The 247,528-nt window shown below is 43.8% G+C and overlaps 4 protein-coding genes across 19 annotated transcripts; 1 reads left to right on the top strand and 3 right to left on the bottom strand.

The window, feature by feature from the left end:
• Nucleotides 1–10,894: 10,894 nt before the first annotated feature.
• On the bottom strand, nucleotides 10,895–49,622 carry QSOX1 (quiescin sulfhydryl oxidase 1). Its single transcript, XM_043491302.1, has 13 exons — nucleotides 48,958–49,622; nucleotides 40,290–40,390; nucleotides 32,750–32,798; nucleotides 32,173–32,275; nucleotides 29,829–29,919; nucleotides 27,848–27,993; nucleotides 25,133–25,267; nucleotides 24,029–24,158; nucleotides 19,352–19,474; nucleotides 19,046–19,193; nucleotides 17,795–17,971; nucleotides 16,101–16,360; nucleotides 10,895–15,732 (listed from the first exon to the last, which is right to left on the bottom strand). The coding sequence occupies exons 1-13, from the start codon at nucleotides 49,208–49,210 to the stop codon at nucleotides 15,160–15,162; spliced, it is 2,289 nt and encodes a 762-aa protein (XP_043347237.1). The 5' UTR covers nucleotides 49,211–49,622; the 3' UTR covers nucleotides 10,895–15,159.
• An 8,191-nt stretch (nucleotides 49,623–57,813) lies between these two features.
• Nucleotides 57,814–194,161, bottom strand: CEP350 (centrosomal protein 350). 12 transcript variants are annotated; one of them, XM_043491378.1, is made up of 39 exons: nucleotides 194,024–194,161; nucleotides 179,825–179,910; nucleotides 178,211–178,254; nucleotides 176,118–176,232; nucleotides 175,028–175,199; nucleotides 162,508–163,154; nucleotides 162,001–162,114; nucleotides 155,243–155,356; nucleotides 148,958–149,104; nucleotides 140,495–141,198; nucleotides 139,689–139,810; nucleotides 136,672–137,732; nucleotides 134,155–134,308; nucleotides 132,209–132,372; nucleotides 128,106–128,295; nucleotides 120,492–120,703; nucleotides 119,959–120,122; nucleotides 119,187–119,297; nucleotides 118,786–118,926; nucleotides 117,380–117,516; nucleotides 116,786–116,905; nucleotides 114,979–115,145; nucleotides 114,078–114,274; nucleotides 111,745–111,929; nucleotides 110,578–110,665; nucleotides 110,039–110,185; nucleotides 108,257–108,414; nucleotides 103,770–103,892; nucleotides 96,933–97,132; nucleotides 93,864–94,075; nucleotides 92,415–92,559; nucleotides 84,326–84,486; nucleotides 83,640–83,776; nucleotides 82,489–82,571; nucleotides 79,329–81,427; nucleotides 77,021–77,422; nucleotides 76,785–76,931; nucleotides 75,385–75,507; nucleotides 57,814–61,977 (listed from the first exon to the last, which is right to left on the bottom strand). In XM_043491378.1, exons 2-39 carry the CDS (start codon nucleotides 179,895–179,897, stop codon nucleotides 61,813–61,815), a joined length of 9,645 nt encoding a protein of 3,214 aa, XP_043347313.1. In that variant the 5' UTR covers nucleotides 179,898–179,910; nucleotides 194,024–194,161; the 3' UTR covers nucleotides 57,814–61,812. The 12 variants fall into 12 exon arrangements, with proteins under 12 accessions (XP_043347313.1, XP_043347314.1, XP_043347315.1 ...); XM_043491379.1 differs by having other exon boundaries at nucleotides 114,979–115,142; XM_043491380.1 differs by having other exon boundaries at nucleotides 132,209–132,366.
• Nucleotides 194,162–201,167: 7,006 nt separating this feature from the next.
• On the bottom strand, nucleotides 201,168–223,116 carry LOC119860274 (torsin-1A-interacting protein 1-like). Of its 3 annotated transcripts, none has more exons than XM_038413771.2 (8): nucleotides 222,753–223,116; nucleotides 219,989–220,063; nucleotides 218,320–218,394; nucleotides 217,370–217,417; nucleotides 211,258–211,407; nucleotides 208,186–208,248; nucleotides 207,194–207,253; nucleotides 201,168–205,156 (listed from the first exon to the last, which is right to left on the bottom strand). In XM_038413771.2, exons 1-8 carry the CDS (start codon nucleotides 222,955–222,957, stop codon nucleotides 204,354–204,356), a joined length of 1,479 nt encoding a protein of 492 aa, XP_038269699.1. In that variant the 5' UTR covers nucleotides 222,958–223,116; the 3' UTR covers nucleotides 201,168–204,353. The 3 variants fall into 3 exon arrangements, with proteins under 3 accessions (XP_038269699.1, XP_043347311.1, XP_043347312.1); XM_043491376.1 differs by having other exon boundaries at nucleotides 211,303–211,407; nucleotides 222,753–223,115; XM_043491377.1 differs by lacking the exon at nucleotides 222,753–223,116 and adding an exon at nucleotides 221,027–221,714.
• A 7,415-nt stretch (nucleotides 223,117–230,531) lies between these two features.
• On the top strand, nucleotides 230,532–247,134 carry TOR1AIP2 (torsin 1A interacting protein 2). Of its 3 annotated transcripts, none has more exons than XR_006273931.1 (6): nucleotides 230,537–230,729; nucleotides 231,883–232,058; nucleotides 234,950–235,507; nucleotides 237,341–237,430; nucleotides 239,212–240,046; nucleotides 243,006–247,134. XR_006273931.1 is itself a non-coding variant. In XM_043491375.1 (6 exons), the coding sequence occupies exons 2-5, from the start codon at nucleotides 232,025–232,027 to the stop codon at nucleotides 239,994–239,996; spliced, it is 1,467 nt and encodes a 488-aa protein (XP_043347310.1). In that variant the 5' UTR covers nucleotides 230,537–230,729; nucleotides 231,883–232,024; the 3' UTR covers nucleotides 239,997–239,998; nucleotides 243,006–247,134. The 3 variants fall into 3 exon arrangements, 2 of the variants coding, with proteins under 2 accessions (XP_038269597.1, XP_043347310.1); XM_043491375.1 differs by having other exon boundaries at nucleotides 239,212–239,998; XM_038413669.2 differs by having other exon boundaries at nucleotides 230,532–230,729; nucleotides 239,212–247,134.
• Nucleotides 247,135–247,528: the final 394 nt, after the last annotated feature.

Here is a 247,528-nt window from a genome sequence, read left to right as displayed (position 1 = left end):
GCTCTCAGGTGACTGGCTTTCTGTAGCTCCATGGCTGTCCCATCCTCCTCTAGCATCCCCCCAGGTGCACACCTGCCAATTCTTTCTCCGCTCATGTCCACAGTTGCCCAAAGCAGTGGGGACTGAATGACCCAAAGGCTTGGCAATGGGCTATGGAGACATAGCTCTTGAAGTGGCTGGCTCAAGTGCAGGAGTGGATGCAAATTGTCATCTCACAGCTGTTTGGTGACAATTGAGTTAGTTATTCTCAGTCCAGTCCCCATGTGGACATTGTCCATAGAACTACAACTAGCACTCGCTGGCTATCTCAGCAGAGAGGCCAAGGACGATGTGCCTGGAGAACCCAGTTGCCCCTCCTTATAGAAGTGTGCTCTCCAGGCTAGGGCGGAGGAACAGTGGCTGGAGAGCAGCAAGAAGGAAAGCTTGCATGGTTGCTGTCGATGCACTTTTAAGAGTCTAGGAGGCTGCTGTCAGCAGGGCAGCTGCCATTTTGTGAGGTGGAGAGGTTGCAGCATGTGCCCGAGGGGACACACACACTGTACTCTCTCACAGGGACTTAACAGTGTTCTGTCTTGGATTTTTGTTTCCCTTCAGCTCACTTGGGCTGAGAATGTGTGTGTAGCTGGTGGGGAGGGGGCTGTGAAACCCCTTTGGAGTCTGCCAGCTTCTGGAATGCTGAACCCAGACTCTGGTTCTAGCCACTTAACTATAGCAACAATGGCTCCATTTCCCAGCCTGCCGAAAGTCTGGGGAGAGGAAGGAGTAGACTGGAAATTCCTACAAAAGCCAATGAGGATGGATGGAGTGATTTATATAGACAGTTTGCTGGGCCAATGAAGAGCCTGGATTGCTCAGTCCTTCAGTGGGAGGGACAGGCTGCCATAGAGACAATTTTGGAATTCTTCTGGTTTCACATTGGGGCTGTTTAGGTTTGGAGTGGGGAGAGGAGCAGCGCAGCCTGGGGATACTCAACTCCCGCTCTCCACCCAAAGGGAGATGTTGAACTGTTGTGGGGATTTAGTAGGTGATCAGGGAGTTCCAGCCCTGTGGAGACCAGCAATCAGGGCTTAGGGGCAGAGAGCCAACCTAGTGCCAGCTCTCTTGATCTAGCCGAGACCTCCACAGCACTCCAGCTGAGAGGACTCTACCTCACCCAGGGGTGAAGACATTGTAAGAAAACGCCTTTCTTTTTGTTCAAGCCAACCAGCAATCACAGCATTCATCACAGGATTTATCCTCAGTATCCTATCTTCCTGGGCCAGTGCTAAGGAGATAGCTGAGGAGTTGTGTACAGCGGTGAATGTAGGGAGGTGTGGAATTTGTTACATTGTTGATGTGTGAGTATTTTAGTTCATCTTAATCCTTTCCATCCCTAGAGCCTTTGTTTCCTGTCCCCAATACAGCCACCTGTGTTATAGTGGTCTTCCTGAGTGTGGCATTTCATTAGTGGGGGCCTGTATTAATATATTTTGTTGTTTAAGTACTGGGTTGTATTAGTTATTGTCCCATGGACCAGCACCCCTTGTGGCCCAAGCACAGAGAGGAGTCACCAATGGTGGAGGCACCAGGTGCCAAAATCAAAAACCATGTGAGGAGACAGGGAGAAGCAGCACCAATTAGCAAACACCAGGCTGGAGGGTGGAGCCGTGCCTCAGGAGAGAGGCTATATGTGGGTGTGCGGAGAAACACAGCACCCCTTTTTCAGCAGCAGCCCCCTTCAGGGGAAGGAGAAAGAATCCGAAGAATGAACCCCAGAGAGCAGGAGAGCTGATACTATGGGTGAGAAGGGGTTGGATGATGTGGTGGGGAAGTGGGGAGAGGAAAGGCTGGAGGAGGATTATGGAAAGACCATGTAATGCAGGGGGAAGCAAGCGGCACAAAGAGATCAGCAGAAGGGTGGAGTCAAGGTGGATAGAGACAACTCAGCCTGGGAGAGAGGATGGGGGGATAGAGGAGGGGGATGGATAGCATGGAATGAGGAAAACACAGGATGAGGAAAGAAGATACTACTTTTGAAAGAAGGGTATGGTGCCAAGGGGAGGAGAGAGAGAGAGAGACAGGAAAGATCTGAAGATGGGAGGGCAGAAGAACAGGAATAGGGCCCAGAAGAGAGAGTTTAAGGCAGGGGTCTCAAAGTCCCAGCCCATGGGCCATCTGCGGCCTGAGAACCTCCCCGCTGCGGCCCGGGGAGGAGACACACAGGCAAACATGCCGCTGACAATCTCTGCTGCAGGCGCCGCCCCCCTCAGCTCCCATTGGCTGGGGGAGAGGGACAGAGATACCATCACTAGTTGCTGGGCAGAGTCAGCCATGGTGTCAGCATCATTAGTTGCTGGGCAGAGTCAGCCATGGAGGCAGCATCACTTTTTTCCACAATGAATATAATTTAATAAGTCAAAATACCGAACAGAACTATCTGATGCGCACCTTGCTGCAATCCTGTCGGTTTCGGCTGCTCAGTCACTGAGGCCAAACATCAACAAACTGACAGAACTGAAGCATTGCCAGGTGTCTGGCAAACACTAAAAACCCTCTGGCAGGGGAAGAATTGTATAAAGTTGTATGAGAGTTTTATTATTTCTAAGAAATTCAAAATAAAAAGTACAATATCAACGTTTTCTTTTCTGAACACCTTCTTTAGTGACATCATTGGCCCACTGGGAAGATTTGAAGACTGGCATTGGCCCTAAGATAAACTGAGTTTGAGACCCTTGGTTTAAGGAAACACACACCATGCAGGTTAATGAGCCGAGCGCCATCCCTTTCTGCCCCTTACCCTTGTCCTGCTCCCATGGCAGACGTGCCGTCCCTTTGTCTGTTTCAGGAGGACGGAGGGGAGGGCTGTTCTGGGCACTCGCTCTTGGGCAATTGCTGCCCACTCAAGAGTCTGTAGTTCACTAACTGGAGAAAAAAAGGACAGCAGGAATAACTTAAAACGCTCCAGCAGGTGGGGGCCCTCCAGAGACTTGAGCTGTTTGTCCAGGACTCGAGCTGGGCAAAGGTTTTTGGACTTGCAGTTTAATTTTGATCAACCCCAAACTATTCACAAATTTGACACAAATCTTTTCAGTCATTTACAAAATGGCTGCAGGAGAAGATGGTGCCCCCACCCGCCCATAACCTTTAGCCTAGTGATTAAGGTACTCACCTGAAATGTGAAAGACTCAGGTTCAACTCCCCACTCTGGCCCAAGAGGTGAACTGCTTGGTAATAGTGACCATAACGTAATTAAATTTAACATCCTTGTAGGGGGAAAAACACCTAAGAAACTCACTACAGCAGCATTTAACTTCAAAAAGGGGAACTATCCAAAAATGAGGAAGCTAGTTAAATGGGAATTAAAAGGAACAGTCACGAGAATAAACTGCTTGCAAACTGCATGGAAACTTTTAAAAAACACAATAATAGAGGCTCTAACAAAATGTATGCCCCCCCATAAAGAAGACAGTAAGAGGAACAAAAAAAGTGGCACCATGAGTAAACAGCAGAATAAAAGAGGTGGTTAGAGACAAAATGACATCCTTTAAAAATTGGTAGTCAAATCTACTGAAGAAAATAGAAAGGAGCATACACTCTGGCAAGTCAAGTGTAAAAGTGTAATTAGACAGGCCAAAAAAGAATTTGAAGAGCAACTAGCAAAGACACAAAAACTAACCGCAACCATTTTTTAAAGTGCATCAGTAGCAGGAAGCCTGCCAAACAATCAGTGGGGCCACTGGACAAGTGAAGTACAAAAGGAGCACTCAAGGACGACAAGGCCGTTTTGGAGAAACTAAATGAAGTCTTTGCACCGGTCTTCACTGCAGAGGATGTGAAGGAAATTTCCACATTGGAACCATTCTTTTTAGGTGACAGATCTGAGGAACTGTCCCAGACTGATGCATCAGTAGAGGAGGTTTTGGAACAAATTGATCAATTAAACAGTAATATGTCACCAGAACTATAAGGTATTCACCCAAGAGTTCTGAAGGAACTCAAATATGAAATAGTAGAACTACTAATTGGTATGTAACCTATCACTTAATTCAGCCTCTGTACCAGATGACTGGAGGATAGGAATGTAAGGCTGATTTTTTAAAAAGGCTCCAGAGGCGATCCTGGGAATTACAGGCTCATAAGCTTAACTTCCGTACCAGGCAAATTGGTTGAAACTATACTAAAGAACAGAATTATCAGACATACAGATGAACATGATTTGTTGGGGAAGAGTCAACATGGTTTTTGTAAAGGAAAATCATGCCTCACCAATCTGTTCGAATTCTTTGAGGAAGTCAACAAACGTGGACAAGGATGATCCAGTGGATATAATGTACTTGGACTTCAGAAAGCCTTGGACAAGGTCTCTCACCAAAGGCTCTTAAGCAAAGCAAGCGGGCATGGAATAAGAGGGAAGATCCTCTCACAGGTCAGTAACTGGTTAAAAGCTAGAAAACAAAGGGTAGGAAAAAATGGTCAGTTTTCAGTGGAGAGAAGTAAATAGTGAGGTCCTCAAGGGATCTGTACTGGGACCAGTGTTGGTCAACATAGTAATAAATGATCTGGAAAAAGGGGTAAACAGTGAGGTAGCAAAGTTTGCAGTTGATTCAAAATTATTCACGATAGTTAAGTCCAAAGCTGACTGCAAAGCGATCTCACAAAACTGGGTGACTGGGCAACAACATGGCAGATGAAATTCAATGTTGATAAATGTAAAGTAATGCACACTGGAAAACATAATCCCAGCACTACATACAAAATGATGGGGTCTAAATGTGCTGCTTCTACTGAAGACAGAGATCTTGATAATGCCACAATATAAATCCATGATACACACACACCTTGAGTACTGCATGCAGTTCTCAGCCCATCTCAAAAAACCACAAGCATATTATAATTGGAAAAATACAGAGAAGGGCAACAAAACTGATGAGGGGTATGAAACAGCTTCCAGGTGAGGAGAGATTAAAAAGAGTTGAACAGTTCAGCTTAGCAAAAAGAACAGGAGGACTTGTGGCACCTTAGAGACTAACAAATTTATTTGAGCATAAGCTTTCGTGGGCTAAAACCCACTTCATTGGATGCATCTAAGTCTCATAGTCACCTTAGTCTCTAAGGTGCCACAAGTACTCCTGTTCTTTTTGTGGATACAGACTAACACGGCTGCTACTCTGAAACTCAGCTTAGCAAGGAGACGACTCGGGGAGGCTATGATTGAGGTCTATAATCAGGAATGATGTGGAGAAAAAGGGGTTATTTATCCTTTCACATGAACCCAGGGTCATCCAATGAAATGCATAGGCAGCAAATTTAAAACAGACATAAGAAAGTACTTCTTCACACAACACACAGTCAACCTGTGGAACTCATTGCCAGGAGATGTTGTGAAGGCCAAAGGTATAACCAGGTTAAAAAAAAAAATTAGATAATGTGATGAATGATAGGTCCATCAATGGCTACTAGCCAAGATAGTCAGGGACACAACCCCATACTCAAGAAGAGACCTGAAACAGACTTTTGATTCATCAAAAATTCAGGAACATTTCAGATTTGGTTTGCCAAAAACTGAATTTTTTTCCCCAATTTTTCGGAACTACCACCAAACTGAAATATCAGTTCTTCACCCTGCTCTACCCAGGGTCCCCTGCTTGGCTGAGGGGACTCACAAGGAGAGATGTCACTTACTGCTAGATTGTCCATTCATAGCGAGACCATGTCATTAATAGCTGTTGGGGGGGGGGGCCTATGTGACATGAGCTGCTAGACCCCACAGGGCAGGCATTTGCATCATAAACACAAGTGGCCCCTTTGGACAATGCAGCACAGTGGACTGTGCACATTGATAGGCTGAGCAAGGATGGAGACTGCAACATCCTATCACCCCCTCGAGGCAGTCTGGCCAGGGTAAAGCAGAGCACGGTGCTCTGCGAAAGCTGTGTCTGAGTCCAGGACTCCCATCTCCAGGCCTGTCTGTCCAGCATCTCTCACCAGTACTAAATGCACAGGCAAACACGAGCTGAGCTGAGTCTTCCTTTCTGTTAAATCAGCTGTTGCTTTAAGTAGGACAATAGCAGCACCCATCATAACCCGCCTTTTCTATGCAAAATGTTGGGATTGTAAAGAGCAGCAGCCCTTCAGCGGTGTGTAGCATTCTGGGAGCTAACGGGACTCAGCGTGCAGTTTGCAAGTCAGCCTGGGCACAAGGCATTGGGGATGATGGGCATCCCCCAGCGGGTCTCTGCCATGAAGCTGGACGCCAAGCGTAATGCTTGGAAGAAGCCATTAGGCCATGTGGGGGGAACTTTGCAGCCACTCAGCTGCATTGCCCTGACACTAACAGCAGCCAGCACAAATGGTTCCAACTCTTAGCCACGAGCACTTGGCTGCTAAAACAGCCCATGAAAAAGGCAGCTCAGGGACTGTCCCCTGCAGCTGGCTGGGAGATGCTTGGAGCTGAACTTGGGGTATTTCATTCTCAAAGCAGCCCTCCTTTCCCCTCGGCCCTGCCCACTTGATGGAAGAGGGGACCAGCTGGTGGGGAGGGGAGGACCCCTTAGGTTTATAGATAATGCTCACAGGCACCCTGGGGAAATCAGGGTGAAAGGCGACAGAGGCAGCAGCAGCCCTGCTAATGACGAGGACCCACCCCATCTATCAATCACAGGGCCGGGGAGGGGCAGTGACGGACATGAATAGTGTCTGGGGTACACAGCCCCTGGCAGACGTTCTCTCTGGGTACAGGGCAGCCAGTGTGTCCATGGGCTTTGCGCAGATGTGCCAAGAGCTTAACATGATGCTCCCGTGGGAGGCTTCCCTTGTGGCCTCCGGCAAACCCTAAATTCTGTGGGAGCAGTGTGTGTGTGGGGTGTTGCAAAGGGGAGATTGAGGCATTTGCTTTTTCCATTTCATCAGGATGATTTCCCCACTGGCAGAAGGAGGGCAGGTGGAAACAGGCTTAGATTAAGTACCCTTTGCTTGAAAGGCTGATACTTTATCCCCAACCCATACGGAGGGTATTGATGCTACAGTACAGAGTTCAACAGGTGTGCAGTTATGTTGAGGGTTGGGGGGAAACCTCCTGGCAGCTAATGGCCATAACAGCTCCATTCAAGATCCATGCAAGAAGCATGTCTGCTCCTTTATGGAGTGAGATAGCTGAAACAATAGGAGTCACTGCACAGCCACAGACAACATTCAAGGCTGCTCAGGAATCTGAGTTATGTGGGCGGAGGGTTTCACTGGGGCTGAGTGTAAATGCAGAGGGCTGGGTGGGTGAGGTTTGTGTGCATCTGAGAAAGAAAGAGAGAGAGAAGTACACAGAGAAAGCAGCAAGGGAGCCTCCGAGAATCAGGGAAGTGTGACTCTGGTGAAAAGCAGAGGGAGAGCTTTTGGGCTAAATGCTGGCTGGAAAGTGGCTTGGAACGGTGAGCAAAGAAATTGTCTCCTGAACAACAGAAACTGTTTGATTCCTGCTGTGTTCAGGGAAACAGGACTCTATGTGAATTCTTTGTAACTTAACAGGATTGCAAAGAAATACTTGATTCCCACGTCAGTTTCTCCTCATACTCATAGAGTCCTGAATACTGGATAACCACTAACTTCAAAATGGGTAACCACATGATGAATGGTGGAGAGGTTGAAGACCACGTATTGGGGTTTCCATCCCCTGGGGAAGTGTTGGGAGACACCAGCCTTTTAGTGCAATCTACCCCTTTCCAAAGGCAAAGATCCACAAATTGTTTGGGGAGTTGCTGGGGTGGTCGCAGTACAAGGACCTAAATAGAAGAGCCTTTCTGATAGGGCTGATTCAGCAGAATCCAAAATTAGGGTGACTCCATCAGAGGCAGGGGGATCATCCCAGCCCCTCCCTTTTTTTGGATGGCAGGAGTTTTAACCAGGGGCTCCCAGGAGCCCTCTCACCCACATCCAGCAACAAGCTGCTCTCCCCTCTCTAATACTCCTCTCCCTGATATAAAGGCATCCAGGCTAATACTAGGCTATGCTGAGCCTTCTCTTGCCACAGAGCCTCATCCTGTTAATGCTCTCTCAGAATAGGAGCTAAAACAAGGGAGCAGACCTAATAGGTTGGCACAACCACAGGCAGATGCCCCTGGCCCTCCACTTCTAACTGACAGAGTCAATGCTACCTTGGTGATTTCTCTTCTCCCCCAGCCCCTTTACTTTGGAGACCCACTGGCATGCCAGGGGGCAGCTCTGCTTCCATTTAAACCCTCACCTTGCCCCAGCCAAGCAGAGGAATTGCAGGGCTAGAAGGGGCCCAGAATTGGCACCTGCCAGGATCTGGGCCTACCTTCCTGCTCTCAGGCTGTGGAGAAATCCAGCCCAATTTTACCCACGGCCCCATCACCACCCAGCAACGAATGGATTTAGCCTAAGAGGCAGGGAAGTATTGGTCCCTTTTGGCAGGTGGGATCTGTGGCACACTGAGGTGAAGTGATTTTCCCAAGGCTACGCAGGGAGTTGGTGGCAGAGCAGAGAACCAAACCCAGAACACCTGAGCCCCAGGCCTGTGCCTTAACCACATGGCGACCCTTTCTTCCCCGAGGAGGGGGACCTCCTGTGCTGCTTTGAGTGCGTGGGGGGGCACTACACAGAGCCCCCAGGAGGTGGGGAGCAGAGAGAGAGAGAGATGGGAAAAGGGACAGAGGTGGGGAGTAAGGATTTAAAGAAGAAACAAGAGTGAGAGAAAGGGGCAGGTGGAGAGATAGGAAGGGAGAGGGGAAAAGACTCTTCACTGCTTGTCCCTCCCATCTGCCTTCTTCCCACAGCCACCAGTGGCCCTTGGCTCCCAAACAGGCCCTAAGCAGGTGTGAGGCACAGACTGAAGCAACCAGGTTCCCCTGCTCCCCATACCTCCCAGAGCCAGGACACCCTGCTTCCTGTGGTACATTTGGGTCTCCCCTACCCCCACCTGAACAAAGTGAAGATGTCAAGAAAAAAGGCTCCAAATCGGATTGACACCCATTGCCCCCCTTAATAAAGTTTATTATCAGCCGGTCTCTAATCCTTTTAAATCCCCCACAGCAGGGGGAGGGCCAGGATTAGAGGAGGCCGGCGTAATCCCAATGAATTTGTTACAGGAGGATTTAGCCAGCGCCAGGGGAGCAGATGGCCCGGGACCAGCTCTGGAAAACAACCATTTTCCTTAATGATTTGTAACAAGGATAAAAGGGCAGGAGAAATGGGGCCAGCAGCTCTGGGGAGAGGTGGGGCATGGGGAGAAGGGGGCCACAGTGCAAACAAGAGGAGGCAACATTAGTTCATTCAATCCCTTAGAAAACAAACCGAGACAGTCAAAGCCCCAGCAAGATGCACAGTGGGGAGGGAGGACACACTGCCTGCCCCAACCTCCATGCTCAGCATCCCAGGAAGAAGCACATGCCCGTCCCTGGAGAGAAGGTACTAACAGCACCTGGTGACAACAGTGCCCAGTATGCCCACGGGGAGATGGGAAAAATGGTTTCTGGTGCTTCCTCACCCTACATCCAGGCCTCCCCCCCCCACACCATTTGGGGCAAGGGCATCTGATTGCCCTGACAGTGCTGCAGAGGAGTCCATATGCCCGGGCAGAGCCTGCTCTCAGGCGCCACTCTGAAGCAAACTGGTGAAAGGGACCAGAGGCAGCCAGCCTGGGGGGTGGGGGGAACTCCTCTACTTCCCTCCACCACAGCTCCAGGAGCAGGGGCAAGCTTCCCCCACCCCACTAAGGTGCCTCACCACAACCTGCAGGACACATGCTAGGGTGGGCGGGTGGCTCAGGCCAGGAAGCCCCATCAGGATCTGGCCTGTGCTGACAATGGTGACATGAATTGTATCAGGAGCTGAATGGAGCCCCACCAGCTCAACAGACACAGAGGGCCAGGACAGCGGGCAACCAGTGTGGCCCTGACAGCCCCTAAAGAAGAATCAAATGGCGACAGGTGAATGGCTCCATAATCCATTAATAATACTCTCCCTCTTTCTCAATCCCTGCTCATCAAGGACCAAAGGACACCTGCGTGCTAGTCTCATATTCAGGAGAACCAACTGCAAACAGCCAACCTATGCTCCAATATCAGGGCAGCACTCAAGCACCTGGCAGCCAGGAGGACCAACTAGAAATGGCAGGTGAGGGTGCCTGTGCTTGTTCAGTGCTGCTGGGATGCTAAGGGCTGGAGAGCAATAGGCATCTGAGTGCCTTGGGCTAGTCTCCAGCCAACCAGGATGAAACTCTGAAAACAGCTGAGCCATCCTCTTTCTGCCAGGCCAGGCCAAGTGATGCAAAGCTTCTGCTGGATTAAAACCAGGTAACAGGGAGGGAAAGGAAGGCTATTCCTGGCCCTTCCCAGGTGGAGTTGGTGCACGGGGGGGAATAGGACTTTAAATCCCTTTAGGACAGAACATGGCAGAGGGGAGCAGAGCATGGGGGGGGGGGAATCAAAGGCTATGCTCCTTGTAAAAAGGTTGCTAATTTAGATGACAAATGATGCAGTGCAGTGCCTGGCTTTGAGCGAAGGCTTGGGTAGGGAGGGCCAATGCACTGGAGGATCCTGCATAGACGGAGGATATGTGCATGGATTTCTTTTGACAGAGGGAAATCAGAAGTCTTTCCTCAGACCCCCACCCCCAAGCCAAGAAGGTGGTCAGTAGCACACATGCACTGGGGATGCAAAAAGAGGAGGTCACAGGGCCAGGAGGGGGCTAGTGGAAGGAGGCCAGAAACAGGAGGTACCCGAAGGAGAGGTGAGGTGGAGAAGAGATGAGTAAAAATGGCATGAAGGAAAAGCGGGCTGGTCCCTAGCCCACTCAGCTCCTTGGCTGGCCCCACTGGAGTTCAGCAGTGAGGGTCTCGCCCTGTGTTGCTGTTCTGCATCACAGCAGTTCAGACCCACACTCAACACACTTTAGACACACGTGATCCAACACAGCAGAACATTTATTAGCAAAAATAATTTATTCCATTAACACAAGCAGCCACCACGTGCAGAGACCCCAGCTCCTTCTGCCGCAGCAGCCTGGCACCGGGAACAGAGCACAAACTAACCACCACTTTGAAAGTAAAGAAAATGAAACCAAACCAACCTCTTGTGACAACTAAAGAGAAATGTTTCTCCTCCTCCCATCCTGGAGCAGAGTGTTCCACAGACCTCAGCCTGGGATCAACACACTGAGCTAAAGGTCTGGGTTGGGGCAAGCCGCTCTGCCCCTTACAGCAGACTGGCTGAGATAGATAATGATGCAGCACCCCCTCCCTTCCCAAAAGAATCTGTTCTCTCCAGTGACACACACAGACCTATAATGCCAGGCAACATGGAAGGGCATGCGTGACCCCATCATGTGATGTCAGAATTCCTTTGAATGGCTATTTTCCATCCACAGACACCAGCTCATCAAGGACCAGGCATGCAGCAAGCCACTCCAGGTGCCAGGCCGGTTCAGATGGTTGAGGGATGCCCATTAGTAGCTCTGAGTGGGCTAGCATAGCTCCTCATGGGCACAGTCCTGGGAGGCTCAGATACATTCCAAACCCCTCCAAAATCCAGCAGCCCAGCAAGCCGGTCCCCCAGCTCCATCCTGTAGATGGCAAAAGGAAGGTAACAGTGAAAATCAGGGAGGAATCCACAGGTGATCTCAGAGCCAATGTTTTGTAGCTCAGGAGTCCAGATTTTTTTAAAAGGCACATTTCAGAAAGGAGCAAAGAACTTATCTATCCCACTCTGGGCTTTAGAAACATCCTGGCAGGCTTAGGTCAGATCCATCAGGACAGCACAAGCCCAGGGAAGAGAGAGACACAGGAGCCTCACCACTTCCAGAAGCAAGTCCAGGCTACACTGGAAGAAGCAGAGGATCAGGGCAGGAGATGTTCTCAAGCACCAAGTGGGGGATGGGGAGAGTGATCATAGGTTGCTCCCCCCCTCAAATTCCAGTGCAGTCCCCATTTCCAGGCACCAGTCCCTCCCCTGCTCCTCCCCAGTTTTGGGATGCAAAAAGAAACAAACAAAAAAAAAGGGGGGGGGGGTGGGAATGATAAAAACCTAGCTCTTGTCCACAGGAGGGCAGGCTGGCTGTCAGCCATCGCTGCTGTAGGAGCCCCACCAGTGGCGGTGTGAGTACAGATTGGCCGCTAGCATTTTTACAGCTATCTGACCTGGGCTAGATGCCACAGTGGCAGAAGCACAGGCAGCCAATCTACACTGGCTTTCCGGCTGGCGATGGAGCACAAAACCACAGCACAGATAAGGCCTTAGAGCAAACCCAGGTCTGCAAAGGTGACCAGTGATTTCAGATGCTAAACTGGACATGCCTTGAAAGGGGCTGGATTTTCAGCCTGTGATAGTCAGGCCCTTTCGAGGCCTCTCAAGCAGGCTGAACAAAATCCCTGGTCACTTTTGAAAAGCTTGGTCCTAACTTGTAACTAGTTGGATGCACCCTTTGCAGAAAGCCTACGGGTACCTGGGGTTACTTGGATGGTACCAGGAGCTATGTTCAGAACAATCAAAAAGAAATGCTCCTTCACCCACTGTGCAGCCAGCTTCTGGATCCCACCAGCCCAAAGGTCATTTGCACAGTGCTAGACAGTCCCTGCCCTGAAGACCTCACTCAAAACAATGCACAAACCAAAGGACAGGGGATGGGAAGCCACAAAGAGCTGGCAAATGACTGGGGATAAGTTAAGCGACTCTTGATTTGTATTAGGATTCCCTTTCCTCAGTTCAATGGTGACTCCAGTACAATGGGTTTCATAGAAAGGTTGAACAAAGTGACAAGCATTTGCAGGCCGGTGAGGTGCGCCAACACCAAGGATCAGAGATCAGATGCTCCGGGCTGATGGTGCTCACTATACAAGGACATGGGCGGGGATATTCCCAGTACTGAACAAGCACCCAGGTGCATCTGGGAAACTTGTGTCCAATTCTGGGTGCTGGGATTGCGAGACCGAAACACAGCACCCAAATGTGGAGCCGGGAACCCTAATAAACAGAGTGGGGTAATGGAGCAGCACAGGACTATGGCTTTTTATTGTACAAGGGTCATTTGGCTCTAAGGCTGGCCCCACCCAGGGTGCCAAAAGGAAGAGTTCCAGTTTCATAAACACTATAATATGGGTGGAGGGAGGGGACTGGCAAAGCTCCCCACCTCCTCCCACTTCTAATGTTAAAGCATGAGGATGGCAGCAAATCTGCCTGCCAGACTTTCAGAGAGATGACCCGTTGGCCCGAGCACGTCCCCAGCAGGTGAAACACAGCGCAGGCTGACACAGCACCCTGCCAGCACTAATACCCTCCTCTCCCACACCCATACTCAGGAGAAGGCTGGGGACAGCCTCAACCACATGACAGGCCAAGGTGGCACAGAATTAGATGCTCCAGCAGAACGGTCTGTGGTCAGACCAAGGGTCCATGTCCTTTCCCACCCACCTCTGTGCCCATGCGTGCTCTGGGCTGCAGGGAGGCTGGATGTAACAGCTGTTCTCAGTTAACTCAGCAACTCCTCCCCTGCGAGCCCTGAACTTCAGAAGCCAGAGGCCAGTTGGTGAGCCTGAGCCCTGTGGCCATTTCTCTCTGTCTCTCTCACGAATGCAGAGCCAGCATAGGAGGAACCCAAGAGTGTGGAGCAGGTGGTATTTCAAGACAGGATTGAGATGCATTAGGCTAAGAAGCGCAGTGGCTCGTGACACAAATAGTACTTGGGGCGGGGGGGAGTGTTACAGGTCAGGATTAAGGTGAACTGGCTTAACTCTGGCTACACAGCTTCCTCAGCACCTGTCTGTGTTATGCATATCTCCAGCCAGTGGCACCGCAGTCCCTTATTTGTGGGGAGTGTCACCTACACCGAGCATAGGCACTTGGGGCTGGATTCCCCTTCACCACGGTGCAGCAGGAAACAGTACCAGGGCATGCAGCTGTGCTACTCCCTCTGCTAGTCTTGCACCCCTGGGCCCTCACTGCTCCTGGAACTTAAGGGGCAACCTCTGACAGATCAGGTTTTCACTCTTTCTCTGCCCTCCCGCTACAACTCAGGATGAGAACTTGCAGAGCAGGACTGACACACAGGTGGGAAAGCCCACCTACTGCAGTGGCGATGGGTGTGCAAGCTCTCACAGCATCCCCTAACCCTGACCACATCTAGAGGCAAGTGATGAGCATCGCATCTGAGCCCATTCAACCCTTTCCTTCTCTGCTGAGAGCACTAAAGGTGCAGTTACTGCTGGGGGCTTTCTGTGGCGGGGATCCCGCTGCGCTAGGAGCTGCACTCAACCCCTCCCATGGAACAGCTGCCAGACGGCAATCGCCACTGAGCCGAGATGGACTAGAGATGGGGGCAGAGGCTGTGCAGTACCCCTACGCCATCCTGTCCCCCTACTCAGTGGTACCAGTTAGTCTGTCTGACCGGTGGGAATTTGAAAAGGAGTCTGATCTAACTCTTGGCTCAACCGATTGCAAAACACAAAAGCATTAGTGACCCCACAGCGATCTGATCCTTCCACTGCCCAACGCCTATATTAACTAAGCCTGGCTGTCCCAATTCCCCCTCCTCCCCCGCCCCAGCTCTAGTGGTTTAACCCTAAAGGGCTAGATCTACATGGGGAAAACTGAGAGCGCAGCTGGAGCTGTAGTGCAGGCCTGGTGTGCGCTGAAGAGGTTTTGAAACCAGTTCAGCAAGAACAGGTCTGGCCATCTTCTAAGCTGCAGCTCTAGCTCGCTTTCAGAGGGGTGGTAAGTTCCGCCCAGGGCAGATAAATCAGCAGAGAGAGACATGACTGATCAAAGGCAAACTGCTCACAGCCCCAGACCAGAAAGGAGGCCCCCCAGTCCTTATTAATGGCTGAGCTACTGTAAACAGGGAGGCAGCTAGAATTCCCCCTACCTCTCCCAGTTCGCTCCGTCCTCCAGCCTCCACCCCAACCCAAGAGCGGCTGCGCCCGAGGTCTCGGAGGAGCTCAGGTGGCTTGGAAAGGCTCTTGGATCCCCCTGAAGAACACCCTGCCACATCTATCTGATGGGCAGCCTCATGTCCGTGCAGCCAGCAGTGGCGAGATCCAGAAGCCGTCCAGCTGCACCCACTGCCCTAGCAACCCTGGTGGAGAAAATCAGACGCTTCTCCAGCCACAGAGCCCCGGAAGGAATTGTTCACACTTGACCTGTACCATCACCCCTCACCCTGCCGGCGCCCCCGCCAGCCTCAAGCTGTGGGGAAGCCGGGGCGGCCCTTGCGGTGCCTCGTGCGCATGCGGAAGAAGGCGTACATGCCCAGCAGGCACATGGAGGAGAGGAAGTATAGGACGATGCACAGGCTGACGTCCAGGCGGGAGAAGCCCACTCCCAGCATGCGGAACCAATGGTTCCTCCTCAGGGCGTCCCCTTCATCCTCCTCCAGGGCCCCGATGAGCCGCTTGGAGCCCAGCCCCCGCCGGCTCAAGCGCTCCCAGGTCGCGGTGTAGTCCAAGTCCTGGTGGCTGTTGCCTGCCAGCAGCAGTGGGATGGTGTCCCTCTTGCTCAGCCGCCACCGCTTGTTGGCCGCCACAGCCGCAGCCTTCAGGGCTTTGCTCTTGTAGTGCAGCTCACTGAAGGAGTCCAGGTCCACAATGTCCTCCTCCAGCTCCTGCGTCTTGGGGTTCATCCGGACGATGCTTGGTTTCCGTGGCCCCGAGGAGCCTCGTCTCTCCGAGCCACCCACCTCCATTCCCACCCCTGCGGCCTCTGGTTCCCCTGGTCTCCTTTCTTCCCCCTCTTCCCCCTCGTCCCCATTCCCTCCCTTCTCTTCCCCCTCGTCCCCATTCCCTCCCCTCTCTTCCCCCTCCCCCTCTTCCCCATTCCCTCCCCTCTCTTCCCCCTCCCCCTCTTCCCCATTCCCTCCCCTCTCTTCCCCCTCCCCCTCTTCCCCCTCCCCCTCGTCCCCATTCCCTCCCCTCTCTTCCCCCTCCCCCTCGTCCCCATTCCCTCCCCTCTCTTCCCCCTCCCCCTCTTCCCCATTCCCTCCCCTCTCTCCCCCTCCCCCTCTTCCCCATTCCCTCCCCTCTCTTCCCCCTCCCCCTCTTCCCCATTCCCTCCCCTCTCTTCCCCCTCCCCCTCTTCCCCATTCCCTCCTCTCTCTTCCCCCTCCCCCTCTTCCCTCTCACCCACCTCCCCTCGCTCTTCCCCCTCACCCATGGCCCTCTCTCCAGCTCCCTCCTTTGCCTCCCGGCTGCGCCTGACCACCAGCGCCATCTCAGGCTCCATGTAGTCCAAGATGATGTTGGCCGGGGAGAAGTGGGCCTTGAGGAAGCGCAGCACGGCTGCCTCGTCCCACACGTGGTGCCTGTTGACCACGCCGTGACACAGAGGGCACAGGTCCGGGGGAGGCCACTGCAGCTTGGGGAATTCAGGGTCCTCCGTCTCAGTACCTGGATAAGTCAGATGGAACAAAGGCCTCAGACACAGTCCCACCAGGGGCTCCAGCAGCAGGACGGTCCCAGTACAACAACCACAGCATTTAACACCCTCCCCATAAGCCCCGAAGGAAAGGGAGTAGCCTTTGTGCCTTACGGATCTTACAGACACACCCCAAACCTGCCCAAAGCCCTCCAGCCTTAGCCTGCTTGCCCCTTGCTAGTGTGAGACTCCCAGCAAGAGGTGCAGTTCCAGAGGGGTCTGCACATCACCCTGACTTGGAGGTCATGCACAAATTGCCTGCAGGAGCAGCTCCGCTTGCTCACTCACCCTTCAGCCATCCTGGGGGTCAGGGAGCAGGCGTGTAAAAACCCCCAGCCTACCCTAGTGCCACGAACAGGCTCTTGTAGCTGAGAGCTGCAGCCCCTGGAAACTTGGGAGTCTCCTCTCTGCCCCCTTGTCCCGCAAATGACCAACCGGAGCAGGGACAGTCATCCCACAATGGGACGAATGCTGGCAGGTTCCCCCAGGCTTCAATGGGGTCTGCCCTCTCCCTGGCAGAGAGTCCCTGGGTGTCAGCTCGGGCCACATGCTTGGGCCACGGAGGTTCCAGGTGAATGCTGTGAGCTGAAGTGGAGGGTGCTATGCCCCCCTGCCAGGGGAGGCTGCACCGACAAGCAGGAAGTCATTCCCCGCTTCTTTCCCCTGCCAGGCCACTCTTGCTCCCTCTTCCTTCTCAGCTGCCAGCTGCTTTTGTCCCAGCTCCCCTGAATTTTGCTCTACTGGGGGAGGGGAAGCATCTGCACACGAATGGAGCATTTGGAGAATCATCTCCGGAGGAGGGTCCTCCCAGGGCACGTGGCAGCTTTTAAAGCCCCCTGTGGGAAGCCGGATAAGATTTAACTGCTTCTCTAGGGTGGTCTCTGGCTCAGCACCACCAGCTGCCTGTTCCCTTCACTTCGGGGGTCTGCGATCCCTCCCCACGACCTTCCACCAGACCCCTGCCAGGCTGCAGAGTTAACCTGTGGCTGCCTGCCTCCTGCTTTCAAAGGAGAAATGAATGAACAAAGCCAGCCAGTGTCGTGCAGGCAGAGCGCTCTCACAGCTCCCCGTGCCCCAGGCTTCGCCCTTCAGCCCAGCTTCCCCTGTGGTTATCAGCCTGTGAGGAGAGACGCCCCCTCACTGCGCAACGGTAGCAGGGCAAAAACGGCGTTATCGGGGAGCTGAGTCAGCCCGGCCTGTGCTTTACAAGCCAAGGGACCAGCCGGCTCACAAGGTTCATCTCAAATTCCAACCCCCACTGCATTCAGCTGTCCCCATGACCCTGTCCCACATCCCTCCTCAGATATGGCCAGAGGGTCTGGACCCCCTGCTAAATTCTCCCTTGGGAGCCTCGCACCCCTCCTTCCTTGGCCAACGTCAGCCTCGCCAGCAGGACCCTCCCTTACCTGCCAGTCGAGCGTTGACCCTGTTGTGTCTTGACCAAAGCCAGAGGGCTGCCTTGTCCACGCTTCTCACTTTGTCCATGGACTCCGCTGCCATGCCCTCAAAGTGCCGAGCGCACTCCCGGCAGCCAAAGAAGGATCGGATGTAGCCGCGCATAGCGCCAAGGACCTCGAGCGGGCCTGGAGGGGGAGGTGAGACAGCTCAGCTGAGGAAACCCTGGCACGCTTGGCTGGGGAAGAGAGGCACTGCGCCCACCAGATTCTTGCCAGAGTGCTAGCAATCCAAGGTCCACGGGACCAGCCAGCTCAGGATCACAGCACCACGGAGCAGGGGGCCTCAGCTACACTGAGAGGGCTGTGTGGGGCCCAGCAGGGGATTTTCAGTGGAGTGAGACATGCTTAGAGCATTCAGCCCCACCTGCACTGGGAGGTACTGGCACAGCACCATGGGACACCACGGCACCATGAGCCAGGCTGGGCAAGGGGATCCTGAGGGAGACCAGCAGAGACGCCAAAGGCTGGCTCTGCAATCAGACTTGTATGTCCTGTTTAAGACACATCCCCTGTGACCCAGCAGGCCCTGGAGCTAGTGTTCAGCTGTCACTAGAGAGCCATACTACAGAAGAGCTAGATACTATTATTGCTAGCTGTTGTCTGGTGCTCCCTGAGCCAGAGGAGCTGGCTGAGCTGAAACAGCAGCGCACTTGGCCCTGGAGCAGGAGAGCATGCCGTGCACAGCTGATTGATGATAAGGTGCTAAGATTCCACAAGGGAGCACGGCCCCCTTAGCCGGCTGGGAAGCTGAGCGCTCTGACCCACGCATGGGAGAAGCGGCAGCCAGCCACCCGACATGAGTGCAGCAGAAGGTTCCTGCTGGGGGGATCCAGCAAGCCACAAGATACAGGCTTTAGATACAGGTGCTAGGCATGCAAGGTGGCGTGAGAGGAGATTGGGGCATTACAATGGGCCATCTAGTCTGGGTCTTATCGATGTCCTGGCTACAGGGGACGGACAGAAGGGCTTTCCCAACCAGGGAGTGCAACCCTTCTAAAACCCCAGGACTGCCTTCAGCTTTCTGGCCTAAGCCTACCTACCCTCTCCCCATCCCATTTCCCATGGAGCAGCAGCTCCCGGAAATTCCGAGCTACGGCCAAGGGGAGCTATCATGGTGGTTCCCACACCCCTTTCTCTATGGTCAAGAGCTAGATCATCCGGCACGTTCAGAGTGGGACATACACAGGGTCACCTGTTTACCTGTGCCCAGCCTGCGGTACCTAGTCGCCTGCACTGTCAGGAGGTGGAAGAGGGTCCAGAGGGAGCAGGGATAGCCTCGGAAATTAGGTTTGCTTCCCTGGCAACCCACCCACGTCACGTTGTTTGACAGCACTTCTGGGGCTTGACCCTGATGGGGAGAGAAACAGGCAGACAAAGAGTAAACCTCAGGGCTAACGCGGGAGGGCAGGGGAGGGAGAGCAGAAGGGGACTGAGAGAAAAGGATAGGGGAAAGCAGACACGTGCACATGCCGCAGGGCTAAAGGGAATCATCTCTAAGTGACCCACCTCTTCTCTGTTGGTCAAGACCTGCTCCAAGGCACTGTAGGGAATCCTTGATTCTCTCATGCTCCTCAGCCACCTGTCCACAGAGCGCAGGAAGTTCTGGACAAATGGGCGGCCAGGAAAATACTGCGGCAAGAACAGAGAGAGGAGGAAATACATTTAATGACAAAAGCCTTGCTACCCATTATGGCTGACGTGAACCCAGGCGCGAGAGACATTCCTGCTTTGATTCCAAGGGACATTTTGAGACCTTTACTGAGCATGCAGGCTAATAGGACACAAATCATCCTACAGTGATAAAGTCAGGTTTTTAGCAATACTATCATGTTCCCATATGCTCTTTGCTAGCCTCTCCCAGGTGGGAAATGGGGTGAGACCTGGATTGTGGACAATTCTCGGCGACTGCAATGCCAGCCTCTCCCAGCAGGAGTCACTACAGGGAACGGTGCAGGCGCACTGCTTGTGGGGAATTCACAGCTACGCTAGTCTCAGGCTGTACAGCTTGGTATGAAGCCTCCCCCCGCAACAATCCAAGCAGCCAGCACTGGGAAGCCCTTTCATTTGTATTCAAGCTGCCACCATTGTGAATAAGACAGCTCTGTGGGCCAACAGCCAAGATCCAAATCTCGATCGTAACTCCAAATAGTCTCCGAGGAACACGAAAAGCTACTTTGACAATAAGTCAACACAAATCCGATTAGTATCAGCACTTTAAAACCGCAAGCGCTTCAGGGAGGGGGGAGCGAGTGATGGGGAGGGAGGGTGGGGAGACCCACCTCAGGGGCAAACACAAAGAGAGGAGACAGTGTAGGTGTGTAAAACCAGGAGCGGGGGACCCAGGAAAGTGCAGGGGGAATGAAAGAAAAAGGGTCTAGCCTCCATGGACACCCTGTTATGCTAGACAATAAATAAACACAGGGAACTGACGTTTCCGCTGGGGAGCCCCACCCCCAATCTCCTTTCAAAGGCTCCTGTGGGATACTGGAGATTTGGGGTGAAATTTAGCAGGTGACCTGTTCTAAAATAAAGGCTTCTCTCCCCGCAGGCTTACACGTCTTTGGGAAACGCGAGATTTAAGGATCAGAGTCTGGACATGCAGAGAAGGCAAATTCCCTGCAACTGTCAGGAATGTGGGAATCCTGGTGACATTGCTCCGTCTAGTGGCCTAAATCTGAAACAACACCTTGCACTGAGCACAGAACTGTTTCCTCTAGACTATGGTACACACCCAGAGAGATTGCAAGAGAATCATTCCCCTCCCCATCTATACCTCCACACACACCCATTCCCTTCCCCCCCACCCCACCCCCCATTCCCCTCCCTACTCACACACCCATTCCCCTTCCCTTGCACCCACACTCCATTCCATCCACACACACACGCGCCCCATTCCCCTCCCCATGCACCCACCCACACTCCATTCCTCTCCCCATCCACATCCGCATCCCATTCCATCCACACACACACACACCAATTCCCCTTCCCATCTATACCTCTCACACACACTCCTCTGCCCCTCCCCACCCACACCCCATCTACATCCACCCCATTCCCATCTCCCATCCCCCACCCCCAACATCTCTGAGCTTTGCAGGGAGGTAGGGAGGGAGGTTGGTGAACTGGGTTCCTTGTGCTATTTCAGTCTTGGACTCTGTTCCCTGCATCTGAACAGCTTTGTCTCCTAATCTGGAGCTGACATTACCAGAGCTGTCCGACACCAAATGCATTTCACAGTATAGACTGGTCCCCTGAAGCTTTCAGAGCTTGGGGGACAGCTGTAGAAATCCCCCCACCCCCGACACACACACACACAGCCACCCTTCAGCTGTCTGAGGGTTGAACACAGCCTGCACTCTCCTGGGGGATTTTGAATGGGAAGGTGGCAGGGTGGGGTATTCGTTTAACGAAACCTTCCGTGCTCAGGAAAGTGAGGGAGATTGAGAGCAACAGCTAAAGCCAGGCGGCAAGCAAGCTAGGTGTTAAGCAGACTTCAGCACAGCCATGCCATAGCACCTCAGGCCTGGTGCTATGGCATGGCCACTGGCTATTTTCATCCTGCCCTCCTTACACACTCCTTCCAATGCACCTCAGTCCTGCCCTGCACCATCCCCTGCTAGTCTAACTTCTGGTCCCTTCACAGGCACAGCCTGCCAGTTTTGTTAATCAGGCAGCAGTTGGGCAATTAGGGAAAAAGTAATAAGGGTCTAAGCTGAGAACCCAAGACTCATTGCACTAGTGACCCATATTTAGATTAATAGATTTTAAGGCAAGAAGGGACCATTACAACCATTTATCTGACCTCCTGCATAACGCTGGCCACAGAACCACACCCAGTAATCTCTGCATCAAGCCCAGAACTTGAGTTTGAGCTAGAGCATTTCCTTTAGAAACACATCCAGTCTCGATTTAAAGGCTTCAAAGTGATGGAGAATCTACCCTGTTTCCAGATAAGATGTTCCAATGGTGAATCACCCTCATTTCCAGTCTGCATGTGTTTAGTTTCTGACCATTGGATCTCGTCATTCCCTTTTCTGCTTCATTAAAGAACCGTCTATGATCAGAAATGTCTTCCTCAGATAGGCACTGACTCCGGTGCTGGAGCACCCATGGGGAAAAAATGGTGGATGCTGAGCACTCACTGGCAGCCCCCCTACCAGCACCTCCCCCAGTGCCTCCTGCCTGCCAGGGGGCCCTGCCAATCAATGCTTCCCCCTCCCTTCCGGTGCAGAGAACAGATCAGCTGTTTCGTGGCATCAGGAGGTGCTGGGGGGAGGAGTGAGGGCACAGAGCACTCAGGGGAGGAACTGGGTGGGGCAGGAAGAGGCAGGGAAGAGGAGGGGCAGGGGTGGAAAGAAGCAGGGTGGGGATGGGGCCTTGTGGGAAGGGGTGGAGTGGGGGCAGGGCATGGGCAGAGCCAGGGGGAGCATCCCCAAGCAGATTAGAAACTTGGTGCCTATGCTTCCTCATCTTTTAGACCAGGGGAGGGCAAACCACAGCCCAGATTCAGATCATCAGGGCTTGCAATCCGGCTCGCGGGATTGCCAGCTCCGTGGTGCAGCGGGACTAAGGCAGGCTTCCTGCCTGCCCTGCTCCATGCCACTCCCAGAAACAGCCGGCACCACGTCCCTGTGGCCCCTGGGTTGGGGGGAAGAGGGGGAGAGAAGGGTTCTGTGCGCTGCCATCGCCTGCAGGCACCGTCCCCTGCAGCTCCCATTGGCCAGGAACAGGGAACTGCAGCCAATGGGAGCTTTGGGGGTGGTACCGCAGGCAAGGGCAGCACATGACAGACATGCTGGCCATGTCCAGAAGTGGCGTGGGGCCAGGGCAGTCAGGGAACCTGCTTTAGCCCTGCTGCACGCTGCTGCCACTCAGGAACCACTCGAGATAAGTGGCGCTGGGCCGCACCCCAACCCCCTGCCTTGAGCCCCCTCCCGCACTCCGCACCCCCTCCTGCACCTCAACTCTCTGCCCCAGTCCTACATTCATGGCCCTGCATGCAATTTCCCCACCCGGATGTGGCCCTCGGGCCAAAAAGTTTGCCCACCCCTGTTTTAGACCATGATCAAGTTACCTCTCAGCCCTCTCATGAAGAAACTAAGACTGAGCTTACACCTCTCACTATAAGGCATGCCTTCTAGACCCTGAATTATTCTGGCAACTATTTTCAGAACCCTTTCCAGTTTTTCAAATCAAACCCAAGTTTCCAAAGGAAACGGGCTCATGTGCAAGCCCAAGGAGCCCAGACGGAGATTGCACATTTAGAAGAGGTCCTTAGTGGTCCCTTGCTACAACAATCGCATTGCATCCCACGTGAGGAGAGTTCTTTCATCCTGTGGAAGAGGATTTCCAAAGGTAAGTTCTGGAGGATTGTATAGGAGACAATATACGGCCATCAAGCCACATATCTGCCATAGCAAAGCAGAGGTGCCCACGATATTTCAAAGCCGCTCACTGCAGAGGGCATTGCTGTGTGTGTATTTACCGATGCAGCCAATGCAGATGCTTGAGGTAGAGATGGGAGCAGGAGGAAAGAACTTGCATCAAGGTGGGTGGGGAGAAGAACCAGCCACAGAAGTGCCATCTTGCTGGAGGTTCAGAGGGAAGTGGCTATGGTGAATGGCTGAGCATGGGTGGATGGGGTTTCCAAAGGCGTGGTTCATGTCCAGGGTCAATGCGATTGGCCACGTCACCAGCGAAGGTTTGGGAAGGGCACATATAATTTTCATGCCCAGCCCAGGGGACGATGCAATTCCTATTTTCCATTTATCTAAACAAAGGCCCCATATTCACAACCAGGGCTCAAGCGGAGTTAGGGACTAGGGCCAAGCAGCCATAACCGAGGGGATTTGTTAATGTTTGGCTGAAGCAGAGCTGCGCTCGAGCCATCCAGGGTATCGTCACAAGGGCTGCTACACAGGCTGGAATGTGGGATATGCAAACAGCATGGAGACAAGTTTCCCTGGAGCCCTGTTCAAGCAGAGCTCATGAGGGGACATGCCCAGCTTTTTTCGCTACGGGATTCATTACCAGCCTGCCGCTCCTCCAATCCATCCGAAGGGGAGGCCCAGTGACAGCCACAGTGGCAAGTGAGGCCCTAGCAAAAGCCCCGCATCTGCTTTCAGCATGAGGGGGCTACGGACCGCCCAGGCCTTGCCTGGCTGATGACTCCTTAGCGCTCACCTTGGCCAGCACTGCCACAAAGTCTTTCAGGGCCCTCATGCGCTCTCCGGTTAGGACAGAGAACCGGCCCACCTCTACCCGCAGGGCATAGTGCAGCGCAGACTCCAGGTCAGCCATGTACACCTTCGAGCTGGAGAATGGGGACGAAAAACAAGGCGTTAACAACCGGCTGAGCCTGCCTGCAGAAAGGAGTCCTTCGCCCCTGCTCCAGTGAGGGACCTCAACTGTATCCCCCCAGGATCCACCTGGGAGGAGGAGATCTCTCATTACAGCTGCGAGTCCGGGCCCCTTCTCCCACAAGGGGATGACAGAATTCAGTCATGACCGGCCTCAGCTCTGCTGAACGGGGTATGCATCCAAGAGCAAGTTCCAGAGCAGAAGGTCCCTCTGGAGAAAGCCCCAGCCCCCACCCTTTCAAACCAGGGGGCCGTCAGCTCCATTGATCACCCCTGTAATGTAAGGGAAGGTGAGGATGACAATCTAGGATTTCATAGGCTAATGCCTGAAGGTCCACTCATAAAAGGCAGCCAGTGCAGGCCATGGGAGCACAGCTGCTTCACACACCCTTGGGACCCAGCATTAATAAGCAGCAGGCCCATCCCATGCTAACTTCAGTGTCTGAATGGTGCCACCCCACACAGAGCACAGCGTGTGGATCTCACCGCCAACAGACAACAGCGCAGAAAAGCACAGGAAAGGCCCAGCCCCTCTCACCAGGCCCAGATGGCAAGAAGCTATTGCTGTCTGAGCATCCAGGAGCAGCTGAGAGCAACAAATGACCCCCTGCCCCAAACTGCAATAAGGTACCCACACTCCTCCGGCTCTGCCACTTTGGCCAATTGCTTGTCCTGGCCTTGGCGTCATATCCATCATTTCACACCTACCAAGCTACCCTCCTCCGACTGCCCATCCCTCTGCTCCCCTTGTCTACATACGCTCCTGCTGGCCAGGCCTTCTGGAGCCCCCCACAGGAAGCATCAAGTTCCCGATGCCGGTCATAATGCTGGAGGCCCAGAGCTTACCCAGCCAAGGGAATGGAGCGGGGGTGCGTGGACAGACAGGAGTGGGGGTGCATGGACAGACAGGAGAGTGGGACCTACTCACCGGTCCGCAGGCCTCCGCGGGGTGGGGGTTGTCTTGATCGGCATGTCTGGTGTGCTGGTCGGCGCATAGGGGCCACGCGTGACCCCAGGCAGCCTCCGCAGGAAGTAGGTGTAGAAGGATCGCGCCTCTATTTGCCTGTAGGGAAGGAAATGGGAACACGTGAGAGAAGCCTCTTCCACTTGCACAGGGAGTCACCTTTTCACCCCCATTGACCTTTCTATCACCATGAACACAGCTGCCTGCGCCCCTGAGGTATATCACACGCAGGCAGGAGGCCAGACGTCTCCTTGGGGATGGGAGTGGGGTTCCTTGCATAACAATGTGCGCTATGCCCATCTGCTTCCCCACTCCCATATACACCAGCAGGCCCCACATGCCCAGGGGGCCTCCACAGGTCTCCTCGGGTGGGAGAGTAGCTGCACTGTTAGCCATGTGGCCGCAGGGCACCCCCAGCTGGTAGTGGCCTTGCTTGAATCACTAACTCCCCGCTCCAGCTGCCCAGAAAGGGGACGAAGTTCTGTCCCTGACAGAGGCAGAGACATGCGCATGAGCCAGGCCTGGAAGGGGATGGGTTTGCCTCCTTGGTCTGCCTGGTCTGGAACTACTATCTCTGGCGCTTCCCACTCCCTGTGCTCAGCCCACGCGCCCCTCCCTACTGCTCCCTTTGCCTCTCTCATCCATTCCCAGCTATGCCCCTCCGCTCAGCCCAGCCAAGCTCCCCGAGCACCCTGCCTGGTCTCCTTCCTAACGTAGAGCCGGAGCAGTCCTGCTGCCATTAGCCTGAGCCTGCTCCACACAGCCCCACTCCTCTCTTGGGACTGCCCTCTCTGCAGGGGAGAGTCTCTGCTCTCCGCTCCTCCCACCACCTCTACAGACACATTCTCAAGAGCCATAAGCATGTGCCCTGAAGCGTCTGACGAGGCAGAGCCAGCACCTCCTCTGACTGCCAAGACTGGGGACCCACTGGCTGCAGGCAGCGTCCCTAACAGGGCTCTGGCCAGGGGGTAGGGAGAGCACTGGAAACCAAACCATCTATATAAAGAGAACTCAGGTTCTATCTGGGCATTCCAGGCCAGCTGGCATGAGGAAGGGCATGGCTCTCATGGGGATGGGCAACCCCAGTTCACACAGCCATGCCCCCAGCTTCTCTCTATCCCTTGCAGCCTCTTCCTCCCACTTCTGTGGGGAAATTCCCAGTTCTGCCAGTGTGGGTTTTACCCTCTTGGAATCAGTAACGCCCTTTAACCTGAGAGCTGGGGGTACAGATGCACTGGGATCTGTGCAGGATAAACGCAGCCTGGCAGCCACAGGGGACTGTGGGAGGTTTTGCTGTCTCACAGGACAGCTTGGCAAGATGGAGGGAGCAGGGAGTGGAATACAGAACTCCCTACTTAACCCACACAGAATGAGCAAAGCTGTCAGGCTCAGAGAGGAAGCGGCAGGAAAGCCCAGGAGAGCCAACAGCGAGAAGCCATTGCTTTTCACTCTGCTTTCACAGCCCAATGTTCGCCCGCAAGCAGATGGTGGAGAGACGGCATCGTCACAAGCAATTTTCCCCTCCACCAGTTCCGCGGCAAGGAAACAATGACTCTGCTCTTGGGTGAAGCTGGCATCATCAGAGAGCACCCCTCCTCCCGTCAACCTGGCTCACCCCGTCTCCCGCACGCCAAGTGGCACAGACAAGCTTTGCAAATGCCATGCTTCCCACTAGGAAAGACTCCCTGCTTGGCTATTACCCAGGCAAGTGACCCCTCTCCACGACCCTTCCTAGGGAAGCCACAAGTGTCTGTTTGCCCCCTTGCCCGACCACACTCTTCCCTGAACTGCCAGCCTGACAATAATCATCCATCGAGGGTGCAAAGGCACCATCTGGCTGCTATTTCATGTGCCATTCAGGAGCAGGAACCCACGAGAGGGGCTGAGTCCCAGCGCTATTGTTCTCTGCCAGCATTTCAGAACCAGCCATTGTCTAGTTCCTAATGAACTTTTCCGCAATTAAATAACCCAGGGGGAGGAGTGGAGTGGCTGGCCGAGGCGGGGAGAAGGTCAGGGACAACTTGACTCCCTGCCAGATTTTCAAAGTCCACTGATGTATTCCCCAGCCAGCAAAACACCTGCAGGCTGGGCTGAGTTTAGAGGGGCTTTCAGCAGTTTGTAGCTGTAACTGGTGGGGTAGTCCAGGGAGGAAAGCCACACATAGCATCGGAAAGCCCCACCCAGTGTCTCAACACGGGGGGAGCAGCCCAGAACAGGCAGGGAAGGTTGGAGGTGGGCAGCTCTATGGGCGACAGGAGCTGGCCTTATCTCTGTGGGATCTGCCCGCCAGCACCAGGATTCACGCCCCATCCCTTAGGGAAGGGTCCCATGGAGTTTAACAGAGAACAATATTCTCTTGATAGACTATTTCGAGCCAGAACTCTCCAGCCGGGATAGGAGAGGAGCTGCCATAAAACCCTACGGGTTTTATCCGTATCAACTCCACAGGATCTCTCTCTAAGGGCCATGGGCAGGGGGATCCGAGCACAATCACCGAGGTTCACACTCCCAGCTTCAGTGCAGCTAGTTCCCTCCATCATCAGCCCCACAGTGCCAGGATTCATCCTCCCACTGCTTAGGTACAGTGGGATCCAACTGCCGGCTTCACACCCAGCTGCCATGCGAAGGCCTGGCATGTCACAGGCCACCCCGTCTGGGTCGCAGCAGGGAAGGACTCACACAGGGATGCGGCTGAAGGTCCCATTGTTGATGAGCAGGAAGCCGGAAGGGAAGGCAGTCACACCATACTTCTTCACTAGCTCCTCCTCACTGCTCAGCACTCTCCGGACAGCGACGTTCTCATACTGCAGCATGTCCAGCGTCACCTGCAAGGCAGTGCGCTCCATGGGTTAGGCTAACTATGGAACAGAACGTCCCAGGGCCAAGCCCGCTTACAACGGCTCTCTCCTCTGGGGAGTGGCGTGGGATGCTCATGGCTGCTCCAGCCCCAGCCTCTACGAGCAGGAGTCAGGACACAGCAATATCTAGCACTGAGGGAATACTTTATGCCTCGCAAAGCATTGTTCAAACATGGCCTGACCCTCACAACAGTCCAGAGAGGTGGAGAAGTAGAATCTCCATTTTACAGACAGGGAAGATGAGTCACAGGGAGACTCAGTGACTGGCCCAGGCCAGTGGCAGAGCCAGGGCTAAGTTAAAAAAGGTGAACTTTCCTTGAATGAAAGATGCCAGGAATTCCTGGCTCCCAGCTCTGTGCTTGACCCATCAGACCATGCAGTTCTGGCTACAGGAAAGCTCACCACTACTTGAGCCTTAGCCTCACCTAACTGCAGCGCATGGCATTTGATGGCTATGGAACCTGGAAGGGATATAGAGTCAAGGAACAATTAACATCTTTGTATACGAACTCCTGAGGAGCCCAGGGGGAGAATCAGAACTCGCCGCTCCACCCATCTACTCAGACTGTAAGGTCTTTGGGGAAAGGGTCATCTTTTCACTACATGTACATACAGCGCATAATGGGGCCCGGTGACATGATGTGACTAAAATAGATCATTGTTGCTGCCACTGTTATACAGTTGCAACAACAAATCTTGTACAAAATGTGTCATATGAGGTGTCGATGGAAAAGTTATGGCTTGCTGAATATGATTATCGTGTTTGTATGCATGTATCATTTTGGTGTCTGAAGTTATGAATACTGACTACGTACAAGTATTTTAAATGTGTTTACTCCTGTGGAACACCCACAAAGTTGTTAGTTTACATCCGGTCTGGTCAGCACATTGTGAATGGACTAGTCAAGTTGATGGCCCACTGAAGGACACTTGCCTCACACAACAGGCCATAGAAGAAGCTGAGGACGCAACAGCCAGAATATAGGTAATGGCTGCTCTGACTCATCGAAGCATGCAAGGACATATGACTTGCTCCTGTGACCCTGAACTCCATCTTGTGCCTGGACTTTTCCACAAACTAAGACTGAGAGTTTTCCCTCCACATGGGAGAAAATATAAATAACCCTGGTAGCTTCTCTATTTTGCCTCTTTCCTGCTCTGATCTCTGGACTATGGACTTACACTAACAGAAGCATTCCAGCCAATGGACTGAGGACCTTCCAATCTTTTGCATGTTGCCAGAGACATTATAAGCCAGCAGTTTATTCCATCCCTGCTACAAACCTGATCCAAGAACTTTGCAATGAGTGTATGTATTTGATTCCTTTGACCATTTTAACTCTCACCCCTTTCTTTTCTCTTATAAATAAACCATTAGATATTAGATACTAAAGATTTGGCTACAGCGTGATTATTGGGTAAGTTCTGAGTTATAAATTCACCTGGGTATGAGACTGGTCCTTTGGGATCAGAACCACCCTTTGGTTGATTAAACTGGTTTTAAATAACCATTCATCATAAAGCCTAGTGTCTGGTGATGAAACAAGGGCTGGGATATCTAAGGAGGCTGCATTTCTGACTTCTGGTTAACCAGTGTGGTGAGACAGACGTTTACTTTTGTTACTGGTTTGGTACATCTTATGGAAGAATAACCACTAGTTTAGGAGTGAGTCTGCCCCATTTCTCATCAGTTTGTCCTGAATCCGGCATCCTCAGCTGTGACCCACTGAGGCATGGTGACAGGCCCCAACCCAACCTGGTGCTACAGGAATACAAATACTGAACCAAACAACAATGCCCACCTCTCTGCCCACAAAGGAGTTGTTCGCCTCGAAGATCAGCGCCAGGTACATGACATTGTTTGTTTGAAAGAACCCATGGATCTCCTCCATGCTACAGGAGAAAACAATGAGGCATTCTCAGTGACATGGATTGAGCAGGTGAATATGCCAGCCCCAGCAGCGCAGAACGTGCTCCCTGCCAGCACAGCACACAGCAGCTTGGCAAAGGGTTGGGCATTTGCCCTTCTTGCACACAGCTGAACCCAGCTGGATTTGTTGCCCAGGTAGATGGCCCAGATCAGCTCTGCTTATCCACTGTTCAATTCACATGGAGCTTGCTGGCCTGGATTTCTGCTTCACTTCACTGGCTCTATGGTAATCTGCCAGGGTCAGCCAAGTAACAGGAGATGGGAGACTGTTTGTGGAAGGACTTGAGGTTAGAACCCTGTCTAATGTGAAAGCCAGCCGTGAGACTAGAGCCAGACCAGTTTAATCAGGACACAGATCGGGTCACATTAGAGATGGCCTGAACCCTAACTCTGAGCCCAACGCTCCTGCTCTTGGGGAAAGGGATTTAAAATGAAACCCCCAATTTCCCCTGTGGGGCATCAGACAGTGGGGAGAGCTGGAACATGAGGTTGGAATGCTGGAGTTTGGCTGGGGTTCATTTCCCCATCCACACCTGTGGCATTTGATTAATTCTGCCTGTGGCTTTGCATTTTTTATTCGGGGGGGAGGGGGAGGATAAGTGCCTACAGAGCATCAAGAGATGCAGTAAATCCACCTTTGCTGAGGAGCAGCACTGTGCATGGCACAGAGTTTGAAGCGGGGAGAGAGCAGGGGTACAGAGATGCATCTTTGGAAGGAGGGGGCCTTGCTGGGGGTGCAGGCTGGAATGCTCAGACAGTGGGGAGGAGAGGGTAGTTAGACACCTGCAGCATGATGTCTAGCACCTGGACAGGGGCTGTCCTCCAGCTCCTCCACAGAAATGTGGGTGGAGATGGCTGGTGGGCAGTGCAGCTCAAACCCTTTTGTTTTGTCCAGCCCAGCCAGGCCCAGCCCAAGTGACTCAGACCAGGTCAGCCCCCTTCACAGGCACAGAGGAGAACACAAGGATGTGGTTACCCCTGGAAGGGGTTTGTGTGTGTGCTCACACACTTGCCCCAGCAATCACCAGATGCAGATCTGAGGAGTTTCCTTTTCATCGCTGATCTGCAAGCTGCCTGTCTGGCTTCACAGACCCATTTCTCCCTCCTGGTTTAACACCTTTCTCCACTGCCACCAGCGTTAACAGGTTATAGCCACAGGGGCTTTCAGCGGGTGCCCCGGATTGAGCTGTACAGCAGAGTCCTGGCTGCTCTCTAGGTCTGGCAGGTCAGGCTAGATGCTCCCAGATCTTATGCTAAACGGGCAAGACTCAACCCAGGGCTTTCAGTCAGGGAGGAGCCAGAGGGCAGCAGTGACTCCAGGTTGCAGGGCAACTTTAGGATCCAAGGACATGGAGGAAGACCAGGGACAGCAGTGGGCAGGACACCTCTGTGCCACCAGCCATTCGCCCCCAGCCATGACATGGACCATCAACTACCCCGCACATGTGCAGCCAAGGGGAAAGAACCCAGCCTCCTGGTCCAAACACTCAAGGGGCATCTGTTTGCTGTGGGCAGCACTAGGGCTCATCTGCCTTTCCCAGGCTGACAGCAGATCTCATTCGATACAGCAGAGGGCACCGACACTTCCCCCATACAAGCAATACAGGACATGCCCTTCCCCCGGTGACGAATAGGAACAGCCATCACAGCGGGGTTTTAGTTACAGGCAGGTGTGTTAGATACGAATCATGGGAAAAAACCTTGTTGGTCACGGAACCCGCCCCACACTGACAGTTCTGGGCACGTCACATGGGGAGATACACAAACGTTACCAAGGAGTCAACTCAAAATGTCTGTGCCCATTAATCCCTGGCTAAAGAGCTGCCTGCCTCGTTTGGTCCACGTGCTATTATCACAGTCACTCCAGTTAGTCGCTCCGGCGCCAGGCCCTCAGGTCTGCTCACACCTCTGCAGTGCGTGTCACTGTCCTGAGAGTAAACAGGAGCCTCCTTGGGATCGCCTGGGCAAAGCCTCCAGCCCAACCCACAGGAATTAAGTTCCACACGATAACAGGGATTGAACCAGGGCAGGCCCTTGAACAGAGTCATCATCCACATGCAGCAGAGGTCTCAGGGCAGGACTGCTACTTGAGGCCCGGTTAAGCATGAGTTCATTCCTTGTCGTTTCTCTCACCCCAAGCCCCCTCAACACACACACACACACACACACACACACACACACAGTTACATTCTGCTATTATGTCCCCCTCTAATAACCTGGCTGGTTCTAGTGGTGGACAGGCAGGTGGCCATGTCTCCTTGTGCATCTCCAGGTTGGTGATTATGCTCTGCCTCAGGTTCTGAATGCTGTCCCCAGGATCTGTGCGGGGGGAACAAAATACACAGAGCTCACCACCAAAGCACCATGCGCAAAAAGCCAAGGACTGTACCCAAGGTAATAATGACCAATCCCAACCATGCTGGACCCCTGCAGCCATAGCAGTGTCACATGGAACCCGAGCACTACTGGACCATACTGTATAATATATCTCCAACCCACCCTGGCAGCCCCTCTAGTGGCTGGTTCCTGTCCCATGGGAGAAACATCTCTTTTGCAAAGCTTGAGATGCCTTATTCATTTATCCCCTGCTGGGAGATTCCCCGTCATGAGTCATCCCCCACGAACACCTCCTGCCCTCCCACCCTCACCTGGGGAAACCACTCGCTGACCACACCCTACTCTAGAATGCAGCAGGTGCGCGAGCCGCAATGGAAAGGAAACCGCCACAGCAGGGCGGATTCCAAAAGGGGAATCCAGCAAGGATTAAAGAGCCAGGAGGTTTTGGATACTCACAGAATATCTTCGTCCCGTCCTCAGGGCTCTTGGAGAAGGCCTTGAAAAACTGAAAAGAAACACAAGAGAAGAGTGTCCGCAGGAGCATCTGGAGAACATTTAACAACATTCATTGCAACCCACAGAGTACTGGTGGGGCTGCATGGACCAGTGGTTAAGGCATCAGACTAGGATTAAGGAGCTCTGTATTCTATTCCCAGCTCTACTACCAACTTGATGGGTGATTTTGGGCCAATCACTGCCTTTCTCTGCCTCAGTTTCCCCATCTAAAATATTTACCTGCTTTGTAAAGCGCTTTGAGAAGTGGGGCTGAAGAATGCTATAGAGAAGGTAAAGCTTATTACTTTCCCAAGTGAGTTTAATCATGCCTAATAATACTACCTAGCTTTTGTATAGTTTTTTCAGCAGTAGATCTCAAAGCATTTTACAAAGAAGATCAGTATCATTCTCCTCATTTAAAAGATGGAGAAACTGAGGCACAAAGCGGTGAAGTCACTTGCCCAAGATCACCCAGAAGGCTAGTGGCAGAACCAGGAACAGAACCCAGGCCTCCTGGTGTCACAGTCTAATGCTCCATCTATTAAGCCTTGCCAATTTATAAAAGGCCTCTAGGCACCTGCAGAACAATCATTAAAACAGGCACAAACCGCAATAAATAAACTGACCCAATACAGAATCAATGAAACTCCCCAGACACAAATCTGCTCAGCAGCATACCCCACCTCCTGGTAAATGCCTCAGGGAGCAAACAGATCTTGCATCTAACCCTGAAGGGCAAACCCATATGCTGACTCTGTCAGACTAAGCAAGGGGGTGGGAAGGAGGAGCGGGCATTCGAGAGTCAAGGTCTCTTCTCCAACCACCATCCAGACACACATCTTGCAACCTTCCCACCATCAACCCTCAGAATTCCTATCTGGGGGCTGTCAACAAGTCTGTCAGTGGATCTGGCCTGCACGGATGGTGTACAGGTGCAAAACTGTTCTCGGTCTCCACTCTCCAGATGCCAAAACTTCAGGGTTGCCCTGCTTGGCTAATTCTGCATCACAATGAAAGTTAAAAGCATGTCAGATGAATGACATTTAATACCAAGGTCAATGGCAGGCAGGGTCCTGTGCCAAAGTACATCATTCATCTTCATATTTCCATCAGGGAAAGTCCACCTTTTTTAATTCCTCTGAAGCAGACAGAATTCCCAGCTGGCTTCCCTGGGGCACTGTGAAATGCAGAGATTGTGCTGCAGAATTTACGTCACCTGGCTACAGGGTACATAGGATCTCGGTTATAGATCAACCCCAGCCCCATGAATGGCACCCATAATGGAATGGCTTGGACGACCAGGCTGTTTGGAGTGTGGACGTGACATCTCCCAAAGGCTAGGCCTGCTCTGAAAGTGGGAGGCCACCCTCTGTCCTAGGCGAAGTCCCGTAGTGCAGCAATGCAGTCTGGAGAGGACAAGTGCTTGGCTCACTGCGCTCTGTGCAAGCTCCTCACCAAAGAAGGAAACAAAGAGCGCTCTCAGCTGCCACCAAGCAGGAACAATGGGACCTTTCAACAGATCCTCGTAAAGGCAGGCAGACTACCCCAATCGATGGAGCAGTTGCCCGGCTAGTCTGGATGTTTTCCCTAGATAACCAGCTTCTCCAGGCTGACCCTCTGCCAACTAGCCCTTGACAGAGCCCCACTCTCAGCTAGACAGCGGGGAAGCAGAAATCACAGCCTGTCTGGATCCAATGAGTGAAAGGGGCAGAGCTGAGTGTCCCCAGCCCACTGTCGGCATTGAACACCAGCTCTGCCTCCCCCAGGGCCTGGCGTTCACGCTGGCCGGGGGTATGGATCAGAATCGCTTATTGCAGGGGCAGGGCACGAGCATGTGCCTACCATACGGGTGGCAGAGGGGGGATCCTTCCATGGAGGAAGATGCCTCATCCTAGCCTAGGGCTCCTGCCCTTTCCAGGAAGCTCTGTGAGGGTTCAATACGTGGCCATGTTGCGTGTGCCGGCACCAGAGCCTGGGACGTGGCAGTCGACTGTGACAGGGATGAGGGAGCCGCCGATGCTCCCATTGCAGTTATGGCGTTGGGGAGCACGGGCAGCAGACCCCACAGCCCAGCCTTGCTGCGTGGGGGGAAGGGGGGGACAGAGAGAGGTCGCCATCCTGCACATACCAAGGCACTGCAGCGACATCCCCACAATGGCTGTGGGGAGGGAGAATCGCCAGGCTCAACCATGTAAGGGCTGCAGCCCATTGGACCTAGCAGGTCCTGGACAGGGAGAAAGTCCTGCTGTTGGAGGAGCCAGCCAGGATGACTGACTAGCTGCCTGTCAGCCCTGGGACAAGGGCCGCAGCAAATTGGCCAAGAACGCAACGATGCCTCCAGCCCAGAGGAGGGCTGTGCCGGTGTGAAGGCTGCAGCTCCACATGGAGGAGAGGGGCCAGCCACTCAGGCTGCTTATCGGATGCAGCAGCACCCCTGGAGAGCTCAGTCCCCTTGCACAGCAGCGAAGGGCCAGCAGGGCAGGCGGGAGGGTTGGCACACAGGGACTGTGTGGGAGATGAATGCCCACGCTCTCCTTTGGCCAGGGCCCAGGAACGCAGCCAATCTCATACAGCTGCAGACCTCCAGCCCTGGGGATCATTCATCCTGCCTCTTTGCCAGTCCCTTTAAAGGCTCACCAGCAGAGGGGAGCCTGCTCTATGCAGCCATAGCAGGATACAGGCCGCCCCACAGTACCTGCTGCCAACAGTCACGTGCCCTCTGGGTTTGAGGCCAGCTGTGCAGTCTTCTCCCCTTCCTCCACACAGGCGGGGCAGCAGGATCAGTGAAATCTCATGGCAAATGTTTGCCAACCAGGCTGGGCTGGGAACGAAAGCTGTTTGCAGAAGGTGCTGGGTAGGGCAGGGGAGAGGATGACACAACACCAACCCCGCACCAACCAACAGCCTTGTAGCACTGCCACATCAGCAGGTCCCTCTGGGCTTTGGGAGCCTTGTTGAAGACAGGCTCTAGCACTGTATTTTGGGCCAGGAGAGGGGCTTAGCCCATCAGGCCCATTCCTGTGGCATCTGAGGTAAGGGTCATTGATCCAGCACTCAGTTCTACCCCGTCAACAGCCAATTAAAGTACCCAACGGATCAAGGGGCCTCACAGGACCCTCCAGAGCGGGGAGCATCCCAATCCACACCCACTAATTGCCCCCTAGGTCTGGAGCTCTTTTTAGGCTGATCCCAGGACTGTAATTACCCCAGGAGTCCGGCAAGTTTCTTTTTCCAGCCAACCCCAGAAAGGAACTTTTGGTGGATTTTTACAATCACCATCCTTGGCCACCAGCCCAGCCATAGGGCTCCCCCAGTCAAATGTAGGGCAGGTAGGAGGCAGAGGTGGCCCCCTAGGTATGCAGGACGCTGGGGTTAGTGCCCATTATTACGAGGCCTGAGATGGCTCTTGTGCATCTGCCGTTTACAACGCGCCCCGCCCCAGAGGGAACAAAAAACCAAACCAAAGGGACTTGCCCCGTCATTGCAGACCCAAACATGACAACTCGCAAATGTGAGATTTTTTTTTTTTCAGCCACCTCATTCTTTATTGAAATGATAATCTTGAGTGGCTACCTCTAGGTGGCTTACTGCTTCCAAGACTTGATTGTTCACTCTGAATTCCTTTGAAATGCTTAATTTGAATAATAAACAAACAAGCTCAGCAAACAGACTCATTATCTTGTTAGACTTTGTCTCTTTTGAGAGGTGTTTCTGTCAGGCCCTCTTAATTGTTGCTTAACTACTCAAAATTCTTTAGCAGTTGTCAGGTGTACAGCTGGTACACCTGAATCCTTTAAACTTGATGATTGAAAAATTTATTAAAATAATAATTTATTAAAATAAAGTTATTTTTGTATAATATCTGTGGGGTAAAGGTCACAGATATGCACCAGCGAGGGGTATATATTAGCGCTCCCTCAGCCACTACCACAGGTGCAGCTATACTGGGGGGAGATTTTCAGAAAAATACAGCCCATATTTCTTGAGCTAAAGTAGGTGACGTGCAAATTCCCAAGTTGCTGATCCTTGATTGGAGCTGCTGATGGCTCCAATCCATTGACCCAAACAGAAGATGGAACAGACCCTCACTTTGTTATCTTTAACAAAGGAAAAGGGCTGGAAACTAACTTAGAAAAATTTAAAAAAACCAAGAGAGATCAGAGATTCTCCTTTACATTTTGAGATTCCCCAAAGCAGGAGAGCCCTAAGAGGGGAGTTTTGCTGGCCTTAGAGGCAGGTCTCTGAAGGTACAGGCCAAGGCATTTAAATAAATAAGGTCTTTTGGGATTAAGTCTGTGATTATAGACCCAGACATGCCAATTTGTGAGACACGTGATTTCTTAATAAAATTAAGCCTTACTCATAATCTCACGATAGAACTCTCAAATTTCAGGATTTTTTTTCTTGGGGGTCACCTGCTGCTGAAACAATGGAGGCCTGGCAGAGATTAATTACTGGGCAGGAGACAGGCAGATGTGGGGGTGACAGCACCTGTAACAGGGGTCAAAATCACCTTATCCTGTACATATGGCAGAGCAGGCAACACTGATTGTCACATGCACACACCCTGGGGTTGGGTGGGGCAGAAGGGACAAAAATCAAGAGACTGATCTGAAAAACACCTCTAAAAAAAAATCTCACGATTTTTTGGCCAGTCTCATGATTTCCGATCTCTTGAAGTTGGCAATCCTGCAGACATCACACTGAAACACGACTCACCACATGGCCAGGGAATGGAGGGAATTGCTAGTTGCAGGCATTGAGTTGGCCAAATTTTGCCAAGCTAGGAATGAGTGTGTATGGGGGGAAGGTAGGTGATGGCATGAGGAGCCTGACCCGGTCAATGGCTCCATGCTAGTGCACGAGGCCAGGAAAGTCAAACTCACCAGTCTGGTTTCACCACAGGATTCACGTGCATCTGGGAAATGAGTGGCGTTTTGAAACATGTCAGCTAACACGTTTGAATTAACATGTTTCTAAACATCACTCAGCACCTGGTGCAGGGCCAAGCCCACCGTGTTAACATTCACGTTACAGTGTATAAAGCCTTAGGGTTAGCGCAACCAGCGAACTTTCTTAAACATAATTATCTTTGTCTACACTAGGTGCTGAGTAATATTTACACACCATGCTTGAATATCCCACTCATCTTCCCAGTGTAAACAAAAACACAGGCTGTTTTCACTGCCTAAAAGGGAATGAGCATTAGCAATCCTGCTGCAAACTCCTAGTGGAAACAAGGCTCTTTAATTTTACTATGATGTAGTTAGGTGAGGTCAACCCCAGGTGGAGGGCGTACTGCTGACCTCATCCAGCTACATCGTGCTAAAAACTACCTGTCCCTTGTCTCCAGCAGGGTAGCTCCCATGTCTTAGTTATCCCACTGTCAAAAATCCCACACACATCTTTGCCTGGCAAAGAGACAGCCAGAGATTTTGGTCCAACTGTGACTCCAGCTAGCTGACTGCCCCTTAACTCAAGTTTATGACTGGCTACTCATGGTCGTTAAGTGTTCGTTTCAGGAGATCCGACCAGGAACCAACACTAGGGAATGTCAATCCTGGAGTCTGGCATCTTGTTAGTTAGCTGGCAATCAATTTGCTTGGGTTACAGCTCAGCCAAAGCAAGCTCACCAGCTAGCGCAGAAAGTAAACAGTAAAAAACAAGTCACAGAATTCTTCCGGCTTCAAATAATCCAAAGAGTCACTGGAAACACAGTGATGTTTGCTGAGAAGGACTCACTGACACTGTCTCTTTAAAGGACTTTCCGGGAACTGCACTACGTCTGCCTCAGGAAATGTTTGTGGCAGAAGCATTTGAAATGGCCATATGCTGTATTCCCCTTTGCACCAGATCAAAGGCACCACACCGTCCTCGCAGCTGGAATGGATTCAGACACTTAGAGTCCCTGTTCCTTGGGAAAGGAACACAGCCAGGACAAGAGGAGTGCTGGGAACTTGAAGGGAGGATGAGCGGCGACATTCTGATGGAGTCTACCAGACCCTGGTTTTGCTCTCCCTTGCTACGACCTCAGAGACAGCTCATTACAGGGAGTCCCCAACAGAAATGCAAGGAAGAAAAATGGAGGGTACCTTTTACTACTCTGGTGCCATTCTCCTGCCCTGTGCATGTCCGGGCACTATATAAATAATAATTAATATTTAAGCCCTGCATCTGAACTCCAAGTTATGGGAATTCATTGCCTGTTAGCAAGACATCTCCGAGGTTTTTGCATTATTGCTTATGTTGGACTGGGCTTTGTTTGCATGAAGAAATATTTAAATTATATATATTTACACAATTTCTGCTGGGCGCGGGACCAAGGGATTGAATCGCAATTCGACTGCCAGTAACAACAGAGCCACCCAACATGGGAAGCTCTCAAAGCACTTAACAGATGGGAATGAAATCATGCAGCACCCTGGCGGCCTAGGGAATAGACACAAAAGTTAAGTCACTTGTGGCAGACCCCCATGATACTTTTTACAAGAGTTGAGGTGTTAGCTCCAGCCTCCTGGCTAAATTTCTCTGTGCCTCACTACATTCTGCCTGCCCAGATCCCCACAGCAATCTCACTTCGATATGGTATTCTTCACTGGCTGTTCTAGATGTCGGAGAAGGGATGCTGTGCATGGTTGAACAGCTGCTATGTTTCACTCCAGAGGTGGCTGCATTTCAGTGCTGGGTGAAGCAATTCCTATGTGTATGCCCAGGAATGTATTTGAGGTGCTATATAAACAGATGCAAGGCCAACATTCAGCTGAACTGACAGGGAGAGGAAACAGTTAAAAGAAACAGGAATAAAGGAGAAGGAGAAGCATGAGAAGCCACAAGAATAAAGTGCTCTAGGAGGCACAGAACCCATCTCATACAGGAATTGGTCCTAGAGCCCTGGGTTCAATTCAAGGCTCACTCCTTCCTCGGGCAGCGAGCTGCACATCTGGGACAAAAGCCAGCTGGGCTTCAAATTCAAAAGGTTGCCGATTCCTCGGAACACCCCAGTCAGGTTTCCCTTGTCATGCCACTGCCACGGTCTTACAGGGACAGAGAGATTTCACACACAAAGGGCTCTTCTCCCCAACTGGTGGTGGTCAACACCCCGTATCCCAAACAAATACAGTCTGCGCTGAGATAAACAGGATGGGGGTGATTTCAGATAACTTACGGCCAATGCTGCTGTTCAGACCCAAAACCAAAACCCAGGCTGAGACCAGGACCACAGTAGAGCTGATCAGGGGCCTCCTGGGATACTAGCCCCATGGAACGTCACAAGGTGTGTCTACACAGCATTTTGGAGTGAGGCTCCCTGCCCCAAGGGGTCCTCCCACCCCCCTGCTAGGCTTCAGACCCTGAGACTCTGTTCAAAGCACTGGCTGTGCAGGTATTTTTAGAGCACTGATGTGAGCCCCGCTACAGAACTCTGAGTACACACACCTCTACAGACTGAAGCTGGACCAGCTCCACTTTCCTGCCACTCCACTCCAGCCTGTGCTCACTTTACCTTCAATGTCGGGAACCCAGTTATCCCAAACTTCTTGCATGCTTTCTGATTGGCTATGTCAGCACAGTCGAGGACACCGAGGTTCACCGCAGGGCTCCATTCTGAAAGGACACATAGACAGATAGATGTTAGCGGACCTGAACCTCCCACTCCAGTCCCGGCCACTCTGCATTGAGAACAGGAGCAGCCGCTGGGGCAGAGCTAACTCTGAATTCAAGTGGCAGCTTTTCCCCGAGAGCCTATCACAGCTTCACTGCTCATGGGGAAACCCCCAGCCACGCCAGACCCAGGAAATGGGGCAGGAGCCACTAGGACATGCTAGACGGACTAAGTTGGAGGAAGCCTCTGTTATACCGTAGCTCACGGGTGAGCAAACTATGGCCTGGGGGCTGCATCTGGCCCTCCAGACATTTTAATCCAGCCCTCGAGCTCCCGCCAGGCAGCGGAGTCCAGAGCTTGCCCCACTCCATCTGGGGAGTGGGGTCGGGGGCTTGCCTTGCTCCGTGCGGCTCTGGGAAGCAGTGGCATGTCCGCTCTCTGGCTCCTACACGTAGGGGCAGCCAGGAGGCTCCACACGCTGTCCCTGCCCCAAGTGCCGCCCCCGCAGCTCCTATTGGCCAGGAAGCACAGCCAATGGGAGCTGCAGGGGTGGCGCCTGCAGATTGGATGGCACACAGAGTTGCCTGGCTGTGCCTCCCCATAGGAGCATAAGGGGGAGCTTCTGTGAGCTGCTTGAGGTAAGTGCCCCCTAGAGCCTGAACCCCTGACCCCCTTCTGGGCCCCAACCCCCAGCCCTGATCCTCCTCCCACCCTCTGAACCCCTCAGTCCCAGCCCGGAGAACCCTCCTGCATCCCAAACCCCTCATCCCCAGCCCCACTCCAGAGCCTGCACCCACAGTCGGAACCCTCACCCCCCCCCACCCGGAGGCCCTCCTGCACCCTGAACTCCTCTTTTCTAGATCCACCCTAGAACTCACACCCCCACCTGGAGCCCTCATCTCCTTTTGCAACCCAACCTCCAATTTTGTGAGCATTCATTGCCCGCCATACAATTTCCATACCCAGATATGGCCCTTGGGCCAAAAAGTTTGCCCACCCCTGCCGCAGCTACTGGTCCCTTCTGCAATTACATAATAGACAGCTGCCCTTCAGTGTATTGGAGCTGCTTCTACTTGTATCTCACTCCCAGACACTGCTGAGGACTGCATAGATTTCCAGCATTACCTACATATCCCTTGTGAGCAAAATCTTGCTCTTTCCACTTGGAAGAAATGCATTATGGGTAACCCTCCAAATCTTTCCCACAGTTCCATGGCCGGAAGCTGAATTCTATCCTCCTCTATTGCTAGAGCACTGCTCATCCCAAAGCACTTTCAACACTCATGCACAGGAGCCTTAGAGCCACCAATGAAATTCAGCTGGCTCTGGAGTACGGCACGGCAGTCGTTTACCAGTGCAGAGTAAGCACAGAAGCTTAGGACAGGAAGCAGAGCGGCATGCTTTAGACAAGTCAAATCACTTCATATATATAGCACCAGGAATGCGCAGGCCACTTCACAAGCAAATGCTAATGGGGGTATTTTAGGACTGGCTGAATGTAATGCTCAAAGCTGGAATCCAGTCAGGAGACTGGGGCTCAAACTCCCTTTTCTTACAAAAAGCATTCATGTGGGGAGCGGGGGAGACAGGAACTCAGTTTTCCATCTCTACCACCCCACTGCCTGTCTAGCTGTCCAGCGACCCAGCCACCATGCTGAGGCTGTGTTGGGATGCTCACCTAGGAACAGAGTCATCAACAATGCTTCCTGCAGCACCTGGCCTTTTCCTCGGAGGGCTCATCTCCAAGGACAGTCCAGGCCCACTTGGCTTGCCAGCCACAGTTTGAGGGTTGCAGGGAGTGAAACATGCAAGCATTGCAAATAGATGGATAATACCTCATTGCACATGTGTGCACTTGGGGGCTGAGAGCTGAGCAATTCATGCTGTGCTCGGCATTCCCCCCACCCGCAAACTGGCATCCTCACTCTGGCCCCCAGCCTCTTCTCTCTGGGCTGCAGTCACTGGGTGAGGGTAGGGACCCCAGAACCAATATACAGCTCAACAGAGCTCACAGCTTCTCCCCCTCCCAAAAGAGAAGCCCCCCTAGACTTTGCAGAGACAGGAATCCCACAGTAGTCATGGGTCAGCGCAGTAAACTCACAAGTCTCATCTGTGGGCAAGGTGCCAGGGAGGGAGAACTGGGCCCTTTTGTTCCAGGGACCTTGCCTCCTCCACTCCAGGCACAACAAGGAGAATGCCCTCCTGGCCCTTCACAGTGGCAGGCTGAGCAGATGATCCTGGGAGACCGGAGGAAGAACACAGGGGAAAGCAGCTCCAGCCTGGTGCCAGGGGCAGAGCCGGGCAGGGATCCAATGCAGAGCTGTTAATCCCTCTTCCATAAACACTGTGGCTCAGAGGCTTCTCTGGCAGCAGTTGTGAGCCCAGAACACTGTCTCACCCTCCCCACGTTGGCACAGGCAGGTCCCTACTCCCCAACGCATAGCAATGTTGTCCTCACTCAGACAGGCCAGCTCCAGGGTCCATCTCACAGTCAGTGAGTGCACAGCTGCTCCATCCATGCCTCTGGCTCCTCCTGACATCACGGCAAGTAGCCCCCGCGCGTTTGTTTGAACAGAGCATCTTGCTTAGAAAACTAGACCCTGCATTCACCTCGGGAGACCCCTGGGGATTCATTCTAGAAATGAATGGGCTAGAAAAATCCACCCCCCTGAAGACTCACGACTCAGCTCTTCTGAGCTGCGAGCAGCAGCCAGATACTTGCAGGCGTTTTCCAAGCACGTCTGAACAGGACAGCCCACCCCTCAGAGGGAAGCATATCCAACTGATACAGCAACTTCCTCCGTTTGCGCTGGGGTCTGGTCTATGGAACATGCTCGAAAGGACGGGAACAGGAGCCAAGAGCTCGGAGGTGGTGGCCACAGCAGGGATGGAATACAGTGGCATCTATTAGCTATTCTTCTGGCCACTGCAACCAGGTGGCTACATAAGCTAGTATGGTTGCTATGCAGGAGCTCTGGCAGGGACAGAGGTGTTACTGCAGTGCAGGACAGGCAGCCATCAGCACAGGTCACACGGTACTATCACTTGTGCCAGCCCCACAAGAGAACATTGTGCAGCAGCACACGGGGGGTTGGAGTCCAAGGGAAATACCAGCCCCAGCCCCAGCCCCAGCCCCAATATACTCCAGCCCTCAAATCACTGCCCAAGCGCCACTTGCAGCTCTTAATTTAAGAGGCAGTTCTCTGCATTTATTGTCGCAGCAACCCCTGCTGGCCATTTGAGGACAAATGCAGTGCTCCAAAAGGTGCCCGCTCCCAGCAAATGAGCACACTGGCAATGATGCTGCTACCTGTGCTTGAAGGAGCAAGGCAGGTGTCAAGGCTCATACAGACAGTTCCACAGGGCAAGGGAGAGCCAGAGCCAGGGTTTGGGGCAGGTTGCCCTTTAGTTGCACACCCAGGCAGTGCCGGGGTGCTGGGAACGTTCACATCCTTTACTCTAGTCTCTCTCTGCAGAATCCCCAAGATCCAAAACGCAACATCCCTTCCACACAGCACTGAATAGATCCCAGACACTGAGAGCTTCCCTCCTGTCCCCACAGTCTGCCTTCTATTCAGATCCTCTGTAGCCATGCTACAGCTGCTACACAAGGACTGTGTCGGGGCTCCCTAGAAACCGTCCTGGCGCGCACACACTGGCTGTGGAAGCTGGCCTCACAATCAGACTGAGGGATGTTTGTCTCTCTTTTATTGTGTGCTGCCCTGGGGATGATCCATTTGAAAGCACAGAGCTTTCCTTCCAGGCGGGTTTCATGTTCCCCGCCAGTGGACAAAAAAGGCTCAGTTCACATTAAGGCGGCAGATGGTTTCACGCACATTTTGGGTGGAGAAAGCCAGGAAAAAGCAGCACTAGCAAGAACCAGGCTAATGCAGACAAGTGCTGTGCAAGCTGCCCTTATCCTGCAACACCCCTGAGCTCTCCGACATCTCCGCCGAGGCAGCTCAACTCTGACCTGCACCACCCCTGCTATTCTGGTTATTCTAGTGCCAGGCTCTCATCCCAGCTTTGCCAATGCACCTCAAACCTGACCTGCAGCACTTGCTCCTATTCCCCTGCTGGGATGCAGATCTGTCAAGGCTCTTACGTTCTGACCAGGGCTTAGGGCAAGAGGCTTGGAAAGACTTCCACGTGAGCAGGCATCAGCAGGGCTGTGGGGAGGAGACACATAATGGGGACGTGATGGAGGCATATAAAAGCATAACTGACACAGAGCAGGTAATCGGGGGCCTGCTCATCTAACCCAAGAACATGGGGACAATCAGTCACATTGAAAGGCAGCAAAACTAAAACTGATCAGAGGAAATCATGTTAAAAACACAATTAACCCGTGATCTCACTACCACAAGATCTCATTGAGGCTGAGAGTTTAGCAGGATTTAGAAAAGGCCTGGACAAGCGGACAATATGGCTGTGAACATTCAGTTACATTAGACAGGAAAAATTAGAAGGGCTCTAAACTCTCAGGCCTCAGGACATAAGTCAGACATTGCCTGGTGGACACTAGAAATTAAGTTCCCCTACAGGCAGGATATTCCGTAGTGTTCATTAAGGGGATTCCTGCTGGCCACTGTCAGGGACAGGGTACTGGGCTAGATGGGCCACTGGTCTGATAGCTCTACGTCTTTAATTCTCCTGAGGAAAAGTTGCCAACTGTAACCTGCTGCATAATGACTTTGTGACGTGGGGATTACAAGGAAGCAAAACTCTTCCCCATGTAGGACTTAAGGGGACATTTTCCAAGGCACAAATGGGACGCAGGCACCCAACAACCCTTTTGAAAATCTCCCCCTAAGACAGATTGGAGCTCAGGGCTTCCGGAGTGCAGGGAAAGGGGAATGTATGAATTGCACTGATCAGCTGAGAAAGGGATTTGGGTGGGAGAAACCCAAAGGAGAAACAATTCTCCCCTCCCATCCAGGCAAGGTCTCTTCGTAAAAACTCTCCATCACATTTTCATATGACAACCCAAGATGGATTTGGCAAGCCAGGCTCTTCCCCGCTCCAGGAGGTTTCACTTTAAAGATCAGCATTTGCCCAATTAGATTCATGGAGATTTTCCAAGTCTGATTTATGGGCTTCCGCAGCCATCAGCGAGTGGAGACAAAATTTTCTAGTGTCCTGGCCTCTCCTGCCAGAATTGAAAAGGGGGAGGAAAAATTGCAATGACAAGCAAATCCAGCCTGGGGCTGTTGTGAGGGGCTGCAAGGGGCCAGGAGCTCCTTCGATTGTATCAGTGCACACCACCATTAAATGCTGCACTAAAAGCACGTTTGTACCTCTTCACCCCTGGCATGTGGGTGGGTGTGTGTACATCCTCCAGCCGCATGAGCTGGGTTCTGTCAACACACGTCAGAGGGGAGGCAAACATGGGTTCATAGTGAAGACTCTTCCTTGATTACGTCAGCAGGAGAGCTCTGCACACAGAGTGTGTGTGATGCCCTGCTGGCACAGAGTCAAATACAGATTTTTGGGCCAATGGGAGGCCATGTGCCCACAGCACCTAGACTCATCAATTCCAAGGCCAGGAGGGACCACTGTGATCATCTAGTCAGGCCTCCTGCATAACACAGGTCACCAGCACATGGCTCCTTTCCTCGCTGCCCACAGGACACCAGCCCCAGTCGACAGCCGTCATTACTAAGTATGTTCCTCCAGAGAGGGTTGAAGGACTGTGAACTCACCCCAGAGAACTGCAATCAGCAGCATCCTCCTCTCAGCTCCAGGCATCGGAAAAGCACATGCAGCCTGGGGCGTGAGACCCTACTGCTTCCATCCCAGCTCACAGGATCCTGGCCTTCCCATGTCTGTTTGTCCCCAGCCCTGGGCATGTCACTGTGCAGGAATCTTATCTGGAGCACACTATGGGGGGGGGGTCCAGAAGGTACAGGCAATTACAGCAAAGGATCCCTAAATGATGCTCTGAGGGGGACCAGATGCTGGAAGTTCAATCCCTGCAGTAAGGTCACCAGAGAGACATGGCTGGCTTACAGCATCATGCCACAGGCTGGCCCATAGCATGTGGGACCCTGCTCTGTGTAAGCCCAGACGCCATGCAAGCTCGGCAGCACATGTCCCACCCTACCTCTCTCTGGCAGCGGATCTGGAGAGGACAGCAATAAGTCAGTGTGCCTCACCTCTTCTAGCAGCCGGGGACCTCACTGTCATTGTGGTTAAGGCATAGGAATGGGAACCCATGGATCAGAGACCTGGCCCTACGTAGCTGTGCCAGTGACTTGCTGGGTGATCCTGAGCATCACGTAGCCTCTGACAGGTTATCCCTTCTGAGAGCTGGGAATAATGCTTCCCTCCTGTGAATAAGGAGGGTTGGAAGCTGAATCCCTGACTGTTTAGGAAGCACTTTGAGATCCCCAGATGGGAGGAAGCAGAGGGAGTGAAAGGTCATTTCATCCTAGAGCTGGTCCTGACCACCCCATTATCATAGAATATCAGGGTTGGAAGGGACCTCAGGAGGTCATCTAGTCCAACCCCCTGCTCAAAGCAGGACCAATCCCCAATTTTTGCCCCAGATCCCTAAATGGCCCCCTCAAGGACTGAACTCACAACCCTGGGTTTAGCAGGCCAATGCTCAAACCACTGAGCTATCCCTCCCCCCTTATGGCAAGCTCTCCCCAGAGCCTTCAGGACGATGCACACGGGAAGTGTTGAAGAGGCCTTCAAGGGGATGACAAGGATCTCTAAGATCCCTCCTGGCCTCCCACTAAGTCACACAGTCACATCAGCGCTGTTCCACGAGCGTCTAGAATCAGGGCACAACACCAGAAAACACCTGTGAGCATGAACCAACACTCTGTCATCCAGTTACACAAACCTCAGGCTGTAATCTCATCACCAAGGCTGCATAATCTAGTGCATAGGTAAGGGAGTTCTAATCACACCTCTGCCACTGATTCATTGGGTATCCTTGGGAAGACCCTTAGACACTTTCCCTCAGTTCCTTGATCCGTGCAATGGGGATAATTATAGTTACTTACCTACCCCACAGCAACTGCAAAGGTTCAGTGCTAGGAAAGCCCTTGGAAAGCACAAATGTAAATCCTTCTCCTATCTCGCATGCTAAGCATGGCCATGCCAAGCAGATACTGAAACAAATGCGCTGTAGGAAGTGATGTGGGTGGCTTCCCCACTGGCATGTTTCCTTTTGAATCGGTCCTGAGCCATTGCTGTCCCAGCATACTGCTAGGCTGCACAATGCTAATGCCTCTCGGGTGAGACACAAAATGGGTTTTCTGAGCTCATGGCACTTTGGGGAAGTATAGGGGTGTTTCTTACATTGGAATTCGGCCAGAATATCTACAATTCTCTCTGCACATTTCAAATAGCCACAATATTCTTCACTTCCTTCCCACAACTGCCATTCAGTGCCACTGCAAATTTCTGAACAGCTGTCACATTCTGCCTCCAGGGCGGCTGCTGCACTTCAGTGGCTGGTCCAGTGATTCACATGCCTCTAATTGGGCAATTAAAATTGTAAACACATCTTGGGACCCCTCAGGATGAAAAGTGCTCAAACCCCATCTCCCTGGCCTGCAGGCCCCAAACATCGGAGAAGGGACCAACTGGGCAATTAAGCATCTGATGAAGTGAGCGGTAGCTCACGAAAGCTTATGCTCAAATACATTTGTTAGTCTCTAAGGTGCCCCAAGTCCTCCTTTTCTTTTTACTAAGCACCAATTCATCAACTACTCATTGATGGAGCCAGCTGTGGCGACCGGAGTTGTCCCAGCTCAGGCTACAAGGCACAACTCAGCCTTTGATCTACAGAGACTCCATCCAAACACACACGCCCATTGCCCAGGGCAAAAGGCCAGTGGGGGAAAAACCTCCCAATTCCCCCCTTCTCCAGTAGCTCCCAGACCCAGACTGTATTAGGGCCTCAGCTGATCAGATCAACACTTGCTGGCCTCTTCCACAGCCAGCTAGAGAGTGCCTGAGCCCCGGGCGCATCGGAAAGGAGCCACAGCGCTGGAGTTCAGCCCGAGTCACAGCAGGAGAAGGAAAGCCTCCCTGGGAAGTGCGGCAGCTACAACGCAGAAGCGAAGCAGGAAGAGGCTTCGTGGGCATGCGGTTTTTTTGCAGCAACTTGAGGGAAGTTGCTCAACTAACTGCTCAGCAACGGGCACTAAAGCTGCAGCGCAGAGGGCAGCCGGGACCGGTCAGCCACGCACAAGAAACGGACGCCGCAGGGGAAGGCCAGGCGGCCTCCTTTCTGCCGTCTGCCGGCGCCCCGCAGCAGGGGTGCTAGAGCCATGGGTCCCGGGGAGGCTCCGACAGAGGGGGAGGGAAGGCGCGTGGGCGAACGAAGACGCCGGGCAGGGAGAAGGCGCAGCCACAGCCGGCAAGGGGGGCGGAGGGTGCGGAGAGGAGAAGCGAGGAGTCCGGAGAGCCGGGGCAGGGAGCGAGAAGGCGGGGGGGCCGAAAGGCCCTGGGGCGGCCGCAGGACAGCCTGGGCCCTTTCGATGGGGGGAGGGGCTGGCCCGTGGCGGGTGGCCAGGGCCGGGGGGAGCGGGGCGGCCGGCCGCTCACTCACCCTGGATGTCGGCGGCCAGCGCCCGCCAGGTGGGGGCGAAGTGGACGCAGTGGCCGCACCAGGAGGCGTAGAACTCCACCAGCCAGGCGCTGCGGGAGTCGAGGACGCTGCGCTCCAGCGTGTCCCGCCGCAGCAGCACCAGCGCGTCGCCGGGCGAGTAGAGGCCGCCGGGCTGCGCCCCGGCCAGGGCGGCCGCCAGCAGCAGCAGCGGCGGCAGCAGCAGCGCGGACGGGGGGCAGCGCCGCCTCGCCATCTTCCGCCGGGAGCCCGCCGCACGGTGGCTGCTGGCCGGGCCGCGGGGGAAGAACTTCGCTGCCGTAGCCGCCGCGGCCTGACCCTGGCCGGCGGGGGAGGAGCTGCCGGCGGGCCCCGCCCCTTCGTTGCGGCGGCCACACTGGCCTGGGCCCGGGCGCGCGCTCACCCTGGGGGGGGGCTCGGCGCCGCTCCGCTTCCCTCCCGTCCAGCCCCCGCTCCAGAGCCGGGGGGGCCAGGGGTGGGGACCCGGGCAGGCTGCCTTCAGGCCTGGGGACGCCCGGTACCCGCAGAGCCCCTCCCCCCAGCAGGGGTGGTTCCCCCGGCTCTGCTGAGCCGGGAGGCAGGCGGCACCTGGGAGCAGGGTGCCCCCCCCCCCCCCAAGCCAGGGGTTTAAAGCAGCAGCGCCCCTGTAAAACTTCTCCTGGGCCTGCACCAAAATGTTACCCCTGCAAGAGCGACCCTGTTTCCTGCTGGCCTAGGGAGCCCCTCCCCTTTTACACGGGGCCCTGGTGCCTCTTAAGTGACTAAGATGGGCCTGGCCAAAGAAGCCCCCCTCGCCCCTCCCCGTGGGCGAGTCCCTGCTGGGTGGGTCTGGGACTCTCGGGCAGGGGCAGGTAGACTGGCACAAGCTCCCAGCTAAGGGTCAGTGGTTGGGTTACGTTGGTTCCCTTTTTGTGGCAGCCTGAGCAAAGGCAGGGGTTAGGCCCCACTTCCCCCCCAGTGCAGCAAGGGAGACCTCCTTCTACCAGAAAGAAATGCCTCTCCTTGTCCTAGGACAGTAGGGAGATGTGTTTCACGCCATTGAAGTGCATTAGACGTAGGCCCCGGCCGTGAAAGAGAGACATCGCTTTGGATTAGAGGGGGCATATGATCCCATGCTAGTCACACTCTTTAACTACATAGCAGCTGCCAGAGGCCCTTGATCTACCCCCACAGATTTTAATACAGGTGTGAAGTTGGTTGCTCACATGCAATGCTAACCTACAGTATAAATACTTAGATCTAGACCTGCCACGTGCCAGCCATGCCCCGCAACACATCATTTTAATTATCTGTCAGAGCACAAAACATCAGCCAACACACCTGTTCAAAGATCAGGAAAAGCCACCAAAATCATATGCAACAAAAAAAATCATGAGATCGATATTTAAACAAACAAACAAAAACTTGCCTTGAGGGTTGGCTCAGGTTACCTTTTCAAGCATTTCTTTGTAACCATGACACCAGAAAAAAAAAAAACCTTAAAGAAAAGCAACTGGAAATTCTTATGCAAGTCTTTGTCCGCAGGAGTTGGGCTTTAAGAAAAATATCAGACAGTGTGAGACCCATGATAAAATCACAATGGGGGATTCATTCTTTTAGTGTAAATAAGTCTTCCTCTCATGCACCTGAGGTTAGGATGGTCCAGTAGTTAGGGCACTCACCTAGGTCTGGGGAGACCTCCCAATCAAATCCTGCTCCAGCACAAGCTTCTTGTCTGACTTTGGGTAAATTACTTAGTCTCTTGTACAATGGGGTAAACAGCACTGTCCTGCCTCACATTAGGATAAAAGGATAAATACATCACAAAGGATAAATACATTAAAGACTGTGAGATGCTCAGTTGTTACAGTGATGGGAGCCAATAATATTCAGCAATCAAAATGAGAGACTACCACCACTGTGGCAGATAGGAAACTTTGGGACAAATGTGTGATATCTCTTGAAATGAGGGGAATTTGAGAGACTTGCCTAGATAGAAGGGAATTTTACCTTGGAAACCCAGAAGTAAAACTGATTTTAAACACTAACCATATTACACAGAGCCCTGCCATGAGCTGGTAACACACACACTAAAGAAGAGAATTCAATTTTTTTTTTTTTGTTAAAGATGAGATTAGATAGGACCTACCTAGTTATTCTAGGACAGTATTTTTGCTCAGGCCTTTTTAAACTGTTTAAGAAAAACCATGAAATGGAAATATTCATGAAGTCAGAAGTCACAGGCATTTTTCTGTACCCTATTATTTATTTTCCAATTTTGGTGCAAACTACTAAAACTGTATTTGGGCTGTAATCAATGTGCCCTCTAATTTTTGACAGGCCGTGTGCACAAAAAAATTTCTTCTGTGCAAATTATGCTTCTGTGCAAATTTTTGTGCACGCAGTGTTTTGCCGTGTGCGCAGGGTTTAGCATCTGTGTGTGCACGCACACGTACACAGCTTAGAGGGAACAGTGGCTGCAATATGGAAATTAATCTGAACATAGATACCACACAAGAGCCAGCCAACCGTTTCAAACTAATTCCACACTCCATGTTTATTCTTTTCACTTGTTGGAGAAAAATTCTCTGCTGGTGTCACCTGCAATGGAACTGGGCCAGTTTACATCAGCAGAAAATTTGTCTTGCAAATATCTTACTGAGGGTTCCTTGCTCTGTTCCCTTGTGCGAGCATAATGTTGCTGACTTTTTTACTCTTTACATTAGACTCCCATGCAGCCCAGCTTTATCTTGGCAAAACACTAACTCGTCAGTGAAATCATTTAACATTACCGTCACATCCACCCACCCACATGCAAAAATTAATGGATAAATAAAAAAAAACACATGGAAAAATCACAGAAATCACAGCTCCAATGACAAACGGAATTGAGTAGTTACACTTTTGAATTCAGAACCACCGTTAACCTCCATGCTCCATCACCCACAAGAAAGCCTGGCCTTAGTCTCTGAAACCTGCTTATTTACACACATTTATATAAACCAATAGACCCTCCTTTTCTGAAGCTCATTTGTCTCTCTCCTCCCCCATCTTTACAGTGGTGTGCATTGGGAAACAATTCAACAACTAAATATGTGGTATTTATTGTTCTCTGTGTTCATCTTCCTTATTTTATATGGATAAATATGGGGGGAACACTTAACAGAAGCATCAGGAGAGCACGTCTGTGGTTAGTCACCATGTGATCTTAACGCGGTCATTTTTATCCTGCTTTCCCCCAAACCCTCCCTATTCCTGGTCACCCACTCCCCCATTGCAACACTATAACAGATGTTGCAAGCACTCTGGGGCAGGAATCGAGTCAGCCTCCTCCATTAGAGAAGCACATTTCAGGGCACTATAAAATCACACACAATAATACATAAAAACAGAGATGAAATTAACACCTTGGCTTTTTGACAGTCTGTGTTTCAGATCCACTGGTCTCCCAGGAATCGTCGTAATTAATGGCACTCCCCTTTATTTATGGCTTTGTTTATTGGTCCAAGTCTCAGAAAGCTCATCTTCCCAGAGCTACACCTAGATATTTAATGCAACTTGCTCTGCTAGAAGAACAGGATTCTGAGAGGCCATTAGCATTCCAGCACTTGACAAGAGACCCAGCCAGCTCTTGCATGGAGCATTTGTACGTGACATGACTACTTTGCTTTCCTGAGCAAACCATCTTCATGCAAGAGGGATGTTTTTACAGTGTCTAACCCAGCCAGGCTCCAGTCCTGACCTCTGCCCTTAGGGGCTATGATAATAATCAATATTACAAATACAAAATTACAAACCTTCCATCTAAATGAAATACTGGAGGAACTTCAGTGACTATCTCACTGTTCAATGCTTTAATTCCCAGGGAGGTTAGTGGGTAAGACGGTGGGCACTTTGGTTGCCAGGGGTAAGACTAGAGATGGGTTTCGTGTGAAAATTCCAGTGCATTTATGAGACAGTGCTTTCAATGCACAGGGATTAGCACAGAGATCCTAATGCATTCTAGCAGTTTTGGGTGCATTTCACTGGGGAGTGGGATTAGCATGTAGTTCTCCCCACTCTTTGGTAGCTGTGGTTACGTCTCTTGGGGCTTCTTAAACATTACTGCCATCTATTGTCTGTGGATAGATTTCCAGATGGGTATATCATTTATTTTATCAGTGGCAAAGAGTCCTGTGGCACCTTATAGACAAACAGACGTATTGGAGCATAAGCTTTCATACTTTATGGCAGCCCTAGTGACCATCAGACTCCCAGTGTACCAAGTGCAGTGCTAATACAGATAAAGAGACAGTCCCTGCCCCAGTTCAGTGCTCAGAAGGGTGGGGCAGATTAGAGTACCCAGAGAGACTTGCTCAAGTCCCTGTGTCCCCAGCCCAGAACTCACCCCCCCCATTGCAGATATAATTTGTGGTTACCTTTTCTTCACTGCTAAGGCCATCAACGGCCCTCATCTATATTACAAAAATAACCTAATTGAACCATGGTGGTTGTGGCGATAGGTGTTTATTGATTCTCTAATGCCATAAGAATAATTCAACATTTCAAGGAAGCCTCAGCTTTTTTACAAGACAGTCTCATCATGCTCCTCACCGTGCTTACTCATTCTTCAAGACAGGACATTCTAGTCCCATCGTATGAAGTGGAAGGTGACTCAGGTTCACTCAGTCCTTTCAGGCTTGGAATAATTTGATTTGATTGGTTAAGCTCTCCTCCACTCTAGCAGTGGCAACAGATGGGTCCCTCTCACCTGGCATTAGAGTGCTATGAAAACACAAGAACTGCATCTTTGCTCGCAAGGCATTGACAGATACTTAGCAATGCCCAATCTTTTCTAAAGGATGAGTTAGAAGACTGAGTCCTGACTTGGGCCTTCCACTTTTCTGCCATAGAAATGACAGTCTGGGCTGTTGCTTTACTATATTGATTCTTTCCCCAGGGCACATCTGCTTATGTCATTTAAAAAAAAAAAGAAAAAAAAAGAAAAGGAGTACTTGTGGCACCTTAGAGACTAACAAATTTATTTGAGCATAAGCTTTTGTGAGCTACAGCAAATTTATTTGAGCATAAGCTTTCGTGAGCTACAGCTCACTTTACGAAAGCTTATGCTCAAATAAATTTGTTAGTCTCTAAGGTGCCACAAGTACTCCTTAAAAATAATATGATTTTAAAATTCATGTGGGGCTCTTTTCAGTTGCCCTCCTAGTTTTTGAGACTTTAACTAGTCCTGCTGTCAAGCTTTTCTTCACAACTATGAACCCTAAGAATGTTCTCTCTCTCTCTCTTTTTTAAATTAAGGCCACGATTCTCACATAGTCACATGGCTCCAGGTGCTTCGACTTTAAGACGAACACTAAACATTGTGAGACTTGTGCTGAAATTGTGAGAGTTGGCAACACTGTCGACTAGCACTTTACCCTGATATTTTCAAAGGAGCCAGAGGGAATAAAGTGTCCAGTTGCCATTGAATTCCAGTTGACAGGTCTGCTAGTACCAAGGTCCATAAATAACCTGATTGAGTTTATTCCTTGGCCTTCATTTTCCCCCTTTAAATCCAATTTCTTGCACATCTAACAGATTGACATACAGTATTTTGTTTAGAATCACCCTAGATACCACCTAAACCAGGGGTTCTCAAACTGGGGGGTCATGAAGTTATTACATGAGGGATAGCAAGCTGTCAGCCTCCATCCCAAACCCTGCTTTTCATCCAGCATTTATAATGGTGTTAAATATATAAAAAAGTATTTTTAATTTATAAGGAGGGTCGCATTCAGAGGCTTGCTATGTGAAAGTGGTCACCAGCACAAAAGTTTGAGAATCACTGACCTAAACCAAGCACCACAGAGGTTAAAGAGACAGACAAATCAGACTTCAAATCCAGGCCCTGGATCTATCTGTTGGTAGAAGCTACCTGCAACTGATCTCAGTGGGATGATTGCTGTTGAAGGACTGATTGGGGTCTCACATATTTAGACTCCAATGGTGGAAAACTAGACTGAGATGAACATCTAGATTCGAAGGCTTCTTTCCCCACTCTTCTAACAAGGTTACCTCTGAGCTCCTGCAGAAAAGGAGGCTACCTTTCCTCAGATGTCCCTTTTCTTCCTCGGTCCTACTTTAAGTACCCTCTCCTATAAACACCCATTGGTCCCCTATCTTGGTAACCATTTGTTTTCCCATAGCCTCTGTTCTTCATCCTTTCCTGGGAATTTTCCAGTGTGTATTTCAAACAGCACCATATCCTGGAAAGGGCAGGAAAGGCAGAGGAAGAAAGAAGATAACACTCAGGGGTGGATGGTCACTGGTATATCTCTATTTGTTCATTGGTTACTTCAGACTCTGCTGCATCTCACTTCTCCAGCAACCAGTGCACTTCTGAGCACTGTGTTTTGCTTGCATCTCCAACCCTTATGCCATCTACTGTAAACATTGTTATAATCCATACATATTTCTTCCAGCCAGCCTGCCTTCCAGTTACCCACATTTTGGGCTGGGCTTCCACAGAATGGTAACATCAGGATAGTGAGCCACAACTGTCCTCCTCCAATGCTTGTGCTCTAAAGTGGACTCCTGAAGCAGTGTCTTCTGGCTAGCACCTTTCTTTCTGCAGTCCATTCAAACAAAGGACTGAACTTTCCAGAAACGCTTTGCTTTGCAGGATGCTCCAAAATCTGAAGCAGTGTCACATTTCAGGCCCAACAATGTTCTTCAAGCAAGGCATCGTAGGCTGTGTAGCACCCAGATTAAAATGCAGCTGAGTGTACAACAGATGCTAGACGGTGCCCACCAGAATTAACGCTGTGAATTTTAGGAAGTACCTGCCCTGCCATTGATCGCTCAGAGAATTTCATTAGGTAACAAAATTCTAGGGCAGGGAGAGGTTGGTTGAAAGCATTTATAATGTGATTATACACTTTACGTGGTGCAGGGAAGTGTTAATAATGTAGATACTCAATGCGAAAGTGAAGTAATAGGAATATGCAAGTCAGGGAATAATATGGGAATGCATCAGTTGGTTTACAGGCTGTCTTGGGAAGGGCCCAAAGCAGTGATGCAGCAGTTTGCTGCGACACTCTCCAATTAGCTGTGGCAATGTTGTCCTTTGCCAAGGTTTTCAAAAACGAAGACAAATCCAAAAGATTAAGTTTCTAACCTGAAATGCACCCAAAACTGATTCCCAGTGAATATGCTCCCATTGTAAGCATAGGCATTATGACAATTAGCATTGTGTCCTAAAGGACAGGCTATGTAGTGGAAATTAGTTCAAGGGTGGCGATGGACAACGATGTATGCTCTCCCTTTTTGAAGCACCAATTTAGACACTACTGGGTTACACCCATTTGTCCAACCAGCAGCCTACCTCAGTGCTCTGGTTTGCTCAAATCCAAAAGCCTGAGTGAATCAATCACTGTAAGACTTGATTCTAACTTGGATCCTACATGCTAAGAATTTTCCAAAACATTCGTTGGGAATGAAGCGCTTAATTCTCTGCTCACCCATTTAAACAATTTCAACCACACATGAACAAAGAACCAATTTGAAATCTAACATGGATCGAGTCCTCACAGAAGACTGTACACCTTGATTTGTAAAAAGCACAAAAGGTTACTTACCTTACAGTAGCTGTGGTTCTTCCAGATAGGTTGTCCGTGTGGATCCCACTTGCGACATGCATACACTTCGTGCCCATGAAGATGGCACAAATGCATTGTGCCTCAGTTTCCCCATCTGTAAAACGGGGACAATGAGGCTGACCTTTGTAAAGTGCTTTGAGATCTACTAAAAGCACTGTATAAGAGCTAGGTATTATTATTATTAATGCAATATTAAAGTTGTGAAATCAAGCACTCAAATTCCCAAGAAATTCCAAAACAATAAGGTTGCTCTGGCAACAATAACTCTCCCATGATGCATATAGGTAGTATTCTTTATGCCTCTTTTTCTTATTAAACAGAAACCCTAACCTATTACTCTGTCAATGTACAGTATAAAATAAACAGGATGTGTAATGTGGAGGAGTTAAAATAGCTAGATAGCAACCTTAGTGGTAAGAACATCTTGACCAAAGTGCTTGATCTTGCAACCTTAATATTGCATTAGTGCTAGTTTTTTTGCATTTAATCATGAAGAAGGCTGGCTGTCATGAATCCTGTGATTTCTGCAATTTACAGTAAAAGTCATGGCTGCTCAATAGCCTTCTGCAAAGCTCCATTAACTTTCATTTTTAAAATTACTACATTTCTAACCCTTACAAATATGAAGATAATCTTCCAAATACGAACCAAGTATAATGGATGCAATACTCCCTTCCTAGCAACAAAGAGCACCTTCTGGAGAACACTCCTTTTTACTATATAAAGATGTGTTCAGAGAAGACAAGAGCAGACCCATAAAACCATCTCATTTAGGAATATACAACAAAAACCTAGGATCATTTCTAGGAAAATTTTATCCACTTCTTAAATATATTATTGATATTTCCTATTTGAAACACATTTTTAGTAAAATTTTAAATTGAAGATTTTTAAAGTCCATTATGAAAAGTTTACCATGACTCATTTTTAACCTTTCCAACTAAAAATTGTGTCTTGTAATTTTGAAAAACAAAGCAATGACTTTCTGTTTTTTGCCACAACACTCAGCCAGCTTTAACAAACATGCAAGGACATGCTATAAGATATTATTACAATTAAGGCAATTATAATAGGATTTAGCAGATTGTTATTAGGAGCCGAAGTGCAGCATCAGGAATAAGGTGGAATATGTTACCAAGAACAAATCCACTGGGCACTTTCAGAATTATCAGCTATTTGTGTAATTATACTCCATTTTATAAAGAAGCAGGAAATAAGACAATTAATTTATAAATCAGTTTATTTACAGGTTTTATCCTCAAAGTACATTTCAGTTAACAAAGATATTTACACTGGTGTACACAGGGACAACCCTGGTTATTTTACAGTTCATAATTACAAAAAATCCCACATCCTTAACTTTACTGTGCAAAGCTGCACTGGATGCGATTATTGGCTGAAAACTGGCCTGGAAACCAGGTTAACAGGTTATTTACACAAACAAAGTAAACATGTTTATTTATTTTAATATCTGCACAATACAGTACACAGGGAGAGAGGGTCTTCCAAGGTGGCTTTGCAAATGTATATAAAAAGGCTCTGCAAAGTCAAGGAAAAAAAAACCTATTAAATGCAGGTTAATTACAGTACTCCTTTTTCATTTATATATATTTTTGCATTTTTAATTTTTATATTTCAAATATGTTCTGGATATTTTGCTTTTCTCCATTTTAGCTGATTTGTAAACACTTCAAAATTCCTACAATTTGAACTAAATACCTTGTAAGTTTCAACTGTTACTCTGCTGAATAGTAATTTATTCCCCTAGTATTCTTAAGGTAGCAATGGGATCTGAAAGTCTGAACTACACTCAGTTCTTTGCAGAAGAGTTATTTAAATGCTCTCTAACGCTGTGCTACTGAAAATCTTTTGCACATACACAATTTATTCAAGTATTGCAAAAAGATAAGGCCACTTTTTCAAGAAAGGAAAGTGAACAAGATAGATTTTTCAAAACAGGCCACAAAACCTTATGAGCAACAAAACCTTTTCTGAAAGGTAAAGTAGTAATAGCCCAGATCTGTAGCTCGGGAATTATCCTAGTCAGAGAGGTGGTCTCTTTACATATTCACACAATGCTGGGCAGTTCTACCTTGCATTAATAGTCCTTCTCCTAGACTGAAAAGGGACATAGGTCTTCATATCGACTCCATCCAGTGCTTTCTGACTCTGCCATAGAGGGACCACCCTATTTTTGGGCTCTTAAAAATTCTGGAGTTTCCATGTTCCCTCAACCTTGGATTTTCCAACACTGTTGCACCAAGATAATTCAACCATGACCCAGACAGAACAACTTGGGCTTGAGGTAAAAGGGGTAGAGGGGTGTGCGCGCACGCGCATGTGTGTTTGTGTGTGTGTGTGAAATTCAGCTCTCTCTTTATTCAACTCAAGGCTTCCCCATACTGCTTCAACAATTGATCACAAAGCCTGACCTGAAAGGACCATCACCAAATCTCGATGATCATCAGTCCTAGCCCCCAGTGTACCTCAACAATTATCAAGCATTGAGAATGTAGTTTAACAGCCATAGTTGTTTTAGTCTAGGCTGTTCCCATTACAAATTGGTACCAAAAATAAATGGTGATCTCTCCAAAACCATTACTTTTACACAGCTTCTTTCTGCCCTAAGAGCTGGAAAGGTAGCAACTGTTTCTGCAGCTGATACCTAGATGTTTGCTTACTCAAGCCAAGAAGGGCAAAAGTAATCTCCAATCTTCTTCCACATCTTGAAAGACTGACAGTACAATACACTCTCTGCTGGAGCATGTACCACACATGCACAAACTCTATATCCGAGCAGGAAGCCTCAGAGATGCAGGCTATCTCAGCAATGGCCATGGTATCCTAAGGATGGAAACTAACTTATTTCTATGATACCCATGCCACAGACCTACTTTGCAGGTTTCTCTCCTTCTGCTGGTACTCTGCCCTCTTCTATAACTATTTATAAAAATAACAATATTCTCTGCTGAAAAGAAGATAGGCCCAGGAAAAGGAATCAGACAGTGACCTGATTAATGACTCCATGCTGGTTAAACAGCAGCTGTAGCTGGTTTTTGTCAAATGCTTAAGACAGTGTTGAGGTTCAGCATCAGGATGCTAATTTACTTACACAAGTGACTCACTCATGAAAAAGATGCATACCATTCATGAAATCATCTGACTTCTGGACAGCTAGAAAGAACACTACCACATACAGACTGATACATGTGCCCTGAGTTGTTCCAAGACACTATTTGCTCCTATTTGTTCTTTGCTCAATAAGCGCTCATGGATATGGCTCACCATTAATAAACTCACACATGAGAATTTGATTGGGTTGAAAAGCCAACATTTCTCAGTGCTGTCCCTGATTTAAAGAATTACCAGTTGTGTGTCATTGTGCAAAATGCAAATATTCCAATGACAGTTTCCCAAATATAAAGATGGAAAGAGAGAAAAACAATGGAGCAATAGCACATGTATGCACAGTAGGAAACCCAACAAACAAAAACAGATGGAAGGAAAAGAGCAGAAATCTTCCCACATGCATATCATGGGCTGCAGCATCTTTGGGTGCCTCCTAACATGCTTTTGCATGCACTTCAATACCCCAACGTGCCTGGAGAACATGAATCCGCTTTGGGTCTCATCCCATGTTAGTAAACAGGACTTCCATTAGTAAGGCATTAATACTCAACCCCAGATTGTCTGTGTTCATCCAAGAAACACAAAGAGGGAGGCCAGATTAAGAAAGCACTCAAGACGAAGGGCACAGCTCCAAAAATACAACAGGGTGGCTGCCTATTGCCTAATGCTCTGGAAAAAGAACATTTGTGAGAAGGAAGGCAGGTAAAAAGGGAGCAGGAAATATTTTCACATCTTGTCTTCAGATTACTCCCTTTAACACTCCACAATCACTGGCATTTCTCCAGGTGAAGCTCTTTTCATAGTTTTCCCCTTTCCTTCCCACATTTGACCAATGAGGTTTGTTTCTTTCTACCCCTCTGTCTCAAGAAGCTGGATTTTTGTGCAAAGAATATGGACCCTAGAAGTTTCTAGGACAGATGCAGTATTACACAGGTACCTTTCACAGGTTCTGCTGTTTCAAGACCTAAGACAGTGCAACCACTGCACTGGACACTTTCTTTAACTCCAATTTAATAAATTATCTTAAAATAAGTTAAAAATCCCACAACCACAGAACAAGTACACAGTCAAGCACTGGACATTACTCTCTTTGGTGAATACACTCATTTCCCTAATCGTTCAAATAACTGCTTCTCTGATTTATTAGGGTTGGGTGGTAGCAAGGGAGGAAGCCGAGCTATTGAAGGCCAAAGTTTTGTGAAGAAACATTTTCCACTCCTGCGTGTCTACTGCCTGAGAGAATCCTGAGTATCCATTTATCTAAGAGCTGCTGGTAGTTCAGGAGCTGAAGAAATGCTGCATGGTAGGAGTAAAGCTGACCAATGTGTAGTCTCTTATGTCCAGTTTTTGGTGGCCTTTACTTTGCTCTTACTCTTGACTGAAGCAAATTAGACAGGAAATAAGTAAGAATTCTTTAGATGAATGCAAAAAAGCAAGCTCATCCAATTTCCCCTTTGTTAGCCCACCAAGACCAATCATGTCTGGTACCACATTGCATGAAGAAAGATGGGAATGGATATCAAGGGAATGAAATGGACTCTGGAGTGAAAAAATTGATGCATATTGTTAGGACTGCAGGTACAAAGTGGTTAATAATGTAACACTATTAATTGCCGTAATGTCCATTTATGGCTAAAAATTGACAAGCAGTTATCAAAATCATCCAATACGCCTTTCTAAAGATCACTTCAGTTTAGATTGCTGACAGCAATTTTGGGCCAAGTGACCAGTATCTCAACCCAACCACATCCAGCCACCTTCAGAGTACAATCGGAAGTTCATAGTCCCAGTCTGATACCATGGAAAGGTGCTGACATATACTGTGTGTGCTGAATTAGCAAAAGGATGGTGTGAATATACCACAAGCCAGCATCAAGTGAAGGACCATGCTTGGCTGCAACAACAAATCCAGTATAAGGTCTCTACAGGCAGGGGGATGTAGTACTGCGTTCCCTTATCACATCTGAACTGCCTTTAAAAACATGTATGAAAGTCCAGCAGCAATATTGCTATGGTGGAGATGTAGTATATGTCAGGAGTCAGAAAGCCCATGACAAGAAATTTCGCAGTTTTTGGTTTATTTTCACGGATGTCACAAAAGCAGTAGTCTCCCTTGTTTTTCATTTATCTGGTTCAGAACATTAATAGTGTCTCTGATTAAGGCCTCGAAAATCCCATCTGCCAATTGCATCTTCACACAGAGCTCATCCTCATCATAATTCACCCACTGAGCTTCTTCCTCATGGAGTTCCTGCACCTTGGATTTTAGAGAGAGAGAGAAAAAAAAGTGTTAGCACTCTATTGTTTCTTGGAATATTATTCTTCAGGCCTTCTAGGACAAATGAAAAACAAGCACGGAAAATGAACAATACAGAAAAAGCTGGCAATGACAGAATTGTTTTTATATACAAGTTGTTCCACAACAATTCTCAGAGCAGTAAAATGAACAGTTATATTATACAGCTGATCTCTTAACCAGATCAATTAATTTTACCAAAATATTTTTACTTTTTAAATTTTTCCCCTTTGGTTTACTGTTGATTTTAATGAAATTCATTCTATTTTTACATAAGTTTTGCGCTTGAAACACACTACTGATATGTCATCATTCCTGATTAATAGTGTGAATTCAAATTGAAATATCCTTAAAAATTAATTATTTATAAAAAGTCAATGATATGATCAGTGCTGCACAAAAGAGGAAAATATGATTGAAATCAGTAAGAAAGTACAAAGAAAAACAGGGGGAGGAAGAAGGTAGGTGATTAGAATATGGCTAATAAGCATCAGAAACCCATTATATCAAAGACATTTACATTTCACAACTAATTCTCCTGAAAGTAGAAGCAAAAATGCTGGCAGGTAATGCTACTGTGCAATACTATGATATTGCAAAATGGTTTCTTTGTACAGCATGTTTTATGCTTCACTGCTCGTGAAAGCTCTACTACTAACTGAATTTTATGCTACGTACAGCTAAATAATTTCTAACAATTTGATGATTTTTCTTTCTTGTCCATGAGCAGACCCCACAATTCTTAATTGTTATTCAAAATTAGGTATTCAGACCCCAGATGACAGGTTGCATACAAGAACATAGACAGAATTTCATCAGCAAATAATGCATAGTCCGAAGGCTGTCCAAACTGCATGTTACAAATATTAGAATTTTAAATTAGATCTTTTGAACATTCATGCTAAAATTTCGTTTCCGTATGTATTCACATTAGTAAACCTTGAGTGCTTCAGCTTACTCAGAAAGAACAGGACATCAAATAAAACATTCTTTTGAATGCTAGGGAGTATCTCTTGAAAACTCTTCCACTATTTGCTTAGTTTCAGTGCTAACCCACATTGAGCCATGAACCTTGTATTTGGCACAAGAGTATCTGTTTACCTTAATTAAAATATATTTACGTTATATAATCAGAAAAAGAAAAGAAGAAACCTCATTGTGGATAAAAGCTGTCCCAAAATATATATGGACAACTAGTAAGCTAGTCAGGCAGACATTACTTTGGAATACATGGTCAAAACAAGGCTGAAGAACATTGTTTGCAATAGTTTTATTAGTTATATCAACATATATGGTATTTTATTCCATTTATGTAATAAAGGAGGAGTGAAAGAGGGAGAACTGAAATAAACCCAGTACCCTCTTCCTCTTTGTTTAGTCTTTTGAGTTGAGTTGTCCACACAAGAGGACTTCGTCTGCTGAGAGTGTGAAAGGGGACAAGCTACTGTACAAGAATTCTTTGCAATTTAACAATCCAAAAGTAATGTGAAGGCCCAACAGGCTGCAATGGAGACTACAGAGGAACAGAACTTCTAAGGTTCTAGCTATGTTTACAACCAGTTATGCACATGGTTTCACAGTTTGACAGCTCCTTTCATACTTATTGAAGAGTTTGGAAAAAAAAATTCACCTCACCAAACAAGTGTGAAAGGGCAATTTTTAGGTGTCCCACACTTTCATTAGTGCTCTGCACATTTCCATAGATCCACCCTAGTGTAGTTAAAGAAACTGTCATTCATACATATATAAGACAAAGGAAAATCACTCCCTAATAATTCCTTTTTGTCATAGTAGTATGGGGGGGAAAAAAGAGGGTTAACAGGAACCAACAGTTAAGGACAAAGTGCTATGGCTTTGACTACAAGGAAACACAGTGGCAAAGACACTGTCAACCAAGCCCTGTATATCAGAGGTCATCAGTCCTTTCACTTCCCCCCCGGAAAGAGAGGCTCTGAGAGGGAGGACAGTGTGACACTCTGTACCTCAGGGAAACACCCCTGCACCCTCATGTTCATCCTTATAACATGATTGCGTGATATCCAATGCAAAGTTTGTCATGCTGGGTGTCTTTGGAAGGCTCATGATACACTAGGCATTGTTGCTATAGTGATGTTATAGGCTGTAATTTCATGTATATAGTTATGAGGCTGAAAATGTGTCCTCATGGCTTAAAAAAAGCACAGACCAAAACTCTCCAGAAACAGAGGCTCAGGCAAAACTCTCTAAGAGCAGAGGGGCAGTTCACACCTCATCAGGGCATGTATGAAACAAACCCAGCTCAGCCTCACAGGAACAAAGGACACTGGCCTAGGGAGCAACAAAGGATCTGTTGGACTCTCGAATGAGTCACCCTCCTTCCCTTGGTCAGTGTAGGACTATGAGGAGGTAATGCTCACCTGACTCTGAAGTGAGGGGGAGGGGAAAGCCAATAGGGAAGAAAGAACATGATAAAAGGGAGAGATGTTTGCCATGCTGGCTCTCTCTTCCACCTCCATCTACAGACACCACCACCAAGTGACTTAAGCGTTGATCAAAAGGGAGAGCCTGGCTGAAGGGCAACCTGCCAGCCTGCGGTGAGAAGCATCTAAGTTTGTAAGGGCACTGAAAGTGTTAAGATCAGCTTAGAATGCGTTTTGCTTTTATTTCATTTGACCAAATCTGACTTGTTGTGCTTTGACTTATAATCACTTAAAATCTATCTTTGTAGTTAATAAATTGTTTGTTTATTCTACCTGAAACAGTGCATTTGGTTTGAAGCGTGTCAGAGACTCCCCTTGGGATAACAAGCCTGGTACATATCAATTTCTTTGTTTAATTGACAAACTCATATAAGCTTGCAGCATCCAGCGGGCATAACTGGACACCACAAGACGGAGATTCCTAGGGTTGTGTCTGGGACTGGAGATATTGGCTAGTGTCATTTGGTTGCACAATCCAAGGAGCAGCTTACATGTTAGAGGCTGTGTGTGAACAGTCCAGGAGTGGGGGTTCTCACAGCAGAGCAGGGTAAGGCTGGCTCCCAGAATCGAGGACTGGAGTGACTGGTCCAGATAATAACAGGGGAATGTCACAGACAGTTAACAGAGAAATCAGAAAAAGGTATAAGAATATAGGGTGGCATCTCCTCAGAGGAAAGGAGGGTGGGATGAAGGATGACAGGGGATCAGACTAAGAAAAGGAATTACAGAGACTAAACTTCTTTTGTTCTACATCACTCTTCTCCTTTCCTTCCAAGGGATTCAGTCAAAGACATATATTGCATGCACCAAGTGGTGCTCTGAGAAGGGCCTACCTTATCATGCTGATTGCAGAATTCTACAACTGAAGGAACACTCATGTGTATGCAGTCTAGGTGATAGTGCTTTATGAACAGTAGGTGATGTTTGACCAAACTGGTACACTAGCATTTGGCTAGCTAATAAGCAAATGATACTGGTCATTACCTATCTGGTGGTTAAAGTGAGTTTTTACACCCTTGCAGCAGTTTTCAACAATTTTGTGTGCTATGAAGCTTTCTGAACTCTCATGAAAGAATTCACTAGAAGCTCACACCTCTGACATCAGGACTGAAATTTCCCACCTTGGAGAGAAGCAGGGCTTGGATAAAGTTGCAAACAGGACAGGTTAACTAAAGCAGAATTCATGTCCCCTTCATGGATGAATTCTGGCAGGAGAACGAATACCATCTTTCCTGGAAAATACTGAAGGAGGTGTGCACATATGTGTAGGAGAGAGAGAAAATGAGGGAGCTTAGAATTCTCCCATCCATCTGACAAGGTATTATGACAACTAAAAGCAGCACTTTAAAAGGGTAGCTTGGGCAGCATCTGGGGAAGGAGACTTCCTCCTGACTTTATGAGGTTGGGACTCACCACCGCAGCGCCTCCTGCTGTTCACTCTGGGAATTAGCTCAGTTCATGCGGAGTGCCTTCTGTTGGTGGTGTCCCATCCGTCTCTCACCCTAGATAGGCATCTCGACCCGTGTTGCTCCTTGCTCAGCGGCGTCCTCTTCGGGACACTGCCCTCCAGCAGTGCCCCCAAGTCCACACTCGCCCCCTTCCAGGGGGGGTTAACAGCAGTCTTTTCTCTTCACTCCAGCCGCAGTGGCCAACCACATCCCCAAAGTCTAATCCCTTCTATCAGGGGTCGGGTGCAGTCCGCTATGTCCACTCCTAACGGCCGGGTATAGTACAAGGGGGAAGGAGGGGACCCAGGCTCGTCCTCTACTCTGGGTCCCGGCCCAGGAACCCTCTGGTGGCAGCCTCCCTGCCCTCCTTCACTACCCTTGTTCGCCTCTCCTCCCTGGGCTGCTTCCCCTTCAGCCCCCTTGCGGACCCTTCTATCAGGGCCTGCAGCCCGGCAGGTATTGGGCTAGAGCTCTCCTCAGCTCCCCCAAGCCTGCCCAGCACTGCACTGTCCTAGGTGCTGGTCTCCTTAGCTCAGGAGACAGACCTTTTCCCTTGAAGGTCTGGGAGAAACTCTCTGCCTCTTGCCTGGGCAGCCTTTATATAGGGCCTAGCCTAGCCCTGATTGGCTGGCTGTAATACTGGCCCTGATTGGGTCTCTAACAGGCCCTCCCTGATTGGCTACCGCTTTGCGCAGCCGCTCTGGCCTGCTGTGTAACCCCATCTGGCATGAGGGTGGGGCACTGCGCCACCACACTGGGATTCAAATGCAAACATATGAGTACCTGCAAAATGAAGGACAGGTCCTACTGAGGAGTCACTGGATGATGTAGGAGTCTCCAACAAAACTTAATAAAAACCAGCTGGGAAATAGTGTCCCTGCTCCTGAAAGAACTCCAGTAAGAGAAAGGACAGAAGAGTAGACACTCAGGTTATAGACACTGAGCTCTTTTTGAAACCCTACAAAGAGAGCATTAAAATATCTTGCGCTGGCATTGATATTCCTCTCATTGCCCCACTGAACAACAACAACAAAAAACGGTTCCAAATTCATGCGTATTTCACAGAAGTAAGCTCTCTGCTGCTAGCTAGAAAGACTGCAATTTCAGAAGAGATTTCCTCTTCTAGGAAGCAGCTATGGTTTATTTCCAAGCTCTCCAAATCACACTGAAAGAGGAGGATTGTGGGCCTTGGATCGACAGGTCCAAAAGGTCAAATAACGTCCTAATGACAGGCTCATCAGCTCAAAAAAATAGGGGTATGGGCCTTCAAGAGGCTTGACAGCATTAACTCTGCTTTGTCCTGCTTTGCCTTCCTCAAAACTCTGAAAAGAGATAGGGGAAGAAAGCAGTGGTATAGCTCCTTGCCCCAGTCTCATGCAGGCAAGCCCACAGGCAAGTAAAAAACATGGAGACCTGGGAGAAGGGTCGAAATTTGGGGGTGGGGGGGAGCATGGGCTGTTATAGTAGGGATAAGGGAGAGACGACAGAACTGGGGGTGGGGATATTAAATCAGTATCTTAGATGCCTGTATACTAATGTGAGAAGTATGGGGAATAAGCAGGAAAAACTCAAAATGCTAGTACATCAACACAACTATGACATAGTTGGCATCACAGAGACTTGGTGGGATAATATGTATGATTGGAATATTGGTATAAAAGGGGATTGCTTTCTCAGGAAGGACAGGCAGGGAAAAGTGGGAGGTGTTGTCTTGTATATTAAAAATATATACACTTGGACTGAGGTTGAGATGGAAATAGGAGACAGACTTGTTGAAAGTCTCTGGGTAAGGATACAGGGAATAAAAAACAAGGGTGATGTCAAGGTAGGGGTCTACTATGGACCACCAACCAGGAAGAAGAGGTGGTTGAGGCTTTTTTTAGACAACTAACAATCATCCAAAGCACAAGACTAGATGGTAATGGGCGACTTCAACTACTCAGACATCTGTTGGGAAAATAACACAGCAGGGCAAAGATTATCCAACAAGTTCTTAGACTGTATTGGAGACCATTTTTTATTTCCGAAGGTGGAGGAAGCTAGTAGGGGAGTGGCTGTTCTAGATTTGATTCTGACAAATAAGGAGGAACTGGTTGAGAATTTGAAAGTGGAAGGCAGTGTGGGTGAAAGTGATCATAAAATGATAGAGTTCACAATTCTAAGGAATGGTAGGGAGAACAGCAAAATAAAGACAATTCATTTCAGGAAGGCAGACTTTAGCAAACTCAGGGAGTTGGTAGGTAATATCCCATGGGAAGCAAGTCTAAGGGGAAAAACAATTGAAGACAGGTGGCAGTTTTCCAAAGAGACATTATTAAGGACACAAGAGCAAACTATCCCACTGCATAGGAAAGATAGGAAGTATGGCAAGAGACCACCCTGGCTTAACCAGGAGATCGTCAATAATCTAAATATCAAAAAAGAGTCCTACAAAAAGTGGAAACGAGGTCAAATTACAAAGGACGAATATAAAAAAACACCACAAGTATGTAGGGACAAAACTAGAAAGGCCAAGGCACAAAACAAGTTCAAACTAGCTAGAGACATAAAGGGTAACAAGAAAACATTCTACAAATACATGAGAAGCAAGAGGAAGACCAAGTGGGGAAAAACAGTAACAGAAAATGTGGAAATGGCAGAGGTACTTAATGACTTCTTAGTTTCAGTTTTCACCAAGAAGATTGGTGGTGATTGGACATTTAACATAGTGAATGCCAGTGAAAATGAGGTAGGATCAGAGGCTAAAATAGGGAAAGAACAATTTAAAAATTACTTAGACAAGTTAGATGTCTTCTAGTCACCAGGGCATGATAAAATGCACCCTAGAATACTCAAGGAGCTGACTGAGGAGATATCTGAGTCATTAGTGATTATCTTTGAAAAGTCATGGAAGACGGGAGAGATTCCAGAAGACTAAAAAAGGGCAAATACAGTGTCAATCTTTAAAAAGGGGAATAAGGAAAACCCACGGAATTACAGACCAGCCAGCTTAACTTCAGTACCTGGAAAGATAATGGAGCAAATAATTAAGCAATCAATTTGTACACATCTAGAAGATAATAAGGGGATAAGTAATAGTCAGCAGGGATTTGTCAAGAACAAATCGTGTCAAACCAACCTGATAGCTTTCTTTGACAGGGTAACAAGCCTTATGGATGGGGAGAGCGGGGGGGGAAAGTGGTAGACATGGTATATCTTGACTTTAGTAAAGCTTCTGAAACTGTCCTGCGTGACCTTCTCATAAACAAACTAGGGATATGCAACCTAGATGGAGCTACTATAAGGTGGGTGCAAAACTGGTTATACACTTATAAAGTTTGTGGACGATACCAAGCTAGGAGGGGTTGCAAGGATTAAAATTCAAAGTGATCTGGACAATCTGGAGAAATGGTCTGAAGTAAATAGGATGAAATTCAATAAGGAAAAATGCAAAGTACTCCATTTAGGAAGGAAAATCAGTTGCACACATGCAAAAGGGGAAATGACTGCCTTGGAAGGGAGTACTGCGGAAAGGAATCTGGGAATCACAGTGATCACAAGCTAAATATGAGTCAATAGTGTAACACTGTTGCAAAATAAATAAATAAATAAAATAAAGCATCATTTTGGGATGTATTAGCAGGAATGTTGTAAGCAAGACACAAGTAGTAATTCTTCCACTCTACTCCATGCTGATTAGGCCTCAACTGGAGTATTAAGCCTCCTGTGTCCAGTTCTGAGCGCCATATTTCAGGAAAGATGTGAACAAATTGGAGAAAGTCCAGAAAAGGGCAACAAAAATGATTAAAGGTCTAGAAAACATGAACTACGACTGAAGAGTAAAAAAACTGGGTTTGTTTAGTCTGGAGAAGAGAAGACTGAGAGGGGACATGATAACAGTTTTCAAGTACATAAAAGATATTACAAGGAGGAGGGAGAAGAATTGTTCTTTTTAACCTCTGAGGAGAGGACAAGATGTAATGGGTTTAAATTGCAGCAAGGGAGGTTTAGGTTGGACATTAGGAAAAACTTCCTAACTGTCAGGGTGGTTAAGCACTGAAATAAACTGCTTAGGGAGGCTGTCCAGGTTAGACAAACCTGTCAGGAATGGTCTAGATAATACTTAGTCCCGCTATAAGTGCAGGGGACTGGAAGGATGTGGAAAAATTGGAAAGAGTCCAGCGGAGGGCAACAAATACGATTAGGGGGCTGCAGCACATGACTTATGAGGAGAGACTGACGGAACTGGGATTATTAAGTCTGCATAAAGAATGAGGGGGGATTTGATAGCTGCTTTCAACTACCTGAAGGGGGGTTCCAAAGAGGATGGATCTAGACTGTTCTCAGTGGTAGAAGATGACAGAACAAGGAGTAATGGTCTCAAGTTGCAGTGGGGGAGGTTTAGGTTGGATGCTAGGAAAAACTTTTTCACTAGGAGGGTGGTGAAGCACTGGATTGGGTTACCTAGGAAGGTGGTGGATTCTCCTTCCTTAGAGGTTTTCAAGGTCAGGCTTGACAAAGCCCTGGCTGGGATAATTTAGTTGGGGATTGGTCCTGCTTTGAGCAGGGGGTTGGACTAGATGACCTCCTGAGGTCCCTTCCAATCCTGATATTCTATGATTCTATGACTTCTCGAGGTCCCATCCAGTCCTATGATTCTATGATAAATTACTTGTGGGCAGGGCTTTAGACTTAACGGCCCAAGTGAAAAAGCAGGGTACTCTGGTTGTTGTTGCAGAGGCAAGCCAATCTAATATCCGTGCCCGAACACAATGAAAAAGCATCAAGATCTTTAGACGAGGAGGGACCTTCTTGAAGGTGAAATTTTCAAAGGTGTAAAGGGCAGTTAGGTACCAAACTTGCAGTGAAAGCCAATTGGGAATTGGGCATCTATGACACCTTGGGGTTCAACCCAGACCAGTAAGGGGTTGTGTCACTGCCTGTCCTGAAACTCGGGGTGCCTTAAATGCAATGCTGATGTGGCTAACAGCCCTGACACCAACAGCCAGCATACAAGAATGCAGATCACACCCTGGCTTCCACCACCCAGTTATTTTTTTCAGGGTCATCCCAACACTCTCCCAGTCCCAAATTTCCCCAAACTGTCTGCCCTGCAGTGTTGAGCCCTCACCTTGATCATTTACAGAAGTGATCCATTTCACTGTCCCCTTAAAGAGAAAATACCTAGCACCTTATGACATTAACTGGGTTAAGAAACACTATTTTAATCAAAGCACTGAATGGTTTCTAGTAAAAGTTAAACAAGTTAAACAAGAAGTCACAGGTTTAAGTGATACCAAGTATAAGGAATAAAGATAGAATGAATCACAAGCAAACAAAAGTAAAAATATGCTTCTAAAACTAAACCTGATTGTACAAGAGACTCTAGTTTGTTAAAAGATGTGTTCCTCAGCAAGTCTCTTTCTCCAGCATGGCTGACCAGACTGCGGCTGACCAGCCCCTTCACAGAGCTCAAAGTGCTTGGTTCCTTTATGCCTCCTTAGGTGAAGGATGCTTTGAGCCCTGCAAAATGAAAACTTCCAAATTTTTTGCAAAATCCCCTTTCCCCCCCCATTTTTGACCAGCTCCAATCTCAATGGAAACCTGATTGATGGGAGAGTTCTTGGAATGCTGTGCTGATTTGTGTTACTGACACTCTGCCACAAGGCTGTCTCTCTGCTGGAGGCAGGGGAATCCTCAGTAGAGGTTGTCTCTGCAGATCATCCTTCTTCCTCATTTTTTCTGCTCTCTTTTTGGAGGTCTATTTTGTGCCCCCTCTCTGTGTAGAGTCATGAAGTTTAAGGCCAGAAGGGACCACCAGATCTCTAGTTTGATCTCCTGTACATCATAGGCCACCAACACCACCCAGTACTAAACCCAACAACTGTACTTGTCCTTTTCTTCAGTTCTGGGCTTAGAAATGAGGAAAAGAGGAAAGAAAGCTGGGCAAGAGGAAACAGGAACAGAGGGAAAAACAAAAGCAAAGAGAAATCTCTGAAATGCAGGGCTTGCCTGAGAGAATTATTGCCTCTTTGCTTCCTGGTAGGCAAAGTCACAATACTATAAGTACTTGACTGTCTTTTTTGGTAGGCTGGGAGAAGAGGAAAGCACAACAAATTTCCTTGCCTATATTACAAACACATTACACCGGTGGTCTCCAAATTGTGGTTCCCAGTGTGCTGGATGGTCACATGGTGGTGGCTCTCCTTGTTTCCAGCTGCTACGTTATATTTAATACAGCCAAAAGTACACACTTTACTAAGAATACTTTTCCAAGTAAGCAATTGCTGTAATTGTCACAGGATGTTACACAATTATGAATGGGAAGGGAAGAAGCCTGCAAGAGACTTTACTAATATCTTATTTCAGGCAATGAAAGTTTTAGAATCTCTGCCTCACACTATTAAAAATGAAAATAATTATAATATAACTCAATTTTCACTATGTTTATTTTCTGCATTTCAATAGTCTTTTATAAGGAGCAAATCAAATTTGGACAATAAATCAGCCATTATAAACAAACTAACTACAGTTTAACTTCTATATTCTCCTATGTGACACTGGCAGAGCAGGTGCCAGCTGATGCTGAAGCCACAGGTCAATTCACTTGTGTATTAGTATAGATCAAAATAATTGTCAATGTATAAGAGTGTATCTGGCATTCAAACTTAATGAAAAACTAATTGGTTGTTACTTGCATTGTTTTCACTTATTTGTATCCTGTTATAATGCAATAGCTAACATTTATATTGTAAATACCACTAACTAAATAACCCATCAGACAAGAAAGAAGCCTTTTGAAATGCAAATGAAGAACTTTAACAGAAAAGTGCTGATTTCAAAGCAAGTGGTCATCATGATGATCGGAGGTCAAAGACTCAAAATGCATTCCTCACCCTCTGTCATCAAAGGAAAAGACCACTTGAATAGTGACCCTGTCAGCTTGATTTCTGTGAGAAGAAGCTTTAAAAATGGATTAAAGGAAAGATCATTCATCTCTGGACTTTTGGGATGTGTACCAGATGCAAAGCAGAGATGCCAGAGACAATCTGGGTACCCTGAAAAGACTTTTGGGAAACTGGCAGTTTATTACATGACTGCCACCATTTGGTATTACAAAGAGTGACTCACTTGTACATATATTTTACCTGCTTTAACCTCTCAATAACTCTCATTTCCTTTTCTTAGCTAATAAACCTTTAGTTCATTTAAAATAGAATTGGCTGCAAGTGTAGTCTTTGGTGTAAAATGTAGAATACCAACTGATCTGGAGGTCTCTTGGGACTGGGACCAACCTTATGTGACGTGATTTTTGGTTTGAGTTACCTTTTATCACAAAGTCTAGTTTGTCTGGGTGGCAAGATGCACTGGAGATCCAAGGGGACTGTCTGTGACTCTATGGTAAGACTGGTAGTGATCTAGGAGTTCACACTTGTTACTGGCTTGGTGAATTCTAGTTAGAGAACACACTACCAGTTTGGGGTATCTGCACTGAGGTTGGCACTCAGTTGTGAGTCACTCCAGAGCATGAGAGACAGTATTTGAGTTGCAGAGATATATTTGTTAAATACACCTATACATAAGAACACAGACAAAAACAAACGTCAACAAAATCTAAATTTTCAACCAAATTTGATTTGTTCCTTTAATGGACTATTGCCGTGCTCAGGAAAACATGAAACTGGGTTTTTGAAACTCCAATTAAATCATCATGTTCTATTTCTTTTTGAATACTGTTATTTAGCAACGCCCCTGATTCAGTCAGTGATGCTGCCATGATCCAGTATTTGTATTCTCACAATTCATGACCACATAAACAAAAATGGCAGAAGCTAGAGGCTGATTAGGAAACAAAGAAAGCTAAACAGCTGCTTAACAGTTTAAAGAGGTTTTAACAAATATGTTTATAGAAGTTTTCCAGGGTTTGGCTACTTTTTCTAAGCTAGAAGTTTCTCTCTTGGTTGCTAACGTTGCAGTGATAAGCTTAGCAACAATGTCACTGACCAATGCCAATTCCTAAAGCAAACAGTATAGTATAGAGTTTGTTTTTCCATATTTTTCCCAGCCTTCAGCTAAAATGGTGGTTGTTTTACCTCTGTTTCTCTGTGTGAGTGAAGTGGATGAAACACAGGCTTGTCAGCCCTTATTTATTAAAATATATGAATTAAAGTGTTTTAACCTTTGACATTTGAATTCTTATATGAAATCTGGAAGGTCTCAGACTATTGTACGTTAGTGCCTGAATTTTCAACCTCATTCAACCTGATTCACTTTTTTGAATGTTTCCAATTGAGACTAATTCATAATAACTGAAAGCTGGTACAGTGAGCTGGTGCAGGCACACAATAGCTGAATGTTCCATACCTAATGTGGCTGTACTTTAGCTTATTATAAATGATATTAGTTACAACACATGTACTAATAAAGCCCAGATATCCCAGGATACTTGACCCTAACTTTAAATTCTTTACCTAGCTAAGGTGCAACTTTGTCCCTGGCGGAAAAGTCTTCCTAATGCTTTGCTGGAAATCTTCCACAGGTGGGAGAACAAAAGACTGAAGATATCCATGGTTTGAATTAACTGGTAATTTTATATATCAATTTAGGATATAGTTAAGATAAATGCAATGCATTGGCAACTCTTATGTTGCCAAGTAGATTCATCACAGACGAGAGAGACCCCAACCATTCAGTAAAACCACCCAAAGATCAGCTTTAAAAAGCTTGCCCCCATGAGTTATCCTCCATCCCTGAACCAGTGTTGGTATCATATATTGTTCAACAGAGTTTACATGCATAGGTATTATAGGAGTAGCAACGCTGCTCAATGCTGGCTTAGAGAACATGTTGAATGTACCATGTGGCATAGCTGCTACCACAGTACTATGAAGAAGATATAGTCACTTTGAAATTGCAATCCTATTTCAAACTCTGTACTGGTCTTACCTGCAAAACTCTTGAAAAAGCCAAGAAATGCTGTATCAGAATTCTGTCATGGGAAGGAACTTAATCTATTTGGATTTCAGTATCACTTTTCACAGTGGAAACAACATTACTAAAAAATAAATAATTTGGTTCATCAAGGCAGAAAGCCAGTCCTTCTCCAGGAATTTGTGACAGGTAGGAGTACCATTTTTGGTCCAAAGAAAAAAGGCTCCCCTTTCAGTTATGCATTTTACAATGTAACAAATTCACTGTTTAAATTAATTTAACATTTGATGCTTCTCAACTTTCTCCTTTTCTTACCCTCACTACCCACACACAATGATCTGTTTAAAAGTTATTTTGTTCATTGCAAATACCCAAAAAAGACACAAATGTAAGTGGACCATATGGAACGTAAATATAGTTCTAAATTGTGCACCTAGGATTAACAATCTTTTGTCAAAAGATTCATGCCTTCTTTTGAGATATAACTAACACACCGTTTGTATTCAGGGGATAGAATACAATCAAACTACTGAATGCTTTTATCCACTGACCAGTATATGATCCACTCTGTCCCGTTTCTTGCGTCCAAACTTCATCATCTTCTGCCAATCTGTTTTATGATTAGGTTCCTTCCTCATGCTGAACAATTTCAGCACTTCAGTTGCAATGAAACTCTGGGGGGTGGGGGGGGGGGAGAGAAAAAGAGTTAATATTGTATTTGAGGGAAGAAGTGAATCCTGTACAGAGCACCTGCCCTTCAAAATCTGATCTTAAAATACAGGTGAATTTCTGTTTCACTGTGAGATGTACATTGCAGTGCAAGAGATTTACAATGGAAGCACTGAGCAATAACCCTATCTTAGAGGTAACATTATGCAGAGAGTATGCTATATTTAAAAAAAGGCTGAATTTTTTTTAGCCCTTAGAGCTTTGACTGACTGTAGAGCACAACTTTCACTTAAATGATACAGTAAACTGGAAACTAAAACTAATTCAGTTTATGAAAGGACACTGTAGGAAAATAGGGTTAGAGACTGACAGCCTGTTATCCTTTTAACTTTATTCTTCCCTGCTATTAATAGTTCAGGGACAGCTATGCCTTGGTAGACCTAGGTTCTGTCCATGACTCTGCCAAAGATTCAATGTGTTATCTTGGGCAAGTTACTTTAAATTCCATTCTACTCTGAAAAATAACTTTGGAATAACAGCACTGGAGGCAGGGGATATTCCTTGTTTGTGTCCTAATGATTTCCATATGAAAAGTGCTAGTTTGACATGTGTTTTTTTTCTAACATACAGCCCTGTAAATTTAATCTGGGTTCAGCAACAAGCTGAGTTTTTTCTTTCTTGAGCATTATCACCAGTAATAAAAAGCCTGCAGACCAAACTAGGCCCTCAGTTACAGCAGTGCATCCATTTCATCTTCAGATCATGCCCTTAGTCTATCTGTGCAACTCCATTGCCTTCAGTGGGGTTGGCACAGGTGTATCTGATTGAAGTTTAGCATACAAATACAATGCACAGGAAAGTATAAAATCCAGCTCAGTCTTTTTGCCCCAATCCCGCAACCAGATCCATGACAATAGACCCTTTCATCGAGTCCCACTGAAGTCTGCATAGGTGTATGGATCTGCTCACACAGATCATATTGCAGGACTGAGGTATTAGATCTGCAGTAAAGGAAATTTTTTAAAGTCACTAAAGTCAGCAAATACAACCCAGAAAGAGAGGGTGGTAAATCTGTTGAACAAAAAAAAGTACCATCTTTACACAATTGCTTTTCAGCGAAGAACCACTCTTGAAACCTCTCTGTGCTCAAATGCTACATCTGTTAAAATCCAAGTAATGTTTGCCTACCTACAGTCTGCATTTTGTGGGCTAGAAATGAAAAAATGCTATATAAGCATTATATGATATGAGGACAGTCACAATTTAATAGCATCTTTCCTACCTTGATCTCATCAAGGTCATTTGGATCTTTTACTCGCCGGAAGTAAGTGGAGGTAATTCTACATGGTTTCATCCAAATAGGTTGATTCAGATTAGGATCCTCAGCAAAGATTTCCCGAAAAATCTCTCTCGTCAAGTCAAATACCGCCTTGACAAAAAGAAAAAGGTCAAAATTAAAACTTCAGCTTCTGAAAGCAAGTATCCAGGGGATGAGATCAATGTTCCCCAGGGTTGTACCTGTTTATAGACCTGTTTGCTCATAGTTTCCATGTCCTGCTCTTTGGTGGTATTACTAAGGTCTATGGGAAGGCTGATATTCTGAAGATCATGACCCAGCTCTTTCAACTTCCAAAGCTCCTCAGCAGCTGCATGCACCATGCCTTCTACTTCCACTGCAATATGTGGAACAGCCAAAGGCTCCTCACATGGCTTAGGTGGCACTTTTTGTGGCTCTATCTTGGGCAACACTGCTGTTTCTTCAGTTTGCTTCTGTGGGACCTTTTGGGAGCTCAAGCCAAAGTCCTCATCAAACCAGTCTTGATCATCTCCTAACACACTCAGGAATTCCCGGCTGAGCTCCAGTTCTGCCAGCCTCTTTGCAAGCTCTTCCTGTCCACTGGCACCAAACACTGGACTCTCCTGTGGAATAAGAAACAGCATTACTATTCAGAGCAGTAATGTACTATATTTCCTATCAAACACTTCTTATAATTAGATTTTGAAATGTACTTCTGATATGATTGTCTGTGTATATAAAGCATTTTTGAATAATTATCTAAATGTAACCAGTGAAAACATTTGATTCTACTCATATACCTGCACTTTCATCATATCTTCCCCAACGTTTTTGAAAAGTTACTAGGGAGTTTACAACAGAGAGAAGTATTTTTAAAAATAGATCATCTGTTCCTGTTGCTCATTCTGCCCTGAAACTAATTTGTTTGGGAGGACTGGGTGGCTCAACAGTTTGCAAATGGAATATGTAACTTTTCACTTCACTTACGACCAGTAAAAATCTAGCTCGGGGCGGGCAAACTTTTTGGCCTGAGGGCCCCATCGGGTTTCTGAAATTGTATGGAGGGCCGGTTAGGGGAGGCTGTGCCTCCCCAAACAGCCAGGGGTGGCATGGCCCCCACCCCCTATCTGACGCCCCCTGCTTCTCGCCCCCTGACGGTCCCCCGCAGGACTCCTGCCCCATCCAACCCCCCACTGTTCCCTGTCCTCTGATGGACCCCTTGGGACCCCTGCCCCATCCACCCCTCTCTGTCCCGACTGTCCCTGGACCCCCCACCCCTGACTGCCCCACACTGCCCCATCCAAACCCTCCTCTCATTCCTGACTGCCCCCACCCCATCCAACCACCCCTTCTCCCTGACCAACCCCGGAACCCCTGCCCTTGACTGCTCCCTGCCATCCCATCCAACCCTTCCTCTTCTTCCTGACTGCCTCCCCCCCAGGACCCCTGCCCTCTGACCGCCCCGACCCTTTCCACAGCCCCACCCCCTGACCACCACCCCGAACTCCCCTGCCCTCTATCCAAAGCCCTTACCATGCTGTCTGGAACACTGGTGGCTGGCGGCGCTACAGCTGTGCCACCTGGCTGGAGCCAGCCATGCCACCGTGCAGCACAGAGCACCAGGTCAGGCCATGGCTCTGCAGCTGCGCTGCCCGGCAAGAGCTCACAGCCCCGCCACCCAGAGCACTGCGCCGGTGGCGCAGTGAGCTGAGGCTGCGCGGAAGGGGGGACAGCAGGCGAGGGGCCGGGGGCTAGCCTCCATGGCCGGGAGCTCAGGGGCTGGGCAGGACAGTCCTGCGGGCCGGATGTGGCCTACAGGCTGTAGTTTGCCTACCTCTGATCTAGCTTAAATCAGTAGACAAAAAGCAATTACAAGCTGATGGCTGTTTGGTGGCCCATGTGAAAGGTGCTGGTGCTTTTTGTGATAGTAACATATCGAGAATATAACCACAGTTGTCAACTTTGTTAGGAGCCTCAGCAAAGAGGACATATCTTATCTTCTTACCTTTAGAGATGGTTCTGGGGAAGCTTGAACTTTCACTGTTCATGATATATCTGTCCAGTGGATATAAAACTTCTCCTATCAGAGAGCTGTTAACCCAGCACCTTTAGCAGCTTGATATCTTAAGGATCTCTATAGCAACTAATTGTAAGGTCAGAGGATGCTTATTTCGTGTGGAGAGTAAGCAGAAACAAACTTACTCTACAAATACGAGAGTCGCCATTCATGCAAATTCAATGAAAAACAGGGTAGGCTAATACAGGAAATATGATATATGTAAGCAGAATGCTCTCTAAGTAGAATATTTTTCAGTTTTTCATGTGATATGAGTAGGTGTTTCATACATCTTTGTAAATTCCCAGAATGTTTCAGAATGTACCATAAAGTGAGAGACATACTGGAGGCCACCTGACAACACTTGAGAGGAACAAAATTGGTAAAAAACAAAATCTTCAGATTCAATAATTATCCATCAAACAAACAATTAATATATTAACTTCTGAAATCAATGCAAGCTATATACTCACTGGTCTGGGACACATATCCGGAGAGGAAACTTCCTCTCTTTCATCTTCCAATTCAGGACTTAAAAAGAAGTTCTGCAGGCCCTTTGCTATCTGCTCCTCCACATGCTGGGCTGGGGTTCTGAATGATAATTCCTCTTGGACATCACAGAGCTCCTGATTGCTAAGATGAATCTTCTCATTCCTGACCTTCTTGATTTGCTGTAGCTGATTGACAGTGTCCTTAACAAAATCCTTAAGTAGACTGTCGGTCAACAAGCAGACCTTTTCTAGCTGGTCTTTTGACTTCTCTTCCTCTCTAAGAGGCAGTCTAAGTTGGGCCTCTAATTGATTCTTTTCCTTGGTCAACAGGTCCAGAAGTGGAGTTCCAGGCTTCTCCAAAACTCCAGAGGAGAAATTATTTGACTTTTCAGTACATTCCTCCCTTGAGGACTGCTGCCTCTCCAGCTTTTCAGACAATATACCATCTAAGGTATCTTCCAATAGAATGGTGGTAACATTTTCTATAGTAGAAACAGACGGTGCATCGACAGTCTCATCTTTTACAGCATCTTTCAGGCAGTCCACCACAGACTGCTCTTTGGCAAGCGGTCTAACAGCTGTGAAAACCTCCTTTATATGGTTTACTTCAGAACTGGAGTAATCATCAACTTTTTGCCCAACAGAGGCTTCTAAAGCAGTCATGCCTGGTGGAGCTTTATCTTGGGATGATTTCTCAGTTGCATCTTTTCCCTTGCTTTCTTCAACTTTGCCAGATTTGGAACTTTCTTTGTCTTTCTGCTCGGATTTGTAGTGCTGACCCAATCTGTCATCAAAGAATGAGTCTTCATCTTCATTCATGTCTATATAGGTATCAAAACTTTCTGAAATGTGAGAGATCTTTTCAGGAGGAGCAAAAATACCATGCTTTTCCTTACAATCAAAATATTTAATACCATCGTAAGTCCCATTGTTGTTTCCTTCAGGTTTATCCAGCTCCACACCAGCCCAAAACCCTTTGGCAAAACTGGTCAGACCTTTGAATCGCAATGTTCCAGGCTGGATGTTACTCACAAGTATCCTGTCACCAATATTGAAATTTACCAGTGTGTTTGCTTCTTCTGTGATAGAAATTGAGGCCCAAAGTGGTGATTCGAAGGGGGCTTGTTCTTTTTCCACATCACTGCGTTCTTTATTTTTTATGAGCTCTGTCGGTGACTTGAGTTCTAACAATCTCTCAGAATGCACACTGCCAGAGACAGAGAGAGACTTGTCACTGAGATATTCACTGATTTCATCTTCACTGCCAAGGCTGGTGGATCTGCTTCTAGGAGGTTTTGAATGCTGTGATTTCTCTCTAAGTGACTGAGAATCTTTTCTTTGTGACAATGTAGGCTTCTCAAAATTGTCTTTGTAATATTTAGCAGAAGGAGTTTCTTCAACTGATGTCTCTTTTCCGGGGGAGGACCCCACAAAGTCTTCAGAGTATGATGGCTCTTTTTGAGTAAAAACTTGTTCTGGAAGAGAGAGGTCTTTTTCCTGTGCCCACTTGCTCAAGCTGAGAGAGGACTTTTCTGATCTGTCACTTTGATCACTCCCTACATCATCTTTGATTGCCTCTCTCTGTTTTGAGATCTCTTCTCTGATCTGAATATTTTCAGCAGTCATGCTAAATAGTTCCTTCTGAGACTGTTCAGTGTCAGAGTGGAGGTCTCTCTTTGGAAGGACTTCTGGTAAGCTTTCCTGGCGTATATCTAGCATCAACAAAGCACCAGAACTCTCTGAATGTTTATTATTAACATCTTCAACCTCGGATTCTTCTGATTTTATGTACTCCATCTCCTCTTGTATATCAGATTTGTGATTGGACACAATATCATCACTGGATACATCTTCTGACTTGCTCACTAACACATGGGATATTCTGCCACTATCTCTTAGATCTTTGAGAAGAGCTAATGAGGGCACACTGTCCAAGGAATCACCAGATTCAGCTCTGGATCTCCTTGTGGACTTGAAGACTGGGGATAGGGTTCGGGAAGGTTCTTCTATATGAACCTCTGAATCAATGAGTCTCTTGATGTGTACAGACACAGACCTCTCAGAACTTGATGATACAGCATCTTAAAGGGAAAAAAAAATAATCATCACAATGCTAAATCATCCAGAATAATCTTTTGCTATCTTTTAATCCTATCAGAGCAAGGTCTGATCAGGAATGCCTGTTACTTTATTGGGAAACTGCAGCCAAAGTTAAACAGCTGTTCAGTCAAAAGATTTGAGACTAAAGGAAATTAGCAAGGATCTGGGAAAGTTTCACAGGCTTCTGGACTGTCCTGTAAATAATAGCAGCATCCTCCGTATTCCGTATGTATTATGTCTCCATAGTTTTCTTTCTAACCTCCTACCTCTACTGCTGTTCTGTGAAGGGTTATTATTGTGGAATGGGACTTTGTTATAGGAGGTAAAAGCTCACGTATTTGTCTGGAGGTCACAAAGGTAAACAAAGTTATAAATGTATGTGGAGAGATAAAGATTAATAGTAAACCACTGAAAAATATCTGAACAAAAAAAGGAAATCTTTCATTGTTTTTGGCTTCTTCAAGGGCAGTGTTCTCAAATTATATGGTGCTGGGAAACACAAAAGGCAAAAAGAAAAACAGTTGTCATACATTTGATGTTTCACGTAAGTCTCAGCAAGGATAGAACCAAATATTTGTGGTTCAGCACATTATTTGCATTTGCTGTCTCCTAAGTTGAAGTGATACAGCAAGAAGAAAAAGCCAAGATGCTATCATTTCTTCTTAGTTAAAATATTCTTCTAAAATTTACCATTTCTTTCCACTATGTTTTGGCTGTTTATTATTAAAAAGTCTCTTAAAAGAAGAGACCTAAGATGCTTTACAGCTAAGGGGAGGAATAGTGAAATTTGTTCTTCAGAAGATTAATGTTAGAATCAAAACAAATGTAAATGTGAAAAAAAATACAACTATAAAGAAAAAGTGTGCACCATTCATTCAATTTTGACTTAACCACACTCTCTCTAAAGCCCTTCTCACCTTGAAGCAAACAGTGAGAGGTTATGAAAGAATGGATATTTTTCAAAACACGGTAAAGTAATAGAATTCTTCAAGATTTATGAAAGGATGCCTCCATCTGCAGCATTTATTTTCCAAATACATACCCACATGCTCTGCAATGGATTCCAAAGATACTCTGGACCGCTCTGACTCAGTCAGTGATTTCCAATTCTTGGTTGTCTCAGGCCTAGGGTTGAAAAGTCAATAAAGTGAACCACCAATGTTCCAGATGTTGGAATCGCTAGTCATAGTGTAAATGCAAACAGCAATAATTACAGAATCATGTACCCCAATGCAAGAGTACATTAAAGGTGAGATGAATATAGAAAGTAATTATAAAGGTGTGTGTATGTATGTGTGGGATCGATACATTCTGGGGAGGGTTTCTTTCTAATAAAGATTAGCTTAGAAAGAAATATTACCTTCTGCAGTTGAAAGCATGTAAACCTACTGCTGAGAGGCCAATGGGATTTTATGTACCATCTCTTGGGGTGGGAAACAGAACCACAAGTAGATACACCAAGAAGTGTAGTGGGCTAATGCACTGTTTACCTCTGAAACCCTCGGTTGTAAACTAGGTTTAAGTTATAAGTATGAATGGCTTCTACGGGGGGGACGGGGAGATGCCTGCACAGGGGGCAAGGAAGAGAACTGTCCAGGTTAGAAAGCCATCCATAATATTTGTCACAATTCTATACAGGCAGGAGCTGCTGTTGCTCAGAAAAACCCTAGATTAGGACACCGGGATAAGGTAGGACAAGAATAGAATACACTGACACTGTGAATGGGAACTTTATATAATGCTTGTCTGTATGATGATGTGTCTGCTGACTGGGCTAGCATAAGGCATCAACACACTGCCATTCTCCAGTGGCCTAGGGAGCTGTGGTCTTCAGGTTTTCTCCCTGTGATTTTCCCCTATACCAATGATTGCTGCACTTTCTGAGATAGCATCAACTTCCTCCCTCCCCCCCAAATGCCATTGAGTGTTCACACACACACACACACACACACACAACATTCTAATACATGTTTTTGTTTAGTTTCAGATAGATTAAAGTTCTCCATGTACATAATACTTGAGGAATAGAGAAACTTGCACAGATTGTACTTTTCTTCCATGCTCATTCAGAAATATCTTCACACAACTACTTTATATTATAACTGTAGCATATTCTGGAAAAGGCATTTGTACAGTTAACCTAGAAAAATGCTAACAAGGTAATGTTAAATTACAAAGAGAGTTCCAAGTTACCTATGGAGTGGGGGTGGCTTGATTTTAGGTTTTTCAGTAGATGAGGATGGAGTTTTAATTTGAGGCTTAGCTGTGGGTGATGCCTCCAGGTCTTGGCTCAGCTCTGCTTCAGTCTTCTTTATGAACTCATCATAAGACTGAGTGTGAAAAAGTTAAGATTGTTAATTTTCCAAATCACAACTTCTTGGAAGAATCAATCAGCAAACAGAAGTTATCAAATGAATAAAGCACATCCTTTCCTTTTAGAAGACTGCTCTCAAAGCAAGAAGTTTTCATGTGTGTATTGGACAAACAGCTTATTTGCACAAGTAACAGCTCTTCAAGTTGCGAGTGGTTGGAGTTTTAATATTTTATTGTTATAGACTCCAAGTGTCTGTCAAGTCTGAGTCAATATACTACTTTAAAACAAACAAACAAACAAACCAACCCACCCCCCGACATCATGCTACTGGTGGATTAGCCTTTTATCCTGAAGAGGATTGTCTATCATATCAGTACCACATGAGCTACTGTAGAATTATTGGAAATATTTAAACCAGTCCCAGAATGGTGGTGCTTCTGTCATAAAAAGTTGCATCAGTAAGTACAAGAGAAAGGATTTTTTCAACAACTGACTGTAATATACCAATTCATACTATGCTAGCAGTTTGACTTGTTACTTAGTCCTTCTTTTAACTGTTCCTAACCTCTAGCTGTTTGATCAAACTGGCCTCCTGGGCTTTCAGCCTCTCCTTCTGCCTCTTCTTTTGTTCCTTTTTCAGCTGATAAACAACAGACTTCCTCTTCCGTAGCTCATCCTTTAAGGCCCTGATCCGGCCTTCAATGTCACTCTGGTCAGATGTAGTTTCTGAAAAAGGCAGTTTAGTTTTAATCCTCAAATAACCTGACACATTACAAGTATTTGAATTATTACAAGTACAGAATCTTCAGTTAATGAATTTAAATTACATCACGTAAAATATTAGTAAAATAATTTATTTTTGACATGCTCATATCATCTAAATAAAGACTTCCTAAGTCAGCATCTCTTATTTTAACAATATCACATCACATATATAAGGAAGAAAAATGCTACATCTGACCTTACTGAGTTTGTCAAAGATATGATGTATAAAATGGTTATGTTCCTAGTTATCTTGTACATCCTTAGAAAGCCAAAGTCACTTAACTTTGTGATTCCTACACTGAAAGAAGGCATTAGAGACACTGCTGAATAACCAAGATAGATAACTTTCAAACACAGCAGAAATTCTATGATACAAAAGGCACACAATTAAACAAAAGGTAAAAAGTGTAAAGTGCATGAACACCTTTTTGCCCTCATATAGCACATGTAATCTGAGAATCCCAAACCGCTTTACAAAGATGGGTCTTCTTATACCCATTTTGCAAATAGAAAAACTGAGGTAGAGGGCAGTTAAATGAATTGCACTGGGTCAGCATGTCAGTGGCAGAACAGGAAGTAGATGTTAGGCCTTTTAATTCCCTGTCCCATAGTCTAACCTATAGTCTAGACCACACAGAACTGAGATGTTGAAAGTGCAGTCATTGTTAAATAAACAAAAACAATACATAGGTATTTTCTCCATTTAACTAAAGCATATTAGCCTACTCAATGACAAACTAAGGGCATGTCTGCACTTGGGGCTGGGGGTGTGATTCCCATCTTTAGGAGACAAACTCACACTAGCTTACATTGAGCTAGCATGCTACAAACAGAAGGCAGAACAGGCTAGCTGCCCCAAGGATGTGCCTAGGGTTTTTCAGGGGCACATATTCAGAATGACTAGCCTGTCCTGCAGCTCATGCTGCTGCAGCTACGTTCTAGTTTTAGCGTGCTAGCTTGATGAAAGCTAGTGTGAGTTTGTCTCCTGAAGATGGGAATCACACCTCCAGCTCCAAGTGTAGACATACCCTTATGCTATGAAGGTGGCATAGAATACACTGAATCTGATCTACAGAAGAATATCAGGATTGAAAATTAGCTCAATATTCAGAACTATGCTGTGTGCCTAGAATGCAAATGGTTAATTTATAGATAAGAGTGTTTCAAATATATATTTTAGATATAATAAGTATTTGAAAGTTATTGCAGCCTCTCCCTACTTACCAGTATGTAAGTTCAGACTTCTGTGTTTTGTTCAGGACATCACAGACACACACAGCACAAGCATCCAGTAACTTTTACTCAGTTCTCATTCAATCAATTCAATGAGCACTTGTCTGGATAAAGACTTAAGGATTTGTCATTAACTGCTTATGATGTCAACTGCTGCAGAGGAAACTACTTTAATCTTATGTTTTTCAGTGTGACACTTCTTTTTAATGGTTTAAGAATGTATATATTTTTAAAATTTGTGTTTAAAAGCTTTTAAATTCACCTTAAACACCCTTATGCTACATGATGTATTACTTTAATGGAGAGTACTCCATTTGTAATAGTACGGTCCAGAAGCAAGCTAGGTCTCTTGCAAACTATAGATGGAGTACAGTAAGACCACCAGGTTTTAAATCTCCTGGACTAAACAAATTCACTAGGACTGAAGGATGACTAGTTAAGTTCAGTTAGAAAAAGAAGCAGTTTGATCATGATAGTAATTTTAACTGTCAAATCCTCCTGTTTGACAACTTATTTCTGGGGTTCTCACACTTAAGCAAACAGAGAATCACATCTTTAGAGAGATTGTCTCATGGGTCACCCGACATTCCATTCACAACTGCATGGACCACTTATGCTCCTAGTCTCAATTTTGCAGACTACCTATTATGTCATTCATAACAACAATATCCCTGTGGTGAATGTAGCCACCTCTCACTTGAACAAATATTTTCATTTGTCTTTAAAAAGGAAATCACATGGTTTCCTTTTGCAATTTCATTACCATTCGTTCTGTTCCTCTTCCCCTCCCCCAGGATTCCCTACTGTCTGTTCTTCCAGTCCTCCTGGTGGTCCTCTCCCTCTATTCTATTGGAAGTCGTGCCCAGCTGCTTGATTCCCTTCTCCACAGTAGAGTTGTCTCCACTAATATAACTGTTTTTGTATTTCTGTAACGACCAAGGCCCAAACAAGACTGTGTAAACTCATAGAAAGGCATGGTCTTATTGTCTCAATGCTTCCTTGTGCATTCCCATCTGTCTGTATCTACCTGTTGTCTCTTGTTTTATACTTAGGCTTGGTCTACCCTATCTACTTATGCCAGTATAACTATGTGTGGATTTTCCACACCCCAGAGTGATGTAGTTATACCGACCTAACTCCTGGTGTAGACAGCACTATATCGACGGGAGAAACTCTCCCGTCAGCGTAGGTAGCATCTTCTCTAAGTGCCACAGCACTGCAGCTCCACTGTGCAGTTGCACCACAGCAGCGCTGTAAATGTAGACAAGCCCTTAGGCTGTAAGCTCTTTGGAGCAGGAGTCTTTGTTCTGTGTCTGTATAGCACCTAGCACAATGGGATCCTAGTCCATGACTGGCACTACCAAAATAGAAATAATAAATATTATTAATATTAATAGTTTTCAGCCTAATTTACAGTCCCATTGGCAGTTCTCCCTGGTGGCTGAAAACTTCAGTCTCAGGTGTGCTCCTGTGTCCTCTCCTCCTTCTATGTAGCAGCAGCCCCTAGTAGAGGCAGCTTCTAGCCCAGAGGTGGGCAAACTATGGCCCGCGGGACTGTCCAGCCCGGCCCGTGAGCTCCTGGCCCAGGCGGCTAGCCCCCGGCCCCTCCCACGCTGTTCCCCTTCCCTTGCAGTCTCAGTGTGCCGTGCCGCTGGCACAATGCTCTGGGCGGCCAGGGAGGGGCAAGCTCCTGGGGCAGTGCAGCTGCAGAGCCCAGCTTGACCCGGTGCAGCCGCACCACCAGCCACCGGTGCTCCAGACAGCGCAGTAAGGAGGCAGGGAGCCGGGAGGTTGGATAGAGGGCAGGGGAGTTCGAGGGTGGTGGTCAGGAGGCGGGGGTGTGGATAGGGGTTGGGGCAGTCAGAGGGCTGGAAATAGGTGGTTGAATGGGGGCAGGGGTCCTGGGGGGGCAGTAAGGAAGGACAGGGGGGTTAGATGGGGCGGTGGGGGGCAGTCAGGGGCAGGGGTTCTGGGGACAGACAGGGAGAAGGGGTGGTTGGATGTTGCAGGGGTCCCAGGGGGACATCAGGAAGGGGGGGGTTGGATGGGGTAGCGGGGAGCAGTCAGGGGCAGGGGGTCCAGGGGTAGTTAAGGAGAAGGGTGGTTAGATGGGGCAGGGGTCCGGGGGGGGCAGTCACAAAGGAGATAGGGGAGTTGGATGGGGCATCAGGGAGTAGTTGGGGTGGGAGGTCCGGGGGCAGTCAGGAGATGGGGGGGTTGGATGGGGCAGGAGTCTTAGGAAGGCCATCAGGGGGCAAGAAGGGGGGGTGTCAGATAGGGGGGCGGGGGCCGGGCCATGCCTGGCTGTTTGGGAAGGCACAGCCTCCCCTAACTGGCCCTCCATACAATTTCAGAAACACGATGAGGCCCTCAGGCCAAAAAGTTTGCCCGCCCCTGTTCTAGGCACTTTTACAGGCACCCAGACCATTTGCTGCAATGAAGAGCAGAGATGACTATAAAGCCAGCTGAAATAAAGAAGAAAAAAGTCAGCAGCACCATGTGACCAGCTAGCTCTTCATGGCCCAATAGCAATTTGCACTTCAGTTCGATAACCAATGCCTCATTTCACCAAAAAACAGCAAAAGTAACTAGCAGTAAGGTATTTCACTGTCAGCAGCTCGTAAATGTGACCAGCAGCTGGATGCATTCCTTTTTCAGTAAAGTTTTATAGTTAAATATTTATGGAAGTGTCTATAAACAAGCAGTGCACAAAATAGATATATGTATTTGACAGGAAGAATGTGTTCTCTCCTCATAGTCCGAGGTAATGTACTTATTTTCCGGCAAGTGTCTTGATTATAATTAATTCCTCCTGCTTAAGTGACAATAACGTCATGTTAATTAAGGCACAAATTCAGTTTTTGTATAAAGCAAGTTTCTACAAAGCCTAACAAAGGAATCTGTTGCTATGACATCTGGTTAATGAATTTTTTTTTAAAAGAGTAGCTTTCCTCTAAAGTGTTTTCAAGCATTGATAGCACATATGAACCAGAAACTGATTATAAACAAACGCGAAATTGACTATTCTATTTTCATGGTTCAAGCTGACAAAAAAATGCAGAAGTGGAAACAAACAGCATAAATGGTGAAAAGTAAATTAATTTTTAAAAATTCTTTACTTATCTCAGGCATCAGTTAAACCCGCAAATAAAACTGCAATATCTATTTTTAACTCGACAATGTGCTTTTAATGAACCAAGATCATTTTACGTATGATGCAGGAAAAAGGGTAACAGTGCAGACCAACACTAGAACGCAGTGATACATCCCCAAATCCCTCCTCCATTTGACATCAGTCTTAGACTCTCCATCATATTTTAAAATACCAAATACTTGAAAGTCTATTTCAAAAGAGCTCATCATGATCACTGTTGCCCCCCCATATTCATTATTTTTCATTTATTCGTACTGATATGTTTATTTGGTTTTCTCTGTTTCAACTTTAAGATAATTTTATCAAGCTATTGCATGTTTTAATTATGTTGCAGTGCCCTGAAGGTGGCACGCTATTAAAAATTAATCAGTGTGAATGTGCTTATTTTATGTACTCATTTTTATACCAAAAGGGAAATCACTTGTCCTAACAAGTCCTGTTATTTTCTAGTGCACACAAAAGCTGTTATAAGAACATTATTAAGGTTGCAAAGTCAAGCACTGAAAAGCTAGGAAATGCCAGAATTAAGGTTGCCTATGCAACCTCAATTTGGCCCCTTTTTGCTTATTCTTTATGATACATGTTTAACTTACATGATTACATACTATTTTTCCATGTGACCCCCCCACCTCATTCAGTGTACAGGATGGATCTGTTGTGGGGAGGGACTTGCTGTGGGGATGTGCAGAGGACCCCTACTTCATTTGCTGCAGAAGTTGGAAGGTCTGCAATGAATGAGGCAGGGGATTGCAGAAAAAGAAGGGATGATCTCATGGTTAAAGGCAATTGAACGCTGGCCCAGAGAACTGAATTCTATCTCTGCCTCTCCCACAGAGTTCCTGTCTCATGTCAGGCAGGTCACTTAAACCAAACCTCTCACAGGTGGTCACTAATTAGGTGTTCCTCATTTTCTGGGTGCCTAATGTGAGACCTTGGAGTTTGATCTGCAGAAGTGTTGAGTGCTCACAGCAGCAATTGAAGTCAATGAGAGCTGTGCTTTGAGCACAGAAAGTGCTATGTAATGATAAGTACTCTGAAAACCAGGTCCTAGGTACCTCAAACTGGGTACCCAAAATTAATGGACACCTTTGACCTTACTGTCTGTGCCTCACTTCCCCATCTGTAAAATGGGGATAATACCACCTCCTCCTCACATAGGGAAGTTGTAAAAATTACAATGTGAAGTCCTCTGATACTATGTGATGAGCGCCACAGAGAAGTCCATGAATGAATTAATAATTCCGTCTTCAGAGCAGGGTTTGAGTAGTGTGCAGCAAATGAGGCTTAAGGTCACACAATGCACAATGAAAATAAAATAAAATACTGAATAGCTGCTCATTACATGAGCACCATCCATCCTGTTCACTGGTGGAGGCAGGGGTCATGTGGAAAAAATAGTACATGATCATGTAATTAATGACTGTATCATAATGCATACACATGAGGAAGACAAATTAAGGGTGCGTAGGCAACATTAATTCTGGCTTTTCCTAGCTTCTGACTGCTTCACTGTGCAACCGTAATGCTCTTGCATGTAGCTTGTGTGTCTAATCTCCTAGATTTTTAAAAGGCAAACTGAAAAACTGCAAATTCCATTCATACTGCCACTCACATAGGTCATCAGCAGGGCTGGAACCTTTAGATACACCACAGAAACCTCTTCCCTTTTAGCTAACAGAGTAACTGATAGCATCAGTAGGTTGTCATCCTCTATATGGACCAGCACTAGAGGGGGATGAAACAAACTTTGCCAGTGGGTTCCACAGGTACTACTGACAGCAGAGGAAAAGTGAGACTTAGGGATCTTGGGTTCCAGTCCAAGCTCTGGAAGGGAGCATGTCTAGTGGGCACAGATTCTTCTGTCCCTTCATACCGGTCTCAGTCCCATCTCTTTTTCACCTTAGCACCTTGTCCCAGTGCCATTCTCTTCACTTAGCCCAGTCACAGTCTTCAACCCTCAGGCTTCTCCTCCCAGTCTCAGTGTCCTTGCCCAGGCAGTCCTAGAATCCCTTCTGGATTCTCCATCCCAGTTCTCCCCCTCCAGACTCCTTGTCCAAGTCTTCCTCCACAAGCACCTTACTCCCAGTCCCGTTTTACCATCAGTCTCAGTCCCCACGACCCTGACTCTCTTCCTCCCTCTGCATCCCCATTAGCTTTCCAACCCAGTCTTCCTCCCTGGGCTCTTTGGCCTATCTCAGTGTCTCTCTCCAACCTCCTAGCTCATTATAGCAGTCGTTTTACCCAGCCACTCCCAGTTCTCTTGCCTCAGAACTTTTGGAGATCCTAGCTGCTAAACTCTACAAAGTCTCTATTGAGCATGTGTGAACTGATTTTTCCAAGGCTTGTAACTTGGCCAAATTTGGATGGATTTCCATAGGGAAGGCAAAAAGGCATATCCTTAACACAAAGGCAACCCCTCTGTCAAATGTCAAGTCCTTGCTCCAAAGCACGGGATCACTACAGCTTCTCGAAAAAGTGTGCCACAATTTTTCTACATGGGCAAAACAATGTATTTTTCCCTAGCCTTGATTTGAGAAACACCCAAACCATTTTGACTGAAATTTTCTAAGCAAATTCAGTCTGAAGCAAACATCCAGCATGGAAAATTGGAGCCCGAACGGTTAAAGTTTGTCAAAACTGAAAGCAACCAAACACACAGTCTTATAATGGAAAGTAACAGGCTACCTTAATAGGTTGTTATTACCAGCTCCACCTATAATATACTATGCCAGGTGTTAACCTTTCTGCACCGGTGGTGTCCGACACTTTCTGCTGTTTGTATATAAGCACAAACATTTTAAATTCAGGATTAATTTTAATGCAAGTCATTTGCTGTCAGGAAAAGGAGAAAATTGAAGCAAAATTCCCCCTTTTTTAAAAAACAATTCCTTTCTGGTAAAGGTTTCCAGGTAGAGCAACTAAGAGGATGATAAATTACATCCTACAGAGCAGATAAAGCACAGAAATACAACCCAGTGCAAGCTTCCCTACAATGAAAGTGGCATTCTTATGCTCACAAACTGCAGAATGTCCCTGGGTGCGAATAACTAAGTCAAAGAATTCTGAAGAGGGGTTCCCCAAGTCAGTAACATCGGTTTCATTAAAAGCGAACTGGTGAAAATACCAACATGTTTAAGATCTCATTCATATGAGTGGGTGTGTGTGTTTAAATACACTTAAACTCAATATAGTTTAAAACAAAGGATCTGAAAGATCATTTCCTCCAATTTCTGAGACCAGATCTTCAGGCTCTGTATTTCTTCTAGAACAGTTAATGACATCACAGTTTAGGAAACTTTGTGCACTGCTGTACACTGAAGTGATCAACTTTAATATAAAACCCTCCTACAGAATCCTGAAGTCAGCGCAATTTCAAATATTTTCAGTTTACTTAATTAGCTTTAATTTAATTTACTTAATTAGAGTTAATTTACTGGGTTGCAAAAACACAGAGTATGAGAAATCAATTTAAACACAAGACAATGTATTCTTTCAATCTTACCTGACTGCGTCATGGATAAAGACTCATCAGACCAACTGTGGGATACTTGATGGGATTTCACAGGTAAACGCAGCTGCCCTCCAGTTCTGTGGCTTCCTTTGATGGAATCCTGCTTTGACACAGATGTACTGCTTTTGGAAGGACACTATTCAAAGACGAAAGAAAAAATAAGTAACTACTTGTGAAGTTCAATTTAAAAGTATGAGATCACTGTCAACAGGAGTTAATTACAAGGAAGGAAAGTATTCTCTAGCCATAAATCTTTAGCAATAATAAATAGCTAACTACCTATCCTAATACATTAACAAAAGCTTTATCCTTCTCAGTGTATTATGCATCAGTACAAAACTCCCTAACGTAGCAAAAGCTGACATTTATCTTGAACCTGGACCTCAGTAATTCTGCCTTACATGGTCTGGTTTATTGCTATACAAGAAAACTTGTATGCTTCAGATTAGAATATTTTTAATGTATTTGTTGGTGCAACCACACTTTCATAAAAACTGCTGCCAAATATACCTGCTAAACTGAAAGGACACCTCTCAATATCAGGAAATGCAAGGCATTACCCTACATCAACCACCACAACACGGGCTCAACTTCCAGCCAGGCAAAACTTCTCTTAAGGGCAGATTCTCTGCCAGATATCTGTTAACAGCATTAACAGTATGTTTGCCATAGCCATTTTACCCAGAAAGAATACAACCTTTGGCACATTAGATGTTATACTGCACTCTCTCTTCAGCGGCACGTTCTAAATGGACTTTCCCAGAAGAAAACATGTTTGTAAAACTCAATGCAAGTCTCAATGAGCAGTGTCTCCACAGACAGTGGCTGACACAGCATCTTTAGCCTCACAGCTTCATCCAAGTATGAAGCCCAGAGAACAAGAATTACCATGATGCAACTTAGAAAGCAAGCAGACATAATACTTGGAACAAAGTAGAAAGCCAGAATTATCTAGCAAGCTGGCATTATATGTTGTAACCTGCAAGACTATGTGTGAGGCACAGCTGGGTTCCTTATCCTATGGAATACCCCCAAACACTTCGTAATGCATTACTCAAATCAAAATCATAGTATTAGCTTCCTGTGCCTGATATAATCGTGACAAACTATCATCCATCCAAGTCACACTGGCATGCTGGGCTAGCATTCCACTGATTATGCTGCGTAGCCCCTCTGGCACATTCAAAATTTGTAGTAAGTCTGCACACAAGTTAAAAATACTTAATTGACCCCATTCCCAAACAATTTTTTCTTCTAAAGATTTTAAAGAAAGTATGAGTCTCCAATATTTACTGACACCTTTGGATATAGCATTTCAGCTACAAAAACAGTTTAATCTCTGTGTAGAAAGCTTTAAACAGCTACTAGAAAATAAACTCTCTTCTGATGGTTCTTTACTAGTACTAGAACATGTAAGTGTAAAGGATAAAGTTCACTCACAAGCTTGGCTGGCGAGGTAGCAGACTCTAAATCCTGTGAGTAAACCATTTCTTCAGTAAGTGTACTATGATCTGGGCTTACTGGCTTCCCTTGGTCCACAGCCTCTGATGGGACAGGTTCACCAGCTGGACTTCCTAGTTCTTCTGGGACAGAGCTTTCACTGTTTAGATGAGTATAGGAAAGCACTGGAGACTCCTCTTCACTGGCTGTTTCTGAAATGAGATAGTGGAAGCAAAAGAAAGCACACAGTATAGTCAGCCAAGCAAGAACTTGCACTATTTACATGCATCTAAGGTAGTTTTGATTACTGCATTTGATCAAACAGAATCAGTCACAAGCTGTGTTTAAATGCCAGATTGTACAGTAAGGAAACAAGGTGGGTGAGGTAATATTTGCACCAACTTCTGTTGGTGAAAGACATGCTTTCAAGTTTACACCATTCTGGTTGTATAGTGTTACTTCACATTATATGGTATTGAATTTTTTACCAAGGCAATATTTAATCATGGAATTTTAATAAAACAAAATGCCAAATGTTAGTAGTGGCTGCTGGATGCCTAAAAAAAGGGATTTCAGCAGATTCTAAATTAACTTTTCCAAACTCTGTGGTTCTTAATGAACATCTTCCAACACCCCATAAAGACAGGCTCCCCTATTCAATTACAACACTCAGCAGTCACTTAGGTGGTGAAGTCAACTGCCGGAGACCAATGCTGGAGCATGGAATCGGCCTATGGAAATAATTTCTCACCCCTCGACAATATTGCATGATTAGCTGTGATTGGTTGAAAACCAAATCCCGAGTTCAAAATTCTACGCTTCCTCTGAAACAGTTGTTGACAAACCTAAAACAGGGGAAGCAATAGGAAAATGCTTCTTGCGCTATTTTAGATGTTACGATTTCTTCAACTCTTGGCAGATAACAGAATGCGGAAATCAGGACCTAGTTATAAACATTCCTGTTTTCTAACTTTTATAGGATATAGAATACTATTGAAAAAAGCCTTAGAAAATTACTCAATATTGGGGCAGAGATTGGGGAAAGGAATCACCTTACTCCATTCTCCAGGATGACTGTGCTCCAACCCTGGTAGGTAGATAAAATTAGTGGAGGGACTACAAATACATTTGCTTTTTACATTCAACACATTGGGGTTTTTGTTCATTAAAACTTTATATTTCACCATTCTTTTTTTAATTGTCATAGTTGTGTGAAGTTCAAGTGGGAGTTTGCAATGACGAGTGAAACTGACCATAACTCTGAACTGCCTCATAGATTCAAAAGATGTGCTTTATTTTGGTGAGGGGAGAAAGGAAAATTAAGATCCTCTGGGACAATCCTTGAAGATACCAGTATTTTCTTCACTTAGACTCCCTGCTCTCGAAACCTCTTGCTGAAATTACAAACTGCCATAGGAAGGCTGAACAAGACTCATTTTGGGATCGACACAAGTTTATTTTCCATATAGAAGAACCTTTCATACAAACTGCACCCAAAAATACTTTAGTCATGTATAGTTGCAGAGTTAATAACATAGCAAGAGAAAATAGAAGTCAAAGGCAGGGAAGATAAACAGCTTTTCACTGATCTGAAATGCAAATTGTGAGGAAGGAGAAGGCTCCCTCTGATGGCAGGAATCGCAATGGTAGTAAGATGGCTGGTAGGGAGATAGAAGAGAACAGCACTGAAGTGGAAAGGGGATTTAAGAGCAGGGCCGTTTTTGCTGCCCCAAGCAGGATGACTGAAGACAGAAGCCGCTGCCGAACTGCCGCGGCGTAGCCTGCAGAGTGGGGCTGCTGCTGAATTGCTGCCACGGCAGCCTGAAGAAAGAGGCTGCCGAACTGCCGCTGCCGTGGAAAGACAAGTGCCGCCCTGATGGCACATGGACTGCCGCCCCTTTGACAGTGCTGCCCCAAGCACCTGCTTGGAACGCTGGTGCCTGGAGCCGTCCCTGTTTAAGAGGGAATGTCTGTGAGGCAGGCTAGGTAAAAGACCATAGTATTTGTGTTTTAAAAAGAAGAAAATAAAATTTAAACTGGATCCTGAAACATATGAATGATATGGCCATGCCTCTCTGTACACACAAGATGACAGGCAGTGGACAGTGGCATTGTGCAAATACTGAAGTTTGGGGAGTTGGTACCTGGAGCCAATAGAGTTGCAGCAGTTAAGGCAAGAAGAGGCCCCCCCGCCCCCCCAGCATTTACCTAGAGCAGCTCCAACTCAGCGTGCACTGGAGACAGGGCAGGCTCCCTCCCTACCTGCCTGCCCTGCCCCCGCGCCACTCCAGGAAGCAGCCAGAACCTGGGAGAGGGACCTGTGTCTTGCCCTGGCCGCTCCTCCAGGTACCTCCCCCGAAGCTCCGGAGGCAAGGAAGGGGTGGGAAGAGGCGAGGCAGGGGCGGGGCCTCATGAAAGGGGTGGAGTGGGGGCGGGGCCGGGGCAGCAGGGGTGTGTGCTTAGTGGTGCGGCCCTCAAGCCAATGTACTAGTCCTCATATGGCCCTCGTGGTTATTTGAGTTTGAGACCCCTGGATTAGAAAAACAGAGACAAACAGAGGCACTGAGACACATGGATAAAGCTGCAGAGGCAGCCTCAGGTGTATTTCGAGCTATAACATGTAAATATGAAGAAGGGCACAGAGTCAAAGATGTCACCAAGATAAAGCCACTGGAAGCCAAAAGCTTTGAGTTGAGGAGGAGATGGAGTGGCGCTTGAGAAAGCTCGTCTTGTATAAGAGAAGCAATTCTATCAGAGGTATTTAGCTCTGGAAAGTTGAAACAAAGAAACAGATTTACTTGGTCAATGCAAGACATGAGGGTGAACAACGTCATTAAAGACATACTTTTGATTAGCAGCGTAAAAGTGGTAGCTAAGGTTAAAGATAATGATAAGAATTAGAAGTTAATAAAGCGCAGAGGACAGAACACAATTGTGTGTCCAGAAAGGAATAACCACCGCCACACAGGAAGAAAATACAAAAATATGAGCCTACTAGAGGCTAATAGTTCATGTTTTGCCCAGTCATTATTTGCACTGGGTCACTCTTTGAGCAGGACATGGTTTTACCTTTGGGTTCAGCCCTCTGGTCCCCCAGCTCCTTCTTGGCTGTTTTTGTTTTGAGTCTCTCTTTGTCCCAAGCAGCTAAGGCTTGTTTCTCCATCTGACGTATCTCTGCTTCCTCTGCATCTAGACGGCGCTTCCACTCCAGCAGTTCTTCAGCATGTTGTCGCCGCTGCATCAGCTTCTGTTCTCGCTTAGTCAGGAACCTGATAAACATATCAGAAAACAATGGGAAAACAGTCTACCACAGCCAAAAGACCCAATGGCCAGATGCTCTATCATCACGCTGTATAGACTTGTCATTTTCTAGGAGAATATCAATGTTGTGACATTCCATATATCTCCAAAAAACAAATGAAAAAACTATATAATAAAAAGAGGCAAGTGACTTATTGTTACTACTCTGTAGGACTTATTGCTGTTCATTGACAAATTATGTAGAACAGCACAGAAAAAAATCAGAAATGTAACAGATATCTTCCAATTCATATCTTTCTGCACATTTCCTTTCTATAAGAAGCGGGCAAGTCTTTAATGTAAAAACTATGATGGAAAATTCTTAATCTACCAAGAGACCCACCATTTTGGATTTTTTAAATGCCTGTCCCCTTCAAAAGAGGTTTCAAGGTTGACCTTGCACCAGGCCCACTGAGCAGAAAGCCAACACACACATAATTAACTTCTGGTCACTTAGGGATAACTCTGAGGCCTGCTTTTATGATACAGCATGATAAACAGATCACTAATCTGGAGGGAGCTAATCACTTACAAATTCTGAGGATTTTAAATACTGTAGTTATACATAGAAGGGTAACTCACCAGTAACCAATTTGAACAGATAGTCTGTAGTGATCCCCACTCCTAGGCATGCAAAAAGGCTGTTATCATTAAGTCAGAACCCTCTAGAAAACAGTGACCATTGGGATCGTGAGCATTCTTTTTCATGGATCCCAACGTTCTCCCTACTGTCCTCACTGGTTCAGAAGATACTGCAACCCTAAATATCTCAAGTTCTTTCCAAATACACAAGCAACCATAAGAAGAGGGCATATGGTTCCATATTGACAATCCACTTGAAGAACTATAGGTACTGATAAGTAACTCTTCTTTTAATATTGTCTGTATGGACCCCTGCTCTTGGAAATGGTGTCTTCACATGCCTTTTTCCTTCACTTAACTACATGGAAGCTCCCAAATAAAAATTAGATTTTCTGAATAATTATATGAAGATATATTTTCAGGAGCCATCAGACATCCAGAGTGTGCCACCGCTTCTCTTTCCTGCATTGAGAAATGGAGGCAGAAGGAAGGCAGAACTATATCTTGGGCTCTGTGGAACACTGACCACCTTTGAAGGGGATGAATTCCTCCTCAATTCTCAGTATCATTTTGTCCTTGGGGATGTATTTATAATTCACATGTAAAGTACTCTGAATCTCTTATACTTGGCATGGAGATGTGATTGATATCATGAAATACACTAAGACTAAAGCAGTATAGAGAAACTTACTTTAATCATTCAAAGGGATGTGAAATGAGGGATTTTAAGATTAAATTGAGACTCCATGTTGGACATATTAAACTGTTTGGAGGTCTGAACTTCTTCAGTACTTTGAAAAAATATATGATATAATACATGCTGCTGGCCTACGAGTGATCCGTCTACCTGGCAGCAAATAACTGAATTTAGGGCCTATGTATATACCTTTAAAGTCCTAGTACAAAACCCCTGGATAAGGCATCTTGAGGGAACTGTAATTGACAATACTTGGATCACCATGGAGTCCACATTTGTTTCTTCACCAAGACTGTTTAACTCTTTATTCCTTGTTTTCAATTATGCATGTCATAGCCTTTCCAGTTAGTCAAGTAGGTCCTTGACCCAGAAACTTTTATGGAGACCAATTAGGTGACAATGACCTCATTACGATAACTACCTCTGTCTTGCTTCATTCAGCAGCCAGGCTGATGCGTTTTGAATTCCCAGTTCTTTGTGGCTGACTGGATTCCAGAAGCACAAGTCCAGTTGTCATAATAGTCAAAAGGTAGTTCAGTAAATGTATGAGCAGTGAAAACCAGAGTCTCATCTTCCAATGAGGTGCTAGAACATTTCCATACCAGCACCCATTTCCTGGACACCATGATTAGTTTAAATAATGGAACCCTACAAATGACTACACACAAGAAACCCACTGATCACCACACTTACCTCCACAGATCCAGCAACCACTCCAGACACTCAACATAATTTGTTATTTACAGCTAGGCATTCAGATATCACATAATTTGCTCCAAAGAGAAAGCCCAAGATGCACACCTAAACACATTTAAAATGGCCTTCACTAAACAAGGACACGCCACCAGAAAAGTAGATCACATCATGGAAAGGGCCATCCAAATATACCCGGAGAACCTGTTTCAATACAGGAAAGAGAAACCCCCTGGCCGCACACCCCTAGTTGTTACTTACCACCCCACAATGAAACCCTTATGGGGTATCATCAAACAATTACAACCCATATTTGATAGGGACCACACCCTGAAAGAAATCCTTCCTGAACCCCCTTTTCTGGCCTTCAAACAACCCACCAACCTTGCCCAGCTCATCATCAGAAACATGCGCCCCACAGACTAGCACACACCAACTCAAAGCAGCACCAGACTCTGCCAGAACAAGATGCAAAACCTCCAGACATATCTCCACTGCTATGATGATCAATATCCCCCACAACACATATTCAAGATTCATGGGTCCTACATATGTTATCACGTGTGGGGTACTTTATCCAGTGCATCAAATGCCCCATTAATAACTAAGTGGGTAAAACCAGACAATCACCTCACTCCTGAATGAACTCAGATAGAAAAATGATAGACAAAAATACATCACATCATCCACGGGGGAAAATTTTTCACACAGCGATCATTCAACAAAGGTGATTTTTCAGTACTTGTCCTCAAGGGAAACCTGCATAAAACCTCCAAAAGGCAAGCCTGGAAACTTACATTCATAACTCTGCTAGCTACCAAAAACCATGCACTTAACAGGGGCACTGTTTTTATGACTCATTAGAACAATTTATAACACTGCACTGTCTGTTATCCTTAATTGCCCATTTCAATACTGTTTGCATAACAATACTGTATGCATAACAGTCTAACCCCCAATAACCCACTTCATTTCAAGCGATGACCTCCAACACACTTGTCCCTTCTGCTTAACTTGTATTTAGCTGAGACATTCTGCTTCCATCCCTCAGACCTGAAGCAGAGCTCTGTTTAGCTTGAGAGCTTATATCTTCCATGAACAGAAATGGATCCAATAAAAGATATCTCACCTCATGTTGTCTCTCATATTCTGAGACCAATACAGCTACAAGAACATTGCTAACAATGGGGTGCCACTAAGATTATTTTCTCTGGATCTCCATTTTCTGAATCATTTTTATTAGAAGGGGCACAGAAGGGAAGGTGTATAAAAATAGACCCTCTGGGCAATGTTGTGACAGGCATCTGTGACAATCGCCTTTGAGTAAAGTGTTACCTTGCTGCTGCTACAAAACAGACTGATGTGCTAAGGGCCAATGAGCATATTATCCATTGGAACATAGCAGAATTCAGAGATAGTTTTCCTGGTACAAGGTCTTCAGATTTAAAGCCCATCACATAAATGATCAGCTAAATTGCACAGCCAGCTGGTTATTAGATTGCAAAAAGTTCCTCTGAACAATGGAACAGGATGAAGCTCAACTCCTTCAGCCCACCCTAGTCTGTTTATGTAGGCCACAGAGGTGACATTTGCTATCTTTTTTTTTTTTTTTTTTAAAGACGACAATTACTTCTCAGTATATTTTAGTAACTGGTAAGAAAAGATTGGTAAGAAGCATAGAGAGGAATTAAATGGCGTAATCTTTTTGAAACCAACCTCAAGCACGCATCTGCCTGAGGTAATTGCAACTCTATGATTCATGAAAAATAAAGAAGGAAGTTGGCTCCCTAAGCAGAAACTAAAATAACCTGCCATATTTATTATCTTAAGGCTCTTGTATGCATATTAAATTTACTGCCTCAAAAACCGTACCTGGATGAGGGGTTGCCAAATATGTGAGCTTGATATTCCATCCATTCACTTCATACATTTTTTTTTTAAGTTGGTGGTACATGAACCAATAAGTTTTGGGAGCCACTGGCACAGACCACCAAGCTGTAGATAAGTTCCTTTATCTCTGCTAACTGAAGTTTTTTCTGCCAGAATGACAGTTTCTGATGGGGGTTTCTCAAAGTGTTCAGATGATTGCTCTGCTGCACCTGGATACTGGAAAGTTAGCTTTTTCCTGTAGGAGGATCAATCCAGTCAAACATTTCCAAGAAGACCTAGAATTTTTCTCTCTTCCATTGTATAATTGGTCTTATAATTAAATATGTGGGGAGAACTCAAAAGGAAGATATTTCTACTTGCTAGAACATTTTGTGGAATGCCTGGCCTCCTTAGACATAATTCATTGCTAAGTCACTGCCATGACTACCAAATGAGTTGTGTCTAAGAAATTAAGCCACACGAGAGGCATGCTTTGCCTCCTTTTGATCTTCAGGCACAACTACCCTGGCTTCTTTTTTCAACTATTTTGGAAGCCGATCCATTAATAGGAGAAGTCTGTCCCAAGATAAGAAATTGTAATGTTCCAATATCATTTGATGAATCCTTATTCTCTTCTGAAGCACAGCAGAGGAATACAATTACTTCCCCAACATTCTGATCATGATGGGTTAACCCTTCTTTACTTTGTTTTCTTATTAACTGCCACAATAAGAGATCTGGGATTTGGTGATTATCAGCAGGGTTAAATGTCTGTGGGATAGAGGTGGATGATAGTCAGAGGTTTTCAGAAGGAATAAGGGGATAGTTGCTGTGTTCTGCTGGAGCTGAATGATAGTAAACAAGTGGTGAGATGGCGTTCCATGAATTATCAAAGTTTACATATACAACTCCTCTGCCATTCTGCTCAATAACTCCTGAAACTTCCTAAAGTCATCAAATTGAGACATAAAAGGATGGTATGTATGCACAGACTCATCAGTTGAAGAGGAGGAAGCAGCAGTTACTTGAATGATTATTCTCTATTTCTTCCTTCTCCTCCACTCAGGGGAAAAGGATCGAGACTGTTGGGCCAACAAGTCCAAGGCCATGTGGATCTCTTACGATTATTTCAGAAGGATTTTCATAGATGCCTGATATGTTTGAGAACCCTGGAGCAGACCTCAAACTGCATCCTAGCTTGATCTTCAGAGAGGCCAAAGTCTCCATAACTTATTTCAGGAATCCATAAAGGACCAAGAGAAACATCATGTGTCTTCTCCTCTTCCTTCCAAGAGAGGGAATAGTGGGATCTGAGCCCAGTGAGCACTGTTGTTCTTGAGGCATTCTTGAACCCAGTGATTTCTCAGAGTTGGACTTCTAGGCAGAAGATATTCCAGACTCCAATTCATTAATACATTTCAGCTAAAATCAGATTAGCCTGTAGAACTTTCTTCAACATACATAGGTGGGACTCCCACTCAGTATTTTGGGAGGGGAAGTGAGGAAATCTGCATAAAGCATATACCTCTGTGGGTAGTATCACTCACCCAGGAACTGGATACACTGGTCTGAATACAAAAATCTTTGCCTCATACAATGTACATTACTTCAACCTCAGATTCTTCTCAGACTCAGCCACTTTGCCAATGGAAATAAATGGAATCATAGATAGATTCATAGATATCAAAGTCAGAAGGGACCATCATGATCATCTAGTCTGACCTCCTGCACAACGCAGGCCACAGAATCTCACCCACCCACTTCTGCGATAAACCTCTCACCTATGGCCGAGTTCCATGCAGTTGTATAAAGCCCATCCAGTCTATGCAGATAACCTCAATATAAGGCATATAACATAGCTCTGATCTTGAAATGAATTCAAAAGAGCAGGAGCTGACAAAACCATGCCGAACCAGATGCCTACTGTATCAACCCATGGATCCAAAGAATGACATGAAGAACCAATTAACCTGCCATAAAAATTAACAGCTACACAAACATTAACTATTTATGATGACACTAGCCGAACAAGCCAAAAGAAGTCCAGAGAAAACAAGGGTTTTGACCTTCAATCAACAGTGGTAAGAGAAAAGAAAGGGATGGGGTGGGAACTGCAGTTCCTTTTACAACCTAGGGGATTGAATGGTCCAAACCACAAGAGAATACGTATACAACCTCAATATTTGCTATATTCTAGAGTGTTCCAATCTAACACCAGGCACGCACATGCATCCTATAGAGCAGGGATCTCTACAGAAAATAATCCAGTGAAAACTCTAATATATACTGGGCAAGAGGTTTTTGTTGTTGTTTTTTGTCAGTGTGGAGTGGGGGAGAGAAAGGCATTCACACCACACCATTACTATTCTAAGGCTAACTGGGCTAATGCTGTATTTTTTAACCCATCAGTTCCGAAAGGTTAATAGAAACCACTGAATAAAGAAAACTTATTTGTGCAGTTTAAAAGGTGTGGTGCTCTCTCCAAACACAGATGCAATAACTAAATAGAAGCTGAGGCGTTCAAACTTCAAGCCCAGCGCTAGATAAAGTTTTCAATTACTGCTCCATTGCAGCAGCTCAATAATAGGCAGTCCATTTCGTGTTCTTACCTACTGCTCAGGAAATTATATTCAGCAATAGCAGATTAATTTGGAAACAGTGAGGCAAGTGTTGGAATTCTACTCTGATGAGGAGCCTCCTGGCTGTTTAGGAATGAACAGAGCATGCTCTATCAAAGAGTACACCACTGTAAAAGGTGCCGTTACCTGACCAATTGGTTGTAGATATACAGCTGGAATTTGGGATGGAGGTTGGGAAAACAGACACTGAGAGAGGCCCAGTGGTGAGACGTAAAGACAGAGAAGAAGTAGTGAACAGGAGAGCAGTGTCTACAAAATAAGGAGGAAGAGTTTAAAACCAAGATATCAAAAAGACAGAAAGAACAAGAAAAGGAGAGCAGCTAACAAAGAATTTTAAAAATGTGTTAACATTACATGGATTATATCACCTCATCTTAAACAGAAAAATTGTATGTTGTCACTCCAAGGGCAACAGAACATAACTACTTCTATGCATAAAATGTAACAATTTATTCTGTCAATTAAATGCAAGCTTCTTTTCATATTGTTATCTAGGTTAATTTCCCCCCTAGATTTTGGTAGTAGTTTTGTTGCTTGCGTACAAGCTTCCATTGCAGTTCTGTGCACACACCTCAATCCTGGGTCTTTAGCACCTCCTGCTATTCCAGTCCTCAGTAGAAGACTTGTTTGTTTTATGATGTGGACAATAGTACTATTCGAGACCCCAAACACATTTTCACTTGTAGGTTCAAACATGAATCTGACAATTTTTCCAAAGATAAATGCCACTGATCTAATTAATAGCACCACCTGGTTCAAAAATAGTGAAGTGATTCAGAAAAATAGCCTGAAATGTTCACGGGTACATCTATTTCTAGCTGGAATACAGATGTTGCCATTTTTCATTCTCAGCAAAGCATAATTTTGGTCTCACATTTTTCAGGTTTACACACTGCCTGTTTCACTTAAAAGTACTAAAGTGCAACAAAATTGCATCCATATTACAAAATTCCTGAAGCCAGTTGGATGATAATATTTAAAATATAGTGTAGCCCCCATAAGTTATTCAGAGGAAAAAGCCATGCTACAGATAGCTCACTATTACAGTGCAAGGTAAGAAACATGTTAAGATAAAGCAAAAGATTAGGTTAGTTCTTCTATTTTCTATGGTGCATGGATGATTATTGTTGAAGCTGCATACGCAGAGGACACAAGGGGAAAAAAGTGTTAATTCTCTTTGACAGAGCATGCTCCTGTTCACATGCATACCACAAGGATTAAGACAGAAACTCTCTTTCTCTTCCCTTCTTAGCAGAAGATAGGTATTGAAGCTGTCACAGAAGTGAGAAGAAGAATCTCTCCTTTGCCACAGAGTCCAGCAATCCAGCATTCCTTTCCAGTCTGAGGTATAGCTGGCTTTTAAAGCCCTCTTCTTCCCCAGTTAGCTTTTACTTGATTCTTATCATTCAGTTTCTTTCCTGCACCTTATGCAATTAGACTAATTCAATATTAGTTCTCTTTCAAGGGATGGCTTCCTTTCCCCAACCGCAAAAATTCTGCCAATACTGTCTTGCTGTACTGCTTTGATTTAACTGTATTTTTTGCTACATCCTTGGGAGAACACCGCAGTCTGCAAAGCTGGTTTTTATGAACAAACATACCGTTTCAGAACCATGTAGTAAAATATTAATTACGTAAAAAAATATCCATTTGGCATAATCTGTTTGGCAAAAGTAAAAGTTAAATTTAAGTTTAAAAGAAAGTTCTACTCCTCCCTGAACTTCTACAAACACACACACAATCCACAGCACAAGAAGCAATGAGAACATTGGAATGATATATTAAACCACACAAAGGCATAATTTCCATTTCTTACTGCTCAGAGCGCAATAAAAGGAGGGCAACTGTTCTGCTAGCCAGTCTTGAAAATTCTACTGAACTAGGGCAATTGTTTTGACTGGCAACTAAAATATCATTAGGCCTCTTCCTATCATCTTAAAGGTATGTTTACTGTGTGCCAAGGCTGAAGATTTTATAACAATTTTACAAGATTGTAATAGGGGTCGTTATCTACTAGTAACGAACTCTTTTTCTGTAAAGGTAAGCATTATTTAATGATCTACACTCCTGGAGAAAGAAGAGAGGTGTCTAGTACAATACAAGATGAACATTAAATATTGCCAAAAATTTTTTTGGCATAAAAATACTTCCATTAAAAAGTGCATCAGTCACTGATAAAAAAAAGTGTATCAATTGCATCTGAAGAAGTGGTTTTTTACTCACGAAAGCTTATGCCCAAATAAATCTGTTAGTCTTTAAGGTGTCACCGGACCTCTTGTTGTTTTTGTGGATACAGACTAACATGGCTACCCCTTGATACTCAGTCACCTATGATACTTCCTATAGAGCTACTGTGTTATCAAGGTATGTAAGTAAAATTTCAAAATTCAAGAACTGTGAACCAATTCTGAATTATGGCATCTGTCGCCACTGGAAATTTCAATCTGTCTGATTCTTAACCTTGAAGACTCAAAGACCTTCTTTTGTTCTAAGGAGAAAAACCCTTTCTTTTTGGGGAACTCTGGAACCCATTATTGCCCATAAACAGGGTGGCCCTTCCCATTCTAAAAGGATTTGTCTATGTTAGGGCATAGTTAAATCTCAACTCTTCTTGTATAAAGATGGACTTGGTTTAGCATGACTAACTTGGGAGGCACAGATTCTTAAGACTTTATAGTCAGTGTCTCAGTTGTCCTGAATGCTGTTTCTTCTTTAAAGAAGAGAATTGAACTGAAGGCTCAGGCCACTCAAAACCCATCAGTGGAGTCTGGGTCAGAAGACTTCCTTTTAGACCCAAAGTGGGTAAAGACTGTGCAATCAGACTGACCTTCTGTCAAGTTTTTTCTTACTATATGGGCCCCATTACTATCTGAGCTTTCATTACCATAGTTACTGAGAATCTAACATTGGGAGGACTTATGCCCCTCCCCAGGCATTTCAAGTATCCAATATACTAATGAGTCATGGATATCTTGTCATTACAAGATGTGTAACATTTGATTCATGACCTTTTCTCTGGACCCAACATCTTGGGATACTAGAGACAAAAAGAGAAAAAACAGCAGAAAATCTGCATAGTATGGATTAAACTATAATTACCTTAACTAGTAACAAGTTTAAAGCTATTTACAGCAATTACTTTAAGACTATTAATAGTGGTGACCCATAGTTAAAGGTCAAAAAAGAAGAGCTGAAGGCAGTTAGGGCCTTTTTATATGGTAACTTCAAGGTACTAGTTTAATATCCAAGATTAGTGGACACATTGAACTGTAATAGCTAACTTTTTAGACGTATGTGGGACTTTTAAAGCAGAACAAGAAACTTCCACATTGAATTGCTTCTGCAGATTTTCAGTGAAAAAGAATGCCATATTTTTATTTTACAAATATCTCATCTATTCAGATCAGCTTGAGTTTGGCTACAAGCTCTGATGAAATTATTTTTCACATGCCCTTCAAGTTGCAGTCTTTGATGGCCTAAACATTTCTGACTTGAAAATGTGATAGTTAACCAATGAAATAAGACAAAAGGAACTAGGGGCTCTGCAACAAAGTATTTATATCCTTTGATATATATACTATACAGGCATTACACAAAGGGCATGCCTCAAGGAAAAATTTTACTAGTCATGAAGCAATGAATTTGCTCCTTCGTTACCTTGTACAGCAGGAATGTAGAGCCATAGCTAATACCAATCTTTAGGAAACAAGGGTTATTTCACTGTGAAATTTATACCATCCAAATTCCCTGAAGGACGTTCTAGATCTGACATAATTTCTTTATTCATTGTACTGCATCTAGTGCCCTCCAATTAGGTTGTATCTCCTTTAACCAAGCATACTGTAAAAGCCATTTATGAAATAAAATAAAATAAAATAAAAATAAAATAGGAAACTAAATTTAAATACCCCCACCTTTTAGACTCTGTATTCTGCTTTCCAGTAAGTGCCTGTGGCTCACATGTTCTCAATTTTTCTCAGTGTATGGACCACATATTAACAGCAGGATTATCTCATGGAGTGCCTACTATTTCCTTCATAATCATTCAGACCATCTCCCCTTCTCATTCATGATCAAACACCATCCCATGCCACCTACAACAATTGCTTAAGTGAAAAGTAATTTATCTTTAGATGATTTTTAATCCAATTTAGCAGTTAAAAACAAGGAGAGCCAGGACTATATGATTAGCTAGCCAGTGATCTGCAAATCAGAATCTGAAGTCAACTAGTGTGCCAGGAGATTTCTGTTAGAATGCAGGGCAAAGATGTACTGTAACATCAAAGCATTATTCAATAAATTTCCCCTTTAAAAAGTGAAAGGGATAAAGTGAGATGCCCAAACAGAGGACACAGACACTGTATCTTAGTAGTCTTAAAGATCTATCTGCACTGAACTACAGGAGACACTTTCCCAAGTTGTACTCTATTGAACTCAACTCCATTTCAACTCCTCATATAAATTAATGGCATGGTCATTTGAACTGAAGGGCTGCTGTAGTAAAAGGGAGCAGCCTTGGCAGTATCATCTACTGCTAATAAAACAAAGCATTTACTTATTTCCGCTACTAGTTTTATTAAAATAAACAAAACAGATTTTATAAAAATAGTTACTTTTCATCCATTCGGCTGCGCATTTTCTTGAGCTTCTGCATGATGCTACTAGTCTCACTACTGGAGATGGAGATTGGGGAAGGGCTGCGGGTCTCTACATCAGTTGGAAGTGGGCTGGAAGCATTGCTCTGCTTTATATCATCCTCACTGCGAACCTCCTGCAAAAGCAGAACAAAATTAAGAAAAGTACCATGGGCTTGGAGTGAAGAGTGAGAAAAGAACTTTTTGAATATTGATCCGCTTTCCTCCTTTCTCCAGCTTAAAACACAAAATTTGGCCCTGTAAACAACAGTTATTACTGCTTTAGTCAGGTTAATCCTTGGACCCAAGCACACTAGTTAGAGTTTATCCTGAGGTTACTAAAACTCAAACACAATGGAATTTTAAGCAATCAAGAACTTAAATCCATAAGAAACCTCTACTGAGAAAACTGTAGAGCCAAAAGAAGGCAGGCAATTGTTTTAATTGAACCTTTTCAGGTTTCTTTTTTATTTTATTAATTTACCCCATATATACCTCCCACCCAACACCAATCTGACAATAGAAACTTGAGGCACTAGTTCCTACTGCAGACGCTTGGTAGCTTATTTAATATACTAACAATTTTAAAAATTCAGCATAAATCCCTTCAATACTCTGCCTCTCTGTAACTTAAGTTCTCCACTGATAGTTTCTTAAATACTGAGTGAATCCTTTCCATATTGCTAGAATAAAGCCTCATCTTAGATTTTGTAAAGAGTTTCACATCTGTAATGGGATCTCTCTTATCTTTCTACCTGGAGAAAGAAACATGCAAGACTAAGGGTCAAGACCTCAAACCATACTACCTACACATTTCAAAGTATTGAGCTTCCACCCCTCTCTCGTGTCTTTTTCTCAGTCTTGTTCTCTTCCTCCCTTTGTGGATAGGATATATTCTATAGAATCTCGATTCTACATTTTACCTTCCTCAGTCTCTAACAAGGACTTATTTAACAAGTTAACTACATGGGTTTCTTTCTTTCCTAGATGAGTCTGCCTTCCTTTTGTTTCCTCCTACTCAGTGAATGCACTCTTTGCATGGTCTGGAAAGTCCTAGAATCCTGCTGCTGCCATAGTCAACAATCCTGTACTATAACAAGTATGTTCACTTTCCAAAGAGGTCTTTCATCCAGGAAGCTACTAGTATCTACCACCATGATACAGAGGCTTCCTTCTATTTTAGGACCCTAGTGTCTTATATCCTGTGCAACTGGAAGACTGAATTAAATAGTCTGAAGTCACCAGAAAGCTTTAGTCTCTCCAGATTAAACCAGAAATGTATAGTAAGGAAAACTAGTTTTATTAGTCAAGATTTTCAAAAGTGATTTTGGGTGCCTCAGTTTTTCAGGGCCCAACTTGGGACTCCATAAAACGGCCTGATTTTCAAAAGGCAAAAACTCAGTATTTTCTGAAAATCAGACTCTTTAAAGTGTCTTAAGCTGGTATCCATAAATCAAGATACCCAAAATCACTAGTAACTTTTGAAAATCTTGACAATTAGCATCATTTGCTATCCAGTTAAAAAAATAAACATCTTTTGGAAGTCATTGCCATATGGCTGTTTTTTCCTTCCACGATAAATTAAACAGATCAGACAGACAAATTTGCTCATAAACCCAAGGGATGAGGGAAGGGTTAGGAGCAAGTCTGTAAGCTATATATTCAACATGATAACTTTTCATTGCTATAACACTGAAGTCAATTACCAATGATATGGGTTGGCTCCAAGTAGCAAGATACAGCTTCTGTAACGTTACTTACCAGCTTGTTTTCCCCCGCAAACTTCAGTTTTTCCTGCAGTTTCATGGTAGTCTGGCGGATTCGTTCTATCTCCTCCTGCTGTTTAAGTATCAGTTGTCTCTCCTTCCGAGCTGCCTTATTGGCCTCTTGCAAACGCTTTATTTCTGCCTTTAAAGGTAGGGAAGATGCATCAAAAGAACTGTAGTGACAGTTGCCTGGAATGCATGCTGAGGCTGCCGTAAGGCATGTGCCACATAATTAGACACAGCATTATGCTAGTTTGATAATTTTGTTCAGATATTCTCAGACCAAGGAGAGCTGATCAATAACTATACCACCACTAATTACTGTGTCCTGATGTAAAAGGCTCAACTTGTTAATGCTAGATGCTATTATAATACAAATAAAAAAAATAATAATAATGAGACCCACAATAAGCTTAGTATCCAAGGATCTGGTTCAGTGGTTCTTGTTCAATACTTAAGAACCTATACAATGTCTGAGCTGTCCAGTGACTATATCATGGATTCAACTGGATTTGTCTATAGGGCAGCATTTACCTTCTCCTGCTGCAGCCTCAACAGCAGACCACGCTGTCTCTTTCGGATGGGTGGCATCTTGTCATCCTCTCCTTTGTCTCGTAAATGTCTGCAAGAAGATTGGGGGAAGGGAAGAAATAAATAAATAGCTTTAATTTCTCTTGCTTCCAAATACAGCAATACTTTTCTCTGAAATCTCACATCTCCAAAACAGAGTAGCACCATTTTACATGTCAAAACTCCATCATGAATATTCTCTTCAGTGAAATATCCTATATTCTTTAGTGTCTAACAGAATCAGTTTTGCTATTTTTAGTTTGGCTCTGTTTGAGATACAATTCTGTAGCAAAGGCATAAAAAGTTAAAAGAGAATTAGGTTATGCCAGACATTGTCTCTCATGCCCAGGCCAGATATTCACAGCACTCTCATTTGAAAGAGAGTGAGTGAAAAAATGCTTCAGGTCTCTCTCTCTAATAGTTCCCTGCCTGATGCATGAAATCCTAGAGTAAAGGAAACAGTTATGGTTGTTTACTGCAACATAGGGCCTTTGCTGGTTGGTGGTACAGGAATATTAGAAAGGGTGGGGGAGAGGGGGCGCGGGAAAATCAAGTGACCTTAATACCACTATTACTGTTGAGACAGTATCAAAATGTACATAAAAGAGATGAGACAGAAGTCTCAGTACAAGATAACTGAAATAGCAGCATATTTAAGGTTTGAATACATTGCATGCAGTTATAACAGAAACATTTAGAGTTGAAAGAAAATAGTTTCCTCTTGAGTTGAAAAAGTGATTTCAGGTGGGACGTTATTAGTGATGCTATACAATTAATTGCTTTGTCAATCTACTAGGGATAGTTATGTCCCCCTTGCACCCTCCCCACTATGAATCTTAACTCAGGAAGCAATACTATAATAAAAAGAGCACATAAGACAATAATCATCTCTTGCAGTTTACTGTGTAGACAAGCTTCTCTTTATTGAACAGTACTGAATTTAAATAGGCATGTGCCTATTGAGTCATTTTTACATTTTCTTTACGTATAAGGTGATTTTAGACAAATAGTTTACAAAGAACATTTAATCGAATTTAAAAAACAGAACATGAAGAAGCCATAAAAAAATACCCAGTTAGAAGCACAAGTGCAGGAATCATCAGTGATACTACATATTCAGAGTTCTCTTACTTTTTCTGGTGTTCCAGCCAGGCTAACTCAGCCTTGGTTTTCTCTTTCAGTGCCTTCTCTCGGAGCCGGAGCAGTGAAGACTGATGAGCTGCTCGCATTTCCTCTTCCTTCATATACTGCCGTACCATCTCCATGGTGAATTTAGAGAAACTATCCTGCCCCCCAGAGAATGGCATACTTAGCTCCTGGTGAGGCAAGAGACATTCCAGTTAATTCCCACAAAAAGGACCTCAAGAAATATTTCATCAGACCCAAATAATCTAAGTGAAAGAGGATGAGGGCCAGCATTCTGCATATACAATACCAGTACCCAACTACATGTGGAGATTGAAACTCATACCAAGAGCTATTTGAAAAGATGGTATGAAACAGATGAGGAAGGGGCAAGTTGAGATCCCCAGTTGGTGGTGGTGTGGGTTTGTTTATTTCATTTAAAAGGACACCGAGCTACCTTACTGTTAGACAATGGTGCTGCACTTAAAGTACAGGCTGAGAATTACAAACCACACACTGAGGAAGAGTTTTCCCTATAAATTGAGCTCAGGCCTGGTCTACACTGGGTGGGGAAATATTGATCTAAGTTACGCAACTTCAGTTATGTGAATAATGTAGCTGAAGTCAACGTACTTAGATCTACTTATTGCGGTAAGTTGACAGCTGATGCTCCTCCGTCGACTCCGCCTGCGCCTCTCACTCCGGTGGCATATCGGAGTCGACAGGAGCACGCTTGGGGGTCGATTCATTGCATCTTCCCTAGACACGATAAATCAACCCCTGCTGGATCGATCACTCTGGAGGTAAGTGTATACATGCTCTCAAGATTAATTTCCACCAGTTGTTAGTCTGTTCTTTATATCCACTTGAAAACGTCCTTTTCACCGGAAAAACTGTTAGTGCTTTTCCTGGTGTAGGGAAATTTGTGTTTTGTTTTTTTTTAAATGTTGATGCCATTTTTAGTTTATTTTCTTTTCCCTCGTTGTGGCTGACAAGGCCACAAAGCAACAGAGGAGCAGAGGAATGTGCCCCAAACTCAACAGCATAGAATAAATTTAAATGCTTCAAACACAGGGTAGACTTTCTACTTACATGTTTCAGCTTTATCCTTTGCTAAAGGCTTCTATATTTTGTTTTACAAAACTACCTTAGCCAACTGATAGCTAGATTACAGTTCCAAAAAGTCTTTTGATCTATTGGGGGAAGTGGCACAATAGGGGAATGCTTTCCATGCCACATCCATGTCCACATATCCTCCCTGATAAATCTTAACTCTGCCCAACTTTAGGTCAGCTGGGCTTGGAACATCCAAAGCCCAAAAAACTGGGACCACAGTGAACCACTAGAAGTTTGTCAGAAGGAAAGTCACCTTTGAACTAGAGTTGAGGCACCTTTAGCTACAAGTCTCTTAAATTTTCCTGCCTCCTGCCCTGTTAATAATAGCAGCTGAACTGGTGGGAGTGGCAGGAAGAGGGCTACATATTTGCTGGTGAGTGCGATGGAGGAAGTTTGAGTGGTCTGGGTAATTGACGGATGTAGAGAAGAAGGAAAAGCGACAAGTACATAGTTGGGGGAATGTGATTTCTAGATTTTCAGCAACTGCGTTGATGTGATTTGCTTAATTCTAAGTGAAAGGTTTTTGTCTGAAGGATAATAATGTGGAGAGACACTGGCATGGTTGTATAATTATTAGAAAAGTTTGCATTAAGTGCACATTCACAAATGTTTATTGAAATAGTTGAGAGATTACAGAAAAAACAATGGTAAAAACATTATTTAGGTTGCAATCAAACATTCAAAAGTTCAGAAATGCCTGATTTACGGTTGCCTATGCAACCTTAATTCTGTCCCCTTGTGAGTTATGTCCCTCCTGTGCACTGAATGAGGCAGCAGTCCTGTGGGAAAAGTGTGATAATGTAATTAAAAAACATGTAATGGGGTAGAATTAAAGTTGCGCTGACAATCATAATTCTGGCATTTTGTAATTTTCAAGTGCCTGATTTGAAAGCTAAATAACTTTTTAGCACAGTTTTATTATATGATTTCCAAAGTTTTTTTTTTTTTTAAAGGCAAAATGGTAAACAAGTTATATTATGTACAACTGAAATTCAGTGCAAGATGGAAAGCTTCATTCTCTATTAGCTTTACATTTGGCACAATTCATATACACAATTATCCTTTGAGTGTTTCACAGGAAAGAAACATCCTAAAGTTTGCAGCATAACTTGACAAAAGATGGTTCACTTCAAAGTCACCAACAGATTGAGTATCTCACCAAGGGAAGAACCTCAATTGCATTTATTCTCCATAACTACAGTTGCATGATATTTGAGACCTACCTTGACAGATGACAGAGCTGTCTTTTCTGGGGAGACGTCCTCATCAGAATCATCCCGATGACCTCGTTTCTTCTCCATGTTAATCCTCCGATGGCTCTCAGAAGGTAGCAAAGACCGGAAAGACTTTTCTTCTATCTCATCTTCTGTCATGGACTCATCAAATTTCAGGGAATACTCTGTTGCAATGGAAGCTGAGTCTGAGGGAGGAATCAGAAAAAAGAGTTTATTCTCCAGTGAGTCTTCATTATGCACACAATGGGCTTTGAAGTGGATTTAGCTTCAGCAAAGGTATAAAATGTCGTGTGGAAACTCGGACTGAATAATTCAGCCAAATAATGGGCAAAAATGTTACCACACTGAATGAATGATAAAACTGTGAAAAATGTACAAGCCAAAATAAAAAATACTAGTCTGAACTACACTTAACATCCTGCAAAAAAAGCCTATTAGAAAAATGTGTGGTCATCCCTTGGAGATTATAATGAAGTAGAATATCAGACATTTTTTAACTAATAGTATTATTTAGCTAATGAAGGCTTCAAACAGAAGGTATCCAGTGCCACTTCACAGTCTAAATTTTTTTAAAAAACAATACAAATGCATTTTTATGGTAGCTGCAACATCTGACCTTCAGCATATATTCTGGTATAAAAGTAAATGAACATCTGGCAACAGTTAAATTAACAGAAAATAGAACTGCTTATGAAGTCAATTGCCTGCTAAATACAGAACAGTTTAAATGATTCCTTCCCACCGTATCATCCTCTGTTATCTCTTCACAGACTACCACTTAGTCCAGAGGCTCATCTTTCTTCACTTGCTTTCCCCCTCCATTTATCTCAGAGACTTTAATTCTGGGGCACTACCTCTAGCTTCACCAAATATCAAGAATACACCTAACCTTTCTCATCTGGTAGTGATGGAATACTATCACTCTGTAAGGAATCATCCACACCAGTACGAGCCTGCTCTTCTATGGAGTTGCTCGTCTTTTCCCGTCGGGAGGGCTTCTTCTCATTCTCCTTGGAAGAAGGAACTGAAGGACTCTCCTGCCGGCTGCTGCTGCTACTATTTAACAAGAACAAACACTTTTTACTTTGTTTCTGCTTTTCTCCACCAGAACCAAGACATAGAAACGTTGCACAGGTATTTGATAGTTCTGCTTGTTTACTCCTTCAACATTTAGAAGTAGTTTGTATTATCATCTTATCTCTTACTGAGTAAAAGCCCTAGTTAAAAAAAATATTTAGGTTAAACAAAAACAGTTTGGCTACTGCAAAATCCCAGGCCTAACTAAATTGGAAATCCACACTAAAAGTTCTCACTTCTGGTCTAAGATAGAAAGGAATAGTCAGGGAAACAAACAAGCCTGTAAGTACGCACATCTTTTACCCTGCAATAGGTACTAACGATAAATCATGCCAATCATTCCCTTTTTCTTTTACAAGTCTTTAAAATTTTTTTTGGGGGGGAGGGATGGTGTTTTGTTTTAGCTTTTTAAATTTATTATTATTATTATTATTATTTTTATTAGGGAGGGAAAACAAATTGACTAAGAGACAGAAAACTAAGAGTTGGAATAAGTGGTCAATTTTCCTCTGGATAAAAAGTTATTGGTGAGGCGCCACAAGGTGGTAAACTAGGATCTGGAAAAGGGGATGAGCAATGAGGTGGTAAAATATGCAGAAGACAAAGTTATTTAGGTGTGTCAAACCAGACACAACTATGAGGAACTTCAGAGGGACCTAACGAAACTAGGGGAGAATGTGCAATAATGAAAGATTAAATTTAGTGTTGACAGATTCAAGATAATGAATAATGGATGGATTAACAGAAGGTTCTCATACACCTTACTGGGTTCTACATTAGCAAATAGCTCCCAGGAAGGAGACCTAGGCACCTGCAGACAGCTCAATGAAGACTTTTGCTCAGTGCAGAGCAATTGCCAAATTAAAACAAAGCAAATGTCAGAGTATATGAAGAATGGAACAAAATATGACATATGTTGTAAAGCAATTATATAGATCAATGGTATGCCTTCACTAGGGATACCATTTACTGTTCCAGTTATCCCATCTCAAAACATATAACAGGATCAGAGAGGTTTCAGTGAAAGGCAACAAAAGAATGATTAGGGACATGGAAATAAAATCACATAAAAAGAGAAACTGAAAGGTTTAGTACTGTTTACCTAAGAAGGACACAAATGGGAATATGGGAGAAAGGGGACATGATAAAAAATATACAAAATGGTACAGAGAAGGCAGAAGAGGAGTTTGTTCTTGTTCTATGAGACAGGAAGAACAAGGGGACATTCAATGAAATTAAACAGTGGCAAATTTAAAACGGAAAAAAATATCTTCACACCACGAGACTTTGGAATACATTGCAACAAGTTCTCATTTGAGGAGCAGAATTTAGCAGGAAACGCACAAAAAAAAGAGATTAGATTAAGGATTATTTATATAAACAACACTAATATCCACAGTTATAATAGTAAATATTTAAAAAGCAAACAAGTTTTGGAAGGGATAGAAACCTTCAAGCTTTGGGACATAAACCAATCTCCAACTACTGGGAATTAAGAAGCAGTTTTGCAGTTTAAAATTTCAATTGATACCAGTTTTCCAGAGCATTCACTTGTATGTATTTTTACTTTACTACACTTTTAAAGTAGAAATTGATGGCATAAAGTAATCTCTTCTCACCTCTGATCATGATTCTTGGATCTTGAGGATTCTGAGTAACTATCAAATAATGGGGAGTATGTCTGCTTTGAGTCAGCTGTCTTCTCTTTACTTTGTGAAGGGGCCCCAGATTCATTTTTTCTGTCAAAGGAAAATGTTCTGGATAAATTTGAGTTGTCTTGGAATAAAGAATAAAAACCAAAGGTTTTTACAAGTCTACTTCCATTTAATAGGAGAAATAAGTGTCTGTTGAGTAAAGAGAATGGAGGACTTAAAGGATAGGCCAGTTAAATCAGACCAAACTTAACAGGATGAAAACTATCCAATGAAAAGAGTAAACAGTTTCACTTCTCACTTATATACAACCCTTTACAGAACAAATGATGTGTAAACCATGGGAAAAAATTCTGTCTTTGTATTCTTACATTAAGCTAAGTTAATCTTTCTAGTCTATCTACTCTAGCCACATAGAACTCCTTTATATAACGCTCTTTCATTAAAGTTCCATAAGGTTTTCCCTAAAAAATGGTGGGAAAACTAGTACAAGAGGCCACAACAACTGCTACTGCTTTTCCTAAAGTGCTACATTTGTGAGAGGTTGTATTGATCAAATACCTGTTTGTATCGGCTCTATCTCTGAGCTCTTTCATGAACTTTGAATGATGTTGCCGCTGATGGTCAAACAGTGTGGTGACTGGACCTGCTGGAGCACTGACACCATCTGAGATTTGTGTTCGTGCCAACTCTGTCATCTGAATATAGGAATATACCTGATACACTTGTTCCAAGCATATATACAACACACAGCACCATGATATACAAATAATTTACACTTAAAGATGGATCAATTTAAACTAAGTAAGAGGAGCAGATTGCTCTGTACATTTATTTTTTATTTACATACACACAGAGGGGAAAAGCCATGTGATAAACTGTATCAATCATACCACTTTGGCCAACTAACCTGAACTCTGCTCACTAAATGATCTTCACTTAGACAAACATTCCAAAACTCCAAACAGCTTAACAGATATATTTTTTAAAGAAAATCTGCAACAAATATAATTTTCTTCTTTCCCCAAAAATTACACTTGTCTGATGAGCGAGACTGACTATGCCTAGTCTTGAACAAGTGCCAATTTTATGGCCCAATATTATGCAAATCATCAGGACTAGAAATGGCATTATATAACAGAAACCCAGGACTTTCCTCTTTTCAATGGTATAAGGCGCTTGTTTCTAATCAGGTTCACAGGTTTTAAATTTTCCTCTTTCTCAAGAGGTCTGTACATTCAGACTTGGGAGACTAAAAGCTTGGCTTTATAGGTAAATGGGTTCAAAAAAATCAGTTCCAATAATATTTTTCAAGAACTCACTAAAAACATTTCTAAAATAGTTTTTTCTGTAAAATACCTAGCTTATGCAGAACAGACAGTGTGGCAGCATAAAAGATTTTTGGTTGGGATGATCTGCATAACTTGCTCATGTCTTCATCATTCGTGAGTAATGTAGCAACCTTAAACACACACTGATAAACTTGCATCACATCATCATGTCTTCTTGTGTACATATATATGTACATTATTGAAAAGAGTCAGAAAACGTAACTCCCTTTATACTTAAGGAAAGTATGGTGTGTGCCCGGTGCATTGATGACAGGTATTAACTATACATCATTATGTTTCATTTAACTCTATGGACATTCAATTCAGTTTTCCCCTAGTTTCTTCAGAATATCGATCCAAAAACTCTCTCTCCAGCCCATCAACTTGAGATAAGAACGATTCAAAGAAAGGGAAGTCATGGTCTTAGAAAGATGCTCTGGGGAGTGCATGGGGATTATAAGAAGACCACTCACTTTTTTCTAAATAGCAGTGCCAGAAGTTCTACTGAAAATCCTCCCAGCACTAGCATGCTGCAAAGGTGAAGAAGCTACACTGAAGAATGAATGTTTTAGTAGCAAGACAACTTTGCAGTGGAACATTTTCATTTTTCATACAGTCTTTCATATAGAACCTCACCTCACGGATCTGGCGAGCTGCATCAGTGGTGAGCAGAGCAGCTTCCACCTGCTGGGCTGCTATTTTACATGTGGTCTCCTGTAGTGCTTCTGCTGCCTCCTGTCGTGACTGGACCAGATGCTGCAAAGATTCTGCATGGGCCTATAAAGAAAAAACAGCAAGGTTATAATTACTCTTCGTGGGTAGTATTGCTATTCGTTTTGAGTTTACAGCCTTAAAGAAAAAAAATCAGTTTGAAATTAAGATTGGTCTCTTACATGTTTTGGTCATACTTCCAATTTCTTCACCCTTTCCAGATCATCCATGGACTTCACATTAAGAATATTTCTGGACACAGGTTTACTTACAGATTCAAAGCTCTGTCTCTTTCACGCTTCATATTTTTTGAAGGTAGGCATTACCTGAGCTGCTTTCTGCCTCGCCTCCTCCAACTGTCTTTGACTCTCTAAAGCCTCTTGCTCAGCCTTGAGTTTCAAAAGAGCCAAGTCCCTCTCATGTCGCTGCTGCTGTGCCTACAGATTGAGACATTTTAGTGTTAAGAAAAGGAATCTGCATTTAGATTCCACAACCCGCCCTACTAACTGTAGCTAACTGACAGTCAGAATGCTGCTCTATTTGCAGCTTCCTGTGCTAAAGTCAAACCTTCAATCTCTCTTCCGGCACCAATATCTTGTTGGTGAGGGAGCTGACAACTACGTGTACCCTTTCCCTCTGGGTACAAAAGAAATCAGAATCTGGAAGGTTTGCTTGTTCTGCTTTGGGAAGTAGCTGATTTTGTCAAGAAGAGCAGATTTCAACCAAGATATACCCAGAATAAGACCAAGAACCCAGCCTGAACTACCATCATTGTGTTGCCTAAGGGCCAAATATCAAACCTAGCAAGTAAACAAATTCTAATTTTATTGTGATATAAAGTAAAAACAATTATTTCTGCCAATGGCATACTAATGGTAGGAGCTCATGACTCACCACTCGTGTATTGAGAAGAAGAGGGAAGATGATGCAGGTATTGATCTTAAAATATGTTGGACATTTTCAAATAGACTGCATCACCTCAGCTATGGATTGTTTCAAAGCAGCAGCAGAACCATTTCAATTACAGTGCTTTGGTTATTTTTTCCTCACAAAATACAGAACAAGAGGGTTAAAGCAAGTAAAAACTTTTCCAGTCACCTTCAGGATCTGAGCCAGTGAAACACTCTCCTGCTGGGCAAGTGATATGCCCCGTACTCGTTCTACATCTGAGAGTTGCCGTACAGATTCCTCAATGGCACTCAGGTAGTTGAGCTCTGCTGACAAACGATGATGGAGACCAGCAGGAGAGAAGCGCATGGATCCTGTAAGAGAATACTTACAATTTAACATTTACAGGACTTAGGCTGGTCTACACTAAAAAATTAGATTGACCCAGCTATGCTGCTTAGGGGTGTGAAAAATCCACACCCCATGAATGATGTAGTTAAGCCACCCTAAGTCCCTAAGCGCTAGATCGACAGAAGAATTCCGCCTCTTGGGGAGGTGGATTACCTACGATGACACAAAGTGCTGAAGTGCTACAAGCAGTGCAGCTGCTGCACTGCAGCTGAATCATTTCAAGTGTAGACAAGCCCTTAGCCTGCATCATAGAAACTATACATAAATACAAAGAGAGAAAAAAAAAAAGGAAATTTTATGGAATTAGTTGGGCTTGAATGGAGCCAGCTCACCAGCCACTGCTGCTCCTGTCTTGCTAGTTCCCAGGCTCAAGTCAGAGATGGGTACATTGGGCTTGAACCCTGAAGCTGTAGTTCCAGGAAAGCCTGCAGGGGACCTGGCTCTTTCCGCTGTATTTCCTAGAGAATCAAACTGTGACAGTTTCTGGGAGCCTGGAGATGGGGGAGAGGTTGGGGTCTTCTGGGACCTTCCCTTGTCTGAGAGACTGACAGAAAAATCAAACCAGAAAAAGATCAGTATTCTCCAATCCCCATACACTTAAGTGCAAGGATGACAGTTTACATAGTACTAATCTAAATCCCGTTTGTCTACATTTGAACAGACTATGTACAAGGAATGCTCTCCTATGATTTGAGGTGCCTACCCTGCATTTAAGTGGTGGCTCACTACAGGGACACATTTTGATAACGTTGTTCTATAGTATCAAGCATAGTTAGTATATAAATAACAAAGGAACAAGGATTACTTACAGGTTCTAAACAGAGAGAAAAAATCTCATGAGTCAAATTTATAAACAGTCATTAAAGTATCAAGGCCAGTAACCTACCGTAAAAAGAAAAGGAGGACTTGTGGCACCTTAGAGACTAACAATTTTATTTGAGCATAAGCTTTCATGAGCTACAGCTCACTGCATCCGATGAAGTGAGCTATAGCTCACGAAAGTTTATGCTCAAATAAATTTGTTAGTCTCTAAGGTGTCACAAGTACTCCTTTTCTTTTTGCGAATACAGACTAACACGGCTGCTACTCTGTAACCTACTGTAGAAATTACCCTATAATCCTTCATATAAATAACTACATTAAAAGGTGATAGAACTCCTTGATCATCACATAGATACAAACTTCTCTCTGTACCATGGGGAAAAGATTTTCAAAAATAAGTGCCTAAGGTTAGCCCCTTAATTCCATTCTTAGGCACCAGCAGAATAAGGGGCATGATTATCCAGCAGCTCCTATCAATTTCACGGAAATTTGATAGGAACTCAGCACTTCTGAAAATCAGGCCACATTCAGGTGCCTAAATATGGATTTAGGAGTCTAACTTTAGGCACCGCGTTCTGAAAGTCTTGGCCAGGAACTTAATTTTACCTACAGAAGAACCTGACATTATAGAAGCTCTTTACAGTTTAGAAATGCTCTAGAGGTGCAAGTGGCTATGACAGAGCTGTTACCTTTAAATATTAATCTCCCTTTGCAAAATGAGGCAAATGCCAAAGAGTCCTACATTTGCATTAAATAGTAATAGTTAATAAAATACAATATGAAAACTGCCTGTGGAGGGAAGTTTCAGTACATCGCTTTCCAAAAACTTTCAGAAAATGATTCAAATACATACAAAAATGTTAACGTTCCAAAATTATGAAAGCAAAGATGATCAACAGTGGATTCTTAAATCATAGGGAAGCCTCCCAGATGTATATCAAAACAATGGCACAACTCATTTCATCATCTCATTAGGCCAGGAGGTGGTTTTCAAACCCAATACGGGGTTCAATATTTCAACTAAATTAAGCCAATTCATCACAATCACTCTGTATGCCCTCAGTGAACAGACACATGAAAACTAACTTGTATGTCTTTTTAGAAGGCGATTTGAGACAAGATTTTATTTTCACTGACATGGTTAATGGAAACATGAACTGCAACAGCAGCAAGGATGGGTATTAAATTCTCTCCCTCACTACACTCCTTTGGAGCAGCAACCCATCTTTGCACTAATCACCACAAATCATAAGCTTATTCATCAGAGAGCATGCAGTCACACCAATCAGAGACAGTCTTGTGGTTTCTACTGGCAGAGATTGCAACAGCTCTTTATAGGTAGTCTGCCTATTTCTTATAGCTTCTTACAGATTCCTCTTTGTGAAGATGGAAAAAAAAAAGCTAGCTTCAGTGCCTTTTCAGAAATTAAACTCAGAGATGCCTGTATTGGCCAGGGTTTTCTTTGTTTGGTACAGAAATGAAGATTAAAAGGGACAGTGTTAATTTGAAAATCACTTCTATTTTGTACCTGCTATTATTACAGATAACACCTAAGACTACCCTAATTAAGAAGTTCTAGAGAAAAAAAGTCTAATTTTTCCACGTGGTTAGTTTGTAAATTTGACATCATAATGTAGAGTCTGTTTCAATGTTTTGTTGATCAATTGCTCTTCCAGTCTCATATACCGGTACGTTACCACCACTGATGCAATGTTCTGGCAGGGGTGAGGGAGAAGAACTTACATACACACTTTCACAGCCCCCACACAAAGGTTTTTACCCATAGTAGCTGCAACAAAACGGAAACTAAATCTGAAGAGTCAACAGGTAGGCATATATAACCAGAAAAAAAAAATACGAGAAAGAGGGATAAGCCTGAGCACATTTGATGTTGCACTTCGGTGCGCCTTAAAGGCTGTTCTTAACATCAACAGTGAGGCAGAAAAACTAGGGCTGTCTAATGATTCAAAAAATTAATCACAATTAATCGCACAAATAAAAAAAAATGAATCGTGCTCTTAAACAATAGAATATCGTTTATTTAAATATTTTTGGATGTTTTCTACATTTTCAAATATATTTATTTCAATTACAACACAGAATACAAAGTGTATAGTGCTCACCTTATATTTATTTTTGATTACAAGTATTTGCAATGTAAAAAACAAGAAATAGTATTTTTCAATTCACCTCCATATAAGTAATGTAGTGCAATCTCTTTATCATGGAAGTTGAACTTACAAATATAGAATTGTATTAAAAAACTGTACTCAAAAATAAAACAATGTAAAACTTTAGAGTCTACAAGTGCACTCTGTCCTACTTCTTGTTCAGCCAATCACTCAAACAAGTCTGTTTACATTGTCACGAGGTAATGCTGCCCACTTCTTGTTTACGTCACCTGAAAGTGAGAATGGGCATTCGCACGACACTGTTGTAGCCAGTGTTGCAAGATATCTATGTGCCAGATGTGCTAAAGATTCGTATGTCCCTTCATGTTTCAACCACCATTCCAAAGGACATGCGTCTTTGCCGCTGATAGGTTCTGCTCAATAACGGTCCGCACTGCTTTGGATCGACGCATGTTCACTTTCATCATCAAGAGTCAGATGCCACCAGCAGACGGCTGATTTTCTTTTTTGGTGGTTTGGGTTCTGTAGTTTCCGCATCGGAGTGTTGTTCTTTTAAGACTTTCTGAAAGCATGCTCCACACCTCATCCCTCTCATATTTTGGAAGGCACTTCAGATTCTTAAACCTTGGGTTGACTGCTATAGCTATCTTTAGAAATTTCACATGGGTACCTTCTTGGCATGGTGTCAAATTTTCAGTGAAAATGTTCTTAAAACAAACAACATGTGCTGGGTCATCCTTCAAGACTGCTATAACATGAAATATATGGTAGAATGTGGGTAAAACAAAGCAGGAGACATACAATTCTCCCCCAAGGAGTTCAGTCAAAAATTTAATTCACACTTGTTTAAAAAAAAAAAAAAGCATCATAAGCATGGAAACATGTATTTTGGAATGGTGGCCGAAGCATGAAGGGGCATATGACTGTTTAGCATATCTAGCATGTAAATACCTTGTAATGCCAGCTACAAAAGTGCCATGCAAATGCCTGTTCTCACTTACAGGTGACACTGTAAACAAGAAGAGGGCAGCATTATCTCCCGTAAATGTAAACAAACTTGTTAGTCTTAGCGATTGGCTGAACAAGAAATAGGACTAAGTAGACTTGTGGATGCTAAAGTTTTACATTGTTTTGTTTTTGAGTACAGTTATGTAACAAAAAAAAATCTACATCTGTAAGTTGCACTTTCACAATAAAGAAATTGCACTACGGTACTTGTATGAGGTGAATTGAAAATTGAGAATTCACCTCTTCCAGCTCTACACATGTTACAACCTAACGCGGAAGGTCTGTCGGTTGTCAACTGTGATTTACTCAGTGTTCTTGCTCATCGACATACTATCGACATCATTTGCTTGCAAGGGACACATACGGCAACTGCCAAAGCCAGGTGTTACAGTATCGATGGCTTCGACCTCTTGTGCCATGTGGAACACCCAAAGCACGTCCGAGCCACATACATTCAGTCCGATATTGCAGATGCCACTCAGCTGATGTCTACTGAATTCTGTGACACCATCCAGGTTGGCGGTATCTGGCTAGCAAATGTTTACAAGCCTCCAAGCGTCAGCTGGAACCAACAGGTTCTACCAAGCATGCCACACCCAGCCATCTACGTTAGAAACTTCAACTGCCACCACACACACTGGGAGTAGAAGGAGGTTGAAACTGACAGTGAACAACTTGCAGCCTGGGCACCTCAAAATGACCTCGCCCTTATCCATGATGCTAAGCAGCAAGGCACGTTCCATTCTTCTAGATGGGATCATGACTATTCTCCTGACTTGTGCTGGGTCAGTTCAGTTCATGGCCATCCTCACCCAGCAACATACAAGTCTTGAATAACTTTCCACACAGGCAACACAGACCGTCGCTGATCCATATCGGGCTACAGCTCCCAGTTGTCAAGAGTTCCAAAAAGAAGTGGTGCAACTTCCAAAAGGCTGACTGGGAAAAATATAGGGAAGCACTGGAGAAGTGTGTGGTGACCGACATATCTTGGTAAATGAGACCTACCGTTGCTTCTGTGGTGCTATCTATAAAGTAGCCTGCAGAGCCATCCCACGCGGTTGCCGTCCAGTCTTCATCCCATTTTGATGAGGAGAGCGCTGCCTTGCTTGAGCAGCATGAGGCATCTGGTGACCCAGATGTCATTGACTATCTGATCAAATCATCGGACGATGCTCACTGAGCCAGATGGGAGGAGACGACCGAGAGGATGAGCTTTACTCACTCCAGCTGCAAGTGTTGGAGTCTGCTCCGATGCCTGGGAGCAACGCAGTAGCCACCTGCGCTCTGCCGACCCCCAGTAACACCCAACCAGGTAGCTGGATACCTACTTAAAGTGGCCAGAGCACCTTTGGAGAAACAGGTGCAAAGAGAAGTGAGGAACAAACAGCATATGTTTAAACATGTACACCAGATCAGAAGCTGCCCAGAACCATTCACTCTAACAGACACTGGGTAGCGTCAATGTGGAACAGCTGAGGGCTATGACAACATATCTCCAGAATTCCTGAAAAACCTTGGCCCCCGTGCTTGGCTCTGGTTTGTGAAATTCTTCACTGAGGTCATCAGTGAAGGCAGGCTACCGAAGATATGGTGCACTGCAAAAATTATCGTCCTCCTAAAGCCTGGAAAGGACTCAAGTCAAGCATCAAGCTACTGTCCCATATCATTACTGTCAGTGTGCTTCAGTGCATAGAGTGCTTGGTCCTACAGCGGAGAGATGTGGAGAGAATTTTGAGTCCTGACCAAGCCGGTTTTCCCCGAGGTCGTAGCACATGCAACCAAGTACTCGCGCTGACCATATTTGTTGAAAATGGCTTCCAGAGAAACTTGAAAACAGGTGTTGTTTTCATTGATCTAACAGCAGCGTATAATACAGTATGGCACACTGGCCTGCTTGTGAAGGTATCATGGGTCCTGCTACCTTGGGTCACAGGCGTCGTTGAACTGTTCCTCAGTGATAGGCAATTCAGAGTCCATATGGGAGAGAAGACAAGTGCCTGGGAGATGAAAGAGCAATGGGTTACCCCAGGGCTCTGTGCTTTCTCCAACCCTGTTCAACCTTTACATCAATGACCTGCCAACAACGGAGTCACGAAAGTTCATTTACGCAGATATCTGTTGCGGTACCCATACCCGGACGTTTCACGAGCTTGATGCCACCTTAAACCAGGACATGGTAAATTTAGCTGACTACTGTAAGACTTGGCACTTTCAGCCAAGCGTCATAAAAACAGTTTAGCGCAACCCGAGAACTGAATGTTTATCTGAATGGTCAGAAGCATGAAGTAGAACTGGTCTATCTAGGTGTGACCTTAGATCACACACTGAGTTGAATGCCCACCTGAAGAAGACAGCAGCTAAAGTTAAGATGCATTACAATCTTCTTAACAAACTGGCAGGCTCGTCATGGGATGCCAGTGCTCCAACTCTGCGGATGTCAGCTCTTGCCACCTTGTATTCAGTGGCGGAGTACTGCGCACCAGTATGGATTCGATCATCACATACCAAACTGGTGGATATGCAGTTACATGCTGCCATGCCAATCATTTCCGGCATCCTCCGTCCGACTCTACTCCCATGGCTTCCAGTTCTGAGCAATATTGCTATTCCCTATATCAGATGAGAGGTTGCCACTGGCAAGTTACTGGAGAAAGTACGTGTCAACCCAAGCCTGCCACTGCACAATGACCTTTTAAAATCACCAGCTGCACGTTTGCTGTCACATCGCCCATTATGGTCTCATCTGACACGCCAGGATGTTAGGGGCGTAAACACTCTGGCGAGAGGAATGGATATCTGTTATAAACCCCATCCAGTCCCTTGTTGCCAACCCCACAATCTGCCCGCCTGGTTTTGACCTGCCCCATCACCAATGGTCCCTGTTGAACAGGTTTCAGACCGGGCAAGGTCTCTGTGCAGCTAACCAGTATCGCTGGGGCCTTCGTGACAGCCCTTTGTGCAGCTGTGATGCAACACAGACAATGACACTTGTTGATGAATGCCTGCTGACTAGGTTCAGTGGTGGCCTAGAAGAACTGCATCATGCCACTGAATATGCTATTGCTTGGCTAGAGGACTATGCACACACTAAATAATAACTGAAAAATACTATTTTCTTTTGTTTGTATTATTATTTTTATTACAAATATTTGCACTGTAAAAATGATAAAGTGAGCACTATATGCTTTGTATTCTGTGTTGTAATTGAAATCAATACATTTGAAAATGTAGAAAAATATTCAAAATATTTAATAAATTTCAATTAGTATTCTATTGCTTAACAGTGCGATTAAAACTGCAATTAATTTTTTTAAGCATGATTCATTTTTTTGAGTTAAGTGCATGACTTAACTGCGATTAATCAACAGCACTAAGAAAAACCATCAAATATTTACAAACATTAAAAGGTTTTCAGAACATTGTATTTAAAGGGTATTCCATCAATTGATTCTTTTAAACTAATCCATTTCAAAGAACTGAAGTTGACAGTTTCCTTCTGAGCATTAAACAAGACAGACAAGACCTCGAGGATCATTTTTATGCTGAAATGAGGTAGCTGTATTCATTACAAAAGCTGCCAGAAACCTACAAATAATATTCAAACTCTATGTCTTCTCTCAAAACGATAGGTTCAGCTTCAATATTTTCTTTAAATTGATTAATTTTTAAAAATTAATCAGACAAAATTAATCTTTTATAGTATGTTTATTCCAAGTACAGGTATCTTACTAATAAACATTGTGATTTACTATTACTAACTTATCCAGATAGATGGTAGAATTTTTAGGAGCCAAGCTATAATTTAAGACTTTATGCAAAGTTATTCAACGTAGTGCTGAAACAGCAGATCAAGCTGCAAATCCTTTTTCTACCTTTCTCCATCTCTATACTATGGTTGCACTTGTACTCCACACTACATATTAAAACTCAACACCAAGTTCTAGTAATATGTGCATGATGTCTTATAAAGGTCCACTTTACCTCATCAAAGAATGTCCAGACAACTCTTCCAAAGTACTATCAGTATTTGTGTTCTGCTCATGGTCTCTATTAGAAACTCTGCTGTTAGGCAAGAACTTCTTTGCTTGCTGGGACACACGCTCTGACTCAGATAGCATTTTGTCGTCTTCCACAGGAAAGTGGTATGAACTTTCATTGAAAGATTCTAGCCCTGCAAAGTATAATACCAGCAAAGTTAAATCCAAAGTTCAGCAGTTATTAGCTACAAAGAAACAATTGAGTGGACTTTTCCCTTTCTTAAAAAGGGCCTGGTCTAGCCTAAATGAATATGGCACCTTTTTACTCAAGACTAGATCCTGTTCTGATTCACATGCACTTAAATCTACTAATATAGTGCCTGTTGCACTGCAGAGCCAATACAGCCATGACTGTATAGTAGACAATTCTGTTCTGCCTCACACATTCTTCATCAAAATAGTCAACTAAACCCCAACTGCACACACAATTACTGGCAATTTAAATGGAAAATATCAGTTTTTGTGGTGGTGGTGGTGGTGGTGGTGGTTAGAAAAATTCCGATCTTGACTTGCACACTGAGGAATTCTGATACAGAAGCCAGAGAGAGAATATGGAACCTCCAAAGATACAATTTCTTTTCTGAGTGTAATCACATTTTAAACTTAGTATTCTCATCTTACTGTCCATTATTTGTTTTTTTTTAAAAGCATAAAACTAATTTCCCATTTGTCAAATCATATTTTGCTCCGTTTCTAATGTAACAGAAACTAGCACAAAGGACTTGATATTTATTCATTTATGTATAAGATACAGATGTTTCATAGCCTAATGGACTATATATTGTATGGTTTCAGAGTAGCAGCCGTGTTAGTCTGTATTCGCAAAAAGAAAAGGAGTACTTGTGGCACCTTAGAGACTAACAAATTTATTAGAGCATAAGCTTTCGTGAGCTACAGCTCACTTCATCGGATGCATTTGGTGGAAAAAACAGAGAGGAGATTGATATACACACAGAGAACATGAAACAATGGGTTTATCATACACACTGTAAGGAGAGTGATCACTTAAGATAAGCCATCACCAGCAGCGGGGGAGGGGGAGAAAGGAGGAAAACCTTTCATGGTGACAAGCAAGGTAGGCTATTTCCAGCAGTTAACAAGAATATCTGAGGAACAGTGGGGGGTGGGGTAGGGTGGGGGGGAGAAATACCATGGGGAAATAGTTTTACTTTGTGTAATGACTCATCCATTCCCAGTCTCTATTCAAGCCTAAGTTAATTGTATCCAGTTTGCAAATTAATTCCAATTCAGCAGTCTCTCGTTGGAGTCTGTTTTTGAAGCTTTTTTGTTGAAGGATAGCCACTCTTAGGTCTGTAATCGAGTGACCAGAGAGATTGAAGTGTTCTCCAACTGGTTTTTGAATGTTATAATTCTTGACGTCTGATTTGTGTCCATTCATTCTTTTACGTAGAGACTGTCCAGTTTGACCAATGTACATGGCAGAGGGGCACTGCTGGCACATGATGGCATATATCACATTGGTAGATGCGCAGGTGAACAAGCCTCTGATAGTGTGGCTGATGTGATTAGGCCCTATGATGGTGTCCCCTGAATAGATACGTGGACAGAGTTGGCAACGGGCTTTGTTGCAAGGATAGGTTCCTGGGTTGGTGGTTCTGTTGTGTGGTTGCTGGTGAGTATTTGCTTCAGATTGGGGGGCTGTCTGTAAGCAAGGACTGGTCTGTCTCCCAAGATCTGTGAGAGTGATGGGTCGTCCTTCAGGATAGGTTGTAGATCCTTGATGATGCGTTGGAGAGGTTTTAGTTGGGGGCTGAAGGTGATGGCTAGTGGCGTTCTGTTGTTTTCTTTGTTGGGCCTGTTCTGTAGTAGATGACTTCTGGGTACTCTTCTGGCTCTGTCAATCTGTTTCTTCACTTCAGCAGGTGGGTATTGTAGTTGTAGGAATGCATGATAGAGATCTTGTAGGTGTTTGTCTCTGTCTGAGGGATTGGAGCAAATGCGATTATATCGTAGAGCTTGGCTGTAGACAATGGATCGTGTGGTATGATCTGGGTGAAAGCTAGAGGCATGTAGGTAGGAATAGCGGTCAGTAGGTTTCCGATACAGAGTAGTGTTTATGTGACCATCGCTTAGTAGCACCGTAGTGTCCAGGAAGTGGATCTCTTGTGTGGACTGGTCCAGGCTGAGGTTGATGATGGGATGGAAATTGTTGAAATCATGGTGGAATTCCACAAGGGCTTCTTTTCCATGGGTCCAGATGATGAAGATGTCATCAATGTAGCGCAAGTAGAGTAGGGGCATTAGGAGACGAGAGCTGAGGAAGCGTTGTTCTAAGTCAGCCATAAAAATGTTGGCATACTGTGGGGCCATGCGGGTACCCATCGCAGTGCCACTGACTTGAAGGTATACATTGTCCCCAAATGTGAAAAAGTTATGGGTGAGGACAAAGTCACAAAGTTCAGCCACCAGGTTAGCCGTGACATTAATCGGGGATACTGTTCCTGACGGCTTGTAGCCCATCTTTGTGTGGAATGTTGGTGTAGAGGGCTTCTACATCCATAGTGGCTAGGATGGTGTTTTTAGGAAGATCACCAATGGACTGTAGTTTCCACAGGAAGTCAGTGGTGTCTCGAAGATAGCTGGGAGTGCTGGGAACATAGGGCCTGAGGAGGGAGTCTACATAGCCAGACAATCCTGCTGTCAGGGTGCCAATGCCTGAGATGATGGGGCGTCCAGGATTTCCAGGTTTATGGATCTTGGGTAGCAGATAGAATACCCCAGGTCGGGGTTCTAGGGGTGTGTCTGTGCGGATTTGTTCTTGTGCTTTTTCAGGGAGTTTCTTGAGCAAATGCTGTAGTTTCTTTTGGTAACTCTCAGTGGGATCAGAGGGTAATGGCTTGTAGAAAGTGGTGTTGGAGAGCTGCCTAGTAGCCTCTTGTTCATACTCCGACCTATTCATGATGACGACAGCACCTCCTTTGTCAGCCTTTTTGATTATGATGTCAGAGTTGTTTCTGAGGCTGTGGATGGCATTGTGTTCTGCATGGCTGAGGTTATGGGGCAAGCGATGCTGCTTTTCCACAATTTCAGCTCGTGCACGTCAGCGGAAGCACTCTATGTAGAAGGTCAGGCTGCTGTTTCGACCATCGGGAGGAGTCCACCCAGAATCCTTCTTTTTGTAGTGTTGGTAGGAAGGTCTCTGTGGGTTAATATGTTGGTCAGAGGTGTGTTGGAAATATTCCTTGAGTCGGAGACGTCGAAAATAGGATTCTAGGTCACCATAGAACTGTATCATGTTTGTGGGGGTGGAGGGGCAAAAGGAGAGGCCCCGAGATAGGACAGATTCTTCTGCTGGGCTAAGAGTATAGTTGGATAGATTAACAATATTGCTGGGTGGGTTACGGGAACCACTGTTGTGGCCCCTTGTGGCATGTAGTAGTTTAGATAGCTTAATTATTTTTTTTATATATTGTATGTTTGCTATCTGCTACAAAAAGGTGGCCATTATTTTAAATTTCACAGCAGCTGAATAGATTTTTTAAAATTAATTTTAGAATTTGAGGATAATCTCTAGGTTATATAAAAAATAAAGCTGGGTCATTTTTTAGACAGTTTGCTTAATATAGCACATTTTATCACAATACTATTAAGTTTCTCAACCGTTTGTTTTTATCAGTTACTATGTGACAAGGCCAAAAAAAGGATCACCCCAAACAGTATCGTGAGGTTTCTGGTAGAAATAGCAACAACAACTCGGTTTCAATCTTCACTGAATTTGTAACAGACTGAGTTACAGATGAGCATCTTACATGGTCAAAGCATGAGAAAGTAACTGTTAAAGACAGACATTTGCTTTCTCTTTAGAATAGTAATGTAATGGAAGCAGACATTTTCATACAGGGTTAAGAGTAAACAAGGCTTCCTACTACACTGATACTAGATTACAGATGCTGAATCATCAACCCCTGGATAAGTGAAAATGCTTAATCTATCACACTAAATTATCCCAGAACAAATCCAATATATACCAATATAACGATCTGACAAAAGTGATAAAAGTGAGTCTACACTAGGCAATGCACTTACTTTCCTTTTTCCCTCTCCTTTTAGAAGATCCAGATGAGCGAGAAGATGCTGCAGACCAGGGTCCAGGTGAATGCTGGGAGGTTAGCTCTATAGATCGGTGTTCATGGGGAGACTTCCTGCTGGGAAGCTCTTCTTGAATGCTGGAATTGCTGCTCCCACTGATACTGCCATAGAACAAAAAACACTAGCTGAAGATTCCCAACTCCCCTATTCCATGCCACAAGAAATCCACATGACTTTCTTGAGGAGACAGATGACTAAAATCAGGGCCAATTTTATGTTGTCACATTACATCTTGAGAAACAAGATGATTTTTGGTATTAGATATTGGTAGCAGTTGCTAGGACACTCAGAATTTAGACCTGATTTGGAGTGTACTGAATTTCAGTCCAGATGTAAAATTACAAAAGATGGATATTTGCATAATTTCAGATACAAGTTTTTATGGGCATTCAACTACAGATTTGGATACACATATGTATTATCCTGAAGTTGATGGAAATCTAGATTGCACATGGATGTCTGATATTATTGATAAACTTGTAGAACTATACACTTTTTCAACAGGGTCATGCATTTATGAAAAAATTAAAGGGACACTTATGTGAAAAGTGGTAAGTTGTATTAGAAGCTAAATTACAAGCTAAATCGAAATATTTGTTTTCTTCGGTAAGAGAACATTTTACAGCTAGCCATATATCCAACATGAAGAATGTGCTCTGTCTTCCACTTATTCAGGCCTACACAAAAACTGTGGACAAACATCTGTTGCTGCCCTCCTTCCCCAACAAGTTGTTAGGATTGTTTCTTCTCCTCTATCCCATTCCAAATCCCTCAAATCTGAGCTATAAAGATGGAAAATTCGATGTAGCTAAATTTTGAGAAAAAAAATCAGCAAGTAATTTGAATCCAACCATTTTCACAATAAATTGGAAGATCTGGAATGTCATGGTCTTGAAATTCCAAGCAGTTACAGAGAAGGTTTCAAAATTCTATCAGAATTTAAAAAAAAAAAAAAAAATTCTGTTACTAAACCTTACTGGAACCTTGAAAAAATTCTAGATATTTACAACAACTACTACAAAAAGACAGTAAAAAATTATAATTTGGAATTACATAGGGCTTAATATCTTCAAAGAGTTTTGAACATTAAGCCTCATAACAGCTATGAAAGGTTGGGAACTATTATTCTCACATTCTACAAATGGGGCAACAAGACCCAGAAGGGATAAGTGACTTGCCCAAGCCAATATAAGTAGTCAGGGCAGAACTAGGATTAAGTCTCAGGAGTACTCAATTCTCTGCCTTACACTGCTTGCTCCTAGGCCATGTGGCTTGACATATTGGTTGTGTAAGGCCACAGATACAGCTGAACCTCAGAGTTATGAGCCCCAGAGATATGAATTGATCAGTCAATCACACACCTCATTTGGCACCAGAAGTATGCAATCAGGCAGCAGCAGAGACAAAAAAAGCAAATACAGTAAAGTACTGTGTTAAATGTAAACTACTAAAAATAAAGGGAATTAAAAAAAAAGATTTGACAAGATAAGGAAACTGTTTCTGTGCTTGTTTTACTTAAATTAAGATGGTAAAAAGTGGCATTTTTCTTCTGCATAGTAAAGTTTCAAAGCTGTATTAAGTCAATGTTCAGTTGTAAACTTTTTAAAGAACCATAATGTTTTGTTCAGAGTTATGAATGTTTCAGAGTTATAAACAACCTCCATTCCTGAGGTGTTCACAACTTTGAGATTCTACTGTAAATGATTTGCCAAATCCTATTATAAGGAATCGTCTTTTTCACTAATGGGATAGCATAGTGTAACAGTACCCTTTTGGGGGATATTCACACATTACTTGATGCAAAAAGGAAGCTGCTTATAAGTACTCAAAAATTCAGTATCATTTTTCATTTCACTTTTCTCCAAATGTTTCTACATAATTACCTAGGCTCAAGAGCAATCTGTTTGTCTGTCAAAGTTCCGCTGCCCTGTGATGAAACAAAGTCATCTTCATATGAAACAACACTATCTGGAGGGCTCAGGGTAGGAAGTAAAGGTCGCAGGACTGGAGACCCACCATTTGACCTTTCCTCTAATCCTGTGAAAAGGGGGAGAAAAAAGAAAAGAAAAGAAAAAAAAAGACAGTTGATACTAAACTCCATGTAGCTCACATGACAGGCAATGATACTGCAGGCCTTAAATACTTCCACCAGTACTCAGTAAGAAAGAATGCTTTCCAAATAGAAGCATGCTAAATGAACATGATAGAACTGCCGTTGGATATCTAATACAAAATGTCAACTATATTCTGCCTCTTTTCTATACTGAAGTAAAAAGCCACTTGAAAAACATTATCTGGATAACATGATGCTTGGGAGTGGAGCCATCTGGAGAGCTAGAGAGAGTAAATGCCATCATCTTTGAAGAATGAAAAAAAATAATCAAAAAGGACATAATGTAAACTAGCTTGTGGAAAACACTGAGCATCAAATGACTACAGCATCTGAAGGCAAGAGCAAGTGCCAGAGGAGAATTAAGTGCACTAGTAAAAGGACAGAATAGCTATGCACAAGAATGGAATGCAATGTCCTGCATGAAAATTCTGGAAAATATGCAACAAGGCACCAAATAGAGCAATTAACACTATAAACTTGCTCACTTAGCAAGAAAGATCCTGCCTACTGATATATCACCAGCACCTAATCTATGAAGACCAGAGATTGCTACAGAGATCTCAATTCATTACCTGTTTGTTGTCTGCCAAACTATTTTTCAGAGCTACTACTGGATAAAACAACATATGAAGAGCTGAAATTAAAAAAGAAAAAAAAAAGAAATCTACCCTCTACTGAAGTAACCTACCCGACTGTGCAGCATTATTTTGGTGAGTGAAGAGAATCTAGCATATATACAGTCACTGACATTACTACATTAAACAAATCTTGCAAATAGTATGCATTCCATATTTCAGGAATAACTGAAATGGGAAGAGAACGGGATGAAATGCTGGTAAAGCTTTGGCACAAAGCTTGATCCTTTTGTTAGAAATAACTCACTTAAGAAATCGCATCGGTGGGATTGGTGGGTGGATTTGAAATGGAGCTGTGGTAGGAGGAAGCATACTCCCAACCACTGGCTCAGCTCCCACTGTTGGCTCCATTTGCCCAGCTACATTAAAGAAACCTGAAAAGAAAGAAGAGGGGCAGGACTTACCTTTTTCTCAGCAACAAGACCCTTTTATTATTTAATTAAAAAAAAAAAAGCTTTCCAACCCAGAAGCTGGCAGAGCAGTCTGAAAATAGTTATAGATGCCAAACTGAAAGCAGATGTCCACAACAGTATGTATTTGAAGTATATTTAAAGGGACAGTGCTCCAATGAGCGTACATGGACTTCAGATGAACAGAATGGGGAGGGAAAGAGAAAAATACAAGTGGTTTACAAACAAGGAGACCTTAGGGAGATTTCTATGGAGATATTGTTTGGTACTGTAAGGGGTGAAGTCAGCTATCAAACACATTCTTGTCCTCAAACCCAACCCAAGGTAGTTAGGTGTAGTATAGCACTTTGGATATGACAAGATACCTGATAAACTCTAAATATACAATTCTAAAAATATATAAAATTAACATGTACCACATATAGTTCAATGTTCTAAAATCACGGTAAATACATTTAAAAAATAAAATTAACTCCCAAATTAGACTGTGTTGCATTTAAAAGTTGAATAGGTCCAAGATTCTAATTACCTACACTCTGCAGGAGTGTAGCAACCTAAATACAAAAGCAGTCTTCTGCTTCCAAAAACAATGGAATACTCTTCCTGGAGCAGGAAAAAATAAAATCAGGTCAATCAATTATTACTCAAAACTACATCCATAAAACTTCCCTGTGAATTGTAAGAATGGCCATAACAGATCAGACCAATTGTCCACCCTTCTGACAAAAGTCAATGCCAGGTGCTTCAGTGGGAATGAACGGAACAGATAATCGAGTGATCCATCCCGTGTCATCCACTCCCAGCTTCTGGCAATCAAAGACTAGGGACATCCAGAGCATAGGATGGCATCCCTGACCATACTAGCTAATAGCCATTGATGGACCTATCCTCCATGAACTTATCTAATTCTTTTTTGAACCCAGTTATAGTTTTGGCTTTCACAACATCCCCTGGGAACGAGTTCCAAGGTTGACTGTGTTATGTGAAGAAGTACTTCTTTTTGTTTTAAACCTGCTGCCTATTAATTTCATTGGGTGACCCTGGTTCTTGTGTTATATAAAGAAATAAATAACAGTTCGTCATTCACACTTATGCCTTATTAACAGTTCCTTATTAATCCATCTTCATATTTATTGAGATACTTGAAAACTGAGTCATCACCAGTAAATTCAACTACAAAATGCAGTCAATATGGAAATTATGAATGTACCATGGTGTAATATTTCCATTTCTTTTCCTTACCTTTTCCATGTAGTTGGTAAGATTTTGCAAATATGTTGATGACACTATGTGGACTTCCCTTGGCCAGTTCTTCCCATGGTCCCTTGCTCTGTGTGCCACTTGTCTGTGTGAAAAGTGGTAAATACTTTTCTGACTCTTTCTGAAACTCTTTTATGGGCTCAAAAGCAGTTCTCTCCCCAACACAGAACTCCTTTTCTTTTAATACCTCAGCAATTTTCAAAGGAGACTGCCTACGTTGGTCACCTTCCTCCTCGGAGAGACTCCCCTCACTTAGAAGAGGCCCTTCACTGATTGAATCTGTGCTGGAATTGTGAGTAATTATTCCTTTGTTTTGACTATACACCTGATTTTCAGACCCAGGGGAGTCAATTTGCCTCTTTGATAAATGTCCTAGCATTCCGTCAGGTCTTTGACTCACTGTGGATCTCATTCCAAGGCTGACTGCTGCAGTATTAGGCCTGATAGTCTCAGGGAGCTTTTTAAATTCACTAAGGTTGCCCACTCCAGGAAGGTTATCATCAAAGGTTGTATGCGACACACAAGTAACCAACATTTTCTGAATTCTGGCTGAGAAAACATCTTCATTATCCTCTCTCACAGGGGGACTCACAGCCTTAGCCCAGCGTCCATCATCCTGGTTCCCCAGCAGTAGTTGCTCAGAGTTCCACACTGAGCCATAGTTGATGCCAGCCCCAGCTAACTTCTTGGCTTCACTTTCAATTCTGCTAGACAAAGAAGCAGCTGTAGCTTTCAGGGCTTCAATACGATCCAGTTTACTCTTATATTGGCTAGTATCAGGCTTTACCAGGAGATCTTGCTGTGCAGCAGATGAAGTCAGGTGAGGCTGAGGTGTCAAAGTCAAGGATCCCATAGCTGTGTTATGGTTCCTCCTGGTTGTCAGTACTGAGTCAAAGTCCTTTGGCAAAAGGCCCATCTGCTCCAGATCCAAAAGCTGAGAGAAAAGTCCTCCACTTGAGCCAGCAAGAGGTTGTGGGTGAGAGAGTTGGACTCTTGGGCTCAATCTATCTGGCTGTATCCAAATAGGCTCCATCAAATCATTTCTAGAATCAAAAGACAAGACTGAAATTTGTGACCAAGTGCAACATTTGTGAAGTACTAAGAGTTCATGTGAACATACATCTTTGCAACAAAAAGTGTTTTTCACAGACATGAAAATACAACAATCTTTTGGGAAATAGAAATTATAGATGTACCAAAAATAAAAATGCTCTATACTGTATTTACATAAAATATACAGCATACACATACAAAGTCTAAACACTCTCTTAAATTTCATTATGTTGTACCAGATAGTATTCTTTGGTAAGAAAAAGCAAGATTTTTGCAGAAGTTTACAGAATGCAGTTCAGATGACACCTTGCTTTCCCTGCCACTCCTGTCTCATGGAATCTTCCAAGCCCAGAGAATCCTCTCCAGTTTTACTCACATTACCCTCCCAACACTTCATAGCAACTGACACACTGGGCAAGGACTAGACACATTTAGTGTGGAATATAAGCACATTCACAAATATATAAACAACATAAAAGCCTTCTATTATAGTTATCTAAGTTTCCCCTAACTAGGGTTCTACAAATGCATTCCTCTTCCAGTGATCTACAATCTTGGAATTTCCTTCTTTAATCTTACTAGCACATAGTCTGAATATTAGGTTTCCTGAGAAACTCACCAGCTAATTCCTGCTTCTCAACTTACTACATGGCTCTCCAAATAAATTATGCAGCCATTCTAGTCTCAATTCTTCCCTGTTATTAGCACCCATATAATGCAATATGAATATACTACTGTGATGGTCACCTTAGCAATGCCTATACCTAGGTATAGACATTGCTAAGGTGACCATCACAGTAGTATATTCATATTGCATTATACAGCAATAACACTGTAGTATTTGAACTATTACCACTCAAATTTCCTAGCCCTAGCTAAAACTCTTCCTGCCTAAGAGACAAGTATTGCTACACTACAAAACTGAGTTTTAATTTGTAAAGGTAATGAGATACATAAATTTAAGAAATGGTACCTGATCATGTAATTAAAAACCAGATCATAGGGCATATGTACAAGGGGACAGAGTTAAGGATGTGCAAATAGCCTTAACAGTAATTTCCTCACTTTTGAATGTTTCAATGCGCATCCTGAATATTTTGTTAACATAAATTTGATGAAATTTATTAAGTGCTGTCCACTAGTTTAAATGTCCAGAAAAGAAGACAGTCAATGCTACAAAGGACTTACAACCTAAATTAGACAATATATCAAATGACCAGATGACAGTTCAGTGTCAAAACACTGCACAGAGATTCTACTCCATGCTGCTTCTGACTTTAGTGAATTATTGAAAAGCTTCACAGAAAATGAGTAAGAGTCTGCTTGCTACACCAGAGGGAGAGAGATTATTCCATGTCTGAAGGCAATGGTGGACGGATATAAATTGAGTATTTTGGAGGAAGTAGAAGGGTGAAACAGGAGCAAGCTGGGGAATAGGAAGAAGTTAGATCAGAAATGCAAGCAGAAAAAGACTTGTGGGGAGCCCTGGAGGCGAGAATCAAAAGTTGGCACCTCAGTGTGAAAATGAGGAAGAAAATTGTGACGTGATTCAAATAGAGAATGACAATCTAACTGGCAGATATGGTTATATGATTACTTGTTCTTGCACAGGGGTGATGACAGAGAAAAGACCAGTCCCTAATGCGGAACTCAAATCTCTCTGAGATATCTAGAGAAGAATAACAGCAGTTGATGTCAATTATATTTTAAATACTATTTATAGATGCTATAATTTTGAGGCAGATTGGTAACCAAAAATTTAATTTTTCGTACATTAGATTCCTGTACAAACTCAAAATAAAAATTTATTACTGTACTTCAAATATTCCTACTGTTATAGCACCCTTTTATATCACTAATCACTATAAAAGCAATCATTTTAGCAGTATACTATATGTTCTATGGAGAACTAGAAGTCACTGACTGAAACATCCATACTTACTTACCTAACAAGAGGTTGTGGAGGTTCCGACAGGGACATATCACTACTGGAAGATGCACTAGGAGGACGCTCCTGTACCTTGTTTTCTTTGTCAGATTCCCCAGATGGTTGATATCCAGGCCTGGGCTAGAAATAAAGAGAAGACACTAACAGCAAAATTTTCAGAAGCACCTAAAGTGACTGAGTAGCTTAAGTCTCATTAAAATCAAAGGGACTAGAAGAAACTCCATATTAAAGTTTTACTAGCATGCAAAAATAGAAAAAAGGATAGGGCATTCAAGATTTTTGTCCCAACAAAACTGACTGGGACACAAGCTTTACTCACACCGAAGAGCCAGCCAAAGAGGAACCAGGAAAGTTAACAGTGATGACCTGTCATCCAATAACCACATTTCACATTCAGCCTCAAATAGCAGTGAGTTGAATGACCTCAATAGTCACAGCTCTGCGAAAGTAAGCTGAACTGAAGCCTCTCATTCAGTCTGAGGAGTTTTATTATATGCATTTCTTAAGTTTCAATCATTGTATCAGTTAATCAATACATTAAACTCAGATGCTGGTTAGAATTACGAGAGACAATTTCCATTCACCATTATTGTGTGTCTTGCTGACACAAGGAGATTCTGAAGTTTATCTGTCTTGTGGGCAAATAAAATTTTGCTTTGTGGTATAGATCATTGTTTTCATAAGTATAATCTGCTTCTTTCCTTAACTGTTAGCTTAATAAAGATAATTCAGGACCTTCCTAAGTATTCTACCCTCTATTTCTATGCCTATCTTTAAAATACTGAGGTATTGAAACTGCCATACCTGCATTTCCTGAGCAATAGGGAGCTGAGAAGTTTCCTCTAGCAAAGTGTGTTCCAGCAACAGTTTAGAATAGGTTTCCTGTAGTCGCCTAGCTGCTGAAGGTTCAGAAGTTGGCATGTTCTTTGCCTTAGCAAAAGCCTCTCTCTGTTTCTTGTAAAGCTCTTGAAGTCGTTTGTTCTTTCGTTCTGTTGCCTCTTTCTGTGCCTTCTTCTCTTCATTCTGCCTCCTCTTCCTCTCCTCTTGCTGTCTAATAATGTACTGGCGAACCTCATCTGTGTCATAGTGACGCTTCTTGGAGATAACTTGAGGCTCTTCACTAGCAGCTAACTTGTCTGGTTTCCTTTTTGTTGGACTGTGGCTCCTGGCACCTTGTGTAGGCACTGCAGATTTCTGACTTTGCCTTTCCCCATCTTTTTCTTGCTTTGTACTCGGAATCACCGAGTCCAACTGTAGGTCATCAAGAATTCCACGTATCTCTACGGGCAGAAAGTCCTTATTTAAGGAGGTATGATCTTCATCTTGTTTACTATCTGGAAAAGTAGAGTCCAACTTCTTCAGGTTAGTTTCGGACTGTACTTTACTCCTTGACCATTCAGAACTTCTTGGACAGGTTTTGTGGGTAACATCCAGCCTGGGATCTGACCCTGTCCTTCCAATAGGGCCTGCTGAAGAATTAAAGGTGTCAGATGCTACATCTAAACATTTTGAATGGGAAAGAAAGGTGGGGAGGGGAGATTTTCTTTGTTTCCAACAAATCACATAAAAATGATCAATAATTGAAGAGCATAAAAAATAAGGAGATGAACTAGTATTCTTTTTTCAGTTCCACCAGAAAGAGAAAACATCCTGTTTTATATATCAAAAGCACTGTACTAAAAAGCTTTGATACATAAAGCTAAGATTTGGGAAGTAGAAGCCACCACTGAAATATCTGCAAAAAATTTTAATGCACCAAGCAGAGCCAATGACTTCCAAAGCACTTATGTGTGTGTGTGTGTATATATATACACACACACACACACACACACACACATATCAGTACTAATTGGAAATGGATAGGCTGTAGCCAGGACACCGCTACCAAAATGCACATATTTTGAGTTTCCATTAGCACTACTATAGTTAAGGATCTATCAGTTTATAATTAAATCCCTTCCGTACAGCTTTACAAATATGCTGTAAAGTTTGCTTCAGAATGAAACTAGACATTGGGCAAAAAAATTACAAGAAGTGCAATTTTTCTTCCAAATTTGATGTGAAATGTATACATCGTTGGAATACCCAAAGAATCTTGCAAATTTTATAGTCTTTTCTTTACAGTTTTTTAAATCAAAATGGCCACATTAAATTTGTATGAAACAAAGTGTCAATCCATATATGAATCTATGAATGAGCTAACATAGTAATCTTAAGTAAAAATATAGATTTGCCACATTGGATTGGACTGTAGCCATTAAGACCAAAGGTGGCCAAAATCTGCTGCTTTAAAGGAAGGAAGAGTTCTTGTAATACACTATTACAACTCTCTAACATGGAAAAAAATCCTTCTTGATCTCTACAGTGAGAATTTTGTGTCATGAAACTTTGGAATTACTTTTCTCTTAACACCACAACTACAAATGTGAAAATGTGAGAGTTCAAGGATTTTGTTTTTGCTATGAGATGCAGATCAGAATTTGTCTCCAAGCTTACAACCAGGGTTCTTTAATTATGGCGAGGTTACAAAAAGGTACAACTGATTCAATAATAAAACACAAGTGAAGTTCTTAAACTACAACCCTGGGCTTATCTATACACACAAGTTTCACCAGTTTTAATTATAGGTGTAATGTTGCACCAAATTGGCTAAACCACTGCAACTTTTTGTAGTGATGTAAGTGTTCATACAAAGTTGCAAATTGGTGCAACACCACTTTTTTAATTCAAAACACAGATGAATTTTCTTCCAACTTTGCAGAAACGCTCTTTGCCTTGAAAGCAAAAAACAAACAAAAACCCCCACACTTGGTTACTTATCTTACAGTATCTGTGACTCTCCAAGATGTTCTTGTCTGTGCGGATCCCACTCCAGGTGCCCAATTCAGTGCCTTGATCTTTGGAGAAAGTGTCCACTGCGGCCGGGTGCCTGCATCCTGAATGTCCTCACACTCTCCCCTGTCCCTTCCCCCGACACAAGGGCATAAAGGGTAGAGCAGCTGCAACTCTCCCTCAGTTCCCTGGTTAATTCAGAGAACTCCAAAAAAGTGGGGAATCGAGGTTGGATTGTGGAGCGGGATCCACACAGATAACAACATCTTGAAAAACCAGTAACTGTAAAGGTAAATAACTACTTTTTCTTTAATCAAATGTGTTCACATGGATCCCACTCCAAATGGCTGATAAGCAATGCCCCATCTGGAGGTGGTATAAAGGAGTCCTGACTGCCACTAAAGAATGGTTATAATACTGCAGTCCAGACCTTGGCATCTGATCCTGCGGTCAGATCAAGGGAGCCCTCAAGGGGTGCATGTAGCTGACTTGCAAATGTCAGATATGGGGAGGTTTCTAAAACAAGAAAAGAAAGCAGTTTATGCTCCAGTGGAATATGCTTTAACCTTTGGAGGAAGAGGTATTTTAGCCATATGGTAGCAAATTGATGCACTGAGTAACCCATTTTGATACTCTCTGGGAGGAGATGATTTAGCCCTTCAGGTCACTGGAGAAAAGGCAATAAAAGACAGGAAAAAAGAAAAGGAGTACTTGTGGCACCTTAGACTAACAAATTTATTTGAGCATAAGCTTTCGTGAGCTACAGCTCACTTCGATGAGCCACAAGTACTCCTTTTCTTTTTGCGAATACAGACTAACACGGCTGCTACTCTGAAAAAAGACAGGAAGACAGTCAAAGGATCTGTCCTGAAAGGATAGTATAATAAAGCCCTTGAAACATCAAGGCATGGAGTTTCTTCTCCCTGGGAGCAAAATGGAGTTTAGGAAAGAAAACAGGTAAAGTGATGGACCAGTTTAAATTAAACCTGGACGTTAGAAAAACCTCGGATGAGGTGTCAACATCACCTTGCCTCTGCAGAACGTTGTGGAAGGAAGATCAACCATGAGAGAGCTTGGACTTTGCTGATCCTACTGGCTGACGTGATGGGAATAAAAAGACTGTCAAGAGAATGAGAGGTGGTGGAAAGAGCATACTAAAAGGTGCTCCAAGAGTGGCATCATGAGGTTTGCAAGGATGATATTAAGATTCCATGCAGAAGAGAGTTCTCTGACTATTGGGTAAGTATGCAGTAACTCCTTTAGAAATCTGGATACCATAGGATAAAAAAATGAACATGACTGGACGAGTGCGTGACATGCAGCAAATGCTGCAAGGCGGATTGTAATGTAATTGAAAAAATTCCAAAATGTTTTAAATATATGATATAGTTAAGAACCTTTGGTATAAAAGCTTTCAGCAAGTCAAAGTTGTGCTGAGCTACTCAAGCTAAAATTTTTTTTCCATTTGTAGGAAAAAGACCTCCTCATTGCGGAATTTCTGCTTTGGAATAGGGTCTTGTAGAGAGCAGTCTCAGTCAGTAACGCTCAACAAGCCTACATCCAGACTATCAGATGCAGTGACCCTTGATCTTGATGTAGTATCTGACCTTGATGCTGCAATACTATATTTAGGCTTGGCAGGATTAAATTCTAATTGCTATCTATTGATAAACTTTGATTTTCAGCTGACACACTGAAATCGATGAAAAAAAATATCAAATCAGTATTAGTCAGTGTGCCTACTGGGATCGGACATCACCAGCCCTGTAACCATGGAGGGAGCACTCTGCAGCAAGTCCCCTGCAACCCTGCTGTCACAGGAGTACGTGAGTGGGTCAGAGACAAGGGAGCTGCAGAGGGCTCCCTGAGCTGCCTCAGGACTGGTAGCACCCGATCCCTACAGGCACAAGATACAGCAGGAGGCTGTGGTCCTGGCATGGCAGAGCAGAGACCCCTGACCAGGACTGCAAGGAGGAGGAGCCCCCAACAGCAGGGGAGGCCATCCCACTGCTGAATGGCTCCTGCAACTGTGCAGTGAGCCCTCTGCAGCCCACTATCATGGATCCACTCCCTCTCACTAGCTGAGAATGCAGGGGGTCTCTGTTCTGCCCCTACAAGACTGCAGCCATCTTTACACCTTGTCCCTGCAGGAACTGAGTGTTACTGGCCATGCAGGGAGACCTCTGCTGCTCCACTGTCACAGGAGTGAGGTGCCATGATAGTGCAGTTGAAGAGGGCTCCCTGCATGGCCACGGGGCTAGTGACTCCCGATCCCGGAAGGAACAAGGTGTCAGGGAGGCTGCAGTTGTCCTGGCCCACTGGAACAGAGACCCCTGGCCAGGATTGAAAGGATGAGGACAGGATCCCCTGGCTGGAACCATTTAGCAGTGGGGTGATCTCTCCCACGACCGAGAGCTTGTCCTTCTTGAGGCCCTGGCTGAAGGTCTCTGCTATGCCCTTCCTGGACCCCAGCCTTTCCTATACCTTGTGGCTGCTAGGACCCACTGTCACCGGTCCCATGGCTGTGCAGGGAGCACTCTGCAGTTTTACTATCATGGACCCGCTCACTTACTCACCAGCCAGGAACGTGGGAGCTGTACCCAGGCAGGAACTGTTCAGCTGCAGGGTGGCCTCCCCTATGGCCAAGGGCTCGTTCTCCTTACAGTCATGGCTGCAGAGGGCTCTGCTCTGCCAAGCCAGAATGACCTCCCCACCCCACACCGCATCTTGTGCCCTGGTGTCTTGGGCCCCTCAGCCACACAGGAAGCCCTCTGCAGCTCATCACTGTTAGCACTGCCCTAACTCTAACTCCAACCATCCCCCCACAATCATAAAAATAAAAATAGTTGTTAGAAAAAATCTTTAAAATAAAGTTTTATATAAATCATCTAAATTAGAAAAAACAAAAACTGAGTTCTGCGAAGCCCAACTATATTTGGGCAGTCTGGAAGTGGAATGGGAGGCTAAGCAGATGTCTGGGGAAGGTCTATCAACCAGAACTGTCTTGACCTGTATGAGACCATCAGGACTAATGAGAGAGACACTGTCTCAACGCATCTTGCATGTTATTCTGGGACTCATGGGAATTGGTGAGAATGTGTATATGAGACCTTGATCCAACAGTATGAGACAGGCATCTTGCAATGAACCTGCCTCTCCAGAACAAAAGGCTGGACATTTCAGATGGTCTTTGGTGACGAACAAGTCTATGACAGGATTTCCCCACCAGTGAAAAGAAATCAGCTTGATAAAGCTCTTCAGAGACCACTTGTAGTTGGTGATAAATTGTCTGCTTAGTAGTCTGCTAAACTTTGCTGACTCCTGCAAGATGGAGAGATGTTACCTGGGTTGTTGGCAAAATGTCCATAACTTGATAGCTTCTGACATGGGGGTGATGAGCAGGTGCAGATGCACCTGCAGATGTGTTGACTGTATGAATCTGTACTGTGGAATTCCATAGGACAGTCTGGGATGCCATGGAAGTTAATTTGATTGCTTGGAGTTTCAGAACATTTATGTGAAGAGTTATTTTCTTTTGAGATCGAATCCTTTGTATCTGGAGGTGGTCCAGGTGAACACACCAACCTGCTCATGATGTGTCATGATCAGCATCTCTGCAGGAGTTAGAGAGAAGAGAACCCACTCTGGAAATTCTTGGGGTTGGACCACCAGTTCAGTGCTGATGGGATGAGTGATGGGACCACAGTTCTCATGCTAATTTGATCTCTTGTAGGATAATACACCAACTTTAGCCAGGCTTGTAACAGGCACGAGCGAAGTTTGCCAAGAAGCTTCATGTAAGTGCAGAGTGACATGGTCAAGAAATCCGAGACAGCTCCACGCTGTGTATGCTGGATTCAGTTTAATACTGGTGATTACTGACTGAAGAAACAGACATCTGTCTTCAGAAAGATATGACATCACCAATTTGGAGTCAGTCAAGGCTTCTATTAATTCTTTTGTCTGTGATGGGATGGGAGACTATTTCTCACAGTTTACCAAAAGGCCCATTTGAGTGAACAAGTGAAGGACATAGATCAAAGCTGCACTAAGCTCCTGATGGGATAAGCCATTGATTAGCCAATCATCTAGATATACATAGACATGGTTACCTTGTCTAGCCAGTGTCTGAGGTATCAATGGCTGCTGGTAGCAATGTTTTGGCTACTAGCTGGGCCTTCCTTAATATCTTTCAGCTCCTTTCTGGCATCTTGTGGGAGCCTGGATATATAAGGAGACACCCTATCCCATACAAGGTAATTACATTTTGCAGATAGGGCCCGATAATTGACTAATCATAATTGTAGTGAAGCTGATGAACAGGCCATTTTCCCAAATGAGCTTAGTTTCTTGGGATATCTCTCACCTTAGATTTTTCAAGCACAGGAGAGACCAACAAAGAGCCTGGTAATGTTTCTCCGCTATGTTAGCCGTAGGAAGTAGAGTAGCTGGTGTTTGCCACAAGGTCTTAGCTCCAGGAGGTCCTCATTGACAGGTTGTACTATCCTAGCAGGAGCAGATGAGTGCAGAATACCAAAAAGCTTGTGAGAGCTTGTTTTAAGTGACAGACATTTCAATGTCAAGTATCTTGGCAATTCCAGGACTTTTGAAGTCATCAGATTCTGGTACAAAGGTTGAAGGAACAGCTTTGGCTGAAGGAAGACAATGGATGCCTGAAATGCAAAGGACGATGCTCCTGCGGTTCTCTGGTGTCTGTTCCTCTTCAGCCATTTACTCACTCATCTCTCTCAAATGATGGTGATCTGGGCACAGATGTGGAGGGGAAATAGAGATCTACTCTACTTCCTAGAATGTAGGAAGGTCTTCTGGATGTCCAGGACAGAGATCTCCAATATGCACAATCCCATGATAGCACCTGTATTGATAAGACTGGTTCAGATCGGGCTGACCAAGCCATTTGTATGCCTGTGATGGATGTGTGTAGGAGCTCCAAAGAAAGAGACTCTTGTTCGTAGTGATATAATGATCTGAGGTGAGAAGACTCCTTGCTAGTCATGGAGAAAGAGTGTGCTCCAGTGAGGAGGACAACAAAGAAACAGTCAAGGGACAGCTTGACTTTTGGGGAGACCTTAATGCCAAGTAGTCAAAATTATGCACTGGTGCCAATTATGAAAGTCTTAGTACCAAAAACATCACCGGGCACAAGATAGTCTCCTCCAGTAAAAAATCATCAGGCAACAGTAGAGATTCCATAGATGGTGCTGATATTGAAGCTGCCACCAGTGTCAATGCCTGTGCTAGTGTTATTGTAAGCACTGGTACCACATGAGGCTAATGCTTCTTCAGCACCAAGCTAAAGATTGAGCCAGCATCACTTACTCCTCCTGTGACGGGCAGAGGCATAGTGGTTTGTTCCCTGGAGAACTGATGTTTGGGTCCTTCCTTACAGAAAGATAGGGACTGATGCCAGGAGCCATGTCTGTCTCTATATTTGGGCCTCTCATCTCATTGAAGAAACTGCACCAGTCTTCAGTGCCAGCATGGACTTTGGTGCTGGAGACTTGCCTGATGCCAAGGATTTTTTGTTGGTACCCATCTTAGGAGTCATGTGCTGGGTAACAGGGGCACTAGCAGACTAGGACTTAACAGTAGTCAGATCTGTCTTAGAAGTTGATCCTCCCTCTTCAGGATCTGAAGTGACCCTATGCACTGTTTGAGGCAGTGAAATTTTATACAGGCTTCCCTGGATTTCCATGTCCTTGTGGAAAAGGTCAGCACAGCAAACACCAACCTGGAATATGGTTCTCACCAAGGGAGAAAAAACGGTGGCTGTGGCCAGTGATGAGAGGGATTAAGCCACGCAGAAAAGACGTGGTTTGCAGTCTGAAGGCTTTGAATCTACCATTTTGGTGCAGAAAGAGATGCCATGTGCTAAAGGGAAAAATACAGTCCTTTGCTTTTTTAAGAGACAATCCAAACAGAAAAAAAATAACAGAAGGTAAAAAGGGAAAAATTAGCACTGAGTTAAGAGAAGGAACAAGAAGGGGTAGCAGACAAATGCTACTAGTTTTGTTTCATTGCCAGGGCTGGTAAGAGGGAACAGAGGGACTGTATGTCCGCTCTACCCTTTATGCTTGAGGTGGGAAAGGAGAGGCACAACGGCATGGAAGGTGCAGACACAGCCCCAGTGGACGCAGCTATTCAAAAAGATTCCGCTGTTATGTTCAGATACACCTGGAGTGGGATCCATAAGACACAAAAAACTGACACTTTTCAGGCCAAACTACTTTTCCAAGTCAAAGTCATACGAGATAAAAATAGGGCTTTATAACAAAAGCAGGCTGAGTTGCAACCTTAACTGCTGCATCTTCCTTATATAGTAGGAGCCTCCTCAAATTTTAGAAGTCCGCAAAGTTGTTAAATAAAAAATTAAAACCAACAGAAAAAGCTAGTGTTAAATACAGCATAGCTTACGAGATTTAGTAGCTCTCTCCCTCCCATTTCTGTCACTGGATGTTGCTCTTCTGTGCTGTTGCTCTACTTTAGGTGCTGGACCCAGTATCTTTTTCACTAGCTTTTGTCCATCCCGCCAAGAAGATGTACTTATCAGATGGGTTCCACCTAAACAAAGAGAAAATAATGAAGTACAGCATGTATTTTCCAGTGTATCTTGAATCTACCTAGTACTTACCATAACCCTTCTACTTATTATTACACTAACAACCATCAGTATATTCCAAACAAATGGTACTACTTCAGTTGGAAAACCCTAACAGATAGCCTTGAAGCATAAAAGTATATGAAGGCTAAGGTATAATGCTTATTACTGAGGTACAGCACAAAGTAAAAACCCAAAGCATCTTGCAGTAACTTGCATCCCTACAAAAAACTGTAGAAGTAATAGTCATGTGCTGGCCTAAGAGATTTGAAGACACGTGTTAGTGAAGATAGAGAGAGAAAATCTGTAGACGATTGTGAGGTTGAGAAAAGAGGCTTTGTATCTTGAGTGGGGGTTGGAAAATAAGAAAGCAGAGAAGAAACAGAACAAGAGAGATAAAATGTCAGAGTAGCGAGAATAAAAGGAGGCCCAGAATGGAGGGAGGAGGGAATGAATGATTCTTCTCTAAAAACTGAGGCTAAATGAGCTCTATTTAGTTTACAGAAAGGACTTTAGAAAGCAATAGCATTTTTAAGAGCAAATTTGCTGATGAAATAGATGGCTCTTATGAATGTACAAATGTGAGTCTACAACAGTCCTGGGCTATGCAAATCCACTGCATTCTAGCAAGACATTCTGTGAAAGGGAAGCTTTAAAGGGTTAAGACGCTATCTTAATGGTTTATGCATTGCTTAGGAACAGAATGCAGTTATAAAGGGCCACATCACACTTATTTTTTTCAAACATGCATTAATATTATTCTACGATCCTATATCAATCAGAGGCTGACAGATCTGGTACAAAGGTATCTTCACTGAATGCTTATAAGGTTAAACATGTAAATTCGTCTGACTAGTTTTTCTTCCCATTAGCTTCCCACACAATATTTAATGACCTTTTGAAGTAAAGCACCAGGATCCTTGGATGAAAAGTATATATATATAAGTGCAAAGCAGTACACTAATTATTTAATTTGGGCCATTTATCACTTTACCTGCAAATTACCGGTTTCTCAGCAGAGTTTAATTAATAATCAGGTCAATTTGTCTCCCTCTTAGTTGTGATTTCCAACCATATATGTTCATACAATAGAGCATGAGCATAGTTTAAAAACTAAACATAAATAAATAGGGATCACAGGTTACTGGCCCTACAGGGCTCCGAGAAGCCTAGACATTGAATCTAACTAAATTTAAAAGTAAACCCAACACAGCAGATCTAGTATGTTTTCACATTCAATATCTTCAATGTTTCTTTAATGGAAGCTGTATGATAAAAGGTTGAAAAGCCACCATTTCAGTGGCTACTTAAATTGTAAAGTATGCACGTGCTTTATGAACCTGTCACTTGAACTTGAAACAGGTTACCATGAACCTTTTTAAAAGAGATGCACCAGCCAAAGAGATTCTCTTGCTCAACTTGCTGCTCTCAAGTACTTCTATGACCCTCCACAAAGCCAGAAGGAAGAGCTCATCTTCTATTTCAGGTCAGCTGTCTACACTAAAAGAAGCTAACAAAGCAGAATATGAGCTGCAGTTATTTATAATACCTGGCTGTGTTATGCATTCTGTTACTGCAGTGACTGGAGGGGGAGGAAACATCATTACAGATATAACATTGAACCAGCTTTGGTGCCTCTCCTCTAAGAATTTCAGCACAAAAACATGAGGAGAATTACACAGCCCAACGCAGAGATAGGTGCAGCTGGATAACACCACAAAATCAACATGGTTACTGAGTTCAACTGCCTCTGTGCTACTCCCCGTTTCTAGATTAATGATATGGTCACAAATATTTTATGGAAAACTCTTAATTATTTTTCTTTTCAAGGAGAAATTTGGTTCCTTTCTTAATCCATGAGGCACGCAAGCATTGCTTAATTCAGGCTACCCTTTCAACTTTGTCTGGGAAATCCATCTTCAGATTCCCAAATAAAACCAAACTGAAGGTAGCAGCAGCTCTAAAATTCAAGCTACTTTAAAGACAAATCCAGAACACACAACTTCTGTTAGAGTTTTGATAACTCTACTTTCTATGCAAGGGAGGAGGCTTAGCATTCACAGATCCTGAACAACATGAATTCAACAGGGCATAAAGAAACAGCTTCATATCTAACATTTACTTTCAATACCAGTTTCAACTATTAGCCACCATCACTAAAAACAGACATTTACACACTGCTTCCCTGAGTACAATATACTGAGTGCACAAGTTCTATATTGTGCCACATTAACTTTGTTCCTGAAACTCTTTGGGAGTAATAAATTTGTATATGGCTTAACTTTATAAGCCCAGTTAAAGAAAAAAAAGAGCTCGCTAGCTAGAGACCACAGTACATTCTGAGGTTAAATATGCAGAAATAAATACCCTATGCATTTTTAAAGCTATGTTAGTAATTGATTAGGTTGATGCTGGTGATTGCTTATTTGACTTGAAAGTTCAATTCAAAAATAATTTCATCTGAAAGTTTTTCCATTTACTTTTGTTACTTATAATACCAAAGATTAGTACAATTTAAAGGAAAAATGTCTCCCTTCATTGTTTCAGTTGGGGTACAGGAAAAGCAATGGAGAAGGAAGTTGTTCCTCTCTACCTCCCAATTCCCTCCACAGACCTGGACCTGTACACAGGAAAGGAGGGGGACGAGGAAAAAGGAGAGGGACTCTTTCATTCTATTCCCAATCCATCAGGCCATAGGATGATAACACAACAGGTTCCATTGACCCCACCCCAGCTTTTAGCAGTGGAGGCTGTTGGTCCCTCCATCATTGCTGGCACCTATCTGTGAGATAGGACAGGCACCAGGAAAGCAACATGCAGCGTACCACTGTGACACTCTGTACCCCAAAGCAACACCCTGGCACCCCCCAAATTCACCAGTGTTATAATTGCAACAAATCTTGTACAAAATGTGTCATGTGAGGTGTTAATGGAAAAGTTATGGTTTGCTGAATATGATTATCCTACTTGTATGCATGTATCATTTTTGTATCTGAAGTTATGAATATTGACTATGTACCTGTATTTCAAATGTTTGCGCTCCTGTGATAACTCCCATAAGGTAGTTTACATCAAGTCTAGCCAGCACATTGTGAATGGACAACTCAAGTGGAGGGCCCATCAATTAACACAATGGGCCATGGAAGAAGCTTATCCCCATCTGGTGGACTTTGCTCTGAATGTTCTAGCCAGAATATGGGTCATGGCCCCTGCTACGACTCATCGAAGCATGGAAGAGTATGTGACCAGCTCATGTGACACTGTATTTTTGCACTAACTGTGCTGGAGGTTTTTTTGGGACAATTAAGTTCCCTCCACATGGAAGAAGCTATAAAACGGGAAAGTGGCATCATCACTTGGCCTCACTCCCCCCACAACTCAACACCTGGAAACACCTCAGGAACAAAGACTTTGACTGGGGAGCTGGTCCCAGGCTGGAAAGGAGGAGTTCCAGCCTGTGTATGGAAAATTGGAGAACTGTTTGTATCATCAGGGTGAGACACTGTTTGATTCAAATCCTGTCTAGTTTATAGAACTTAGATTGTGATTTTGTTTTATTTCCTAGGTAATCTACTTTATCTGTACATGTATTACTTATAATCACTTAAAATCTATCTTTCTGTAGTTAATAAATCTGTTTTATTTATTTTTTTTTTTTACCTAGAACAGTGTCTTGTTTAAAGTGTAAAGGGAAATCTCTCAGGAACAGAGGAGGGCTGGTGCATGTCCTCTCCACACTGAGGGAGGGGTAAATAACTTACATTGATCAGGCTTCTGACTACAGTGGAGTCGCATCTTACGCAGGGGTTAGGTTCTAAAAGTCAGCGTGTAAGGTGAAAATCACATATAGTCAAAAAAAAGTGAGAGAGACAGAAGAATGAAAGAATAAAAAAGGGAGAAAGATGACTTCAACATCATTATGCACAAACCGGAGTGCCTCAGGATGGCCAGAAGCATTGTCTACGATCAGCAACACTTTAAAGTCAAGTCCCTTCTCTTCAAGTTACCGCTTGACCTCTGAAAGAAACACTTGGGGAACCAATCCAGAAATAATGCTGCCATCACCCAAGCCTTTCTATTTGATTGCCAGAACACAGGCAGCAGATTTTTGTTCTTGCCTTTTAGGCCACGGGGATTCACAGCCCTGTAGAGCAAGCCCGGCTTTATTAAATGCCCACCGCATTGCCACAAATAGGGGCTTGTCTTTCTGATTTCAAAGGGTAAGTGCGGTTGGGCATTTTTTCCCAGAAGAGCCCAGTCTCATCAGCATTAAAAACTTGTTCCGGAAGCTTGCCCTTTTCTTCTATGATTTTCTTTAATTGTTCGGGGTAGGCCTTTGCTGCCTCTTCACTGGGAGATGCAGCTTCACCAGAAGTCTGCACGTTTTTGCACCTTGGTTGGCTTTGAATTCCTTCTCATCAGAAGGCTGTACTTCTTCGGTGGGAGGTTTGAACAGCACGTAGAGACTAAGAGCCTTTTCTCGCAACATGTTGCCATCGATAGGCACACGTTTACGGTTCATGTCTTCCAGCCATAAGTTTAATGCCTTTTCAGTCTTCACTAAAGTCTTATCACGCACCTGGCTTGTCACCTTAGCAGTTATTGGAGCACTTAATGCCACGGCTTGACGAATTTCTCTCTCTCGAATCTTGATGGCACGGATGCTAGATTCATTGAGGCCATATTTACGCGCCACATTGGAGACCGACATACCATCTCTCAGTAAGTCCAACACAGCCAGTTTTTCCTCCAGCGTTGGAACAGATCACTGTTTCTTCGGATGAGCACCAGATAAAGTAGTTGGCTTGCGTTTAGGGGCCATGATGTACGAAAAATACGCATCTTTAAACACTAGACTCACACTCAGCGCGGCAAGAAAAGGAGTACTTGTGGCACCTTAGAGACTAACAAATTTATTAGAGCATAAGCTTTCGTGAGCTACAGCTCACTTCATCGGAAGCATTTGTAAATGCATCCGATGAAGTGAGCTGTAGCTCACGAAAGCTTATGCTCTAATAAATTTGTTAGTCTCTAAGGTGCCACAAGTACTCCTTTTCTTTTTGCGAATACAGACTAACACGGCTGCTACTCTGAAACCTGTGACTCAGCGCGGCAAGATACTCACCGGATCGGCGGGCAGAGATCGATCCAATGGGGGTAGATTTATCGCATCTAGTCTAGACGCGATAAATTGACCTGAGCGCTCTCCCATCAACTCCTGTACAGTACTCCACCGCCGCGAGTTATTGTTATTTTTCTTTTTTTTTGCCGAGCATGTATAGTTGAATTTGCACAAGTTAAATGTATGTATTGCCACAAATAGGCAACCAAGGGCTTGTCTTTCTGATTTCAAAGGATAAGTGCGGTTGGGCATTTTTTCCTAGAAGAACCCAGTCTCATCAGCATTAAAAACTTGTTCCGGAAGCTTGCCCTTTTCTTGCGACTCCACTGTATAGCAAGATGGTGCAGCTATGGGGTCCTAGGCTGGGGAGCTGGGGGAAAGTGGCTGGAGCCACTCTATTGTTGGTTTATAAGTGGCTGGAAAAAGCATTCATGTAACCCAGCAGAGTGTGTCCCTGCTGTAAATGTTTGTGTGAGTGCAGGACTGAGAGGTCTGCAACTTGTCACAGCATCACAGTGAGAGGGGGAGCCCAGTCTGGATAGACAGAGAGCTCAGCAGTATCCCAGTTTCAGGCTGCACCCCAGGGAAGTACTTCACACCCACCCCCTAGGCTCTTCCACAGAGACGAGAGAAGACACAGACAGAAGTGGAGAGCAAGGAAGTACTGCTGGTCTCCAGTGCTCTGGTGAATGTCCTCAGACAACCCCTGTGAAATACATATTCAATCGTCTGCTGTTTCTGAGAGTTGCACACAGCAGCAGGGGAAAGGAAAATTTTGTAAACAGGAAAAAAAAAAACTGGTGCGGGATACAGGGCTGATACAGTATACCGAACAACTTTTAGGACATTTTGTGCAACTGACTAGAGTTCAAGTCAATAGGTTGCCTTTAAACTACATCCTTTTTCACCATCTAGACATAACTAATCTCTGAACATACACATCTAGAAAGAAGCCTACGTCAAGAGTACTAATAGTCACCTGGTTTGGAATCTGGACTTGATGACTTGGTTAGCTTTTGAACCTTGCGCACTGGTCTGGTTGCTTTCTTCTCCTTGCTTTTCTCAGGGGGTTTCTCTTTACCTGTTGAATCCTCTGAAAAGCAGACAGTATGTGTGAACTGTTAGTTGACACCCCATGGGAAGGAAAAATAAAACTCAGAAGCAAATTTGCTTCAGCATTTACCTTGATAAAGTGGGGATTAGTCAAAGAACTGCAGCATGATCACTCTCTAGGTCATACCCACTACCTTAGAATACAGCAGTTCCATCTGCTATAGAAAGAGCTAGGTAGAATTCTACTGCTACTCCAAGGCCCACAGGTTAGACTTCACAATGCATTGCTTAGGCTTACCCTTATAGCTTTGCCCAAACACACTCAGAATGAACATTTCGCCTCAAGCACTATTTACATAAATATTAGAAAACTGCAAAGCCACAAGTGTGCACAGATAACGGCTGTAACAGATCATTAGGAAGTTCATTTTAGGGGTTAGAAGTCACGTTAATAGTTTGGCATATCTGAGCTAATGTTGCTTTTTTATTCTACTAAATGACAAAGTAAGTTTTACAAAGTACATATTAATGCTCCACCTGAATGGGCTATCTGTAGCTCCTTCATTGTTGAATACATGACCCTCTTCCTTTACATTATGCATGCTAGCACATTTAATCCTTGGCTCCCAACCAATCCATCAAAATGTGATAGACTAAATAGCTGAGCATTGTACTTTGTGCAATTGTGTCTGCAGAATTTGCCACAAAATACACCCACTGGGTAGGTCTACACTGCAGTTAAACACCCTCTGCTGGCCCGGATCAGCTGACTCAGGCTCATGGGTGATCATCTACACTGCAATTTTACATCCCCACAGCCTGAGCCTGAGTCAGCTGACCCAGATCAGCCATTGGTCTTTGTTTGCTATGTAGACATATGCACTGATTCAGAATTGTTCTGCATCATTTAAGCTTTCATTTAAAAAAAAAAAAAAGACTTAAGCCTTAGCCCTTATGGCTGCAAAGAAAGCATTCAAAAAGCAAACCAAATGCAAGTCAGTGCATTGTTACCAATGGGCTTGTGTAAACTAAGATAAATATGGTATTTTAAAATTTATTTAGCTAAAGTGTTTTAACACTTCTTTTAAAACTCTAGCGTAGACAGGACAAGTTTTATTTTCACATGTGTTTAGCTGATAGAGATAAACCCAAGGGTGGGATTCAGAATCAACATTCCCACTGAGTAGGATTCATGGGGCCACTATCACAATTAAAAAACAAATCAAGAGATTCTGTACTAGTTGTATTAATTTTCATAATTAAAGAAAACCCTCAATTTCTAAGAGACATGTTCTTGAAGATGCTGCAGAATTTTCAGGTATGCTGCTGATTTCAGTACCAGATTGGAAAAGAATTTAGGTCCAGCTGACCATACAGTACATGGTGAATATATCTACGTTACATTTTCTGTCCATGTGTTCACTTTTAATAGAACAACCTCAATATATATATTTACAGTATGTACTGTGTACGACTATAGATTGGTTACTTGGAATCAGCTATTTGATATGATCTTTTCAACTGAAGGAGATCATTCCAGACAGCTGGTGTACACATGGCATCAGGAGCAGCATATGGCCAAACTTGCATACAACTCATTCCTCTTACTGAAATGTGTCCCCTGGAAAATGTGAGAAATGGACTAGATGTCTGTTTAATTGAGACAACTCTGTTTATATTAAACTTTTAAAGAAACACTGGATTTCTAGAAAAAAGAAGGTAAGTTAAACATAAGATATCTATAAACATTAGAGTAATCTGAATAAAAACCCTGGGCAAAAACAGGAGTAGTCTATTTTTTTTTTTGTCAAGGTATAGTCACAGTCCAAACTCCAGAGAAGAAAGTAAAAAACCCAACAATAATAAAAACAACAAGTAAATAAAATGATTTCAGGATCCATTCAAAAGTGTCTGGTAGTCCGGATTTGGCCTGTGGTCCACCATTGACTACCCCGGGCTATAACTTCAGCGAAGGAAGCAAAATGGCTTTAAGACAACTTTGTGGCTCCCCAGTCAAGGTACTAGTCAAGAGCGGGTCCAGTCCCTGGTGAAATTTTGAACCACCTCAGGGCAGCTCTAAATTGCACCTAGCTTCCCAAAGCCCCTAGGGGCAATTCCAGCAGCAAAGGATCACTGGCAGAACTGTGACTCAAGCCATAATTCCTTCACCAAGGGCCATGAGGAAGGTGGATCTACCTCTAAATGGGGATTACCACTACTCTAGAAAAATCACTAGGAGACTGCTCTGCCAGATTTACAGCTGCTTTGAACTGCCAGAGTGTCACAAGTAATCAGAAGGGCACCAAAGATTTGGAACTTCATCAATCCATAAAATACAACCTGCAAGTCAGAAGGAGAAGGAGAAGTTTAATTCTACAGAAAGGTAAAAGAAATAGGTTTGGTTACTCAAGATAATCTTTTAAGTGGTGTCAATGTAGTGTAGGTGACAGAGCCAGAAATCTGAAGATTATATTACCATGGATACATTTTTAATTGCTTGTATGCTATTTAGCATGTGTCTGATTCTGCTGGCAGAATGACAACAAGCATCATGCAAGTTAGTCTTAGAAAAGTTAGAAAAACCTCACATCATTATCATCACCATCCGAGAACAGCAGTCATCCGCTGTGGGATATTGTGAAGGTACATCTAACGAAAGTTTCTAATGGACATTTCCAAAAATCTAGGATAACAAATGTGAATTTGAGTGCAAAGGTCAAGAGCAGATAGATAACACATAGCTAAGGAGAGTTCCACAAGATTTTAGGACAGAGCTGGGAAAAGCTAAGTTTTGCTTTCAGTTCTCAAAGTGTCCCCCAACTGACTTTGTAAAGAGTTTAGATTGTTTTCTTGTGCTGATTTTTAAATACATTAAGAGAAAAAAATAATAATTACATTAAATAATTTGGAAATTCATTAAAGAACAGGCTTAGTGATAAAAGACCTATGAATTTTAGAAACTGAACAGTCTCTCACAGGCAAAATGGATCTTTAATAATTATATAACAAAGCCATAAAAGTCCAGAGTTTGTACAGAATTCTCCAGTTATTTTTTGTTGGGAGACATTTGCAGGATAATTTATCTGATCTCAGCATATTTTTAAAACAAGGCACCCAAAGAAAAAAAGAAATGACAATATTTCTAGATCTACTCCCAATAGCGTTGTTAACCCCATGTCAGAACCACAGCTTACTTTATTCTGATACTAAGAAATCCCAAATTTAACTGGAAGAGAATGCATAAGAAGTGAATGTCTGTGTGTTTGTCTGGAGGGGAAGGCGTTATCAAATGATTGTTGTATAGGCTTAACATTTTGGAGCTTTGAGAAAGACTATGCTTAAAATGACCATTTCTGAACAGAGATGGTATCTACTGGGACACGTGTTAAATCCTACCCTGGGTTAAAATCTTTAAACATCTTAAGTGGATGAAAGATGTAAACAATCTTTTTGACAAGTGACAACAATATTCCAAAAAGCACTTAATTCTATAAATTATTCAAATGCAAATTAAGCTTGTTTGAACTAAAAACCACTTAAATTAGGAGCCTTCAAGGCTCCTGGTGAAGTTACAAATATGGCAGAATATACATATGTGGACTATTGGAAGCTTGTTTTCACTGGGTAATTTTGATAAAAATAAATTGTTGTTCTTTCTGGACATTTTTGTGAGGATCACTTGTCAAATTCTTCAGCTTGGCTGCAAGTTCTGAGCGTGAAGGAAGATATCACGATCACCACTACTTCAGCCACCATCATTAACACTGGGGCCCAAGATTTACTATTACACCATTGGTCCTTTTTCCTCAGCCTGAAATATGTTCTGACCACATAACAGGTATTTGGACAACACTTTATCCTTGGTATGATCCAAGTACCTCCTGAGATGAAAGCCTAAGATCCTCGTTACACCCTCTTAGGGTGTCCATTTCCATTGCCACTTTATTCCTCCCATCTCCTCTTTTTCTTTGGCTTAGTGAATCAGAAGCTATTTAATCGTATCATTTTTCTGTAGCCAGTCTGGCAAACTAAAAAGCAGCCTTATCTCAGTAAAAATATCCTATAGACTAGCCAGAGGAAAGTAAGGACAATCAACAACAGCCAAACATTTTTCAGAGCAGGAGGAGTAAAAGCCAAGGACTTGGAGTGGCTAAATGGGCATGTGCTATACTTGTGGTCTTTCAGCAACTGAACTGTAAGCAAAGCCAAGCTACATTTTAGCATCTTTGATTACTGTTTTCTTTTTGTCCTTTGTATGCATGTGTCTTATGAAAAAGCATTTGCTTTAACAAAACCTGAGTACTATTGCTAAAATTGATCCCCTGCCACAACAAGGACATTTAATGCCATTTAAAAGAACTATCAAGCAAAGGTTTTTTTCTCTACACAAAGAGAGGGAATAAGGGATATTACTGAAAACAATTCACTTGAATTGAGTTTTGAACATTTTCATTGTTTCCCTCCCTCCTTTTTTGTGTGTTGTAATACAGCATGGCCAGAAGGCAGCAGGAGAGTGATATAGGAGACATATGTAAGTCCCAGGATGAGGAGAAGCCTTATTCCCTGTAGAGGGAAGAAAGGTTTCTATAGATTAATTAAAAGCACCTGAAGCCAGTCACCTGATAAAAACCTCCTGCTTCAATCAGCCAGGGGAAGGAGTTGGAGCAGTGCCGTGGCTGGCTAGAAAACCAAGACCTTAGGTAAGGAGACACCCGGCTTGTGCAGAGAGAGGGCAGAAAGTCCCACAAGCTGAAGAGTAGGAGAGGGAAGTAGCCCAGGGGAAGGAAGCACTAGTTCAAGTTGTTTGCCACTATCCCTAGGGCCCCTGGGATGGGACCCAGAGTAGAGGGCATGCCCAGGTCCCTCCCTCTCCACTACCCTCTCTGGGTTACTAGTGGGACAGTAGATACCCTAGTTCAGGGGCAGGAAACTGTGCCCTGAAAACCCTACCCCCCCGCAACAAGAGGAGGAAGCGCGGGACCCATCATAATGGTGCCAGCAATTTGCCACAGTGTATTTAATAAACATGTAAAGAAAAAAGTTCATTTGGTAGTGTAAAATAAGCAAAGCCAAGCCCTTGCAAAAAAAAACTCAAAACCCTGAAATCAAATTACTATTCACAAAGCAGCAGTAAAAAAAACAAACAAGTAAATTATAAAATCCCCAAGATCCTATCTAATCCTCACAACAGACAAAACTGACGTAGGAGTGCTGTAAGGAAAAAAAAAATCATGGCACATCATGACAATGTTTTTTTCATTTCCTGCTAGTTCACTTTTTTTGTCTCCCTTCTTTAGGGAAGAGTTACATAGCAACATATGATCGTGGGAAGAGTTACCCTGGCACACTTCTTACTGGAAAAACTTTTCCACTCCTCTTCCTCTTTTGAAAGTTGGATACAGCTGAACTTTCTGTTTCCCTTGAGCTGAGGGAGAAGCACCATGAGACTTCTCAGGTATTAATACCTGGTTTGATTTAATTTACCCCTTATAAGGGAAACTGGGACAAGAGTTGTCAAGACAACAAAAGTCCCTTTTTGGGTCCTGATGTATCTGTACCGTCCAGTGATCATGTCATATGCTAATCAAAAGACTTTCCACTCCTAACAGTTTAGAAGTTAAGCTACCTCATAACACACGTACTCTCTATCTCCTGCAGCCACAGGCACACACTTTATCACAACTGGCCACATACTGCACCTTAAATATGCAGCTCCTAGGATTCAAGCCTTCTATCACCCCCTTTACTATGACTACCCACTCCCAGCACAACACACTACGACACAAAACATCTCCGCAACTAATTTGGAGAATGGGTAATTTGCTAAAAAGCTGTGTAGAAGGGGCAGAATTAAAGCTGTGCCACATAGTTGTAGCAGTTGTGGTAACCCAAAGGGGTGCATTTGTTAGAACTGTCTGCATTTTGTCAAATGAAAAATTTTCCCACCAAAAAGTGGGGTCTCATCAAAAACAATTTTATTCTGGGAAAAGATCTGATGAAATTTTTCAATGGGAAATTTCAAAATTAAATGAAAAATTGTTCCATTTCAATTTGCAAAATCTTCCAATACAAAATAAAACAAATCATTTGACTTATTTAAAAAAATCCTGTTAGTTAAAAATGTTTTGCGGGGGTGTGGGGGAGTTTTTTCAACCACTTCTAGTGCTTGTGGATGGAGTACAGCAGAGGTTCTCAAACTGGAAGACACAGAATGTATTCTGGTGTGGGTGGGTGGCAGGCCGTGAAAGAGAAGCTTTAGGGAAAAAAATGTATTGCGCACATTTTATGCTGCCCTCTGCCTTGCCTTTAGAACTGGGCAATCGAAGAGTGGTGGCTGCTGACCAGGTGCCCAAAACGGCAGCATCTCACTTAAAATTTACATAACTATATACTTAAATGGCTCTGTTTGAATCAATGCCTAACTGTTTTTAATATTTAGCCAGAGTTGCATGTTTTTTTTTATTGTATATCTACTTGTGTGGCAGGGGGGTATAAACTACTACAGACTCAAAGAATGGTGTGATCAAATAAGTTTAAGAAACACTGGAATACAGGATATGCTCTATTAGGTAGCTCAACTTTTCATTTGCCATGGGCTTGTGTCAGTTATGTTGTGTGTGTAGCAACCCTAGGTGCTTCTCAAAGAAGCCTGTGTGAATTAATAAGCTTAGATCTGCTTCTCACCTGTTAATTGGAGTGCTACATCGCGATACAACTCCCTACTGATGTTATGAAATTCCTCTTCATGCCACACCTTTCCATCAGGAGTGCGAATCTTTGTCTCAGCAGGATTGAAACCTACGATAAACAGAGTTTTATCTAGATTTTGCAGAACACTTTAAAAACCTTGAGAAAAAAATTGTGCTATTAGGCCATGTCTACACTACAGAGTTTTGTTGACAAAACAGTGGAGGTGTCCACACTCAAATGCTCCTCCTGCTGATGCAACTCCCCCGCTATGCCAACATAATAAAACCACCTCAATGAGAGTTATAGAGCTTACGTCGGTGTAGTTAGGTCTATGTAGACACTGCGTTCCTTTCATTGGATTTTGGTTGTCATTCTTGTCAGTTTCACGGCTCCAAATTGACAAGAAAGCCAACTCCTGGTTCCTGAGCTGGGCTGCTGCCCAGTCTCTGCTTCAAGCCGAGGTGCCACATGTAAACACCACAAGATAGAGAGTCTACATACCTTTATATGTTGGAGCAGGGGGTGCAACTGCCACTTTTCTGACTTTTGGCGTCACTGCATTCTCCACATTTGTTACCACTACAGGCTGCTCAGTATATCCCAGAAGTTGTCCCTTGCTGCCTAATTCTTCCGAATGCTCCCATTGCTTCCTAATCCGATCCTTCAGCTTCTCCAATTTAGCATCATGCAATTTAGCATCATGCTGCCTCCTTTTTAAGATTTCCAGCCTGTGGGCACTGGAAGTACTAGTGGAGGAAGTAGAAGATTCTGCCAGCCTTATCCCTTTCAGTTCAGCATCCTGGGCTGTGCTACTAAGAGCAGTTTTAGTGCTGCTCTCATCTCTTCTGGACCCATTAGTCTTTTCCTCCTCTGATCTTGTAGGAGTTCCAGCTTTAAAAAGAGATTCAATGTTCTGCAAAGCATCAATTGCTGGTCGGTCATTCAAATACCTAACAACTGTGTCATCTGCAGCAGAAGAACGTGGGCTTTCAAAATTTCTGTTATGTAAGTCACTTTCACTCCTGTCATATATCATACAGCTCATTCCTTCAGTCTTATCCTGTGCTTCATTACGGTCTAAACCAGACAGCAAACATTTCGCGTCCAATGGACTAGCACTTTGATAATACGGTGCACCGTAAGTCTCCCTACCATAAAAGAAAGTTAACATTAGAAACACAACAGTAAAAGCAACACAAACTAGGTTTGAAATAACTCTGTAGTCATTATCACCTACATGAAGTATACATTGTGAATACCTGTGAGATTCTTAAATCAGAGAGAATGCTATTCATGGGGTAAAAATCTACCAATTTCAACATTTGTGACCATCATTTATGTTGCTTAAATTATAGTGGTTGGCATAACAATGATTTCAACGTTTGCTGAGATAAATTAGCTTTTACACACACCAGAAAACCTCTGAAACGTATGGATTTCTAGATGCCAATCAATAACACCTATTAGATGACTCATGGAAACAGTTACTTTGTTTATTACAATGGGCACTTAATGTTACCTAATATAACGAAGGTTGCAAAAGTTTAAATTATGTCCCCGTTTTCATATGCTCACCACTTTTCAAATGTTTCCCCATTTCAGCTGAAATTTTCTATACTTGGTTTCTGCCTTGAAGGTGATTCCTCCCCACCCCCTGGAAAGTTTGAGCAAAATCCCTTCAGTAGCTTAAGTTTGGCAAGAGTGAAAAAATGTGTGCACAGTTCCTTAAGTTAGCACTACTTATTTCAGAAAATGTATATAGTAGACAATGGAGCTTCTAAGTTGCAGAGAAAGGAACTTGAATCTGACATGAGTGCACAGCATAGACAAACTGATGAGAAAGGAACTTACCGATCTTTCAGGGGTAAGCAGTGAACTTGGGGGTAGAGCGGTGAACTTAACAAGGTTCACTAATAGAGTTCATCAGCTCAGCAAGCTAATTACCTCCCAATATCTTCCTTCCCATCAGTTCTCTCTCTTTTTAAAAACCCAACCCAACAACTGTTAATCGAATGTTAACAGTTTGCAATCAGAAGTCAGAAAATTCCAAAAGATAAGGCTGTTTTGGAAACTGACTGACAAAATTTCTTGTATTCAGTGTTTTAATGCAAATGTACAGAATCGGGGATTTTAACACCTACCGATTCAGGGCATGTATAGGTTTTGGCCAAAAAAGTGAACTGAGTAGGCAAAACAGTTTTCAGCACCTTTCCTGGAAGAGAAGGAGGAAGACTGGGAACAGAGTGGCCCAAGCACTGCAGCACATTTTACAGAAAGAAGGAATTAGAACAGCTGGAGCTGCTACATTTTTATAGGTTTCAGAGTAGCAGCCGTGTTAGTCTGTATTCGCAAAAAGAAAAGGAGTACTTGTGGCACCTTAGAGACTAACAAATTTATTAGAGCATAAGCTTTCGTGAGCTACAGCTCACTTCATCGGATGCATTTGGTGGAAAAAGCAGAGGAGAGATTTATACACACACACACACACACACACACACACACACACACACAGAGAGAGAGAGAACATGAAACAATGCCTTGCTTGTCACCATGAAAGGTTTTCCTCCTTTCCCCCCCTGCTGCTGGTGATGGCTTATCTTAAGTGATCACTCTCCTTACAGTGTGTATGATAAACCCATTGTTTCATGTTCTCTCTCTCTCTGTGTGTGTGTGTGTGTGTGTGTGTGTGTGTGTGTGTGTGTGTGTGTGTGTGTGTGTGTGTGTGTGTGTGTGTGTGTGTGTAAATCTCTCCTCTGCTTTTTCCACCAAATGCATCCGATGAAGTGAGCTGTAGCTCACGAAAGCTTATGCTCTAATAAATTTGTTAGTCTCTAAGGTGCCACAAGTACTCCTTTTCTTTTTACATTTTTATAGGCGGGTGGAAGAGTGAGAAGTAGAGTGGACCACAACTTCTGTTGCCTTAAAAGAAAGGGAGATGGAATCTAGGTACAGAGGACTCAATTGATAAAAGGGTTCTGCAAAGCTGAGGGCCTCCTCTACACCCAGGAAGGTAAATGCCATCTCTTTGGGCAGCATGCTGAGAGCAGACAACCTGGAAAGAGATGGGGTAGAAATGATTCAAACTATAGAATAATAGAACTGGAAGGGACCTTGAGAGGTCTTTTAGTCCAGTCCTCTGCACTCAAAGCAGGGCCAAGTATTATCTAGACCATCCCTGACAGGTGCTTGTCTAATGTGCACTTAAAAACCTTCAGTGATGGAGATTCTACAACCTCCCTAGGCAGATTGCTCCAGTGCTTAACTACCCTGACGGTTAGGAAGCTTTTCCTAATATGCAACCTAACCCGCCCTTACTGCAATTTAAGCCCAGTGTTTCTTCTCCTATCCTCAGAGGATAACAAAAACAATTTTTCTCCCTCCTCCTTTTAACAACTTTTTACGTATTTGAAAAATGTTGTCATGTCCCCCTCAGTCTTCTTTATCCCAAACTAAACAAACCCAACTTTTTCAATCTTCCCTCATACATCATGTTTTCTAGACCTTTAATCATTGTTGCTCTCCTCTGGACTTCCTCCAATTTCCTGAAACATGGCGCTCAGAACTGGACACAATATTCCAGTTGAGACCTAATCAGCATGGAGTAGAGCAGAAGAATTACTTCCCGTGTCTTGCTTACAACACTCCTGCTAATACATCCCAGAATGACGTTTGCTTTTTTTGAAAGTGTTACACTGCTGACTCATATTTAGCTTGTGATCCACTATGACCCCAGATCCCTTTCCACAGTACTCCTTCCTAGGCAGTCACTTCCCATTTTGTAGGTGTGCAACTGATTGTTCCTTCCTAAGTAGAATACTTTGCACTTCTTCTTATTGAATTTCATCCAGTTTACTTCAGACCATTTTTCCAGCTTGTCCAGATCATTTTGAATTTTAATCCTATCCTCCAAAGCACTTGCAATCCCATCCCAGCTTAGTATCATCCGCAAACTTTATAAGGCCTGGTCTACACTAGGAGTTCAGGTCGAATTTAGCAGCGTTAAATCGCTTTAACCCTGCACGCGTCCACGCAACGAAGCCTTTTTTTTTTTTAAACTTAAAGGGCTCTTAAAATCGATTTCCTTACACCACCCCCGACAAGGGGATTAGCGCTGAAATCGGCCTTGCTGGGTCGAATTTGGGGTACTGTGGACACAATTAGATGGTATTGGCCTCTGGGAGCTATCCCAGAGTGCTCCATTGTGACCGCTCTGGACAGCACTCTCAACTCAGATGCACTGGCCAGGTAGACAGGAAAAGGCCCGCAAACTTTTGAATCACATTTCCTGTTTGGCCAGCATGGCAAGCTGCAGGCGAGTGCAGAGCTCATCAGCAGAAGTGACCATGCAGAGCTCATCAGCAGAGGTGACCATTATGGAGTCCCAGAATCGCAAAAGAGCTCCAGCATGGACTGAACAGAAGGTACAGGATCTGATCACTGTATGGGGAGAGGAATTCATGCTATCAGAACTCTGTTCCAGAGTTGCCAAAACATTTGTAAAAATCTCTCAGGGCATGAAGGACAGAGGCCACAACAGGAACCCGAAGCAGTGCCGCATGAAACTTAAGGAGATCAGGCAAGCCTACCAGAAAACCAGAGAGGCAAACGGCCGCTCTGGGTCAGAGCCCCAAACATGCCACTTCTATGATGAGCTGCATGCCATTTTAGGGGGATCAGCCACCCCTACCCCAACCGTGTGCTTTGACTCCATCAATGGAGTGGGAGGCAACACGGAAGCAGGTTTTGGGGATGAGAAAGATGAGGAGGAGGAGGTTGAAGACAGCTCACAGCAAGCAAGCGGAGAAACCAGTTTTCCCGACAGCCAGGAACTGTTTCTCAACCTGGACCTGGAGCCAATACCTCCAAAACCCACCCAAGGCTGCCTCCCGGACCCGCCAGGTGGAGAAGGGACCTCTGGTGAGGATATCTTTTTAAATAGCATACATGGTTTAAAAGCAAGGGTGTTTAATGATTAATTTGCCCTGACATTTGCGGCCAGTACAGCTACTGGAAAAGTCTGTTAACATGTCTGGGGATGGAGCAGAAATCCTCCAGGGACATCTCCATAAAGCTCTCATGGGTGTACTCCCAAAGCCTTTGCAAGAGGTTTCTGGGGAGGACAGCCTTTTTCCGTCCACCATGGTAGGACACTTTAGCACGCCAGGCACGTAGCACAGTCAGAAATCACTGCAGAACAAAGCACTGCAGCATATGTTTGCTGGCGTTCAAACAACATCCGTTCTTTATCTCTCTGTGTTATCCTCAGGAGAGTAATATCATTCATGGTCACCTGGTTGAAATAGGGTGCTTTTCTTAAGGGGACATTCAGAGATACCCATTGCTTCTGGCTTGCCTGTGGCTGAACAGAAATGTTCCCCGCTGTTAGCCACACGGTGGGGGGGAGAGGTTAGCCATGTGGTGGGGGGAGGCAAAATGCGACCTTGGAACGAAAGCACATGTGCTATGTATGTAATGTTAACAGCAAGGTTTACTGTGAAAGAGTATTCCCATTGTTCTATAAAATGTGTCTTTTTAAATATCACTGTCCCTTTTTTTTTCCTCCACCGGCTGCATGTGTTTCAAGGATAACAGGATCTTCTCCTTCCCAGAGGATGGCGAAGATTAGAAGGCGAAAAAAAGGCAGTCGCGATGAAATGTTCTCTGACCTCATGCTATCCTCCCACACTGACAGAGCACAGACGAATGCATGAAGGCAGACAACGTCAGAGTGCAGGAAAGCACAACATGAACACGAGGAGAGGTGGCGGGCTTAAGAGAGTAAGTGGCAGGCTGAAGAGGATAGGTGGCAGCAGCGTGATGACGGGGGCAGGATTCAATGCTGAGGCTGCTGGAGGATCAAACTAATATGCTCCAGCATATGGTTGAGCTGCAGGAAAGGCAGCTGGAGCACAGACCGCCGCTACAGCCCCTGTGTAACCAACCGCCCTCCTCCGCAAGTTCCACAGCCTCCTCACCCAGACGCCCAAGAACGCGGTGGGGGGGGCCTCTGGCCACCCAGCCTCCACCCCAGAGGATTGCCCAAGAAACAGAAGGCTGGCATTTCAATAAGTTTTAAATTTTTTTAAAATTTTTTAAGTTTTAAAGTGCAGTGTGGCCTTGTTCTTCCCTCCTCCCCCACCCCTCCCAGGCTACTTTGGCAGTTATCCCCCTATTTGTGTGATGAATTAATAAAGAATGCATGAATGTGAAGCAACAATGACTTTATTACCTCAGCAAGTGGTGATCGAAGGGGGGAGGAGAGGGTGGTTAGCTTACAGGGAAGTAGAGTGAACCAAGGCGGGGGGTTTCATCAAGAAGAAACAAACAGAACTTTCACACTGTAGCCTGGCCAGTCATGAAACTGGGTTTCAAAGCTTCTCTGATGCGCAGCCCGCCCCGCTGTGCTCTTCTAATCGTACTGGTATCTGGCTGTGCGAAATTGGTCGCCAGGCGATTTGCCTCGACCTCCCATCCCGCCATAAACATCTCCCTCTTACTCTCACAGATATTGTGGAACACACACCAAGCAGCAATTATAATTGGAATATTGGTTTCGCTGAGATCTAACCTAGTCAGTAAACTGCACCAGTGCCCTTTTAAACAGCCAAATGCACACTCTACCACCATTCTGCACTTGCTCAGCCTATAGTTGAACTGTCCAGGCTGCCTATGTACGGCTTCATGAGCCATGGCATTAAGGGGTAGGCTGGGTTCCCAAGGATAACTACAGGCATTTCAACATCCTCAACAGTTATTTTCTGGTCTGGGAAGAAAGTCCCTTCCTGTGACTTTTGAAACAGACCAGAGTTCCTGAAGATGCGAGCGTCATGTACCTTTCCCGGCCATCCCACGCTGATGTTGGTGAAACGTCCCTTGTGATCCACAAGTGCTTGCAGCACTATTAAAAAGTACCCCTTGCGGTTTAGGTACTCGCTGGCTTGGTGCTCTGATGCCAAGATAGAGATATGGGTTCCGTCTATAGCCCCACCACACAGTTAGGGAATCCCATTGCAGCAAAGCCATCCACTATGACCTGCACGCTTCCCAGACTCACTACCCTTGATATCAGCAGATCTTTGATTGCGTTGGCTACTTGCATCACAGCAGCCCCCACAGCAGATCTGCCCACTCCAAATTGATTCCCGACTGACCGGTAGCTGTCTGGCGTTGCAAGCTTCCACAGGGCTATTGCCACTCACTTCTCAACTGTGAGGGCTGCTCTCATCTTGGTTTTCTGGAGCTTCAGGGCAGGAGAAAGCAAGTCACAAAGTTCCATGAAAGTGCCCTTATGCATGCGAAAGTTTTGCAGCCACTGGGAATCGTCCCAGACCTGCAACACTATGCAGTCCCACCAGTCTGTGCTTGTTTCCCGGGCCTAGAATTGGCGTACCACCGCATGAACTTGCCCCATTAGCACCATGATGCCCACATAGCCAGGGCCCGTGCTTTGAGAGAAGTCTGTGTCCATGTCCTCATCACTCTAGCCACCGTGCTGATGTCGCCTACTTGCCTGGTTTCGCTTTGCCAGGTTTTGGTGCTGCATATACTGCTGGATAATGCGCATGGTGTTTAATGTGCTCATAATTGCCAAAGTGATCTGAGCGGGCTCCATGCTTGCCATGGTATGGCGTCTGCGCGGAACGATTGTCTGTCGTTGCTCTGATGGAGGAGGGGCGACTGACGACATGGCTTACGGGGTTGGCTTACAGGGAATTAAAATCAACAAAGGGGGTGGTTTTACATCAAGGAGAAACAAGAACAACTGTCACACAGAATGGCCCCCTCAAGGATTGAACTCAAAACCCTGGGTTTAGCAGGCCATTGCTCAACTCACTGAGCTATCCTTCCCTCCGGTATTCCAGGCAGGACAGAATCTCCATTAAACTTTTCAAGGTGCCCCTGACAGACCCCACCAAAATGATCATCGGCTGTTGATTTCACGGAGGGAGGGGGGAGCAAATGAATACAAAACAAATCTGGTCTATTTCTTGTTTTGATCCACTCCATCTATCTTTTACATCTTAGGCTGGCAGCAGATGGTGCAGTAGGACTACTAGCCATCCTCATCTCCTGGCTGCTCGCCAGAAGACAGTGCAATACGACTGCCAGCAGGACTAAAAAGAATGACCTGGTCGAGTCACTCCTATTTATGTCCCTGCGCCCATGTCTGCCCAGGCGCTCCTAACCGACCTCACCGAGGCGGCCAAAAGCACCTAGGACATGATGACAATGGTTATCAGGTCTATTGCACAGTCTGCCGCCACAAGGCAATGAGTTGCAGCTGTGTAGCAATGCAGTACCATGTCTGACAGCACCCAGGAGACGTACGGTGACAGTGAGCTGAGCGGGCTCCATGTTTGCCGTGGTATGGCATCTGCACAGGTAACTCAGGAAAAAGGGCACAAAACGATTGTCTGCCGTTGCTTTCACGGAGAGAGGGAGGGCCTGATGACATGTACCCAGCACCACCTGTGACAATGTTTTTGCCCCATTAGGCATTGGGATCTCAACCCAGAATTCCAATGGGCGGCAGAAATTGCGGGAACTGTGGGATAGCTACCCACAGTGCAACGCTCCAGAAGTCAACGCTAGCCTTGGTACAGTGGAAGCACTCCGCCGAGTTAATGCACTTAGAGCATTTTGTGTGGGGACACACAATCGACTATATAAAAACAATTTCTAAAAAAACGACTTCTATACATTTGACCTAATTTTGTAGTGTAGACATACCCTTAGTGTACTCTCTATGCCATTATCTAAATCACTAATGAAGATATTGAACAGAACTAGACCCAGGAGCAATCCCTATAGGACCCCACTTGATATGCCCTTTCAGCTTAATTGTGAACCACTGGTAACTACGCTCTGGGAACAGTTTTCCAATCAATTATGCACCCTTGATCTAGGTTATATTTCCCTAGTTTGTTTATAAGAAGGTCATACAAGACAGTATCAAAAGTCTTGCTAAAGTCAAGATACACCACATCTACCTCTTTCCCCCATTTACAAGGCTTGTTACCCTGTCAAAGAAAGCTATTAGGTTGGTTTGACACCATTTTTTCTTGACAAATCCATGATGACTGTTACTTATCACTTTATTATCTTCTAGGTGTTTTCAAATTGATTGATTATTTGCTCCATTATCTGAAATTAAGCTGACTGGTCTGTAATTCCCTGGGTTGTCCATGTTCTCCTTTTTATAGATTGGCAGTATATTTGCCCCTTTCCAGTCCTCTAAAATCTCTCCTGGCTTCAATGACTTTTTGAAGATTTGCTGATGGCTTAGATATCTCAGTCAGTTCCTTGAGTATTCTAGGATGTATGTGTGCTACGAGGGCAGAATTTATTTATTTAAGGTTTATTCAAGAGGGGTTGAATATGTGCCAATGCATGGCAGGACTATTGAGGTGACACTGTAGATATTTTTCATCTAGGCTAGTAGGCTTAATCCTTAGGCAAGTATATGTTCAAGGAAGCTTTTTGAAGCCATGTGCATAACACTGCACACACACAGCATTTTCTATTTCTCTTTCCCCTGTTAAATACAGGCCTTCAGGTGCCACACTCTTAGTAACGTATACCGTAAAAGTATACAGGACATGCAATAGGACAGAATTAACATAATCAACACAAGCACAACAATTTGAATGCCCTGACTTGAGTACTTGATCTTACAATATTCACAATGCAAAAAAATAGTCTATTTCTTGAACTTTAGATTTCTTTATAGCTAAGTATATTTGAATGAGAAATATTAGGTTGATAAGAGTTCATCTGCTCCTGTTTTTCCCCCTGTATTTGAAGTCAAATAATTTGATACACTGCTTTTACAACAACAAGTGTCAAGGAAATAATTATTCCAGAATGAAAACTAACAACAGGAGCAGTTTAATCAGCAAAAGAGCCCCCAGCCTGACAGGTCCAACTCTGCCTCCTATGTAGCCAAGGAGGAAAATCCACAGTTGGAATAAGGAGTCTTCAGGCAAGATAGAATTCTATGTTTGCTTACATTTAATTTCTACTGACATTGAGATAACAATGGTGCCGGGCCCATTATAAATAAAGAGATAAAAGGTCGGATTTTTAAAAAACAAATAGTTAGTGGTGGCCTAGTTCAACTCTTACCAAAGTCAATTGGAGTTTTAGCATTGACTTCAGTGGGATCTGAGTTAGGCAGAAGTTGAGCACTTTTAATAATCCTACACATCATCAATTTAAACAAGTCATTCATTATGACTAGGGCCAAGGTTTGCCACAAATTGAGAAAAAAAGTAATGAAGGACTTATGGTGAAATGTTACAAGTCTCAGAAATCTTAAGTACTAACCAAACTAATTCTGCAGTGACAAGCTTGTTTTAGGTTTCAGGGGACATTGTAATCATTAAGTATTTCTCCCCACCACACGCCTTCCAACTGCCCCCAACCAATATTTTCTTAAAGTCAGCAAGGTTCTCTGAGTGTGTGCATGTGAGAGAGACAGACCGAAAGACAGAGTGTTCCCTACAATAGGGTCAGTGATCCCTTGCTGTTCAATACTTTCCTATGCAATTTTCAAGGCATTTCTTTAAAGACCCAAGTTTATACAATAGTTTACCAGGTTGTTTGTTGACTTAACAGGGTGCAAAAATTCCACAAGTAAAATGTCAAGGAAATTAAAAAACTTAAATTACACGAATACATGACTCAACGGCCAAGAAAAACTTTATCATTACTTATGCTATTCAAAAATAGATGAAGTCTCATGTTCTGTTGGTTATGATAATAATAAAATAAAGGGGCTGATCCACAATTAATCAAAGTCCTCAAAAGAGCAAAGAAAAAATGTATCAAGATGTAGAAAGAATGTTTTCTATCACCAATAATATGCATTAGAAAAAAAATTTTAAGATGAATCAAAACTAGGAAAAGTTGTTTTTAAAATCTATTGCCACTGCCAAGAAGTTAAGAAATAGCTACTATTTCCCTATGACTTGTAATAATGCTTTATACTTCCTCTGCTGGCTTTTTTTTTGGGGGTGGGGGTGGGGGGGTTGGGTTAGCCCATGAGAGCTTATGCTCAAATAAATTTGTTAGTCTCTGTAGTGAGGTGGTGTGACACCCTGCCGCCCTGAAGAGGGACGAGTCCATCCGGAGGCCGGGGTCGGTGGAGCTAGGGAGCTCTGAGCCCACCACCCCTCAGAGGATCAGGCGGGGACCCGGAAGTATAAACGCTCACCCTCAGAGCTCACTACAGGGCCAGCCTCGGGGGAGGCCAAGCACCTCCAGCCTAGCCCGTGATTGGAAAGCCCCTGTGGCCCAAGGTGCACACCAGGACTGGCCCGACCTGCCCAGCACCCACTATCCGGAGGAGTTGCCGGGCCTCCCGCTCGCCCGGTACCCCAAGGAACCTATGCTGCTGAACCCTCCGGAGGACTCCACTGTGACTCAGGTACTACCAGAGGGGGAGAGTCAGGAAGTAGCCCAGGGACAGCTGACCCTAGTCTGGCTGTAGCACTGCCAGAGCCCACGTCAGTGTGTTGAGGCCAGGATCCCCACTGACACAGCAGCAGATCTTCTACTGCTGCTAGGGCCCCAGGCTGGGATGCAGTGGAGTGGGAGAGCCTGTGTCCCCCCCTGCCACCCAACTAATGGGTGGCAGTCTCCCCCTCTCCCAAACCATTTGGAGGCTTGGGCCTACTGTTACACTCAGCCCTGCCTGAGCTCCTGACTCATTACAGCCACGCCCTGATCTAGGGCCGGGCCTTACTACTGTTTATATTGCTACTGCTGTAGTATTATTGCGCAGCCCTGCCTGAGGGCCTGAGTCATTATTGCCCTGCCCTGCCCTGTCCTAGGACCCTGGCATAACTGTACTTATTTTCTGCCTCCACAAGTTCCACCAGGGAAGACTTCCGTGGCCAAACTAATTCCCCAATTCTCAGCTGTGTGCAGTGAGCTGGTGTGGCTCCCCACCGCCCTGGAGAGGGTCGAACCCCGGCTAGTCCCTTTACAGTCTCTAAGGTGCCACAAGTACTCCTGTTCTTTTTTGCAGATACAGACTAACAAGGCTGCTACTCTGAAATCTGCTGGCTTTGCAACAGCAATTCAGCAGTTAAATAAAATGTTTCAGTCTTTCTGATATCATTTGCAATAAATCACTAGGAGTGAATAAGATTCTTTGGCTTATTCTGTACACTGTATAGAAAATTAAACTATTGGTAAAGAGTGGCAGCTCTATTAAGGGCAGCCTTTTAAACAAGTTGTCATAAAAAAAATAGTAGGAATTTTGGTTTCAATCTTTTAAAGGTAGTTTCTAAAAGCAGGTAGTAAAAAAATGTAGTTATATCATCCAGTTATTTCAAAGCACCAATAAATAGTGTGGACAAAATTAAATTACTTCTTAATCACGTTTTCATTTATGTAGGAAGGAAATACCAACAAATTCCCATGAATTAGCTTCTGGGAAATAGGAAGCATATAATAAGGTATTTTCAAACCTGATGACAAGAGCTGACTAGTAATCATTAGGGCTGGAATTTTCAGAACAGTCTAAGGGACTTGAGTTCCTAACCCACTTAAACCCCTTTAAAAATCCCAGTTAAGATAGCTCCCTGATCTTTAAAAACAAATGTTTTGCCTCAATACTAAGAATGAAATGCTTGGATTTAGTAGACATTAGCAGAAATACAGCATATTATTTTACTATAGGTGATTAGCAGAAGCCGGAGAAGAACAAGAATGCATTTTCAGCAACAAATACAACTCTTTAGTGATATTCCAAATATTGGGGGGATTATCACGGAAGATATAAGAGACCTATTGGATCAGTGTGTCCATCCTCCAGTAAATGGATGATAAAGCCCCTTACACAACACATCAGACATTATACTTGCTCAATCAAAAACCAAGAGGTTTTGTTCATGATCCACCTGTTGACAGAAAAAAAATAAACCCAGTCCTGAAGCGTTCATAAGAACATTGGCAACAGCTCTGTTCCAGTTTATGTATTTCAAAGTAAATGTCAGTTCTCTCTTGCACTAACCTGTATGAAGCCAAGGGTTCATGAAATTCCACACGGCTACTCTTTTTCACATTGCTCTCCAGAGTTGTAGCTCGAAGAGGACTGCGGGAGGACTTCTCTTTGCGTGACTTATTTTGGCTTGAGGACCTGGAGGCTGAAGCAGAAACCAAGGAATCCTCTAGGTACCTACCATCTGCAGGAAGAGAAGGCTCATAGGGCTGAGTGGTTTTTAGAATGCAGTTCTCCTCGGGTTCAATTAGTGCTCAAGAATAGCACTTAAGTTCTCACCTTCTCTTCACTAGCAATCTGTTTCAAGCTACTAGGAGTAAATGATAAACACTCAAGCTACACATTGCACTAGTTCTTCATACAAAATTTCTAAAAGAATATTTAAAAAGCCATAATTGGGAATGATTAAACCCAAGAGAGTTGTTTGAATCAGAGAAGTATAGAGATCCAACAAGTTTTCTTGCTGCTCTGACATGTTAATATAAAACCTATGAGAATGCCAAATGAGTTAAATTACGACTAACGATAGGGGCTGAACAGGGATGAGGAAAACACACACTGTAAATAAGAACAGATTTTTTCATAAGTGGTTTGAATTCTAAAAGTAGCATTGGACAATATGATTTTTCCTCTTTTCATAGCCTCGATGTCATGATTACAATCACTTTAAAAATGCAGTATTACAAGGGCTTTTATCCTTGAAAGGGAGTGTTGTGAAACTATTAAAATGAGTTAACTAGTTCAAGAAATATTAAAAATTTAGATGGTCACTCCAATGTAATACTATTGTTAGAGCCAGCCATCAGCATGTGTAGCTGTTAGCAGGAATGCCATAGAAACAAGGAAACAGACTATGGTAAGCAGAAATTGCAGCAAAGGACCTTTTTAGTGAGTTCCAAATACCATCACCAGATATGCAGCATGTTTTGGTTTTTTTTCAGGACAATGTATTCAGAAGAAAGAGAAACATTGCTCCAACTTTCTCTCAAGTTCATGAACAAAGGAAACTGGGAAAAGAGGATTAAAAAAATAAAAATGATACTACTCAGAAAGACTTATTCTTACCCGGCCCTATATAATTAATCTTTTAAGTAATACACACCTTTCCTGCTTATTTTCCTGGTAGCACTGGCAGAGGGTTTCTTGGCATCCATGACCGAATCAAACACTACTGTGCTGGTAGGCACTACCTCCAGTTTATTCTCAATATGACGCAACTAGAATTTCAAGAAACAAAGCAATATTCAGGTTCATTTTTTGAATGGCGAGGATACAACTTAAAAAAAAAAGTATAGAACTCCTCTCATTTTCACAGTAAGAAACAATTACAGCAAGAATAGCTTTAAAAGTCTGGTGGCACAAACTTGTATAGTCTTGTGACCAGAAACATTAGAATATGAAGATTAGTACAAAAAAAGATTATTCAAATTAAGCTATGTTGACTAAATCTGTTTCCATAAGTGGGTCATTGCCAACGAAGAATTATACAAAATGCCAAAAGGTCTTAACACTTGGCCTCATTGAAACATAACCACTAAGAACGAAAACACACTGTATTCTATAATGCACTACTCTAGAGGGAACATGAAACAGGATTCCACATGTAAAACTGTACCATTTCACTCCCTTATTCAAAATGAGAGAGGTAATGAACATACAGAGAAATTCCTTAAGTTGCCAAAGAAATTTAGCATCTTGATTTCACTGTACCCCAGTTTATAGAAAATGTAACATTGCATCCTGAGTATACAGCTTAAGTTCACACATCATGGTAGTATTCCATGGTTGGTGCAGTACATATGGAACTATGAAACACATGTATATTGCTTCAACAGCCCCAATCTCTGAATCTCAGTAGGTAAGAAGAGGACAGTTAGTTCCTTTAAAATGATGGAGAGATATCTCACTCTACAGCTCACACCTGCAGGGATTTTCAAATGTAATTAGTGACTTTGAGGACCCAACTTTGACATTGTAAAGGGGTCTGGATTTTCAGAGGATGGGCATTCATTACTTTCTGAAAACCACTACCCCTTAAAGTGCCAAAATTAGGCACCCAAAATCACTAGTCACTTTTGAAAAATCTTGGCCTTGATATTTACTAGGCCTCACTGAGATTTTCAGGAGCAAGATTCTTTATAATATTCAGTTTGGTGAAAGCTGACATGTAATTTGGCAGCGCTAGATTACTACAGAGCTACCAGTTGGCCCATTATGTGCTTTCTGAGGTTGTAAATTCTTTGGGGAATGGACTGTCTTTTTGTCCTGTTTGTGTACAGTGCCTAACACAAGGGGGTACTGGCCAATGACTGGGGTACCTAGGCACTATGATAATACAAAAAAATAAAGGAATATTTAATATTAGTTTAAAGCTTCAATGTAAAGATATCACAAGATTCTAGCTAACATTTACATCTTTTTTGCAATAATTAAACAAATTACAAAAACATTTAACACAAGTTACCCATATATTCCTTATACCGGGATGGCCAACCTGTGGCTCTGGAGCCACATGCAGCTCTTCAGAAGTTAATATGTGGCTCCTTGTATAGGCACCGACTCCGGGGCTGGAGCTACAGGAGCAAACTTTCCAGTGTGCCAGGGGTGCTAACTGATCAACCACTGGTTCTGCCACAGGCCCAACCCGCACTCCATCTCTTCCTGCCCCCTCCCGAGCCTGCAGTGCCCAGGCTCCTCTCCCCAACCCCCCAAGACTCTTGCACCCCACGAAACAGCTGATCAGGAGGTGCTGATCGGCAGGGCTGCCGGGGGGTGGGAGGCGCAGGGAGCGGGGTGGGGGAGCCGATGTGGGGGCTGCTGACATATTACTGTGGCTCTTTGGCAATGTACATTGGTAAATTCTGGCTCCTTCTCAGGCTCAGGTTGGCCACCCCTGCCTTATACCATTCTGATTGATACAAACAATACTATTAATTGATAACGGTGTTAGTTTTATAGTAGCCAAGCAAGACTGATTTTTCATTATTCTCAGTAATGAGCTTCTTGTAGCATTAAGTTATACTGTGAGAATTGCTGTTCAAAGCAGTAAGAACAACCATCATCTTCATGCCCCCAACCACCGACCCCATTTTTTACTTCTGTAACCATAGGGAAAAAACTATCGGGAAAATAAGGCATTCAATAAAACTGAAGTGGCCATTAACTGATTTCAATCCAGAAAAAAAATATACTTACTGTAGCCTTAGTTTGAGAAAAAGTATCCCAGGCTGTGGTTAGATCTCACAAAACAAAAATAAAAGAATAAAATCAAGTTTCCTATTAATTCAAGTAACACAATGAAACAAAACATTTTAAAACAGTTTTGCATGGCTCACTAATTCCTTTTAATGAATTCATCCCAAACTATGAAACCCCTCTGTGGGCGGTAATTATTAGACAGCATCATTAGAAAAGAGCAATGTAATATTATGATCAAGTTATTAAGAGTTACATAAGTTAGGCTGAATTTCCTATTACATCTCCTATTAATCTCCAGAACTCCTATACATTTTAAAAATCTATAGCAAATTCATTACCCATGTGACGACACAAATATCTATGGGGTTTTTCCATTATATCTCATGCTTTGAATTTTGATTTTTTATATATTATATTATATTATTTATTTATTTTACAAACAGGCTATGAATATATATGGTCAATGGAAGCTCACACTTAGACTGCAAGTTGTCAGCTTGTTACTCTTGAGTACCAATTTATATGTTTAAGCTTCACAGGTTACATATACAATACATATAGCCAAGATTTCCAAAGAATGGGTGATAGGTTCATAAGCTTTACTTACTTCAGCTTTATAAGCTAAATTTATAAAAAGTTAACTATCTTCACAAATCTAGTAATATGCCCAATATTATTGAAATAGTATTTAAAGTATTATCTTTTTCCTTAAAGTAGACTATTTTGACAAGCACTTTAAAAAAAAAAAAAAAGTCAGCTGTAAATGTTGCTAAATGTAATTACATGTTACAGTAGTACCCAGAAGCCCCAATCAGGACCAGGGCCACATTATGCCAGGAACTGTACAAACATACAAAGATCTGGTCACTGCCCTGAAGAGCTACCAATCTAATTTAAGACAAGGTGAGAGAAAGGGGAAGAGAGGATCTGGAAATAGCAACAGGACACATTTGCTGAGAAATGGTACCTCAATAAAACATCTACAAAATCCTTGAAACCCCTGAATAATATTTCCTTAATTACAGGTCTATAAACTCTGACAAGACATTCGCAAGAACTTTTTAGGAGACAATCATAGTCAATTACAATGAGGCATTTCAGCTATCAAATTATAGAGTATATATGATTTTTATAGGTCAAGTATGCTTGTCATCTACTATAGCAGGGGTTCTCAAGTTTTGTCATAGTGTGGACCACTAAACCAAAATCTTATATCACAGACAACCTGCACTCCTGTTTGTGAGCACACATCTTCCATATGACAACTGCAGTAAATACTTACCTGGAAAAGTAATATTAGGAAATAACAATGTAACTGTTTTTAAACGTAACGTTTTGTCTTTTCTTGACAAGGCTTGCAATTAAGAGCCTGAACATTTATAAAAACGTGTCTGGAAGCAATGAAACGGAGTCAGCACCAGGTGATCTAACAGCTCTCTGGACCTCTGTCTGGGAACTGCTGTTCTACAGAAAGTAAGCTGTATGAGATATGGTTTTAGCCTTTGACCCAATTAAAAAAAAATCTACACAATTTACAATACAAGAAAATATTACACTATCTAGGATAAAACTGCTTCTAAAGTAAAGCGATACAACAAAGCAAATCCATACCTCTGAGGGAATCCCTGTTCTGAGTGTGCCTTGGGTTTTGTAAAGGCACCTCCTTCGATTTGTTGTTCCACATCCTGTTAGTTTACCTACAGACAGAAACATTCACTGAAGGACCAAAAGTATATACAATAAGAGTGAATAAAGATATCTGTTGCCCAAAGCAAATGTTATCTTGATCGATAAGAAATGAAGTTGTTTTACCTTCAAATTACATTTTGACACTATATATATATATATGACCAATTGGATCAGACAGGCAACACTGAGTGACCAAAAAGGCGATCACAGCTTGTAATTCTCTTAAAAAGGAACAAGAGTGAACTACTACTGATAGTGGGAGACACAGCGAATAAGAATGTTTACAAAGGAGGCTGAAAGGGACCAGAGACAAAATTCCAGGAAGGTACAAGGTAAGACTTCTAGCTCTATAACAGATTTCAATAGAGAGAGAGAGAGAACCTGTCAGTCTACAGCAATAAGCACTCCATTGAGTCTGAAGAAATGATAAGATGACCCCAGATAAAGAGGCTACATTAACAAGGAACCGAGGAAATATAACAGTCAAGGGTCATCCCTAGATAATTTTGAAAAACTTTGAAAATGTCTGGCCCTGCCAATGGATGAATAAAAGGAACTGACACATCACATGCCACCTTACCCTTTAAAAGACAAAGATCTGAAGTCTGACTGATATCTAGAAGCAGGACAATAAAAGTAATAATTAGACAATTTTTTTTAAAGAGAGCGTAAGAAGACTCAATATTCAGTGACATCTTTCCAAAAGCTCCAGAAAGATGACAAGATTTAAAGGCAAGACCACCACAAAAAGCAGTTTCTTGGACAGGTTTGCTAATGAATCCAAGTACCCCTTCTAAACCCAAATAGTCAGAAGCTGTCTTTAAAGAGCTTTGGGTAAGGTAAAACCAAGATTAAAGTTGACAGAGGAACAAACTTTGAAGGTTAAAGAAACCAGAACTTTATTTAAACTTCCAAGAACTATAATCATCCTGCCATTCTGGGTCATCTGAGACTAAGGGCCCCAGAAATTCCTTAGGTTGATGGACCTCTGTCCTGAAGCCAATCTAGGGATTTATATAGCCCACATTATTGTAGTAGTATTTGAGTATCTGAAATGGCTCTTCATGTCACCTCACTGTGAAGCAGACCCTCATGTAGACCCACTTCCAGAGAGCAGTGAAAACAAATTTTTAAATAACTGTCTTCAGAGGGATATACAAGTAAGGCCTTTCTGTGAGAAAATTACTCCAGTTTGAAGTGAGAAAGACTACTTTCTGTAGAGGCAGGCTAGACTGTGGAGCACAACACTGGAAGCAGGAAACAGACCAAGGCCCCAATCTTGCTCTCAGTGAAATCAATGGTAAAACTCCCAATGAAGTCTATCCTGCACCTTCTAAGGCCAAGGAACACACCAAAATTCTTTCAGTATTATTGGTTATTGTTGCCTGAAAAAGAAGGAAAAAACAACTCAGTAGTATGGATTGATGATCTCTTAGAAAAAATAAGTAACTTATGCAAAAAGTGGTTACATAATACATGAGAATTTTCTTTAAAAAGCAAAATTAGACTGGGAGTGGGAGTATTTAAAAGGAAAGTGCTTTGAAAAAAAAGCAGTACAAGGAAATAAAGTGATTTTAAGAGGACTGTGTTTTAAGAGTCCTGAAAAGAAGCCTCCACAGTCAACAAGATCTCTCATTAGTCAGCACCTCTTTTTCCTACAAAGCCCATGAATTTAAATATATTCTATCAATAGCTCAAAAAACCTTCAAAATCAAGGTTTTGAAGAAATTCTTGTTATAGAGGATGAAAAGGCAAAATTAGAGGGTGAACATTAAAATGTGACCAAGATTTATATTGGAAGTTATAAGAGCTATTCTTAGTACCCTTCAGAATAACTGAAGTCAACCCTTAACAAATTATCCAGCAGGCAGGTCACTACATGAAAGATCCATCCTACTCTTCATCAATGACTGAAGAGTTGGGATGAGAAAACTAATTCCCTCTCTCCTCTACCCCACACCCACATATACAAACCTTCTCCTCCTGTTGCGGAGCTCAGCAGTTCTGAATCAGAGGCTCTTCCTCCTTCACTTCCCAAAGTCCTCCATTACTCACAGGATTGGTTCCTCTACTGTTGAGATGAAGGCCACCCAACTATACAGGGCCCCTCTTCCCATAAAAGGTGGCCCAATGTCCCATGAAACCAAAATCTTCTAATTTACACCACTTCACTAGCCAATAGGTCACCTCTAGTATCTTGTGAATGGTAAATCTATCATGTACCACCATAAGGACATCCAAAAGGGTCAATGGCAAAATTTGAAACCTGAACTCTCAGATCTCCAACTTCGACTGCTAGCACTTGAGCTGCATGAGTAACTACATATGCCTGTCACAATATGTGGTATACCACATCCAGTTAACTAAATGCCTAAACAACAACTATGTGGGTGAAACCAGACAATCACTATGCTCTTGAATGAACTCACACAGAAAAATGATAAAAGACAAGAAACCCTATCACCTGTGGGTGAACACTTTTCACAAGGCGATCATTCTGTCTGACCTATCAGTGCTCATCCTCAAAGGAAACCTGAACAACACTTTCAAAAGACAAACCTGGGAGCTTAAATTCATAACTTTGCTAGACACTAAAAATCATGAACTGAACAGACACATTGTTGTAATAAGCCATAAATCCAATATGTAACTCACTAACCTCATCTTTTTGTTCTATGACTGCAGAGATGTTACTGGGCCATTCCATCTTGAATGGTCCCTTGGAATATGTGTTAGCTGCTTAGTTCCACCTTGCACTTAGCTGTGACACTTGGAGAATCTTTACAAGACCCGAAGAGGAGCTCTGTGTGGCTCAAAAGCTTGTCTCTATCACAAACACAAGTTGGTCCAATAAAAGATATTACCTCACCTACCTTGTCTCTTTGACATGGCTACAACTACACTACATACAACTTACCCTATAGACAATGACAACAAGGTGCCACAAGTACTCCTTTTCTTTTTACCCTCTAGAATTTGTCTCAATGCCCCCCAAAAGTTGTAAGAAAGGAGTGGCTCATCAAGCTGCTCTAGTGGTCCAGACCTTTCGATTCCCCTTGCTTTAGAGAAAGCTAGATATGTCTGCTTTAAACTAAGTGCTGGAAAGGCAATGGGTGGAAGAGGAAACCTACGCGTTAGTGGAGCGTGCAACAGCGTAGAAATATAAGCAGTGCGGAAATTCTAGAGCAATGGTCTCCAATCTTTTTAAGCACAAGATCACTTTTTAAATTTAAGTGCAACCCAGGATCTACCCCAAAGAAAATGTAGAAATAACAGTAATCACACAGGCTCTGGGAGGGAGTTTGGGTGCAGGAGGGGGCTCAGGGCTGGGGCACGAGGTGGGGGTGCTGGCTCTGGGAGGTGGCCAGTGCGCAGAGAACCCCCCCCCCCCCAGTCGCCACTGCTGGACATGCCAGTCGCTTCCGGGAGTGGCGCAGGACCAGAACAGACAGGGAGCCTGCCTTAGCCCCGCTGGACTGTTAGTAGCCGATTTCCTGGTTTGGCTGCAAGAAGATTGGCAACCCTAGATTGTAACTGAGATTGACTGACAGAGGCGCCGCAATCAACCAGTTGATCGCGATCTACCAGTTGGTGACCACTGTTCTAGAGAGAACTAAATTTAATATCAAGAGGCACAAGAATCAGGCAAGCTAAGTTCCAGAACTCTGCTTCTGGAATGGAGACTGGGGAAACCATTCATGTCAAACAGCTACTTTCTGTATCAAATGATTCAGGTTGCAAGGTACAATGTTGCCCTATATTAGAAATCTCGTCCAGTGATGAAGAGACATGAACCAGCTGAAAATTCCTATATTAGAAAAGTGGAAAGGAAATGTATATGAAAAGAGCCTTCCATCCTTTCATGAAGGCAATTTTGAGAGTATATGAAACCTCCATCTCAAGATTGTAGCGCAAACAACAACATACTGGAACCTACTGGACAGTAATTATAGCCAAAAAGTACTTCTAGCCAATGCACCTTTTCTTGAGGAGATAAAATAAAACTAACTGAATTTATTAATTATTCACCTATGAGCCCCAGTTGTGGACTAGTCATAGTAGCACCTCTAAGCACTAGTTATGGACCAGGACTTAACTGTGGTAGGTGCTATACAAACACCAAATGTTTTACATTCTATATTTCACTACTCTGTAACAATGCAGCGTAATGTTGAACTCTATATGTTCCCAAAGCTTTTAATAGAGAATTTAAAAAATATTTTTCAAAGTTGTTGCTTGCAACATGCATCCAGAGCAAAAAGTCAAGTGAATTGAGCTGAACCAAGGCAATACAAAAGAACAAAACTGTAAATATACAGTTGACACTGTCTTAAATTTCTGACTTCTTGCAGTCTTCCACTGCAGACAATCACTACTGGTTAAGAACACAGCCACAACAGGAGTATAAAGGTCTACTTCTCCTCCCCAGCTCCTAGCTTCTACAAACAGGGGCATGGTATGCTGTGCTCTACTCCACCTTGTGAATAGCTCCACTGCCTGCCTCTGCTATTCAATTACAGTAGAAGCTCAAAGTTATGAACTGACTGGTCAACCACACCCCTCATTTGAAACTGGAAGTATGCAATCAGGAAGCAGAAGAGACGAAAAAAAAGCACAAATATGGTACAGTACCGAGTTAAAAGTAAACTACTAAAAAAATAAAGGGAAAGTTTAAAAAAAAGATTTGACAAGGTAAGGAAACTGTTTCTACGCTAGTTTCATTTCAATTAAGATGGTTAAAAGCAGCATTTTTCTTCTGCACAGTAAAGTTTCAAGGGTATATTAAGTCAATGTTCAGTTGTAAACTTTTGAAACAACCACCATAATGTTTTGTTCAGAGTTATGAACAACCTCCATTCCCGAGGTGTTTGTAACTCTGCGGTTCTACTGTATATGATTCTTGTCAGTTTCACTTCTGCACACAGAGATCTGAACAGCAGTGCAACTAGCCAGTCTTGTTAATCTCATGCTGTTGCTGTTTGAGAAAGATATGAGGGGATCGGGAATACTGGAGCAGTCTACAGATTCAGAAAGACAATACTGCATCATTTCCCATTTGATCATAAGGGCTTGAAAAACATTAAATGGCTTTTCAAGCCCTATTTACAATGATATTGATGTTGCATTTTGTTTTGGACCATAGAGATAGACATCATGACATCTTTCCACTGTTTCAACTCATGTAATGCAAGCAGAAAACCTAACCATACCCTCTTCAACACCCTGCCTGCTCAACATGACAAAGACAGGTAGAAAGAAGTATAACATTGCATCTATATGCCTGCAAACCATAACATAGCTGGTATGTCTATTTTTAAGCTCACCACCCTTGACAGTGTCAACTGAACTCTTATATTTATTGACATGAACAATGATTTGGAAAGGACAGTACATAAAATAGCTTTACACACAAACAGCTCAAACTTCATTTGAATATACTTTTATATATCAACATAACAACTTATCTCAAAATTTCAGTAATATCAGAAAAATATGCATTCTAAAAATAACACTCTGAAGTGACTGCTGAGGAAAGACAATAGGAAATTCTTTATATTCAGCTGGCTTTAGATCCATCAGTATTATACCCAAATGCACAAAACTTAAACTAAAGATGGAATTTAACTTGGAAAATTGGGACTCATTTTCAGTACATATGTACAGGAGCAAAAGTGTGCCCAACATCACAACCTATTTTGTGCACACTTTATCAGATGCACAAGCAAATCCACAATTTACGCATGCACACATGATAAAAATTGCACTACTCTAGCCATGTGGGTATGCAATCAAGAATTTGCATATAAATATCAATTACTGCAAGAGTCAAATAGATACACATTTGCACCCACACAAATTCACATCTAAAAACTTACTGAAAAGCAAGTCAGTATTGGCTAAGTGGGAAGGTGGCTGGCTCCCTTGCTGGTCAATTTCTTAAGCTGTTATAATCAATGACAAACAAAATGTCCTTCAAAATTCTAGTCAAATACTTATCCTATAAACTAAGGTGGTAGACTGAAAGAACAGGGTGTAAAAGGCAGGAAGGAATACTTACCAGAAAAGTCTGAGGATACAGCTACTCTCTGAAAAACCCACTGTTCTACCTTTGATCAGCACATATTTCAAACAGCCCATTTAAAGGGTCATCACCTATTTAGCTGTAAAACTGTTAATATTAGATAAATTGCTTTTAAATCCTAAATTACTGTGCTACTATTAGAGAGATGTGTAATTTAAATTCTTGAAGTCACATGTATAATTATGTTCTATTATGCACTACTGTTAATGACCCAAGTGTAAATATTTAACTGAACCAAACCAGTTTAAAAGTGCATCTTTTATTCTCGTGTTTCTCAGAAATTAATGTAATGTTGTGAGACATCACAAAAAGCCCAAACAGCAGCAAATCTTTGTAAGCTCTTTATATAACAAACATGTTTATGGATAGCCCAATTCTCTTAACGTTTTTTCTGTGGCAGGCACTTTTCATAATCTTTCTTCTAACCAAGAATTCAGAATGACATAACAGATCAGACCACTGGTCCATTTAGCACAGTAGCCTGTCTCCAACAGTAGCAAGTAACAGATACTTCCAAGAAGATGTAAAACTTCCTAATGGACAACTATGTAATAAGCATAAGGTCCTGGAATTCTGCTAAGCTCTTTGCCTCAATCATATATGTAAACAGAGAGTTCCGCGTGTTAGTTGTATCCAGGGTAAAAAAAAAAAGTGCTTCCTTTATCACTTAAATTTATTATTACCTTTTATTTTTAATGCATGTTCCCTGCTCTTGTATTATGAGAAGTAGGCGCTCCTAACCAACCTCTATATACTATTCATGCAACCTCTTAGTCCTCTCCTTGCTAAACTAAAAATTCCTAATACTTTTCAGCTATCTTCATAGGGAAGTCTTCCATACCTCTAAATCATTTTCATTGACTCAGCTGCCACCAGCACAGAAACAACAGAATCTGCATAAAATCTGCATACCATTTCCCAAAGAGCCACATTAAAGAGCCACTTGTGGCTCACGAGCCTCAATCTGAGTATCACTGATCTAACCTAAATCTCCCTTGCTGCAGTTTAAGCCCATTAATTCTTGTCCTAGCTTCAGTGGACATGGAGAACAACCTCAGCAAGAGGTTACGGGGTTTATTACAGGACTGGGTGAGTGAGGTTCTGTGGCCTGCAATGTGCAGGAGGTCAGACTAGACCAGTGTTTTTCAAACTTTTGTATCGGTGACCCCTTTCACACAGCAAACCTATGAGTGCAACCCCCCTTATAAATTAAAAACACTTTTTTTTGTATTTAACACTATTATAAATGCTGGAGGCAAAGTGGTATTTGGGGCTGGAGGCTGACAGCTCGCAACCCCTGCACATGTAATAACCTTGTGACCCCCTGAGGGGTCACAACCCCCAGTTTGAGAACCCCTGGACTAGACAATTTTGATGGTCCCTTCTGGTCTTAAAGTCTATGAGAAACAAAAATACAAAGAATGAGAAGAAGCAAGAAAGCCAAACTAAGTAGACTTCATCCAAATTACTGAATCCCCCACCAACCAGAGATAGCTTAGTTGAGGGAAAACTTACATAGGCAACATGCCTTCTCTGGCATAGCCTTGAAGAAAGTTAAGGCTCAAACTGGCTCGCTTAGTTTGGCTCCTGTGCATCAGAATCTAAGGTTTCATTTTTTTTAAAAAAAATTCTCTATGAGAAAGACTGATCAGCTGAGGAACGATCATCAAAGGAAAATCTGCATAATCAATGGGTGTCTCATTTTTTCATCTGAAGTTTGCAGAGCTTGGTTTGTAGGCAAAGCATCTGAGAATGACACTACTCTTCTTTCCCCAATTCAATCCCAACAAAAAGGTGGAGAAAGAAAAGCTATGGATAACTCACTCAAGTATGGTGGCCCAGGTAAAGTACCACCTAGCAATAGCTAGCACTGGAACCACAGTGGTTCTACAAGCTAAGTTCTCTCTCTCACACACACACACACACACACACACACACACACACACACACACACACAACTAAACACAATTAAAATACCTTAAAATTATTTACCAAAGGTTGCGTGAAGAGGAACATTTGATGTGGTCCAATTCAGGCACAAACTTAATATTCCTACACCCGCCAAGTATGATAAGAAGGTAGAAACTGAAAAGGGAAGTGCAGAGTCAATAACTTATAACCTTGGGCCTCGAACATTCGGTGCTACGAAGTACGGCCCACACTGCCTCCAACAGACATACCTGTAAGGAGATTCTAGAACCTTGACAAGCAAGGTGCCTAGATTCCAAGTGAAGGAATACACAGAGATCCTTGAAGAAAAATTACTGTTTATTCATACCCAATGCATGAGGAAAAATTGTTGTAATAATGGCCTAATTGTAAGCTCATCTATAAACAATAAGTGAAAGTTCATAAATTGTAACAATGTCCTGTTATATTAAATTGTTTAAGAAAGATGTAAGGAGGAGACAGAAAGACTGAATTAATATAAACAGAAAGAGCTTTATTGATCCCATTCAAGGACTGTGTTAAGATTATAACTGGTAAACCAGAGAAGAGGACCGGAAATGAATGAACCAAAAATTAACGTGTTGGAAATTGGACCTATTGATGGACAAAATAATGAGAAGATGGACTATTCCACCCTACACTCTCTTACAGAAAAAATACTTTTGGGAAAAATTAGCAGAAGCAGCTGCTCTCTGCCAACCGCCATTGCAGTGAGCTTTATCATCATGGCTGCCAGGCCTCCTGTCTTCTGGGACCCCCCAGAACTTCTTCATCCCGATCCTCAAAAATGTACTGACCAGATGGGGCCAGAGAGTGAGCCAGATAACATCACCAGCTCCAGCTAAATCCCAAATATCATCTGGGATGTAAGACTTTGTCACCCACAGATCCCTCCAATTATGTCTCTCTCCTTTTTCCTTACGTCCAGCTTAGCTGACCAAGACTGCATATTGTGCACACCGCTGTGTGATCAGAGAGGCAGCTAAATGTAATGCCCTAAAAACCCCAATGCTGGTACAAGTATGCCAGGTCTCAGACCACGTCTATCTTACCACTGATAGACTTTGCTATGATCGATGTAGTTGGGGTTGATTTAGTGCAGGGGTGGCCAAACTACGTCAGGGCTTTGGATCTGGCCCGTGAGACTGCCACCCCCATGGCGCCACAGGCCCCACACCGCTCCCAGAAGCAGCCAGCACCACATCCCTGCGGCTCCTCGCCTGCAGGCACTGCCCCCCACAGCTCCCATTGCCTGGCAACAGGGAACCGCAGCCAATGGGAGCTTCAGGGGAGGAACCCGCAGGCAAGGGCAGCACGCAGAGCCCTCTGCCCCTCCCTCCCCCAGAGGCCTTGGGGACATGGTGCCGGCCGCTTCCGGAAGTGGAGCGGTGCGGGGCCAGGGCAGGCAGGGAGCCTGTCTTAGCGCCACTACGCGCCGCTGCCACCCCTGAGCCGCTCAAGGTAAGCCCGCACCCCAAATCCCTCCTGCACCCCAACCCCCTGCCCTGAGCCCCTTCTCACACTCCACAACCTCCCTGCCCCCTCCTGCACTCTGCACCCCCCCTACACCTCAACTCCCGCTGAGCCCCCTTGTACACCCAGCACCCCTCCTGCGCCCCAACCCCTTGTCCTGAGCCCCATCCTGTACACTGCATCCCCTCCCACACCCCCTCCCGCATCCCAACCCCCTGCCCCAGCCCTACATTCATGGCCCTGCATGCAATTTCCCCATCCAGATGTGGCCTTTGGGCCAAAAAGTTTGCCCACCCCAATTTAGTGAAAACCGACATTCCCTCTAAGCCATGCAGCTGCCTATTAAGCCCTGCGCAGGGGCTCAGGACTGTGGCTGGAAGAGATGCCTGTTCCCCAGCATGGACCTGCCACGTCGGGGGAGAGGCGCCCCTCCCCGCCAGCCCCAGCGCGGACCTGCCGAGCCCGAGGGAGAGGCGCCCCTCCCCACTGGCCCCAGTGTGGACCTGCTGTGGCTGGAGGAGAGGAGCCCCTCCCCACCGGCCACAGCATGGACCTGCCCCAGACTTGCCATGGCCAGGGAAGAGGAGCCCCCTCCCTCGGCCGGGCCCAGGCCCACTGGAGCTGCCGCAGCCAGAGAGAGGTGCGTTTCCCCCTGCCCTGAGCTGCTGTGGCGAGAAAGGGCTGAGGAGAGTCCTTTCTCCCACCGCAGCCTCGGAGCAGCCAGAACCCAAACCCCTCATTCCCAGCCCCACACCCCCAGCCAGAGCCCCTAGAGCCTTCACCCCTCCTGCACCCTAACCCTCTGCCCCAGCTCTGAGCCCCCTCCCACACTCTGAACCCCTCAGCACCACCCCCACCACATGAAGTCATTCTGCACATGGATGTAAAAAATGAGAGGGAACACTGAAGACCCACTAAAGCGACTGCAGAGCACTCTCTGGTCAACTCCGGTACTCCACTGGAATGAGAGTAAGTAAGTCAACAGGAGAGTGTCTCCCATCAATACAGCGCGGTGTAGACACCGAATTAAGTCGACCTAAGCTACGTAGACTCCAGCTATGTTATTCACGTAGCTAGAGTAGCGTAACTTACGTCGACTTACCCCGGTAGCGTAGACAAGGCCTCAGAGTGGCTGACAAGACAGTGTGCTGTGCCTGTGTTTTTCCAGCAAAGAGGATACAAGTGAGACCTTTAGGGCTCATGTCTGCATCCTAGCTATGGAAAGAAAATGCCACTTTTATCTACAACAACAAAGACCCTAGAAATCCTCCCAAGACTTGACCATACAGTTCCTGGCATTACAAATCATCTTCCTCCACTCATTAGGAACATTGACATTTGCTGGATTTTCATTCACGAGAGTTGTCTGTATCCATTTAAAAGGAACATCAATTTAAAAAAGGACCTTCCCTCTAATCTGTCTGATTGATTTTTACCTACTATTATTACATGTAAAATGTAATATTAATAATTGAAGATTAGAGAAAAAAACCCTTCAATTTTCTGCCATTTGTTTACTTTTTGTATTTGATAGCACTTTGGTTGAAATCTTGGACCCCCTGAAATCAATGGAAATTTTGCCATTGACTTACACAGAATCAGGATTTCACCCTCTGTTATTAGTCAGTTTCAATCGACCTGGTATAGTCAATTAGCTAAATTTAGAAACTAACAAATTTATCTGAGCATAAGCTTTCCTAAGCTACAGCTCACTTCATTGGATGCATTCAGTAGAAAATACAGCGAGGAGATTCATATACACAGAGATCATGAAACAATGGGTGTTACCATACAGACTGTAAGGAGAGTGATCAGGTAAGGTAAGCTATTACCAGCAGGAGAGCGGGGGTGGGGGGGACCTTTTGTAGTGATAATCAAGGTGGGCCATTTCCAGCAGTTGACAAGAATGTCTGAGGAACAGTGGGGGCGTGGGGGGTGGGAAACAACACTGGGAAATAGTTTTACTTTGTGTAATGACCCATCCACTCCCAGTCTTTATTCAAGCCTAAGTTAATTGTATCGTGTGATCCTTGATGATGCGTTGGAGAGGTTTTAGTTGGGGGCTGAAGGTGATGGCTAGTGGTGTTCTGTTATTTTCTTTGTTGGGCCTGTCCTGTAGTAGGTGACTTCTGGGTACTCTTCTGGCTTTGTCAATCTGTTTCTTCACTTCAGCAGGTGGGTATCGTAGTTGTAAGAACGCTTGATAGAGATCTTGTAGGTGTTTGTCTCTGTCTGAGGGGTTGGAGCAAATGCGGCTGTATCGTAGAGCTTGGCTGTAGACAACAGACATCATCAAGGATCTACAATCTATCCTGAAGGACGACCCATCACTCTCACAGACCTTGGGAGACAGGCAAGCCCCGCAACCAGAAGCAAATACTCACCAGCAACCACGCACCACACAACAGAGCCACTAACCCAGGAACCTATCCTTGCAACAAAGCCCATTGCCAACTGTGTCCACATATCTATTCAGGGGACACCATCATAGGGCCTAATCACATCAGCCACACTATCAGAGGCTCGTTCACCTGCACATCTGCCAATGTGGTATATGCCATCATGTGCCAACAATGCCCCTCTGCCATGTATATTGGCCAAACTGGACAGTCTCTACGTAAAAGAATAAATGGACACGAATCAGACATCAAGAATTATAACATTCAAAAACCGGTTGGAGAACACTTCAATCTCTTTGGTCACTAGATTACAGACCTACAAGTGGCAATTCTTCAACAAAAAAACTTCAAAAACAGACTCCAACAAGAGACTGCTGAATTGGAATTAATTTGCAAACTGGAAAGAATTAACTTAGGCTTGAATAAAGACTGGGAGTGGGTGGGTCATTACACAAAGTAAAACTATTTCCCCATGTTTATTCCCTACCCCCACCCCCGGCCGTTCCTCAGACGTTCTTATCAACTGCTGGAAATGACCCACCTCGACTACAAAAGGTCATCACCCCGCTGGTAATAGCTCACCTTACCCGATCACTCTCATTACAGTGCGTATGGTAACATCCATTGTTTCATGTTCTCTGTGTATATAAATATCCCCACTGTATTTTCCACTGAATGCATCCGACGAAGTGAGCTGTAGCTCACGAAAGCTTATGCTCAAATAAATTTGTTAGTCTCTAAGGTGCCACAAGTCCTACTTTTCTTTTTGCGGATACAGACTAACATGGATGCTACTCTGAAACTTAGCTAAATTGTTTCCCATTTTGTTTGTGGTTCTTTCACACAAGTCTTTCAACCAAGTACTGTACCTGATTCTTACTCACTTAACTAGTCATACTAGACCAGGGGTCGGCAACCTTTCAGAAATGGTGTGCTGAGTCTTCATTTATTCACTCTAATTTAAGGTTTCGCCTGCCAGTAATACATTTTAACATTTTTAGAATGTCTCTTTCTATAAAAGTCTTCAATAAATAACTAAACTATGGTTTATGTAAAGTAAATAAGGTTTTTTAAAATGTTTAAGAAGCTTCATTTAAAATTAAATTAAAATGCAGAGCCCCCCGGACCAGTGCCCAGGATCTGGGCAGCGTGACTGTCACTGAAAATCAGCTCGAATGCCACCTTTGGCACACATGCTATATAGGTTGCCTACCCCTCCACTAGACAGAAGTCCCACGGCAGCGCTTTAACGTTGGTAGTGAAGACATACCCTCACAGAAAGGGAAGTAAGCTATACCAGTATAAATGAACCCACATTAGGAGTTGTACTAGTATAATGATATTAGTTTTTTAAAAAAGTATCACAACCCAAATGACAGTCATACCAGTACAAATCTCTGTAAAGATCAGGCCACAAACAAACAGCTTAACCAAAATTTGTAAAATGCTTGCTGTGTTATGAGCGGATGCAAGGTATACATACAGATATTATACATTCAAAGCATTCCAACACTTTTGTAGACAAGTGAGGATAAGGCTATGAAAGTCAATCCATCAACGGGTTTAGCCACTAAATTTACGTTTGGAATTTTAAAACAAGGTTTCACAAGCCTAATGTTAACACAAGGTGGGGGGGGGGAGTTGAGTTTTGTAAATAGATACATGTAAAATGAAAAGTGGCTGTGAACATTCAACAGCGTTCACCACCCAGATGTCATGCCTGAGCACGAGAAGCAGCAAGGAAAGTGGGCTAGGAAGAGACGTGATTGAGGCTAACGCAGTTTCATTTTCCAAGCGGAGCAGAAGCAAGGAGTAGCCAGCCCCCCGGCACAGCTGAGCGGGGCAGCTGGGTCAGGCTTCGCTACCGGCGGCGTTATCAGCACGGCAGAAAGCGCCGCTGGCTCGTGCAGGGCACAGCCCTAGGGGAAAGTCTCTTTAAACCGGGAGTGACAGCACGGCCCCGGAGCCAGGGCTGCCCAGCGCTATGGAGACCCGGGGGCGGAGAACCAGTGGGTCTGGCAGCGAGTCTCGGCCCGGACACCGGCTCTACGCGGGACGGAGCCGCGGAGCCCGACCCCAGGGCGTCCCGACTCCGGGGCTCCACCTCGCCCCCAAACGGCCAGGAGCCGAGGTGGCCGCAAGGCAGGGCAGGGCAGGGCCCGGCTGAGGACGGAGGACAGGCCGCTGCCAGCCGCTCTCCCCCTGCAGGCTCCTCACCTGAGAGTCGCCGCCGCCTCCCACCCCGGGGGCAGCTCCCAACGCATCCTGGGGGACCTGCGGGCCCCTCGGAGTTAGCGGCGGCCCCTCACTTTGCTCCTTCCCGGACGGCTGCGTCCCACCCTGTGCCCGGCCCGGGCTCACAGTCACTTCAGGGGAGCTCGCCGGCCGCCATTACCGGCCAACGACTGACACGGAGCGGCGGCGGCCGCGGCGCGGGGCAGGGCGGGAACAGCCGGCTACGCCTCGCGAGAACGGCCTACTCTCCGACCTTCCAAACATGGCGGCGCCCTTAAGAATTCCTGCCCCAAACTATACGTCGGCCATATTGGGTGTGGCACAGCATCCTGCGTCAGCTGGGCTGTAATACTCAGGGCAGAGGCATTTCAGCTTTAGCTCGGACGGAAGGCGGGGCTACCCTTTACAGAGACAACAACGAAGCAGTGAAGGAGAGGGAAGATTCCCCCCCGAATCGTGCTCCAAGAGGGGCAATGGTTTGAATAGAACCTCAGCCCCGGGCACCAAATATTTCTCCTGCCCTTTGTAAGGAATGGAGGGACGCTTAGCACCCCTACAGCTAAGGTTGAGACAGAGCGTAGGAGCGGGAGGACATCTATTGCACTTACTAGGTTGGTGCATAGAGCACAGAACTGGCGTGGTGTGTATCTTAACCCTGGAACAGCTGGCTTTCAGGGGGTTAAGTTTAGATGTAGTCAGTGTTTTGGAACGAGACAAGGCAGCACCCACCAAACTTAGCACTCTGTTAAGGAAGTTTTGGGGCAGTGACTCCAAAAGTAGCTTAGCTCCTACCTTCCCTTAAAGTCAATGAATAGGGCCCTACCCAATTCACAATCCATTTTGGTCAATTTCACAATCATAGGATTTTAAAATCTGAAATGTCATGCTCTTAAAACTGTAGGGGTCCTGACCCAAACGGGTTGTGTGATGGGGGGGGTCACCATAGTGCCACCCTTACTTCTGCAGTAACGGTGATGGGATGCTGCCTTCAGAGCTGGGAAGCTGGCCAGCAGCTGCTATGCTCCAGCCACTCAGCTCTGAAGGTAGTGCAGAATTAAGGGTGGCAATACTGTGACCCCCTACAATAACCTTGCAAATCCCCCTCCCCCACAACCCACTTTTAGGTGAGGATCCCCACTTTGAGAAACACTGGTCTCCCACATGCAATCATGGTCTTGTGTACTTTTACTCTGTACTATACAGATTGCACAGAGGAGACCCAATTTCACTGTCCATAATGTGTTTTTCAAGGCTGTGAATTTGGCAGGGCCCTATCAACAAATCTGGGCTACAGCACCACTTAAATACAGCCAGCACTGTTGTATAAGGGTAGCAGCTCACCCCCAGCACAACTCAAATGGGAGGATTGCAACCAACACCTCTACACTTACTACCCAGAGACCCTATTAAGATTTGGGTAGCATAGGGCTAGTCAGTTTTTCAAATAAGAACATTCTTTTAGATTTATTACCCTAAACCTTTTTTTCCTCCCACAATGATTTACTCCTTAAATAGTGCTTTTTTTTTTTAAAATGATTATTCCCCAGGATTTTATTTTCTCCTTTTTCCTCTTCCCTTTTCAGTGCAAAAATCAAACTAAGGAAGAAACTAGGAAAATTTAAAAATGAAAATTTTCCACAAACTACAGTTAAAATATTTTCCATTTCATAAGTGGTGTAATTTTTTTTGAGTGAAAAGTTTTCAAATCCCACAGAACAGAAATTACTTCAAAATTTAGTTTATCATTTTTCTCCACCACTTTTTGACCAGCTCTAGTTTTTACATAAATGGCTATCAGAGTGAAAGAACAATTTGCTTTGTAAAGGCCCATCTAAATGTTATACAGACAGAAACCTGCCTGAAACTCATTCATCTATTTCTGATGCCTGAATAAATGGTGGCAGGGTTAATAAACCTGGGGTTCCAGGAAGTCTACATGTGCCAAATCTTTGAACCTGCCTCCTTACTTCAGAACAGAGATCATTTTTCCAACTTTATCTACTTTAAAAAAAAAAATCATTCTTATAAGAACCACTTAAAAAAAAAAGGCTAATTAAAAGTGACTGTCTTACTGAGACCCAGAACATAAGGTTTAGGTAAAATAACAGAAGAAAATTTATAAAAAGTATGAATACAGATGTTTACACCATTTTTTTTAATTTCAATTAAAATTTTTTTTAAGAAATTTAAGGTTAATCCTAAGTGAAAAAGATATAGCAAACAATCAGCTTAAATGAATACAATGAAAACTGTAGTTAAGTGCTTTAACTTTTAATAAAGTTTCTTTATAAATGCAGGGAAGGGGAAAATGTTTAGGATATCATTTTTATAATACCTCTAATACTTCCATACCTTGCATGATTTTTCTCTCCCTCTTCATAGGTAGACTATAAAAAGAGGAATGTATTTTAAAAGCAGGCATGTGATGTCATGCAGCTATAGAATCATAGAAATGTAGGTAGGGCTGGAAGGGACCTCAAGGGGTCATCTAGTTCACTAAGGCAACACAGGTAAAGTATTACAGGAACAGTCACTTTCTTCTAAAACTGAAGAAGGAATGTCATTAGAAAAGGAAAAAAACAGCATTATTCCTAAAGGGCCAATTGCATATGTGCATGCACATGGGCAAATACCTGCTTTACTTAAGGACTTCTACCTACAACTTTATCCACTCACCATCATGCTACTTGCTTAAAGAAACAATATGTCACCTAATCTGAAAAATGAGACCTCATTTCAAATCCATTCTTGATCAACACAGAGCAGAAAACTCAAGAGTTTTATTTTCAGTTTTAAAAAGTGAATAGTATACTATTCAGCATAATCTCATGTGCAACTCCAATAGGTATTTTTATTGCTTGACACATCGGGACCAAGGTGCATGAGTCCAAAGTTTTTTGCTTTGTTAAGCTTCTTGATTCTCAGAATAAATTATAGTTGTCATGCAGATGCTAATATTTTCGGGGCGGGGGTTGTTTTGGTTTTTTTAGTTCACCAGAATATTTTAACATGGGCAAAACATTTTTCCCTAGCCTCACTCTGAGATGCAAATTAACCATTTGGCTGAAATTTTCGAAACAAATTCAGCCCACTACGGACAACCATGGAAAATTTCAGCCCAAACAGCTGATGTTTGGCAAAGTTATAAGCAACTGGAATCCAGGGTCTTATAAGATGATGTGTTGAGCAACTTTAATAGGCAGTGACAAGCCCCGCCTCTAATACAACATGCAAAAAGCCCCCCCCATGTTAAAAGAACATTAAGGTTGCAAAGCCAAGCACTCAGTAGTTAGGAAGTGTCAGAATTAAAGGCTGCCTATTCAACATTAATGCTGTTCCCTCCTGCATACATAGTATGCTAGTCTTTAATTACATGATTGTGTACTGTATTTTCCCGTATTACCCTGCCTCATTCAGTGCACAGGATGGGCCTCAGGGTGTGTGAGATGTTCAACACCAACTGACATCTCTATCTTAAAATTTAAAAGATTTTAAAATATGTATCGGTTTTGCCAGAGTAGAAAAAAAGCCCTGCCAACAAAGACAAAACAGACATCTCTAGTGGGGAAAAGGAGCATGATCAGTGATTAATTCCCTCCTGACTCCTGAGAGGACCAGGACCTCTTCACTCTTATTATATCCCATATAGTCACCTAGTGTTTGCTTAAAATCTATTGCTTACTAGTACTTGACTGGCAGATCTCTTTACCTATTCATCACTTTCTGTAACACATTGCCTCAAATTGTTTTTGAACTTAGTGTCTTATTTTATTTATTAGCAATTAATTTAGTTCCTCACTCTTCCCTCCCATTCTCCAGACAAGTAGAATGCATTAGAATTTACACTGAATATGAAAGTCAAAGTTAGCTTCTTTATTTTCATTCAATTATATAAAATTAACAAGCAAGATCCCCTCCGCCTCGACTTTGCTTCCACATTATTCCCACATTCTCAAAATGTCAGGACTTTTCTACGTAACAATGGAATTCAATTATAACTCTTGCATGAAATCTTAAATCAAATGATCAAAGGATGTGCTGCTTCCAGAGTCAGCTTTCACGTTTAAAAAAAAAAAGTTATACACACACACACACACACACACACACACACACACACACACACACAGAGAGAGCAGAACACCTCATGAGAAATTAAGGAAATTTAAATTCTCTTGTGAAAACTAAAGCTCTTTTCAATTAAATTTGCTAAAATTATTAGCATTTTAAAGACAAAGTAAATCCTTTACCTGGAAGCAGCCATGGCTGATAGAGAAAAGAAACAAACAAGTGCACTCAGTTCCAATATGGCTTTGATGAACTGGTAACAGAACTGGGCAGCGTTATTGAATATATTGCAGCAGTGCAGCCCAAGCGCTTGAAAGCAGTGGATGGGAGGAGGACTAAACAAAGCAGCACCATCTCATTTTACACTGTGCTGACTATTGCAGCTTTTAACACCCAGGCTGTGGAAAGTTTTCCACTCCATAGTACACATGCACATCCCTTCTAAAAATAGAGAGAGGCAGCTGGCTATTGTGCCTGAAAGAAGACCCAGTAGATTCCCCCCTTCCTTCTTTGACTGACATGCTTCCTTAAAGCTATCCAGGAATTTTGGAAAGGGTTATCTCCACCTGTTGAACATGGACTGGGGTTGTGCAGGCATTCAGTTATAAATCCAGCTGCCAAAACCCAACAGTAAAAACAGGGCACAAGGCAACTGTGAAATGGTGTAGAACTAGTTAAAGGAAAATACATACAATGTTTATATTAGAATCTTAAAAGGTGAACTGGAACGTTTATATAAAGAAAATGAAAGTTTCCTGGGTATGATTTGGGCTCATAAAACAAAGTAGTAACAGCTGTACTGTAGGGTATTTAGATGTTAGCTCCCCATTTGTATTGTATATTGCACCCATTGATCACCATACAAAATAGAGCTTCCCAGTCATCTACATACTTTGGTAGAAAATTTGATTACGTTTGTGTGTGCATGCACACGTGTATCAGTATGTGGCACCAAAAGCAGGCTCTCTTTTCTGTAATACACTGCCAGTTAACTATGTCCCAGATGGTGTACAACAACAAACATATAAAAGCAGTGTATTTACTAATTATAACATTTACCTATATATCTATCAACATGTATGCATATCTGCACTTGTGTACCAAACTGAGAATCTACCCAGTACCTGCTTGTCAACACACAGAAAGTTACAAAGTAAGGATTCCATATTCCTGGATATACACATTTTTATTTGTAGAAAAAAAAGTGGAAAAAAAATCAGCCTTTTTTACTAACCTGCCAACCAAATTCAAGATTCTTCTTTTCCCGTTGTAGCAGCAGAGAACATCACTGATAACTCAGAGCAGAATGTGAAAGACAAAATGTATTGATTGGTTGTGCATTGTTTTAGGTGCTTGTGATGTCATAAACCGCTGAAGGGGAGAGCTGTATTCTCAAACTCAGGGCTCGCAGGTGGGACAAGCGGGAACTACTGCAGAGCCCCCTGCTGGGAGGACAGGGCCTCCACTGCAAGGAGACACGGGATCAGGAGGGCAGGATCCATCACTGTCATCATATAGTTCCAGTCATCTGCCCAGAATCAGAGGAATGATTTGAACTGTCCCCACCAAGGAAAGGAATTCAGGCAAAGGTCCCAGGTCAAGAAGTTCGGGGATGAGTAACTGGAAGTGGTAGCTAACCACCCTAGATGAAATGGTGGAGAGATCAACAAACAGGGAGATGGGTTGGAGTCTCTTCTGTTGATGTGCTATCCTGAACAATTTACTACGTACGGCCAGTATTACATGCATTTCACCTTTAAGCACCATGCACTGACTTGCCCATAAAGGAAAGGAGTACTTGTGGCACCTTAGAGACTAACAAATTTATTAGAGCATAAGCTTTCGTGAGCTACAGCTCACTTCATCGGATGCATTTCAAGTGAGCTGTAGCTCACGAAAGCTTATGCTCTAATAAATTTGTTAGTCTCTAAGGTGCCACAAGTACTCCTTTTCTTTTTGCGAATACAGACTAACACGGCTGCTACTCTGAAACCTGTGACTTGCCCATGTTTCTTGTTCTCATAATGCTACATTTTTCCTTTCCTAGTACTTTTATCTGTAATACTGCACTTTAGACATGGAAAACCATCAATCTTCAGTTCTGTCATTGGGTATGTTTTCAGTCTATGTTGGAGTTTGCAGCTTCTTACTGTGTGTACTGTACTCTTTGGGGCAGGGGGTTTCATCACTATTAAAAACAAATCAATTGCCCTGATTGTCTGTAACATATATAACTATGTTCCCTCTAAGCGTACTCTAGACTACAGTTCCTCTTTCAAAGTTTTTGCCCTGATATAACTGACTCGTATTCCTCATGACTGACTCCACTAGACCCTGGCTGCTAATAGCCACAGTATTTATACAAAAAGAAAAGGAGTACTTGTGGCACCTTAGAGACTAACAAATTTATCTGAGCATTAGCTTTCGTGAGCTATAGCTCACTTCATCCACTGAATGCATCCGATGAAGTGAGCTGTAGCTCACAAAAGCTTATGCTCTAATAAATGTGTTAGTCTCTAAGGTGCTACAAGTACTCCTTTTCTTTTTGCGAATACAGATTAACACGGCTGCTACTCTGTAACCAGTATTTATACAGCATTTTATGCTACTTTAATTGGTTCAGCTCCCCTTCATTTGCACTTACAAATACTAAAGATGTCTCAACCTCCACCCAGCATCTCCAACCAAAGCTTAAAACACACTACTCCAGCATATGCCTGCAGAACACAAAGTAGCATTTTATTTTCTATCAGCCACAAGGTGAATTACACTTTTCCTTGCTCTAGCTGCTGCAAGCACACTAATTCATTTCTATGGGTTGGATTCACTGGTCTGTGACAGCTAGATCCAACTCAGCTTCACCCTCCAGTGAGGAGGTTGCTCTAGGAACCAAGGTGCTGTGGAGTGGTTGGAAAAGATTTAGTGGCAGGACAGACATTGTAATGGAAAGGGAAGCCTGAAGAGGACAATGGTCAGCAGCCACCTTGTGAAGGTGGTATTCAGCCCTCACTTCTCTTGACTGATGAGGTGGTATACAAACAAACAGTCAAATGTGGGCCAGATTTTCTCTTTTACATTTATTTCCCCACCCTGAGATAAGAGCGGCAGTCTACATCTGGAACTATATTCCATTTTACATACATGTAACATGATGCTGCTTTATCCCAGCTAGCCAAAGAATATCTGATATTCCATTACATCTTCAGTGAGTAAGAGAGGTATGTACTAAACCAGTTTCGTTTTACCCTTTCAGAGACAGAAAAAAATTGCTCTTCTAAACACTCAGCTCTTCAGAATCAGCTCCCTTCTGAGGGAACTGGGTGGCTCAAGTAATTATTGGTAGACGAACAGAGCTTTTCATCTCCAAGTCACAAACTGAAGCCTGCTCTGTACTGATTGTGATCATGGGATTATTCCAACAGCTGTTCAGTGGCCTATTAGGACTAGTATTCCTGGTCCAACAGTCTCATTAGTCTCCCAGATGCAGTCTCACAGAGGACAAGGATGGTCATGGAGACTACACTAGCTAAGGGTGTTTTCTCCAGTGCATGGCTGGGGCACCTTGGAACAATGTAGATAAACCTGAACTTCTGAGGTCTGTGCTGTAACTATTCTGTGATACAAAAGAGAACCTCCACCTCCAGGGCTGTCACTGATACTTCACAAGCATCAAATGTACATGAAGTAAGAAGAAAAAAAGTATAATTGCTTGGTGGAATGAAGTTTAATGAATTAATGCTTGTAAAGCATGTTGATATCCTCCAGTGACATGCCCTATAAATGGCGGGCATTATTCCGTTTTCTAGCTCTTGGGCCTCCGTGGAAATGCTGAGACAGGTAAGAAATCACTTGTGAATTACTTCCATCATACCAATTACTAAAAAGACTGGAAACTGAAGTGTAGTCTGCAAGGTGGCAGAGTAGACACTGCATCATTCTTCCCTCAATCTTGAAAAAAACTGCAATTACAGGTAACAACTTCTTGTTTTCAGCCTGAATGCATACTGTCTGGGTGAGGTGAAAAGGACAGTTAACAAGGTTAAAAATCTCAGACAAACGTGTTTACAACTCAGAATAAATATGTCCGATTCAGAGTCCCTAGTAAGAATTGATGCAAGAACACCAGTTTAGAAGTTCTCAGCGACATTCCCAATCTACATGAATGTGATGCAGCTTTCTCCCAGCTAGCCAAAGATTATTTTCATGAATTTTATATAACAGCTCAGATGGTGGGGGGGGGGGTGTGTCTCTGTAGACCAGCCTCCGCCTCTCCAAGCAGCTCTGTCTGGACTTGCATATAATTCAAGGACGTTGGCCAAAGTTGTCAAGTTTAGGTGCCCAAAATTAGGCACCTAAGTTTACATTCAAGTACCTAAATCAAAGTGGACTGATTTTCAGAGGTAACTACATTTGAAAATGCTGGCCTGTATTAAAAAAAAAAAAAGTTGACCACATCTTAAAATTCTATCAGCAGTCTTAGAACAGGTTATAAAACAGGTAAATTTATTTCTAATGGTTACTAAAATAGTTTCTTTAAATTATTTACAAATCATTGGCCATTTTCAACTAATAAAGTAACATACAATTTTAAAAAACACTTGTCCAATGAAGTGTTTTTAACATTTAAAACTCTTTTCTTCATGAACTGTTCTTACATATACAAAATGGCAACACTTCCATGTCTCTCTGCTGTATAAATACCTCTACACAAAACAAATTAGTGATCTGTTTCCAGCTCTCAAAGAAGGGCCAAATCCACCACTGGCATAAGTGGTCACAGCTCCAAGTCTATGGAGTTTTCTTGCACCAGTCATTAATCCAGCCCATTTCAGATCACAAAAGAGAGTCTTTTCTGGTAGTCTCAGCATGGGGACTTAGCTGCCCTTTCACCCCCTACAGATAAGTCCTTTTTAAGGACTTTATAGCAAGACAGAAGGGAAGTTTGAGTAATGGATGTGTTAGAGTGCCATCAATCTGGCTGCTATTATAAGAAAATGCATCTTAAATTTGAGCAGTGTCTCCTTCAAATCCAAGAAAGCTGAATGGATCTGGAACAAGACACACCCAAGATGAGATACTAGGCAGCAGAGAGGCATGAAAGAACGACAATTCTTCTGTGGGTATAGAAATACATACATGATTTTTAATCGGTGGTAAATTTTAGGGATTTTTGGCATGAGGCACTCAAAATATGGTCAACATGCATATCAAGTCTGTTTTTCTTAAAATTTACGTAGGAAGGAGCAGGTTTTATGCAGACAAATGGGGAGTCATTTGGGACAAGGGTTACAACAGTAATAAAACAAATCCTCTCGATGTAAAAATACTCTTCAAATAAAACCTTTGGACCTAGCCAAAATAATCTATTCAGAACGTACACATCTTAGGCCTTTGAGAAGGGTTTGATGAGGCCTTTTTAGGACACACTGGAACAGCATTTAACATTTCCTCCTTGAGATTTGTAAGTCTTAAAACTTGATGCAGAACAAAGGATTCCTGGGTGCTCTGGGGAGCAGATGCACTAAGGGGTTATTTTGTTAACTGATGTGTTAACGTCCAGAGCAATCACTTGCACCTCATTCACCCCAGCCTCCAAAACTGGGGGGAGGGGAGGAAGGCTCATCTAAACAGAACAAAAACAGCTTTGAGTAGTCTCTCCTGAACCAGATCATCTATACAATTCAGCCAGTCTAGGAAACATGAAGAGGCAACTTATACCCAAGGCCATGGTCAGCTGGAGAAAGAAAGCCAATGGTTGGATACATGTAGCCCCATCTCCACCTCCAATAAATAAAATTAAGCCTCTGAGAATAGAGGGGAATGTAATTCTGGTAGATTGGAAGTAGGTAGAGGAGACTGGAGATGAGTCTGTGGAATCCGCTAGATCCCATTATCTTGCCATACCCAATGGCAGTACTACCTACTGCTAAAAAAGTTTCAGAGAGACGCTTGTCTACTGCACACAAGACCAGCTTTACATACAGAGGAATGGCTCTACAATGGGGCAAGACATTTTTACCTACAGAGCACTAGGCCCAATAAGTTACTAAGGAGAGACCAACCTAAGAGCTGTGCTCCATACTTACGCTCTCCAATTGTCTAGAGAGAGCTCCAGTTCCCTTAAATGCAATAACCCCACCAGTCCTTGCTCTGCAGAGAGGATAGCATGTGCTGCCTCAGCTCCGCAGTTAACTTCTGCGCTGCCCAGGCAGCACAACACGATTTTCTGTCCTTCCATGTCTCAGATTTAATTCATCTGTAAGCAGCCCTCCTTAGGGAGAGCATTTTCAGGCCAAACAGGCAGGACCAGGTGGGATATGCGGCTCCACAGTCCACTCAGCTTATCTGTGTCCATGTGATTATAGGAGCTGGGAGTGTCTGAATTGGTGAATTTGGCCCAGAGAAAATCCCGCACTTTCTCCTCAACATCCAGCAGGCTGAGGTTCTTTCCCAGCGACTCTTCATCCAGAAGGACAGTTAGCAGAAGAGTTACATCCTTAAATGCTGCATTTTCATGGTCACAGTACTTGTAGAAGATCAAAGTGGAGCCTGCAGGCAGAGACTCAAATCGATGCACCACAGCTGCTTTTTTACCTTCCTTGAACCCAGAGCTTAGCTCATTATCTACCTCCAGCTTGACATTGTCGCTATCCAGCGTGGCTTTTCCAGCCCCATCAATCTTGATTGTGGCAGCACTCAGGGAGGAGGAATAAGCTTCAGCAATCTGGTTACTTAAGCACTTTAGAGATTTTTCTGCTTCTTGAGCAGCTGTGAGCAGTAAGATGGCAGGCTGTGAGTGAGGATGGGTGGTATTGAGTCGTTTCTCAAGGAACATTTGGATTCTCTCCCACAGTCTTGGGTCCTGATTTGGATAGACATTCTTAAGTTTCTTCATCTGGGTCGCAAATGCTTGCACAACTTTGATTTCTTCCCTCGGCAAAGTCTTGGAGGATTGATTCTTCCAGACATGCCATACAATAGTAATAGAAGCTACTGCTAACACCAAAATGCACATCCTAAAACATCCTGCACTGGACTGTCCAACAGGCTCTGCACAAAAGAGAATGTTAAAAATAAGCAAATACTTTCATCATTCAATGGGGAATCAATTAGTATGGATGAGTGAATAGTGACATTTCAAAAGACCCATTTTCCTATCCCATAAACAACTGAACGCCACAAAGTAATGGAGACACCCTGGAGCGAGAAAGAAGGACTTAACTTCCTTAGAGGAAAAACTGCAGGGTAATGCAAGACATCGGATACATTTTTCAAAAGCACCCGAACAACTTAAACACACAAGTCACAGTTTGAAAATGGGACTTAAGCATTTTTGAAAATTTTGCTCACTCATATTCTAACCATAATTTATTCTTCTTTGATTAGATATAATTAAAAACACATTAAAACGTATCTTAAAGAGGCAGGTCAAACCTGGCCCCAACATTTAAGTTTTGTAAGAATAATCTTCTACAAAATCTGAAGTCAACAGAAAGGAAAAAAGTAAAGTCATAGAAACCAATCTCAACGGAATTTTTAAACAAAATGAACATTCTTCATCACTGTTTGTAACTCAAACATTACTGCATTGTGCTAGTGCTGGAGTTCTCAAACTAGGAGTCACAAGGTTATTATGTGGGGCTTGTGAGTACATGCCTCACAGCTACCTACCAAGTCTGCTGTGAAAAGTGATATTAAACATACAAATATCACTTTAATATAAAAAATATTTTTAATTTTGTATGGGGGGGTATCACACTCAGAAGCTTTCACACTCTGTGAAAGGGGTCACCAATACCAAAAGTCAGTGCGTTAGTGCATAAGAACCCAGAAGTTAAATGGTCTCATCTGTTCATTCAGAGAACTCAAGAACACAAGAAGTAAAAGCAGAGGATGAGGACGACAAAGGAAACTGCATTTTACCATTGAAATGCATGGGAAATCAGACATTTGAAGATGGGTTACAAGTTTGTTAAATTAACAACATTTAAAAAACAAAGTGATTGAACTATTAACCAGGGTTATTGTTAACATTAAAAAAGCTTATATCACGTTTTTAAAAATCTTATCCTCCCCATCCCGTCCTACAGGGTCTGATCCTGCTTCCAAAGAAGTCACTAACAAAACTCCCATTGTCTTCTTTGGAAGCAGGATCAGACCCATAGCAAGGAGATAAATTTCTTGTATCCTAAATACATCAGAAAACAGGATGACAAAAGTTTTCTGTAGATTACTACAACTGAATTTGAAGCATCTAATTTAAAAAAAAAAAACAATTGAACACAGAACTATCACTATGTGTCCCCCAAATTTAATCTCATATAGATGCCAGAGTCTATTAAAGGAGTAGTGGGCAGACCAGGTGGAAATCTGAGAAATGACTCGAGGCTTCTTGTCTAATCTTTCCCTCAGTGCTGAAAATATGTCTCCTGATAAGCAGGATCTGTAATGCAGGTCTGTTCTAGCAGGACCCACTATACAGCACCAAGTTAAAGGAGCTTGAATACAAGGATGGGCACGAAAATGGTTAAATGCTATACATACATTAAACCAGAGGTGGGCAAACTATGGCACACGGGACTGTCCTGTCCAGCCCTTGAGCTCCCAGCCAGGGAGGCTAGCCCCTGGCCTCTTCCCTGCCGTCTCCCCTCTCCCATAGCCTCAGCTCGCCAAGCCGTCAGGTGGCGTGGCTGACTCTGGCCGGGTGGCGAGCTCCTGCTGCTCTGAGCAATATGATAAGGGGGCGGGGGGGTTGGATGGGGCAGAGGTTTTGGAGGGGCGGTCAGGGGATGGGCGGTGTTGGATAGGCGTGGGAGTCCCGGGGGACCTGTCAGGGGTGTGGATAGGGGTCGAGGCTGTCAGGGGTCAAGGAGCAGGGAGGGTTGGATGGGTCAGGGGTTCTGAGGGGGGCAGTCAGGGGGCAGGAAGTGGGAGGGGACAGATAGGGGATGGCGCCAGCCTGTTTGGAGAGGCACAGCCTTCCCTACCCGGCCCTCCATACAGTTTCACAACCCTGATGTGGCCCTCAAGCCAAAAAAAATTTGCTCACCCCTGCATTAAACAGATCTGAAAAAACAGGAATCTTACTTTTGGCTGCAGGCTGCGAATGCTTCAGCATATTGGGTTGAACTTGAGATTCAGCTTCACCTGTAGGAGTGATGGGAGGGAAGGGGAGTTAAGATGACAGAATCCTGATCCATTTATCCAGTTATCAATGGAAGAGGTGAGAAATCATATGCAAACTGATTGAGTTTAGCTCTAAACTCAGTCTAGCTCAGGGATCGGCAACGGTTGGCACACAGCCCGTCAGGGAAATCCGCTGATGGGGCAGGACAATTTGTTTACCTGCAACATCCGCAGGTTTGGCTGATCACAGCTTCTACTAGCCAGGGTTCGCTGTTCCAGGCCAATGGTGGCTGCAGGAAGCAGCAGCCAGCACATACCTCAGCCCACGCCACTTTCCACAGCCCCCGTTGGGCTGGAACAGCGAACTGCAGCCAGTTAGAGCTGCGATCGGCCAAACCTGTGGACACTGCAGGTAAACAAACCATCCTGGCCTGCCAGTGGATTTCCCTAATGGGCTGCATGCCAGAGGTTGCCGATCCCTGATCTAGCTTCTGCCTTTTGTAGATGAACTCTACAGTAAAACAGGCCAAAAGGTTAAAGGTTAAATGACCTGACCTCATTGACAGCACTGCTTAGCCAGCATTGTCTCACTAACAGAAGTGAGAAAGGGACTATGAACTCAGCAGTCTGAGTAACAAATAATCACTTGGAAAGGATTTCATTTCAAGTTTGCATCAAAAAGAGTTCAAAGCCAGCCCTGCCCAGTCCCCAGAGACAAATACAGTGGCATGCTCACAACTGTTTCAGGCCAGCAAACTGATCTCTTTCAACTGGCAGACCAGCTTCAGTTTTCCATCCACACTCTTCCCAGGTCCCTTTTTTCACAAGAGCACGAATAACCAAAACATGCTTATGGAGAGCTAACAAACCCCCTCAAATGCTGAACTACCAAAAGAAAAAAATCACAATTGATATATACATTAGGTAAACGAGAGGCAGTTTTATACACATACTTGATCTCCTGAATGTCATCTTCTGGTTAAACACTGGTTGTTTTTGTACAACTGTTGGGGTATCTGGAGCATAGTAACAGAAGAAACATATGCATATTTTAAAGCAATACCTTGACTGTATTAGACTGAAGAAACAGAAGAAAAGTAGTTTTGTCAAGCACAATCTCAGGCCTCAAAGTTACTTCTGCCCACCAACCTGCTGCATAACACCATCAGAAAACTGGACAAGAATAGTGCTTTATAACCCAAAATGCAAGCTTTTCTATCAAAGTGAGCCTTTGAAGTATTCATGTAAAAAAATATGAGAAGGTAAAAAATAAAAAATTACTCCTGAAAACAGTGTAAACTGCATTCCATCAACATGTATGAATGTGCACACCATGCAGTTATCAGTGATTATGGCTTCAATGAGGGTACATGTTATGTTTACTCACATGGTACAAAACCACCTACATTTATGGTTCCTTGAGTCAAATAAATCCTGTGTAATCACAGCAATTGCCTCAAAGATGAAAGATCTCATATAGATAGGTATATAGATGCATAGTGACAGATGGAGAGAGAGTACGTGTGTAGAGGATGCTAGCAGAAACAGGCGGGCAGAATCTGAGCAAGGAAAATGAATGGCTAATGGAAAGGTAGCCCAGAATCCCAGGAGACAACCTAAAACAATTGACCCCGATCAGAGGTTTATGAGAACGAACACTCAGAAGTGAGCATATGGGACACGAATGCTTTGTATCATGTCTAATACTTCAACAGTGTTTGCTCAGCTGCAGCCACACTTGCCTGCCACATTGGGCAGTGTCCTCATTGGTGGCTGCTCATTGTTTGAAATTCAGAATAGGATTACTTTCAAATCACAGAAGTCAGCACCACAATAAAATGAACAGAGATCATAAATTTAACAGACACTGACCAATTTGGTGACAAAATCAATCATGGACATAGTACTTCCAAACTGCTATTCAAAGGGCAGCTTGGCATCTGGGATGCAAGGGGAGATTTAAAACAGTCACTTCTTTCTCATGCAGCCTGTCCCTACCTACACGCTTAGCTGCCTTTTATTTCCTAGTCTTTTATTCAGTCACTGGATTTCTAAGCAGAGGATAGAATGTTATAACTAAAGTGAAATTAATTCTCATGAGAGGTACCACCAGACGAATGTCTTTTGGAACCAAAACCACTTGTTTAATACAAAGGGCAGCCATCTCACCATACACCTGAAGTCTGAGGGGGTCACGCCTAGGGGCAAGGGTGCTAAAGCATATCGATTGTGTAGGTGTTATACACCACCTCCTTGAAACTGAACGAAGGCCAGTACAGCTCTGCTTTTGCATGCACTTCCTTTCGTCTCTCAAGTCCAGTTCATCTCCATGCTTTGTCAGGTTGGTGCACCTGGCCGCTCCCCAGGTCTTCTCCCATAAGCAATCATATAGCAAGTTGATTCAATTTTGACCAGACTGGATTTGAACCATATCCTATTACGAGTCTTCAATCACCCAGTCCTCCACCAGTGTATCTATTCAGACGCTTTAGTATCAGTTGTAGGAACTGCAAATCAATTTATTTTAAATCATGTCTTAAAGGGGCCCTCAACTTTAAAAAACCTACTTCTGTCTAAAAAGTCTTTTCATACTGTTACAAGTCACAACTATAACAGAGGAAAAAAATTCTCTTCCATCACTTTATTTGATAGCACTTGGTATAGTCAGTTTCCATGGCTGGAGTCATTGGGAGGTGTCAGTAATTCAGCTCTTCTGGAAAAAAAATAAGGCCACCTAATTAAGTGGCTACGACCCCACTCCTGGAAACATATATATGAGTAAAGTTACTCACAAGATGCATGCTTGATGAGACTCATAAGTGTTTGCAGGCCAGGGGTCTATATGTGCACTTAAATTTAGGATTTCACTTTTGAGAATTTTGGCCTAAGACAACAGTGTAGTGAGTATTCCCCCCCCCCCCCCCCAAAATCCACAAAAGTTGTCAAGAAGCTTTTTTCAACTGATTAGGTTTCAAATTAACAGTGCTCCTTTAATAAAATTAGGAGAATTTCAACATTATATTTAAACTAAAATGATTTATAGTAGATTTCTCATGTTTAAACAAGATTTAAGCAGTCTAGAAAATGAATCTTCGGTCTATGTTGTGTCATGTTTGTTACTTTTCAGCAAGATGACAACCTGCAGCAAGAGATGGCAAATGTCCACCATCAGAACCCAGACCAGGGCACACCAACTCAAAGCGGCACCAGACCCAGCCAGAACAACAGATGTAAAACATGCAGACATATCTCCAATAATACAATGATCAGCATCACCCCCCCCCCCCCCACACACACCCTCCACCCTTCAAGATCCAGGGGTCCTACTCATCTAGCGCACTAAATATCCCATCATTAAGCTCTCAAATGAACTCACACAAGACAAAAAACACCAGATCACCTGTTGGCAAACACTTTTCACAAAGCGATCACTCTATATCTGACCTATCAGTCCTCATCCTCAAAGGAAACCTGCACAACAACACTTTCAAAAGATGAGCCTGGGAGCTTAAATTCATAACTTTGACAGACACTAAAAATCATGGTCTTAATAAAGAGACACTAATGTACGTCTTATTACAACAATCTGTAACCCACTAAACCCCTTTTAGTCCTATGACATCAGGGGTGTTAATAGGCCACTTCACCTTGAATGGTCCTTTAGAATACATCATAAGTAGTTAGCATAAACTATCTGTTCAATCTTTCATTTAGTTGTGACACTCTTCATACCTTTCCCACAGCTGAAGAACTCTATGTAGCTTGAAAACTTCTCTCTCACACACCAAGAACTTGGTCCAATAAAAGATGTTACCTCACCCACTTTGTCTCAACTGTACAAATATTATTGCATATGTATCAAAGAATGGTTCTCTGCCCAAATTTTCAGAATGCTACACTGAACTACAAAACCGTATTGCCATGTATACAGGACTGTACTGTAATGATATCTTGTTATGTTTTACTTTGTTCTGGCCCAAAGTTCACAAGTTCAAATACTGAACTGATAATCATTGGAGACAAACCCTTTGAGAGAAGGAGGGACGGCTGCAAAACATCACTTCCATTATCTCTTGGCGGTTGATACACATTAGTCTTCTTATAATTTTCCCCATCATTGTCACTGTAACCATCAGCATCCTCTTCATCTTCCTCCTCCTCCTCCTCCCCATCATCTGCAACGACAACAGGTCATATAAAGATTAAGAACTGCTTGCCACACAACTCAAAGGCTATATATCTATATGCTACAGCACCACCAGTATGCATGACATATTGCAGAATAAAAGGAAAGGTCCCTATCTCAAGAAGTTTATGGCCTACAACTAACCATGAGATATCAAAAGATGAAGGCTACAACAGGAAAGGTTGCAAGATATGTACATTCAGTAGTTTATCTTGTTTAGTTGCTGTTTTCTATAACTTGTATAACTGTTTGGGAACTACAGTTCTCCCTTGGGTAATGTTAATAGTTGGAAGGAGCAAAGTTCAGCAAGATGGCAGGCCAACCAAAAGAATCAAGCTAGGAGGAGGATTTGAAAGAGTGAGGTACCACTATGTGATGCACAGAGTCAGAGGGATATTTCAAGCGTTCAACAGTGGTGTGGCATGATAGATGGCACAGAGCTGACTGAGGAAATCAAGAGAGTGACTAAATGTACTGGGCTGACAAAGCATGGGGCACAAACACAGAAGAGGTTGTGAATGGAAGAGCAGAGCCGTACAGCACCTCGAAGGTGAAAGGTGACCAATTCAGACTGGCGTCTCTTAAGACTACAAAATAAATACAGGTTTGAAGAGTTTTTTTTGTTTTGTTAAAGAAATAGCCCCTTCCCACCTTGTGTAATACCAGTCTTCTCAGCATTCCTTCATAAAAATATCATTGCCTATTCTGCAGTTCCTGCCATCTAAAACAGTTTTTATATTACTCCTTTTCATTTCAAATCTTAGTTGACTAACTTCTCATATGTATGAGATAATTAGTTTCACACTCACCCCCTAGTTATATTTAAATCTAAGTTTGTATTAAAGATGCAATATTATTTTGTAAGGTATTGTATTACTGAAGTCATGGGCTTTCCAATTCAGGAGCCACAGTCTAAACAAACCTGAGAGCTCTAAGTGAACAGAGTTAGATAGGAACCACTAGACTGGATCAGACCAGAGGTCCATCGAGTCCATTATTACGTTTCTGACAGTGGCCAGCACTAGATGCTTCAGAGGTAAGGGTAAGAACCCCACAACTGGCAGATGTGGAGTAATGTGACTCCAACATTCAGTCTCTTCTTGATCTCTAGTAGTTAGAGATTGGCTTAAGCCCTTAAGCATAAAGTTTAATATTCCTTCCACAAATACAATCAAATTATTTTTTTGATAAATGTGTTTTTTTGTTTTTTCTAAATCTCAGTCCACAAGTAGGAATCTCATATTGAAACACAAGGTTGTAAAAAGTCAAGGACCAACACACAGTAGGGGAAAATGATGCCAGTAGAGGCAAGAAGCCTCTTGATGCTACTATGGCCCATGACTGGAGACCTCTCCAAGATAACTGATTTCTGCAGTAGTAATATCTACACTACACTAGACTTTTCTGCAGTTACAGATCCCATCACCCCCAAAGGAGGGGGAATAGTTTAGAACTTACATAAAAAGGGGCATAGCAACTATTAGCAAGTTTTCTACTCTAAGTGTGCCACAGTCACCACGGTATTCACAACAGACCCATTAGGCCAGATATTTTTACATGGCTGATAGCTACAGAAACTGTTCATAATCATTTGCTCTCAAACTGTACTCAAGATCTCAGTTTTGCCTTCCCACATTCAATTCTTTCAATCTTCACTTCTAAAAATGTACTGGGGCTTCTTCCAAGCTCAAATTTGCAATTAATAGTTCAAAACTCCCCTATAATGCTTATAGTGGGCACAAAGGCCAGTTTAGGGAAGACTGCTATCCTATGCCCTAATAGCATGTAAGAAATATGTACAGCTTTCAAACTTCTCAAAAACCAATAAAAGCTCAGACATTGCCTGCTACAGGGCTTTACGTTTATTGAATTCTTTTGGGATTCCAAGCGATTTAACTACTGAAAAACTGCTTCTGTTGCAACAGTGTCAGTTGGTGATTCAATAGTAGTCCGTTGCCTATTTAAAGAATTTATATGCTTCACTCTAAATTGTTTGTCTGATAGATTAGGATTTACGCTAGAAAGTGAGCAAGTGGAGAAAATTTTTGTAGTATCTAAACATCCAGGTTCTAAACATCCTGTTTAAATGCAATAGGAGTTTCCTATCTACAAAATGAATGCATCAGTGCAAAATAAAAAAGTCAGTCAATTAGTAGAACTAATTTACTTCTATCTTTTTAAAGAAATAAAATCTGACGTTTACAAATCATAAATTGCATGGCTATTTGTAAGGTGATTATTACAGTAGACCCTCAGAGTTACAGACACCTTGGAAATAGAGGTTGTCCGTAACTCTGATATGTTCGTAACTCCAAACAAAGTGCAGTTTGGGCTCCAGTTCTAGCAGCTGACATTCCAGGACAGGCTCCAGCAGCAGCTGAACTCCCTCCTCAGCACCAGCAACTTTCTTGCAAGCAGCTTCTTTCCCTGTGTCGGACTAAATTTGCAAGCTTGTCCCCCTCCCAGCTGAGCGTGTGTGCGCGTGCATGTGCGTATAAGTAAACAGCACATCCCCCTCCTGGCCGGGGGAGAAGCGGCGCAGACTCCAGTGCTGCTCCTGCTCTGCAGTCACTGTCTGCCTTGGGCTGGCAGCCACAGCATCTTCACCTCTTAGCTGTAAGTGGCTGCCCTGTGCATGGGGGTGGGATGGGGACAGGAAGCCAAGGCGTGCCTACCTTTATGATGCAATACTGGCACAGTACAGTATTTCTTTGGGGGGGGGGGTGTGTGTCTCTGATTGGTTACTTCCAGTTTCACATGGAGTCTGGTTGACTGGTCAGTCCATAACTCTGGTGTTCGTATCTTTCAGGTCCTACTGCAATAAATTAATAGACTGCTGCCACATCACTTAAAGCATCTAGAACTACAGTGTAGTGGAAAATATACTGTAGGAACAGCCCTACCCTGGCAGATGGGATAATCAGTTTTTTCCATTACCAGTTTTCAAGATTTTAGAACATCAAGGTCATGGATCGAGTGTAAGACCTTCCCGCAAATCTAAGGAAGATGGGTTTTCAAAACTGTTGCAATGTGCTATCAGAAAAGAAAACAGTCAAGGAACTCAAGACAGACTGCTCACATATTCAGAAACCCTGACTTTATAAAAAAATATTTTAAAAAACCACACCCTACAGAGTGCATGTACCACACTCAACTTGATCAGAAAACAAGACTAGTCAGTTTCACGTTTACTTAATTTCACTTCTGGGCTCTCATGCAATAGCACAATTGCATCTGGGTTTTGTGAGGGTACCAGATGTCCAACACTCTTGGGGAATATTTCACCACCAAAAGCATAACACTGTCTTTGCTGAAGTGTTTTTTTCAGTTTTCACAAAGACACTTCGTTATGCCATGGGCAGGTCTATACACAGTTTAAATACCGACTTACATATATCCATTTAAAACCTGATCTTTAGGATTGGTGCAACGCCACACTGTGGACACAATTATATGGGTATAAAGCTGCTTATATCAATATAGCTTATTTCCATAACAGAGTGTGTAATTTGTAACTTCAATTTGTAAAACTTTTCTTTCATGAAAAGCTTACATTTGGGACCTTAACTACTTGTCAATTCATCTTTAACATTCTTAGGCTATCCAGTCACTCAATGTACTCCTAATAGTTTACACAACACACATGCAGGTCTCTCTTTAGAAGGAAGGAAAGAAAACAGAAAGAAAGTGATACTTATTCTAGGAACAGCTCACACCAATTTTTGGGCTAAATTTAAAATCTATTTGTCCAGTTTTAAAAAAATACTTTCCAGTTATCAAACAGTAAGAAGAGCATAATGAAACAGCAGGAAATAGTGTATTTTAATCTTATTTGAAATAAAACTGCTACAGTACATAAAATCTCCAAATATGAAATCAGATGTCTATGTTGTTCAATACAACAGTTATTGAAGTCACTACTACTACTTGAAGTGAAAATATAGCTATTAATTCCCTTACAGACTTCAGCAGTTCCAAAGAGTTTTAACCTGGTTGTAGTAATTTACTACAGACAGAAGTTTGAGAAACACAGGAATTCTCTCCAAGAGCAGCTTTCAAATGTTCAACTATATGTCTTAGGCCCTATAACACTAATGGTTAATGGGGAGTCTCCTTTAACTCAGGTAACAGTGGTCTATCATCTTGGAGAAACTGGGCTGTGAGGGGGATAAAATTATGCAAACAAATCTCTGAAATAGCAGCAAAAGAGTACAGCTGAAAAGGGGTGTCTATGAAAGCCACAGCTCGTTTTCTTTTTACAAGGTACAGTGTCAAGTTCCTTTTAAGAAATAAACCTTTGTTTCACAAACTCATCCTTAAAGAAATCCGCAAAATTAAGCAGAGTTATTTGTCAACTAGAGGGTTCTTTTCATAAGCTCTATATTACAGGAACAAAAGTCACATGAGGGAGGAAGATGCAGACATCTGCAATTTCACTTCCCTCGTGAAACTAAATACTGAGGTATAAATCTTGCCTAATATCACCAGCTAGTAATGCAAACTGCCTGTCTGGGGAGGAAAAAGTTATCATGTAAGCAGGTAGCATCTTTAACCTGCTCTTAGAACAGCAAACTCTCACCCTGCTTTAGGAGTCTGGCTTTATCAAAAAGAGAAAAATTCCAGCCTGAGCCTTTTCCTCAGGCTTGGCTGTTCCTAGGTTCTTCCCTATGGCCCCTACTGTCCCAGGATCCTTCTGCCCAGAGTATCACTCCCATGTCCCTTATAGGAATGGAGGAGTTAACAAGCCACACCTAACACAAGACTATTGTAATCAGCAGCTTTAGACACGGCCTATCACCTGCCTACATGGTAGGTCTTCAGAACATCCCTGTTTTGGTGACTGATCTTATTTGACACACCCAACAGTAGGTAACACTCCAGCAAATCAGAACCTAATGTTTTAGAGTATTTTCTGATAGCCAAAGCATACCAGACTGTTCTTTAAACTCTTCAGAATCCAGTTTTTAAAACTGGTACTGAGCTCAGCCATTCCTACAGTATCAAAATCCACTATGCAAAGTGATTCAATCTGCAAGATTATTCACTCTATAAGACACAATATACAATAGTGAGCGCGGTTATCGTGATAACTGTAAACACAAGGCACGAAGCCAAATGACAAATACTTTCAGCATCCAAAACATGCCTTTAGCCTAAAAATCACTTATAAAATGGAGGGTTTTGTTTAAAAAAAAAAAAAAAAAACCCAAGAGCACTGACATTTATAACCTTCTTAATCTTTGTTCATTTACATAAATTTTAAATATATAACACACACACCCCCACCCACCTGTGGCCAAGTCTACATTAAAAAGTTAGGTTGACCCATCTACATCACTCCTGGGTGTGAAAAATCCACATCCCTGAATGATATAGGTAAGCTGACCTAACCCTCATTGTAGGCAGCTCAAGGTCTACAGAAGGCTTTTTCCATCCACATTACTACCATCTCTCGGGGAAGTGGATTAACTACAGCAATGGGAGAACCCCTCCTGTCGCTGTAGTAAGTGTCATTGCAGCAGCTGTGCCACATGCTACTTGAAGTTTTTGCATTGGGATACTGTTTTTTAAATTTCAGTTCTATTTATAGCGGTGTCATAGCAAATGCAATTCTGAGTAAACTGAAATCCTTTCGAAATAAAAATCCACCCAATCAGCTTCCAGGATCATGCAGTTAGATCTCAACCTTACTGTATTGGGGCAGGGGAGGAAATAAAAAAAAAAAAGAAGTCATTTAATAGCACGTTGTCAGAGGTCTCTATTTGGAACACTCAACTTCTCAGCATTTCTCAAGCAGCAGCCAAGCTGCAGTGGCAACGTTCTGTTCTGTATGTGCTCTCACTCCCTCTCTCAATCTGGGCATTACAGTCATAACAAGCAAAACTCAGACAACCGTATAAAGCAAGCAAACCAGAATATTTAAAGTGGAAAAAAAAGTCACTTGAACCAACCTGACTCATTCCTTTTGAAATCTCTTTTTGCACTGGAGAGCCTATATTCTGTAAGGCAAAACACCACAAGAACGATTAACAACAGCAGCAAAAAAGGAAGGAAATGCAGCAGTCATGTTCATGCTGTGGTTATCTGACGCAGTGACGGATACATTTCTCAGGACGCTGCAAAGACTGCACACTCACTTGTAATACAGACCTAGCTCCCCTCCCAAACTCCAGAGTTTGGCAAATTTAAACTTCGTTATGTCCTTTGTATTTTTGTTTTTCAAAAAAAAAAAAAAAAAAAAACCACGGGATGTGCCAAATTACACCCAACTATTAGACTATCAAGCCTGGTAACCCACAACTGGCAGTGGTCTATGCTTGATGCTTTGGAGAAGGTACTGCCAAATCCCAACAATGCATTTGGTGAAATGCAATGCTATACATTGGATGGGCTGGGAGAGAGAGAGTCAATTTATATCTTGAAGCATGAGATCCTACTACCCTTCTCTTAGCTTGCATAACTACAGATACTATTGGTCATAGCATTTACTTAGTGTTTTTACAAAAATCACGCAATGTTATCCGACTCAAATTACTGTATGTTGCAATATCCCAGCCAACTATTACTACAACTCATGTACTGTAAAACAATATATGCTTGTATAGCACCTTCCATCCGATGATCTCAAAGGCTTTACATACATTAATCCTCACAAACTCCTGTGAGTTAGAGTACCATCCCCATTTTACAGAGAAAAAAGCAAGGTGCTGAGAGATTAAGTGACTTGCCCAAGATTATAGAGCAAGTCAACAGCAAAGTCAGAAATAGAACTGAGGTCCCCTAATTCCCACTCCCTGCTGTGATCACTGAACTATGCTCCCACAAGTCCTGTGCATGTTTCACTAACATTACACCCCAACCAGCGAAAACCCATCCTTTAGGTTTAAAAGCTAACATTTACCTGTCTGTCGACTCTCTCTTATTCTTGGTCGAAGCAAAGACGATACATCTGCTATGCCAACTGCACTTTCACTCCCTAAAACAAGGGAGAGGAATACATTAAGATTAACTTTTTTAAAAACTGGGTTCTGATGGGTTTATAGAACAGTTTGATGCACTTCCACTAACCAGAGAAAACACTCTGTAAATATGCTAGTTTCTGATTGGTTGGACTGTTAACTCTTATCAAACTATTGGATATGGCAAATAAGATCAGGAAGTCAGTCACCAAGGCAGTCACTCCTCCACCACCAGTACCTGAACCCTCCATTCCATCTCTTCAAGAATATGGTCTTCTTAAGTCCGCATCTCCAGTTTGGCAATTTTCCTGAGGTATGCGGGTCTGTGCAGGACAAGAAGTAGCTAGTGTATCCAGGATATGGGCAGCAAAGGGGATGCGGGGACAGGGACAGGAGTGCGAGAACTAGGCAGAGACAAACAAAGGGACTGGGACAGAAGGGTCTATTACCACTAGAGGACATCCCCTGGGAGGCTGGAATTGATCCCAGGATCCTCAAGTCTCAGCATTCCTCTGTCATGTGGCAAATAGCTGCAAAACCCACTGACAAAGTGTGTCTCTCATCACCCTCTAATAGCTGGTCCACACAGAAGATTACAATCTACTACCGCAAGCAGTCACTCAGTTAGCTCAAGGGGTACTGGCCAGTGCTCTGGATCTGAAGGTCAAAAATTGCACTTGCCTAAGGTGCAGGACAGGCAGAATTCAGTCCTGAATGAGTGACAGTGTTAGATTCTATGACAGCGACTGAGACAGTACATGCTTTGCAGTCATTCATTACCGGGTGAGTCGGACCAAACTTCTCTAAATGAAGCAATGTTTGATCCTGCCCCAAAATCTGCCTCTAGATCAAACCTAAAGAATCAATGATCAGGCTCCATGAAACTTCCTCATATGTCATGGAAGAGCTAAAGAGGAAGTGAAGTTCCTCACCCAGCCCTCCCCCAAAACCCCAATCCTGGGAGAGGTTAAAGCAATCAAAGAGGCCCAGAGATCAATAAAAGCAAGATAACAAGTCCTAAAAGAAATTGTTTAGTAATACCATCCTTCTAATCTCTAACCATATGGAATAGGAAGCCAATCTTTTATTCAAGAATACATCACTTTATGAACAACAAATAAATACTGTTTTCTTTGGCCTAGCACAATCCTACATACAAATGTTTGATTTTGATGTATCTAAACTATGTGCTGAGACCCAAGGGGCCTCAATATAATAAATGTTTGTAATATTCTGTTTTTACAAATCATAAATTAATGGAGACTATACAAAAAATAACTGAATCAGACTCCTACTAATTTCCTTGCAAAGGGCTTTGGCTACCTTTTTCACAGTAATTATCCTGTTAAGGTGTATTTGAAAGGATACAACAGTGCCTTTACCGTGTAATGGCAATTTAAAATCTAGTAGTGGCTACCTTAAGGATGTGAAAGAAGACACGTAATACTGCAGAGTGAAGTCTAGTATTTCTCTGCAGATAAGTAAATTATTGCAACTGGGTATTATAGATATTTTGAGGAACTAATTTATTGTTAGCAATTCATAAGATCTGGGAGGAGAAGACTTCCTCTAACTGACAAAGGAAAGGAAAGAAAGCAAGCCCACTGTTACCTTCTGTCAAGTGTGTCTGACTGTTGTAATTTTTGCTGGCCCTTTGTCTTCTGGTTCTATATGCGGACACTTCATCTTCAAAACATTCATAGAAAAGAAAAAAATCAAGTACTTTAAAAACCAATTAGGTAAGTTAGTGTACACCTATCTATAGAAATAAAAATCTCTAAATCAGTCTGGAAATTAAATTTTTATTCAGTTTATAAGTGCACTGAGATTAAATTAGTAAAGTCACTCATATCACATAAGAGACGCAAAATTGTTTATAACAGAATATTCAAATATTTAAATACACAGGTTTTACAATTCAGCTTAAGCCTTCCTGCTTAATTTTAAGAGTTTAAGAATAGGAGAGGAAATAGGTCCCAGCAGAGAAGAGGCATGGAAGTAAAAATAAAAATATAAAAATAAAGATACCCACCCAAGACAGCCTGGATCAAATCAAGCCAGGTCGCCCTAGATCTGTGACCTGATATTTTACCCTAGTGGCTGTCATCTTGTATTCCAGAAACTAGGGATGTAAAAAGTTACCCAGTTAACTGGTAAGAACTAGTATTACTCACTAACCAACCTTAACCATTAACCCAGTCACAGCAGCGCCACCCCATCGGAGCGGCCACAGTCGTGCCAGCTCTTTAATCAGTTAACCGTTTAAACAAAATATTTTAACTGTTTAAACAGTTACTTTGTAAATGGTACTTACATCTTTACCAGAAACTAAACTGGCTCTTAAAAACAAAAACAAAATAAGGAAGTCTCAACCCCTTATGGTTGCACAGAGAACATTCAAACTGATCTGACTAGAAACAGATGCAATAAAGCTTGACAAAGTCAACAGAGAGCCTGAAACAACTATTGAGAGGTGTGAAATGCCCTCCCCCCCCCCCTCCCGCCATGGCATTAAGGGATGAGAACAACTTTGCAGGAGAGCAGCTATAAAGTAGCCCCCTCTCATGCACAGATCTAGAACTATGTAGAAGCCAAAAGCTTTACCGCACTTTAGATTTACTACATGGAGAATGAGGCAGGCCTGCTTACCAGTCAACACTGCTACAAAGTAAAGCTGAATTCCATGTTTTAAATTTACACTGAAGTAACGGAGCAAAATTTGGTCTCTGGTGCACACGGAATAAGGCAAGAGTGAACTCATTGCAGAGGATCAAAACAACACAGTAAGCTCATATCTACAAGTTATTTAGTTTAAAGTATTTGAATAAGTTTTAGTGCCATTGAGGAAGTAAGTGTTGCATCAACAGACATAGCAACTGTATAAACACACAGCCTGACTTCACTTGTTTCAGTGAGCTATTTAAATATAAATGTCACATACCTTTTGCACAGGGTCCAATTCTGCTACTCTTACTCACTAAGATCAATGCTTAAGTCATATGGTATTACTCAACATGAGTAAGAGTAGCAGAATTAGGCCTTCACAGTGCAGAGTACAACCTGCACAATGAACAAGGCAGGGGCCCACAAAAAGAATATGCAATCATAACGTTTAGTACCATATTGTAATAAATATTTACAGGGGGCTGAATTAACGGTGTACAAGTAACTTCAGTTTAATCATTCCAGTCTTTTGGGGATTCACTTTAAAAAAGTACATTAAACACATATCAACTATTTGATAATACAATACAGACTTTCTGGTCCTTTGAAGAAAAACTGATGCTGGATACAAAGTTATGTTGTGGGGAGACAGCTAAGAAGAATGTAGTACAATGCACAACTCACGTGGATTCCCTAGAAATTTTTACCATAGACACAAACTGGGGGGAAAACGCTTAGCGCAATGCCCAAGCTGAATGTCCTCTGTACCACATCTCTTCCCTCCCTGTCTCAGATGGTCAGGCCACTGAAGTTTAATCGCAAACTCTACCCTCCTTAAAATGGCAACCCTGCTAGAAAAATTGACTCCATAAAAAACGTGCAAGCAGGTAAGAGAACAGAATTAAATTGTACCCACAATAAAGCTGTTATTCTGTTTTCAAAAGCCAGTTGGCCCTACCTTGTTTCTTGGAGCGCAACTGATTTGCTTAAAGCAGATTAGTTTACTGGCCAGATGTCAGTGTCACATTAATGATTCCTATGGAGCCAGGTTGCCCCGTCTTCCCCGCCTGGGTCTGCCCAGCTTTCCCTATCGCGGGAACGGTTTTAAGGGAAGCGTGTAAGTTTCCTGCTGCTAATTCACCTGCCCCTTTGAAGCCGTTTAGCTGCATATGATAGAAGTGAAGTCTGCTGCGTTTAAGCCGCCCCCTCCGGACACTGAGCAGGCAGACTCAGGGAGCAGCTGAGACGCGGGGCACGGGGAAAGGAAACGAAACCCGACCCAGCCCCAGCCGCGCTGCAGCTAAGCGGTGCCTCTCCCCCGGGGGAGCCTCGCGCGCGGTGGGCCCAGCATGCACGCACACGGGACCCCCACCACGGTGACGGTCCCACCCGATCCCCAACCGAGATGCTGAGCACGGCTGCTCTCACTGAACCCCATAAGAGCTCAGCACCCCGACACCCCACGGAGCCCGACCGGTTACAGGGACCGGGGGAGGCAGAGACGGGGCACGGCCTACCCGTTCCTCCCGCGCCCCCCCCCATTACACCACTTCCTCCCCCAGGAGATCCCGCAGCTCTCCGAGGCCCCCGCCCGCGTCCCTTCACCGCACTCCCGCGGGCCCTGAACCAGAGGATGCAGCAGGGGCGCGGCGCGCGCGCGCGCCCGTCCGCCCCCACGGCGCGGGTCGGCAACTGCTCCTCAGCCACTCACTTTCCGAAGCCTCGGCGTCCCGCCGCCGCCTGGTCTCCGGCCCCGGCTGCCTGGCCCCGGCTCTCTGCCGCGTCTGCATCTCCACCGCTCCCGGGCGCGGCGACTGCCTGCAGCGCAGGTAATAGGCTCCTCTCGGCGCTCGCTCCTTCCCCGCTCTTCGACCTTCGTCCTCACGGAACGCCTCCTCCGCCGGCCGCGTTTCCATCCGGACACGCCCCTCCGTGGCGCTCCTCCTCGGGCTGAAGCCGCCGCCCGCTAGCGAGAAGCTCCGCTGGTCCGACAACCTCACTTCCTGTCGGCCATGTAGCGGGGCGGAAGTTTATGGGGGAGGGGCCCGTTCCAGGGGGCGGGCGCCATTTTGAGGGGCGTTTCTCTTGGTGGGTGTTTCTGGAGCTGCCTCTCTCGTCAGCGGGAGGAAGTCACGGGACGTGATGCGGCAGCAGCCCCGCCCCACCGCCGAACGCTCCGGCTCGGCCTGGCTCTCTCAGCCCCTGTTCTCCCCCTCCCCCTCCCCCTCCCCCTCCCGGCTCCAGCTGCGGAGAAACCTGCCCCCCACCATTCCAGAAACGCTTCCAGCAGCAGCCCTGCCCAACAGTCGAGAGCTGGGTCTGTCGAGCCCCTCCCCCTCCCCCTCTACTCCTTTTTCTAGCCTTCCTCCCCTCCCCCCGGCCCTTTCCCCCCAGAGCCGGGGGCTGGCAGGGACGCTGATTGGTCTCTGCGTTGCCCCGGTTGAGAGACATGCAAAAGCTTCACCCCCACAAGCACGCCCGAGCAGGCCGTGAGGTGGACTTGGAGGCCAGAGTTCTTGTCTTGGTTTTCTTGCCTGAACTTGGAGCGGCTGTTTCACACGCCATACGCCTGACTCAATGAGTAACCCCTTGAAGGCAGGTTTCAGAGCAGCAGCCGTGTTCGTCTGTATCCGCGAAAAGAAAAAGGAGGACTTGTGGCACCTTAGAGACTAACACGTTTATTTGAAAAGGAGGACTTGTGGCACCTTAGAGACTAACACATTTATTAGAGCATAAGCTTTCGTGAGCTACAGCTCACTTCATCGGATGCGTTTGGTGGAAAAAAATGCTTTTTTTTCCACCAAATGCATCCGATGAAGTGAGCTGTAGCTCACGAAAGCTTATGCTCTAATAAATGTTAGTCTCTAAGGTGCCACAAGTCCTCCTTTTCTTTTTGCGAATACAGACGAACACGGCTGCTACTCTGAAACCTGACATTTATTTGAGCATAAGCTTTCCTGAGCTACAGTTCACTTCATCGGATGCATTTCCCTTGAAGTCACTGGAACGACACCTGTATGAAGTTACTCCTGCATATAAGAATTCGCTGGATTGGGGCCTAATAACTCTGTAGTTCAGTTTTGCTCTAAAATAGGACTAATAAAATACCTACTTCAGAAGGTTGTTACAATTGCAATTCACTATTGGATGTAAAAGTGCTATGAGATGTTCAGATTAAAGACTAGTAACATAAAGTAGTATTATTCCTATAACATACAGTATGGAAGTTTGATTTTTAAAAATATAATTTTTAAACACACACGTGTCACCTCCAGAGGATTTTACTAGTAGAGCATATAAAGTTATCTGGGATCTTCTGGATACAAGCTGTGATATAAATTCAAGATCATTATTAGGTTTATTTTGGTCATATGGATTTGAGCAAAGAATATCTATAAAAACAATTTAGGCAAGACAAATTTAACCAAAATGAAGAGGTCCAAAAGAGTTTACATTTTACTGAAAGAGGAGAGGGGAGGGGCGGGGAGGGGGAAGGGAGCATTTCCTTCCTGCAATTTCTGCAGCAAAGTCCATCTTATTTAGAATACATATGTAACAGTCAGGTCCATACCTTTTTCATACTGCAAGGTTATAAATTGTGTTTGGGGAGACATGGATATGCTCTGATCACTTCTTAAGCAAGAATATGGAATCATAGCTTTCTTCATTTCTTAGCCTCTCTACCTCTCAAGTGGGATGTTTATTAAAGAAGAAAGAAGTGTTAAATAATGTTGTACAAGTGTGCTCTAGAAGTTCAAATTATGTTTAGAAGCCAGTGAAAATTTGTTATGTAAATTATATATGCCTTCTTTTGTGCCAGCAGCAGATGTATGAACTGTCAATCTTTCAAAATGGAACAGGAGAACAAAGAATTTGAGCATTATGTTTTATTAAACAATACAACAGGATGTAACAGAGATAAAAACCGCACAATTAGGTGATTAAGTCCACAGAGCTATTTATTCTGGTTTAAGTCACGTAGAAAGAGATCTAGTAAATGATTTATAATCTTTCATAGATTCATCTGGTAAATGTGCAGGTAAAACCTTTACATTTCACCTTCATCCAAAGGTCTCAAAGGGCTTTACAAGAATTAAATCAGGTGAGTTACTGACTGTAAATGGAAGGCAGCACTTCAAGATATGCTCTGCATAATCATTTCTGGTGGACTTCTGTGTATATTTCTAAAACACCCAAAAACATTAGTTTAAAAATAAGTTAACGTTGCTAAGTGACACTATATATACACACCTATTAAAACCCAAGAGGACTGTGACAAGTTATAATTTTGCTAGATGGAGACAAAGAAAATTAGACAAATTCAGCATTTCCAATCAGAATAGTTTATAATCACCTGTAACTCAAAAACTGTTTAGCTTTATGTTTTCAAGCTTGTGTGACCGAATGCATTCCTATATTCACACCCTATACTCTACTGTAATAATCTTTGTACAAAATATGCCTTGTGAGGTATAATTTGAAAATTAATAACTCATATAATGGGAAAAAGCATGTAGCAACACTATATGTAAAGTTATGAACATAAGCTGAAGTTATGACTGAAATGTGTTTATCACACAAGTCTGGGGAGAGCAAAGGGCAAGCTGATACCTGTAGCCAGGTGTCATCAAAGTTGATTGGCCATCAAAAGTCAAGTGACCATTCTTTGGTAGCAAAGGGGGGAAAGAACAGATTGATTAGCATTTTTACAAACAACAACATGGAACCTCTTTCATCATGAGACTCCAAGTGTCCGTCCTCACCGCTGGAAGGAACTTTATGTAGCGTTAACCCTCAGTAAAATACATTTCAAAGGGTGAGTGGATCATAAAAGAGAGGAGCAAGGACATCCAAAGTATTCTTTCTCTCGGTCCATCTCCATGTCTCTCTTAATTTTTTACCTGAGAAGACAAAGGAAACAGCCTTTGGACTTTGCGAGGGGTTCTGACCTGAGAATTTGGCCAGCCCTGTTGCTAGGACCATTTGGTAAAAATTAGGGCTGTCAAGCAATTAAAAAAAATAATAATATATTAAAAAAATTGTAATTAATCACACGATTAAAAAAATTAATCACGCTTAATCACGCTGTTAAACAATAATAGAATACCATTCATTTAAATATTTTTGGATGTTTTCTATATTTTCAAATATATTGATTTTAATTACAACACAGAATGCAAAGTGTACAATGCTCACTTTATATTTATTATTTATTACAAATATTTGCTCTGTAAAAAAAACAAAAAAATACTATTTTTCAATTCACCTAATACAAATACTGTAGTGTAATCTCTTTATCATGAAAGTTGAACTTACAAATGTAGACTTATGTAAAAAAAACTGCATTGAAAAATAAAACAACGTAAAACTACAAGTCCACTCAATCCTACTTCAGCCAATTGCTTAGACAAACAAGTTTGATGACAATTTGCAGGAGATAATGCTGCCCACTTCTTGTTTATGTCACCTGAAAGTGAGAGCAGGTGTTCACATGGCACTGTTGTAGCTGGCATCGCAAGATATTTATGTGCCAGATGTGCTAAAGATTCATATGTCCCTTCATGCTTCAATCACCATTCCAGAGGACGTGTCCATGCAGATGATGGGTTCTGCTCAAGAACAATCCAAAGCAGAGAGGACCGATACATGTTCATTTTCATCATCTGAGTCTGATGCCCCCAGCAGAAGGTTGATTTTCTTTTTTGGTGGTTTCAGTTCTATAGTTTCCACACCTGAGTGTTGCTCTTTTATGACTTCTGAAAGCTCCACATCTTGTCCCTTTCAGATTTTGGAAGGTACTTCAGATGCTTAAATGTTGAGTCGAGTGCTGTAGCTATCTGTAGAAATCTCACATTGGTACCTTTTTTGCGTTTTGTCGAATCTGCAGTGAAAGTGTTCTTAAAACAAACAAGATGTGCTGGGTCATCATCTGAGACTACTATAACATGAAATATATGGCAGAACACGGGTAAAACAGAGCAGGAGACATACAATTCTCCCCCTAGGAGTTCAGTCACAAATTTAATTAACACATTTTTTTTTAAACCAGCATCATCAGCATAGAAGCATGTCCTCTGGAATGGTGGCCAAAGCATGAAGGGGCATACGAATGTTTAGCATATCTGGCACGTAAATACCCTGCAACGCTAGCTACAAAAAGTGCCTGTTCTCACTTTCAGGTGACATTGTAAATAAGAAGACGGCAGCATTATCTCCCATAAATGTAAACAAACTTGTTTGTCTTAATGATTGGCTGAACAAGAAGTAGGACTGAGTGGACTTGTAGACTCTGAAGTTTTACATTGTTTTGTTTTTGAGTGCAGTTATGTACCAAAAAATAAATCTACATTTGTAAGTTACACTTTCACAATAAAAAGATTGCACTACAGTACCTGTATGAGGTGAATTGAAAAATACTATTTCTTTTGTTTATCATTTTTACAGTGCAAATATTTGTAATAAAAATAATATAAAGTGAGCACTGTACACTTGGTATTGTGTGTTGTAATATAAATCAATATGTTTGAAAATGTAGAAAAACATCTAAAAATATGTAATACATTTAAATTGGTATTCTGTTGTTTAACAGTGTGATTAATCACAATTAATTTTTTGAGTTAATCGTGTGAGTTAACTGCAATTAATCGACAGCCCTAGTAAGAATTTTACCTTGAACCAAGTCTAGTTTAGGTTCAGAATGCGTTTTATCTTTATTTCTGACTTTAATACCTTGTACTCACTTCAAATCTATCTCAACATACTCAACACATTACAACCCCGATCGTGCAAACACTTGGACATGTAAGTAGTCTCACTGAACTCGCCATAGGCCTGATTTTCAGTGGTACCAATCACCTGCAGCTCCCTTCGACTTCAGCTCAAGCGGTGGCTGCTCAGCACCTCCGAATATCAAGTCAAAGGTGGCTCAAGTTGGGCTCCCAAAATGTGAGGCTTCCAAAAACACAGGACCCTTATGCAAATTTTGGCTCAAAAGTCTGATTTTGCTCCTGGCATGCAGCACTGTATAACTGGGAAACCAATGCAATTCTGCAAATATTCCACCAAGACTGTTGCCCCTAAGTTTGGAGTTCTCACTTGATTTGTAACCACATATCCGAAGGCATGAAAGATTGGACATGGTAAAGGTATCTACTATATCTCTAAGGGATAGAAGGCAGACCTTGTCCTTCCTCAGCACCATCAGCCTAGCGAAACTGCAGTCCAGTGAAGAAGCTAGTTGGCCTTCCTCACCCCTGAAAATAAAGTAAAATATTGCTATGTGTGGGAGGGGACTAACAAGGGAGGAAAAATGCCAAGGCCGAAGGAGCATTGTCCGATCTCTAGCCAGTCTATTCAGAGTGTGGGGAGGAATCATTTTTGTGCAGTCGGGAGGAGTAATTCCCGGCATTGGAGGAATTGCTAGGTGTAATTCAATGGCCTGTATTATGGAGGAGTTCAGACTAGACGATTATATTGATCTCTTCTGACCTTAAAATCTATTAATTTCTGAGAGTGGCAAATAAATTTTGCTTGTGAAATGTGGATTAAGGAAAAGATTATGCTGCATGATCCAAAAAGACACATTTTATATCTCTGTGAGCCATGTACCAGATGTATAAGAACACGAACAGAATAGATTCTCCTTAAGTGCATCTAAGCCTGTGCTATACCCTTCCATTTTGTGAGTCTACAAGTTCCAAGAGAATGCGTATTAGGCTTTGGCTTTTTTCTTTCTCCTCTCCTTTTGCTAGGAGTTGAGGAGCCCTTAAGCTGCTGAGTATCCAAGCAATAGCTCATTCTTACGGCCAGCCCTGTCGATGCATCCAGAGGTGAATGGCTGCATGTCAAAGAATCATGCTGCTCTCATATACAGGAGAACATTTTCAAACCAGTTTCTAAATAACAGGCCCTATGTGAGTACATTCCTTTGTATGACTAAATAGATGAAGCTGCTTTGAAAATTTGACTGCTTTGAAAATTTGTTAAAAGATCAGTGAAGGGGTTAAAAACAAAAGGGCCCTTGACTCCAGCTCAGTTTTGTTTCTTAAGCTGCCTAGCATAATAGTAACATTTGAATGGTCCCACCTCTAACACAGAAGTGAGCCTTTTTGCAGCTGCTCCAGTCTGGAGCCTGGTTTTCTACAAGGCTGGCTTAATGAAGTGACCCTATGTCAGGAAGGCCACCAGGAAAAGGGCTGGACACTTTATTTTGTAAATGGGGATGTTTTGGGTTCCAGAAAATAAAACAATAAATCTTGGCTTCTCTGATTTTTCTTTCCCACTTTCTGTTTTACACTGGCCCGTGTTATTGAAAAATAAGCAAATAACCACAGATTTATTATTTGTACTATGTAGCACTTATTGGGTCCCAACCAAAATCAGGATTCCATTGTGCCCGTGCTGTACATACTGACAGATCAGTGTTTTTCCAGCCGCATCGCTCTGCGAACCACTCCCTTCCCAATCCCCCACTGGTTCTAGTTTCATTTTTCAGCCCACAGGAACTGACTCCATGGAGACATGGCCCACAGTGTGAGGTCTTAGTGTCTTTGCTTTCGTATTTTTTTTTACTTACATAAATCACCTCTTTTCTCCCTTGCCTTATGCCTCTTAATAATTTCTCCCTCTGTTGTAATTCTGTTAATTGATCTTCCATCCAAACAATAGGTCTGTACCAAGAAAGCCACCAGGGCTGACAGAGACAGTTCTGAATATCCTCATTGCTGATCTTGTTCTGCTTCTTAATATGGAGCAGCTGATGAAGAATCAAAAACATCAATTCACTCTCTTCAGCCTTCCTCAGCATCCACATTTCACTGCTGTACAATAAAGTTGGTGTAACCATGGTTCTATAGATCTGAAGCTTCATAGCAAGCTTGATGTCATGACGTTCCCACAGAGATCACTGAAGGGCTTGAAATATGGCAGCAGCTCCTGCTATACAAGCATCCACATCTTCTGAGCATCCTCCAGCACTGTCTCTGATGCTGCTTAAGTATTTAACAGTTGCCACCTGCTCAGTGTCCCAAAGAGACAGGTTAATACTGAGCTGGCTGTAATCTGGAGTTGGAGGCTGCTTGATGGTAATTTGGTGGTGCCATAAGGTCATAAATGATAGACAGAGACTGAGCATCCAGCCAGATCAACTTAAGGACCAAGCTAGAGATCCATCTGAGTAGCACTTGAGCTGCAAGGAGGCTACCTCTCTTTGGAATTTGCCATGATGATGATGCAATAAATTAAATTCTATTATTTAACATCTAAAGTGATTTTCGATACAGTCTATTTGAAGGATGCTCTATACAATTGTAGAGTTCTGTAAATAAGTCCAAACAGATGAGTTATTTCCTGAAAATACATGTCTGTAATCAGAACAAAGCCACTGACTGATCTAGGACTAGGGACTATTCATTCAAAGAAACGTGGCTGTAGTCAAAGAGTGGGGGAAGAACTACATATCCCAGCATTCCACACTATAGTACCCTGGATGAGTGCAAAGTTCACTGTCACGTTGACAGTGGAAGGATTAAGAGCTTATTGGTGTGTGTATTTGGGAGGATCTGTTTTCCCTCTAATATCGAAACTGAAGGGTCCTGGGGACGTTTGTGTAGGGAGCAGTTTAGATTTGCCTGTAACAACCCCTCTGCTAAGAAATACCCGCTAAGAGCAGCTGCTGCAATCCACACAAGTAAGTGTTCAACTCTTGGAGTTACTTTTAATTTCTCACTTCCTGCTCTTTCTAAATAACACAAAGGAGGAAACAAAAGCTGGTGGATTGGAGTGGGGGGCAGAGTGCAGAAATTCCTGGATGTGAGCTGTAAATCTGACCACTAGCCTCCATAGGGAGCAGTTTTGTTTAACTCCAAATATGGCATTGCCTTCTGTTAGAGGGCATGACAATAGAGACGGTAGGTCATCTGGTGTGGGGAAGTATCTTCTTAGACTCTGTATAAGGCACAGAGGGCACAGACTGCTGGTCCTGTGCATATAGCTTCTGTACTAAGCAGAAATCTTGTATGCAAGCCGATTGCCATCAGAGAAAGTTTCTCTTTTCAATTGCCCGTGTACTTACTCATTCCTGGTAGCCAAGTCTGAAGACAGGATACACTGCTCACTAGTGCTGACTGTAAATGATTAGCATCACAAAATGCATCATCTTGAAACTGAAACGATAGAAAACCTTATTACGTGAAGAAACTGAATCCCATATCGCTCTTCTCTGTTATTTGTGTCTTTCCCTCACATAGCGTTCAAAAGCCAGGCTTGCATTCTTGTGACTTGGCAGGTTGAGAGCTTTCCTCCTCTTTCCTTTTTCCTTCAACATCTTCCCCCAGGCCCCCAGCATTTATATTCTGTGTGTGGCAGTTTGATTCAAACATATTTTAAATGAGTGGATTAAATTGCTTGTGCAACAGCCCTGGAGACTGAAGTCCTCTGACCACACAGACAGCACTAACAGATACTGTACGACTTCCCAAATCACTGCCCCACCAATGGGATTCAGACATAAAAGCTTAGGCCTGGTCTACATGGGCTTGGTCTACATGGGCAAAAGTGTTGTTTTTTTTCCAGTTGAGTTATCTTAATATAATTGAAGATCCCCAGGACCCATATAGACCCAGTTGAACACCTTTACAGTCATATTAGCTGCTTGTTAACAGCACTAGGCCTGAAGTCTGCAGATGTCACTGATTATCTGAGGTGCATCTCGGTATATTCCATCATAAAGGTAACAGCCACACATAGCTCCAAACAGCTTTATTAATGGCTTTGGTGGTGGTGGTATTGGGGAAGCTCTCGAGTTTCCCAATCTGAGTCATTGCTTTATTCTTTGTATTTAGTTGGCTCAGGGGATGGTCTCCACGAGTTGGTTGAGATTAATCAAGCTACTCGGACCAAAAAGAAGATAGCAGGCATCTGTATGACCTAACCAGGAAGTGTAACAATCTAGTCAAGAAACCAAAACACCAAAAGATCAAGATAATGGCAGAAAACGGAGACCAGGATCCTCATCAGAGTAAGTTTGGTGTGAACGTGAGTCCCCTGGAATAGATGTTTTAGAAATAGGTTCATATTTAATAATAATTTTGAATATTTGTGTACTGTTGTATTTGTCATTGTTACTAGTGATATAATAAGGGAAATGGGAGCTGGCCCTTTAAGAATAGGGTGGGGCCACAGTGGGTAAACGCTTGCAGGGATGGGCTGGATTCCAGGGGTGGGGGGAATGCACGCACGTGCGCTGGAGCATCTGTGTTTAAACAAAGTTCTCCTTGAAAAGCTGAGTCTTAAGGGAATTCCATGCATGTCTCCAGTGCTATTGTCCCTAGCTACTGCATTTTCAGACACACCAGAAGAGAAAATCTCAATGAAACTAAAACCTGGAAAGGAAAAAGCATGTTTCATTTCTGTATTTCCAGTTCAATAAAAGGAAGCCCCTGACAGTCACTACTGGTCTCTCTCAGACAAAGCAAACCTAGTGGTTTGAATTTCAGACTGTTTTGAGAACAAGCCATCCCTGTGTTGACAAGACCATAGATACCTATCCTATGTCCAGGGTTCTATTCATGACAATGATCAATGCCCAGTGCTTCAGAACAAGAGAACCTTTTCCAACCCTGCACCTCCAATACATTAACACAGTACAGTTACCTAATTGTGCTCTGCTGTAGAGGATAGAGGGGAATTTCTTCCTGATCTCTGAAATAATCAAGCTTCAAGCACCTAAATGAAAGTCTAATTTTGTGGAGCAGGGGCGGGCAGGGGTCCCACAGGCCAATATTTGGGGCAATTAACAAAGTGGCTTTTATTGCAGATGAACTAAATAATGGAAGCAGAACTGAATTTAAAGTTCCCAGTTTCCCTAAGAACATGCATATGGTTATGTTTGAGAAGTGAGTGTGTTGTGGACTTAGGGGACCATAGGTGCTGGAAATAGGGGCTCTGAGGGTGCTGCTGCTGCACCCCCTGTCTTGAAGTGGTTTTCGTTAGATACAGAGTTTACAGTTTGGTTCAATGGCTCTCAGTACCCCCACTATAAAAATTGTTCCAGAACCCCTGTAGGGGACATGTTTTCCATACAAAGAAGAATTGGATCAGTTCTGAGATCCAAATTCCACAGAACCCACAGACGAGGAAATTATAGCTGGTCACATAACAGACCAACTGTTCAACACATGGCCTCTAACCTGCTGGTCCCAGATTTTGCATTTGTAAAACAGAATGATCCTCACACCAACTACCTGTGCACAACTTGGGTATTCAGAAGCCTAACTGGAGAATTTATTTTTGTTTCTGAGTACTTTTATTCTCTAGTGCAGAGGGTCTCAAATTGGCGGGGGGAGGGGCCTGAGAAGCCTTAGGAGGAAAAAAGAGTGCACATTTTACCCACAGCAATGAATAACTAGCAAAGCTGATTCCTCCAGACATATCAGATCTTCAGATAGCGCTGTGCCTTTGACGGATTTCTGGTAAGTATGAATTGCATTCTACAGAGTCGTTGCCATTTGTACGTTAAACCGTTTGCTATGATGCTGGGTGCACCTTTCATTGTAAGCATCGACCACAACTGCAGTGTTGCTTTTGCTCTTATTACAATGGATCGTTGGCTCTGTTTGAATCAGTGCCTTACTGTTTTTCATATTTAATGAGCGTTGCAAGTTGATTACTTTTATCGGTGTATGTGCTCGTGGGGTGGGAGGTGTAAACTACTACAGACACAGTGAAGGGGGGCACAATCAAATAAGTTTGAGAATCACTGTGCTCGTGTAAAACAGATAAATGACAGTCCCCTTTGCCCCCCAAAGAACTCCTGAACACATAAGATCACTTTACCCAGTCCGCACCGAAGCTAATAGAATTCAGTGGGTAATTCTTAGTAAAGATTGTATTCAACAAAGATATATTTTTCCCTGTTCTTGAATTGTCTGGGAGCATCTTACAATTTTGTCAGATTTATTTTGTATTCAAAATTATTTGCTGAATAATTTCCATATGATAATAGTTCTTAATCTGCAGATTTTTTGTGAGCTGGTTGTTGCAAATATTTAGTATTTGAAATCTGAACCATGTTGGGTAGTTTTGCTACATCCTATAGCTCACTTATACCTGTTGTTTGTTTCCTGATTGGAAGTCTAAGATTCAGGTTCCTGGCACGGATACTTATATTTACAAGTTCAAAACTTCCTTTGTGCAAATATTCTCTAATATTTGCTTTAAATTTCTGTTTCTGCAAACATACCTAAATTCTTTGATAGGACAGCCACAGAAAGTCAATGAATAAGAATCAGAAATATAGCAGAAGCAAGTTATATTTTTTATATTCAGTAGTTGCAAAGAAATGTTTTGAAATCACTCAGATCAATCTGCTACCATGTCAACATCACTAGTAGAAACTCCCCAAACCACAAAACATAATCTACATTCTCTTCTCCTTGACCTTCCAACTAAGGAAACCTCAGATACATAGTTAGGCCTTATAACAGATCCTGCAATTTGATGGACTATACTTTCAGAGTCAAGGGACTTCCACCTAAGACTCTCGGTGACCCCATTTATATGTCCTGGCTGATCTTGACAGCTGGGTGTAGAGTACAGAAAGAAAGGTAAATTTCTAAAATAGCCAGGATCCAATCTTTGCAGGACCATTAGCATGAACAAATGATTGTATTTGCAGACTGGCAGGCACAAATTTAGAGGCCAGGTTGAGACTTCTATGAAGATGGCCCAGTGTAGTTCATTGGTGGTGAGGGGTCATGGGAATCTTATCACCATTCTTGTTGTGTGTCAATTTTGGAGCATATAGGACTAGGAGTTTTGGTGGGAGTTTGTAGAAAACTAGTCGGCAACTCAGTATTCTTGACCATTATATTAAAGAAAATAAACAGTATTTGACTTTTGATCTCACAGCCGACCTGGCCCAAGAATTGATGAGAAGAAAGGAGGAGAGGACTCCCCAGGTCCAAGAAGGTGAAAATGTATTGAGGTCCCACCAAGAAAAGATGGTTGAAGATTCTGGTTCTGTCCAACTGAAAACCTCCTCAGAAATAGAAACGTTAGGTCCGCAAGAGACAAACTGTGTGTCTGGAAGCCCCTCCGCAGTAAATGAAGAGGATTCTTCAGAGGGAAGGCCAGTGAGTTCTGATGGAATTTCTCTGAAAACATACACTAAGGAGTCTCCAGGCCTTCTGAACCTTAACCCAATGAGTTTACCAGACTATTCCCTGTACAAAGACACGGTATCTTCCTTCGCTGAAAGGAAAACACATTCAGTGCCAGTTGCTCTGGAGGAGAAAATCATAGGGGAACCCCCAACAGAAGAGAACAGTGTACCCACCCCTGCAGGAGAGCCACAAGATCCCGTAATCCAAGAAACCACACTTTCATCTGCAGACTTCCTGGAATCTTCCTCAAACAAGGAAGGAGAGAGACCCCAAGACACTGCGAGGAAGAGACACTCAACTGAAGGTGAGTCAACAGTAGTTTGCACAACAAAGTGCTGCAATGTTTAAGGTCTGCAGATCCCTTGCCTTCAATTTAATGTGTGATTAATCTCTGAAAAGGGGCTTTGTAAGAATGGCATTGAGGGGTTTGTCTCTCAGTCAAGGATTGCAGATCACATGTGCCGGGTTTACAAGTAGGAAGATGTTTTCCCAGATTGCCAGTCCTGCAAACTCATTCTGGCCTCAGAGTCAACACAGTTGCTTCTACAGCTGGTCAGCAAATGAGTTTCTGTTCTGTGGAAAATTTAGACTTTTAGTCATAAAATGAAAGCTCTTTTTTGGTTTTTGCAGGTTTGTTTTTTCCAACAAAAAGTTGAAAGTCTTCACAGCAACCAGGGGCTTTGTTCATGAATAGTTTTGTTTCATTGAAACCCCAATTTTCCATTTGAAAAAACAGTTCTGAAGGGAAAATGTTCAACTGGCCCTAGTTATTTCCTTCTTGTATAACTTCACCCCCACCAGCAGCAGAAGAGGTTCTGCAGGCCAAAGTGTGACCTCAGTGACACCCGTACAACCGAATTACCTTCAATAAATTGACACACAAATGTGACTGATTGAAAGTTAGTGATAATCCTGTTGATGATGCATAAGGCAGAACAGACTCTAGCTTAGGGGTTCTCAAACTATATCTTTCTGAGGCCCCCTCAGCATGCTATAAAAACTCCATGGCCTAGTTGTGCAACAACAACTGTTTTTCTTCATATAAAAGCATAGGTGCTGGAACTAGGGAAGCTGGGGGTGCAGCAGCTGCAACCCCTGGCTTGAAGTGGTTTCCATCATATACAGGGTTTACAGTTTGGTTCAATGGTTCTCAATACCTCCACTGTACAAATTGTTCCAGCACCCCTGTATAAAAGCCAGGGCCAGCATTGGAGGTAGCAAGCAGGGCAATTGTGTGAGGCCCCATGCCACAGGGGCCCCGTGAAGCCAAGTTGCTCATGCTTCGGCTTCAGCCCCAGGTGGCAGGGCTCGGGGCGGCGAGGCTTCAGCTTTCTGACCTGGGCTCTAGTGAGTCTAATGCCGGCCCTGATTGGCAGACCCCCTGAGACCTGCTCGGGGCCCCCCAGGGGGCCCCGGACCTCTGGCTGAGAACTGCTACTCTAGCTCACTCTCTCTGGGCTGCGCTGGTTCAGAAGTAATGAGCAGCAAGAATATACTTTTGTCACTAACCTCCGCAGGTCTGACTGAGTACACACTGAGAGCAGAGCTATTCTGAGAAGGTTCAGTTCTTACACAGACACTTTTCAGAGCAGAACCTCACTTTAAGTATTTAATCACAAGAGAAGGCAGCTTCTGTTTGTAGGACATTTCACCCAGCTTTGCAGCTATTGCAGAGACTTTAGCTGGGTAAGAAACAACTCTTATCAGCCTCTCTTCCCCATCCCCACTGATGCTTGCTGGTGGAGCATGTTATGAAGATTCTTGCTCTACCCAAGATTTGGAGGCTGAGCTGACCAGGGACAAGCTGCAATTTCTAAAGAGCTGAGTGGGCATGAAGCTATCTCCAGCTCAGCCCAGATCCCAGCTGGCTTATTCTCACTCCATGGGACACTCTTCTGCTCGGAAAGAAGGGAAATTGTGAGGGGGCTTTAAAGAGCTGCACGTTCCTTTCCATTCTTTTGCAGGGTGGTGACAGCCTCCCAGAGCACAGGCATCTGCAGCTGAAAGCAGTATCACAGATTTGCCATGTGTTCTGTGGATGCAGATTTTATTTTTAGTAGTGTGATTAGACTAATTTTTGACTTTACTAGTGAGTGGCAAACTTCATCTCCCTTTTTTTTAAATATCTGACCCACAGTGGTGAAGTCAGAGGCTGAAACCCATCCACAAGAGACAGAGACCAGGCAGGAAGCAACACCAGAGAAGGAGAAGCCCTTTTTAGGCAATGGTGAGAACGGGAAGGTTTCCTCATGCGTTACATTGTTCACAATTCCCCTGGAAACAATCAGCAACCAGGATCAGATAATGAAACACTCTCATACCTTTCACTCAGGCCTCTCAGGCCAGGTCTGTACTACAAATTTACATCATATAGCTGCGTCACTCAGGGGGGTGAAAAACCCACACCCCTGAGTGACGTGGTTATACCAGCCTAACCCCCTGTGTTGATGGGAGGCTCTTGCGGAGGTGGATTAACTCCTTTGCCCGGGATTTGCGAAAACTGCTGCAAAATTGGGGTTTTTAGAGAAATGGGTTTGAAATGGAAAGCAACTCTCATCCATAACAAAGGTGTGTCTGGCTCAGTCCCATAGTATATGGGATTTCCCTAAAGTTCCCAGGGCATGGAAAGGTGTGAAGGGACACGACCTGCTCGCTGTGTAGGAAGGCGTGCTTCCTTCACCATAATCCAGCCCCACAGCACCATACCTTGGCAACAACGACAGGGCCTTCCAAGTAACTTGTCCCTTTCTCCCTGCAGGGACGTGGTGAGATGGCCACTGTCTCTTTAAAATAAATACCCAACAAGGTACTTGTACTCTGCAATACTGGCAAAGATTTTAAGAAAAGGTGACTAAAGTTAAGCTGCTAAATCTTTATTTAAGATTTGAGCTAAAAGGCTGAGGCTGGTCTGGTGGCTAGGTGGCTAGCTTGGGACTTGGGAGACTGGGATTCAATCCTCTGTTCTGTATGTGAGATCTTGGGCAATTTGCTAAGGCCCAGATTTTTAAAGGTATTTAGGCGTTGCTGCACTCAGCCTTGTGCCACCTGACTGAGTGAGGAGCCTAAATCTCATTTGCAAAAGTGATTTAGGCACTTAGGGGGGCCAAAATCCCATTGAAAACTGATGGCTTTTAGGATTCTAAATACCACAGTCCCTTTTGAAAAAGAGATTTAGGCTTCCAAGTAGTTAGGCATTGCAATGCGGAGCACAGCAATGTCTAAATAAATACAGTTAACAATCTGGCCCTCAGCCCCAGATCTGGTAAGATATTTAGGTGCCTCACTCCCATTTAAATCAATGAGAGTGAGGGGCCTAAATACCCTTACAGATCTGGGCCTTGCTGTCTCTGTGCCTTAGTTTCCCATCCATAAAACAGGAGTAATATATCCCAGCCTCACAGGGCTGTTGAGGATAAGTCCACTGAAGATTGTGAGGCACTCAGACACTACAGCACTGGGGACCATATAAGTACCTTAGATAGATAAGCTATTTCGGCACTAGTAAGCAGACTGGATTTTGGAAGGCTGAACACCCAGCAGCTCCACCACGCTAGTGAGTGCCCTAAACTGATGGCCTACAAAGCTGCACTAGAAAACAGCTATGAAAAAGTGCTGTCGGATTGGGATTTGGTGCATTAAATTCGAGGGGGAAAAGGCAATAAATCACATAAAGGACTGAAGTTTCCCAAGGGAATGTGTAGGATCTCACACCATGGTTCCAAAGCTGCGGGCCATAGCTCAGTCTGTGGATTTGTAGGGCCCTCTGCTCAGTGGCAGAGCAAGTCCTCAGACCTCAGGGAAGAGGGTTCTTTTTTCAGTGCTACATTAAACATTTTCTGGGCCATCACGAGGGTGAAGTGTTAAGCCCATCATTTCCATTAGAAAGTAGGTGTTGGGGTCTGGGAGATGGATAAAGACAAAGGCATATCTCTGTGCTAGCCTCCAGCATGCCACTGTACTCATGTTGGACTCTTTCACTTGTCCCTTCCCCTCAACCTTCTCTAACAGGTCTTGCCTCTCCTGCAGCTTCACTGGGAGTCCTGGTACTTGTAGTTTGTCTCGGCATGTTTTGCAATGGCTACTATACTTCCCAGCCCTACCCTGTGCCAAAAAATCCAGCCTTGGAGGCCTTCTTGTCTGGGTTTAACCAGCTGAAGGACAGATTTCCGGGCCAAAGCTCCTACCTGTGGGTTAGAGGGCAAAAATTATTGCAGAGGCATCTCAACGCTTCCAGTCATACCGAGCCAGCTATTTTAATCTTTACTGCTGCCCGTGAAGGTGAAGAAACCTTAAAGTGCCTGAGCAACTGTATTGCAGATGCCTACTCCACCTCACTCCGTGCCAGCATGATCCAGATTGACGGAGCTGGTAAAGCCACGCTCAGCAGCGACAAAGCTAAATTGGAGGTGGATTATGAGCTGAGCATCAGCTTTGAGGAGGGCAAGAGGGCTGCAGTGGTGCACCGGTTTGAGTCGCTGCCGGCTGGCTCCACCTTGATCTTTTACAAGTACTGCGACCATGAGAGCGCAGCCTTCAAAGATGTGGCGCTGCTCTTAACGGTCCTGCTGGAGGAAGAGAAGCTGGAGGCTAATATGAACCTACAGCAGGTTGAGGAAAAAGTCCGTGATTTCCTCTGGGCCAAATTCACCAATGCCAACACTCCCAGCTCCTACAACCACATGGACACCGACAAGCTGAGTGGGTTGTGGAGCCGCATCTCCCACTTGGTCCTGCCCGTCCATCCAGTAAAAGCCATAGAGAACAATGGCTGTTCTTTCCAAACCAAACCATAGAGGTGAATGAAATCAGCTTCCACAATAGCCAAAGCCTTTGTGTCGAGGAGGCAAGTCATTACTAAGTCAGGGATCTGGAGCCATTAATGAACAATGAGCTCACTTTATAATAGCATGACACTGTCACATCTATTTTTACCTCTTGGGAAGATTTTATAATTTTCAAAGTGAGATCCAATGACGCAGGCGTTAACTGGCTAAGCCATCTCAGCCAGTCATGTTGGATATACACTAGAATGGTGCTTCCCATTTGTGGAGTAATAGATGGGAAGAGCTAGCGCTTTAAACTGCTAACTGCACAGCTAGAAGATTATGGCCAATGGGGGGAATAGACAGGGAGGGGAGTGGTTATTGAAGGGACAACATCACCTTGAAAAGCAGATTCTTCCTGGAAACGATTTGACCTACTATAGATACATGTAACACAGGAGGTTACTATAATGGACAGAAGCAACTAGGTTAAAATATTTATCTCCCCCCACCCCCGTGCCCTATTTGTTTACATTTGATAGCAGTTTGCAAAAGGTGATTTCATTGTTTCCTTTGCAGCGTCAGTTTCTTTCTCCCTGACTGAAAGAAACGGGGGAGCAGAACACCCCAGTTAAAAATACTTCAGAGATATTTTAAAAAGAAAATTAGGATATACTGGCCAGAGCCTCAACTGTTGTCAGCACAGCTCCCTGAGGATCTGGTTCACTGTATATAGGGTGTTCAATCTAATATGAAACCCTTGTATATGGAAAGGTGCCAAGTCTCCTAGCTGCTGTGCATCTCAAGATCCTTAGATTTGTGTGACGATGCTGCATTTCAAGTGACACTATTTGGTAATGGTTAAAGGAGAGGCCACTCTGAAAGTGGGAGAAGGAGAAGAAGGAAAAGTAGCAGGTAGGGAACACAGGTAGAGAAGGGAGCAGGGGAGTAGTAATGGGAGGGAAAAGATTGATAAAATATTGATCCATATTATCTAAGAAGGGAACCTGTCGGATCAAATCTGCCCCCAAACTGTATCAGACAAAACCTAAAACCAAACTAGATTTTTCCAGGATTTTTTAAAAATGCCAGTGGAAGGCCTTTCTGAACCACAAATAACCCTGTGTAGTATTTGCAAACCAAGGGCCAGATTCCGGATCCTCTTGCTCATGTTAAATAGAACGAAATGTCCCATTGGTGCAGTTTGGCGATGGAGATGACTTTGCCAGCTTTTCACAAGCAGAGAGTTCCACAGGCCATCTCCATCCTGTTAGCCCACTTTGCACTGGTTACATGGTGCACAGGGGACTTATCACACTGGAGCATCTGGCCCATTGACTTCAGAGGGACCATTTGATGGAATAAGGAACTATTCAAGGTGAGTCAGAGCATCCGAATCCAGCCCACATCATTGTGTTTGTGCAAGAGAACCTGAAAACGAAACTAACTAGAAGATGATTTCATTGTCCAAACTGAGAAATGCAAGAAGGTAGTTAACTTGATGGTGTTAAAACCAGATTAGATTTTTAAAATTCAGTTAGATTATTTAAACTAGGATGATACTTAAAACACAGGTGAAGGAAGATTGTTGCGTTGTTTTTTTTTAAATGTTTAACTTGACATAACCACTGTCAAGGCTGAATCCCCACTCTGTCACTCCAAGTGCAGAAGGTGGGGGCCCGCAAGGATTCTAAAAATTAATACTTGCCACAGTAGGCTTATATTAAACTCCCAAGGTTACAGCTTTTCTCTGACCTTGACTTGGTAAATGCTGCCGCCACGCAAATGCAAAAATAAACTCCCTTGGACCCAGGAAGGAGCACTTGGGAATTCCTCCCTGTGGGGTATCCTCAAGCCCTTTCACCCCCCTCCCCCCATCCGGGGAAGAGTTGAGAAAGAAAACAAAGGAAATTAGCTGTTGCTACCAGCTAATCAAACAGCATATGCACAAACCTCTTAGGTCAGCAAAAATCCAATCCAGTTCTTAAAAGTAAATTTTATTACAAACAAAAAGAAAGAAAATACATCAGGAACTTAGGCTTTTGCTAGATTTTAAAAGAGAAATTCCAAAAATCAAGCACCCAAAATAGCTTTCTTGGGGGTTCAGCTTAAAGGTTACAAGCAAACAAAAACATCTGGAGTTAGCACAGAGGAATCTACAAGCCAATAAGAAATTAATCGCATCTTTTTAGACATTCCCTAATTTTACTTACATATCAGAGGCTTCAGATAAGTAGGTTGGAGGTATGAATTGATAATCTATAATCATACCTGTCTTAAAGCTGTTTACAGCATTGCTGCTCCATGTCCCTGCAGCCCAGAGAACAACCGACAAAGGGAAAGTTTCTTTCCCAATTTTAAAAAGTTTTATCTTCCCATTGGCTCTTTTGATCAGGTGCCCACTCCTTTTCTTTTACCTGTGGGCTAGTTAACCCTTTACAGGTAAAGCAAGCAGAGAACAGACAAACACCAAGAGGAATTTTACAGCTAACTGGCTGGCTGGGTGTCCATAAGGGAGCTACCCTCCCCGCCCTTCAGTTATGACACCTTATGGACACTAAGCCAGCCAGTTATCACAGCCCCTTTAAAAGAAATTAGCTTTCAGGAGCAAGGCTGTAATGGGCTCTTTGGATCGCTGGTGGTGTCCCAGGCCACTCACACTCTGCTCTTTGGCAAAATCTTTTCCTTCATCCTTTATCTGTACAGAGGGGACCTTCCCCCTGCTTCCTCCCATACAGAAGGGGAAGTCGCAGCCACTACTGTAGCAGTGTATTCCCAGATCCTGTGGAGGTTCAGGGAAGAAGAAGGTGGAAGCTAGATGGGGACAGGAGAAATTTGGGAAGGGCTTTTCTCAGGGAGATTTCCTCCCCCACCAGAGCCCTGGGAAGGGTGATCGGCCAATGGTTTGTAATGTCACTGGTAACAGCAAAGGGACATAATATCTTGTAATTCACAGTTGCTTCCAGATCTCTCTATAAATAGCTTTTATGATTAACTTTTAGTTCCCTCGACATTTGTTAATAGAGATATTTATTTCAGCCCATATAGGACATGTCACAATAGGATCTCTCTGCACGGGGAGAGGTCACCTTCTCACCAGCCCGTGGGAGCAGCCACTCAGAGTAATAGGAGTGCTTCATATGGCTGCGGAACTGATTGCATTGATGGCTGGTAACAAGCTAATACTTTATTCACTGTTTGAAAGCTTATGAATCCCCAGCTTGGTGCACACCAATGCATTATTGCACATCATCGTCTGTCCATAACATAGGGAGAGCTTGAGCCACTTTGGACATGTTATGTCCATAGGTACTGATGCATTCTGGAAAGAGTCTAGAGAACAGCTACTAAACTCATGCTGGAGGGGACTCAGGGTACTAGGCTAAAGCTCTTAAGGCCCCAATCCTGCAATGAGATCTCTGCAGGCAGACTCCCCTGCACCTGTGTGGGTTCAGAGAGTCTGAATGCACAGATCACATTGCAAGATCAGGGCCCAAGTCTCTTCTGGTTGGAAAAGAAGAGGCTGTGGCAAGGAGTGGAGCTTACTTCCAAGTATAACTGCCCAAATGGAAGACGCGTTGTGATGGGCACAATCTATATGGGGGCTGAAGAACAGAGCATTCAAGGTGAACTGCCCAAAACAGGCCTCACAAAGACACAGGCTATATCTGAATTAAGTAACAACAGGACAATGCTTGGACGCTCTAAGATGGGTAACTTTGTAAAACACCCTCTAATGACTGTACACCAGTGCTGCCTGTGCCACACACCCGTGGTGCCTTGCTGAACCATTCCAAAGGAAGACTTAGCTGACTCACAGTATTCACTCATTTCACTGCAGCCCCAGGGGTGCAGCCCCATCTGCATTTCCAAGTCTCAGGACTGAGACAGTGAATTTTTGGGGGGTGGGGGGAAGAGCACATGTCCTGATTTTGCATGTCTGCTTTTATCCTTGCAAACAGAATGCATTGGATGTGGCTTTTCAGCACAACTGGCCATTTCAACACATGGCTTGGGACTGTTGTTCATTTTTCCAAAGTAGTTGGCATTTTATATGTGATCCAGTTCTTGTATTGAAAAGCATGTGGTTTTCTCTCCCCTGCAGAATGGAAATAGGTTTTACAATAGAAGGTGGGCTAGTGTTCTGAAGTGTTCCTTGGGATGCAATCATCATCCTAACACTCGGCTATCCAGGTTTTAAGGAGAACAATGAATAACTGTGGCTGTAAAAATTCTCTCTATGCTGACACTCAGCAAACCAAGGGGTCCAGTCCAAGGAACATTTTTGTACAAAATCTGGGGTAGTGGGAACTCGGATGCTTTTTATTTTTAATCAAAGAAGTGCTCAACAAGGAAGCACTTTTTTGTTTTTCTGCGTGGCTTGGGATTTATTGTTTGCTTTGACTTAATAATCGGCAAGAGAGCAATCTATGGTGCAAGTTCAATGATTTGAAAAAATATTAACATCTAAAAGTCAAGTGCCACTCACAGACAATTTTATGTATTCAGTTTCTACTGCGTTGTCTTCTGTGCAATGGAAAGGAATGATTCTCAGGCACATAAGGCCCTGTGGACAATGTGGCCCATGAGCATGAACCAGTCGAGTTGTTGCAGTGCAGAGAGATTTTATGCTTTTTTAAAGAAAAACTTCCTTGTGCTTCTTAAAGTAGTTTTTTAAAAAAATAAATCATAAGGTTATAAAAGAAACCAACAAAGACTTAAATGTTGGACTGAAGCCCTTGTCTTTTTATAAATTGTTCATATATTTCTAGTGAGTTTTAGTGCACATACATGACAATCTGTTGTATAGGACAGAGCCATACGTAGAGGTCAGGACAGGTCCTACGCTAACATAGCCCATCTCAAAGCTTGATCCAAAGCTTAGTGAAGATAGAGTGTCTTTCTGTTCTGATTAACTCTGGATCAGCCTCTAACTGCAACGGAGTGTGGGTAGACCATTGTGCTTATGTGAAGTTCCATTGAGTCACTGGGATTCCATGTGGGTGGATGGGGAAGGCTAGTGTATTGCTTCCCTGCAACACCTGCCCGCAGATATTGCATGCTTAACGCACTCTGCCCTGTCTTTTTCTGTCACACTGGTGGCAGCAGTCAGCATTAACTCTATATTTTGGGGCTTGGCTTCTGGCCCAGTCTTAACAAACTATACAATTGAAGCTTATGCTTTTGTATTCCATGGATTCCAAAGAATATGCTCTTTTCATTCAGATGGTCAATTACCAAATGTAAACCTCAGTCATTTACTCTGGTCTTCTGATGTGTGATGGAGGATTCAGTAATACCCCCACCAGAGAGAGAAATCTGGAGATAAGACAGACAGATGGCTGAAGAGGAATACCTGGGACCCCATCCAGTGCTGATTTAAGGCAATCATGGGCTTTCCACTGGACTTCTATGGCTTTGGAGCAGGCAGTTGCTGAACCCAGCAATCCTGTGCAACACTAAGTTAGCTTGTATTTGAAAGCCAGTGGAAACAGGGTGACTGAAGCAGCTTTATCAGCAACCATGGAGGGGCTCCAAGATAGTCGTCTTTGAGCTTGCATGCACTAGTGTTTTTGAACTCCTGTTTTCAGAAAGTGTACACATCAGTTGGACTCTCTCATGCTGTTAATAATACTATCACGGACCTGAACCTCTGTTCCAATAAAAGTGTTGAAATGTGAATGGCGTCTATTGTCGAACAGAAACATTCAAGGCAGGGCAGGTGACATTGGAAGATTCTATATAGACTTGTGAGATTTCAGAGCTGTGGAACCTGTCTGAACTTTTAGGGCCAGATTCAGGGAAAGATAACGGGCTGACTAGGTTTTCACCGGGTGTAAGTCAACATTGCTCCATGACTTCAATGGCACTACACAGATTTACTCTACCTGATGGTCTTGCTCATTGTCTTTTATGTTTTGAACATATTCAGGAAAAAAACAAACCATCATCAACCAAGTGTTCTCTGATTATTTTTAAAGACAGATTTAAAAGGTTTTGCAGGACTATGATCATGAAAGCAAGAGACATCGAGCGCTAACTAGAACAAAGTACGTTCTTATGCAAGCTTCCTCTGCATAACAAGTATAGATATCTAGACACTTTGAAATTAAGAATAATTTATTTTTAATCAGATTCTGAAAACAATTATGGGATGATAGAGTTGTCTATTAGAACAGAACATTGGGAGCCCAGAGACCCGAGTTCTACTCTCAGTTCTGTCACTGATTAACTGTAGCCTTGGGCATGTCACCTTACCTGTCTTTGGCTCAGTTTCCCTATCCATAAAATGGGGATAATTACGTTGATAGATTGTTTGGAGCAAATTGAGTGAAAGGCATTATACACTGTAAGTGCCAGGTATCACTCATATAGAACTCGATCCAAACTCACTGCAGTCAATGGAATGATTCCCATCAGTTTCAATGGGTTTTGTATCAGGTCCATGGCCATTTCAGAACACGACTTTTCAATATTTACAAAGCAACAGACTTGTATGACTATCAAGCAATGTGTGCGTCCATAATCTTGTTTAAATCTGTAAACATTGAAAATAAGAACCTCCTCCTTCTAGGAGCTGCCCTCACATTGTGTCAATGCGTCTGGTAATTCACGTGCTATATTCCTTGGACCGAAGTCCTTATGAGTAAGGTCAAACCTGCAATTGGTGGGGTCACGCAGAGAGGTTCCCTTGGACACTTGACTCTCATTCATGGAGTATGGATGGATAAGCCCCTACGTTTTCAGTTTGAACAGATTTTTACCAAAAAACCCTGGGTTTTACAAAAAGTATTATTTGTTTTTTTCACCGATTTCACCCTACTTTTGTGTCATTCAAATATATTAAAAAATAACTCATTCTATTAGGAAAATACAATACAATGCATGATATACATGTATTACAATAATACATTAGTCTGTGTATATATGCAAAGCTGCCTTTTGAAGTAAGGCGATATATTAGTCTAGAAGAGAAACACACTAAACAGGCACGCACGCAAGCTCTAAAGTGCATGCGCATCTGAACGTTCTGGTGAATCTCACACCCACCATGTACACATTTCAAGCAGTTAGCAGATAACGGTTTAAAGATTTGACACACTAAAATCGGAAGAAAATGAAAATCTGTCAGAATACATTTCAGAACACAAGGAAGTATTTGAAAGTTTAAAAAAACAGGAGAAAAGGATGAAGTTGTGCTGCAAATGATGTGGCTCAATTATTTAATGTAAATATATAGGCTAATAGTTCTAAGTCTACCACAGTAAACTGTTTATTCAAATTAAAAGTTTTATTTGGGGATTAGAGATGTATTGTTTTCTTAAACTCCAAGGTGGCATTGTGTTTTGAGTTCTGTTTTAGTTCTGCAGCAAACCACACTGAATACCGTTCACCAAAGATTTAATCTACTAAATATATTTTCCCTGTCCTTCCATCCACACAATCAACCCCGATTTTTACCCAGAAAAATTAAGTTTTTTGCACCGATTTTCACCTGTTTTTGTTGTAGTAGTAATAAACACAGATAAATTCCTGAGAAAAATTAAATAAAAACCAAAAAA

The sequence above is a fragment of the Dermochelys coriacea genome, chromosome 8 (genome assembly GCF_009764565.3).
Source record: "Dermochelys coriacea isolate rDerCor1 chromosome 8, rDerCor1.pri.v4, whole genome shotgun sequence".
NCBI lineage: Eukaryota > Metazoa > Chordata > Testudines > Dermochelyidae > Dermochelys > Dermochelys coriacea.
This window is presented reverse-complemented; position numbering and strand designations above follow the sequence as displayed.

Excerpts from the sequence above, each read along its gene's own strand:
- QSOX1 (XM_043491302.1), bottom strand. The coding sequence starts at position 49,210 with ATGGCGAGGCGGCGCTGCCCCCCGTCCGCGCTGCTGCTGCCGCCGCTG. Across the intron at positions 19,475-24,028 it reads TTGTGGCAGTGCTGGCCAAG|TATTTTCCTGGCCGCCCATT; the intron begins GTGAGCGCTAAG and ends TTCTTGCCGCAG. Across the intron at positions 19,194-19,351 it reads TCTTGACCAACAGAGAAGAG|GGTCAAGCCCCAGAAGTGCT; the intron begins GTGGGTCACTTA and ends TCTCCCCATCAG.
- CEP350 (XM_043491378.1), bottom strand. The coding sequence starts at position 179,897 with ATGTGGAACAACAAATCGAAGGAGGTGCCTTTACAAAACCCAAGGCAC. Across the intron at positions 176,233-178,210 it reads TTTCTCAAACTAAGGCTACA|TTGCGTCATATTGAGAATAA; the intron begins GTAAGTATATTT and ends TTGAAATTCTAG. Across the intron at positions 75,508-76,784 it reads ATGACCTTGATGAGATCAAG|AGTTTCATTGCAACTGAAGT; the intron begins GTAGGAAAGATG and ends CCCACCCCCCAG.
- LOC119860274 (XM_038413771.2), bottom strand. The coding sequence starts at position 222,957 with ATGGAAACGCGGCCGGCGGAGGAGGCGTTCCGTGAGGACGAAGGTCGA. Across the intron at positions 218,395-219,988 it reads TCAGACACACTTGACAGAAG|GGAGTGAAAGTGCAGTTGGC; the intron begins GTAACAGTGGGC and ends CCCTTGTTTTAG. Across the intron at positions 207,254-208,185 it reads GATGACATTCAGGAGATCAA|GTGAAGCTGAATCTCAAGTT; the intron begins GTATGTGTATAA and ends TCACTCCTACAG.
- TOR1AIP2 (XM_038413669.2), top strand. The coding sequence starts at position 232,025 with ATGGCAGAAAACGGAGACCAGGATCCTCATCAGA. Across the intron at positions 232,059-234,949 it reads AGACCAGGATCCTCATCAGA|CCGACCTGGCCCAAGAATTG; the intron begins GTAAGTTTGGTG and ends TTGATCTCACAG. Across the intron at positions 237,431-239,211 it reads GAAGCCCTTTTTAGGCAATG|GTCTTGCCTCTCCTGCAGCT; the intron begins GTGAGAACGGGA and ends CTTCTCTAACAG.